Source organism: Cheilinus undulatus, linkage group 7 (genome assembly GCF_018320785.1).
Source record: "Cheilinus undulatus linkage group 7, ASM1832078v1, whole genome shotgun sequence".
In the NCBI taxonomy this organism is placed as follows: Eukaryota; Metazoa; Chordata; class Actinopteri; order Labriformes; family Labridae; genus Cheilinus; species Cheilinus undulatus.
In genome coordinates this window covers 50,667,470-50,955,827 of record NC_054871.1, presented here as the reverse complement: position 1 = coordinate 50,955,827, position 288,358 = coordinate 50,667,470, and the positions used below count along the sequence as shown (strand labels likewise).

Below are 288,358 nucleotides of genomic sequence, written 5' to 3'. Positions count from 1 at the left end.
GCATTTTGACAGCGTTTCACGCTTTCTGTTCCCATATGGAGTTTTTCAGCGATGTGACATCATCTGCAAACAACCTGTACGGCAGATCATATCAGGTGATGTGTTGCATCCACCAGTCCAGTGAAGATAAAGGTACCCCAGACCACCACTGAGCTGATATCATACTGTTTTCAGCACAGATTGAGGTGTGTCCATACAAGCATTAAGGCTTAACTCTGGGTATCTGAACGCACAAATTGGATATCAATAAGCTGGTATCTGTGCGGTCCAAACTCACCTCAGCTCATCAACATGCTGGTTATGAGCTGCACATGTTCTCATCTAGCTGTAATGATGTGCGTGCATGCATGCGTGTGTGGGTGAGGCGGGGTCACCTTTCTGTGAGACTGTTAAAGCGAGTCCTCTCAGCTCCACAGTGGAGACTCAGAGAGGAAGTAAAGAAGGATGAGACCTCATTAAGGCTGCACACAGCTGTGCGCTGGCCCCTGGGAGGCCCCTGGGAGGTTAATAAGGGAAACAGCTCAGATTGAGGTGAAGGATTCTCATCAGAAACGTTTAAATCAGGAAAGAAGTCGACAAGAGGCGGCGAGCGTGGGGACAGAGAGGAATGGGAGAGCGGGGGTGACTTTGCGGGGAGGGGGAGTGTCTGTGTGTATGGGGGGGTTAGTGTGGATAAACGGAAGATTGAACATTTGACATGATGGTTTGAAGGTTAAACACTCAGAGATCACTTTGATCAGCAGTTTGGGAGTCTTCATGTGAAGGGTGAGGTCGAGCTGAGGGGTGAGGCTGGGGGGGGGGGTAATCTAGTGTGATAATGAGCTGTTAGTCTCTGAGGAGGAGGAGCTCTATTCTGAGATTTAATCTGTCCATGCTCACATAGGGTCCTCCTCAGATGTGATTTATTCACATCAGCTCAAACATCAGTACATCTGATAAGGGCGTCCACACAGTGATCCTGTTTTCAGCACAACGCCGCAAGTTGCTCCAGTTGCGTTCATGCAGGTGACTGGGTGGTTAAGGCGTGCCCCATGTATGCGGACAGCCCGGGTTCGAATCCGGCCTGAGGCCCTTTGTCGCATGTCTCTCCTCCGCTCTCATCCCTGTTCCCAACTTTGTCTACTGTCCTCCTCTATCAAAAAACAGCACAAAAATGCCCAAAATAAAACTTAAAAAAAAAAAAATGCATTCATGGCCTCCCAAAACACTGTTCCCATGTAGATGGAATGCCAACACGACAAAAAACTTTTGCATATAGTCCTGAATTCATCTCCGTGTGGACAGAGCCTAAAGCATTCTGTACAAACAAGGGAAATTTCTCCAAGCAAATTTTTAACTGGGCTTTTACTCTGAAAAGTAGATTCCAGAAGTGTACTTGTACTGAGTTTATCTTGCCTGTGTCACATTCTACCAATGTGGAAACCGAAAACTTGATCAGCAGTTAAAGTTCAGAGAACAGTCTATTTCAGCGTGAAGCCTTTATCAGGATCACCAAGAGACAAATCCTATCAATGTTGACAAACAGATCTGCTAAAATGAGGTAGATACGGCTCTCTAACATTTTCTGTCAGTTTTGGCTGAACCAGTGTTGTATGCAGGTAAAAACCGGTGAGCCCTCTATTCTCTAGATTCTTCATGGCACTCATGCAGGCAGTAACTGTGTCTCAAGGACCAGTCTCTGCTGAGGGTCAGAGCACCCAGGTCCCCACCTTCGCCGGGTGCTCAACTAGCAATGCACCCAACCTCTTTCTTCAACCGTTTGGTTGGTGGGCTGAGCCAGACTGGCCCCCACCACTGTCCAGCTCCCCACCCAGCTCCCCACCCAGGTCTGGCTCAAGGGGGTGCCCCAGTTCCCCTCTTCTCTTCCCAAAGGTGACACCCCCCCCCCCCCCCCCAAGTGCCACCTCATAAGGGTTTGCTGAAGTGCTCTTAGTCGGGTCCCTCCCCCAGCACCACTGTGCCTTGGGAGGCCCTACCAGGAGCTAGTGACCTGAACAACATAGCTCCCAGGTTCACAGGGACATGCATCCCCTTTCCTGCATTGGTGGTGGTGATTCTTGGAGGGCAAGAGTTCAAGCGGTTGAAATGAGATTCCTCTAAAGGATGTCTGGGCACAGCCTTAGAGATATGATGAGGAATTCAAACCTCCGGATGGAACTCGAAGTAGAGATGCTGCTCCCTCGTGTCGAAAGGAGTCAGTTGAGGTGATTCGGGCACCTGATTAGGATGTCTTCTGGACTCCCTCCTGTGGAGGTCCTCTGATATGCCAATATACAGTATGCATATACAGTATATCTCATCCGGCCTGGAAACGCCTTGGAATCCCCCAGGAAGTGATGGACTATATTGCTGGGGAGAGGGATTTCTGGGTTGGCTTGCTTAGCCTCCGTGACCCAGCCCCAAATAAGCAAAAGGAAATGGATGGACTCATGCAGTCAGGCTGGAAGCCCCAGCTTTTTAACATAAAAACCAAAATTAAAATCAAGCTTTGTCCATGCACATTTAAACCACCAAGTCCAGTTTGTTTGACTAGTGTGAATCAATTCCTGTCCCAAAGTCTCTTTTTCGTCTTTGCAATTACTGCAGTATTATCAACGGATGACCGATAATTACCGGCTCTAACTTCTACAGAATACGCACAGTTTCAGTCTTAATTTGTGGTGGCATTTAAACTGCTTAGTAGCATTTTGGTGAAGTTTCACAGACTGACATGAGCAGACAAGCAAACAAGTATGTAGCACAATGGATTTGACTCCAGATTAATCTTAAAGTGTTTCTTACTAACTTATTTAGGAGATTTGTTCTGTGACGATACACCAGAGTGAAGCTCTTTATGCAGAGAAGATCTTTGGATGAATCAACCAAGAGTTTAAAACCAACAGGACTGTGTAAGTGTGTGAGATGTGGTGACACACTCCGCTGTCAGGATCGATTGAGGCTGCCTGGATCTGATCTGGGATCAGGTCTGGCACTCTGGCCTCATCGTGTCTGGTCTAACATCCATCCTGACACTGTAAACATACACAGACTTGAACTTCATGAAACAAAGTCCTATTTCTCCATCTCCATGCAGCGTGAACCTCCTCTCTCCTCTCTGCAGCTCCTCCCAACCTGCAGAGGTGAGCAGATAATAAAACTGCTGCTGCTGCCAGAGACGACAGGAGATAACGGGGAGAGAGAAGCAGAATAACTCCATCTCTCTCTCTCTCTCTCTCTCTCTCTCTCTCTCTCTCTCTCTCTCGCTCTCTCTCTCTCTCAAATCGGTGCCAGCGCTCTGCTGCAGAGTCAAATCAATCACACACACCCCACACATTCACACACACACTCTTGCTGCTGCAGGATGTGAGAGTAAGACCATTTCTGTTTGACTTCAGTTTATTTAAAAGAAAAGAAAAATGAAGTTTCACGTGTGACTTCATGTAAAAAGAGTGTGTGTGCTGATCAGTATCAGCTCTTCATTTCTGCTCCACATCAGCTCTAAGTCCTCTCCTTTGTTCATGCATATAAAACAGTAGAAACTGGAGTCCCAGTGAGTGAGTTCATGCTGCATTACAGCATTAAGGAATGGAGGCATGAAGGGATGTTTACACAATTCGATGCATTTTGGTCATTGGGGCATCATCTCCATTAACAGTCTTCAGTGGCTCCCTGATATCAGAGCTCTCTGTCCCTCCTCTGATTCTAACAACAGCCCATCCATAATTTCTGTAGCTCTTACCGTAGCTTGGTATCCCTACATGCTGATAAGAATGAATGGGGGGCGATTAGCCACCAGCTAAGAGGCTAGTGGTGCCTTTTATATAAATAAAGAATATTTTCAATTTTTTTCATAATGTATATGTTACCCAATTTTATTAAATGCGCATAAAATTAGATAAATGTAAAATAAGAACTAGAAAAGCACTCAGAGAGCGCAGACCTCAGCCATTAGCCCAATCTCCCAATAGTGAAGAATCCTTTAAAAACATTCCTGGATCCAGATGGTGATCCGGATCACTCTTTCCCTGGTGGGGTGGAGACACGGTGAGGCAAAGCATTGGTTTTGCTATCGGTGGACTGTTATGGCAGAAGCATTGCCTGCCGGTGCCAACAGATGCACCGACAGTCTCACCCATGATCTCACCGGACGACTGAAAGTCATGGCAGAGGGTAAATATTCCTCTATTCCCCCCGGCATTGTGAGTATTCTTGCTACAATTCGCTGTCTTTCTCTATGTTACGCACCGACTCGTCTCCTTGACCTGGGGTGCGTGTTTCAAACTCTATAAACTCCAAAACTTTGAATAGAAACACACCAAAAAATGCTGCTGGGATTAAAGTTACTCATGTCCGCCATCTCGTGGTGTAAAGTGGTAACAGCTTAGACCTCCACCATTAGCCCTATCTCCCAATAGTACAGAATCCTTTAAAAAAAATTCCTGGATCCAGACAGTGATCCAGATCAGTCAGTGAAGATGGGCAGAGATTCACCAATCTGAGAAAATTGATTTTAAAAATTGTAGAACAATTCCAGAAAATGTTCCATTATGTAAAACTGTAAAGACTTTGAGTCTCCCTCCATCTACAGTCCATAATATCATCAAAAGATTCAGAGAATCAGGAAAAATCTCTGTGAGCAAGGGAGAAGGCTGAAGGGGCCGTCAGGACCCACTGCATTATAAACATTTATGATTGAAATCTGAAATCCATGCATGGGCTCAGGAACACTTCCAGAAATCATCGTCTGTCAACACAGTTGGCCATGCCATCCACAAATAACAGTTAAAGCTGGACCATGGAGAGATGTGAACAGGATCCAGAAACACCACTGTCTTCTCTGGACCAAAGCTCATTTAACATGGACTGAGGAAACATGGAAAACTGTTCTGTGGTCAGATGAATCAAAATTTTAAATTCTCTTTGCAAACCACAGACGCTGTGTCCTGCGGACTAAAGAGGAAAAGGACCACCCAGCTTGTTCTCCTGGCTCAGTTCTAAAGTCTGCATCCCTGATGGTATGGGGTTGCATTTGTGCCTATGGCGTGGGCAGCTCAGACATCTGGAGAGGAACTATCAATGCTGAAAAGTAGAGAGAGGTTTCAGAGCAACATGTGCTCCCAGCCAGACAACGTCTCTCTCAGGGAAGGCCTTGACTATTCCAGCAAGACAATGCTAAACCACATACCACATCCATCACAACAGCATGGCTTCACAAAAGAAGAGTCTGAGTCCTGAAGTGGTCTGCCTGCAGTCCAGACCTTTCACCAACAGAAAACATTTGGAGCACCAGAAAAGGAAAAAATCCAGTAAAGAAGACCCAGGACTGTTGAGCAGGTAGAGTCCTACATCAACTGGTCTCCTCACTTCCCAGACGTTTACAGTGTTGTTCAAAGAAGAGGGGATGCTAGACAATGGTAAACGTGGCCCTGTCCCTACTTTTTTGAGATGTGTTGCTGCTATCAAATTAAAATTGAACTAATGTTTTTTCCAGAAATGTAAAAATGTCTCAGTTTCAACATCTGATGTGTTGTTTATGTTCTATTGTGAATTAAATATGGGTTTATGAGATGTGGAAATCCTTGACTTCTGTTTTCATTTACATTCTAAACAGAGACCCAACTTTTATGGAGTTGTAAGCCCATCTTCGAGTCTGAGTAAACATGAGTGTTTAGTTTGACTGAACTGGATGGAAGGAAGGACAAATGAGAACACAGTGTCTCCTGCCTGGCTATCACTGGTTGACAGTGTTGAGTTTGGAGTCGTTGAGGGTGAGTCTCCGGGTCGTTTCCTGTTCTTCTTTCTCACCTGGAAGATCTTGACGTTGTGGACCATCTTGCTCTCTTTCCCCCCAACATGCAGAGTAAAACTGACAGGCCCAACAACTTTTCCAGACAGGCGGGTCACAGCATCAACACCTCCAAAACACAAGTGGCGTGTGTTTACACCGCCTCCACATCCATGTAAATAAGGTTCACTAAAGTTTGGGGGAAACTTTTCCTTCCTGGACAGCTTCTTCAGGGAGGACAGCCCTAACACTGAACTTTGGGCCCTCAAAGTCCAGTTCCATTTGATCAGAAGTGGATAAAGTAGGTATGCAGAACTGGTGTATGAAGTCCAATGAAGACATGCAGTTTTAGAAATAAATCTATACTGATGCCAGCTAACTGTAATGAAAGGGTATTCAAATCTAGGCCCCCCTCCCTGCAGCTATAACAGCCTCCACTCTTCTTGGAAAGGCTTTCTACAAGATTTTGGAGTGTTTCTGTGGGAATTTGTGCCCATTCATTCTGCGGAGCATTTATGAGGTCAGGTGCAAGAGGGGGTTGAGGTCAGGACTCTGTGTGCCAGTCTTCATCCCCAAACCCATCAAACCATGTCTTTAAAGTCCTTCTTTGTGCTCTGGGGCACAGTCATGCTGGAATAGAAAAGAGCCTTCCCCAAACTGTTTCCATACAGTTGGAAGCACAGCATTGTCCAGAATGTCTTGGTCTGCTGAAGCATTGAGATTGGAGATAAGGGGCCTAGCCCAAACCCTGACAAACAGCCCCATACCATTATCCCCCCTCCACCAAACTTCACAGTCAGACAGGTAACGTTCTCCCAGCATCCTCCAAACCCAGACTCAACCACCTGCCAAACAGAGAAGCATGACTGGTCACTCCACAGAGCATGCTTCCACTTGGAGCCTTGGAGACTTTTACACACCATGCTCCTAGTCGTTGACCCCGCTCTGTGATTTTACATGGTCTTCCTCTCTGTGTATGAGTTGCTGTTGTTCCTAAACTCTTTCATATTCTACTAATATCACTTACAGTTGAGTGGAATATCCAGCAAGTATGAAATTATATGAACTGTCTTATTACAAAGGTGACATCCATCACAGTACCACGCTAAAAAACTGAGCTCTTCAGATCGACCTGTTGAGGATCACAAGTGTTTATAAAAGGAGACTGCATGGCTAGGTGAGAATTTTATACATTTGTGGACACAGGTCTGTGTGGCCAAACACTTTTGTCCATATAGTGTATTTGTAGGTGGCTTTTTATGTTTGTGGGATTATGAAAATCTGCAGATCTGTATTTGTTCTGAGGTTCATCACATTTGCAGACTGTTCCTACACTGGTGGGCTTTACCAGACCGTTTGTTGTGAGTTTAAAAGTCATGAGAAGGGGAGTGAGAGAGTGATGGAAAGTTATTCTGAGCTACTTAAACCCTCAGAGGGTGTTAAAAAAAAAAACTTACACTCAGGGAGTTCATGACCAAAAATGGACACCACATATGAATTTAAATAAAGACAAAAATAAATGTTTTGATCAAGGACAGATCTCATATAGTTCAATGCAATATTGCTCATAAATGGGAAAATTATGCAAAAATACATTAAAGTGCATATGTATTTGTAAAAAATGATGCAACATTTGTTGCTTGGCTAGCCAGCTAAAGGGGGGGGGGTGTAATATTCTTTCTGGAGGCCCAAAATCCCTACCTACACCCCGTGAACGCCTTGAATATGTTAATAATGAGCAACAAGTGCGATTTTTGTTTATTATTATTTTTTTAATTCTAAGATTTTAATAAATTGCTATAATACTGACCCTGGAGAAAAAAAAAAACATACACTTTCCCCGCATGCCAAATATGGAAAATGGCTTAAATTTAGTGACAAACAGGAAAATTGTAAATGTGAAGCAGTGACTCTAGAGAAAAGCTTAACTCATACATGCTTTATTTTGTGATGGTTGTAGGACCAGGAATTGTGGTTTTAATGGGACATTTTTGGTCACCAACAGCCTGAGTGGATACAAAAAGTCTAAGGAGCATATTATTGACCACTGCAGGCTTTGATTTAGGAATTTTAAAATTATATTGAAGAAAAATGTATGTTAGCGTTAACACAGGGACAGTTAAAACAAACATTTTTTAAGAAATGACCGTAAACAGATGTGAAATGGCCTCAGCCTTCGGTTTGTTAATAAAGATAATGACAGCAGCATGCAACACACAGAGCTTTCATGCAGGGTGGAGAGGTCCTGCAGCCTGACTGTGGTGTGATTCTGAGTATAGAAGGAATCTGTGTCTGCAGGGAGAGGTGGAGCTGTGGCGGACAAACGGTCACACTCATGTTTACAGGAAGAAATCATGTTTTAATTCAAGTACTGAAGTATAAAAACGTTCACAGCATTTAACTACTTTAAAGTAAGAATAATCATTTTAATGCAGCTCAGAGATTAAAACAAGATTAAACAATAAAGTCTGACAGAATATATTTCATCCTTTTATACCATTTATTGCTTTATGATCCATGATACAAAACTAGACAGCTTTAAGTACACGTTAAGGTCTTCATCGACAGCTACACACGACTCACACTTACACAGCACAGCGCTCTGCAGACGGACGCTTTACTGCAGTGGCCGGTCAGTAACACTGAAAATAAGGCGCAGTAAAACTGGTATAGTTGATGAGGGATCAATGAGGAGCTAACTGCTGGTTAACCATTGAGTGGAGTGACTCCTCATTAAATTTGATCATCATACTAGTCAACATTGAATCTTAGCTTCATAATCACTAATGAATTACTTCTTTTAAGAGGAATTACTCACCACATAAATGTTAGAGTTGCAGTAAAGAGCCCTTACACTTGAAGATGAATCAGTGTTTTAATAATTCCTTTTCCCTTGTTTCAAAGTCTAGGGTATTTTAATAAGTTTTCAGATGCCTGAAATAATGTCTCTGTGTGTGTTTTTAAGATTAGGCTTTTTGCCCTAATTCAAATAGAACAGCTGAAGAAAACAGGTAATATGGGCAGAGAATGGGAGAAAACATGCACCAGATGGCACAGAGACCAGCAATCAATCCTCCAACCAGTGCACCAAGGACTCTAGCCCCTGTACATGGGTGCCTGCTCTATCAACCAGACTCACTAGGCTTCTAAAGTTGGATTTTTAAACTTAATGCTTTTCATACGGTTCATTGTCAAGAGCTTGCTTACCATGTGACCTTTAAACTTAAACTGAAGCCTAAGAAATTTTTATCCTTTTTCTATAACATAAAATATGCCTGGAAGTGCTCCAGTTGAGAATTTTTGATGCTACATTTCTCATCTGATAAATGATTGTTGCTAAAAATGACTAACTAGGATGACAGAGTTTGTCTGAAATATGAAAAGTCATCAAGCTGAAAATATAAACTCATCTACTAGTCTACCTTTAACACACTGTGTTTTGCACTTTAGGGTGTTTTCGTTTGATGCATGATTTATTCATATCCTTGAGGATGACGGATCCCTCACTGGTCTGCTTTTCCATTAGAACCACTGCTCCATACTCGAGCATGACGGATCCCTCACTGGTCTACTTTCACATTAGAAACAGTGTACCATACTTGAGCATGACAGATCCCTCACTGGTCTACTTTCACATTAGAAACACTGTACCATACTTGAGCATGACAGATCCCTCACTGGTCTGCTTTCACATTAGAAACTGTTCCATACTCAAGCACGACAGATCCCTCACTGATCTGCTTTCACATTAGAAAGCTGTTCCATACTTGAGCATGACAGCTCCCTCATTGGTCTGCTTTCACATTAGAAACACTGTATCATACTTGAGCATGACAGATCCCTCACTGGTCTGCTTTCCCATTAGAAAAGTGTTCCATACTTGAGCATGACAGATCCCTCACTGATATGCTTTCCCATTAGAAACACTGCTCCATCATCGAGCGTGACAGATCCTTCACTGGTCTGCTTTCATATTAGAAACACTGCTCCATACTTGAGCATGACAGATCCTTCACTGGTCTGCTTTCACATTAAAAACACTGCTCCATACTCGGGCATGACATAATCCTCCCTGGTCTGCTTTCACATTAGAAAACTGTTCCATACTCAATATGACAGATCCCTCAGTGGTCTGCTTTCACATTAGAAACACTGTTCCATACTTGAGCATGACAGATCCCTCACTGGTCTGCTTTCACATTAGAAACACTGTTCCATACTCGAGCATGACAGATCCCTCACTGGTCTGCTTTCACATTAGAAATATTGTGCCATGCTTGAGCATGACATCTAAATCACTGTTCTGCTTTCTCATTAGAAACACTGTTCCATACTCAAGCATGACAGCCCCCTCACTGCTCTGCTTTCACACTAGAAACATTATGCTATGCTTGAGCACACTTTTGTTTGTAAACAGTTGGCAGTATGAGTCTGACATTTGCAAATCTGCCAAGAAGAAGTATGAATTAGTAAGTAGAATCAGTTGACCATTCAGGTCAATATTTGTATATCAATGTGGATAATGAATTCCATCCTCCTATTTTCTTCCTATTTTCCCATCTACATACAGCTCAGAGGGTGAAATGGACCCGTGCTGCAGGATAAAACAGTTTGTGAAGAGACAGGAAATGATTACAACTGACTTGACAGCTCTACTCACTCAGAAGTACCCAGTGCTTGAGAACAGTTGCATTCACCTCTCTGGCAAACCATGCTTGAGTCTAAATGAGTCAGGCCTGAGACCCTCTCTATCAGACTTTGAGGTAAAGTGTGCTTCATCACTGCAAAACTTTGTGGTCACAAGAGTGATGGTTTCACATTAGGGACTGAGTACACTTAAACCCAGACTCCATTTCCATTTGGTCATTGTGAACACAGGCATACTGTACTATGTAAAAGCAAACCAGCGGGAGAGAGGGAGAGGTGGCAATTGTGATTGAGGATGCCCAAAGAAGAAAGTCTTAACAATGCCAAATATAAGCTGGAAGTCTATGTCATTAAAGTCAAAGATTTAAAAAATGTAAACTGATTTTCAACATTATAATTTTCCAATTATAACCACCAAAGGCCAACAGATCATCCAGATTCCATGTCTGCCATCAGGATACGTCTGTTAAAGCTTCAAGCTGATACGTTTGTTCTTGGTCAGAGAATGATCAGACCTATCAGCATCTTCTAAGGAGAAAGGTGATAGCTACAGGCGTGGTTTAGTTGAAGTGACTGCAATCTTGTAAGCAGTGGTGTCCAGTGAAGAAAGAAGCGTGGATGCAGCTTTAGCAGTAGTTTGATCAGAACTGGACAGCACTTCTTTATCAAAGAGCAAAGAGCCATACTGAAAGATTTTCTTGGGTTAATCTTGGAATTTTTTTGCGAGTTGTTGTCCCATTTGGAAAAATCCCACAGGCTTTGGTTAAAGGAACCTGCGCTATGTTAATCTCTGGGTAGGCCTAAAATTCCTGCAGCTCTGTACGGTTAATTAGCATTTAGCTCCTTCTTTGATTCCTCATAATGATGCCAATTTTTGTGCTCCTTATTGTAAAGTCTTACTGACCTGTCTGATCTCTGCAGACTCCTCTACACAAACACACACGCACACACACCCACACACACACACACACACATCATTTTCCCAGCAAACACTCACACAGTTTGGTGTAATGTATCTAACATTACAGAACAGTGTATAATGTATAGTTACACCCTGAGTCCAGCACTGAAAAGAGCTCTACCATTTAGCAGCTTCACTCACTCACAGGCACACAGACACGCTCGGCTCACTTTGAATGAAGCTGCGTTCATCAATCAGGAGGATTTCCTGCTGATGACGAAGACCTGCCCACTTTATGTGGCAGGGGAGGAAGAGTTATTAGTCTGTGCTCATAATTCACTCACATGGTCACACGGCGTGCAGTGTTAACATCAGACATAAAACCTGTCTGACCGCCAGTCATCGTTAAGAGTCTCCATCCACCATTAACGAGCAGTGAGAACACCTGAGTGCATGTTTATAGAGAAAGCATGAGGTTGACAAGGGTAAGTCACACAGACAGGAAGCAGCGATCCCATGATGACTGTGGTTGACTCTAAAAACACCACAGATTTTGCATGTGCTCAGACTGAAAACAAGTCCTTCATGAGGTCAGACTACACTTATATTTGCAGCTGAAGCTCCTAAACTTTGGATGGTCTTCCCCATGATATCAGGTTTGGTGAATCTGTAGTTCTTTTTAAATGTCTACTAAAAATTAACTCTTAAAGGGAAGCAGATTTACTGCTGTGTTTATAATTAAATGTCTGCAGGTTTGTGTGTTTTATTGTGGGTCTGTTTGTCTGCCAATACCAAGATTTGTGTGCGCTATGAATAAAGTTGACTAAAGGGCCTGAGCACCGACCTGTAGAAATCCTGTAGAAACTGGAGGAATTATTCTCTTATTTATTATTCCAGCAAATAAACTGCTAATTTTAGGGACTGCTCAAAACAGATCAGTCCTGGTGAAAATGTACAGGTTTTGGTGGTTTTGTGTGTGTAACTCAAAAACATGGCCTCCCAACATACTTTCAGCTACATGCATGAAAATCAGTACACACATTTACCATCTCGAGACGAACAAATAACTAGGGGTGTAATGGTTCACGGTAGCTCACGGTTCAGTTCGTACCATGGTTTTGGGTGCAGACTCGATTCATTAATAATTATTCAAAAGTCCCAGAATTATAATTCTAGATGTCCCTCACTTATTTTCTTTCTTGTATTTATGTTAGTGTGGCTTGTCATTTTTTGAACACGTTTGAAATGTCAAACCTTCAAAGCAGATCGATACACCTATTTACGTGTTTCTCACTGGCAAATCCATCTTGCAAAACTCCCATCTGAACAGTTTGGGCCAGTTAGAAAGTGACAGGACCAATCAGCGATAAGGGGCAGTACTTTCAGGCGCGGTGGAGTCGTGACATAAGCAAGCAGCAACAAGAGGCCAGTGCAGTTATGGCAGAAGACATTAGTGTGGATGCTGTTAAAGCGCCAGTTTTATCAGAACTTGACAACATTTCTTGGTTAAAAGAAGAACAAAGAACAGCAGTGAGTTGTTTTCTTTTAAAAAACAACATAAGTCAAGTACTGACATGTCTACAGTCACCATGGTTCACATTATTCCTTGGTAGCTGCATACGCGCACCTCAGTTGCAGCTATGTCACGCATTTTATTGCTCTGATTGGCCCGTAAAGATGTGACAGACAGAACGTTCATCCAATCACACTCCGAGGTTTTTTCAAATCCCCTGCCCTTTCCCAAACGCTTAGTATTGAAGGTTTTCCAGATGGGGTAGTGTAGCTAAAAGACCAACTATCCACTAGCACATAATGCTCCCAGTAAAGGATCACTTAAAAACATGAATCCTTGCTGCTTTTGCACTGCAAGGAAACAGGAAGCATGTTTTTATACTTCATGACAGTACATTTATATATAGCATAACTCAACAGATAAATTAAAGAAACTTCAATATAGTCTTCCATTTTCGCGGTCTCATTAACCAAAAATTCCCCATCACTGACAGAATTTTCTAAATGTTGACAGGAAATTTGGAGGACTGTCTGTCACTTTTACTGACTGGAATAATGAGGACAGATGACGCACAGATGCTCAGACCTTTTCTATTTTGCACACATGGCCCATCATTGAGGTTATTATCTATTTTAAAAAGGATTCCTCTTGTGGCCTGTGGGCTCTATCACTGACTTTGGCACTGTAGGCTACCACACTGGTATTGCTCTTTGTGCTCACAGCGAGCAGAGAGGCTGGAGTTTTCCACTCGCATTGGTCACAGAGGCCTTCATCTGCCGTTGTGCTGCAGCAGGTCAGCATGCTTCAAATTTAATGCAAAGTTTTAAACAACATCTCATTAATGGTGGCTTTGATTATAGATTGAAAAATAGTTTAATGATTTGTTTTGCACACATCTCTGTGCAGCTACTGCAAAGTGTGACAGCCTCCTGCAAAGAAGAAATATGAGAAGAGGCAAACTTTCCAGGGATCAGAAGTCTGACTTCATAAATGATGCTGAGCCTCATTATATTAGTTTCGAATTCCTCTAATTAACATAAGAGTTAAATAGGTTAGAGGCTGTCAGCTGCTCCAGTTGTTTGTAGACAGAGCCGTTGGAGGAGAATGTGATCGTCACAACAAAATCTTTCTTATTTATTTCTTAAAGCTCATTAAATTTAATGCATTATTTATAAAACTGAATGTTAGTCTAGAAAGGACTAGATTTGTGTGGGTGCAGACGTCTTTTGACACGTTGCTAGAGTGTGCTGCAGGCAACAACATGCAGGGCTCTACAGTGCCACCTTTTAACATCTTCTGGATAAAAATTAAAATGATGGATCAAACAGAATGAAGGCACAGCTAAATCTCTGCTCCATTTCATCATTGGTAGCACATCTGGATGGGAAGCAGATTCATCAGACTATCGATTGGGTTCTCCTTTGATATCAGGAGAATCTAAACCATCCACTCACATACCACAGCTTTAATCATCAGACTTTGTGAATAACTGCGCCACGCAAAACTTCAAATCTGGTTTCAGTCTGAGCACTAAACCCCGATCAAAGACAGAGGAAAGTGAAAGTGAAGAATTTATGGTTGGTTTCTGCAGACATTCTCTGATTTTAAGTTAAATTTGTGCATATTTGGACGGAAACTTGACTAACAATGACTGAGGTCAGACGTGATGAACGATAACCACACCCCTCAGTGATGTCACAGTGTACAGACACACCCCTCAGCACACCTGCACATGACCACAGCTACAGACAGGTGTTCAGGGTGATTTGTTGCTTTTTAAAGGCTCCTGTGGAGTTCTTTAGATGTTTAAAATCAATCACGTGACTATTTGTTCAATCACCTCCTTCACTGATGTGACGTTCACTGACAGTCAGACAGATCTGCTTCTGCTGTTTGTGCACAAAACACACACTCACAAACACACACATAAACACACAGACAACCTTCGGGATGCTTGAGTGCTACGCTGCATCAGTTAGTACATTCAGAGTGTTTGCGTGTCTTTGACCCTGTTTACACCTCACATTATCACCATTTTAGGGCGTTCAGATACCAATCCTTGATGCTTGTGTGGATTCACCTCAAAACATTTGATATCAGACAGCTCAGACAGCATACTGAGGAGGTTTAGGATGACCCAGATCACATCTGGACTGGTTTTGTAGATGCAATGCATACCAGAATTATGAAAAGCCTCCATGTGCACTGGTGTATTTTGCAGTGTTCAGTAAGACAAAGGTAGGGCTTTGTTTCAGCTGTCCAGCCTAGTTGATCCTTTGTCATGAACTGAGATGTCAATTCAATGAAACCCGCTACCTGACAAAGTTAACTTCTACTTTTCTCAGTAGTTTTCATAACATGTTTTTCAAAAAGCTCTGTGTGCTTTAGGTTTCCTTTAATCAAGGAAATATCAAGAAAACATGAACGTGATGTAAAGGAATCCTTTCCTGACGGTGCTGGGCACTTAACCCTTTGACAGTCACAGCTTTAGCACACTTTGCTGTTTTATGGCTGAAATTGCAGCATGTTTAAACAGAAAAACAACCTCTTATTGTGTTGATCTTTTTTGCACACTGGCTCCAAAACTTTGATCTGTCCTTTTTCAGCATAACTTTTGGTATTTTCTGCATGTATTTTTTTTATTTAGCATCCAAGTAATTTAAATGGATAGTTGATTATTCAGACCTATGCTGCATCTCTCTTTCTGTCCCTCTCTCGCCCTGAAACTTCACTTTCACCTCCTGTTTCTGCTTGTTTATTATGTGGATATCAACCATGGACTTACGTGAAAAGCTGCATGTTATCTTTTCAACTATGTGCTAGAAACGTGTGCATATAACTGAAAAATAAGGATTTCTTTCAGGATAGATGGACCCAGTGTTTTCTTTTTCTGAGTTGAAAGGGCCACAAAATCATCATTTCATTTCTCTATGCTTTATGGGTGTTTGCCCCGGACTGCAAAGTTTTACAATGAACAGAAAAATAAACAGAAATGGACCCAGAGGGCAAGGTTTGAGTGCGTTGAGTTTTTTTTATGGGATTACAGATCCAAATGTGCATCCATAAAGGAAAAGCTCAGTGTTTTAATGGCTGACAAGGCAAATACACAATTATTTCCACGTGTCTTTATAACCTGACAAGTCAGATGGATGTGTTTCACACATCCATCTGGAAAACCTCTCATAGACAGTGTTTGGGAAAGGGCAGAGCTTTGGGTGATTGGATGAACGTACTGTCTGTCACATCTTTACGGGCCAATCAGAGCAACAAAACACGTGACATAGCCGCTACCGAGGAGTAAACTCCACAGAGAGCTGCATAACGTGAACCATGGCGACTGTAGACATGTCAGTACACGACTTTTGTCATTTTTGAAAAGAAAAGAACTCACTGCTGATCTTTGATCTTCGTTTAACAAAGAAATGTTGTGAAGTTCTGATAAAACTGGTGCTTCAGCAGCATCCACGCTAAAGTGTACTTCCATAATTTGCTGCTTGCTTACGTCACAACTCCGCTGCGCCCTAAAGGACTGTGCCTCGACGCTGATCGGTCCTGTCTCTTTCTAGCCAGGCCCAAACAGTTTTGCAAGATGGATGGATTCGCCAGTGAGAAACACAGAAACGGGCAAATCCATCTGCTTCGCAAGGTTACTTTTTTGTTGCATCATGAAATTACTGTATTTTTGATTTTAAGTGGTTTTAGTTTCACTTTGGAGGTTTTATATGCCTTTATGTGTCCACATCTGGCACTTTTTCCACTTGCAATGCTTATTTTCAATTCACAGCCATCAATCAAGAAAGGGGTGGGACTTCTGATAATGGCAAAAGGGAAATCATCTGACACGTCCTTTTGAGTTTTCAGGTTTTAAACCACTGACACTCCTCGCGGACAAGATTCCAGCATTGTCTCCTGTTTTCTGTGATATTTCCTTGATGCACACAGCTTTTTCTAAACAGCATTGCAGATTCTGCTGAGGAAAGCAGGGGTCATTTGGAAAACTGGCGAGGAGCACCGAAAATGAGGTTGTAGGCGCTAGACAGAGAATCTTATTGATAGAGATGGGACAGTGGGTAGGGTCCTATCCGTCAGTTTCCGGGCTGTCCTGTTGGTCATATCTGGGTTTGACGCTAATATGCAGTGTTGTGATTGGTGAAGAACAAGAGTAGGAAACTGACCTTTTTATTTTGATCTTCAGGGAAGGAAAATTACACTCTCAAAGCTCCTGAATCAGAAAGTAAATGCAGAAAACTGCTGTTTTTTTAATCAAGGATGGACCTATTAGTATGTATTTATCATATGCCATATTCGCTTATTATTAGCTAACAGGGAATTTCAGTAAAATCAATCAAATTTTTAGTCATTGCAAGCAAAGTTTTTTAAATTCTCTAAGTTTTTGGGGTTGATTCAGTAGTTTTAAGGATTTAAAGGAAAAAAAAATACACTGAATACCTCAACATACTTTCCTTTGCAGACTTTCAGACTTTAATAATCTTCTGGGGGCCGGATGGGAAGCTGTGGGGGGGCTTATATCGCCCCTGGGCTGCCAGGTGATGATCACTGTGCTGGACCATCTGTGCCCTATTATGGTGTTTTTTTAACATCATAAACGGACACAGGCCTGCTTTTATTTTGAAAGGCAATGAGAAACTTTGGATTGATCTGGGAGTGCGAAATAAACTGTCCACGGAAACAGGAAAAAAGTGAACAGTAAAAAGGTAGATATTAGATAACACAAGGGTCAGATGACTTCTTCCGTTATAGAGGCTAATGGGGAATCTTTTAGCAGCTTTTCCGCCATGTTTTTCTCATAAGCATGCTTTTAGAGGAACTGGTGACATGCTGTTAGAAAATACACCTCATAAGTTTGATAAGATTGAAATGACAAATAAATTTGAGATGAAAGTGGATCAGGGAGGCTGGATGGATGTTTAAAAGCCTGACCTTTTTGCTTTAAGGTGGTGGAATATGACCTAGAAATGGTGTATGGGCTGCTGCTTGCAGGTCATCAATGGAGATGTGCATTCAAGATAAAGTGCTGTTATCTCTGTATCTGATTACCAACGTGTGTGTTCGTGTAAACAGGGTCTGTGTGTGTGTGTGTGTGTGTGCATGTCTGTGTGTGTGTTATTGCTGTCAAATCTCAGAGGTTGTGTTCTTCTTATTGCTCTGCTCGTTGAGTTTCACTGTCTCACTCTGAACGAGAGAGAGATGGGACAACGCAGCCTTTGGTCTCACATTCCCTCATCAGGTCTTTTCTCCTGTCCTTGTAACCTTGAGTCCTTGCATCCTCGTGCCCTTGAGTCCCGGTGTGTTCGTGTCCTCATCCTGTCATTCTGCATCAGTCCGTCACACCTCCATGTTGGGTTTGTTCAGGTCTCCGTTCCCCTGGTTTCCTCCCCCTCCTCCCCCTCCCCCACCTCCTCCCCCCAGCCCTCCCCTATCCTCCTCGTCCTCACTGTCCAGCTCCTCGCTCTTCCTCTTGCTGTAGCGTTCATACAGCACCATGAGCACGCCCATCACCCACGCCGACACGGTGCCGGCGGAGAATATGACGAAGCCGATGGCAATGAAGAACAGGTAGTCCCAGTAGCCCAGACCCTGGTGACAGTCGGCCCGCAGCTGCATCCCCACCTCGGCCAGGCGCTGCCCGACCAGCTCCGGAGGACTGCTGCACACCGTCTGACCTTCATCTGAGGAGACGAGAGAACCATTAGTAATGTTAAAATATCAGGAACAAGAAAAACTAATGAGTCAGACTCACAGACACAGTAACGGTGATAACCTTTGTGATAAATGATCCCAGAAGGAGCTGCTCCTCCATCTGTGTGTGGAGGTCACACTCTTTAAAACACACACAAAGGTGACCCATCCCCACCAACACCATCCCACATCATTACACACAGATCTGAACATGTGCAGCTCATAACGAGCAGCATGTTAATGAGCGGAGGTGATGCAGGTAGAAGGAGCTCAGAGGTCACTCTGTGAATATCACAAACATCATTACTCTTTACTCTGAAGTGTTTGAAGCGCCATACCTGGACTTCTGGACGTCATTAAGTCACCTTTATTTGCTGAGGTTGTTTCTATGCAGGCAGTGACCATATTTAGATCGAAGGGTGGGATATGAGGAGATAGTCTGAGGATAGTCTGCTGCAGACATCAGCTCTCACACACTACTGTCAGGAAGGAAGTACAAGCAAAGACTTTCAGAATAAAACTAGATTACATTTCTGGTTAGGATTAAAGTTAGGGTTAGTGCGGGGCAACTGATTGAAAAATAATCAAAACCAACATTTAGAAATACTAAATGAGCCGTGTCAGTGGTTCATCCAATCACACTCCCAGTTTTTTTTCAAAGCCTCTGCCTTTTCTCAAATGTTTCCTATTGAAGCTTTCCCAGATGGATGTGTGAAACAAATCCATCTGGTGTGTCAGGTTAAGACTGCCTGACATCACAGTTGATGTGTGTACACACTCCGTTCAGTTAAGTAGGTAGCTGTGGTTTAGTTAGTATTCAAATCTGCCAATAAGAAGACAAAGAAGAGACAACCTCTACAACCAGCCCGTGAAGGCTAGCGTGGAGTTCAGAGGGTGAAGTAGGCATGTGCTTCATGGAAACAAAGGTTTATGAAGAGACAGAGGAACTGACTCTGTAAGTCCCCTCACTGATGAACCCGGAGTACGCTCACACATCTCTCACATCATGACAGGTACACATCACATCAGACTCAAATACACTATGCTTGTGTTGACCAAATCAACCGGACTTTGGGCTCAAGTGTACTTGGATCCAGGCATGGGTCTCTATGTAAAACTTGAAGATACCATAGAGCTGTGAGGACTAACACAGTGGTAAAGCTCTTTATTTCTGCTGTGACGGTGGACATTTTAATGTTAGGCTCTATAGAGACTGACTCTGAACTGCAGTCTCTAACACAGAGTTAACTTCTTCATCTAAGTCTGTAGGTCTTTGCTGTTCATGCTGCTGCAGAGAGTCTGCAGTGTTAACACAGTCCCTGATTATTAATGAGTTAATGCAGAGACGCTGTACTATAAACCTACACCAGCCTATTAATCTGTATGACAATCACATCCACCCTCATCATCCCAGCCACATCACATCTGTCCAACCAGGCGAGAGAAGAGGGCAAACATTTAGGAGGGAGCGTCTTTCTCAGACAGGACGTGCCCACAGGCTCTGGCAGTGTTCCTGCTGCTGAAGGATGGTTATGACTCTATCGATGTTCATTAAAGAGCAGTCCTGAGAGCACAGAGCCAAAGGTGAGAACATGAAGAAGGGCGATAACAGAAGAATGAAGAGGATGCTCTGTGACCGCTGCCTGGATGATGTAAAGACTCCAGAGGCTCATTTTATGGAGAGTGGAGTCACAGAGCAGCTGGGCTGGGATCGTCTGTCTGGGGGCTAAAACCAGGCGGCACATACTACGAGATAATCACGCAGATTTTTGGCCTAAGTCTTCTTTTCTGACCAAAGTCAGCAGCAGCCTGTTCATTGGATGGTTCTAAATATTATCTAGGCAGGTTTTTCTGTGGTGTGAGGTACGTTAAGAGTGTTTCTACCCTCAGAAGATGATTGGTTGAATATTTGGATTTGCAAAAAAAAAAAGTGAGTAAAGCTCAAATAGCTTTTATTTCCATTCACACAAATTCATCAGGAACACTGCAAAGTCTATTCCAACTCAAAACATGAGTAAAAGTCATCAGATGTGCTATTACTCTACAGGAAAGTAAGAAAACGGAGTATTAGGCTGTTGAGAACACAGCAGTGTCTGCCTTTTTCTTTCCAAACTCCAACATTTACTGCATAAACTGAAAGAGGCTTGAAGATTTGGCTTTCCTTTGAATCACTGAACTAATATTTAGCTGAAGAACCACTGTTTCTGAGAACTGCTTCACATCTGTTTGCATGGAGTCGACCAATTTCTGACTCCTGTAGCAGGAACTCCAGCCCCGGGCAATTGGACTTTTCCTCTATTTTTGCCACTTTACATTACTGTTTGCACCATTTTTGCCACTTTTAAACTATTTTTTGCCACTTTTCGCCCATTTTGCCACTCTTTAACCTCTTCGCCACTTTCCTGTCAATTATTGCCCCGCTGTTACACTCGTCAACCCATTTCCACATCTTTGCCAGGTAATTTTTTCTATATTTCTGCCACTTTTAATTCGTTTTGATACATTGTCCCTTTTTTTTTTTACCTCATTAAGCAATTTCTGCCATTCTTTAACATTTTTAAACCACTTTCCCTACATGTTTTATCCCCTTTGTACCACTGTTTTTATCAGTTTTTGCCACTTCCTCTTTTTTGCCGACCTTTTTAACTCCTTTTCATTACTTTTGACTACATTTCACTGTTTTTCTGAATTTCTTTGATTTTACCACAGAAACAACATTTTTGATGTCAGCCCTCAAGTTTTCTGTTGGGTGAAGGTGTGGGGCTTGGGCTGGCCACTCCATAACGCTAGTCTTGTTGGTCACTCAAATGTCACAGAGTTACTCTAATGATCACTCAACAGTCACAGAGTTACTCTGATGACCACTCAACAGTCACAGAGTTACTCTGGTGACCACTCAACAGTCACAGAGTTACTCTGGTGACCACTCAAATGTCACAGAGTAACTCTAATGATCACTCAACAGTCACAGAGTTACTCTGATGACCACTCAACAGTCACAGAGTTACTCTGGTGACCACTCAACAGTCACAGAGTTACTCTGGTGACCACTCAAATGTCACAGAGTTACTCTAATGATCACTCAACAGTCACAGAGTTACTCTGGTGATCACTCAACAGTCACAGAGTTACTCTGGTGACCACTCAAATGTCACAGAGTTACTCTGGTGACCACTCAACAGTCACAGAGTTACTCTGATGATCACTCAACAGTCACAGAGTTACTCTGGTGACCACTCAACAGTCACAGAGTTACTCTGATGACCACTCAACAGTCACAGAGTTACTCTGGTGATCACTCAACAGTCACAGAGTTACTCTGGTGATCACTCAACAGTCACAGAGTTACTCTGGTGACCACTCAACAGTCACAGAGTTACTCTGATGACCACTCAACAGTCACAGAGTTACTCTGGTGATCACTCAACAGTCACAGAGTTACTCTGGTGACCACTCAACAGTCACAGAGTTACTCTGGTGACCACTCAAATGTCACAGAGTTACTCTAATGATCACTCAACAGTCACAGAGTTACTCTGGTGATCACTCAACAGTCACAGAGTTACTCTGGTGACCACTCAACAGTCACAGAGTTACTCTGGTGACCACTCAAATGTCACAGAGTTACTCTAATGATCACTCAACAGTCACAGAGTTACTCTGGTGATCACTCAACAGTCACAGAGTTACTCTGGTGACCACTCAACAGTCACAGAGTTACTCTGGTGACCACACAACAGTCACAGAGTTACTCTGGTGACCACTCAACAGTCACAGAGTTACTCTGATGATCACTCAACAGTCACAGAGTTACTCTGATGACCACTCAACAGTCACAGAGTTACTCTGGTGACCACTCAACAGTCACAGAGTTACTCTGGTGACCACTCAAATGTCACAGAGTAACTCTAATGATCACTCAACAGTCACAGAGTTACTCTGATGACCACTCAACAGTCACAGAGTTACTCTGGTGACCACTCAACAGTCACAGAGTTACTCTGGTGACCACTCAAATGTCACAGAGTAACTCTGATGACCACTCAACAGTCACAGAGTTACTCTGGTGACCACTCAACAGTCACAGAGTTACTCTGGTGACCACTCAACAGTCACAGAGTTACTCTGGTGACCACTCAAATGTCACAGAGTTACTCTAATGATCACTCAACAGTCACAGAGTTACTCTGGTGATCACTCAACAGTCACAGAGTTACTCTGGTGACCACTCAACAGTCACAGAGTTACTCTGGTGACCACTCAACAGTCACAGAGTTACTCTGATGATCACTCAACAGTCACAGAGTTACTCTGGTGACCACTCAACAGTCACAGAGTTACTCTGATGACCACTCAACAGTCACAGAGTTACTCTGGTGATCACTCAACAGTCACAGAGTTACTCTGGTGATCACTCAACAGTCACAGAGTTACTCTGGTGACCACTCAACAGTCACAGAGTTACTCTGATGACCACTCAACAGTCACAGAGTTACTCTGGTGATCACTCAACAGTCACAGAGTTACTCTGGTGACCACTCAACAGTCACAGAGTTACTCTGGTGACCACTCAAATGTCACAGAGTTACTCTAATGATCACTCAACAGTCACAGAGTTACTCTGGTGATCACTCAACAGTCACAGAGTTACTCTGGTGACCACTCAACAGTCACAGAGTTACTCTGGTGACCACTCAAATGTCACAGAGTTACTCTAATGATCACTCAACAGTCACAGAGTTACTCTGGTGATCACTCAACAGTCACAGAGTTACTCTGGTGACCACTCAACAGTCACAGAGTTACTCTGGTGACCACTCAACAGTCACAGAGTTACTCTGGTGACCACTCAACAGTCACAGAGTTACTCTGATGATCACTCAACAGTCACAGAGTTACTCTGGTGACCACTCAAATGTCACAGAGTTACTCTAATGATCACTCAACAGTCACAGAGTTACTCTGGTGATCACTCAACAGTCACAAAGTTACTCTGGTGACCACTCAATAGTCACAGAGTTACTCTGATGACCACTCAACAGTCACAGAGTTACTCTGGTGACCACTCAACAGTCACAGAGTTACTCTGATGATCACTCAACAGTCACAGAGTTACTCTGATGATCACTCAACAGTCACAGAGTTACTCTGGTGATCACTCAACAGTCACAGAGTTACTCTGGTGACCACTCAACAGTCACAGAGTTACGCTGATGACCACTCAACAGTCACAGAGTTACTCTGGTGATCACTCAACAGTCACAGAGTTACTCTGGTGACCACTCAACAGTCACAGAGTTACTCTGGTGACCACTCAAATGTCACAGAGTTACTCTAATGATCACTCAACAGTCACAGAGTTACTCTGGTGATCACTCAACAGTCACAGAGTTACTCTGATGACCACTCAACAGTCACAGAGTTACTCTGGTGATCACTCAACAGTCACAGAGTTACTCTGGTGATCACTCAACAGTCACAGAGTTACTCTGGTGACCACTCAACAGTCACAGAGTTACTCTGATGACCACTCAACAGTCACAGAGTTACTCTGGTGATCACTCAACAGTCACAGAGTTACTCTGGTGACCACTCAACAGTCACAGAGTTACTCTGGTGACCACTCAACAGTCACAGAGTTACTCTGGTGACCACTCAACAGTCACAGAGTTACTCTGGTGATCACTCAACAGTCACAGAGTTACTCTGGTGACCACTCAACAGTCACAGAGTTACTCTGATGATCACTCAACAGTCACAGAGTTACTATGATGATCACTCAACAGTCACAGAGTTACTCTGGTGACCACTCAACAGTCACAGAGTACCTCTGATGATCACTCAACAGTCACAGAGTTACTCTGATGATCACTCAACAGTCACAGAGTTACTCTGGTGACCACTCAACAGTCACAGAGTTACTCTAATGACCATCCAACAGTCACAGAGTAACTCTGATGATCACTCAACAGTCGCAGAGTTACTCTGATGACAATTTAATAGTTATGCACTGTCTTACTGCTAAAATTATCTTGAAATACTGAAAGAAATCTTACTGGGGGAAAATGCCTCACTTCATGTGCATTTTTACTCTCACTAATCTATAATAATTGTAACTTAAATCACTGTGCTTAAATGCCTCACCTGTCTGATAAAGCTTGTAAATCAGTCAACACAGTCAAGCTTTAAACACCCTTTTTTCGGGTCAGCTGGAGCTTTAAGAATATATGTGCTGCAGCACTGTCACTGGAATTTAAAAAAAGTAGGTTGGCTAAAAAGACAAAAGAATGGACATGAAAAGATTTTTTTATCAGTAACAGTGATGACAAAGGCTTTGTTTGCACAGACTTGCTCTCCCATCTCTTGGGAACCAAAAGTGTCTTCAGAATATTCACATTTTTGCAAAAGAAAAAAGTCCTTGCGCTATTTTGAATTTTGAGCCATTATTGAAAGCAGTTCCTGTCTGCAGAAACACAGAGGGACACGTCACAGCCTCTCTGTGTCTCTTTCTTTCCCTTATAAACTCCTCAGGCTGTCTCATCCAAAGTGGTTGGAAGAGCGTAAGCATGCGAGGTTTGGCAAAGAATGACAGGACCACAGAACAGCCTGCCATTGGCTGTCACAGCCCATCACAATGCATTGTTGGAAACATTATGGTGGCTAATGCTAAAGCTAGCAGCAGAAACAAGTAAGTGGCTGCAATTTGTTGTTTAAAAGTTAATTAATTTTAATAACGTGTCACTTCTCTTCATATACAACAACATCAGTCTCAGAGGATAAATGGCTGACAAGACAAACAGCCTATCATCAGTGAGGATTTTGGGGTGGCCAGACATATTTTGGGGGTCCTAGTTGGCCCTGTCTACTCCTGGCCCTGCCACAAAACCAAGAAACTGAATGAAGCTGCTGAACTTTACAGGAGTGATGGTGGTGAAGGTGATTAGTAGGGGTGTGACGAGACAGTTATCATACGAGACAAGACGAGACAAGATTTGGGCCCACGAGACGAGACAAGATTTTACATTTTTTATTAATTTTGGAAAAAAATAATGCATGGGTGGATAGTATGTCCTTTTTACAACTGAAAGTCATAATTGCAACGCATTCAGGTCTATTCAAAAATGTTTGAACCATGTGCTCAATAGGCTATCAATGCTTTCAAAGAGTATGTTTTGTCTAACTTTAACTCAAACTGTACATTTTAATGCTCTTCAAATCAAACCTTTCATTTGAACAGTCTATCTTTAATTTACTACACTATTCACTCATCGCTACAATTACAATAACTATTTTTAATATTATACTTAATAAATGATAAAAGCATTTAGATTATTTTAAAAGTACTTTAAGCTGTTTACACTGTTTACAACAGACTGAAATATAAAGAGCTGCATTAGTAAAATCAAACTATTTTTCATCCTCTTTAAGGACATCCATATTTATAACACTCAAAATAAATCTTTAAGTCAGTAACACGTTGTAATTTAAAGAAATAGATTATTGTATCGTTTTGTGGTCTTTTTTTCTCATATGAGCTTTAACAGTGTTGGACACGACCCACAGATGAGCATGTGTGATAATGTGTGTGCGTTGGTGAGTGAGTGTGTGTCTCTGTCTGCTGTCATACAACAAACAGAGCGCGTTTAACTGAAGCTCTAACTTCGCTTTTTGGAGCTAACAGTGGACTCTATGGCACTCAGAGTTAGTTTAGCTAAGTTTACCTCTGCAGCACACAGACCCGTTGTGCTGCTCATGTTACGCTTCTGACTGATGATAGCACAGCCAACAGCTGATGGATGTTTGACTGACAGACGGTGAGACGAGAAGGAGACATGAAAAAGCCGCGACTCAAAGTCACAAATAGCGGCACTACGAGCGAGTCTGCGCAAATACAAGAACTAAATAAACGCCGTATTCTCCTCATGGAGACTGCACAGGCTTTCACCAGCAGCATTTCATCAATTCACACCGTTATGATGATGCATAGGCGGATCACCCCTAGTGATTAGTTAAAACGTGTAAATCAGACCTTGAGAGGGAGCAGATAGAGAAGAAAACAAGCAAGTCATCTAATTCCTGTCAAAATGTTTGTATACAGAATTTTAGTCAGCAAGGAGTAGATCACAGTCAAGCACAAGCTTCATGTTCTAATGTGGGTCACAGTTCATTATGTTATTAGAAGTTGCTGCCATACAATTAAAAATGGGCCATGGGCCACAGCTGGCCCCTAAACCAGAGTTTGGACACCCTGTGTGCTTCTCTGAGCACGTACGACCAACATGAAGCTGTGGAATGACAACAGACTGTCAGACACATCAGGATCATTAACTCTAAAAGAGCAGGTCAACACACCTGATGTGCTTTTAATGAGGTCATGTGATCATAATGAGCGTTACTGAGCATGTGTGGAGGGTTCTGTGTCAGCCAATTAAAATCCTGCTAGCACAGTGACAGTATCATATCTTAATAATAAATAGATCCATCTGATCAATGGAACTTTATGTTTATGGTTTTCAGATCATTGTGAGTGTATTTATTATGTTACTGATCTGATAATTGATCAGGTCATTAAGAGTGTATTAAGTATTTAAGTTGAGTTAAATTAAGTCCTACTTTATTAATCCCTGAAGGGAAATTCACAGTTTACACTCTATTGTTACACATGCTACACACACACAGGCTGAATTACATGCAAATACACATGCAAATACAGGATCCCCATGGACATGCACTAATGGAGAGATGCCAGAGTGATGGCCTTGCTGCTCTTGTTGAAGCGCTGCCGTGAGCTATTGGGGGTTCAGTGCCTTGCTCAAGGGCACTTCGACAGTGCTCAGGAAGTGGCCTGGCACCTATCCAGCTACCTGACCAAAGTCCAGATATGGTCTGACTGGGACTTCAACCGGCGACACTACGATTCCTAGCCCAAGTCCTTCTAGACTGAGCTACTGCCGCCCCCAATTTATCATATAATTGATCAGGTCATTGTGAGTGTATTTATATGATTATTGATATAATAATTGATCAGGTCATTGTGAGTTTATTTATATGATTATTGATATAATAATTGATCAGGTCATTGTGAGTGTATTTATCATATTTTGGTATGAATAATTGATGTGATGAAGGTCTCAGGTGTTGTTTATGTGCCTCCCTCCATCAGTTCAAACATGATATCTGATCTCTGTCAGCTGTGAAACATGAGAGCGCTAAATTGAATAATTCAACCTTCACTTTTGTTTCACCTGTTGGCCAGGTGTGCCGCACACTCTTGTTGTTAGTGCATAAAGGAGGAACTACAGAGAGGACTGACCCACAGCTGCATGATGATGAAGATGGAGAAGAGATGACCTCTTCTTCACATCTACTAAAACAACAGGACTCTACAAAGACAACATCACATTACTGAAGCCGAGGAAGAGGAGGCAGGCTCCCAGGACTCTCAGAGGTCAACAGGGGTTACAGGCCGTCACAGGATTATAATTTCATCTTCAAATAAAACAGAACAATAACTTTTTGATGATAACTTTTTGGTTTCTGATTTTTTTTCAAGCTGGGATGAGAGTTTTATTAACATGAAAACACAGCTTTAAAAACTACAGCTTAAAGTGCACATTTCTCTCTTAAACACAACTTTCACACATCTTAACTACATCACTGTGGCCCTGAGCTCCATCACCATGTTTATCTTGTTCAGTGCTCTCTTTCCTCACTTTGTCTCTATGAGGAGGAAACAGTGACAAACTTTTAATCATCTGCTTTTGGCCTCAGCTCTGTTCTTCCTCTGCTCTGACCAAAACTTGTCCTCACTGGATGAGCACCGAGAGTGAGTGTTGTGAATGAGGAATGCTCCGGTGAAGAATGGAGGGAGGATCTGAGAGGTTTCTGCTCCACATTTAAAAACCCCAACCCTGCCTTTTTCATAAGATTTCCCTGTTTCTATATTTTCCTTCTATCCAGGAGATAAAGGATCTGAATGTCCTTCATTTCACTGAGCGTGAAATTCATTTAACCTCAGTCTAAAGAAACTGCTTCCCAACACTGCTGCAATGCTTGTCATGTTTGCTTCATGTTTCCTCCTTCCTTCCTGTCATGAAACTTACTCATGCAGACGTGACAGAATAGAAGAAGCTAGATTTAACAGATTACATGGACTGAATAATCGGATTATTGAGCAACAACTCGTGTGTGCTAGTCTGATAAATAATATCCCACTTTAGAGATCAGATAATGATGGGTTAATTGGTCTGCATCTAAACACTCTCCTTGTGAATGTTGAATCCCTTCTCTTGTGCATGATTTTTTCTTTCTTCTCCGTCATACAAACACACAGCTGGTCAATAATTGATGCTGTGTCTGTATCAGGTGAATTGATCCGTCTGGTCATGATAAATGATTTAACGTCAGTGATCGTGGCTCTCTGACTCGACTGTTTCTGTCTGTCAGACTTGATCTCTATCAGTTTCTCCGTCTCTGATGAGCCTAAAGATCACTTTCATTAACCATTAATTCAATTAAACCGCCACTCTCTCTCTCTCTCTCTCTTTCTTGTGCACATGCCCTCATGAACACACCTGACTCACATCCTCAGTGAAAGGCAGTGACGGCAGAGATCTCTGTTCATCAGAGCCTGCAGCCAGAAAGCAGGGCATGAAAACACCCACACAGGCCGTATATAAAGATATACATATATAAAGATGTATTGACCCCATTCACTCCGTTTAACCGGTTACTGTTACTGTTCCTGAAGCTGTGAGCTCGTCTCCGTGTCTGTCTGTTTCAGAACGAGCGTGACTTTAAGCCTGGAAAAAAATAAAAACTTAATGACTGTACCGTCTGTATTTCGTCTTCAGGATCACTTTGTGTCAACTTGATCCTACGGTGGCCGGTAAGGACAAACAGGCTGCAAAGGCAGGCTGTCAAATGTTTTGATGTTTTAATATTTTTTCATATCATTTGTTCTAAAACAAAATCTCTGTTATTGTATCAAAATTCACCAACACTTCAGATCTAGTGTTGTGTTTTTAACCTAAAGAGAGGGGATGCTGTTGAAACTGCACAAATATGTTGAAATAGGATGCAGCGGGCATTGTTCCTGATTTTATTCTTATATCTTCACAATTCTGTGATCATTACTCAATGAAGCCACACCGCTAAATTCAAAAAAATTATTCAATATGAAGAATTTTACTCCTGGCATCTTTTGATATGGTTCTATCTTCAGGTGTCCTTTGATGTATTTTTGTATTTACTGTATGCATTTCTGTCTTGTGTCTGAGTTTGTGTGTCTTTGTTGCCTGTCTGCAAGGCAACTTTCCCTCAGGGGAAGATGAATTTAAAGTAAAAATGTGGACAGAGAAATCGCTGCATTATTAATCTAACTGCAGTCACAATGTCAAGCTGTGCAAGTACCTGAAGGTTTAATAAAATGTCTGCAGAAAGGCTTTTCATTTTACAACAGCGCCACAATTGAACTTTGTACACATGCCTTTGTTTTCAAAATAGGAAAAAACTTTTATTAAAGAAAGTGAAATACTATATATATATATATATATATATTTTTTTTTTTTTTTTTTTTTTTTTAAGCAGGTGGCACGCGGCACAGGGGTTGGCGCTGTTGCCTCATAGCAAGAAGGTTCCTGGCTCTCTTCCCTTTCCGTGCGGAGTTTGCATGTTCTCCCTGTGCATGTGTGGGTTCTCTCCGGGTACTCCGGCTTCCTCCCACCACCAAAAACGTAAGGTTGATTGGTGACTCTAAATTGCCCGTAGGTGTGAATGTGAACATGTCTGGTTGTCTGTCTCTATATGTCAGCCCTGCCATTGACTGGCGACCAGTCCAGGGTGTACCCCACCTCTCACCCGATGACAGCTGGGATGCCCCCCCCACACACACACACACACACACAACCCTGAATGGGATAAGTGGTATATAAAATGGATAGATGGTTCATAACACTGTGACCTGTTATAAAACAAACCTAAATACAGATTTGTTTTCACTTTACAGGGTCTTTAATGTACAATGGCATGTCAGGGCCACCATAGAAGACAAAAAATAAAGCAGATCTGTTCATTTTGAGATAATAAAACCATACATTTAAAACAAACTCAGAATTTCTGAGTTTATAAAGTCATGAATAAATGAGGGGGGAAAAGACATCTCTAAATTTAAAGGTATAGATTTTGAAATTATAGATTAAAAAATCTGAAGTTTTTATGCTGATTAATTTACAACATTATCAGGTTATAGATTTAGGAAAAACCAGACTGATAACTGAGTTTAAATAAATGTCTGTCCTAGTCCAGATGTGATGATTCAAGGATAGAACAATAATCATTAGAGATCAGACCCAGGTAAAAGTACAGACTGACTGGCCTCTGACTGCAGAACTTTTGCAAGATAAATAGTTTCTTCTGGAAGGAGTTTCTTTCAAGCAATCAGCTATTTTAAATGCTATAATTTAAAATAATCTTAATTTAATTTCAAGTTAAATTTTAACTTTAATGGTAAAAAAATCAGGGTTTCCTTTTGTAAATTTACAGCTTTTCAGACTTAAAAATGTTGATTTTTTTCTGAAATGAAAGCATCCTCTTTTAGCTTTTGTAGATATGACTCTGGTGATCCTGAGGAAAATGTTTGGGAACTGTTGTTAATGAGAAAACATTTGCTGATGTTTGTTAAAAAACAAACACAAAAGAAGAGGATCTTATAAATAAAAATATATTCAATTGCAATAGGGGAAAATGGACTTAGATTAATTTCCCACATGGTCTAATACAAATAAAGACTGATTTGAAAGTAAGCATTGAAACGCCACATTTTCTGTCCACAGGGCACTCGTGTGAACATTTCAGAGGATTTATTAGGATGTTTTATATTTAGAGTTTATATTCAGTCCAGTAGTGATGGTGAATGCCACTGAGAATAAATCATCAATCAGCTTTGTTTGTCCTGATGAAGGCCTTTTTTAATGTTTAACAAGCTTTATATAATCATGGACTCAAACACACACTGTGCTTAATGGGAGCAGAGCAGAGCAGGTTTTTTTTGGGCTCCATCATTAAACCGTCTGCACCTCAGGGCCCTGAGTGCCTCTGTGTGTCTGTGTGCATCCATACCATAAAGTAAAACAATAACATCCCCCAAAACTCCACAGGGACAGACCTGAGCCCAGAATCAAATTATCACAATGAGCTGAAGAGACAAAAACACATGATGAGACCTTCAAGTGTCTTTACACCCCGATAATTCAAGCACTGTCGTGGATACCAGGCTGTGATAAAAACGTAAGGTCAGGAAGAAGTTAAAACCCACAGAGACACAGAATACAAGAGAAAATGGCACAAACATTTAAGAAGCTGGACCAAGAAAACTAAATATATTCACATAAACCATCTTGAATAAGAGTCCAGGCTCCAGGAGGATCTCTCATTGGTTATTTCAGCCAAACAGCTGGCTGTTTACTGGTAACGCTGCTGCAGTGAAGAAGTCCAGATGGGGGCACGAAGAGATTTCTGCAAAGAGGAGCGGTGTCAAAATACCAGAATGCTGAGTTCTTTTTACTATGGTGCCAGCTATATCAAAAAATCAAGCTGCTTTTAAGTCCTAAAGTAGTTTCAGATTCAGGCAAAAATATAATAAGCTCAGAGAGGAACGGCAGCAGACGTGGATTAAAAACCTCCGTCTAAAGTCTGGAGTGGCGGAGTCAGACAACGCTAACGTACGCTCTGTTGATAACAAGCGGTCCAGTTCAGTCCAGTTAACTCGAATCTTTGTCATGTTTCCACAGCTGATGTCTGTCCAGTCTCACTCGTTTGATGGGATATGCGTCTCTTTTTAGAGATCTGGATTATTAGGGATGCACATTATCGGCATGATATCAGTAGGTATGAGCGTTTCTGCCCGATATGTAAATCCGATATTATGACAGTCTTTTTCTTTATTCATCAGCATTCCTCACACTTTAAAGTCTGGTTTAAGGACTGAAATTTGTTCATTTGTTCATCCTAAAAAAAGGGGTGTCCAAACGTTTTCCATTTGAGTCCATGTACAGAAATGAATAAGGAGGGTGGGGGCCACTTTTAAAGTCCTGAAAAGTCACAAGAGTTCCAGGCTCGCTGAAAAAAGGATTCAAAGGCACCAATAGCGTCAATGGGGAAGGCACAACGGCTAGCTTCAAGAGGAAAACAAGTAAGAGGCAACAATTTATGGTTCTAAAGCTATTTAACTTTTGATAAACTGTGTCACTTCTTGTCGTGTACGACAGCAGCCGTCTGGAAGGCGTTTTAACGATCGCATTCAGAGTTAAACTGTGGCAGTGAAGAAGAATTACAGCGCTAACATTTAGCACGGCTAATCAAAGCTAAATATAAAGTTGAACCAAACAGTATCAGATTGGTGCATTAACTGGTGTACTCGCCGATACCAACACCTGCATTTCAAGCCGTATCAGACATACTTCCTATACTGGCATCAGAACAACTCTGTTGGATATTAGCAAAAAAAAAATCCAATATTGTGCATCCCCAGCTCAGCTAAGCAATGAGGTAATGACTCCCAAAATGCACTTCAGTAGATACCAGTTTGGCTCTTTACATGTGGACTGAATAACAACAAAGGATGGGAAAAAAGGGAACTGGCTCTCAAACAGGAGTCAGCTTTTACGTTTCACATCAGTGAGCTGTTTGGTGAAACCAGCTCATCATACCTAACAACATTTCACTCCAAAAAATATGTGAGGTTTTTTGTTTTCACTCATAAACGATGGAGGAGTGCACTTCAAAGTGCACTTCCACATTCATGCTGGAAGCGGTCTCATGACGTGCGTACGCTAGCTGGAATCACTCCCTTCATGATTGTGTAAGTGCACTTTTCATTGCATTATGGGAAACGTACGAATGAAAACAAAATGTTACTTTTCTCTTTTTATATTCAAAACATGAGGTAAACAGTGGAGGTGGGCGGAGCTTAGCTGGTCTGTACTGCTCATATTGTGTTATTGTTTTGGTTGAGAGCCCCCTGGTGGTGGATTTTACATGCTGTACATTTAAATCAGCTTTTAAACCCTGGTCCTTTGTTTTGGATGATGTGTGTGGGTAGATCTAGCTTTCTCTGTGAACCTTGTGTATCTTTAGTAGGTAAGGGTCTGTGGCCACTGATTTAGAGGGAATGTTTCCACCCAGAAAGGGGCGGGGCTAGTTTGGGCAGAGTACCAGGATGGATTAGCCTCATGAGTACTGACAGGACGGTGGTCCAGTTAAATGACCTCATCCAGCTGTGGCTGTAGCTGGCCTTACTTTGTGTATAAACTTACCGAGTGTGACAGCCGACCCCGGTCTCCCCTACTAGACCCGCTCCTGCTCAGAGAAACTCCAGCGGAGTTTGCAGAAAGTAAAAGTGAACACTTTGGCTCTAACTGTGCTGTAGTTTGTGTTTGTTACCTTGGAACTTGTATCCCTCTATCTGCACCCACAGACACAAGTCCTCGGTGTCGCAGTCGCAGGTCCACGGGTTCCCACTGAGTCCTAAAGAGCGCAGCGCGGGCAGAGCGATCAGACTGCTGATGTTCAACACAGTCAGGTTGTTCCTGCTCACGTCCAGCACCTGCAGCGCCAGGTTCTCTGAGAAGGCGTCCGGATGGATCTCCGTCAGCCCCGGGTTATCCGTGAGCCGCAGCATCACCAGAGACACCAGCGGACCGAACGTGCGGTCCTCTATCTGCAGCAGCGCGTTAAAGGACAGGTCCAGGTAGGCGAGCTTCCGGAGGTTCCCGAAAGTGGACTCGGAGATCTCGCGCAGAGAGTTGTTGCTACAGTCCAGGTAGACCAGGTCGGACAGGTAGTTGAGCTGCAGCGCGGGCAGGTCGCTGATCCGGTTGTTGGAGAGGATGAGCTGGCGCGTGGCGAGCGGCAGATCCGCGGGGAACAGCTCCAGGTCCTGGCCCGCGCACTGGACCACCAGCTGGTCATCGCACACGCACCGGGAGGGACAACCGGCCGTGAGCGCGGGGGAGGGAGCGACCCCCACCACGAAGAGGAGGAGGAAGAGCAGCCGCGGCACAAGACGCATGACCAGGCCGCGCGCTGCGTCATGAAGAGCGGCTGAGCTGGACACGAGGCTCCGCGGACATCCTGCATGAGACACACCGAGCACACGCGCACGCACGCTCACTCAGAAGGTGACCGAGACCCCGCAGACCCGCACAGCCGCGCGCTGACGCGAACCCCCCCACGGTGACTCATCTGCGCGCGCGAGCTGCTTCACTTTACAAACAAACAGAAGAACGACGGAGAGTCTCTGACGTCCTTCAGCGGGTCACTCAGGCTGGGGGGAGAGAAGGGTGAGGGGGTGAGGAGGTCTGATGGGGGGGTGTGATGCTCCGCTGTCCGGCAGACTGATGAGAGAGCGCGTGCCTCCTCTCGGCTCAGACTGAGAGAGACTGAAGCAGCCTTAGAGCGTGTGACCCTCCCACCACCACACACACACACACACACCCACACACACAGAGCAGGCTGGGCTGTGACGTCACCAGGTGTTTCTCTCCACTACCTGTCCTCTCTCTCTCCTCTGATGGTGCTTCCATCACAGTCAGATGAGTTAAGGTGGAACTGAGAGCTCTGTGGTCTGTGTTTGTTATAGATAAGCTATGCTGTACATATTTATTAGAGATGCTCTGATCGATCAGTACTGAATCAATACATAAGAAATAGATCATGATTAAAGCTTCTGATCACCTGTGGTCAACAGCCATTTCAGTCAGGGTGTGTGGTGGCTGTGTAACAGCTGCATGGCTGCTTGATTTTCATTTCGGTGTGCATGTTGTGAAGGCGGGACTCAGACCACCTGCCTGAGCAGCTTTAAACACCCTCTTTTATTGAAAAAGTCCCAAAGTATGCAATTCAGTCCAAGTCCATTTACTTTAATGAGTCTTTAAAGTCGTTTAAAATCCCTGGAAAACAACACAAATACTGACATAAATGACATGATCCAACTGTCCCCAAAAGAAAAACACAAAGCAGTGCCCCCCCCCCCAAAAAAAAAAAAACACAAGAAAGATCAACTCCTGGATTGAAACCAAGTCGGACACGCTCCCTCAGTCCTGCTTTGGTTCTCTGCAAGTACTTCAGCTTCCTCCCACAGTCCAAAGGCAAGCTTCTTAGATTAATTGATGTCTAAATTGCCCGTAGTTGTGAGTGCTGTAGGCTGTTTGTCTCATTTATAGTTCATAGGTCACTGAGGAGGCAACAGAAGTTGTGCAACTCGACAGGTGATTGGATGGATGTTCTGTCTGTCACATTCACGACGGGCCAATCAAATCAAGGCAAAATGAGGGAGTAGACACGCACAGCTCTGAAGGGCTTGGCTGTTGTAGTTTTTGAACAGTGGAGCCTGATGGTGGATCAAACTCATGCTGAAGCTGGTCAGAAGTGCAAAAACATCTCTGCCAAGGAGAGCTCTTAGTGTGGCTGTTTGCTCTTAAATTCATGAAAACAAGTGGCTCAGTTCTGATAAAACTGCTACTACAGCTACATCTGAGCTAATCGCTACACCAGCGGCAGCCATTTCTCTCAGCTTTCAGTACAACCAAACCCCACCAGTACCTACCTCATAGTTTCCTCAAATGATGCAGATCGGCGCTTTGCAGGATGGATCTGCCTGGACAGTCCATCCGCTTTGCAAGGTTAGAAGTCTGCTCTGAAAAGAAGAAAACAACAAAGAGGGAAGGATTGTGGACTTCTCATGTATTAGAAAGAGGGCGGGATATCCTTTAGATAGAACTGGAGCTACAAATGTAAGCTTGAAAAGCAGATGGATTTGCCAGACTTCATGTCTCTCATCACACAAATCCATCATGAAAAGCTTCAATCTGCAACGTTTGTGCTGCACCAAACACTGCCTGGACCACTCAGCGTCAGTCAAGGAGAACAAGGCCGTAGCGATGGGCGGAGTTAAGTTGTATTCAGAGCTGTTTGCATGGCTGCTACTGTGCTTGAATGTAGCTTTAGCGTAGCATCAGATTTACGTGAACTGGACCACGTTTCTGTATGAAATAAACATAAAAACCACACCAAAAGCTTTCATGATGTTAAAGATGTTTTTGCTTTTCTGCAGACCTGCTTCGTTTGTGATCATTAAAGGGAAAGGGTTAGTTGTTGTGTGAGTTTCCGCTCTTCTACCGGCCCACTTAAGCAGGGGTTTGCGATCATTACAGGTGGGGTCTGCTGATACATCCAGAGGCAGCTGTGGTAGCTGTTAGCTTGGATGTAGCTGCAGGAAAGCAGCATAATCAGAACTGGACCACACTAAAAGCTTTATGCACGTCTTCAGACCAGCCTTGGCATAATCTATGGCATTGGTACCCTGTCAGCTCAACAGGTGCGCATGCACAGAACGCCGTTTGGTCTTGTCACTCTGATTGGCCCTTCATGAATGGGACTGACAGAACGTTCCTCCAATCACCTTCTGAGAATTTTTCACAAGTTCTGCCCTTCTCAACACTTTCTACGGGAGTTTTCTTTGGTGAATGTGAAATATATTCATGCAATGCACAGGTGTCAAACTCAAGGCCCGGGAGCCAAATCCGGCCCATGGAACAGTTCAATCCGGCCCGCAAGATGATCTCATATTTCTGTTCCAACTGTCCCATCAGTCTGAGGTCTGCAGATTTCCTCCAGTATAAAAGTGTGGACTTATCCTTGATGATTTTAGATTTCCATGTTAAATCATAAAATCTGAAAAAGTAAGGAGTAAAAATTTTCAGATAAGAAGTCAGAAATGTGGGAAAAGAAATTAATTTGTGTTTTAATTTCACATTCTCAATTTAGCATCTCATGATTAGGACACAAACTTAGGATTTTGACTTTTAATTTAATACTTTGAGCATTTCAATTCATAATTTTGAATTCTCATATAATATTTGGAGCTTTAAGATCCAAAATTCTGATTTTTAAGTGATATTTTGACCTTTTAAACCAGTTATTTTGTATTTTACCTCATATTTTCAACTTCAAACTTTAACTGTATAATCCCATAGTCTGACCTTTTAGACTCACAATTTAAAATTTTGAATCATAGTTTGACTTTTAATTTCATTATTATAAATTTTGAATCATATTTTGACCTTTTAAACTCATGATTTTGACTTCTTTCTTATATATTTGCCTTTAAAAACATTATTTTTTCATTTAAATTTCATGTTTTGACCTTGAACTAATAAATTTACTTTTCTCAGATTGTGAGTCTTTAAACTGATCTCTTTGACTTTTTAGATGTCAAAACTGTTTATCATCAGTCTTACAATACAACACAAGAACTTTATTTATCCCCGAAGGGAAATTCAATCGTCTGGGATTCTCATCTGTTTACTGTAGAATTATAAAGTCTAATAGCTGATGGTGTGAAAGATTTTCTAAATCTTTCTGTCCTGCAGCGCAGGGATAGGAGCCGTCCACCACCGTTGTTTCTTTGCTCACTGAGGGAGATATGAAGTGGATGATCCGTGTTTCTCAGAATGGCCTCCACCTTGCTCAGTGCGCATCTCTCCTCCTCATCCTCCAATGAATTCAATTTGATTCCAACCACAGAGCCAGCTTTTTTAACCAGTTTGTTCAGACGCCTTGCATCCTTGTGTTTTACACTGCCTCCCCAGCAGACTGCAGCATAAAACAGAACACTTCCCACCACAGACTGATAAAACATCTGCAGCATTTTAAGGGGTTTTTATACTTTATTACTGGTGAAATGAGGTTGACAGTTCCTGGTTAAAAAGGTGACCCTGTTAGGCCCTCAGGTTAGTCCTGAGTCCAGAATCCGGCCCCTGCTGTGATTGAGTTTGACATCCCTGATGCAGTGGACATATGAAACACTCCATATGTCCATCTGGTGTTTCAGGCTACTACAAATAGACATTTCAAGAAAACTAGCCCCTTTAATCTAGCTAAACACCCTCATGTACACTAGCTCTGCTGTACTGGTCATCAGGATCCAGGTCTTTGACATCAGATCAGGGTGTCAGACTTGACAGATCAAACTCTTGTAGGTATGAGGCATCCTGGAGGCATCACTGATTCCTGAAGGACAAAGAAGTGCTTATCATTTCTGATGTTCATGTCTGATGTTTGATGATTAGTCATCGATCAATGGTTCAAAAACCTGGTTCAGGTCTTGTAGTCTGATCTGGTGAACTGATATTATGTTTGGATGTGTTTACGATCAGGTCAGCAACGTGGCTGTAAGTCAGATGAAAATAAAATAATCACGACAAATTTAACTTCATGTAGGTTTTAGTGAGAAAATTAAATGATTACAGCTGTGAAAGTATCAGTATAAAATAATCTTATCAGTCAAATAAAGCACCTGAGTGAATGTTTTAGCCACCTTTTATTATTAATGAGACTATTTGTACTATTTTGCCCACTCCTTAGTGTTAATAATTGATGTCAGTGTTGATGATGATGTACATGAATGCCCATAGATGAATGCATGTCTAAATCAGTTATCTCTGCTGTAGCAGACCTGCTGCTTCAGTTTCTGTTCTGTTGAATCTTAGAGAGAGAGAGAGACCGTCTGTAAACAGCAGCACTTCTCTAATCTACTCTCTGATGAGAGACTGCCCTCTACAGGACAGATGCAAAATCAATCAATCAGTTAATCAATCAATCAATCAGTGTTTAATAATGGACTTCTCACATGTACAGTAGGTCCAACAGCACAGACCAGCTCCTCTCCTCCTTCGACCTTATCAAGGACATCAGTGACGTCTGAGAGAGGATCAACTGTTATGTCAGACATCAGCCGGCGTCTGTTTTCCATCTCAGAGCTCGTTTACCTGACGTCAGACCCCGCCTCCTCCTCCAGGTGTGTCTCTGTTCACCCGTCAGAGTGAGATAGAACATTTAAACCCGACACGGCGTCTGATCTCTGACTGAGCCGGGCTGAGATTCAAACAGTCACAGTAGAGACAAACAGCAGACGTAATAACACCAAGGCTCATGAAGAGAAGACATCAGTGATACGCAGATTCACTCTTAAAGCAGAAAGAAGCTGAAGATATCAGGGAAATGTGATCCAGTGTGACAAATATCCAGCATGTTAAGTTCTGGTTTAAGTGTTAAAACAGCAGAAACACTAAAGATAATCTTAGACATCATGTGTAGATTAATGCTTGGATATGAGCACATCAGGATCTACATGATGGCTGGCTGATGGCAGCAAAGGAAGCTGGGTAATCAGTGATGAGTGTTTTATGGAAAAGGAATGGGAGGAATAGTGTGGACTGACTGTGGTTGATAATCTTGTAATGCTCTTTGATAAGTATTATTATTCTCTTATTTTAGATTTATGCACATTTTGAAAACTTTTCTGTGATTCAGTAAGTTAAAGGACTTTTGTTAATCATTAAATGCAGAGGCGGATTTAACAATTAGGCAAATGTGAGACAACCAGGGGCCCCACCTAACAAACTTAATGTTGAGCTTATATTTTACTTGTCATAAATTAAACTTTATTAAAATCCATGTATCCTAAAATGTTGTTCATGAACAGCTAGTGTCTCAGCCTTGTAGCCTGGGAAAGTTCCTGCTAGAGCAATGGGTCTCAACTGCTGGGTGGGGACCCAAAAGTGGGTTGTTAAGTTCTTTCCAGTGGGTCGCAATTGTGTGCTGGGAAAAAAATCTGGCAGGATTTCTATAAAAAGAATCCCTAGGGTAAATTTATACCGATTTTTTTTAGGTTTTTCAATGATTACAAGTAAATTTCGTTTTTGTTTTGAATTTTCTATTTATTTTTCTCATTTTATTTGGAAAAACAACAGTTTTTTTCCAAAAATAACAAAAAATACTCAAGAATTTACCACATTTCTATGCTGTCTTGGGAAAATGGTGTAAAGTAAGACGCATGCATGCGTGTCCTTCTGTAATGATGTGCTTAAATATGTGTATTTTGTCTTGTCTCTTTATTTAATATACATTTTCTATATAGAGTCCAACATTTTTATTAGACTAATTTGAGTGCTTTAACATTTTCAGAATCTAGCCCATGATTTTTGGTAAGGTGGTCGTGGTGGGTCCTGATGTTTGACGAGTTGAGAATCACTGTGCTAGAGAACGGTGGTGATTTTATGACAAGACATGATAGAAAGGCTGGGCAATATGGAGAAAATATATCACTTTTTAAGGCCAGATCACAATCTCAATTCATTCATGATTTTTAATTCTGTTTTTTAAGACATATTTGTAAGTGAATGACCAGAAAAAATGTATTACCCATATATCTCTTTAAATACACGACCATTGTGTTAACAAGTCAATACTGAGCCCCCCTACATGGCAGATAAATGAGCAATAGAGAACATTTTTACAGAGATGATTTTATTTATTGAAAGCATCATTAACTGTTGAAATGTTTGTTGTTTTTGTTTGGACTTTCTTAGATAAATGAGGCTTTGAAAAGGGGATAACCATGGATGAAGAGGACCCCTTGCCTGGATTTGCCTTGGGCCCCAAAGTTTCTAAGTCCACCGCTGATTTATTTGGCAGTATTTCTGCCCTGAGGAGGGAAAGCTTAATATCCTCAATATTTTTGATGAATGAGAAGTTCTTTCTTCATGCAACATTTCATGATTTTGGGTTAAAAATTCTCTATAGCTCATTTCTTTTTTTTTTTTTTTATTAAGAACCGGTTGATTCTATAGAAATGAAATATCAGTAAAGTAAGACGACACATGACTGAACCCAGCCTTTTCTCCTGACTATGAGGTGCTGTATGCGTCTGATTTTACTTTTAATAAGTAAGGCATTCATTTTGGTTCTGTTGGTGTCCTCCAGTGTTGGGGTCAAGCGGCAACCGCCGGTCCTAGAAAATGAAGCCAATTCAGAAGTGCGAAAAACTGCTATACCGTGAGCGTCCACTTGAGGCTGGCTGGAGGAACACCAGAAGTTCCGTCTGCACACATGTTAAACAGCCGGTTTTTACACACAAAATAAACTGGTTCACAGCCTGGTTCAAAACACCAAACATGTCCCATTAGCTAGTGTCTTATTGTGCTCCCACTGTACAGTGGGTGAATTTTTTTGTACCAGGATCGTTTGGATTATATTTAGGATGAAAGCTGATTGGCGCGTCTCATTTGATTGACAGATAGCTCGGCAGGCAGAGGCTCCATTTCTGTCAGCTGGAATGCTAGCTAGCAGTCTGACGGGAAGTCCCGCTTAGTGGGCGGGCCGTTAGGTTGATCCAAAGTTCAGTTGAGATCGCGATTTCAATATGGAAGCATCCACGAATGGGCTTCAAGAACCCTTTGAGTCTGCCTATTGTAAGCAGACGACTGACGTCACACAGGGTCTGTCCAATTCTTTCTACAGTCTATGGTTGGGGCGCTTTGCAGTTGAATGACAAATGGTTGAGATGAGGGTAAGCACCTCCAAGTCTGAGGCCATAACCTTCACAGGAAAACAAAAGGTTTCTTTCTGGGGTTGAGGACTGAGCCTTTGACCCAAGTGAAGGAGTTTAAGTACCTCTGCAGGGTCTTCTGCATGAGTGAGACTAGAAAGATGGTGAGACTGACAAGTGGATCAGTGCAGTATCAGCAGTAATGTTGGGGTATAGCAATCTGTCAGAGCTGATCATCCGTCTACGCATTCATCCATGCATCCATCCATCCATCCATCTATCCATCCATCCATCCATCCATCCATCCATGCATCCATCCATGCATCCATCCATCCATCCATCCATCCATCTATCCATCCATCCATCCATGCATCCATCCATCCATGCATCCATCCATCCATCCATCCATCCATCTATCCATCCATCATCCATCCATCCATCCATCCATGCATCCATCCATCCATCCATCCATCCATCCATCCATCAACCAATCCGTCCTTCATCCATCCATCATTAATCATCCATCCATCCATCCATCCATCCTTCATCTGTCCATCATCCATCCATCCATCCATCCATCCATCCATCCATCCATCCATCCATCCATCAATCCATCCTTTATCTGTCCTTCATCAATCATCCATCCATCCTTTCATGCAACCATCCATCCATCCATCCATCCATCCATCCATGCATCCATCCATCCATCCATCCATCCATCCATCCATCCATCCATCAACCAATCCGTCCTTCATCCATCCATCATCAATCATCCATCCATCCATCCATCCATCCTTCATCTGTCCATCATCCATCCATCCATCCATCCATCCATCCATCCATCCATCAATCCATCCTTTATCTGTCCTTCATCAATCATCCATCCATCCTTTCATGCAACCATCCATCCATTCATCCATCCATCCATCCATCCATCCATCCATACATACATCAATCCACCCATCATCTGTCCATCATCAATCATCCATCCATCCATCCATCCATCCATCCATCCATCCATCAATCCATCCTTTATCTGTCCTTCATCAATCATCCATCCATCCTTTCATGCAACCATCCATCCATTCATCCATCCATCCATTCATCCATCCATCCATCCATCCATCCATCCATACATCAATCCGCCCATCATCTGTCCATCATTCATCATCCATCCATCCATCTGTCCATTATCTGTCCATCATCCATCCATCCATGCCACCATCCATCATGCATCCATCCATCATCCATTCATTCATCCATCCATCCATCCATCCATCCATCCATCCATCCATCTATCCATCCATCCATGCATCCATCCAACCATCAATCCAGCCATCCATCCATGCATCCATCCATCCATCCATCCATCCATCCATCCATCCATCCATCCATAATCCATGCATCCATCCATCAATCCGTCCTTCATCTGTCCACCATCAGTCATGCAACCATCCATCCATCCATCCATCCATCAGCTATCCTGTGTGTGAGTTTCTGTTTGTCCTCCTAAAACCGTTCACTCTGTTGTCTTTCTCTTCATTTGCTTGTGTGATTGTGTAACCCGTAAAGAGCTGATCAATAATGCACTCAGACTTCACATGAGCCCCAATGGAAAACTTTACCTCACCCATCACTCACACTGACTCCAGACTGTGTATAAGAAGGGGGCGTGGCCAATATTACATCACACAGCAGGGTTTTGGATTTAGTCTGACATTGCAGCCAACCTGTCAGTCCTAGGTAGAGCCATCCTAACTCTTCCCATCCTTCATAGTCTCTTCAACTCCCATAATTCTCTAATGATCTACATTTAATCATAGACTCTTACATAATCAGGTAGTTGAGTTGCTCCATGCTGGACATTGGAAACAGCGCCATTTTTACACTTCCCCTTCCTCATTGCTACACCTCTAAATTGATTCTACTTTCATTTCTATGAGGAAGAAAACAAACTCTCAGGTTCTAAATGACCTCCATGAGTCAGAAGTTTAGTTTAATGGGAAGTAAAAAAAAAATTAGTCCTTTTAGTAAAAACGAAACTCCTCGCCTCTTGTTTCAGCATCTGGTAGTTTTCTAGATTTCAACAATAACACAAACAGTTCTCAAAAGGTGTAGAGGAGAAAGGAATGGGAATTTAAAGGGGAAATATTCTAAACTAAGCATCAATCAATGATGAATATTAACAAAATATATCAAAAAGAAAATGCTTACACTCCTCATAGTTTCATTGGTATACTTTGCAGCACAATAAACATGGTTATCATGTCGCTCATCAGAATACATCTTTACCGTAATAATCAGATATTTAGCTTTTTATTGCTCAGACTTTGCTTTCTACAAAGTAATCTCCTCTGGCTTAAACAACAGCATGGCATATACGAGGCATTCGTTCTACAAGTTCTTAAGGTAACTGCATTCCAGGCTTTCTTAAGTTCATCAGTGAGAGACTGCTGATACGTGGGAAACATTTTTCTGACTGATCAATCCAATCCACCACCTCCATGATTTATTGTGGGTGTTACCATGGCACCAACCAGCAGGGTTTTGGAGTGGGTGTTACCATGGCACCACCACTTCCATTTTTTATTGTGAGTGTTTCCATGGCACCTCCACCTCCATGTTTTGATGTGAGTGTTACCATGGCACCACCACCTCCATGTTTTGATGTGAGTGTTACCATGGCACCACCACCTCCATGACTTATTGTAAGTGTTACCATGGCACCACCACTTCCATGTTTTGATGTGAGTGTTACCATGGCACCACCACCTCCATGTTTTGATGTGAGTGTTACCATGGCACCACCACTTCCATGTTTTGATGTGAGTGTTACCATGGCACCACCACCTCCATGTTTTGTTGTTGGTGTTACCATGGCACCACCACCTCCATGCTATATTATGGGTGTTTCCATGGCACCACCACCTCCATGTTTTGTTGTTGGTGTTACCATGGCACCACCACCTCCATGTTTTGATGTGAGTGTTACCATGGCACCACCACCTCCATGTTTTGATGTGAGTGTTACCATGGCACCACAACTTCCATGTTTTGATGTGGGTGTTACCATGGCACCACCACCTCCATGATTTATTGTGGGTGTTACCATGGCACCACCACCTCCATGTTTTGTTGTTGGTGTTACCATGGCACCACCACCTCCATGATTTATTGTGGGTGTTACCATGGCACCACCACCTCCATGTTTTGTTGTTGGTGTTACCATGGCACCACCACCTCCATGCTATATTGTGGGTGTTTCCATGGCACCACCACCTCCATGTTTTTGTTGGTGGTACCATGGCACCACCACCTCCATGCTATATTGTGGGTGTTTCCATGGCACCACCACCTCCATGTTTCGTTGTGAGTGTTACCATGGCACCACCACCTCCATGTTTTGATGTGAGTGTTACCATGGCACCACCACTTCCATGTTTTGATGTGAGTGTTACCATGGCACCACCACTTCCATGTTTTGATGTGAGTGTTACCATGGCACCACCACCTCCATGTTTTGATGTGAGTGTTACCATGGCACCACCACCTCCATGTGTTGTTGTTGGTGTTACCATGGCACCACCACTTCCATGTTTTGATGTGAGTGTTACCATGGCACCACCACCTCCATGTGTTGTTGTTGGTGTTACCATGGCACCACCACTTCCATGTTTTGATGTGAGTGTTACCATGGCACCACCACCTCCATGTGTTGTTGTTGGTGTTACCATGGCACCACCACCTCCATGCTATATTGTGGGTGTTACCATGGCACCACCACCTCCATGTTTTGATGTGAGTGTTACCATGACACCACCACTTCCATGTTTTGATGTGAGTGTTACCATGGCACCACCACCTCCATGTTTTGTTGTTGGTGTTACCATGGCACCACCACCTCCATGTTTTGATGTGGGTGTTACCATGGCACCACCACCTCCATGATTTATTGTGGGTGTAACCATGGCACCACCACCTCCATGCTGTATTGTGGGTGTTTCCATGGCACCACCACCTCCATGTTTTGTTGTTGGTGTTACCATGGCACCACCACCTCCATGATTTATTGTGGGTGTTACCATGGCACCACCACCTCCATGCTATATTGTGGGTGTTACCATGGCACCACCACCTCCATGATTCATTGTGGGTGTTACCATGGCACCACCACCTCCATGCTATATTGTGGGTGTTTCCATGGCACCACCACCTCCATGATTCATTGTGGGTGGTATGCATGGTGTTTGGAGACATTAATTGTTTGTCTGTAGACATTGACATAGATGTGGTTTAAACCAAAGAGTTCAAACTCGCTTTTTTTGGTCTTGAGAACTTGTTTCAGTTATCACTGGTCCAACTTTTTTTGTGCTGCCTACTCATATCTCTTTTTCCTGTTCTTTGGATGAAGTAGTGTTTTTTGCTGGTACACAACCTTTTGGACCCAGGCCCGCTTACAGGATTGGCTGGGCCCCTGAAAAACCCAGGGATTTGGCCCTCCCCCACTGTGGTTTATTAATGATAGCAGATCATGTGTGTTGGATCATTAGCATTGTTGTTAGCATCCTGGCTAACAGTTTCCTCATTCTGGAGCTGAAAAGTGTGCCAAGTTATTAGTGGGTTCTTCTGTTGGAATTATTTTTTGTGTAATTTTTTTTTTTTTTTTTTTTACAGATTTTATTTCTGAACATTCTTGCTATTTAAATACACAGACACAAATATTGAAAGCAAATTCAATACAATATACCAAAAACAACAACAGACCAAAAACAAACAAACTTACAAAAAGGAAAAATAACAAATGAATGTGTCCATGTCAGTCCAGTGGTTAGTAATGTCCATGAATCAAACAGTCATAAGGAGAGCCCATCAGTCCCAAGTTGTACATAGTTAAGTGAGGCACAGAGCAAAGACGAGAGGACCGAAGACTAGTATGTTTCAAACACAGCAGCTCATAGCGATTACATACAGGGAAGCAATAAAAAACAGACAAACAAACAAACAAACAAAAAAAAACCAAACAAACAAACAAAAACAGTTGCTCGTTTGGCATTTCTCCTTCCTTATGTAATCAATGATTCATACTTTTTAACCCATTTCACCACTTTTTCTGAATTCATTATTGCCACTTCTTCTTCACCCATTTCCTTTTTACATTTTTGACCCTTTTTTGCCTCTTTTGCGCATATTTGTAATTTTTTCCAATTTACTTGCCCATTTATTTGCCACATTTTGCCCATTTTAGCCTCTTTTCCATTTTTGACTGTTTTTGGCACCCTTCTGCTGTTTTATTGTCCATTTTTTGCCACCGTACCCCCCATTTTTGACCCTTTATGTCCATTTATCCAATTTCAGTCTGCTTTTTGTCCAGTTGCTGCCATTTTTGGAATGTCTCATACCCACTTGTTGCCCATTTATTCTACTTTTGCAAAATCCTTTATACCAAATGTTATATTTAAGTGACTTTTTGCCACTTTTCAGCCTATTTTTGTTCTTTTTTCAAAATTAGTCTATTCTTTCTCAAATGTTGTCTCAGTTTCTTCTACTTCATACATTCTGACATTAGTGCACATCATGGACCAGCCTTGAGGTCTGACAGTACTTTCCTAAATATTTACCATTCACATTGTTGCCCTTATTAACAGGTTATACTATACTACAGTATTTACAGTGTTTTATTTACAGACCCTGATGATTTAAAGTTACTAATTACAGAATTAACAGAACCAAAAACCTTTAAAGAGACTCACACCAAGGTGACCAAGGTCCAAAGTGAATCTGAATCTGCGTGTTTGAAATGTCACTTCATGATTACAGCACTAACAGGTTACAGCAGTGTAGTCCTGTTTGATCCGGAGTCTTTTTTAATATAAACCAGTTTGGTCCAAAGTTCAGCTCCGAGCTCTTCTCTGATTGGATGATATCCGTTCCTACTTCCTGCAGACTTCCGGGTTGCGCCCACAAACAGACAGTGAACAAACACTAAAGCAACAGTCTGTCACCATGTCAGCTCTTCTCCGCAGACTGCCGGGGCTCTACGTCTCCTTCAGGCCGAGGATGGCTCACTCTCTGCGGGGAACACGCGGTCAAACTTCCGCTCTGAGCCACCGGGGGGCAGCGACACTTCATCCAGGAGGGGGTTGCTCTCTGACGGGGAACAGCCTCGATCAGAGCCGCGGGGAGCACACGGAGGCTGGAAGTCCGCCGGAAGTGGATCTGAGGAGGTTAGAGGGGGAGGACCAAGGTAACAACACACACACATGAACACACACACGAACTTTAGTTTGCTTACTGAAGAAGAACTGAGTTTAGACAAAAGTGAAGGGTTAAACTGGGACACAGGCTGCTCAGACTCACAATATAATAACTAGTTTTCAACTGGTGGTTTGGGATCCTAAAGAGGGTCGCAGAGCTGTTTTCTTTGGGTCTAGAAAGTTCTAGCTAGGCAAAAACACACATATCCCCATGTATTTTATTTCACTATGTTTTGCTGTGATACTAAAATAAATTTTGTGTATTTTCTGGAGATTTTTCACCATCAATGTTCATACAGTTTGAAAGCCACCATTGTTTGGGAACATTTCACCAGGCCAAGCCACCTTTAATTTCCTTTACTCGTCTCTGAATGTACTTTGCGTTGTTGCAAACTCTTTCCTGGCTCAGGAATTCTAATAATCAGGAAGAAAACGGTGTAGTTGATGTCGAAAGCTCAGTTCAGACCAAAGATTTGCAATGAGACAAGCTGAAACTTGCTTCTACTTGCAACGGGCCACTCAGCGACACCTGCCAGTTCACACTGCTGTGGTAGAAGGAGATGACACATCGTTTCTATGGATGATGATTTATTTCTGAAGTTACCATGCAATTAATCTGTTGCTACAAGAGAAACAGTTCTGCACGTTTACTGTTGTTTTCTTTATCATGATGATCATCAATGATTATCGTAATTATCCATCTGTCCATCTTCTTCTGCTTATCCAGGGTCAACAGCCCCAGACCCATTTTCCAGGTCTTCCTGGGAGATGCTGAGGCTTTCCTTGGCCAGATGAGATATACACTATATTGCCAAAAGTATTCGCTCACCTGCTTTGACTCGCATATGAACTTATGTGACATCCCATTCTTAATCCATAGGATTTAATGTGACGCCGGTCCACTCTTTGCAGCTATAACAGCTTCTACTCTTCTGGGAAGGCTTTCCGCAAGGTTTAGGAGTGTGTTTATGGGAATTTTTCACCATTCTTCCTGAAACGCATTTGTGAGGTCACACACTGTTGTTGGACGAGAAGGCCTGGCTCTCAGTCTCCGCTCTAATTCATCCCAAAGGTGTTCTTTCGGGTTGAGGTCAGGACTCTGTGCAGGCCAGTCAAGTTGATCCACACCAAACTCTCTCATCCATGTCTTTATGGACCTTGCTTTGTGCACTGGTGCACAGTCATGTTGGAACAGGAAGGGGCCATCCCCAAACTGTTCCCACAAAGTTGGGAGCATGGAATTGTCCAAAACCTCTTGGTATGCTGAAGCATTCAGAGTTCCTTTCACTGGAACTAAGGGGCCAAGCCAAGCTCCTGAAAAACAACCGCCAAACCCAGACTCGTCCATCAGATTGCCAGATGGAGAAGCGTGAAGAAGGAAGAAGGAAACGAAGATGTTGTGGGCTTGTTAAATCCACCCCAAAATTGATTAATATTGAAATAGTTTAAGAATGACTTAACATTTGATCTTTCTTAAGAGAAATTTACTTGCCAGCCATAATTAGTAAAAAAAATTTAAATAGGTTTAAAGTTGGTAGAAATGTTGCAAAAATGGACAGATAAAGTAGTGAAAAGGGGTGATAAGTGGCAAAATGGGTTGTAGAGTGGCACAAAGGGACAAAAAATTGACAGGAAAAGTAGTGAAAAGAGGTTGAAATGTTGCAAAAATAAAGGTAAAAGGGGGAAAGAAGTATCAAAAATGGGGTAAAAGTGGCAAAAATGGATAAAAGAGTAGCACAAAGGGGATAAAACATGCAGGAGAAGTAGTTCAAAAGGCGTTAAAGAATGTAAAAAAATTGGTTAAAGAAAAGTATCAAAAAGGGGTTAAAAGTGTAAAAAATGAGTTAATACTGGTGCTATGTGGGCAGGCCTGTCTTCTTGTGGCCTACTGCACAATAATATGTTAGTCAGACCAAAATATTTATCTTATTTTTGTTTATTTGAAAGTTCGGCCCCAGAGGTTTTGCTGAGACTAAATCTGGCCCTTGTGCAAATGTACCTGATGACCCCTGGTCTTGGCGCTGTTTGATGCATGCTCACTCTTTCTCCCCATATTTCCTCCCTCTCTTCAGCTGTCCCATCAGAATAAAGGCAACATGCCCCCCCCAACAAAAAAAAAAACCTTTACATTTCCTAGAGAGGATGATGAACAGCCTATACATCTGACTGATGAGGAACCACTCGTCTCTTTCAGGGATCGTGGAGGTTCTGATGTGTCGTCACAAAGCCAGAAACGCTCTGGGCCACGTGTTTGTGTCACAGGTAATACACACTCTCATACATGCACACACACACACACTAACGCCCACGCTGACGGCCTGTCTGTGTGCAGATGAGGGCGCTGGTGTCCTTGCTGTCCTCTGACTCAGCAGCTCGTGTGGTCGTCTTCAGGAGCTCTGTTCCAGGTGTTTTCTGTGCAGGTGAGGGAGGTCGACATTGTTGTGATGGTGTGTGTGAAGCACACACAAACTGACTGTGTGTGTGTGTGTGTGTGTGCGTGTTTTAACAGGAGCAGACCTGAAGGAGCGCGCTCAGATGGATCACGCTGAGTCTGATCTGTTTGTTCACGGCCTCAGATCGCTCATGACTCAGATAGGTCAGACACAGATGCTGCAGCCCTGTTACTGAGTGTTTGAGCGTTATATGAACCCTCGTCTCTCTGCTGTGTCCCTCCTCTCCCTGCAGCGCTGCTGCCCATGCCAACTATTGCGGCGGTGGATGGCGTTGCAGTGGGAGGGGGGCTGGAGCTGGCACTGGCCTGTGACCTTCGCACTGCAGGTGAGCAGCTGAAAAGTCCTGATAAAACCGTTTCATGAACGCTTGATAAGTGCTGTATTATGTGGTGCATGTTTTGTGGATCCCAGTTAAGACCAAAGATTTGCATTGAGACTGGTCACAAATTAAACCTGTCTGTGATTGGCTGCTCTGCACCATTCTAAAAAAATATGTCTGCACTCTTCTGCGACTGAAGGAGCCAGCAGGGGAGCACAGTCCTGCATGAATGCATGTCTGATTTTGTGATTATTTGGAGCTCCAGCTGTGCCATACTCTCTAGTCGCCCATAATATAGAGAATCATGACAATCAAATCTTGAATTTCAAGTAAAGCCCCCATGGATCTGTGTGTTTCTGAGTGTGTGCTTCATTAATAACCACACTCACACATCTGCCCAGCTGTTCATGGACCCCAAGCTCTCCTCTGATTGGTTACATCAGTGTCTGCAGCTCTGTGATTGGCTGAGCTGCGATGATCTAGGTGTTTGTGTGACAGCAGCATCCATCAGTGAAACGACCTTCATCGTCCTCTCTGTTTCTGTCTCAGCGGCGTCGGCTCAGATGGGTCTGATCGAGACCAGTCGGGGGCTGCTGCCGGGCGCAGGTGAGACCAGCAGGTCAAACACTCACACCTACACACATCCGCAGAGTCCAGAGTGATGGAGAGGTGGGGGGTCATTAACTTTCACCTGGTTTGTTCCACAGGGGGCAGCCAGCGTCTACCCAGGACGATAGGCATCACTGTGGCGAAAGAGCTCATCTTCACAGGTAGATTCACACAAACATCAGCAGAAACAACAGAATCAGGACAGAGACAGTAAAGAGACAGAATGGAGACAATAGACGATAGAAGGCATTCAGAATTAGGGAAAAAAATATATAGAAGGACCACAGAAGCACTGCTACCAATCAGCATAGAGGAACAGGCCCATGGTGAATCCTCCGTAAAGAGACGTGTCTGCACTCTCTCACCTCATTTTTCTATCATTATTTTGACCTTCTGAGACCCTGCGTTCAAATGTGAGGACATCTTTACATTTTAAATTTAGAGTCTGCTTTATATATTTTAGAGAGAATTTAAAGACTTTCCAAAAAAATTTAAGTAATTTGCCTTAAATGTCTGGAGAATTTGCCTTGATATTTCAGGAATTTTCTTGAAAACTTTTAAGAATATGTTTGTATATTGTGGAGACTTTGAATTGAGGTTTTTAAAAATGTGTTTATTTGTCTAAAATTATTAATTAATTAATTTTTTAAATTTGATTGGAATTTGAAATCCTTTGAAATTTTTCTGAATTGTCCAAGAGGGTCTGGCTGCAGCCCTCGGGCAAACCTCTACGCTGGGGCGTTCGGCTGGAGACCTCTGCGGTGGGGCGAAACCTCTTCGCTGGGGTGTGACATACATTGCCCGAGCCTACACTGGGGCGTGCAGCACATTAGCTGTTGTTAGCATGACCTAGCTGTTGTTAGCATGACTACACCGCTGTGCTTACGACACATTAGCATAGCCCCGTACGCTGGGGCAAAGCCCCAGCATAGTGGTCTACGCTGGGGCGTGCAGACACCGACCCTATGGGTCTACGCTGTACAGTGCAGTAGCAGACGCCGACGCTATTAAACCCCCGACTGGTTCGCTTTAGGCGTTTAAATCCGACTGGTTAGATTTAGGGTCAGCCTGTCGGCAAGCGGATAGAGCTGAAATTTCGTTGCAGGTAATGTACGTCAAGCCCCAGCGTAGAGGTCCATGGCTTGGGCAATGTACGTCACGCCCCAGCAAAGAGGTTTCGCCCCAGCGGAGAGGTCTCCAGCCGAACGCCCCAGCGTAGAGGTTTGCCCGAGGGCTGCAGCCAGATGCCTCTCGAATTGTCAGGGAATTTTTAAGAAATGTGTTTGTATTTTAGGGGTGGATTTTGGTGTGTTTGACAATTTCCATAATTTTCGATGGAATTTATTTGTATTTTTTGTGAGCTGGAGTAGGAATTATGGAGGATTTTTTAAAAACTTTCCAGTATTCTTTTTAGTAAAAATGTAAATCCTTGGGCTGTTAGAGAAAGATTTATAAAAAATACATGGGGAAATATTTGAGGACATTTGGAGTATTTTTTTTAAATTGATTTTATATGCACAGAATTTTTTTGGCAATGTCTTAAGGAAAGACATTTTTTGGTTATCACGCATAATTTTAAAGAGACTTTTCCAGGATATGCACAACTTCTAGTGAGAATTTGGAGAATTTTTCTAATTTTGTCTGGAATTTTCACAAAATTTGGAGAGTGTGTTTGGAAATTTTCCATAATTTCCCATGGGATTTTGGAGGAATTTGTGATTTTTTTGGTAAGAAATTTGGGGAATTTGCCTAACAGTTTTCTGGAATTTTTCTGGATTTTTTTTTTTTTAATCTTAAGGCATTTTCTGGAAAAAATACTATAATTTTTGGTGGCTATTTGAGGATATTTGGAGTATTTTCAAGGGATTTTTGAATTTTTCACAGACCTTTTTGGTAAATGGTAAATGGCCCTAGAAATTGTTAGGAATTTAGGGGATTTCTTTTACTTTTTTTGGGAATCTCTCAATACTTTTAATGGAATTTTCCAGGATCTTCACAACTTCTAGTGGTAATTTTTTTCATACCTTGCCTTAACAAGTTCTTGTGGTCCATAATCTGAAAAAGCAGAGGAAGATTTTATTAGAACCTAGCCTGAGCCAGTCCAAACTATCAGCTTTAAAGAAAAGGAAAGTTTGAACCAACTCCTAGGGTCTGGTCGAATTGTCCATTTTGCTTAGGAAGGTTCCTCACTGAGTGAAACGACCCGGAAGCATTTTAGTGTCTGCCATGATAAAGGCCATTCGAATTCTCCAACTGAAAAGGAAAAGAGCTTCATAACTTCCTTTATTATCTCCTTTAGCCTAGGAAACACTGGACCATCCTTTACCAAAGGAGAGATGAAAAGACGACCCACAATGCTTTGCGTAAACTTCATTTAAAGTGACACACCTGTTGACTGCTCATCAGAACAAGTGAATTACTTGACTGTAACTTTACTAACCCCGATTTAAACTGTAAAATTCAGGGTCAAACTTATTATCCACGTGATAAACGGAAGGGAGTAGAGATGAACAGAGGAATATTACAGACATGACAACTTTATCATTCAACTTATGATCTCGATTTTATTTCTTCTCATTACCTTTTTATTCAAACAGTAAACCAATCAGTCAGTATTTTAAACTGTTTTTTTTTTTGCTATTTTGAAATATTAGAGTTAATGTGATAAACGTTTGTAAATCACAACCAATTAAAGTGATGAAGTCAGCATGTTGCTATATTGTGAATATTATATCTATCATCATAATTACGCAGGGAAGACGCGGTTTATAGGCTTTTCACATAACGAGCTGAAAGAAAGACAGAACCAGAGCAGACCAATAAAATTAACAGAGACGAGAAAATTAAAGAAAAAATGGATAGGTGGGGAATAAAGCAAAACAATTTGTTGTGAAATAAAAGGACTTGAACATTATTCGTCTCGTTGTATTGACGTAGCAGACAGTTTAGATTAAGAGAAAGGTTTCTGCTGTTGTGGATGTTTACAGTCATAGTTCCGCTTACTGAAGAGACTTTGGCAAAAAATCTTAATGAGCTCAGATTTCTCTGGTGTTTTAGCATTTCATTTGCAGCACATAACAACACAGAGAATGCACCGAGTGGTGGATGCGAATTTTGTAGTCCATCAATGTTAGATTGTAGTTTTTACACAAAAAACACACGTCACGTCCGTAACATCCGCCTAGGGAAAGTGCAGTCGGATTCCTTAATCACCACAGTTCTCCTTTCCTATCCTCTTACTCCCACCTTTCCTTAACCCTGTGACGTTTTTTGTCGGGGTTAAGGAAAAGTGAATAGGAAAGGACTTAGGAGGTAACTTTTTGGACTTTTCGAACGGGCCCTTAGAGGTAGAGGGTGTCTGCGTCCTGGACTGTGATTGGTAGATGATTCTACAGGGGTGGGGCCTGAGAGGTCATAGGTCAAGGTAAACTGGTCCTCAAGGTCAGCCCTCACTCATCACATTTCTACTATTCATACTAATACTACCTCAACTAAATACCTTGCAGATGTGTAGGGTGGTACTAATACAAACCAATTCCAAAAAAGTTGGGACGCTGTATAAAATGTGAATAAAAACAGAAGTCAGTGATGGTCATGTCTCATTACCCATATTTGATTCACAATAGAACATTAACAACATATCAGATGTTGAAACTGAGACGTTTTACCCTTTCATGAAAAATATTAACTAATTTTCAATTCAATTGCAGGAACATGTCTTAAAAAAGTAGGGACAAGGCAACAAAAGGCTGGAAAAGTAAGTGGTACTAATGAAAAACAGCTGGAGGAGCTTTTTGCAACCAATCAGACACATTGTCAACAGGTCAGGAACACGACTGGGTATAAAAGGAGCATTTTAGAGAAGCAGTCTCTCAGAAGTAAAGATGGAGAGAGAAGTGACAATCATTGACTTCTGTTTTTATTTGATTTTAAACAGCGCCCCAACTTTTTTGGAATTGGGGTTGTAGTTGTAAACACAAAGCTAAACTCTTACCCTCTCCCTCTCTCAGGGCGTTGTGTGGGGGGGCTCTCAGCCCTTCAGATGGGTCTCGTAAACAGATCAGTGGATCAGAATGAGACAGGAGACGCCGCCTACAGAGAAGCTCTGAGCCTGGCCAGAGAGATCCTGCCCCAGGTCTCACACACACACACACACACACACACTCACACACACCGCGGGCCTCTGTCTTTCCGTGTTTCTTTCGCTCCAGTTCAGATGAAGCTGTGTCGGGGCCCAAGATCCAGTCGAGTGAAGAAACACACCAACAAAACACACAACCTTTCTATGCGTCGCACACAACACTCGAGGATTGTGGAAGTTCATAATACTTTAAGATAGCACATTTTCCTTAAAATGACACAATCTCTGTTATTTGATGATCAAGATTATCAAAAAGCACCTGAACATAAAACCTCTGTTTTATCAGACCAAACATTATATCCACTTATATCATCTGTATATTCAGTATTTATAAAACCAACGCTCTCTGCTGATGTTTCATGCCTGTGGTGTCCCTTTAGGCCCCGCTGGCGGTGCGACTCGCCAAAGAGGCGATGAACAGAGGGATAGAGGTACGTCCTCACTCACCTGCACGTCTGATTTTTGTCTGTCAATCATGTGACCGTGTGTGTGTGTGTGTGTGTGCGTGTCACGCAGGTAAACATGAGCTCAGCCATGGCCATCGAGAGGATGTGCTACGCTCAGGTGAGACTGCAGAACGTTAACATATTTATCCTGTAGTCGAATTTTCAGCTTGGGGTTGTGTAAATCAGTGGTTCCCAAAGTGGGGGTTGGGACCCCCAGGGGGGGTCGCGAGACAGTGAACGGGGGGTCGTTGAATGCTTTTTAAAAAACGAAGAGAAATTTAATACAACTTAAAATCATACATTTTAAAAATTATTGTAAAAAATGTTGTTAGAAGGAGTTTAATTTTATTTATGTATTTGTAACATGGGACAGTGCACATTAATGAACATGGACATGTAAATGTGCCAGATTGTAGCCATAGGCTAATTCCATCTGTAGTCCCTGTCAGGTTGATGGTATAATTTAAAATAAATCTTTATTATCAAGTAAAAGTTTAAAAAAGAACTTAAAATGTAAGTTTCATACATGATGTTTTGTGCAACATCATGCCCTTTATCCCCCTCAAGGGAAGGTGGGGGTCCTGATCTCTGACGCCGTTTTTTTAGGGGGTCACTGGCTGACAAGTTTGGGAACCCCTGGTATAAACCATGTTTTGTCACAAATAAAAGTATTAGAATTAGATTAGAAAACTAGAGACAGATCCACCTCATGATCTGCATATTCATGATAATTCCAGGCTAAATTTAAAGCCTTTCTAAGGCACCCCTGAAAATGCCAGAACAGCTGATCGTTAGTCTGATGTGATCATTTGTAGTCAGATTATTTTCTGTCTGTAGGTGATACCGACGCGGGACAGACAGGAGGGGATGGCTGCATTCATCGAGAAGAGACCGCCACGATATACTGGGGAGTGAAATCAGTGATAAGGAAGTTTTATTGGTCAAACAGATGATTTTATAAAGATAGGGTGGTTTTTATTTTTGTTTTCACCTTAGTGTGATGTTTGTAATAAAAAGTTCTGACACGTCTCGTCTTTATGGGAATGTACATTCTTTATTTCAGGACACACAGCATACAGTGAAACTCACACACACCCAAAGTAACTGGCCTTCATCATCATCGTCCTTAAAGGAGGGGCTCCTCTTCATCATCCATTGTATCAAACACGGCCGTGTGAGCCGTGTTTCCTGTTACATACATGTTAGCTGTGCACGCTAAGGCGCGTTCATGAAATCCTCCTGGTCTGACGTCAGCCTGACGGACAGCCGCACACGATGACAGCGGGCGTCCCACCCTAGGGCTGGGCAACAATTGGAGATTTAAGATTGGGTTTATTTCAAAGACAGAGGGCCGGACATTTTTGTTTATACTGTTTAACTATTTGGCTTTGTCATTTTTTTCATTATCAACATTAACTTAGTGAAATTTTTTTCTTTTACTTAAGAAGCATTTATATTAATAGTAGGGCTGTCAGCATTAATTGTTTTTATTACAGTTAATTATATGCTTTTTTAAAATGGTCCTTCTCTCTGGTTAATCCATGCCAATTCCTCCCTGCAGCAACAGTGATGGAGAACAGGTCCAAGTAATTTTTGCTTTACCTTTCAAAATAAAAGCACATCTGTATCCAAACAAGATATCCACCACCCTTAAAAGCAGTAAAAAAAGAAAAAATACAAAATGAAACATGAAATGTTTCAAATGCAAAATAGCGGAATTTTAATGTGCAACAAAGTTAGTGACTGTTTTCCAAGAAAACCGTTACTGATTTTGGTTACTGAAAGTTGCAGGTGGACTCCTTTGGATCGTCTAAAATGCCACCAATCTGTCGACAACATTTTTAAATTTGAATGGTTCTGGGGAGGAGCAAAGGAAATCGCTAACCTGACATGCCAGAAACCTCCCAGATGTTTGGGAAAGGGCAGAGCCTTTGAAAAAAACACTCGGAGGGTGATTGGATGAACATTGTGTCTGTCACATCTTCACTGGTCAATCAGAGCAACAAAACACGTGACGTAGCCGCTACTGAGGTGCGCCCCTACCTACGAGTAAACTCCATAGAGAACTGCATTACGTGAACCATGGCGACTGTAGACATGTAAGTACTCAACTTTTGTCGTTTTTGAAAAGAAAACAACTCACTGCTGTTCTTTGTTCTTCTTTTAACAAAGAAATGTCAAGTTCTGATAAAACTGGCACTTTAGCAGCATCCATGCTAATCTCTTCCGCCATAATTGCACCGGCCTCTTGCTGCTGCTTGCTTACATCAAGACTCTGCTGCGCCCAAAAGTACTGCCCCTCTTTGCTAATTGGTCCCGTCACTTTCTAACCGGGCCCAAACGGTTCAGATGGAAGCTTTGCAAGATGGATTTAAGAGTAGGAAACAGAAATGGGCGTATCCATCTGCTTTGCAAGGTTAGGGAATGGCAGCTTTCTAAGCAGATCTAAAGCTAATGAGACCCAGCGAGGATAAGCTGAGAGGGTTTCTCCTCAGTTCTCACTTCTCCAAATATTGTTAAAGTATTTTTGCTATTTGAAAGAACCTTCTCTCTTTTGGTTAAAATGTGACTCAAAATCATAAAGCATCTGCGTCATTAAATGATAATTTAATTGTTTTGACACACAAGGTGTTTCAGAGTATAGATCATTTTTATGAACTTTATGTATATGGAAATGTTCCCAATGTTTCTACCCTTACAACAATGTGTCGGAGCTTGTAATTTTTGCCTGCATTTTGATCCGTCGTCAAAAATATTTTCCCCAAGTGTTCGCTCTGACTCGAGGATGAACTGATTGGACCTTGGAGGTCAAAAGTCAAGGTCATTGAGCCTCATGCACACCCTTTATTTGTAAAATTTTTTGCAATTGTGCAACACAGATTTTTTCCTCATGAAGGCATAAAACTTCAAATGGTAGTTCTAGCTGATACCTGACAACAAAAAGTTACAGTGTTTATTTTTGTTGCTGTGATATGAAAAATGTTCCAGTGTGATTTGGGTTTTACTAGAATTATATGAAAGTTTGTGATTCTGGCATTGTGCTGACCATGTCTCATTTCTTTGGCGCCCCCTGCTGGGCCACGAGAGGTTCATGACTAAAAAACATTTTTTTCTACTAAGCTAAAATACCTGATAAAACATTTTCATGTCTCTGAAGTCACAAAACAGCCAGAAGTTTTAACTAATTTCACCTTTTTTAAAATCCTTTTTAGTCTGACATGTGAAACCGGTGTAATGGTTTAACTGGTGTTGGATGAATTGGTGTCACTTTGTTAAAACATTTTTCTAATTTTAGGAATTTATCAGTGATTTTGGAGGCATTAGAGCTAGAGTTTTCGGGGCTACAGAGTACGTTTACAGAGATGAATATAAGAAAAAAACACCACAAAATCTTTCCGGGAGATGTTTATATCTCTGAAAGCCGTGCTTGCACTGAAATATTCTGTTTCTGCAGGTAAATACTTTGTCTCTGGCTGCAGTTGTAGGAGGGGTTTTTCAGATGATTTTCAGGTTTCAAATGTGGCTGCAGGGTTTTTAAGTTTGGGAATGTCTGCTTTACAGAATAAAATATCCTGATATAGTTTGTCTTGTATCACCATTTGGCAAAAACACAATGAGATATGATTTTTAGTCCACATTGCCCAGCCCTAGAACCTGACACTTGATATCACATCATAACAGGATAAACCAGAGATGTTCAGAGACACGTATTTCTTCTTAATGGCACGTACCCTGGTCTCTTTCCTTCGTCCTGCATCAGAAACAATAAAATCATTCACATGCATCCTAAACAAACATATTTTTCTCTTATGTACATCTGACACACACTCTTTAACATGCAGCTTCCAGCACACACACACCGAGTCTGTACATCCATGATGAAGATCTCAGCATCATCACCACCAGTGTTCAGGTCGTTTACATTAAGCCACGTTTTCCTTTTCAGCAATGATCCTAAGATTCTTTCAGGTTGAGCCTTGATGTTGATCGCTCTGAACTCACAAAACACGGGTGTACCACAAAGCGGGGTTAGACTGTAATCCTGGTTTGTTGAGTTTAAAAGTCAAAGTTTTGTCCTTTTTTATTCCACTTTGGTGGAAGTGGTGTAAAAGTGCTATACAAGCTGAAATCTTTCACCGTTCTCTCCAGCCAGATCACAGTGGCAGCAGGCTGAGTAATCAGACACGAGTGTCCCTCTCTCCAGCAACATTTTCCAGCTCCTTCTGGAAGGGCGCTCCACAGCTGGGTGGGATACATAATCTAAGGATGCCCTGATACCACTTTTTTTAGATTCAGTACAAATATAGCCACTAATCCCATTACAGTCATTAAAATCATTTGAAAGTTTGCCTTTTTTAATCAGATCTTGGCACAGTTAAACATCTGTTCTATTTGTTATCCTCAGTCATGTTCACCAAACTGCAAACATGGCACCAACAAAACGAGATGCAAGCATCATGCCCTAGAACTTTGGTTCTTAACTGGTGGGTCGGGGTCCAGAAGTGGGTCACAGATATGTGCCTGGGGGAAAAAGGTGGCTATAAGTCTAGGATGTACAGGGTCATTTTAGTTAACTTGAACAAAAAGTAAAATCACTGTAGTTAAACTGTAAATAAGATGATGACAATTGACAAAAAAACAAAACAAAAACAGAATTAAATGCATAAAAACTTACTGAATTAATGGGACTTTCAGTGCTGATCAAAGCAGATAAAGAGAAAATTGTCCCGTAGCAGAGGAAGACTGTGATATGACACCATGTTACTCCCAGCACTGCTGGAGTCTGTTAATAGTATGAATAAGCCACAACAATATTGCTTTCTGTTTTTGTTTTTTAAATACATAAGGTCTTTACAAGATCAGGGTTTCAATCTCCATTCCTGGACATGTCTGCCTTTAAATGCTGCATCACGGGGATTTTTTGATCCTCCACTAGAAGCAGAGAGCTACTCCCCACAGGAGGGAGCAATCCACCATCTCCCACATCTCTCAATCAGTTTAGATTTGTAAAAATCCTGTGGAGCAGTGGTTTTCAACTGGTCAGGTATCAGGACCCATCACCACCTCCACATGATAAATTGCTTTCCAAAAAAAGGAGCTCGGACCTTAGCTGGACCAAAATGTGATTAAACAAAGAGATCAGACAAAACTAACATGTCTGAAAAGTGCCCAGTGCAGAAAGGCATCCATACATTTTATTTTTATTTCAGTTTACCCCCGACAGAATAGAAGTTTTGGTTATTTCTGGAGGAACTACTTCATTATCTGGGGTAAACCAGCTCTGTTATCCTAAGAAAAGAGGGTAAATAGGATGAAGTCTTGTGTTAACGGCTAAAATGTTCCAATCACAGGAAAACTTAGCAGCATTAAAGTTTGCATGCATGTCCTCTTAGGGCTTCCCACTGGAAATGGCTCAACCCGTCACTTCTGTGATCCACCAGTTGAGAACCACTGGTCTAAAGTGTCTGCTGTCAAAATAGGATCAGATATGATGAACTCGGTTTGTGGTACACCCCTCCTGACAGCCCCTTCTCTCATCTAAACATCAGTTGATTGGCTAAGGGGGGCGTATATACACATAGAAAGGATGGATAAGAGCAGTGCAGCGTCACATCCTGATGTCCAGAGAAACCACGTCCCCGTTTGGGTGAAAACAAACCCTGAGTCTGAATGGCGGTAGATTGGAAAACAACAGGAACAGTGAGGTGAAACGCTAATCAACATAACTTAAGACTCGTTTTTAACCAAAACTGACAAAGGAATGAAAAAGAGGAGCTCTGTTTTTTGAGAGCTGAAACTAGAGAGGAGTAAAGAGGTCAAATGTTGGACTGGTGTCATGTTCCTACTGACTTTAAGCCAGCGATCACTCTGTGACTGTTAACAGATTCTTCACACATTCACTAATGTTTGAAAAGTGAAGAGTTGACTCGTTTAACAAGGCTGAAATACAAATGTAAGGTATGTGATGTCAGTTTATGACCTTTCAGATGTAGGATGCAGGATTCTGAGTGAGTTTTTGAAGTTTAATACACATTTGAGCGATACAAATATCTATCCAACAAGATGAACTTGTCTGATCATGCAGGGTTCCTTTTAAGAATAAAGAATAGTTTAGTTTTCTCTATGCTGAAATCACTTCTTGCCCCCCAGCAGGAGTTCTCCACTACTTTGAAATGTTATGATGCCGATCCATATTCAAAAATGATGTAATTATTATGAAAACCTCACTGGCTGTTGGATTTGGGCTCTCAATAACCGGTAAACTGACCCTGTCTGTCCCGTTAACCGCCATTCATGATGATGGACTGTTTTGACCCAGAAGGGAGCCGGTCTGATGCTGTTTGGGTACCTGGATGGGTCGCTTTTAACAGTTTCTGGACGTTCCCACAGTGATGTGTTTTTCTAAGCAGCTGATCCATCATCAACGTGGCATTTACTGACCAAAACTCCTCCTGGTGGTTTCAGCACTCGTCCCACTCACATTATTATTTTGTTTTGAAACAAACACAGAGAAATAAATAAAGTTGACATGTTTGTGAAGAATCACGTAGTCTTTTCCTCATTCTTGATAAAGTGAACAGAGTTCTGCGCCTGTCCTGCTCTGACAGAGATCTGCCGCTCTGATCAGTCTGATGCAGCGCACGCCCTCTTTGTGATGTCACTGGGGCGGTGGAGGAGGCGGGCGGCGGCTGCAGTGTGCATGCTGGCCGGTGCGTGCTTGGTGGCGCTGCAGACTCTCCAGGATGCTCTCGGCCAGCAGGCGGACGTCTCTGTGCGTCTGAGGGTGAGTGTGAACAAGCTCCAGCTGCTGCAGACCGCCCTCCTCCAGCAGCATGCTGCAGTACCGCGCCGCTGCATAGAGATGGGGGGGGGGGGACATGAGATCTGTGAGGAGGGGGTGGCGCTGACAGACTTGATTTATGAAAGCACTTCATCATCTCATGAACATTTATGTTCTTGTTTGTGTTACCGTTCTTGCTGCAGACGTGCTGCATGGCCCAGGCCGCCCACAGCTGAACCCCGGGGGTGTGAAAGCACTCCAGCAGGGGGAAGAAAGGGTTAAAGGACCTGCAGGATAACAGGAACACATCAGGATTTAAGTCATGTGATCACTCTACCTGCTCTCATGTCACCATGTGATCACTGGAGAGTTTCTCTCACCTGTACGCCACCATCTCACACTCAGGAGGGGGCCACTTTGTGATGACGGTGTGCTGAGGAGACACAAATACACCAAGTCAAACACACCAGGATTTAAAGTTTGATACAGTTCTAGAAAAATCAGATAATAAGTGAAACCTGCCTGATACCACAGCTACAAAATACAAGTCCTACACACCCAGTATGTGGAGATTTTTGGATTCTGATCACCAGAATTTGGAGGCAAACTCTAACAGAACCAAAACATCACCAATGTTTATGTAAAATTCAGACACTGCAAGAAATTGACTTGTAAATTCTAATGGATTCATTTATCTCCTTCATTTTTAAAAGCATTTGACAAATCCTTTTCAACCTTCATCAAACTGAATACAGCACAAAGACAAGATCTGTACATATCAGATTACATAAACCACTAATGTGAGAGTAGCACTTTTATTCCTTTAATAATCAGTGTCTTCAGTCTTCAGACATTCACAGTGTTGTTAAATAAAAAGGTGATGGAACACAGTGGTTAGCATGCTCCTGTCCCACCTTTTTTGGAAGACGTTGCATGCATTCAATTAAGAATGTGTGTATATTTCCACCCCCCCCCCCCACCCAGAACATTACAAATCTTGTCTTTGTGCTGTTTTTAGCTAAATATAAATTGAAAATTATTTGTGGATTGCTGCATTCGTTTTAGTTCACATTTACACAACAATCCAAACTCTGACTAAAAATGTTTGTCAGCAACCTTTTTTCCACAAGGGAGAGGAGATTATGACCAGCTAAAAATAGATCTTTGGGGTTAAAAACTCTGACAATGAGTTTAATTTTTGTCAAGGAGGTTAAAAACAGACAAAAATGTAAGTTCAGGACTGATAAACCCTTAAAATCCATTTCTTTACTGTCCTTATGAGGCATGTCAGTATTTTCATGACTATTTTAAATAGGGCTGAACAAATTTGGAAAATAATCTAAGTCCAATTATTTTCTCCAATATTAAGACTGCGATTTGAAATGCGATTATTTCTTAACTCTCTTTTTTCCTGAACAAGGGCTGAAAAATTCTTTAAAAATGTCTTATTATGATGATTTGGCATCGTACTGCAAATTGGACAGAATTGTTCATTGAAAGTATTATGTCATTCTCATATTTAATAAGAAAAAAGTACAAAATTAAAGTTAGGAATTTTTTATAGACTATTCTGACAAAAATAGCACTTCAGTGATTGCATATGTCATGCATAACATCTCTGCTGCAAAAACAAAAGTTTTAAACAAGAATTTTGCCACAAATTTCAGGTCAAAGAAAAATCGCACCCTCTGTGATTTGAAAATTGCTGCAAGCCGTGTTGCGATTTATGCTTATTTTCGATTAATTGCCTTATTTTAAATCAATTAAAGCAATGATGATGCAGTGTATTATTTTTAAAATATGGCTACTTAAATTTGTTTAAATAAAATAAATGCCTTGAATGTCTCAAAATAGAGAATAAAAATAAAAGGTAAGAACCTTCTTTTGATCAACTCTTAGAGCTCTCAGCTATTTTTCAACTCTCCTGGACTTTTTGTCTTAAAAAGTTTGTTAAAAATAAACTCTGTAGTGCACAGTCAAGCTCTAAACAACCTTTCCTTTAGGAGAACCTGGGCATTCAAGAGTATGGGTGCTTCAGTAATGTCAATTGAATTTGTAAAAAGTTATGGGGCTATTAGGGATGGGAGAAAAACATCAATACAGCATAGTATTGCGATATTTTGTGTGGTGATATATCATATTGTCTTATTCACCAAGTATCGGGTTTTTTTTTTTTAAGTAATTGCTAATATAAGCTGAAGTCTATGATAATGGAAAAATAAAATCAATTGTTTGGAAAATTGTTTGTCCAGTGAGGTCAGCAGAGGTGACGGTCATAGAGCAGGAGAAAGTTAGTACAACAAACATGGCGACACCAGGGAAAGGAAATTAGGAACGAATGAGATGGACACGACACATGAGGTTAGCAAGAAGTGCTACATGAGAATAAAATACTGTGGAAATATGACAAACATGAGGGCAAGACTAATATTAAATCAGTTAAACAGTAGGAAAAATGGTATAGATTGCAATATATCGCAATATATGGTATCGCAATACTCACTGCATCGCAAAATGTTTAAAATCCCAATAATATTGAATCATGACCCAGGTATCTTGATAATATCGTATCATGGGGGCACTAGTGATTCCCAGCCCTAGGGGCTATAAAGACAAAAGAAAAAACTAATTGGAAATTAAAACGCAAAGATTTTTATGTACTGTATTTTTACTTTTAAAACAAAGGATTACAAAGTGCTTTGACATGCAGGAAAACAAAGCAGCAGAACCCAACAAGAGATAAGACAACAAAACAAGAACAACTAGAGAACACTCAAGGAGGAGAACCTAAAAAAGATCAAAACCCAGGCTACATGTTCAACCCAAACAACATTATTACTGAGATTACATATGTGCACAGTCAACATTAATGGCTCAGAGTGTTTTTGCACAAACTTGTTCTCCCATCTCTTTGGGACTAAGAAATTAAAAAATAATAATTCTGAGACAAAAAGTCATTATTTTCACATTTTTACAAAAAAAAAAAAAAAGTCCTTGCCCTTTTTGGGAATTTGAGTCATTATTTAAACTGCAGTGACTCTGAGGGACAAATAACAGCCTTCTTTGTTAATTTCTCTCTGTTTTGAGCCATTGAGACTCTCTTCTTAATTTCTCAATCTGTGCACATGCGCTGTTCAGCAAAGCATGATATGACAACAGAACAGCTTCCCATTGGTTGTCACAGCCCAGTCACAATGCCTCTGGGATACAAACAGACAATATGGGGGTGGGCTAGCTAGCTAACTGCAGGAATGATCAAAAAATTGATTCTAAATGCATAAAGAGATTTCCCATATCAGAGTTACTGGTGTGGATTTAATCTTTAAAGACCACCCAAAATTCAGCCAAGATCCAGGCTCACTTGAAGACATTCTGTAAGAGCTATTAATGCATGGAGAACATCATTAGAACCACACAACAGAGAGTTCAAGAGGAAAAAACAAGTGTGTTCGATTTACGATTCAAAAGTTACCAAGCAATTAACAAAGAGTGTGTCTGTGGCATGAATCCATGCTCTAAGGGTTAAAATTTGATTAAAATGTTTTTGAGTTTTCAGGGACTAAACTTAAAAATGACTAATGGGCCTAAAACTGAAGAACATTTTAATGTAACAGACTAAGACTAAATTTCAAAAGCTGCCATATTTAACACTTTTCCCCGTGTTTTTGGCATTGAGGCGTGTAGTTTAAAGACAGTGTAGACCCTGGTATAGTTTAAAGACAGTGTAGACCCTGGTATCAGGGATATTGTGGTTCCTACCAGCTGCTCCAGCAGAGCTGCTCTCAGCTCGGGGCTCAGCGTCCACGTGTCCTCTCCTCGGGATGTCAGGTGAGCCAGGATCCCTGCTGCAAAATAGCTCACCTCCACCTCTGGACTGTGCAGAAGAGTGCTGATGTGGTCCAAGAAACTCTGCACCATCAGCTCCACATGCAGCTCCCCCACCTCGGCTATGTTGTTCTACAGGCAGACAGAGACGGGGGAAACTTTAGGTCTGAGGTTAGGAATAAAACAGATGATTTAAGAAATAATCACAGAGAAGCTCACCAGCAGACCCAGAACCTTCTGCTGAATTGAAGACTCATTGGGGAACGACTGCATGGAAGAAAAATCAAAAGTAAATCAGACCAGCCCCCTTCCTTCATGGTAACAAAATGTATAATTAAAAAAAGGGCTAATATCAAAACCTGTTGATACCAAAGCAACAAAATCAGAAGTCCTGGATATGTAAAGGTGTTAGATTCTTGTTTTCAACTATCAAAAGTTTAGAGCAAACTCCTGCACACCAGGGAGGGAAAATGACACCCACCAACAGCCAAATGCAGGTACTTCTGAGCAGAGCCAGGTGAATCTGCTCATCCTACCAGCCACTGGGGCGGCCTCATAAAAGTAACAGGACATAATGGTTTTGTGACATAAACAGCATACAATTAAGTCCTGTTTTTTTCTTGTTTCTAATGACTTTTCCCTGTGTCAAAGCTACTCTCAAATGTTCACAGCCAGCTATATGATGGAATAGTTTGAGGGTAGTGGGTAGGGCTGCAACTGGTCTACCTGCAAAAGATCCCTTCAAGCCAAAGTTTACCCTCGTCTAAGTCTGAGATAGTTGAATAAGGCCTGAATTCCAGTGTGATATTACAGGAATCATGCATGAAAAATGAAATTCTCTGAAGTCCGACACTCATAATACTGGAAAATGCTGTTTGAATTTACAGTGTATGACACATCTGCATGGACTAGAACAGGCCAAACTGGTTTTAAACGAGCGACAGTTTAGACTTTTTCCTGTTGCAGCTGCTTCTTACTACTGATCATGATTGAGAAACAAGATCTGAATACTGTCATTATACTAAATACTAAAACTATAAATCTTTATCTTCATAGTACACCTCATCTAATTGCATGCTAAAATAAAATGGCTGGTAAAAATGTGAGTGGCGCATTGATTTTGGAAATTTAACTTCCAGCCCTGCTGCACTCGTCTAAATCTTACAAAAACAACGGCAATGTTATGTGGAAGTTTTAGTGCAATTAAGACTTTCTGCATGTGTTTGTCTGCAATTTTAAGGGATTCTGACTTCTCTTTAGCACCACCACTGTATTATATTATCTTAATAGACTTTACTTTGAAAGCTGATAGGGAAGTTAAACTTTATATCAATGTCTCATGATGGTGATGATTCGTTGTTTGGTTGCTTTAGTGCAGGGACCATCATCTACATTTGTACAAGGACAGACATGGTGGAGGCCAAACTTTTAAACAATCTAAAATAAAATTTATATTTTGGTCTTATTAATATATATTAGTATTAATATGGGGCTGCACAGCGGTGCAGGGATGCTGTTGCTTTACAGCAAGATGGTCCCTGGTTCACATCCTTTTCAGGGTCTTTCTGTGCAGAGTTTGCATGCGTAAGCCTTCTCCGGATACTCTGGCTTCCTCCCACCACCAGGGTGAACCCCGCCTCTCGCCCAATGACAGCTGAGATAGGCTCAAGCCCCCCCCCCCACCTGCAACCCCCAACGGTATAAGTGGTATAGAAAATGGATGCATGGATGGTATTAGTATCAATATTCTCTAGGGGACAATTGAGATATTTTGCTACATTTCTGGGGTTGCCATGTTTTCCATCACTGGGTTTGGGTTTGGGTCATATGCTGTATTGGGATTGGTGAAGAACACATGCAGGAAAAAAGGTATTTTAGTTTTGATTCTAAGGTAGTGTGGAGTACACTCTCTAAGGAGCCTGAACTGGAAGGTTGACATAGAAAACAGTAGATTTAATGAGGACCAGCTGGATTTCTACTAAACTGGTCAAACATTAAGTCATTCCTGATAGAACTGCTCCAATATCAGTCATTTCTTGGAGTTGATTTAATAGCTGTAGCGATTTAAAGACAAAAGATATACCCTAAAATTCACCTTCCTCAATATCTTTTTTCCTCCTAACATTTTCTAAGTTAATAACCTTTTGGGGGCGGGAGAGGAAGCTTTAGGGAGCCTGATGTAGCTCTCGGGCCGCCAGTTGATCATCACTGCTGTATGTCAGCCTCTGTGTTTGGACTTAAAGCAGTTTGTGGCTCTTACTAATGCTGTTCCCTCCCGTCCAGATCCTTGCTTGTGTCGTAGTAATTCTCAGATGTAAGTCAATTCAGATAAAAGCGTCTGCAAAACGAAACTCTAACATCGTAAAACGTTGAACTTGTGCCAGATGCACAAATTCCACCCTAAAAGTAAAACGAGCCCACAGTTTCCAAACATGAAAAAGCAACAGAGCTGGCTGTTGTGGGTCAGTGCGCGAGTGAAGAAAGGAGACTTTGTTTTTGGATTTGTCATAAAACACATCTAAATACTGGTGTTGGGCTGCTGTGTGGCTGTGACTCGTGGCCAAAGGACTCCCTAAAGACAGTCTTCATAACTAAAGGTCCCATGTATTATTTTGATAAAAGGCCTTTATGATGAAATATCCTCTGAGTGAAACGTCACATCTATTCCTCAAACATTCAGTTTGAAGCTACAACATCCTGAGAGCTTTAAAGGATCCTTCTCTGGTTTCATGAACATTTCAGGAGAGTCACATCAGGTTTGTCTGAAGGCGAGTGGCAGTTGTGAGCGTGCTCTTTGTGTGCAGGACGTGTGTACCTCTAAGACTTTGATAAACAGGTCCAGGCCCTGGTTCTCAATGAAGTGACGGCAGGTTGTCGGTGACTCGTCAGTCAGGTTCCAGAGCGCGCTCAGAGTGAACTTTAAGGTGGCGTCCACCACGCCCTGAGATGCCTTCTGACGCACGATCTGGAGGAGTTGCTGCAGGTCAAGAGAAAGACTGTCATATTTTGTTTTTAACATTTTATTTAAAATGATGTTTTAGATGCTTTATTGTAAACAATTCTGTTACATTAGACAGAGTTAAAAAAGAGGAGACATCACCTTGACAATGAACAACTCTGTTCCCAGCTGAGCCGTCTGCTCTGTAGAGAGCTGGAGGAGAAAGAGTTAAAAAATGAACAAACCATCAGAAAGTAACTCAGAGACAAGGCAGAGACGGTGATCACACAGCTGGCTGATAACATGATTCATTTTTACAGATAACACGTCACTGGAGGGGTCTGTAAATGCTTTATCCTGGATCTGCTTCATCTTCTAACTCGGGTTTATAATTATGTGTCAAATCTACACCATCGTTAGCAAAACATACATTTGCAACTCTCTGCTCAGCAATTCCTACGCCAATTTCTGGTCCTGTCGACACATTTCCTGCTTGTCTGTGTTCATGAAAACCATGGTGCTTACACTAAGTATATTGTGCTGGGGTTGGAGCTGATAACTATTGGCCATCAGCTGATTTTTCTGCAGTTGTTGTACAGAAGGAAAGAGCAGGGACATCTGAGGAGATAAATGTGCAGCTGCTGAACCAGCTGAGGCAGAAGTAGAAGAATTTTTGTACTTCTTTGGCCACAGAGACTTGGATGAGGATGCACGTCTGATATTTTCAGATGCTGGTAAATAGATTTGACTAGTGGTATTGCTGTCTGCAGTCACTCATCTCAGTACACAGCGTGCTTACAGACATCACTGAGGGACTGGCAGGCATCTGTGCTAACCAGTGCACCAATCACAGGGCTGGTAGGCTGCATGCACAGGCTTTTACAAACAGTTCAGGGCTATGGGGACCTATGGGGTAAGCTGCAGCACAGGTGCACAGGGACACAGAGGTATAACTCAGGATTTAGAAAAGCAGAGCCAGCCCAGGACCACATGAAGCAAAATATGCATGCTAAATAAGCCTTTTGTTAGTGTGAAAATATTGTATTTTGTAATGGAATGATGTAACAAGGTTAACAAGGTTGGCTTAGCTGGCACCCTACCAGAAATAGTGGTCATGGAATGTACTTTTAGGGATCTGAAGTGGTCACATGGGGTGACTCCCTGGATCGGGCGTCAAGTGTATAAATGACTGTCAGTGTGTGCATTCTTTGTCCTTGGCCTGTGCATCTGTCGATGACCGCAGCTGTTAGTAAACCTGAGAGAACCCAGTCTTATTGTCTCTGTGAAGTTTCTGAATCTTCCTCTCGTGCCAATACATTTATTTCCACATAACACCTATAAACACTCATTTTTTACTGAAACATCTTCTGCCTCTGATCAAATCCAATTCATCCCCTCCTACAACTCCATACTTAGGATATTTGACCTCAGATATCAAAACCCAAATGACTTTAAAGACTTTTCATGGATCTGTTGGGATCCTGCCCATAATAAAGAGCCACATTTAAACGGGGCGGGGGCTCCACATACACAGCACTTCCTTGTTGAACCATACAATCCTGTCAAGCCTCTGTTTCTACCTCTGATGTGGTACCCCCTAAGAATGCCTTTGTGTCATTCATATTAAAAGGGATAATAACACATAGGCAGAAATATCAAACCTTGAACCTTTAGTCTGAATTAATGAACAGGAATAACAGCACCAGTACGTATAGATGTCACAGATATTTACCTTTGCAGCCAGGATGGAGATGATGGCCACGGCCATCCTCTGCATGTTCTGGTCCTCATGGTTACAGAGCCACTGCATCACCAGTTTGGCTGCTTCAAACCTGAAGGAACACAGCAGAGAAACGACACACCTTTGACTGACTGGGTGATTTTTCTATTTAAATTCATTTAAACAGGAAAACCTCAATGAAATTAAGAATAATTTACAAGAGTCTCTTGGCCAAGACAAGCAGCGGCACATTTAACTGAGTTATAGATGTAAAATATAAATATAAAAACACCACAGACACAGATCAGAGTTCATTAATCCAAACATCTACAACCTGATAAATCTTCCTCCAACTCTTTTAAAACAATTCAAAGAGGCCAGATCCCACAGACGCAGAAGATTCAAGGCTGCAGGAGCAGCAAACCTGAAACTCCTTTCACCATACTCAGGAAGGACTTTGGGAACAGATAGCAAAAGTAAATCTAGTGACAGAGGCACAGAGTGAAGACTGTAGCTTTCAGAACTTTTCACATGAATAAAGCTACACAGGTATGATGGAAGTAGGTTAAGTATAGCTTTATAAATAATGATATGCCAATGATTTGTGTACAAGTGGTCAACCAACTCAGTCATACAGACAGACACGTTAAAGCACGGGTGTCAAACTAAAGGCCTGGCGCCAAATCCGGCCCATGGAACGATTACATCCGGCCTGCAAGATCATATCATATTTGTATTATTACTGGCCCACCAGTATGAGGTCTGCAGTTTTTCTCCAGTATAATAATGTAAACTTCAACTTGATTATTTAAAATATCCTTGTTAAGCTAAAAATCTGAAAAAGCAAATCATAAGAAAGATTTCATAAAAAGTCAAGAATGTGGGGAAAAAAATTAATCTGTGTTTAATTTTTTATTTTCAAATTTGGCATCTCAAGATTACAACTCAAACTGTTGATTTTGACTTTTCATTTCATGCTTTGACCTTTTCAACGCAGAATTTTAACTTTATGTCACATTTTTATCTTTTAGATTCCAAATTTGAAATTTTAAGTCATATTTTGACCTTTTCAACTCTTTACTTTGGCTTTTTAATTCCATATTTGACTTTTAATAACATAATTTCAATTTTTTTCTCATATTTTGACATTTTAAATGACTAATTTTTACTTTTTATATCATATTTTGGCCTTTTACCCTCCCAATTTTGAATTTAAGTCATAATTTAAACTTTTTAAGTCATAATTTTAAATTCTAGCTCATATTTTGACATTTTCAACTCCTAATTTTTGTTTTTTTTATTCCACATTTAAAACTATCAGACTCACAGTTTAACATTTTAAGTCATATTTTGACTTTTAAACTCATGATTTCAAAATTTATCTCATATTTTGACCTTTCAAACATATGATTTCAACTTTCTTCTCATATTGTTGCTCTTTAAAAAAAATTCTTATTTTTAATATCGTGTTCTGATCTTTGAACTAATAAGCTGGTATTTTTTTTCTCAGATTTGAGCCTTTAAACTTATCATTTTAACTTTTTTGAATTTCCAAATGATTTATCATCAGTGCTGTTTTTAAATATTTTATTACTGGTGAAATGAAGTTGAATGTTATGGTTCAATGTTGACCCTGTTAGGCCCTCATGTTAGACCTGAATCCTGAATCTGGCCCCTGCTGTGATTGAATTTGACTCAATCTCTGCGTTAGAGATTCAGCAATAAAATCTACAGACAACTTTAGAAAATAAAATTTTATGATCCAGACTAGATGGTTTCCTTCTATCTAAAAAACTGATGGCTTTGAGCATCTCAGCAACAGTGACTCATCTAAAACTGAGTAACTGAAGAACAGGTACCTGATGTGCAGGACAAACAGAAGTTTTTGTTTTCACATGTCTGTCAAACAGTGCCTCATAGGCGCTTGTAAATAAATCAAGAACTGAGGCTTCTTCAACGACGTTCTGATTATCATTAAAGGGGACATATTATGCAAATACACTTTTTCCAGGCTTTTCTAGAAAAAATATGTGACCCCGACCTGTCCACAATCCTCCCAGGAATCAGAAAAATCCATTCCTTCAACCCTCTCTTTCTCCAGCTTTCAGAAAATGTGTGCTGAAACAAGCAGTTCTCAGATGTTCCCCTTATGAAGTCATGTGGGGAGTTAGCCCCGCCCCCAGGTTTGGTTGGTCCTCCCTGCTTCAAAGAAAGTTTTGCCCTCCTCTCCTGACCTTCCTCTCAGCTGCCAGCTGATCCACAACCTCTGTATTGTTTCTGACACCCATTTTTCCTCTTTTCTGCATGTCCCCCAACTCACAAATAACGCCTTCTTTCACCTAAAAACTGGAGCCTTCATCCATCCACTACTCTTCTTCCCTACAGCTGAAAGTTTGATCCATGCCTCCACAACATCCAGACTTGACTACAGCAGCATCCTCTATGGCACATCTTCAAAAATCCTCAAACTTCAGTACATCCAGAACTCTGCAGCACACCTCCTCACCCATACTCGCTCCCATGACCACATCTCCTCTGTCTTTCAAAACCTCCTCTATCTCCCCGTCCCATACCGACATCCACTTTAAAGTCCTGCTCCTCACACACAAAGCCCTCAACCACCAGGTTACCCTCCTACACCACCACACTCCTACCTGTAACCTCCTCTCCTCTCTCCGGCATCAGGGTCTGAGCACTGAACCTGAGGGGATGGAGCCTTCTCTATAGCCGCCCCTTCCCTCTAGAACTCACAAAAACATCAACAAGACTGAACAGACTTCGCACATTCAGACTGTTCATTTTAGATGGAGTTTTAATGTGTGACTTTGACGTTGTTTTGTCTGTCTGCCTGTTTGTTTGTTGGCAGCGATCATACAGTGTCTTTGAGTTTTCTGAAAAACACGCTGTTAAAAAAGCATCACAGTTGCAAATGTTCATAAATTCAAGTAAATGACAGACTTTGAACCAAATGCTGATGCCCCAGGAGATTCAGAAACTTTTACCGCTATTTCCACATAGGACGACTGCGCTGCACACTGTAAACTGGGTTTGCTCTGTCTGAAGGCGAGTGACCTGATCAGTGGGCAGAGATCACGGGAGAACTGCTAGTTCAAGCAGGAAGAGTATATCAACGGCAGACTATTTTACCTTTTGGGGTTAATTTATCATCTTTTCCAGTAAAAGTCCATGATATTAATGCTTCCGCCATTGGGTGAGTACATTAGGAAGTTAAAAGGTTAATGTGTGCTTAAAGGATCTGTGGTTTTATGTAAAATTCTTTGGCTAAATGTCCTCATACGTTGACTTTTCCTCGTCAATGGCGCCGTTTTAGCACTGTGACCCGCTGACCTCTCAGTGATCCTTTGCTCTCTCTGTAGGATTAGTTGTAATGTTGATATAGTGATGATTTACGATCGGGAGTCTGTGCATTGTGTTGTATTCTGAAAGAACCAGATATTCTACGTTTGTGACTTTCTGTTTGGAGCTTTCTAACTGATGGTTTGGCAGCGGCCGGCGCTGAAAATAGACCTGCAGCATATCTCGAGTAGCACTCCAGGGACGCGCCGCTGCCGGACATGGAACTGTTCTGAAAGACTAGAGAAGAAGCGATTTGCTCCGCAGTATAATTCGCCGGCCAATCACAGCGCGGTCGCTGTATAGGGAAATGGGAGGTTAGAGGTCCGGTAACACCAATCCTGAATAAACAGAGCTTAAGAAATGGCACAGAAATGAGATTTTCTCACCTGTTGAAGGGAACTTCCTGCAGGATGCGATCACTACACAGAGACAGCAGACAGTTCTTCTGCAGCTGGAAGCACACAGTGAGGAGATGAATCAGGACACGGCTCATAAATAAATATGAGAAAATCCCTGACAAACCAAACCTCTCACAGCGTAATAATACTCTCAAATTTCTCTCATTACGTCATCTGCAGCGAGCATGCAGATACCTGCTGGTGGTTGGGGAACGTCCTCATGGCCTCCAGCAGCAGCTGAGTGACCGAGCTCAGCAGTCGGACCGGCATTCCTGCAGCCAGGTCCTGTTTGGTCAGATTGAACACACAGGCACTCGCAGCCAGCTGTACGTTCAGCGTGGCGGGATGATTCTTCATCCCCAACACCACCAGCTGCAGAGAGAAGGTGAGAGTGGGGGGTGAGTTTTTCAGGGGTCATCCCTAAATGTTTAACTAATAAATACTGCCAAAAGAGTAGGAACACACAAAAACAAGCTCTGAAATAAGGCAGGGTGTTGAGACGCTGTGAGAGGAGAGATGAGAGGATGAAGAGAATATTAAGATGTGCAGATTAACGTCAAGCCAAACCACCCAGGTAGAGATTATGTCTGTGGAGACACTGCACTGCTTTAATAAATCCACTGCTGATAGATGTGATTAAACTTTATATGAAGTTGGTGAAAGAGTTTCCTCTGACCTTCAGGATGTCGGCTCGTGGCGTCTCCATGACGTGCGTCAGGCTGAAAAGGTGAAACAGAGCTTCTCTCACAAATCCTTCCCTCTCACTGTAGCGACGCAGAGCCTCGCAGATCTGTGTCTCATTGGCTTCACCTGTTACCTGTTCACACACAAACATATTAACACAACAGCTCACCTGGGCTCCTGCACAGGTATCAGATCAAACATAAGATCATAGGCATACCTTAAGATTCCCCTCTCCAGACAGGAAGTCTGAGAATCCAGCATCTGTGGCCAACAGACCTACGAAACTCATCCCTGGCCTCTCCTCCACAAACGCTCTGACCGCTGCATCAGTCACCTGAAAGAGGCATGCAGGAACAAGAGATAGGAAAAGCCTGATTCATACTCCTGTACTAAACCTACATGGTGATAGCTTACACTGTCATGAGTACTGGCTCTGCAGCACTCTACACCAGTACTATCCTGCAGTGCATGTTTTAATGGCAAGTTCGGGTCTTGTGCCACATTTCCTGCTTGTTTGTGTACAGGACCATTAAGACTGGAGCTGATAAATATTAATTATCAGTTGAATATACTGCAGTTATTACAAAGAAGAGGAGACAGGAGGCCTGGTTTAATCGTCATCTGCAGCCATTTATCTCACAGCAGAGCACATATGAAATCATTGAAATCAGGTGTTCCAATTACTTCCATGTCCACAGGTGTATAGTATCAAGCACCTAGGCATGCAGACTGTTTCTACAAACATTTGTGAAAGAATGGCTCGCTCTCAGGAGCTCAGTGAATTCCAGCGTGGTACTGTGATAGGATGCCACCTGTGCAACAAGTCCAGTGGTGAAATTTCCTCGCTCCTAAATATTCCAACTTTCTGCAGAGTCAATGTCTACAGACCTCCAAACTTCATGTGGTCTTCAGATTAGCTCAAGAACAGTGCATAGAGAGCTTCATAGAATGGGTTTCCATGGCTGAGCAGCTGCATCCAAGCCATACATCACCAAGGTGCAATGCAAAGTGGCAGATGCAGTGGTGTAAAGCACGCCGCCACTGGACTCTAGAGCAGTGGAGACGCGTTCTCTGGAGTGATGAATCACACTTCTCCATCTGGCAATCTGAAGGACGAGTCTTGGTTTGGCGATTGCCAGGAGAACGGTACTTGTCTGACTGCATTGTGCCAAGTGTAAAGTTTGGTGGAGGGGGGATTATGGTGTGGGCTTGTTTTTCAGGAGCTGGGCTTGGCCCCTTAGTTCCAGTCAAAGGAACTCTGAATGCTTCAGCATACCAAGAGATTTTGGACAATTCCATGCTCCCAACTTTGTGGGAACAGTTTGGGGATGGCCCCTTCCTGTTCCAACATGACTGTGCACCAGTGCACAAAGCAAGGTCCATAAAGACATGGATGAGAGAGTTTGGAGTGGATGAACTTGACTGGCCTGCACAGAGTCCTGTATACATTTGCTATTTGGCAAAGCATGACCTGATGATGGAACAGCCTGCCATTGGCAGTAACACCCCATGTGACAACCATTGTGGGAAAAAAATAAGGTGGCTTATGCTAAACTAGCAGTGGAGCTGAATGAAAATTGATTTAAAAAAATGTATTAAAAGACATTCAAGTTACAGACGTGGATTTAATCTTTAAATGCCTCAGAAAGTCACCAAACTTCCAGGTTTGCTAGAAAAGCCTCTGTAAGGGACACAACATCACAGATAGCATCATTCCAATGGCATAACAGCAGGCTGTAGGAGGAAAAACAGTGACTGCGATTTATGGTTCAAGAGTTATTCAGCTTTTTTTTACATATATATTTGTCTCTTCTCATCATACAGGTGTCTCTCTCAGAGGGTTAAGAGACTGAAAACCTGTTGAAAATGGTGGCCGGTAAAGAGCTGCAGTTTGATCAGAACTGGACAACATTTCTTACTTAAAAGAAGAGCAAAGAAACATGCTGAAAGCTGGAAAATATGTGTTTTTTTTTTCTTGACTGGTTTTAGCAAGAGTTTAATTTAGCTGCTGGCTCCACTGATAGTGAAAAACAACTATGGCTGCCTGCTAAACTCACGTTTGAGTTAATTACCCTCTAAGTTTCTTCTCTTAAAGGTTCTGTCCTTCCCAAACACTGTATATGGGGCAGAAGGATGTGATAAATATCCCATGCCATGGAGATGTGAACCAGTCTATGTGTTGTGTCAGGTTATGAATAAGATTTCAAACATCAACACAACTAAAAGACACACTTAGACACACACCTGTTTCCTCCCTGATACATCCAGAGACACGAGGGCAGGCAGAATCCCCCGCTGGCTGAGCAGCTGACGGGCCACGTCAGAGGTGAACTGTTTATCATCACTAATGTCCAGGTGCTGCACCGAACAAAGAAAGACAGATCCTTAATCATCTCTGTGGAGAACTCTGTCACTGTAAGGACTAAAATATGGACATCTCAAACTATTAAACATGCAAACAAGCGTAAAAAGTGGGCAGCAACATCAGATGAGCTTTCATTTATAAAAAATGTAAACAAACATGCAAAGAGTAAACAGACCTGCAGTGCGTCCAGCTGCCCGATGACGCCCAGCAGCTGAGCCGTGCTCATCTCCAGCCTCTTCAGCTGGTGCAGAGTGAGCGAGCGCAGACGCTCCTTCAGTCCCAGCAGGGGACTCAGGTTAGTGACCGACGTGTTGGACAAGTCCAGACTCTCCAGACGAGGCAGAGAACAGACGTCCACCAGTCCCGAGTCATAGAAGTCCACGTTAGCCAGAGAGAGCGAGCGGAGGCCGTGCAGGGAGCTGAAGCGGTGCTGGATCGGTTCCTCCAGAGACGACATGGTCAGGCCCGTGAGGACGAGTCTCTGCAGCGACTCCTGCAGGCAGACGGAAGAAATACAAGTTATTATAAAGTTCACAGGAGGGAAAGGACATATTTACAGCAGGGATTTGACAATACTGTAAAAAGACTACTAAGCAACCTGACAAAGCCGCACACAGTAAAACTAACAGAATGCAGAGGCTCTTCTGCTTTAAGCCTAGCATATAAAGATTTTGAGGTTTATAATATGTCATGCTTAAAAGCGGAGCTGCAGACCTGAGAGACAAGAGATGAATGTATGACACAAATAGCCAAACCAACATGATACAGCACTTAAAATAACGCCACACTGTGAAGCTTGAGACTCCAAACCTATCAATAACACACACTGTGAAGCAGATCTGAACCCCTGAGCACATTAACAAATGTAAAAGTCACAGAAATAATTCTACACAGCTGTGTTTTAAGGATTTAGGCTGATGATGAACACGTTACAGCCAGCTGTAATGAAACAAGCTTGCAAACACATGGTTGTCCACTTCTATTTGTGCTTCAACCATGGCTAGTTTGAGTTATTTTAAGGCCCCAGGCAAAGACCAAGATGTGGTCCTTCTCCATTATACTAAAACTGATCACAGGGAGTGAACCAAATATTCTGAAGCATCTCCTTTCAGATCAGGACGTACCCAAATGGTAAATCTAAATTCCCAAATAGCTAGTAGCTCTTAAAGGAACATCAGAATTCAAACTCCTCCCATCTTAATATTTGAACATGTCTCTAGTCCTGGTGGAGCTTTGAAAAATAAGAAAAGATGTGTACTATTGGTGACATATTCATTCTTCTGACATAAATCAGACATTTAACTCTATTAAGCTCTTCCTTTGCTATAATTATAGATGGACCACAATAACTGGGTGAAAAATTCTATTTTAAATATTTCACTTATTAAAATTGACAATTCAAAAACTTCCCTCTTGTACCCAAAACATCTCACATCTCTGTTTTTAAGGTCAAACATGAGAGAAAATGTTGGAATGTGGGAGGATTACATAAAAAAACAGTAATACCAAAAGCATGATTTGTTACAACCAGTGCATCTCCCCCTCATGCTCGCTGGCGTTACCTGGCAGTACTTGTTGGTAGACAGACCCTGCAGGATGTCGGGGATGGTGAGATCTGCGTTGACTCTGGCGGCGTCCAGCTCCAGCAGCCGGTGAGGACACAGAGCTTTCTGGAAGGCCTCCGCAGAGATACGAGCCGTCCGTACACACGCTCGTCTCAGACGCAGATACTCACAGGATCGAAACACGCCGACTGTGCTGTCATTCAGCAGACCTGCAGGGGAGAGACAAAAGAGATCCAAGGTTTTTAATGAACACAAACATCCACGGCTCCTCTCCATCATTCAGGACACTGTGTGACAGGGGTTTGATGTTTTTAGGCCGGCTACACACGGGATGGTTTTATAATCTAAAATGATTCTGAAAACATGGAAGACAACAGACAAAAGGACAGTTTTTTCTTAAAGTTTTGTTCTCAGATAGTTATTTTTAGTGCTTTTATGATTTTGATATGAATTATTCGAGACAGAATAGTGGGTCAATTGATGGTGAGACACTATCAGGCAACATCAGATGCTCTGACATGACAGCGAGACTATCCGCGCCTGAGTTACGACTGATTTTTAACATCATTACCCTCTGAATGCACACAATAGACCAGGGGTGTCAAACTCAAGGCCCAGGTCCAAATATGGCCCTTGGAACCGATATACCTGGTCCACAAGACCATATCATATTTTTATTATAACTGGCCCACCAGTATGAAGTCTACAGATTTCCACCTGTTTAAAAGTGTAAACTTAACGTTGATGATTTAAAATGTCCTTCATAAGTCATAAAAAATCAAAGAAAGTAAAATGATAAAATAATTAGATAAAAAGTCTGGAATGTGGGAAATTCATTTGTGTTTTCATTTTAAATTTTGAATTTTGTATCTCACAATTACAATTTAAGCTAATAATTTGGAGCTTCTATTCTGACCTTTCAGATTCACAATCTTAAATTTTAAGACAAATTTTGCCCTTTTAAAACTTATGATTTCAAATTTTATGCGACGTTTTGACCTTTTCAACTCCTAATTTTGACTTTCAACTCAGACTTTGACCTTCTAGATCCACAACTTTAAATTTATAGTCATATTTTGACCGTTTTAACTCATGATTTTTAATTGTATCTCACATTTTTTACATTTTTAACTCCTAACTTTGATTTTTAATACCATATTTGGACCTTTTTATGCTCCCAGTTAAAATGTAAACTCATATTTGGACCTTTAAGCATTTTTGCATTTTATCTCAAATTTTGACCTTTTAAACTTGGAACTGAGCTTTCTATCTCATAAACTTACCTTTAAAAAATATTTTTAATTTTAGTTTCATCCTTTGACCTTTTCAACAAGTAAGTTTGACTTTTTATCTCATATTTTGACCTTTTAAACTTGGGACTTAACTTTGTATCTAATAAACTTACCTTTAAAAAATTATTAATTTAATCACTATTATTTTTACTTTTAATGTCATGTTTTGACCTTCTGAATTAATAAGTTTGACTGTTATCTCAGATTTTGAGACTTAAACTTATCATTTTTCCTTTTTTTTAAAATCTAAAAATTATTTATCATCATTTTTTTTTTCCTTTTGTTTCCCTTCAGTTATTACTGATGAAAATGAGGTTGACGGTTTATTGTTGAATGTTGACCGTGTTAGGCTCTCAGGTTAGACCTACATTCAGAATCCGGCCCCTGCTGCGACTGAGTTTGAAAACCCTGCAAAAGACAATTCAGCCGGACTGTGAGCCCACATACCTGCTGTTTACAGTAGAGATTTCACAGTGGAGATCCCACAAACAAAAGATCTCACAGAAAATCATCAACTAGCTGTCCTAGCTCATATTCTGCTTTGCAACAAGCAATAACACAACAAAATAGTAAAAAGAATGCATATAAAATCCCACTACAATATTTCACTTGGCTTGGGCAAGGTTGTGCTTATGTTTGTAGCCACACTGCCATGTTTGTGAGCCGTAAAAGTACACAACATGCAGATGGTAACGCCCTCTGGAGCTCGCTCTCATTGGCTTTTGTAAATATTCTGTTGGAGGCCGTCTAATCTGGAATCATTAATATACAACATGTTTGAGATCTACAGCCCAAGACTGAGAAGGCTCTGATGTCATCAAGACACTTCAGAGTTATTTGCACAAACAATCAGCCGTGATAAACCTTGAGTTTTGCTGTGCTCCCCTGACCACAGAGGGGTCACATAGGGCCTTAAACTGTCCAGTGAGTAGACACCTCAGGTGTTCTGTTCTCCAGGCTTACCTTCAGACGCCATCTTGCCGAGCAGCTGGTCTGCGAGCTCCTGAGGGAAGAGCACGGCCTCTCTGAAGCACAGCGAGCCATCAGGACGCTTCACACAGAACTGGTCCAGGTTCTGACTCACGTAGGTCAGACACAGGTCGGTCAGAGCCGGGGGCGAGGCCTCGTCCAGGAACATCTACAACATTTATTTATCAGATCAGTAACCAGAACATGTACAGGATTAAACTTTAAAGACACCACGCGATTGTCCTATTATGAAATTTTAGATTTTTGCGCTGTCCTACACTAAGAGTAACTGACTTCCTGTTTGGATCCAGACCTGCTTTTACTTTGAAAGAAAATACTGTACTTCATGTAGATCAGAGATAAGAAATGTAAATGTTTGATAATGTGAGGATCAGATGACTTCGCACTTGTCCACTGAGCTGACTTTGAGTTTTTTTAAAGTGAAACTAGACATAAAAGAGCCGTGGTGGATTAATTTTACATCACTATGGCTGAAGGGAGATGCTGGCGCAGCTTAAGCCATCTCAGTCACCATTTATGTGTTCACACTGCAGCATCCAATGGTCGTGCATGACCCTGAGAGCTCAGACTGAATGAGGGAAGTCAGGACCAACTGTGACAAATGTCTGTGGAGTTTTTATAAGTCCCACTGACAGAGGTCAAAGTCATCTATTGTCTTATGACATTTCATAAAGCTACAAACAGTAATAAAGCCACTCTTACTGTCTCTCTCTCACACATAAATACTAATAGCTAAATAAGATGAGTATTCAGCTGGAAGTAAACAGGTAAGCTATTTACTGCTCATTTATTTGCTTTATTATAGTTAAGGAAGTCACATCTAAAACACCATGCGGTCGTCATGGTGCTTTAAGATGCTGTCTGACAGTTTACAAAGGGAAAAAAGCCCCAAAGTTGGGGATTCTGCTCATAGTTCTGCTCTCACTGTTGGAGCGTGTGTAGCTGTACGACCAAAATAACAAACATGTCAGAAACCCATCTGACCAGTCAGGAACAGCCGGTCGGGCTGTTGTGTCCCCCTTTTACATTGCATGATGAACAATGTACGCTCAAACTGAAAGTTGGTGCAACTTCCAGGCGTGTAACTCATCTACTGAAAATCCACACTTCATGCCTGGCTTTAAACAAAGTGTGCAGAAAGGAACGCTAAGCATGCAATGAATTGTGATTTTAAAACTACTGCACCAATTACAGACCTTAATTGATCACAGATAATGCACCAAGGCAGATAGTGCTTTATTAATATTGCCACAGCTTCACTTTTGCTGTTAAATAAAGAGGATTAGACTTTCCCTCCCCAGTCCTTTTCAAGCGTTTTTATGTCTCCTCTGGTTAAATGTTTCTCTTGAAGCATAATAGCAGCAGAGGAGTTGTAATATCCTATTTACTGGATTTAAAATCCTCTCTTAATATGAAGAAAACAGGCTTTGACAGAGCAGCTTTACATGAGAGTTACATGATTACCAAACCAGGAAACCATCTGACATTTAACTGTAACATTAATCTGGAAACAAATCTCTCCTCACAGCCAGGACTAAAATAGTCTCAGTGGGAAATGCTGTAGAGGTTTAGAGAGATTTACACTGTCTGCAGGTGTCTGCCTGCAGTTTTTGACTTTAAATAACATAAACGAGCTATCATTGGGTGCCTATGCCCTTCGTTTCTGCAGCTACTGTATTACATTTGTATAGATATGGTCTGACTTATGCTGGTCTGACTGGTATGGTGTGGAAGTCTCTGGCCCCGTGATAGCTCCGTTAGACATAATGAATGTCTAATTAGATACATTAATAACATGCAGACTGAACTGTCCAAGCAGCTGTTTGGCTTTAAATAAGAGTGAACTGATGATGATGATGATGGTGAGATGATGAACGTGTGTTCAGGTGAGCCGTTGCAGGTAAAAACAGACCGTGTTTAGCATCCTGAAGGCCGGGCTCTGTCTCTAACGTTCTGGGCTCTTCTCCTCCACAGATTAGCCCGTTGGCTCGTTAGCTGTGCGGCTCCGTTCACCTGTGGTCACCTGTACGTCGGCCTGTTGTTCGCTTTGACGGACGGTAAACGGCTAACGTTAGCCCGCGACTAGCTCGCTCGCTGTCCCCGCTGAGTGACGTCACAGCGTGCGCAGAGGTGTCGGAGCGTGTTCACTGAAGTCATTTTGAAATAAACCTGAGACTGCTGCGGGGACAGACTGGCGGTCCTCTAACACCTGTCGGTTCAGTTCGGGACCAGAATCACGGTAAACAAAGGTCACGGCACCGGAACTACATCAACCAGAGGGCGGGGCGACGGAAGACTGGTGTGACGATTCAAGTAGTAACCGTGTAAACTGGTGACCTTCTGTCGAATGCATCAAAAGCAGGGGCGATTTTAGCATCAGACCTTTAGGGGGCTCACTTCCTTTATAGTGGTGGGCGATACTGCAAAATTTAGTCTTGATCCGTTATCAAGTAAATACCAAGGCTATTATAGTTTAATAAAACTAAAATTAGTTTTATTTTTTATTTTATCTTAATTAGTTTTATCCTTAGTTTTAGTCTTTGACACAACATACTGACTGACACCTACACCCAAGTCTGGGGGCTTTAAAATTGCCTGAATCAACTGGTTAAGTCTTCAAATAATGGTACCATTATTTTAAGTCTTAACCAATTAATAACCAATAAACCAACCAATAAATCAACCTAGTTTTATGCCTGAAGTTGTAGTCAAACATCACCTTTAAATAAATGAAATAACTGAAGAGTAGCCTGTTAGAATATGTTTTTAAAAATGTATGATGTTCGCTCAGCCCTGACATGTATCATAAAAACCCAAAACTTATACTAAAACTAATAAAAAGAAACTAAAATGAAGCTTTTTGCAATATAAAAACTAAACTAACAAACCAGCAGTAAAAACTAATTAAAGTTAAACTGAAATTGATTTCAGAAAGTGAAAAAGAAATAAAAATTAAAACTAATAAAAATCCAGAACGATTATAACCTTGCTAAATACATCACTGATACATCACTGATACTTCATATTTTATATATAATTTTTTTTTTTTTTTGGAATATTTTTTATTGACCTTTTTTTACATTTTCACATTCAATCAAAATAGCATGTTGTAGCAACATAACTGCTCAGGATCAGAAAAAGAAACATTCATACATTGCTGGGGCACACAACACACATACACACACTTACACACCAGTACACTGCATCATTATTATATAGAATATAATTGATTAAAAAATGAATCAATGAATAAATAAATTTAAAAATAAATAAATATGTGAACAATGATAAAGAAACTATTGTTAATCTGTATTATTTTTTATTATTAGTATTATATTTCATTTATTTATTTTATAAATAATTCTTAAATATAATAAAACAATATAATATAATATATATACAACATAAATAGACTTACTCTTCCACTCTTCTTTGGTAGTTTCTCTGGTCTACCTTTATCAGTCTCTGTTTTATAACCATCAGAAGACACCATGTAGGTCCTTTTTCAGGGTCTGAAATCAGACACCTCCTCTCTGCCTGACCTGCCGAGAATTCCAACGAGAAACAAGCTGGACTACCGCAAGATACTGGGATAAAAGTAGGTCTGTTTACTTTGGGAATTAAAAAAATGACTCTTACATGAATGAAGTCGTTCAAAGAGATCAGAAGCATGATTTTATAAGGTTAAAGTTGCGCATTTTTGTGAAAGTAATGTTTATAACATCAAATCTCCTTTTACCAGGTTTAAGCCTTACATGTATATGATAGTGAATAAAGACTGGGGTATTGGAGTAAACTAATAATTTTATGCCAATTAAATCTTGACTTTATCTGATTTCAATTGTGATCTGACAAGATAAAAATCTACATTAATAATGCCATTATTTATTTAAATTGAAGGTATGATTTAACAGGTGTAAAGGTATTGAATCTGCAAGATTAAAATGTCAAATCTATTATGTTCTTAGAGCCGTCCAGGTCAAAGCTCTGCTAATGTGTGCTTTCAGTCATTACTTTCGCTTAAGTAATCGCAACAAAGCAATATAAACTCGTTATTCTGCAACATTTTTGTCCTCATTTTACTGAAGTTGTAAATTTACTGTGTTAAAGTTGTATATCTAAAGACATGCATTAAAGACGTAAACTTATCAGGTTGAAGAATATTTACTAGAAACACATCAACGACACTGTAAAGCAGCTTTATTTAGATTTCATTCAGGGAAGCGCAGTCTGCTTTACACTGAGGGTTTAAAAGTATCAACAGTTATTTCCACAATCATAAAAACACTTTAAGATAGCTTTAAAAAATCATATCAGACACAAGACATAGAAATTAAACAGTGGGAAGCATTTAAAGGCAATAGAAAGGCCAGATCATCTGGCAGCTGGAGCCTTTGATTGTTTCGGTAGTCCAGCATTAAAGTGCATCACAGTAATTTAACCTGGTGAATACAAACGCATGGATACATTTTTCTACTTGGATTGGGACGAAATTTGACAAAAATCAGGTTGGAAGTTTATCTAAATAGAGTTGTATATGTATTTGATCAAAATGGTAAATTTATATACACCAAGCCGCAAATCTACGTAGATAACCTGGTTGGCGAAACGGAGGTAAAACGTTTAATAAATTATTTGCCTGTGGGTGGCGGTAATGTGCCCTAACTCTGAAACCCAGCAGGAGAAGAAGACGCATTCCTGCATACAGTCACCAGTTAACACGGCCACGGATTGCACCGTGACACCAGGGAGGACGATTACAAAAGTAGGAAGAGAGCTTGAGCGGCGTGATCTGTCTGCTTAGAAACAGAGTTTAAAGTGATTATAACGCGTTTTTCAAAGCCATATGGTGCGATAATCACCTGCATCGATTGCGGATCGTAGGAGAAATATTGAAACCATCGCCGGTTAATTTATTGACCAAGGTCACAGCGGGTGTTTGGATGAAGGGCTCAGTTTTAAGGTGATTTAATGTTAGATAAATCCCGGTGATTTTATATTTAATAAACCCAGAGAGCAGAAGGATGGCCGGGCTGATCAACTTTGAGGACGAGAAGGAGGTGAAGCAGTTTCTGGATAATCTGGGGGTGGAGTACAGCTTCCAGTGTTACAAAGAGAGGGACCCTGAAGGTAACACTGACACACTGCACACCTGCTGCACGTGCTGACTTTATAAATGATTTTTCATAGGGTTGTAAAAAAGTCCGATAATTCTGTACTTGTCTGTACTGCATGTTAGAATCAGTACGATCTGTTATTTTATTGACTGCTAATTTCAAACGTTAAACATCTATTTTATTGGACGGTATGTAGCAGAGCAGGGGTGTCAGACTCAGTCACAGCAGGGGCCGGATTCTGAACCCGGGTCTAACCTGAGGGCCTAACAGGGTCGATGTTTAACCATAAGATGTTAACGTTATTTTAACCATAAATAAATTATGGGGGTAAAAACCTTGGCACAGATGATGAATGATTTTGCGATTAAAAGGTGAACATGCTAAGTTAAAAACTCAAGATCTGAGATAAAAAGTCAAACTTATGAGTTTCAAAGGTAAAAACATGACATTTAAAGTCAAAATAATGTTTTTAAAAGGCAAAATATGAGACAGAAGATTGATACCTTAAATTTTAAAAGTAAAAAACAGAGATAAAATTCCAAATCATAATTTTAACAGTCAAAATATGAGGTTAACATTGAACTCACGAGTTTCAAATGTCAAAATATGAAATAAAATGTTTAAAAAATCATGTGTTTTTAAGGTTAAAAAAAGAGATAAAAGTTAAAGTTGGGAGTTGAAAAAGGTCAAAGAGATAAAAGTCAAAATCATGATTTTAAAAGGTAAAAAAATTAGATAAAATTAACAATCATGAGTTTTTTAGGTAAAAAAATTGAGATAAAATTTAAAGTTAGGAGTTGAAAGATGTCAAAATGTGAGATAAAAGTCAAAATCATGATTTTAAAAGGTAAAAAAATGAGATAAAAATTAAAATTAGGAGTTGTTAAAGGTCAAACATGAGATATGAGTCAAAATCATGACTTTAAAATGTCTAAATAGGATTTAAAATTTAAAATTATTAATTTAAATGGTGAAAATATGAGATGAAAAGTCAAAGTTATGAGATGCAAAGGTTAAAATATTAAATAAAAAGTCAAAACCATAACCTTTAGTCATAACTGTGAGATGCAAAATTGAAAATATAGAGAAAAGGTAAAAACACAAATTTCTTCCCCACGTTCCTGACTTTTTATCAAATTATTTTTACTGTTTACTTTTTCTAATTGTTATGACTCAGCAAGGATATTGTAAAACATCGAGGTTAAGTTTACATTTTTATACTGGAGGAAATCTGCAGATCTCATACTGGTAGGTCAGTTATGATAAAAATATTGTATGATCTGGTGGGCCGGGTTTAACTGCACCACGGGCCGGATTTGGCCCCTGGGCCTTGAGTTTGACACCTGTGTAGTAGAGGAATGAACTAGAGCTGGGTGACACATACAGACACATATGATTTATCTCAATATTTATGTTTTTAGTGAAATAACAAATGGTTGTCACAATACCAGGATTTAAAACTCTAATATTAGTCGGGTAAAAGTCATACTGAAACCAGTTTGATTCTATAGCAACAACAACAGAAGTCCAATGCAAGCAATATAGGGTATTTTTTCATTGTAAAAAAATCATACAAACTTCTACATGCTGTCTACATTGTGCAAAAACTCTGGTAATATTTCCATACATTGAGGTAACCAAAATTTCCTACCCACTTAGAGTTTCCTTTTAAAAAAACAAAAAACAAACAGACAAAAAAAAAAAAAAAAAAAAAATCAAATCCACATTGTTCTAATGACTGGTGGTGTCAAAACCCAGAAACTTTATAATCTTAAGTCAAATTTTTAACCAACTGAGAGAGAGCAATATCTTCATGTCACAATATTTTAACAACTTTTTTAAAGAAAGTGGGTAAAACTGTTGAGTAGTGAGTAAAAATGTCATCAATATATTCGTACAGTTTAGATGGCATGAAGGCGTCTGCTTGCAACTTCTGAATATTAAAAATAATTTTAAAAAATTTTAAAAAAATTGTTTTTTATGTATATAAATGTTATTTGAATAATATTTAATTTAGACCCATTCCTTTGGTTCTACCCACTCTTCCAAAAGTTGCCAATGTATTTGTAGATTTTAGACAGTCCCCCCTCAAAAATAAACCCATATTGAATTCTTTCTGATACCAGGGAAACATAAATATAAGACGGGCAAAGTTGGGAAATTTTTGTTTTTAGTTTCCAAACATTTGCATACATACTTTTACATGCTTTCAAAATTGTGCAAAAACATTGACCACGTCCCCATAAGTAATGTGGTTGCCAAAATGTTCCATCCAAGACCATGTGCTCTGGCATGATTCAATCTTCATTTTGTAGAAATCAGTGAGATTTAAAGGGGATATATTGTGCAAAAATCACTTTTTAAGGCTTTTCTAACAAAAACATGTCCACAACCCTCTCGTACTAGACCCCTTTCTCCATCTTTCAGAAAATGTGTGCTGAAACAAGCTGTTCTTGTATTTTCCCCTCATGACCTCATGTGGTGAATCAGCATCCGCCCCCAGGTTTGGTTGGCCCTTCCCGCTCCTCTCCTTATCTTCCTCTCAGCTGTAGCTGAAATGCTGGATAGCTCAGTGGGTTACCCTGGTAAAATATGTCCCCTTTAAATACAGAATTTTTATCATTAGTCATATGTTAACCAAAAGAGAGAGAGTGGAGAAAGAGTGAGCACTCTCTAAACTGCATAAGAACCCTGGCAACTTTCAGTAAAATGGGAAGAACTGGCCAGTACTGAGAGAAATCCTGCTCCTCGCCAGTTCTGACTTTTCCAAGTGTTGTCCATGTATTGGTGTGATTTAGATGGTTAGCAGGAGTACCCTAAAACTTATGACCATTTAAAATGAAAAATTGCCCAGCACTGAGAGTATAATACTTCTATTTTGTTGCTCTGGTATTGAAAATGAATCAGTACAATCTTATTTTTACCAATTCAAATCCTCTTGGAATAAAATTAAATTAAATAAAAAGTATATTATTTAGACTGGCTCCTCACCAGTTCAACTCACTTGTCCAAAAGTTGCCTCTGTTTTTCCTCGATTAAGACAGTTGGCAAAGGAAAAGTGAGAGGAACCTGCAAGGGATGAGTCTAAATTAGGCTTTTTATAATTTAATGTAATTTTATTCAAACAGCATTCATATTAAGAAAGATAGAATCACACTGGGACTTGTTTGGTACCACTGCAACAAGAACAGAATTATAAGGCATTCAGTATTGGGCAATTTTTGTTTTTTAATGATTTTTTATAAGTTCTAAATTGCAGATGGGCTGCACGGCGGCACAGGGGTTAGTGCTGTTGCCTCATAGCAAGAAGGTTCCTGGCTCTCTTCCTGGTCAGGGCTTTTCTGTGTGGAGTTTGCATGTTCTCCCCGTGCATGCGTGGGTTCTCCCCGGGTACTCCGGCTTCCTCCCACCATCAAAGACATGCTCATCAGGTTGATTGGTGACTCTAAATTGGCTGTGGGTGTGAATGTAAGTGTGTCTGGTTATCCGACTCTATATGTCAGCCCTGTGATTGACTAGCGACCAGTCCAGGGTGTACCCCGCCTCTCGCCCAATGACAGCTGGGATAGGCTCCAGCCCTCCAGGACCCCCAACGGGATAAATGGTACAGAAAATGGATGGAGGGATGGATAAATCAGAGATATACATTGACAACACTTAAAGAGCTGGTGAGGAGTGGGGATTTCACTGACTACTCACCAGTTTCACCCACCTTACCAAATGTTGTCAACATATTTAAGAGAGAGCTCTCTCTCTCATGTGGTTTAGTTTATGACTGAAGGTCCTGAACCTTCTGTGGTTAACACTGATCACTAAAATAATAGATGTTTGATTGTTTTGAAACACATGAAATTTAAGGTTAAAAAACATTTTTAAAACCTCAATTTACATAAATGTTGTCAATGATTTTCTACAATTTAAAAAGCGTGGAGTTTACCTTTCTCAATTCTTAATTTCTATCAATAAAAAACAGGAAGTTACCCTATATCAGGTGTCTCTGACTCATTATTTGTTTCTGTTGTATCAAGCAGGTTTGGTTGGATTTTTACTATCAGATGTTATCATTCTGGTGTCCTGACTGTCCCGGTGTTTTTAGTATCTGTGTGGTGTGTTTTTCTGCTCAGGCTGTCAGAGACTTGCTGACTACCTTGAAGGTGTGAAGAAGAATTACGAGTCTGCTGCTCAGGTGCTGAAACACAACTGTGAGAATAACGGACACGGAGAGAGCTGCTATAAACTGGGAGCATACCACATCACCGGCAAAGGTAACACAGCAACTTTCAATCATAATGGTTTTGATTTTCCTGTCTCCCTGAGAGATTCCAGAGCTGGAAAGAGTCCCCATGGTACCCTGAGCTGGGTTTTTGTGTTTTTCAGTCAGCTGTGCTGTCCTGGCCAGTTACCTCTCTTAAGTTCAGGATTAACGTCCACGCAAAGTGATAAAAGAAATGTATTTGAAGTTTACAAAACAGAATACTGCGATTTAACACCAGGCCAATTTTCAGTTCCCAAAAAATGCAAAGAATGCAAAGTTAAGTTTAAGTACCCTAAAGAATTAAATAGGAATTTCTGCTCTGGAATGTTGTGGGAATGTCCATGATTGTGTGGAAACCACACCAGGCTGTAAGAAAGACCCGCCACTCTAAACCTCCAAAAACTGCAGTTAAATTATTCCAGCATTATTATTCCAGACTAAGTTGAAACTTGAGTTGCACTATATGGACAAAAGTATTCAGCCACCTGACCATTGTATTTAAATACATGTTTTCTAATATGGAGTTGCAGCCAAACACAGAAATGATTTTTACTCCACAGAACATGCTTCCCCTGCTCCACAGTCCAGTGTCGGTCTGCTTTACACCAGTGGTTCTCAACTGGTGGGTCAGGGCCCAAAAGTGGGTCATGGAGCCATGAAAGACCAAAGTCAAAATACATTCATACAATTTATTTGACTCTATTTCCATGATAAAAAATATATTTTTGTAATTTTCTTGAGATCTAAACATATTTAACTCCTTTTCTGAGGAACACAAACCTGGCTGTCTTGCCTAAATGTTTTAGTTTAGAATTTCTAGACTACATCCAAAATTTACACCTTACAGTTGGAAATGAAATAGAGTACAATCTGTGTGTGCATATCTGTCAAGGGTTTCTATAATGTCCTGTCTCTTCCTTCTGTCTCAGTATATTCCAAATGAGATACAAACTTCTGCATTCATTATTTAAAAAATTTGACATGTTGAAAATTTTTGGAAATTTTGCTCGATTAGGAGTTGGTGTTGGGTCGTGAGGCAAGACTGGTTGAGAATCACTGCTTTCCACCAGTGGTTCCCAACTTTTTTCCATTGACCCCCCCCCTCACATATCTGAGAAGAGCTGTGACCTTCTATGAAAAAATGAAAAAAAAAATGGCTTATTACTGTCAAAAATACATATTGATTTGAATCATTTTCATGATTTAAAGCCAAATGAAATAGCCTAAAACACAAGTGTTATTACCAGAAAACTTTGGTATGATCCATTCATGTGTTTTATCATGATTTTAGATCATTTGAATGACCCAAATTTTAACAGCCTCAGAGCAGACAGGCCATCACTCTGGCGCCCCCCCCCCCCCAAGGGGTCCCGGACCCCCAGGTTGGTAACCAAGGCTTAACACCACACTGTAAACGGCAACATCAGTTTTACTCAGAAACATTGAGTTAAATTAACTCAGTTTGTAACCTGTTCTAAATACTTACTATAAACAAGTTACTTGTACTTCTTGGCCATAGCAGCTAAAGGGCTCAATTTACTTTAGTTTGCTTGGTGTAAACAAATTAAGAAAAGGTAGTTAAATTTCAGTTGTGTTTACTTAAAAATCCAAAACAGTGATTACAAGTCTATTTTTATGAGCTGATAGAACTCATTTCAAGTTTTAATTGACCAATACTCAAAAAATGTAGGTATTTTTGTTATAACTCAAATTAATCGAGTTATGACAAATCTGCAAAGTTTTTCCAGCATGCCTTTGGGCACTAAACCTTTATGTACTATGAGTGAAGTTGCTGTCTCAATTACTGAGGTCCCACCTATGGGGGATGATGTTAATTTTAATAATGTCAATGAATGTTGGATGGCACACTGACATCAATGAAATATCAACTACCGGTTCAGTGGGTCACTAACAGCCATTGTTGCAAATGGTTGCACTAGTTAGTCCACTGTAGATGAAATGATAACTTAAAAAAGAAACTTTTTCAGTGAGTACAATTTGACATTTGAAGGTAAGCAGTTACTTATATTAGTTTGAGTTCTGTGAACTTATTGGTGTTTACAGTGCACTTAAAATATTACGTATTGCACACTCATAGTAGATGGTTAGCCTAAGTCCTGCAAACTTAAATTAATATTTGAATCTCAGTTTTGAGCACTTAAGATAATTGATTTAAACTAGAAGTGAATACTTAAATAGTTCACTTAGTACAAATACTTTACACTAAGAATATATTTTTTAAACTCACAAAAATCAAGTGTAGTTTAATTGTTATTTTTGAGTCAACAAGTCTGCATATTTTTCCTTAAGCTCAACTAATTTTATTTTATAGTGCAGCTGCTGAGAAGCATCCCCATAGCATGATGCTGCCACCACCGTGCCATCTGACACTTTGAAGTGGACTTGGACATAGAAACCCATTCATGAAGCTGCACAGTTTTAGTGTTCACATTGATGCCAGTGGAAGTTCAGAGCTCTTCAGCTATGGAATCTGTACAACGTTGGAGACTTTTGCCCACCATGATCCTTAGAGGTCGTTGACCCCACTCTGTGATTTTAAATGGGCTTCCGCTTTATAGCCAAGTTGCTGTTATTCCTACACTCTTCCACTTTCCAATAATATCACTTACTGTTAAATGTGGAATATCCAGCAGGGATGAAATTTCATGAACCATCTTATTGCAAAGGTGACATCCATCCCAGAACCATGCTGAGGTCACTGAGCTCTTCAGAATGACCTGTTTAGGATCACTGATGTTTATGAATAGAAGCTGCACGGACACAGGTCTGATTGAAACGCATTAATTCAGTAATTACCAGGTATGGACAAATACTTTTGTCCATATTTTTTATGTTGACAAAATTGAAATATTGGAAGCCTTTTGGCACCCTTTCTTTCTTTGAGTTTAAAATATTAGATGAACAAATATGAGCAGAGTAATATTGTGTATTGCATTAATACAGTGGCCACATTTCTGTGCAGGAATGTAGCCAAAACATTAGTGGAGCAATGTTTTCAACATAATGTTGTGAAGTCAGAGTGACTGTACTTGTGGCTCACATGAATGTGTGCTTCTCTCTCCAGGTGGAGTGGCAGAGTGTCTGAAAACGGCGTACTCATGTTTTATACGATCCTGCAAAGCCGGAGGGAAGAAGTCTGTAGATGCCTGTCACAATGTGGGTTTGTTAGCTCATGACGGTCGGGCGTTGGAGGGAGAACCTGACCTCTCAGCCGCCCGAGAATACTATGAGAAAGCTTGTGCCGGAGGTTTTGCCCCTTCCTGCTTTAACCTCAGCGCCCTGTACATCGAAGGAAACTCCAAAGGCCTGAAACCGGACATGACCAAGGCTCTGCTCTACGCTAACAGAGCCTGTGAGCTGGGACACGTGTGGGGCTGTGCCAACGCCAGCCGCATGTACAGACTGGGAGACGGAACAGAGAGAGACGAGAAGAGAGCGGAGGAGCTGAAGAACCGAGCCAAAGAGCTGCACGGGTTAGAGAAGGAGAGGCAGCTCAAGTTTGGAGAATGAACTGGATTAGGATTAAATCAGCAGCAAGAGCTCGATTAGAGAAAGGTTTAAACTGGATTAAAATGATCCAGATTCTGTTTGCTGTTTTGTCCACCAAGGATCTAATAATCAAATTCACTTTTTCCTTTTTAGTCAAAGAAAAACTGGATCCTAATAAACATCAGGGGATCTGATTCAGTTTTTCTTTGGTAAACTGAGCTGCATTACCTGATCCCTGAAAGGAAAAGTTGATTACCAAATCATGATCATTTTTAACAGGATAAAATCTTGGGAAGATTCAAGCCAGGATTAGATTACCTGATCTAATCTCTTACAGCCAGGATTCAAGATGTTCATATGTGTGTATGTGGTTATGTAAATAAATAAAAAAAAATATTTCAGGGTTCAAATGTAGGATTTATTATTTTTCAGTCTGTTGTTGAAAGGGAAATGTAATGTATGCCTATTTTCAAAAGTACATCATCACTCAGTGTCTGAAAGTCAAAGGGGTTAATGCAGGGGTGTCAAACTCATATTGAGTCTAGATTTGCTCCAATGAGAGGGCGGACTAGTTAGGCCAGCAGTGTCAAAGTCAATCACGGATTCTGAATTTAGGCCTAACCTAAAGAGCCTAAGAAAGTCAACATTTAGCCATAAACTGTCAACCTCATTTTCACAGGAAGTAAAATATGCAAATAATGAATAATGAATCATTATGAGATGGAAAAAAGTCGAAATGATAAGCTAAACCCTTCAGCTACTGAGTCTAAAAATGGCGATTTGGACATATTTTGTTATTATGGCTGTAAAATAGTCAGGAAATGCCCTAAGTCTGAGAGCTTTGGTCCCTTTTCCCAGGAGTACTTGAACTTGACTTTTCAACATCTGGTTAATGATTATTGCACATTATATGAAACTGTCAGCAGTTTAAAAGAAGAAAAACACATAAATGGATTTGTTTTTCATGGCTTTTATGAGAAGAAATTTTGTTATTGCTCATGAAGTTTTGATTTGACATTTGAAATGTGAACCTATACATGTTTAGAACAATCACCAGTCATTTTTGAGTCTAGGACTCTGGGTGTGCAAAACACAGTGCAAAAGATAACTATATACATAGGCAACAATTAGTGCAAATAAAGGTGGAAACATGCATTCTCAACATTCTCCAGTAACATATTGTTATTGCACATGACAGACACGCATAAATGCCACTATCTAACGCTATTTTTAGAAAAGAAACTCCACTCTCACTCGCTCTCCTTTTACTCTCTTCCTTCACTCTCCTTTCTCACTCGTCTTCTGCCAAAGCTGCCGTTTTCATGGTGCTGTTCGACATTACCATAATATATATACCACACATCATATATTGCTGGAAAGCACAGATTCTCAGCTCTCTGTCAGCCTTGGAATTTTTTAGATTGAGCAAACCTTCAAGGAGTTACAGTGTTGAGAATCTGTGTTGCGGTACTTAGTTCTGGTGTTTTGCTATGAATGCCCACATGATATGGTTGTGAGTACTGTAATGAACCATATATGTGCGCGTGCCCACAATTCTCAGCTTTCCAACACCGTTGGAATTTTTCTGATTGGGCACACTTTGACAGAGTTATGGTTATAATACTCTGGACGTATAAAATCAGCGCTGGCGCCGGGTCAGTAGGTAAAGGGTTAAAGGCTCAAAGTCTGAGATTTAAAAAAACAAGCTTATTAGTTCAAAAGGTTAAAAAACAAAATTTAAAGGCAAAAAAATGTTTTTAAAAGGCAAATATATGAGATAGAAAGTCAAAATCACAAGTTTAAAAGGTCAGTATGTGACTTAGAATTTTAAATGTGAATCTTGAAGGTCAAAACATCACAAAAGTAAAAATCATAAGTTTGTCAGAATTGTTTGATTCAAAATTTAACACTTAATCATTTTTCCACCTTCCTGACATTTTATCTAATTATTTTTACTCTTTTTCAGATTTTTATAATCAAACAAGGGTATTTTAAATCCTTAAGGTTACATTTTTATACTGGAGGGGCCAGTTATAATGGAAAGATCGTATGATCTTGCAGGCCGGATACAGCTGTACCACCGGCTGGATTTGGCCCCCAAGGACACCCCTGGGTTAATGCAATTTTTGTGACTTACATTCTCTTCTCTTTCGTCCATGCAAATAAGCATTTACAATCCATCTAATACCAGAACTCTCTGCCCCTCCTCTTATACCAACAGCAGCCTGTACATCATTTCTGTGGCTCTGGTTTGGTATCCATTAATGCCATGTGCAGTGAAGCTGCTGCTGATAAGAATGGATGGGACCCAATTAATCATGAGCTAAGAGGCTAGCGGTGCTTCTTTTCCCTCATGTTGTCATTCATTTCTTTTTCTTTTTTTCTTTTTTTCCTGAAATGGGGGTACTGTTACAAGATGGGCCACAGAAGCCATGAGAGATGAGGGTGAAAACTAGTCAACACATGATCAGATCAGAATCACTAATATGGCCAGTGGTGGATCCAGGATGTGTGAGGAGCAGGGGCGAAAATGATTTAAGGCATCCTGTTGTATGAAGTGGAGGAATAGCACACAAAAAGTTGTAAGAAATGGTTTGAAACCCTGGTGAAGATATAAAATTATGATTGTACCCACTAAACCTCTGAAACAGACAGTTATCAACTATTTATCCATTCACCACTCAAAGATACTCCAGGGAGGATGTCAGTGAAAATAAACTTTATACTGAGGAGCTTATAGCACTTGAATGCATTTTCTCCACTACTGGACATTAGCCATAGAGCACTGATCATCAACTGGCGGCCTGAGGGCCACATCAGGCCCCCCAAAGCTTCCTGTCCGACCCCCGAAAGATCATTAAATTCAGAAAAGGAGGAAAAGAAGATGTTGTGGTTTTAAGAGTATCCTTTGGCTTTAAATATCTGCAGCTGTTACATCCATCCCACAAACAACATTAAAATAGTTTTAGAATGACTGAACATTTGATCTGTTTTTACAGGAATTTATTGTCATGATTATTAGATATTTAAAGAAGGGTTAAGGTTGGCAGCAATGTTGCAAAAATGATCAGATAAAGCGGTGAAAAGGGGTTAAAGAGTAGCAAAAATGGGTTAGAAAGTGGCACAAAGCCACAAAAATTGGCAGAAAAAGTGGTGAAAGGAGGTTAAATTGTGACTAAAATTAGTAAAAGAGAAAAAAAAGGGGCAAAAAGTATCAACAATTGGTTACAAATGTCAAAAAGTGCAAAAAAAGTAATGAAAAGGGGTTAGAACGTGGCAAAAATGGATAAAAGAGTGGCACAAAGGGGATAATACATGCAGGAAAAGTGGGTCAAAAGGGGTTAAAATCTTGCAAAAAATGTTTAAAGAGGAAAAGGGGGACAAAAAGAATCAAAAATTGGTTACAAACATCAAAAAAGTGCAAAAAAATGTATGAAAAGGGGTTAGAAAGTGGCAAAAATAGATAAAAGAGAGGCACAGGGGACAAAATATGCAGAAAAAATGGTTTAAATGGGTTAAGAATGGCAACAATTGTGTTTAAAGAGGAAAAAGTATCAACAATTGGTTACAAACGTCAAAAAAGTGCAAAAAAAGTGATGACAAGGGGTTAGAAAGTGGCAAAAATGGACAAAAGAGTGGCACAGAGGGGATAAAACACGCAGGAAAAGTGAGTCAAAAGGGGTTAAAGAATGTCAAAAAATGGTTTACGAGTCAAAAAGGATTACAAATGTCCAAAAATGGTTAATATTGGTGCCAAATCAGAATTGTGGAGGTCCCATTCTCTTGGATTTTCAGGGGCCCAGGCCTGTGTCCTTGTGTCCTGCTACATGATAGATAACAGGGATCGATCTCACTGATAATGACTAAAAATGTCCTGTAGTTTGAAATAAAATACAAATACTATTAAAACAGTCAGTCAATCAGAACAAAATATTCATTTAGATTTTGTTTATTTGAAAGTCTGGCCCCCAGAGTTTCTGTCGAGACTGAATCCGGCCCATGTGCAGATGTACTTGATGAGCCCTGCCATAGAGGGAACTTTATCAGGCTATTAGAGGGCACTTTGTCTAATTTGGTCAACTTTTTTATTTATTTCACCTTTATTTAAGTCTCAAAAATCACTGAAGTTTCACTCATTTACAACGATGTAAATAACCAAACACACAATAAAAACCAAACCAAAAGCATCCAAAGACTAATCAGTAAAAGCAATTACACATTGTGAAGAGATGACTTAAAAGCATCATCTTAACTTGTCCAGGAGGAACTAGAGAAACTTTGTTATAATTTGATCCATATTTTAAGAGCATAAAAGCTAAAAGCTGATTTTCCCAAATCAGAGTAAACCCTTGGGACTTAGACAGTCGGTAGAGCAAGATTGGTAATGCCCATTGGTCCAGTTCAGCATAGATGTTATGTAAGAAGGTGTACTTAAAATCAGGGTTTTAAAGATATATATAAGTATTTTTCACATCTCTGTGTCTGAAGACCAACCAACTTTGTTATACTTGGAGCACACTATAAAGGGAAATATCACTGTATTTTCTTTAAACACACCTGTGGCCTACCTGTGAGTCCACCAGTGGATGAGACACTGATGTATCAGAAAGTTGTACCATAGTAAAGCAGCCACTGAATGATAAGGTTACTAACTGGTAATGATATACAAAGATAAAATAAGATCATGTAGGTTTAGTGTCTTTATAGTTCTACTGTTATTTGCAATAAGTCATTTTGCAAAAGTGTGGTTCCAGCTAGAGCACTGATCATCAACTAGCGGTCCGGGGGCCACATCAGGCCCCCCAAAGCTTCCTGTCCGGAGCCCAAAAGAAAATTCAGAAAAGGAGGAAAAGAAGATTTTAAGAGTATCCTTTGGCTTTAAATATCTGCAGCTGTTAAATCCATCCCACAAACAATTCACATTGAAATAGTTTTAGAACGACTGAACATTTGATCTATTTTTACAGAAATTTACTGTCAAAATTAGTCAAGATTTAAAAAATGGTGAAGGTTGGCAGAAGTGTCGCAAAAATTGGCAGAAAAAGTTGTGAAAAGAGGTTAAAATGTGTCAAGAATGGTAAAGGAGGAAAAAGGGGCAAAAAAGATCAAAAATTGGTTACAAATGACAAAAAATAGTGCAAGAAAGTGAAGAAAAGGGGTTAAAAAGTGGAAAAAATAGAAGTGGCAAGAATTTATAATACAGTGGCACAAAGGGGATAAAACATGCAGAAAAAGTGGTTTAAAGGGGGTTAAAATCTTTCAAAAATTGGGTTAATGAGACAAAAAGGGGCAAAAGTATCAACAATGAGTTAAGTGGGAAAAATGCTTTTAAAGATGCAAAAATTGTTGAAAGAAATGTAATAAAAAGGGTTAAAAAGTGGCAAAAATAAAAGAAAAGTGGCACTAAGGGGAAAAAACATGCAGGAAAAGTGGTTTAAAATGGGTTAAAATTATGCAAAAATTGGGTTAAAGAGGCAAAAAGTATCAAAATGGCATTAAAAGTGTCAAAATGGGTTAATATTGGTGCTAAAAGACAATTATGGAGGGCCCATTCTCTTGGATTTTCAGGGGTCCAGCCAATCCTGTTGTCAGGTCTGTCTCCTTGTGGCCTGCTGCATTCTAGATAATAGGGATAGATCTCACTGGTAATGACTCCAATTGTCCTGTAGTTTCAAGGGAAATACAAAAACTTCTGCAATAATATATCAATAAGACCAAAATGTTCATTGAATTTTTGTGTATTTGAAAATCCAGCCCCCAAAGTTTCTGTTGAGACTAAATCTGGCCCTTGTGCAGATGTACTTGATGAGCCCTGAGCTAGAGGAAACTGCCATATGACGGGTTTAGAAAACCCTGAGTTAAACAGCTGGTGTGATGAGATTTGGAGTTCTATTATTCATCAACAAGCTAAAGGTGATGACCAAAAAAAAATAATGCCTGCATTTTAGAAAGTCAGATAGTTGTACCTTATAGCTTTGTTGTTTTTAGCCAGAAAAGCTCCAGAAATCTTGATCATCAGGAGAAGGGCCTTCTGTGGGTCTCTGCCTGGGACCTCTGGATGACTGACATCCATCCTTCACTAACATGAGCACGGGATCAGTTCATGCTTGTGATGCTCGGTTTGACCGCTAGATGGCGCGAGGTGATGATACAAAGACTTTGCGCCTTTTTGCGTCCTCACAGTAGCGGCTTTATTCTGCACAGACTGTCTCCTGATGCGGAATATTAACCCTGCACGGTCTGAAAAGTCTGCAAATGTAAACTGTGTAATTCTGTGTAAACGTCTCCGAGGGCCTGCAGAAGTTACGGTACCGTTACGGTGAGAGGAGGAGGAGGCTGAGGGTTGAAGCTCCGCCCGTTAGCCGTCGGTCCTCATTCAAAACACAACACAGCTGTGAGCAGCACCGCCTGTCTGCTAGCATCAAACTGTTAGCCTAACACAGTTAGCCTGTGGACTGTTGTCTGTGTATTACAGTGTGAGTTTTGGCTTCTAATGACCCCGCTCACACACCACCAGAGGGAAAAAAAAGAAGCTCCGAGGTGAGTTTAACTCTAACATGACACAAACTTTAAACACAGCTAACTGCTAGCAAGCTAACAGGAGTTAAGCTGGGGTACGCTTGGTTTGGATATCAGGGTGTTCCTGTAAGAGGCTCAGCTGTTGCGCGCTGTGACTGTAGGGGTTTGATGAGGTTCACATCTTGGTTTAAATCAGACTTGCTCGATGACGGTGGGGACTCTTTGAGTTCTAGGGTAGTTTCTTTTCCGCCCGCGCGAGGCCAGCTAACCCCGCATTCCCTAGCGCTCAGCAGGCGCTGATAACCATAAATCAAGCGCTTCCTCGCAGAGCTAACGCAGCTAACGAAGATCAACACGCTAACTGAGTCAGTTATCGGTGTGTGGGTTTCTCTCCGTGGGCTGTACTGATACACGACGTGCTTCTGGGTCTGACACCGTGGACTCTCCGTGGGCCAGGACCCTGCTGGTTCTGTCACAGGCGCCTGCAGAGGCTTTGATCCGGGGACGCTCTTCTCACGGTGAACCCCCGCAGAGCCCCGCGGGGAGAGCGCAGGGTGTGGCGGGGTTCTAACACCAACAACACCGAATACAAGCAGCTGGAGCCAGGACTGGTGTTATCAGAATACCAGATTATTAAACTGCGATATGATACTAAATAAATCCGATATCCGCACTTGTTCCGATGCCACTGCAACTTAAATAGAAATCACAGATCTCCCATAGTAGGAAGTGTATTGTTATTAATCTCCTATGAGGGCAAAAACTCCTGAACACTGTCTTAAATGTACAAAAGGCTTTGTACGTTTGTGCAGTTTAGTCTGAAGAAGTTTGCCTGCAACTTTTGATGGTCTCTCTTCTCCTGCACACAGTTTTTTTTTTTCATTTTCAATGTTGATCATAAAAAATAAATCTTTATCTTTTTTTAGTTAGTGGGTCCAGAAAGAGTCAAGGCATTGCAGTCTCAATTTGAAGAGCAAAATATGGGTGTGATAGTTCACAGAGGACAAGGTTCAGTATTGGGGTCATAGTTGGGTACGGGTTCAGGTCATCGAGTAAAAAGGGAACATAAAGTCCCAGATTTATAAATCTAGATTTCCCTCACATATTATTGTTAGTATAACTGTGCAGCGTATGCTTTGTTCCATCTAGTGTTTACAAATATCAGTGATAGCTGGTACCGTCTGTAATGAAATTAAAAAAGAGGAAAACAAAAATATGCCAAATGAAAACCAATATGGACTTTAACAGCCTAATAACTCCTGATTTGAAGGAATTGAAATGAACAGAACAGAATTTAAAATGTGCATTTGAGAGCAATTTATCAAGATTTATGAAGTGTGCTTTGGCAGTGATGTAGGTTAAAAACCAGTGCATAACCCTGTCTTGTGTTGATCAGTGAAGGTCCCCAGACTGGCTCATGTAAACATGGGACTGGGTGTTGCAATGAAGTCTGAGCAGAGCACCTAACTACACGTTTAAGCTGCCGTTCTCTACTTCTACAGGTCCGCACATAGCCTTTGAAATGTACTAGCATCGGGCATACATTCAACCTTCTCTGCGTTTGCACCCAGAGGCGTTTTAGAAACAGCGCAGAGTTGAGGAGAGGGAGAAGGAGCCGGCCCAGCAGGTCTCGCTTCTCTGCCGTTCTTACAGCAGGAGCTAACCTTTCTTCTTTAACTGTTATTGTTTTGCTGGCTTCTTCCTCTTCTTTGTTGGTTGTTTAATAGTGGTTAGCAAATATTTAAGAACATTACTGTCACTGAGATTGGCGCGTGAAGACATGTCACATTTACTTGCTTTTAAAAAAAATGGTTTGCATGTATTTGTCCTGTGATTATGTGGACCAAACTGAAAGTTCAGGATGAATACTAGAGCTGAATGTTTTGGAAAGTCATCTAATTGGAATGTTTTTCCCCAATATTGCAATTGCGATTTAATATGTGATTATTCCTTAACTTTCTTTTATTCCTAAACAAGAGCTGAACAATTCTTTTGAAGTGTCTAACTCTGATGATTTTAACTCGTATTGCAAATTGGATATAATTATTGCAATGAGGGTTTTTTGTCATTCTTATATTTAATAAGAAAAAAGTACAAAAACGAATAAGGTAGGATTTTTTTGTTGACTATTGTAAAAAGTGTCACCTAAATGATTGCAGGATATGTCATGCATTACATCTCTGCAGCAAAAAAGTTTAAAACTGATATTTTGACACAAATCTCAGAGAGAGAAATATTGTACCTTTTGCGATTTGAAAATTGCAGCAGGCCATATTGCGATGTAATCTAATTTTCTATTAATTGCCCAGCCCTAATAAATACAACTACTAGTGTAGATTAGGGGTGGGTAAAAATATCGATGAACTGATGCATTGCAGTACCCCCCCCAATTCAATATCAATTCAGCAAATCCTCTGAATTGATTCACCTCCTGGCCAGTGGGGGTCGCTGTGCGTGTGATTCGCGTTGTATGGACGGAGGCCGCACTCGACCAAACAACAACCAACCATAACCATGTTATGTGAGGTTTATCACAATTTCCAAGAGGAAAGAAACACTATTTTAGTTTACATGCACTTTACTTTTTCATTGTTTATACAGAAATGTCATGTTTTTTACTTTTGTACTGCATATGCACAAATAATTATTGTGCAAATTTTTATTTTGATGTTTTATTGCTCGAAAATGTGAGGTGACTTACCACATATGTTCACATGGACATGAAAATTAACATTAAAAAATTGTCAACAGGTTATTTGTGTATTTCTTCTTCTTACTGAATCAAAATCAAAGCATTAAAACCAATATTGAATCGATATCGAATCAAATCGAATTGCAACCTGAAGTACTGAAATCAAATCGAATCATGAGGTTCTTAACAATACCCAGCCCTAGTGTAGACATTAAAAAAAAGTCAAGGTTCAAAAGGGGGTGGGGGGCAAAGAGTGTCTTTCACTCTACAGCAGAAGTGCTCGTAAAAAAGGAAAATAGGACACATTTTTGGATTGGATTATGGATAACAGTTGTGGATGTGTCAAGAGGAGAACAATATAGGTTTACTCTCCTTCAGATAGAACTTTAGGTGTGTAATAGCCTAAATAAAATCAAATCAAATGTACACATAAGTTTTTAGGGAATAAAAGGGGATCAAAAGTGGTAAATCTTAAATGTAAATGAACACAAATTTTACAAAGATAAGGAGCAAATACGCTCCTGTTGGTAGACGTCAGGATTCATGTCGCTGACGTTGGGTCAGGGTGTCAAACTAGACGACGACGTGAGAAAAATTCTGACATGCTATCTTGTAGAATCGTGGTCGCTAATTATGTCACACTACAAGACCGTTGGTCGTTCCCGACTCTCTAAATCTGGACCGAGTTTTGACGATGAGCTGCGACATTGCAGTCAGGCTTAAATCTGTCTGAGCTGGCCTTTAGTCTAGGTTTTGTCATGGAAATAAAGACTGACGACAATCATTGTTAGTCATAGTTTTAGTTGACAAAATTAACACTGCTACAAAGCTGTTTTACATCTTTCATGGCCAGGCTTTTTCCTGGCTGAGAATGAGCTGGTGGTGGTACCTTTGTTACTGTGTACACCTGCATACTACAACCAACCACTTTTACCAGATAACATGGTGTATTTATGGTGTTTAAACTGGGGCACTGTTAATAATATAACATCCAAAAATAATGCATTTTGTATTGTTGAGAGCAATATGCTTTTGTTTTGTGCTAATCATATTTGCACACGAATGCCCGGACTTTCTTCCATCATTATTTCTCTTGGAAAGGGTTAAATATATATACATATATATATTTTTTTTACATCCATCAAAGTCATTTGAATGGGTGATTGATTATTAACAGCAGCTGCAGCTTCATTCTCTCTTTTTGTCCAAGACACACCCAAGATCAAGCCAAAGTCTCAGGGAAAACCATATCCATATCCATGAAAAGTAGGCCTAAACACATGTCACAGTGTCTTCTGTTGATGTACAGATGTAGTAATAACATATGGCTGTACAAAGTCCCAGGGCAATCCCAGACTTGCCTCAGAGCACACCATTGTGCCTTAGTGCACCATTTGGCAACCACTTGTTTAGAGCAGTGGTTCCCAAATGGTGGTTCAGCACCCAAAAGTGGGTCGCAAAGATGTTTTCTTTGTGTCAGGGATGTGTGCCTAAAAAAGTAAAACATGGAAAATAAAAATGATTATGATATGCAGAAGAAGTGAGCTTATATCATCTACACATTTTATTTAATTTCATTATTGCATGATAAGAAAATTACATTTTTTACCAAGATTTAAACCTATTTATCTGATTTTCTTGGATGGCAAAGCTGATTTTCCAAGATAAAGAGGCAGTTCCTTGAGTCATACCCCAGATTTCCCACTTTCACAGGAAATGGACTAAAACAAATGTATGCAAACTTCCTCCAAGTGCTTCGGCAACGATGGTCTTTCTAATGCAAATCTGAGCCTACAGTAAATTTCTGAGGTTGGGAAATGTTCAATAACTTTGGATTGCAGTTCTAATGAGACGATAGTGGTTGAGAACTGTTAGTTTAGAGCACGTTATGGAAGTATCCAGAATTGTGACACCCTCACTGAGCGGGTGTGTGTGAGTTGTGTTGACCTTGATGAGTGTGTATACATGACGTCTCCATCACTGCCTGCAGAGTTTAAACCTCCAGCTATCTTATCGCTCTGTGTGTGTGTGTGTGTGTGTGTGTGTGTGTGTGCTGTGTTTGGCTCTGTGAGCTGTCAGCCAGTGTGAGCTCCAAGTTGAAGTCTCTATCAGACCTGCTTTCTCTTCTACATTGTGTCTATGTGATGTTCTGTCCTGTGAGTAATGCTCCATTTCTCCATGCCGTGGGGGCGTTTATGTAAAGCTGGCTACGCACATGATCAGTGAAGCCTCAAGATCCACCCCTACCTTTATGATGACAAATCAGTACCAGAATTTCTTAAAGCACTCAGACTTATATGATGAAGGAAATGCAGTTTGGACATGAGATAGTGCACAACAATATGTCTACTTGCTGGCTTCACAACTCACTGTAAAAGAGACTCCATATCTGATGGGTTTTATGTCATATTTATATCATGCTTCTGTTACATAAAATCAAACTTTACTCTTCTACTTCTTTTGTCTTTAAAGGTAAACATTATTACTCATAAAGGATCCAGGCCCAGATTAGAGTTTGTGCATTAGATCCAAGAGTCCAGTTCCATGTGGTTAGCCCTAGTGTTGGGTACTTGGTTAAAGTAGAGCTGTAAAGTCAGTTCTAAACATCTCTTCTAACTTTAAAAACCTTCGTATCTGTGGGACAGGGGTGGGACACCGACACACTGAAATATCGCGATATTTCCTGACTCTTTGACTCTTTCCTCTTCTTCTCTCTTTAGACAGCGAGATCACGTTTTCCATTACCATATACTTTAGTTCATATTAGCAATTAATTAGAAAAAAATCGATACTTGGTGGACGTGATGATACGATATATCACCAGCCAAAATATCGCGATACTATGCTGTATCAATTTTTTCTCCCACCCCTAATATACAAACAAAATTATATATATTTATATACTCTGTATAGACTTTATGCACTTCATGTTCAGTCTTCAGCTCAGTCTGTGTCAGATTCTGTGAAATTGGAACTATTTTCTGTTCTCTAGTTAGGCAGATTTTGTGATGTATCGTTATACATTTTTTTTGCAATATATCGATTATCGCAGTATCGTAGTATCCTGATAATGTCAGTATCGTGGACCATGTATCGCTTATCGTATCGGATTGTGAGGTACCCTGTGATTGCCACCCCTAGTGCAGCACAGGTTCATTTCATCAATAAGTCTTTTTCACACCGCCGTGTGGCAACTCCCCGCCTCCAGTCATATTAATGAGGGACGGGCGGCAGATGGGAAGCAGTTTTAACCGCGGCGGTAGGACCCAGAAGCGGTTGCCGACCATGTGAACGTGCACAGATTTTGCCCTGCCGCTCGGAGTTCAGCATGTTGAACTTTCTGGCGGCAGCTGCCTTGCAGCAGCCAATCACATCGAAGGAGGGAGGGAACCCGGGAATAGCAGGCCTCGCGGGTCAACAGTGGAGGAGCACATAATGTTGGTTTCGGAATATCCTGATCTCTACAACACGGCTCTACCGTCCTACAAGTAACCAGAAGAAAAATTATGGAACTAATCATTGAACGTATTTTCTAGGGGGAATTATTTTGATGATGGAACCATATTTTTCCCTCTGTTTTACGGTACGTTATACATGTAAATATACAGAGATTGTGAGGTACTCTACGTGTTTTTGGGGAGGGGGGGGTTGTGATGGACTAGTGGGCGGGCTCTGCTGTGATGTTCACCGAAGCGCCTCTATGTCATTGCAGCCTTGTACCACGGCGGCAGCAGCCACTTTAAAAAACGCTCGGCATTTCGGGGGACTTCTTTGGCAGGGAGGCTGTTTTCAGGGTAGTTACTGCGCGGCGGTGTGTAACCGGCTTTAGAGCTGCATGGTAAATGTAGAATTTTGAGAGGGTCGTTGTTGGCATCTCAGAAATAATAATAGCATCCATAGTTGCAGGATTGGCTTCATTGTCACAGATGTCAGCCTGAAGGACTGCCTTGGTTGTCTCTCTTTCTTGTTGGATTTACAAACCAACTATGTGCATCCCACCACCCTCTGTATTGGACCGTGTACATATGCAACAGCACAGATTGGTTTTACTGATGTGACAGCAGACCAGCAGGGAGTGGGAAGGGAAGAGCAACTGTACCAAACAGTCATGCCCCAGCTACTATCATGACCCACTTTTGGGACCTGACCCACCTCTTAAGAACCATGGCACTAGATGACTTTAGGCCTGATTTTAAGCCAAACACCACAAGTAGTGGCAGACAAACAGCAGGCAGGTGGTCTCATGCTCCGACTGAATCTCGGTGTGTGTGTGTTTGAGGATTATAATGTTAAAAATCTGTTTAAACCACCATTATGTCTGTAGTAATTGGTGCAGGTTCAGACTGAGAATCACTGATTGTGTTGCTGCCCTCACACTCTGTGAGTGTGATGTCCTGTCCTGTGAGGAATGCTCCATATCTCCATGCCGTGTTGTTTCTATGTAACACTTCACGCTGACCCTGCTGTGAGCTCAGACTCCTGCCTCTGTGCTTGTGTCTGCAGCTGTGTGTTGATGTAATTATCAGGATCAGACTGTAGTTGAGATAGGGCTGATAAGAGCGGCTCAGTGTGTGATTGTTTTCAGATCAAGTTTAGATGACGCCTCATGATTGTCCCTCGGTACGTTTACATGCAGTTAGAAAGGTAGAACAACTGTGTCAGTGTAGCTAAAACTCAATTTCTAAAATGCTTGTAAACATGTTTATATGACTGGAATCTTACTAAATGAAATTTCTCAAAGTTTGACAAACACACCCAGATCACGTGGTTGGTGACTGGGGATTGAGTGGATCCTCTGTGAATGCTCCATATGCTGGAGTTTGATTGTTGTCTAACTCTGGACATTTCTTTAGTCACGGAAGAGTAAAATACCTCACTGTAAGTTTTCTTATTGGAAAAGATGGTTTTGCTCTCTTCCTGACCAACTTTATGGAGACATGGCATTACCTCCGTAGTGGAGGTTGACATCCTCCTGCCAGTAAACCAGTTCAGCTGCCCTGCATGTATACTGGGACAAGGACAGAAGTCCTTGAAGTATCCTAAAAGATCTCTAACCATTGTTAAGCTTTCCTGTTCATGTAATGCACAGAGTGATGGTTCATATCAGTGAGAGTGTCTCCTCCTGTGATCGGCGCGTGTCTGTACATGTTTACCTGGTAATCTGAGCTGCATGGATTAAGGTTTAATCCAATAGAAACTGGTTGATTCAGTATTGTGTTGAGCCTCAGATTAACAGAGCCCATCTGTACATCTGTTTTCTCTCTGCTCTGATCGATCAGCACGCTCGATTTATTACACTACTTCCATACCCTGTATCTGGGCTTCCTGTTTCAAACAATCCCAGAATACTTTGCAAGTAGCTTGCAACAATAGACAGAAAGGTCACCTTTAAAAGCTTTTCTCCATAATTATGTGAAACTCATCAATGAAACAAAAACGGTAATTCAGTGTTCAGTAAATCCATCCATTTTCTTCCGCTTATCTGGGGTCGGGTCATGGTGGCACTAGGCTAAGCAAGTCAACCGAGACATCTCTCTCCCCAGCAATTTTCCAACTCCTCCTGGGGGATTCCAAGGCGCTCCCAGGCCAGATGAGATATATAATCCCTCCAGCGAGTTCTGGGTCTACCCCGGGGTCTCAAGTTGGATGTGCCCGGAAGCCCTCCACAGGGAGGCGACCAGGAGGCATCCTGATCAGTTGCCCGAAACCCCTCAGCTTGCTCCTTTCGATGTGAAAGAGCAGCGACTCTACTCAGGTGTCTGAACTCCTCACCCTATCTCTAAGGCTGAGCGCAGACATCCTCCTGAGGAATCTCATTTCAATAGCTTGAACCTGCAATCTTTTTCTTTTTCCATTACCCAGAGTTCAAGACCATAGGTGAGGGTTGGGACCGAGATTGACTGGTAAATTGAGAGTTTTGCCGGCTCAGCTCCCTCTTCACTGTGATGGAGTGGTACAACGTCTGCAGTACTGCAGATGCTGCACCAATCTACGTGAACTCCTTCACTTGGGGCAAAGAAAACCTCCTCACCTGGAGGGAGCAATCCACCGTTTTCACTTTTTCATAAAGTGTATTTAATAAAGTATATTTATCAGTTTCATCATGGATATTTTCTCAGTTAAAATCAAGAAGAGGAGCTGAGTAGTACACCTGGTCTCCACTCTCATAACACCAGTTGGGGTAATAGAGGATGGGGGGATGGAGTCCTGTATTATTTGGGGAGCTTGGACATGCAGCCGATGTCAGAATAATTGTGATCCATCACAAAGAAGCAGCACAAAACATGGATGACATACAGCAACAGAGTGGCAGCTTCCTGTAGCAGTTCATTCTTCTTTATGTAGCAGTCTTTGAAATAACATGCTCATGCATCTGTGTCGGTGTGCTGCAGGCTGAACAGTTCCAGTGAAAACCAAGAAAATAATGAAAAGAGAAGATAGTGGTGGGCAGTAAAATTCCTGCCACTGAATGGATTTTTCCAACACCATCGTGAACGGTTTAGTAGATGCTTGGTGAACACAGGAAGAATGACCACGGCCACTGTTAGCGTAGCAGAGTGATATGTGACTGACAACAGCTCAGTCAAAGCCTCATCATCAGCATGTTTCACTCTGACACTAAAGAGAAGCTAGATAACAAACCAAAAGAGTTAAAAAGTGCCATCTTTCCCGCCAAGTCTGATGTAACAACAGCAACATGCAGTGAGTGTGCTCGCTTTGCACAGCGTCTTTGTCAGCCTGTCTGAGACTTTAGCACAAGAGGGGAGCTGTAGTGGAGCAACTTGGTTTGACTGTAGCCTAGCGCTGCAGTACTTGGTGTGATAATGGCTCAAACAACTACTTAAAGGTGTGTTTTAACAGATTACTCACTTGTTTTAAGGTCACGGTGATTCAAGGAAGTGGGCTGTGGCATTAAACGGGATCAGAGAAGCAGCTATAAGCTCCCAAAGCTGGTACTTCTGCTAAAGTAAAAAACAGTTATGAAATATTTCAGTCAGGTTCTTCATGGTAAAATTCCATTGCTGTTAATTTGTTTTAGCACTTTCACTGAGAACCTTTTCAGGAAATGTGGTGTTGTTACTACCAGCTTGAGAGATCTAGTAAAATCGTTTTTCTGTGATCTTATAATCAGACATAAATTCAGAATGCCATCAGGTTTGTGATATCGGAAGAAGGAGGTTGTAACGCCTGCATATGCATTTAAATATGTTATCCAGGTCCAGGCACTCCAGATAGTTTAAAAAATGCAAAAGGCCTTTAATACACAGGGCTGGAAACATTGAATATAAACCAATACAAATCAGCTTGCACCCTCCCCATTGTGTTTTACATTTTTCAAAGCATATTGAATGCCTGGATCTTGGCCATTTTTACCAACCTTTTTTCGCCTTATGATTTTTCTTCCCTTTTGTACGATATTTAATGCTGACACAAGGAAAAAATGCCATCAAAACGAAACCAGGCAATATCACAATGAAAGAGAAAATTAGAAAGTCCCTGAACTTTATGACGGAGGAGACAAGCAAACTCGACAAAAAAATGAATTCACAGCAAATTGTGTCCGTCCTGGCAGCTGCTGTGACAGAGATGATGTGACTTTTCAGTGGGTAAATTCAGCGTATTGCACCTTTAACCGATAAGAAAGCAATGACTAATCCATAAAAAACAGAGAGGTGAAATCAGAGTTAATGCTGCTTTTATCAGGCCATATCTCTGCTTACTTGTGTTCGGTCAGCAGGTAGCCCCCGTCTGTGACTCCTCCCACCTCCACCTGCTCCCAGCTGATCCATTACACACTGCTGTACCTGCTCCATCTGCTCCCAGAGCGTTCCCGCTCTAATGTGATTATATACTCGCCGTGTTTTGTACTGGAGAGGATGAATCACACTCACAAAAACATGATAAAACACAGCCTTTTCTTTTTTTTTTCTTTTTTTTTGCTGTGTGACCTCAGCTCAGATGCTGCTCGTTGCCGTGGTAACCGTGGCGTGAGCGTCTACTGTGTTCATTCAGGCAGATGGATCTGCAGAGTCACATGTTGTCACAGAGTGTGTGTGGATGCTCCAGTCTAACACACAGAGTTAATGAGTGTGACTCTGCTGTAGGCTCTCTCACACAGATGGTGTTGTTGTTGTTATAATCTCTTTTCACAGATTGAGATTATAGAATCATAATCTTTGTTCGGATTACGCTGTTAAGATGTGATCAGTGAGAGTGTGGGAGATTTTTTTTTAAGATTTATTTTTGGACTTTTTATGCCTTTATTAGCGAGGAATGATGTTTGGGGAAGGAGCCACAGGTTGGATTCAAACCTTGAGGATGCCAGTCTTACTTGCTGTTCTTCACTTCCTGCCCCGTATCTGATATTGACATGTCATCAGATCATGTGACTCACTGCAAACATTCTATTAGCTAAAATGAGTTTGGAAATCCTGGCATATCAGGTATCTATCAGAATCCTGTAATATGCATCCCTGTTTGTAAATACTCACAGACTCCCAGATAAGAGCTACTTTATCATCCATCGATCTGATGATCATTCATTTATCTTTAGTAATGAAGTGGTGTGTGTGATGGGCTCCTCAGGAGTGTTTCGCTGTTGGATAGAGATATTATTAGAGAGTCGGTGAGTGTAACACTGCTGCAGGCAGCTGGCTGAAGTGAGTGTTGTAGATGTGATCCTGACATGCTGCTGATCAGCTGACACACTGAATATGTGGGTGTGGGTGTTTTTGTGTGTTTTAATAATGTGCAGTTTGTGTAACACATTCTACTTCATTTTTAGAGGAAGTGTGTGTGCCGCCCAGACTTCTACTGTTATTGATCGTGTGCTTCCTGCTGTGTTGTAATCTCAGCTCTGCTTTAGCAGAAGTGGACACACACACACACACACACACACACACACTCGTGACTGAGGGCTGACTTTCTAAGCAGGCCTGAAGCTCTGAGTCCCTGAATAAACAGGAGTTTGAGAGTTTCTGTTGTCTCCAGTTGACACGCCTGTTGCAGCCTGTTTCTAACTCATGAACGGCTGAATGGCGGTGGTCCTTCCTCTATCAGAGGTAGTAACAGATGAGTCAAAGAGGGGGGTGGCGGCTTTGTTATCAGCCTGATTTACACTTCTGTATCAAACCTCTGTTTTAGCATACACTGATGGTCTGAGTGGAGCTGTGTAGTTCTGACAAAACTAAAGAAGCCCTCTGGAGAGCCGAAACATCTTCAGAAACCTTCATCAAGTCTAACTGCCTCCTTTGGACCAAGACTTGGTTAAGTCTGGATCTGGATGACAAGAACCGACTCAGATGCCACCTACTCTACATACACAAGTGTGCTGGAATGCTAAACAATATTTTACTGTGACAACAGGCCAGTGAGGTAAAGGGGAGGAGGGAGCGATCGCATCTGAAATAATCATGCCTAATGTGAAAATGCTCTTATGTAAATCAGTGAGTTTTTCCCTCCTCACCTCATTTCTAAACTCACCCCAAAAACACTGTTATAGTGGCGTCCCACTGCATGTTTTGTACATGGTGTTACAGCACTATGGATGCTTTCAACTCAGAACCACACAACTCCCCTTGATGAACGAACTGGTGACTCACCTCCTGTTTCCTGTCACCTGTGCTCAGGTGTTCACCCGTCGGGTCCAGACATGCAGACACAGACACGCACTCACATGCCTGCATTTACACACTTTACATCTCCAACTGTCACTACTGTGTGTCTTCACTCGGTTAGAAAACAACAAGGTACCCTTTAAATGTCCATAGATAATATTTGGATGTAATTTACTGATACTTTTAAAGAAAGAATAAAATATATGAGTGTCACATTTTTAAAAGGCGCACATTTCAGGCAAATAAAAAGATGTATCAATGTCATTCAGAAATGTATTTAGAAAATGGTTGTGCAAGCAGGGAAAAAGATAAAATAACATAAAAAATGAATTATTATAACCTGTGCCTTATAATTACACGCTACTGGATGATGTCTGTTACAATGTTCAAAATCTAATAAAAAGAGTTGGAAAAAAAGAATTATTTTAACTAATAATTAATATATCTACAACATGACAAATGCCCTCTTTTTTTTTTGGTAAATTCAGAGAGGAGAGAAGGATTAGCCAACTATAGCCACTACTTTTAAGCAAGAATATAAGAAATTCAAGTCATCAAAGATTTTTATAGAAATATTGATCTTGTTATTTTCTTACTTTTTTAAAAATTGACTTGGATGCCACATTAAGTGAGAAGGATGGCCGGGTTCACATGCATGGGAGTGGAGCTGTTAAGATCTGTTACTCTTCTATGATTGGACTCCAAAGTCATATGGTGAGGCAAGGATAAAGATATCCAATTGGTCTCCAAAGTCATGTGGCAAGCAGTGAAGGCAACACAGTCTGGAGGAGAGAGAGACTGGGAAACACCTGGGGCCAAAAATACTCGTTTGGTATCGACATTTTGTTAGTGATCGATACCAAAAGGATAAATAAATAAAGTAAATGTAGATATATATAATGAAACTCCCACCAATGCTTGTACTGCCAAAGGAAAATTTGTGTGTTTATGTGTGCAGAGTGTCATGGTTTAGAGATGCTGTGTTAAAGCAGAGTGTGATGGTTTAGAGATGCTGTGTTATAGCAGAGTGTGATGGTTTAGAGATGCTGTGTTATAGCAGTGTGCAGAGTGTGATGGTTTAGAGATGCTGTGTTATAGCAGAGTGTGATGGTTAAGAGATGCTGTGTTATAGCAGAGTGTGATGGTTAAGAGATGCTGTGTTATAGCAGAGTGTGATGGTTAAGAGATGCTGTGTTATAGCAGAGTGTGATGGTTAAGAGATGCTGTGTTATAGCAGAGTGCAGAGTGTGATGGTTAAGAGATGCTGTGTTATAGCAGAGTGTGATGGTTTAGAGATGCTGTGTTATAGCAGAGTGTGATGGTTTAGAGATGCTGTGTTATAGCAGAGTGTGATGGTTAAGAGATGCTGTGTTATAGCAGAGTGTGATGGTTAAGAGATGCTGTGTTATAGCAGAGTGTGATGGTTAAGAGATGCTGTGTTATAGCAGTGTGCAGAGTGTGATGGTTAAGAGATGCTGTGTTTAGCAGTGTGCAGAGTGTGATGGTTAAGAGATGCTGTGTTTAGCAGTGTGCAGAGTGTGATGGTTAAGAGATGCTGTGTTTAGCAGTGTGCAGAGTGTGATGGTTAAGAGAGATGTGTGACTATGAACTTGGCACGGTCTCTGAGAGTTTTTATTCACTTCCTGTTGTCTCACACGGGGGGGTAGCAGGGGTTCTTGGAAGAATCTGAAAGAGAGCGGAGGGAGTGAGTTTCCTATTTATAGTCAATACGTGAATGTTCATCCTGTCTGGGCTTGTATTCTCACACAGTGTGAGTGTGTAGCCTCAGGACATGCTGCTCCGTTTAGGGGGGGTCAGAGGGTGTGAGGGGCTCTGTCAGGGGGAGGCAGAGGAGGAGGCAGTGTGGGGGGTGTGAGGAGATACAGCTGTTTCTCAGCTGTTGTTCTCTGTACCTCCCCTTCACACTCACACACAGTGTGTATATGGTGTGTGTATGTTACGTGTTTCACAGCTGTTTACATCATGTTTAACATGTTCTCTGACATGATTTTACACAGCTCATGGTATGTCCCATTTTAAGAGGCTGCAGCTGACAGAGTTAAAGTTTTGAAATTGAAGGCTGATTTCGTCACAGTGGAGCGCCAAAGGCTAACCTATTCTGAGGGCCTTCTTACCTCATTCAACATAGGATCCATCAGGGGACTCCTCCAATGTCCTCCAACATTTCCCATGATTCATTTTGACCCCCCCCCCCCCCTTTTGTAAACCTTCATTTGTTATCCGTGTCTGCCATTGCAGTTATGAACTAGCAGACAGCATGAAAATATAGATCAGTGTTACTCAACCCTGCTCAACCAAAGAGCCAAGTTGTTTAAAAATACCTTTGCAAGAGCCACCATCTAAGTGGGGAAAGTGGCAAGAATTGGTTAAAATGGCAATAAAAATAAGTTAAAGGTGGTAAAAATGGTGAAAAAAACCTGACAAAAAGTGTTTGAAAAGTGACAAAAATAGGGAATGAAAGTGGCAAAAGTGAGTGAGAATTGACAAAATAATAAGTTACAGGTGGCAAAAACAGTCAAAACGCAGCCTAAACATGGCAGGAAAATGAGTGGAAAGTGACTGAAATGAGCTAAAAGCAGCAAAAAGTGGGAAAAGTGGACAAAAACTGCAAAGAATGACAAAAAAGTGGGTGAGAGGTGACAAAAATGAGTTACAGGTGGTAAAAATGGTCAGAATAACGGCACAGGCATGGCACAAATGAGTGCAAAATGAATCAAATGGGTGAAAAGCAACAAAAAAAGTCAGAAATGGGAAAAAAGGTGTCATTAAATGGCTAAAGTGGGCTTGAAGCAGTAAAGTTGATTAAAAGTGACAAAACATTAGGATTGACAAATTAAGCAAACTCTTCAAGTGTGGAAAACAAACTGACTGATGTGACTTGCAATGGATAATTTCTGAGGTCAAGTTTCCCTTTTTTAAGGTTTTCTAGGGGAAAAATGTTTCAAATGAAGACAAGAACGAGCCTCAAATCATCACAAAAGAGCCACATGTGTCTTAAGAGCCACGGGTTGAGTATCACTGATACAGACTGAGTCCGAATTAAGAAACGCACAACATTTTTAGCGACCCCTCTGTTAATGGGGTAAATGTCCTTTATTGGCCTACTGTTGCACGTTTAGTTCATCCCATAATAGGCCTTTGTGTTTGCATGTTGAAGCTCAGCATGTGCTGCTTGTGGTAGTGAGGATAATATTTATGAAGAAAGAAAGGTATTAGAAAGTAACAGCCAGCTCTATATATGCCACCAGATACTCCAACTGGCCTAACCCTGAACACATCATAACATAGCTGTCTGTCAGCTTGTCGCTAAGCAAATTACCTTTTGTTATGTTGATTTCTGCACATACTGGTAGTTAATTGTAACCATGGGACTTGCTAGTAGGGCTGGGCAATTCATCAAAAATTAGATTAAATCGCAATATGGCCTGGTGCAATATTCAAATCGCAAAAGGTGCATTATTTCTTTGACCTGAAATTTGTGTCAAAATACCTGTTTTACACCTTTTTGCAGCAGAGATGTTATGCACGACATATCATGCAACCATTCAGGTGGCATTTTTTTTTAGAATAGTCTACAAAAAGTCCTGCCTTTTTCATTTTTATATTTTTTCTTATTAAATATAAAAATGATAAAAACACTTCATTGCAATAATTCATATCCAATTTGCAATACGAGTCAAAATCATCAGAATAAGACACTTTTAAAGAATTGCTCAACCCTTGTTTAGGAACAAAAGAAAGTTAAGGAATAATCGTATATCAAATCGCAGTTGCAATATTGGGGAAAAAAAACGCAATTAGGTTATTTTCCAAAATCATTCAGCCCTACTTGCTAGGGAACATTTTTCACAACATTTTGGTCTAACCTGATGCACAATGCACGTATGCTTTGAGCTTTTGTTTTCCTTTGTAAGAGCTGATGCATATTTTCAATGGTGGAAGCATGAAATGTTTATTTTGACAAAACCCACAAGACTTGTTAGCAGTATCTTTACGCTAAAATGTTACTGATTTTTTTGATTTTGAAAAATGCACAACCAGGTCCTTACAGAAGCGGGATTCCATCTCCATCCCATCACACTCCTGATTCTACAAGAGATCCACTGATTTTAAAAGTCAGGGTCAATGCTGGCTGCCAGTGTCTGTCAGTAGAGCCAATATCAGCTGACCCTGGAGTTAAACTAATGCATCTATTCTGTACATCACTTGTGACTTTTTCTTAAAGCATGGGGGGAGGTTGTGATTTGTCACAGGGTTGCAGATATCACGCCTTGAGACAGCACCGTGAATTTGCCTTCAGATTCTTGTTGTACACACCCTCCCCGGCACCACTCCTGTCTTTGTGTAGAGAGCAGTGTGTTATTCAGATGTTCTATGGGCCCCCAGGGGCCGGGCCTGGCCGTGGTAAATGAAGTCATGCGTGCAGTGGTGTGTTTATGTTGAGCTGTTATCTCAGAGCTGCTCAGTCAAACCCAGTCACTGAGATCTGATCTACCATCAGACTCAGACTTTTATGGGTGTAGGTCATTGCACCGTGTAGTTTCAGTCGTACAAGTCGGACTGATAAAAAACAAAAGGGACCAGGTGACATGGCTGTCCCTTCTTTGCTCTTCATCTGAAACAGAGTTAAACTGAATCTGTGCACATACAGACACTTAACGGACTGAAGAGGTCATTTGCCAATTTGTTAGTTGTAGTTGCCGTGTAAGAGCTGATGGAGAGTAGAGACAGCAGTCAAGGATCAGGAGTGACTCCTGCTGCATACTACTCCTTTGTTTGGAGCTGTGGATGTGTTAATGTTGAAGTTAAGTGTTGAACTACTGTGAAACAATCTGAAGATTATATCATTTGAGAGCATCTTTCTGACAACATGAGGAGGAACAGATGTTCAGGACAAAACCTGACATGTTTTGTTTTTGCCCATTATCCCACAGAAAGTGAGATTTATTTGATTAAGCAGCAGACTTCATTGAGTCTAGCTCCACCCTGTAGGGCACAGGGGTCAAACTCAAGGCCCGGGGGCCAAATCCGGCCCATGATGCAGTTATACCCGGCCCACCGGATCATATGATATTGTTATTATTACTGGCCCACCAGTATGAGGTCTGCAGATTTCCACCAGTATAAAAATGTAAACTTAACCCTGATGATTTATAACATCCTTGTTGAGTCATAAGAATTTTAAAAAGTAAACAGTAAAAATAATTTAATAAAATTTCAGAAACATTGGGAAGAAATGAGTGTTTTTTCTATATTTTCAGTTTTTCATCTGACAGTTATGACTAAAAGTTACAATTTTGACTTTTTATTTAATATTTTAACATTTACATCTCATAACTTTGACTTTTTAATCTCACATTTTAACCTTTTAGATTAATAATTTTTCATCTTAAATCCTATTTTTGACCTTTTAAAGTCATGATTTTGACCTTTATCTCACATTTTGACCTGTTTAAACTCCTAACTTTAACTTTTATCTCATTTTTTTTACCTTAAAAACTCACAATTTGTAATTTTATTTCATATTTGACACTTGAAACTCATGATTTTGATGTTTACCTCATATTTTGACTGTTAAAAATTATGATTTTGAATTTAAACTCAGTTTTTGACTTTTAAAATTATGCTTTCAGTACTCTATCTCATATTTTGCCTTTTAAAAACATTATTTTGACTTTAAATGTCATGTTTTTACCTTTTAAACTTTTAAGTTTGACTTTTTATCTCAGATTTTAAGTTTTTTACTTATCATGTTCACCTTTTAATTGCAAAATCATTCATCATCTGTGCCAAGTTTTTTACCCCCATAATTCATTTCTGGTGAAAATAAGGTTGACATCTTATGGTTGAACATCGACCCTGTTAGACCCTCAGGTTAGACCCAGGTTCAGGATCCGGCCCCTGCTGTGATTGAGTTTGACACCCCTGCTAAAGGGTCACATAGGTACCCCTCAGGCAATCTCAGACTACATGATTTATCGTGGTCGTTGACGACGGCACCATGTCAAACTGTATCGCTAAACTCTTTACCTGTCTAGGCTGAAAGTGTTGATTTTGGTTTATGGATAATAATTTTAGATGTAATTTTTGTCCACTCGTTTTGATGAGGGTATTTAAATCTTGGGAGTTAACTATGAAAGTTTGAGATTAATCAAGATTAACAAATGTAATCTCTTGACAGCTGTAATTGAAAAGCATTGAAAACCTAAGTTACCCAGTACAACCTAAGTGTTTCAGAGTGCAGATATAAAATCCTTGTGTTCAACCAGGATGTCACGATGGCAGCAGTCAGTCTGCAGTGTTTGTGTTACAGTCAGCTGATCCAGAGATGTGTGTGTGTGTGTGTGTGATCAGAGGGCAGGATGAGGACAGAGGTCAGAGATAAAGTGTGTGATAGAGACATGTTTGTGTTATTTGTGCAGACTGGATATGTCACAGGATGAGGAGAGTTTTCTAATCACTCTCTGTTTCACTGCAGTGTTTACAATGAGCAAAGCCTGCACACAACAAGACAACGATAAAGAGGGTTAGACAGGGAACAATAGGGAGACAGACTGTTGGGAATCATGTAGTTTTTACTGATACCAGTGCTAAATCAATACTTTTAATCGGTGCCTAAACAGTGCCCCAATTAATACTTTTAGGGCAGAAAAAGGGTGTTAGAAAATCAGCAGGAAAACAAAATCTACCTTGGTATTGTACACAGTTCAGAGTAATATCTTTAAAGATGCCTATAGAACATGGATAAAAAAGGAAACAGTTTAACTTCCAAAAGGAAAGTGTGTCAGTCGGTGTGAGAGTGTGTTTGGTAGGAAAACACCAGCAAAGAAATTACTCTGGACTGCAAGACCAGGTTGTTCATGCTCTGCTGAAATAAAGCGAGTGCACATGTTATACAGTTGTATAATGTTTTCATTGCCTTATGTTTGGAATGCCATGGTGTTAGATCAGGGGGATGCAAATCCAAAATGAAGCATTCAGATCCGTTTCAAATGTGTTGCTCCTGGTACCATGTTGACCCAGATTTTGGTACTCATCCTTGTGGACTGGTATTGAGAAAACTTTGTCCAGATTATTGTAGATTAACCCTTAGAGCTTGCAGCTATTTTTTCACCATCATGTCTCGTCTGGACTTTTTTCTTAAAAAGCTTGTAAAACATCAACCCTGTGGTGCACAGTTAAGCTCTATACATCTTTTTTTCAGGACAACCTGGGCTTTAAGAATATATCTACTGCAGTAACTTCACTTGAATTTTAAAATGTGGTTGAACTCTAAAGACAAAATAAAAAAAAAAAACAAATTGGATTTTGAAACTCAAAGATTCCTAATGATAACACACAGTAAACATCAGTGACTAAGCATTTTCTTTGCACACACTTGTTCTCCATCTCTTGGGGACATAAATAAATATTCTGGGACTAAAGGTTTTCAAAATATCAACATATATACAAAAATAGTCCATGCACTTTTTGCAGTTAGATTTATTTGTGCCATTCCTTTAAGCAGTAGAGACGCAACCAGTGTTAATTTTTTAAATTTTAGCTTTATTTTTCATCTTTAAATGAAATGCATTTTACTTTTAGTCCCATTTTAGTTGTTTTTACCCTTTTTAGTTTTAGTCTAGTTGTATTCGATGAAAACTCAAAACATTTTAGTCTAGTTTTAGTCCACAAAAGTCCTCACATTTTAGTCTTTACTTTTAGTCCAAGTATTTATTTTCTTACCTAAATCTGGTACCTAGTCATGGTAGTGTGTTCTCTGCACCCTGCCAAACCTGGGGTCCCTGCTTTCTACAGCTGAGAGGCAGAGTAGATACAGCTGCGTTGTTTTTTGACAGATTTACCCACAGGGAATAAACATCACAGATTTTGAATGTCTGACGAAAACTTAATTACATTTTAGTCTAGTTTTAGTCATCTTGATGAAAACTAAACTTACTTTTAGTCAGTTTTAGTCTTCACAGATCTATTTTTGTTAGTCTTCATCTAGTTTTTGTCAAGGTGGAAAAAAAGGCTGTAAATGAATAGTTTTAGTCATAGTTTGAGTCGACGAAATTAACTCTGGATTATTAATTGAGGGTAATGTTTACATGCAATGCATTGTGGGAGGGGCTGTCCTCCAATTGCAAGATGTTGCAATTAATAATTATTAACCGTGCCGCTGGCGCTCTAAGGGTTAAGGATGGAGACGAAACCTGATTCCATAAGTACCCAGCTCTGCCTTTTCAAAACCTGAAATCAGTGACATTTTAGCTCATCAATTAGGGCTGAATGATGTACGAAACTAATCTAATTGTGATTGTTTTCCCCCGGTATTGTGATTTAATATGCAATTATTTTTAGGTTCCTCATCTTTAGTGTTCAACAAATCTAAGTCAGAAATCACTCTGTATTATGACAAGCACAATATTAGATACGTCAAGCTAGGGAAGCACGATGTAGAAAAAGATGTTGAGATTTTGGCTCAAATAGCAAATTTCATATCAGTTTCTATATAGAAGGAGATGATCATTTTTTTCATTCTATTCTTGTTTGTATGAAGAAAAACACGCAGGAACAAAAATGATTTTGGTATCAGCTAATATTAACTCATTGAGGGCCAGCCCTTTTATAAAATGGGAAGTGCCTAGTGCCAGCGTTTTTGGCCATTTTGAGTCATCTTTCAAGACCCACAGAATATTTTGTACTATGATTCTGAAAACACCAAATAGCTCAAATGAAAGAAGAAACTCTCTATTTCATCATGGAAAAACCGTTTGTTTGTAGCTTGTTCCGTTCTTGATTTATCTGAAGTTGAATAGAGGCTAGTTTCACCAAAAAGACACTTTTTTTTCTAGAAAGCTGAGAAAAATGCATTTTTGTGAAAGAGAGTCTGTCAAGCAAAACAGTGATTTGAATGTTATAATTTTGCCTTCAATGACATAAAATACATCTGAAAATTGTATTACAAATGTTATTTTATTGTAAAATAAATAACAGTGCTTACAGTCACTGCTATGCCATTCACACTCTGGAACTGGACGGCCTCCCCGGACCTCCCTATAGACCCACGTCCTCTCCAGCTTGTTGCTGTATGCATCCAGCTGGCGAGAGGCTGCCTTATTTCTCCGACACACGGGGGGATCCTTGCAGCATTCTTTAGCCAGATGAATAAAAGCGCCAATCCCTGGATTCGCTGTCGTTAAGTTCAGTGTCGGCTTCAGTGTGTAAGCGATTTCTCAGGCAAAAGTTTAAAGTGTCTTCCAGTGTCTAAGTTAGAACTTTTAGCTCAGATTACCTCTGTAACAATCGCTCTGCTCTTTGACCCCAGGGTGTCCACCGCTGATGTTTGATCTACCGTCACTTCCGACTGTAGTGTTCTGACTACGTATCCAAGAAGCCCCAGAATTACTCACAGGGAGTGTGAGAGCGCCCCCTTGTACCAGCCACCGAAAAAAACCACTTTGACGTATATATATGTCTATGACACTTAAGCGTTGGTTTTTAAATGACGTATATATACGTCAATGGCACTCAATGAGTTAAAAAATATCCTGCCAATATTTGTAGGAAAGAGTGTTCAAAAAATTGCATTTTCAATGAGCTTAAATGCAGATTTTGTGTACAAAAGGCCAAAATGCACAGAAAAACTCTGTTTTTAAAAATGCCCCCTTACATGCTGATCTGGTCTCAAAATATATGCGTGTAAAAATCCCCGTAAACATGCCTGTTGATTTTATCTAGACTTTGTGAATTCTTGTCTGTTATTTTCAGAATCGGATTGAATGATTCAAGGTTATTTATATTGAAAAGCTGAATGCAGATTCCTCCATTCACTCTGCAAACACTGACTGGTGTGGGTGAGGAGGGTCCGTCCTGCAGGGGTCTGCCCGGTCGAGTCCTCTGAGACTCATAGAGGAACACATACAGATGGTATCAGCTTCCTGAGCTGCTCTGAAGGGTTTCCTCTGCTTAATGTGCTGACACCCTCACACAGGCACTCTGCTGTTGTGGTTTTACAGTGAACCAATCAGTCCACCAGTGTGTTTACATGCACGGTGTCCAGCTGCTGTTACTGCTCTGTTAGGTTAGTGAACTGGATAACTGTCCACACCCCAGTATACAAGCATGGAAGGAGAAGTGATTGATCCAGCTCTGCTCTTGCTCTCATGTCAAACCTCAGGAAACTGTCACGCACAAACATAAGTAGTTTGTTTTAGTTGATGTGAGCTTTTTGTGCCAACAGCTTTCTCGGCTGATAACAAAGAGGTTACTCTGAGGATACTGATGTGCAGGACTGGGAGGGGGCAGAGGCTAAGATGATTGGTCAAGTTAAAGGAAAGTTAAAATTGCGAGGTTTAAATAGTAGCGATCACAGCATTGCTAATAATGAAGGGGGGGGGGGGTCATATTTGTGCTGCTGCTGACAATGGTGATGATTTTAGTAATGTTGCTGACATTAGGGATGATGATGGTGATGATGAGTAGTGTCCGCCACAGAATGGCACTGTACTTGGGCAGTAGGGCTGTTCATCCTATGGTTATTTTTTGTGTTCCTGCTCTTTTAATAACATAACAATCATGATACATTTATTTTTAAGGCCCTTTGAATCAAAGTGCTGTACAGTTTCGTGAAAAAGTATTTTCCCCCTTTCTGCCTGACATCACAGGACTCAGAGAAAATGTTGGGATTCAGGATTTTCAAAGTGAAATATGATCTTTCTTTAATAAGCAATATAAACCCCAACAATAGTTGCTGATGATGTAGCGTATTTCTACCATCAAGGCTGGAAGGAGGCTGGATGTCGCAAGAAACTGCTATAAAATGACTGCATCATGTTTTCTAACATGACACTTTAATTGGTGCATCTATGGGAGGGATGTACGAAAGGAGATCTGTCTTGTGCATGCATATGGTGCTTAAATAGGATTAAAAAACAAGGTGAAAATGTCGGGTGGGTGGCCCACAGATTCAGAGATGCAGCAATTTAACACTGGTATTGTCTGATAACATCCCTGTGTACAAACATCTGCCAATTTTGTGCTGGCATCTGGTCTTTCTCACTGTTGAATCAAGAAGAGATTTTACTGGACAGACACAGTGACCTGTGGCACACACTGTGAGCTGATTTCATGGTCAAAGGTGAAAGAACCTGTTGATATTTTAGGAGTGTTTCACCTGAAGAAGTGTTGAACAGAATCATTGATATCAGCCTGAGTTTTCAGAGAAGCCTCCTGTTCTGGATTTGATCTAAAGGTTCAGTGTGTATCAGTACACCTCCTCTTGTCTCCATGCTCTACACAAACAAGCAGACATACATATTCATCAGCTGATGGCTCACACACATAATGTCCCTACAGAGCCACCGTCCTCTGATCAGAGACCCGCTGAGTGACAGACACCATCGACCTGCTGTGACACCCGCTGTGTGTGTGTGCAGGTTATTAGAGAGAGAGTGTTGGATCAATCAGACCACTCTTGGCTCCAGATCAATAACCCCCCCCCCCCCCAGTCCCTGTCCCGATCAGAGGGTAAGAACACCCATAAATGTTCAGATACCAGCAGAGAGCGTGTGAGATTTTACGGGGGTGGAAGCCAGTGTACCTAACAGCGATGAAGAGGAGCGTACCTGTCTCTCTGATTGGCTGACACACTGACCTACTTATTCTCTGCAGCACGTTTCACTGAAACATCACAGCTGCTGAGCTAACAGGGTGTGGGTACAGTAAATGTTTTATACATGAGATGCTGTTACTGCTGAACACTGCAGAAAGCCTTAAAAACGTGTGTGTCCTCTACAGTTAAACCCTAACAGTCAGTTTTCAGGATATCCAATCACTGAAACGTCAAAAACCTCATTCAGCTTTTAAATAAATGTTTAGAATTTTTTTTAAGATCTTATTTTTATTTGACAGTCCTCCATTTTAGATGGCCTCAGCTGAGACATGTCGCACTACTTCAGCAAATCTACACCTTCTATCAGGTTTACCTCTCAGCTGCTTGTTAATTCAAAAACTGACTAGCCAATCACAGCACAGTAATCAATATAAGTAGGACTGATCAACTTCTCTGGTCTTGACACTGGACCTGCCAACATCTCTTCAATGAAAATGCATAACTCACTTCCAAAACTGTTGAACTTCTCATATTTAATCATAAAAGCCAGAAAGTAAGGGTGAATCCCATTTCTCCCCGTTAGCCCCTATCTCAGCCTGCCCCTTGGCTTTGCATGTTAACGTCAGGCGAAGGGGTGTCCCAATTCTTGAATCAAGAGCCGAGGGCTCCACAGGCCTTGAAACGAAGTTTTTCAGGACCACACTTGAAGCCAAGGGATATGATGAATTTCCCAGCATGCACTGCATTCACTTGTGAAATGGCACAATGGACTATGAAGGAGGTGCATAAAAGTCACAGTTTTCGGCATTCATACATGATTATAGAAAATATGACAGTTGTGATTTCTCTTATATTCAGTCTTTAGCTACCAAGGATGGGAGTTTTTGTATTTTTGGTATGCATTCTTGTAAACCAGAGCTGTTAACTGTATAAATAAATGGAGAAGATTAACATGGTGATCCACAGTATGAAGGAGGTGGTCGAAGCTTTACCCTCACCTCTGATGACGCAGCTGTTTATCAGCAATGATGATGAACAGCAATCAAGTGGCGTCTCATTTCACCCCTACCCTTACCTTTCTGTTTCAAGGGGCAAAGGTTAAGGGGCAGAAATGGGATTGGCCCAAAATCACCCAGGTTGGGTTTTTTTTGCATACGGCAGTAGAGAACTCTCTTTGGGAGGCAAATATTGATTTCTACCAAAGAGAACTGCGACAGAATGACTGTGTTTAGAGCCATTTGGAACTTTATTCTGTAGCTACTTTTGTGTCCCAAAAGTAGTGAAATATGCATGCAAATACAATAAAAGTAACAAAAATCACAGAAACAGCAGTGGGCAGGAATTAAAAAGCCTCCGTCTAACGCCTGGACGAACAGTGCCACAAAACAAAGCAGTCCGGTTCGGTTAAGTTCAGTTTTGTCATGGTTTAGATCATGAAACTCTGATCTTTCATGTGTTTCCTCTGCCGATGTCCGTCCACCCTGTCTGTAGTAAGGTTGTTATGGTTAACTAAAACTAACTAAATAACTAAAACTAAAATTCAAAAATCATTGTAGTTAATTGAAACTACATCAAAACGAAGCTTTACTCCAAAACACAAAAACTAAAACTTTATAGCGCGCTTACAAAACTAACTAAACTAAAATAAAAATGGAGACAAAGTATCCTTAATTTTAAGTCTTTGACACAACCAGACTGACTGACACCTACACCAGAGTCTGGGGAGAGTAAAATGGCCTAATCTGATTGGTTAAGACTTCCCACAGTGTTAGTTTTATGTCTGGAGTTTTACTCAAACATAAACTTTAAACAAATAAATAAAAAGTGAAGAGTAGCCTAGGGCTGGACGATTAATTGAATTTTGATTGTGATTTCAATTATGGCTTCTCAAAATCATAAAAACATTATAATCGAAGAAAAACAATTAATGTGTGCTTCAAAGAATATTTTTGGGTTGTGTTTCTGGCTGTGTTTTTTGCATGTTGCAAATTTTGCAAGTTTTACAGGAGTGCATGTAGATTGGATATTTATTTTTATTTATTGTTTTTTATTGCTATTATTTAATATATTGTTGTTATTTTACTTGTTACTAATTTAGTTTTGATTGTTCTTTTAGGTTGTGGTTCAAAAAAATACTCAAATTTTGAAATCAGTGAATAATCGTGTTTATTAATTGTGATTTCAATATCAATCAAAATAATCGTGATGATTATTTTTGCCATAGTCGTCCAGCCCTAGAGTAGCCTGTTTGAATATGTTTTTAAAATTGTATGACGCTCACTCAGCCCCGACATGTATCCGAAAAAACTAAAACTAACAGTAAAACTAATAAACACGAAACTGAAACAAAGCATTTTTGAAAAACAAAAACTAAACTAACAAACCAGCAGTAAACGCTGATTAAGACTAAATTGAAATCGATAAAAGAAATTAAAAACGGAATAGAAATAAAAACTTGAAAAAATCCCAAACTATTATAACCTCGGTCTGCTGTGATGAGAATTTCGTTTCTTTTTAGAGATCCAGATCATTCGGCTCAGCTCAGTAGAGCTGGTTGTTTGACTCCTAAACGGCTCCATTTTGCATTTTTAAACATGGATTAAAACGCAACATAGTAAAGAGGACAGGAAACTGGCACAAATGGGAGCCAGCTACAGATGCTCACATTAAAGAGTCGTTTAGTAGAACAGGCTCGCTGGTGGATGGCACATCTTCTCAGTCTCTCACCCCACAAGGTTTGTTTGGTTGATTTATCACTGTTTCAATTAAAAGCATGTTTATGGAGCACAGATGACCTAGCAGCTAGGTCCTGCTTCTTTTCCGTCTCCCCCACTCTTTCCTCTCCGTTTCGTACTCCATCCACTGTCCTTCTGTCTTAATAAAGGCATAAATAGGAAAGATAATAGATCTTAAAAGAAAGCTATTTTACTCATTTCCTGTGCTGCACATTATTTCCTACAGCCTGACTGGATGATGTTCAGGTAGTTACCCGGCTGCTCGGATAATGCTTGAGCAAAACATGCTGATGATGGCACACTGACTGCGCTGTTGTCTGTCACATATCACTCTGTTATGCTAGTGGTGGCATCAGTTATGTCTACAACACAACACATGCATTTAAGCTGGTGGCGAGGACACTGACCCAGTGGATCCTTCACATGGCAGAAATGTGACCAGTGGCGGTATGGATTCTGGTTTAGTTCTCGTCACGATAGAACTCTTCGGGCTTTGGCCTCTGGTGAATGTTGAGAGCCATATTAAAAGCCTGTGAGTCTCTCTGCCCTCCTCTGCCTGGGCGAGGACACTGACCCAGTGGATTCTGGGTTATGGTTTTGTCTTCATGGATGCTACAAAATAAAAGAAACTGGCAGTGTAGCTGCAGGTGTACATATGTAGGTGTGAACAGGTCCAGGATCAGGATGACAGAAGGCTGCTGGGGGGGTTTACAGAGCTCAGAGTGCAGACATAAACACGCATACAGACACAAACACAAACACACATAAACACGCACAGACTACAGTAAATATGTACATACGTGTAACAGCTGTTACTCACACAACAGCAGTGTGGCGTGTATAATCCACTGAAAACTCACTGTTACTGTCTGTTCTCAGTGTTGGTCTGATGAGGCTGCTTTCTCTTCTGTGCATGCTCTGAAACTCTGAAAGCTGTTCTAGTTTAGTTTGTTTGCAAGTTTTAAAAATACAAAAACAAGACAAGGTACTGAAAGTGAAACGTTGTGCAGGGGAGGTTAGAAGCTCCAAAGGTTTATAAAGATGTCTCCCCTGTGAGATAACAAGAGTTATTCTAGGCAGTGAAGTAGGTTAGCTAAAAGAGGAACAACAACATAAAGGTGTGTCTACAAGACTGAACGCTTTTCAGTCAGATCCAGTATTGTAAACGTTTCCTTACATCAACGATTTTGTGAGGTAAAGTTTGACATGTTCTGAATGTCTTTTAGCAGGTAGCTAATAAATACATTTAGAGCCTGTCTTCATACAGCTTCATTATTCAGCAGGTGCACGCTAGAAATAAAAAATAAAAATCATGCCCTACCTAACTAGTCAGCAAAGGCCTGACTATCAGGTTCAAAAGATTATTTTACCAGAACTTTCTGTTTAGAAGATGTCAGAGCCACTCAGATTTTCAATGAAAATGCTTTATTTGTTCAATATTTACAATCAGAAATCCTGTTGTGTTCTGAGGAACACCAAGGATAGCAAGACATGCTCTCTGTTCATTTTTACATGGAACGACAGCCAATCAAAAAGCAAGCTGAATGGAGGAGGAAACACAACAGACACATAGTAGTGACCAGAGGGGTATTCCATCAAAGTGGGTTAAAGGCTAGGCCTGGCTTACTTTGGTTGGTCTGTCTTATTTTAGTTGGACTTTCATTACATTAAGGTGGATAATTTGACTCTTAATAACCCCTTGTAACTCTGAGTAACCATGGTTACGTAGACTTCAGAACTAACCTACTTCGGAGCAGGTGAGCTGTCCGGCTAAGTCTAGCTTTGCTTCAACAAAGTGTCCGACGTGCTAGAACTCGTTCCTCACAAAAACAGTTCAACCATGCACTACTCTGCCATTTATGAATAATTCTAGAGATTAATGATCTCTGGTCAAACTTTCATGAATTCAGTTTTTCCCTTATTTCTTCCATAAAGGAATGGCACACGAAGATGGATTTCTTGTAAAATAATGAATTAAATGTATGAAATATAAAGACGACTGGGTTGATGGTACGTGGCTCTAGAGCACCGCTACAAGCAGGCTGGACGACGGATTGAAGGAATAATTTAAGGATTCCAGGATTTGTAAAAGGATCGACCTTTTGGTCTAGTTGAAGTTTTATGAACAGAAAGTTAGCTAACAAAAGGATTTATTGTTGAAGGTGACTGCACACTGCTGAATAAAAACGTTTAATTCTTTTTTAATGAGTTTAATTTCACTCTGACAGGTTGGGCATGTCTAGATTTATTTCATTCTATTCAGTAAAAAAAAAAAAAAGAAAAAATTATTCATCCCCGGGGGAATTCAAGGAACAGCAAAATCCAATTCACATCATGATAAAAATGAGAAAATATATGTTCTGATGCTGACTCGACTTATTCACTTCTTTACTGAATAAGGACAAAATAATGTACATTATGCTTGCCTGTGTCAGTCATTTATCTATTTTTAGTCCATTATTCTGTGATGATCAGTAGAACTGCAGCTATAGGAACACATACAAGATGATACTAAATGTGTTTTTTCACATTTAGTACCGTCTTTTCAACTATCGATTGAATTGGGCTTCTTACATCCCATGCTCGAACACATGCTGATTGTTTAAGCTAGGCTGGAGTTAACTGTGACAGAGCTGAGTCGCGCTAGACCAGCGTTACTCAACCCTACTCGACCAACGAGCCAAATTGTTGAAAAACACCTTTGCAAAAACTACAATCTAAGTTTTGAAAAGTGGTCAAAATGGGTTAAAATGGCACTAAACTAAGTGTAAGGTGGCAAATATTGTCAGAAAGAGGCCAAAAAGTGGGAAAAATAGGTGAAGAGGGGCAAAATAGGCAAAAAGGTGGGAAAATGGGCACAAAACAGCATGGCAAAATGGGGAAAAAAGGGGTATGTAATTGCAAAAGGCAGATTAGATGGGCAAAAAGAGGCAAAAAATGGCAGAAAAGGGGCAAAAATGGAGTAAAGGCAGTAAAAAGGGATTAAAAGTGGCTAAAAAGGGGCAAAATGGGAATAAGGGCAATGGAAATATACAGACAAAAAATGAGGTTGACAATTGAGTTTGACAGTTAAAGTCTTCTGTATAAGTGTGGGAAACAAACTGATTAATGTGACTTGCAATGAACAGTTACTGAGGTCAATGCCTCCGTTTTTTTAAGGTGCTCTGGGGGAATAATATTTCAAATGAAGACATGTAAGAGCCACAAATCATCACCAAGGAGCCACGTGTTGAGTATCACTGCTTTAGAGGAACGAGTTGAGGCTTCAGTGAAAGTGGTGGCTAGTTCAAGTCAGGCCAACTCGGGAAAGCCCAGCCTTCATTAGCTAGGCTAAGATCTGCCAATACTGTTATCATGCTAATAATATCATGCATCCCAAAGGGGGATGATAGTGAAGTTTAGAGTAAGATGGAGTCAGAAATGGAGGAGCGACTTGTTGATTTGTTGCAACAACATGAGTGTGTATGTCCTGTAACATGTTCATTTTGGTTCCTGCGTGAAGATGAGTGTTTCTCATCTTCCATGAAAGTTGGTGAAGTTATACCAGATGAAAACAAGTGTAGTGTCACAGTCCAGCTGACAAAGAGCAGTCAGACTGATGCTCTTAGTGCAATGGATGTATGCAGCTGTCAGCCAGCCACATGTAGCATGTTTGCTCCAAGGTTTATGTTTGGCAGAGTGATATTTCCCATGTAGAGAACGTAGACTCTGGTTGTGGGTGAATAAATCTTTTAGTATGTGGTGTGCTGTGTTGGTCATCTTGTTCTACACCACTCACTGTAAATACAAATGTGTTGAATCTGGCTGTATTTGTCGTCATGTGAGGGGTTTGTCAGACTTTCAGGCTGGTTGAGATTTTAGAAATCTCTGTGTTTGCCAGGCTGAACACACTGTGACACTCCAGCAGCAGCACTGTGTATGTGTGTGTGTAGGTGTGAGTGTGTGTGTGTGTGTGTGTGTGGGAGCAGTGAGACACCTGCTGGCTGATCTGAGCCAAAGCTTCACTCTTAATGATGTGAACTGCAAGGACTGATTTAAAGATTGATAAAAAATGGCATATTTAAGGGTTTTTTTTTTCATTTAGTAGGTCAATTTTTTAAATAAACTAGCCCACCAGGGTTTAAGATATTTCTCTTAATTAATACATTTGTTGTGATAATATTATAGTAAATATTCCTGTTGAATGAATCACACTGAAGATCTCTCTCTCTCTCAGACAGGTGAAAGCCTCTCAGACAGACAGGTGGTGACAGTAACAAGCTAACAGCTCCTCCATCATGAACATCTGACACACTCATGGTGAGTACACACACACCAGATGTGGAGGTGATGTTATTGTTCTGAGTGTTTGATCAAAGGTGAGCTGAGGGCCTCAGTACAAACATAATGCACTTGTGATGAAGTCTGGAGCCCGGGTCTCTGCTGCCAAGACTTAAAGTGCATCCCAAGTCCCGCAACTTGCGATCATTCATTCCTCAGTTGTTTCTTTTCCTTGTCTCCTAGTCCCTCCCACCATAGACTCATGGAGAAACACAAAGAAACAAAGAGAGACTGAATAATTATAACCATAGACAGCCTTTACTTTGTAGTGTCAGTTGACATCTGCATTGCCTTTTAAAAGTAAAAATACAAATATGTAATGTAAAATAAGTGACTGCATAGATATTCACCTCCTTTAAAGGGCCTGACCTTTTTCAAGCCAATCGGTGCTAGTAGTCTCACCTGAGTGCAGGGAATGTGTCTCAGTGATTGTAGTATTGGTTAAGTCACTGGTTAATCAGTATTCCTTGCTACCATTACACCGTGAATACAAAAGAACACTGCATGGCAATAAGTCAGGAGATGGATACAGAAACATTTCCAAGGCTCTGAACATCCCCCAGAGATCAGTTAAATCCATCATGAAGAAACAAAGGAATATGTCACATTAGGGCTGAAACGATTCCTCAAATTATTCGGGCAATTAGATTCAAAAAATTCCTCGAGGCAAATTATCTGCCTCGAGGCTTCGCTTAAATCAGTCCTGTATCCACATACGGCCATGCTGTAGCCAGGACATCGCGCCGTGTGTCGCGTGGCGTGCTGTTTCGCACGGACGGCTATTTGTGTGGCACAATGCCCTTGTTTTCGCTGTTACTACAACGCAACATGCGTGATACGAGGCGTGAAAATTACGAGGGAAGAGAAAGAGATGCAGTGATGTTTACAGGCACTCGTCCTGCGTTTTTACGCATCCATTGGCCGCAGCTTCATGGCACAAACGGCACAACGCCTGCACCTGTAATCCTACGCAGATCTTTGAGTTTTACAGTTTTACAGAACATCGTCAGGCTTCACAATTCAAGTCCTGTTTTGGTGCTTCCCCTCTCTCCCTCCCTCATTCTCTCTTTCTCTCTCTCTCTCTTTTCCGCGTGCACGCGTTATACGTTGAATTATAAATTATCTAAAATTCAGCACACTGACGTCTTGATTGCAGCGCATTTTTCATAATGTTAAGCATCCTGAAAGATTTGATAAGACTTACATTGATAATGAAATGACACCGATAAAATAGAAACACCTTATTGCCGCAGACAGTGGCAGAGATGAAGTAGGTTAAAGTTCATCATCATAGAGTCAGGATTCACCAGGTCACAGAGGCAGCTTTATCCCTTAAAATGTGTTCTCCATGTCAGTGGATGGTCTTAAAAGGTCATATTTTTATTTTATGGTGGATGAACTCACAAAAAAATGTGCAAAAATTGAAAGTTACCACCCTTTTGAAAAACAGACCATGTTCCTGTAATCTAAAGGTTCACCATTCAGACATTATCAGACCGCTGTGTGAATGATGGAGCTTTATTCTTGCTATAATGTGAAATATTACATTCATGCTTAAAATAGAGGATTCTAACATTATTCAGTCTCTCTTTACTTTAATGACAACTTGGAGAATAGAAATAAACTACAATGAAAGAAATAAAGTGTTGGCACCAAACAATTCCTGGTGAATGATCCCTAAAACCCTAAATATGGCTTAATCTAATGTCGTTATTTAACTTCCTTTCCTTTTAACTTTAAGAAATGTAAACTGTCATCAGAACTTCATTGCACTTTGTAAACTATATTCCCTTTAGAGAACCTGTTAAAACCCATTTTTAATATAGAAATAGTTCATTTAAGGGACCCAGCTTCTTTTCTCATTGTCTAGTACTACTTCTCTTGAAAAAGCTAAAGTAACTGATCTAAAAAATGCAATATTTCTTATTAGAGTACTTGATTAATTGTCAGAAGAATCGATAGAGTACTTGACTACAAAAAGAATCTATTACTGCAGCCCTATGTCGCATGTGTAAATCTGCCTGGATCAGACCGTCCTCACAAACTGAGTGAGCGTGCAAGAAGGAGACTAGTGAGAGAGGCCGACAAGACACCTATGACTACTCTGAATGAGTTCCAAGCTTCAGCAGCTGAGATGGGAGAGACTCTGAAGGCAACAAGTGTTGGCCAGGTTCTTCACCAGTTAGAGCTTTTTGGGAGAGTGGCAAAGAGGAAGATGCTGTTGGAGAAAACTCAGATTCAATCTGGACTAGAGCTCACCAAAAGGCATGTGGGAGACTCCATGGTCAAGAGGAAAAAAGATCTTTGGTCTGATGAAACCATCAGACATGATGCCAAACACTGACATCACCACAACAACACCATCCCCACTGTGAAGTACAGTGGTGGCAGCATCATTTTGTGGGGATGCCTCTCAGCTGGCCCTGGAAGGCTTGTAAAACTAGAAGGTACAATGAACCTGTCAAAATATAAGGCAGTCTGCAAGAGAACTACAGCTTGGGAGAAGATTTATTTTCTAGTGAGGCAGAGCAGAAGCATACAGACGAAGCTACACAGAAATGGTTTAAAGCTAACAAGGGGAATGTTCAGGAGTGGCTGAGACAAAGCCCAGACCTCAGTCCAATAGGATTTGTGGCTGGACTTGAAAAGGGCTGTTCACATCCCATTCCCTGTGCAACCTAACAGCTTGAGCAGTTTCGCATTGAAGAATGGAGAAAAATTTCAGTGTCCAGATGTGCAAGCCTGAGACCTATCCACACAGACTCAGAGCTGTGATTGCAGCCAAAGGTGAATCTAATAAATACTGACTTGAAGGGGGTGAATAAAATCCAAATCATATTGACCATGATTGATTTTATAAAATGAATTTAGGAGTAAAACATCCAAGGAGGTGAAAACTTGATAAAGGCGCTGTAAACACCTCAGTCAGACCAGACAGGACTCGGTGCTTTGAGCCTGCTTCACAGCATCAACGCAAGCCTTTTAGCCCTGATGTTAAACATCATAATTTCTAAGCACAGCAGAAGTTGCTTTGTTGTTTGCCATAGCTGTCTGGTTTTCATCTCGTATGTACCAAAAGTATTGTGCAGAATAAGTATAAAATGTGCAGGGCTTTTAAGTTTGCCCATGTTTTTGCTGTTTAACGTCAAGCTAGTTTACTGCTCGCTAACTTGTAAGCTAACCATAGAAGGTTTTTCTACTGTTCATATACTAGGACAAGGACAGTAGCCTTCTTCATTCGCCTAATTACTACTATAACTGAGCTTAACTGTGCATGTAAACACTCTCTGTATGTTTGTGTTCAGAGGGCCGTCCAGGCATCGCTGCAGCTGAGAATGATGAAGATGATGAAGATGATGATGAAGAAGCGTCTCCTTCGTTAGAGTCAGCTGGTGAGGGAATGATGGACCTCCCTAATGGCCAATCAGGCATCACCACCACCGCTGCTGCTGTCTCTGAGGTTAGGCCACGCCCACCCAGCACCCAAAAACACTCATGTTCTTTGTGTTTTTTATTTCATCATTTTCTTAATGCTCTGTTACTCTCACTTAACTCTATGACCATTAGCAATCAAATAAAATGTTGTCTGGTTTTATCTGATAAAAGATTTTGACGTTTTCTTTTGACGTGCTGAAATGCATCAGTGCACAGAAATGATAAACAATTTCTATTTCACCATTAGATGGTTTTAATTCAACAATACAGATGATAAAAAAAAAAAGATGTAAATAAAAAAAGTAATTTCTTAAAAATATTTCCCAAGTGCTGTTTTCCATACTTGTGGAAAATCATAACACAGCTTTTCCAAACATCCTAGTTTTACTTTAGATGCCTACATTACTTACTCTGCACACAAAAACAAAAATATTTTACAAAACCAAAAACTACAGGGTCTGAATTATTAGCCCCCTTTAGAACTGACAAAAAGGCTATAAATGCAAAATAGTTGAGTTTCAAAATGGAGAGATCAAAAACAATTTACAACGGAATTTCTGATATTAATCTTGATTTAGATATGTATAGGGCTGCAACGATTAGTCGCCATAATTGTTTGTGTTGACTATAAAAATTAGTAGACGTGGAAATTCAAGTGTTGACGCATCGTATTGTTGTTTTTGATATTGGTAAAATCAAATACCAGCCGGTAAAAACTCATCTGTACTTGCAGTTTACTACTCAAAGAAGAGAGCCAGCCTCACACCAGAACATGTTGACATGCTCACGCTCCTGCACTGTAATTTAAAGAAATTATAATCTATTGTTCAGTCACTTGGGCTGGAAGTTTGATTTGTTGACATTAAGCTTTATTTGTATTTGCTTTAATTATTTTTATGGACATACCAGTCACTTTAAAGAAAGCCACCCTTTAGTTATTTGTAACCTGCAAGGCAGGTGAACTGCTACTATTTAAATTGCTACTATTTACGTAAAATGGGGATCCAAAATAGTATGCCAAATAACCATGATTAATCGACTAATTGGAAAATCTATTGATAGATTAGTCGACATAAAAAATAATCATTAGTTGCAGCCCTAGATATGTAATTGTTTGATGGAAATTATAATCATTATAAATACATAAATAGCAGCTCTGTTGTCCTTTGTTTGAGTGTAGACATTACACCGATAAGCTGACCTGCTTATGTTTGTGTTTGTGTAGAAGAGCAGCAGCTCCGAGTCTCTCAGTGAGAAAGTTTCCTCCGACCTGAAGAAAAGTTTTGATGCCGTTGTGTTCGATGTGCTTAAGGTCACACCTGAAGAGTATGCAGTAAGTACCATCAGTGCTTGTGTGTGATAGTAAATGTTAATATTTTACAGCTCACCTCGTAATAAAACATCTTCTTTGTAGTCAGGTGTCATCCATGTCTTTCCCTGCCCCATTTTACCAGCAGAGGGCGCCCTTTCGCTTTACTTCTCTGTCTCATGTCTCCATGAGTCTGCGTCTGAGGCTGTGTCTGACATCACACATCCATTCATACTCCCAACATAAGGAGCTATCTGTAGACTATGTCGAGATTTCACTGGCTCAATAAGACCGCATGAGAGGTGTTGAAGTCCTTGTGAGTACATTTGCTCGCCCCATGTACTGAGGCTGGGGTCTAAAATGTAGGTCACATGGGTTCAAATCTAGCCTGAGGCTGCTTTGCTGTGTGCCATTCCCCACTTTCTCTTCCCCTAGTTGTTGACTCTATTCCTTTTTCTAACCATTGTTTGCAATCATGTGACCCGGAATGTCCGCTGGGGGTGAGGAAGTGGGGGATAGCTGTTTTTGTCCACAGATTAATAAATTCACCTGGTGTGGAAGCGATTAATATCACAGTTTTCTGTCCTGCAGGCATTCAAGCGTCTAGCAGCATTTAGCCAGGAGAAGGGACACAATAGTCTAGATGAGTCTAGTACTAAGCCAAGAGGCGAGCTGAGCTTCTTTAACATATAGAAAAACCCCTTATTTAATTGAAACGGTGATGTACTCTCAACAGAATAAACCTTTTGGGGTGAGCGACTGAATAAAGATATGTCGTTCACAATTGAGCCTGAAAAGTTTCAAGAGAACCTGGATGCAGACGAGGATCTCAACTACATACTGGTACTTGGGCGAGCACAGCTGTACCTCATCTTCTCATATTGGAAGTCGCTTAAACTGAATGTCTTCTTTGTTGTTTTCTTTGTGCATCGCCACCATATTAATGGAGGCAGGTCCACCACATAAGAAAATATAAGTAGATGAAGAATAGTTTTAGGGCTAGAAATGATTAGATTTAATTGATTTCAATGAATGGATTTATGATCCATTTTCATGTATCAGTGGATTTTGCTTTTGTGTTTCACCGCCGGGTCTTAAATGTGGATCAATGAGTATCGTGATCCATTAAGCTCAATTTATTTTGATCATTTGTGCCAGTGTTAAATTCGTTGACTAAAACTATTCATCAACAGCCTTTTTTTCCATGAAAAAAACTAGACTAAGACTAACAATAATAGATCTGTGATGACTAAAACAGACTAAAGGAAGTTTAGTTTTCGTCAAGATGACTAAAACTAGACTAAAATGTGATGTTGTTTCGTCGGACATTCAAAATCCGTGATATTTCTCCACTGTGGGTAAATCTGTCAAAATACAATACACCCTCTCTTTAGCCTTTCAGCTGTAGAAAGCAGGGACCCCAGGTTTGATAGAGTACAGAGAACACACTATCATGATTTGGCATCAGATTTAGGCAAGATAATAAATGCTTGGACTAAAATTACACTAAAACTAAAAAGGGTATAAATGACTAAAATGTGACTAAAACTAAAAAACATTTAGTCTAAAGACTAAAATTAAAAATAGCTGCCAAAATTAACACTGATTTGTGCTTTTTATTCCCAGAAACTCACCTATTCCTCATCTACATGTATGACCTACACTCCATACCTGCCTCTGGCAATATGGCGGCGACGTCCACGTACGGCCAGTCAAACTGGCTTCCCATATAACGTCTATACTCAATGATATATGAATATGGATCATTAATCAATTCATTGAAATCAATTTAGTGTCATCGTCGTGCTTGTACTCTGAAAACTCACCTATTCTTCATCAAAGAAAACTGTGAAGAAGACGTTGGTCAAGTGACTTCCGGTATGAGAAGATGAGGGATGGTGGCGCTCATCTGACTTCCGATACAAAGTTGAGGTCCTCGTCTCCATCCCTCTCCAAACTTTTGTTGCCTGAATATTTCACTACTTTTCAGGACAAAATTGCAGCTTAGAAATTAAGAATGTTTTTATTTTCACACTTTGAATGCTTGGCAAAGTCGTAAGCTGCTCAAAACATGGCCTTTTTGGTAGAGTTGATACAGAAAACTCCTCTTGCGCTGTTGCACGTCTAAAATGTGCTTTTTAACATCACCTTGGGATCAACAATGCCCGGTCATAATGGCATGAAATTCTCTGATGTTACACTGAAAACATTTTCCCACAAAAATGAGATTAAATATATAACCGAAAGTACTGAAACTTTTTATGCCACAACTTATTAGTGTATGCATACTGACTGGTCCTGTGTCATTTATCATTATCATTTAAAAGAAGTTGTTAATGACAGTACCTGGGTATTTGTTATGCTGCACTCAACAGGGTAGACAAGGAAGGACACCGTCTGACCCTTCCGTCTTTTCCAAAGTCTTTGACACATTTATGTCGAGCAGTATGGGAAAAAGTGAAACCATGATATGGAGTATAATATGCTCATTCAGAATTTGTGCAGCACTATCAACAGAAGGGGGTATTTCCTGTGTAGATCTCTGTATTAAGTGGTGTGGGATTTTGGACATCGTGTGTCTGTGATCAGCTGATCTAGAATCTGTTTCCATAGTAACCTTACAATGTGTGACTGCCTGTTAATGATGATGATGTCTGATTGTTTGGATGTAAACGTGAAGTTTATTCTGTGTCTGTGTCTCCTCAGGGTCAGATCACGCTCATGGATGCCCCTGTGTTCAAAGCCATCCAGCCTGAGGTAAGCAGCTCTCATATCAGTGACAGGCCAGTGGGGATGGGGGGGGGGTCTTGGGGTTAAACCCTTTGTCTGATTAGATATTGGAGGTCAGAGGTCAAGGTCACTGGATATGAAATTTCCAGACCACTGTAAGGGTTTTATTTATTTATTTATTTATTATTAATATTTTTTTCTATTTGGCAAAGATGTCCAGAATGACAAGAGGATTAACTGATTAGGTCAATTCTTTGGGAGTCAAAGGTCAAGGTCATTAGGGGATCATTGTCTTCCCTTGTCTTTAACATTACCAATCACAATACCACAAAAACACTCTACCACTAAGCTTCATCCCCTTAGCTTTCTCAAAAAGAGCATCTCCAAAACTGCAGCCCTTTTGGGGTGTTCCTGGTCTGCAGTGGTCAGTGTCGATCAATTATGTGGTTTGATCCAACAGACGAGCTTCTAAAGCTCTGATTGCTGGAGAAGTTGATATTGGTTCTGATGGAAAGGTGTCAGAATACATAGTGCATCACACCCAGCTAGTCAGGGTGCCCATGCTGTCCTCCATCATAACGGTGCCCTCAGAGGGTTAGGATGTTAATAACAACTGAAACTGCCATAGATTTTGTTTAAAATGTAACTGAAGATCTGTAGTTTCTTGAACGCTTTAAGATTAATGGAGCGACCTCCCCAAGGCAATAAGGCGTACAGAAACAGTCACTGCTTTTAAATCACTTCTTAAAACTCATTTTTATAGACTTGCTTTTATGTGATGTCGTCTTCTAACTCATTCCTATTCCTTCAATCATCGTTTTACCCTTTATCTCCACTTTTTACACTACACCTATTTTTGCTGTTTTACTGTTATTTATTTTTACTATTAATTCTTTACTACTTCTGATTTTTAGCTTATTTAGTACCTTTTACTCTTCTTATTCATGTTTTAATATCTCTTACTCCTCTTACTGTTTTGATTTTCTATATTAATGATCTTGAGTTTTTAATTTAGGCAGTTCTTACTGGTTTTAGTGTTTACCTTTGATACTTGTATCATTTTAGCGTTTTCACTCCTCTGACATATTCTTTTACACTTATTCTTCCTTTACAATTTTACTTCTCTTAATGTTTTAGTTCTTATTGCTTCTCTTTTACTTGCCTTTTAAAACTTCAGTCCCCTTGGTCTCAGGTTCTGTGGTTGGGTGTTGGCCGGGTACCCGTGGGTTCTTATGATGTCTTGTTTTAATGACGTCCCAGGATGTCTCAGCTCAGGTGTAGTCATGTGAAACATATCAAAGCTCTTATGACTTCCATGGATTTGTATTTCTAATAATGTCTCAGTAATATTGTTGTTTCGGCTGAACCTATGGTTTGGTTTTGATCTTGTTTAGGTTCTCTCCCCTTGAGTGGTCTTTTGTCTTTGTTGTTGTGTTTTGTTGTCTTGCTGCTTTGTTTTTCTGAGTGTTAAAGCACTTTGTAAAACCTTGTTTTTAAAAGTGCTATATAAATAAAGTTGTTATAAAGATTATAAAGATTGTATTGCTGTAAATGTGTTTTTAGAAGGGTCAGACTATTGATACAGTAGAAAATCTCATAAAATGATCCACGTGTCAGTGTCAGACTCACTCAGATGAAAACACAAGAAGCGCTTCACAGAAAGAAGCCTGTCATCAGACAGAAGATGGATGGCACATGCACACATGATGAGCCTCAGTCTGCCGAGAGGAAAGTCAGCGGAGGTCGAGACTCTGACTGAAGAGAGTTTGGAGTTTCCACAGCGCTCAGTGTCGCTCTCCTCACACACTCATGATGGAAACCCCATCTGTCTGTGTGTGTTTGAGTCGGCTCACTGCCTGAAGAGGAAAATATTAAATAACTGGAGTTGTGTAATAATGTTTTTACTGTCACTCGGCCCATTTCTTCCTCTGAAGCACTCTTTAAATGCCACAATGACCGGTAACTGCTACCTGCTAACTAGCCTCTCATGTTGTAGCTGCTACATGGTAAAAATGAAGCTCTCATCTCTACATGTGTGGTAGAAGAAGACTCAGCAGCAGCAGAATTTCAAACTTTGATATGGTTCTGGTAATAATCAGACTGAACTGATACCACAGCATCAACAATGGAAGAAAACTGATGTTGAGCAATTTCTGCTTTTTGATTTAGATTGTACAGGAATTTGCCCTCAGTTTTCTTCTTCCTCTAAGCAGCTATCTCAGGTACTAGAAGTTTTGTTTTTCAGGTTTTGCTACTTTTGAACAGTGTTAGTCTTTAACATAACAGAAATGGTATATTCTGTTCTAAAGATTTCTGTTAAACGGTCTTTTGTCTTTTCTATTGAATTAAAATCATTGTAATCTCTTTGAGTGTCTCCATGTTGGTAGCTTGTTATCACATGTCTGGTAGTTGTCTACAGCCTGAGCTCTCTGACCTCTTCTCAAGCAGGGGAGTCCAAACTATGGCCTGGGGGCCAAATGCGGCTGTCGGCCCATTTTAAATTGGCCCGCAGCAAATTCCAAAACATAAATGAAAAACTGCCCACATTAGAATATGAGGCTTATGCTTGGCTATAGTGTAAATTTAATCTGAGTTTTTTATTGACCGATGAGAATAAATATATATAAACTTTAAGATTTATTTTTAGGCTTTTAGTACTTTTAATGATAGAGGACGACAGCGGATAAAATCCGAAACAGGGATGAGAAAGTTGGGCACATCCCGCGCCTTTAACCCTTTCATCCTGAGGTCCTTTTTCAGTGTTCAAGCTTAGAAATGACATACCCAAATATAACCAAGTATTTCTCTGCAGCTGCAAAGTCTACATGAATAAGCTTGGCATCAGTGTAAAGATAACTCTTTACAGATTTCAGCAGACGTGTAAAATCTCAGTAGAAGTTACTAGGACTTAGTTAATAAAGATGGAAAATAGCATAACTGATTTTATTCTGCCTGTCTGAGTTGTGTTTTGGTGGACAATGGACAATGCTGAGCTTGTTAGTTTGCCGTGATCTGTGGGCTTCATAGGGTGTGTGACAGGACTCTGCTGATGGACTTTGAGACTGCCTTTTAAAGGTTTTCCTCAGAGGACACCTAGCCCCGGATATGGGACCTACAGGGATGAAAAGGTTTTTAAGCACTAGGCCATCTGAGCCCCAGACGGACTGGACTATTTTTGTGTTAAACTGGGGGCTCACCCAGAAAGGTAACACTGACAAAACTTGTTTATCAATAACACTTAAAGTTGTAGTATGTGAAGACAGCATTAGTTTCTTTTCGCAAAGGAGTTTTTCCAGATCGAATGAAGATGGCAAAGGTCATTCCATTGTTTAAAGCGTGAGAAACAGACCCACACTAATTATAGACCAGTATCTTTACTGTCACAGTTTTCTAAGTTAATTGAAAAATGATTCGAACATAAACTACATTCTTTTATTGAAATTCCAATATGGTTTTCGAGGAAATCGTTCTACAGATCTAGCATTAATGAACATAATAGAGGAAATTACAGCTGCAACAGACTACAAAAAATACACAGTAGGAGTGTTTATTGATTTAAAGAAAGCATTTGATACGTTAGATCATAATATTTTAATTTCAAAATTATATTCTTATGGTTTGAGAGAAGTTGTTTTAGGTTGGTTGAAAAGTTATTTATATAATAGACAACAGTATGTACAGTTTGCTGGGAAAACATCTAATTGTTTACATATTGAATGTGGAGTACCACAAGGCTCGGTCTTGGGGCCAGAATTATTAATTTTATATATTAATGATTTATGTGATGTATCAAAGATCTTGCAGTTTGCTCTATTCGCAGATGATACAAGCTTTCTTATTTCAGGAGATGATTTAAAAATGTTAACAGAGAGTATGGAGAATGAGACGGTGAAACTCAAAAAATGGTTTGATATGAATAAATTGTCTAAATTGGAGTAAAACTAAGTTTGAATGTTTCGTTGTCTATTAATGGAGTTGTGTTAGAAAAGGTGTCAGAAATTTGTTTTTTTGGGTGTAATAGTGGATGAAAATGTAACATGGAAACCACATATTGCTTATATTCAGAATAAGGTGTCAAAAATATTTCTGTTTTGAGAAAAGCAAAATATGTATTAGATTATAAATCAGTGAGGATTTTGTATTGTTTGCTAATTATGCCATATTTGAGTTATTGTATTGAAGTTTGGGGAAACACCTATATTAGCAGTACAGCCATTGTTTTTGTTACAGAAGAGAGCTATGAAAATAATGTACAACGTTGATTTCAGGGAACACACAAATGAGTTGTTTGTAAAGTCAGGTTTGTTGAAGTTTAAAGAGATGGTTGAATTAGGGATGTTATTGGTTTTGTTCAGAGCAAGACGTGGACTGTTGCCTGCAAATCTGCAGAGGTTATTTGTTTTAGTTTCTCAGGAAGACAAGCATAGAAGAAAATTTAATTTCAAACACCAAATGGCGAGGACTATCACAAAACAGATGTGTATTTCTGCTGTTTGTGGGAAATGTGGAATTCACTGACAGTAGAAGAAAAGGGCTGTAAAAAACATTTTTCAGTTTAAGAAGATGGAAAGCAGAGAATATGGAAGTTATAAAAAAGCATGTCATGATGGAATAGCTTTAGTTATGGATTTTTCAATTTTGTTTATTTTATTTGGACTCATGTACACGGGTTTATTATAATGTCAATTCCTCTGATGTAAGCGGTTATTTGTTTTAAGAAAGGTGCAGGTATTTTAAGTTCGCTTCATCCTGCTCCTTTCCAATCACGGTATTGGAATGAATAAATAAAATGAAGTGAAAATTTACTTAGATTAATGTATGTTTTAGTTTAAGCACGAGGCCATGCTTCCATGCTAATACTATAAACAAACATTTTGACAGGACAGTTTACTGATGTGCTTTTTACCGTGGCTTAAACTGAGACAGTGCTGTAAATTCTCTAGTACGTGGAGGGTCATTCTCATTCTCACCAGAGTGGAGCTAGTAGTAGCCAGGGCTAACAAGGGCTCCCCTGAAATGGGACTGGCCCCCTTAAAGGTGCAGTGTGTAATATTTAGCCTGGTAGCATTAGCTGAATAAACTTGGTAAAATAAAGCAAAACATTTCTAAGACGGTCTATCTAAATAAGTATTTAGTCATCTTAATTCAAAAATAGCTTTTTTGAAAAAAAAAACAACAACAACTCAGAATAAACCTTTAGTTCATACATAGGGGGGGTCCCCTCCATGGATTCCGCCATCTTGGATTTTTACATGTTTCCATGGTAACATAGCGGAATAAAGGAAAAAGGATAAATAAAGTTATTATATTGTATTGTATTGTATTCACATTACAGATACACATTAAATTCAACTGGTTGCCACAGTTTCCAGCAGAGAAATGCAATCTAGAACCCACTTCTAGATATTAATATTCAGTTTTACACACTGCACCTTTGAAATCTTTGAAATGACTGGCTATTTCCCTTGTCAGCCATTTACATGCCATTTAAGCATATCAACTAACCTAGCACAGCCATCCCTAAATGGTGGCCTGCGGGCCACTTCCGGCCCGACAGCAGGTGTCATGTGGCCTGCGAGACATTTTGGCAAAAAAGATAGAAATTTCAAAAATATATATTCATTTTCGATATTTACCTTCTCAGGTGTTTAAAATACGAATTTTCCCTAATTTATCATGATTTTTCTATAAATACAGCAAGGACAGGTCATAATACGATGCAATAAATGAGTTAAATAGGGTACATTGAACCCTCTTTAGATTAGGGAGGAACATCGTAAAAAGACACACAGCAGCGCAACTGCAGCATCACCTCAGCTCTGCAAACATGCTGTCTAAAAAGAGGCTGATACAGACTGCATGATTTTTAAAACTCAAGGAGAGGGATTTGTTTTGCCTAACTTTTATTTTGCTTTTCGTAAGATGAAGAATTTAACCACTGTACACAGCTGTACAGTCTCTCATTGAGTCCAGCCCTGCCCGCAACTCTGATTTGCTTTCTGCATCTCAGGTCTTAATGAATGTCAGAGATTTTTGCCTTGTTAAACCAAACATATATTCCTGTGGGGGATTAAAACAGCTGCTCTCAGGATAGCAAACACTTTCCCTGCATCACTGTCTGTCAGCAGACATCAAATCTCACTTTGGTGTTTCAGTTCAATGTCAGCCTGATTTAATGCCTTAATGTAAAGAATCTGTAATGCCAAACTAATATTGATATCAATTTAATTTTATGTCAACAAGACATGCAATTATGGTCTCGAACACCAACATTTAAACAGGACATGGTTTATAAATCCTGTGGCGTATTTGACTTCAGGTCACATTAAATGGCAAAAATTACTCTCATAATGATAGAACAAATTCTTTATAACTGAAAATGTAACCCTAATCTGGTCACAGGCTGTCCTATGACATGAGAGATCGGCATTTTTGGTCTTGGCAAAGCGCTTAAAAGCTTCAAAATTGCGCACAGAGATGGCCCTGTTCATGACATATGCATGGATGTCAGGGGAATTCAGAGTGAACAGACATGCAGAAGAACGACTGTTGTGGCTCAGACGTGTGCTTATAAGTCAAGTTTTCACTCAATAGGTGAGGGTTCGTAGCTCTACGGGTAGAAATAGCACAGCAGTCAGGATCCTCCTCTCTCTCTCTGTTTCTGGGCTCTGTGCACTGATCCTAGGTTGGGTGAAATAATCTGGGGGTCAGATTAGATATTGTGGACCATAGGTTGCCGTTTTAGGGCCATAAACAGTCATGTTGAATGTATATTTATAATGAACATTACAGTCTTGTAAATTCTTAATAACGTTAAAAATGCGAAAAAGTGCCACCTGATTCAAGGACAGCATATTCATGCCTGACCTGTTGAGATTACTTGCAAGTAAATCATCTGTCTGAAGTAACTAATTAACCCCTTAGTGTGTGTAAGTGTGTATATATATATATATATATATATATATATATATATATATGTGAACATCCAAGAAATTTTAATGGTGTCCAAATTGAGAAAAAAAAAACAACAACAACAACAAAAAACATGTCTGGCCCCTCGGCTTTCTGTCCTTAAAGTATTTTGGCCTCCGGGAAAAAATAATTGGGGAACCCTGACTAAGCATATCTTTAACGAAATTAGATTGGATTGTCTAACTTTGATATCATAAAGGTGAAGTATATGAAAGTGGCTCCACCATCCTTAAAATGTTCTGTTTGTGGCCCTCGGTGGGTAAAGTTTGGACATCCCTGTTCTAAAGTATCTCATTAAAACACACATCCCGTTAGAAGTGGTTTGGGTATTTCTGAGACCCCAGGCAAAGACTAGTATGAGGCCTGTACCTGTTAAGCTTAAAAGACTCATAGTGAGTGAACAACATATTCTGAAGCATTTTTTTCTGGTAACAAAGCCAGAGAACTCCAGACATACGCAAATCTAGGGCTGGGCCAGAAAGCGTAAGTTTTCTTACTAATGTATTTTAGCTGAATTGCAGTGCACATGTCTGTCACAATAAAATACTTTAAAATCTTGATATGATTCATCACAAATGGACAGTTTGCACTGGCAAAAATTCATCAGTGACATTTACGTATGTTAAGGTTGTGAATGATCTCAAAACATTTTTAACCACGTGAAAGGGAGGGTTTTGTCTGAATTGCACAATATGTCTGCAACCTTGGTGGAGCTGGAGCTGGAGCCACTTGTCTGATGTGTGCAGGAGTTTGCCTGTATTTTGATATCATTCAAACCATTAATTATCCTGTATCTCATTAGAAAATATACTGATAAATTCTATAAAGCTCTGTTTTGCCCAGCCCTACTCATAGCAACTACCTCTGAGGCCCCTTGGAGCGTGGGCCCCAGGCAGCTGGCTACCCTTACCTAATGGTGAAACCACCTGTGTGTCACGTACAGGCATCCATGCCCATGATGCAGCTGGTTGAGAACAGGAACAGAATGTTACATAGCCATTATTTCTCTGTCCTTAGAGACACTGCAGCCTTCTAGTTTGACCGCTGTGATGTTCAGGTGAGACTTTAGCGTCTGTTTAACGTCCTTACATGCAGACCCTCAGGGTAACCTGGGGACGTGTTCAGGGTGTTCTGGTTTCTGTAGTTTCCATGATGAGAGCCGCTGTGGCTCAGCTGAGATAAACTCTGGACTCTCTTTCTGATTCAGCGCTGACTTTAGTCGAGTCCAGATGTTTCTGTGCACGTTGACTCAACACATTTTTAACTTTATGCAGAAAAACAAACGGACGAATCATATTTTCCACCACGTAGTCTCCCAGTGTTTCTGGCTGTCAGTGTCTCATTAAAACGTGTTTGTTGAGGCTCAAGGTCCGAGCAGTGATGGAGCTACACGAACATGTTTAATAAAATATCACTGTGTTATCACAGTTCATTCAGGCGGAGTCAACCATAAATATATTAAACCAGCTCTGACTCAGCCGGCTGCACCCATAAACACATCATAACTTCATTCATATGGTTGGTGAAAGACTCGCATGTTAACAACATGTATACACAAACACAAACACGCTGTGAGAGCTGGAACAAAGTCTGCTGATCGCAGAGGATGAAGCTCTGCGTGTTCTGAGCAGATGAGTGATGAGAACAGCAGCGTTCTCTCTGATGGTAAAATAATCAGTGATGTTTAATCTGCAGCCCTCAGCTGATGGACTGATCTGAGCTCAGACTTCACAGAGATAACATTTATCTTTCCTCCTGAATCGCTCATTCCTTCTGCCATCAGACTGTTAAACCCCAGCAGAACTCACTACTAAACAGTAGCTTCTACTATATTATGTTGGTGGCTTCTTCATACATTCTGGAGATGTAGACTAACAATGTAAGGTGCAGTGGTTCTTAGCAGGATGTGAATTACCAGGGAGACAGGGGTTATTTCCCCCTTCTGCTCTGATAATAAATTTTCATCTCATATCGGGATGTTTTTTCTCTCCTTCCAACCAGACTGAATGCAGCTGGTGTTGTAAGAGAATCAGCTCTCATGTGTGACTGAATGGATTGTGACACCCGAACAGTGCTTAAGATTTATGCACTCACACTGTACAGTCTCACGAGCTGGGAGCACAAACTGTCTGAGTGAAGTATGGACTAGGACTGAACGATTTGCAAAAATAATCTAATCGCGATTTTTTCCCCCCAAATATTTCTATTGCAATTTAATATGCAATTATTATTAGGTTCCTCTTCTTCTGAATTTTTCAACAAATTCAAGCAATAAATCATTGTGTATCATAACCTACAATCAGTCAGGAGCACTCAAGAGTCGCAAAATAGGAAACAAGTGGTATTTAATAGCAAAAGACAGCTTAACTTGGCAAAAAATGGTAAAAGTAGGGGTGCACCGATTGCAATTTTCTGGCCGATCACTGATCTTTAAAAAGCCTGACCTGCTGATTCCAATTTTGGCCGATACCGATTTTTTTGACTAACTGACTGCATACACCTTCAATGTTCCAACCTTGTTTTATTGAAAAACATTGAGCAATACCTGCGAAACAATACAAACTTGTTGTTTCAACTGCACATGAGGTAGTTCTCTCAAATATAAATGAAAAGTTTAGAGCATTGCTGACCAAAGTACTAAATTATATCACTTCCTTTAGCCTTTCATTTTTCACATTTTAGTAGGTAGAGGTAGATAAGATCGGTGGATAAGATCGGTTTCATATGAACAGATTGGCCAATCGCCGATCCGCCAAAATTAACGAAATCGGCGCCGATTGATCGATTGGTGCACCCCTAGTGAAATGTGGCAAAAATACGATAGAAGTGGCTAAAAGCAGTTGCAAAAATGGGCAAAAAAGAGAAAACAAGTGGTATTTTATGGCAAATGTAGCTTAAATGATCAAAAAGTGGTTGAAAAATTGTGATAAAGGGCAAAAATGTGGCCCAAAAAAATGAGAAAAAAGTGACTACAATGGGAAAAAAGCAGTCAAGGGTAGCAAAAAATGGCAAAAAAGAGAAAACAAGTGGTATTTATTGGCAAAAGGTAGCTTTAATGGGCGAAAGGTGATGGAAAAAATGGTGAAAAGTGGCAAAATGGGAAAACAAAATTGGACTAAAGGGGCACTAAATGGCAAAAGGCAGCTTAAATGGGCAAAAAGTGGCTAAAAATTGGTGAAAAGGGCAAAAATGGGATTAGAGTGGCAACAATTGGGAAAAAGTGTCAAAAAGAAGTGTCAAAAATGGAAACAAAGTGGTATTTAATGGTAATGGTATCTTAATTGAGTGACAAGTGGCAAAAAAATGGTGAAGAAGGACAAAAATGGGATAAATATAAAATGGGACCATTAAGTTTGACAATTAAAGCTTTCTGTATAAGTCTTGGAAACAAACTGACTTATGTGAATCATTTCTGATGTCAAAGTTTCCCTTTTTAAGGTTTTCTCGGGGAATAATATTTCAAATTAAGACACAAAAGAGCCACAAATCGTCACGAAAGAGCCACATGTGACTCAGGAGCCCTGACACGGTGCATCCCTGTCAGGTTTCTGTTCTATCGCAGGTTGTAAATCCAATATTGAAATATTTATATATTACATTAATATCACTTTTACTGTAAACTCATATCAGTTCTAATTATCAGTCATTGATCAAATCTTTCAAATCTTTATTTGTATAGCATTTTTCATACAATGCAAAGTAACAAAAAGTGCTTTACACACAACAGAAAATAAAAACACGAGTTCACCTCCCCATCCCTCTCCTCACCCACTCCCCCCGCATGTGGGGCTCAAACTAAGATTTGAATCAAATAAAACACCTCATTTTTTTTTACACAGATTACAAGATAATGCTCGTCCTCTCTTGTCCCCTGTACCAATGACTAAAACCTGAGTTTGTCCTGGTTGAGCTTTAAAAGGTTCTACACAAACTACCAATATTCTGTGTGACTGTTATCCCTGAAAATACTTACCAGTCAGCCCTAAAAGATCCAGTTTTCAGAGAATCTTTCCCATAAAAACTAGACCTCAGAATCTCAGAACTGTCCTGTGTTCACACAGACACATGGCTAATCTGATTTCACCGTCACAACCAGCATCCTGTAACATTGTAGCACTTTTACAGTCGTGTAGAACAAGAGCTCTGGAGAAGTCATTGTGAGCGTGCTAAGCACAGCAGAGTCCTGCAGACGGGCTAAAGGTTCCTCCAGAGTCTGCAGATTGTGTTAATGTAAAACTGAGAGAGAACCGAACATCTTATGGTTCGTTCTCTCCCTGATTCTTTGTTTTCTTTTCCAATCGTCTCGTTCTATTTTTACCTGAACACAGGCGGGAGGAAAATCTGATGGCCATCAGTCATCATCTGGCAGCTTTCTGCTCCTCTGTCTCTACAAGCTGCAGCACTGATCAGGAACAGACACACGTGTGCAGGTTTTCCATCAGAGCTTCCTGTTCTCAGTAAATCTCCACAGCCCCCCCGTCTTTATTCCGTGGATCCAAAAACGTCAGCTTAACATTTGAGTGCAGGCTGAGGTGATCAGTGTTTAGTAGTCTGGGCCGTGTTTATGTAATCCTGCTTCCAGTGATTCTGTCGAGTCTACGGTCCGTCTGAGGATCATTTTTCTTTATTAGGTGAGGTTAATGTTTGGCTCCGAGTCGAAACTGTTCAAATCATCGTCTGGATCCACAAAGACGTAAAACTGCTCCTTAAAGTCATCGGATATTAAATGTCGATGATGTCTCTGGGTAAAGTCAGTTAAATGTTCACTGACGTCACTGATCTTAATGTTGGCTTTACAGCCTGCGATGGCAGAGGCCTGGACCGGAAAGAAACCGGCTCCCCGTGGTTCAGATCGGTAGGAGTTTTTAATACTTACTTTGTTGACATTTTTAATACAGCCTGCAGGTTTAATGCACACTGTGAATTCCACCACCAGGGGGCCTTGATCAAAACAAGAACAGAAGATGATGTTGAGTGTTGCCTGGAATAAAGGGGGTTATCCCTGCTACCCACCCTAGCACATTTAATCGAACTCTGAATGGATCTTAGACAACTGATTGGCAGCTGATGGTAGGGAATAGTCGCGGCCTGTGAAGAGTCAGAAACTTAAGAACATGACTGAGATACAGCAGGAGAACAGCAGCTTCCTGTAGAAGTTCACATTGCTTTATGAAGCAGTTTTTGATCCTAACATCCAGCATTTCCATGGCAAATATTAGCCTGCTATGTCTGCCTGTCTCACCACAACTCTAATAATGAACTCACTGACAAAAAAATAACATTTTTTTTTTTATAATCTAAGCATTCATTGATATCAGCGCTCATCCCTATTTTTAACTGATGTAGTGTGGACAGCAAGCGTGCAGCAATGCTCCACCATGCAAGGCAAAGACTGATGCTTGCATGCTGTTGGAACATGTCCCCCCCTTCTCTTCTCATTTGTCCCATCTCATCTCCTTCCCTCCTCTCCTAACCCTGTCCTCTCATCCCTTTAGCTCATCTCCCATCCTTTCCTACCTCCTCTTAGCCCCTCTTCTTCCTTCTCTCTTTGTATCCTCTCATTCTTCACAGCGTCTGTTTTTATCATCTGTCTTTGATAAACTGACCCAGCCCTCCCCCTCTCTGAACGAGAGCTCTTTTTCTCTCTCGGTGCGGCCCAGGTCAAGGACTCGTAGCTGTTTGGTGGGAGTTTTTCATCCATGGAGCATGGTGTGTATGTCACAGCTCAGTCTGTGGAGCTGGCAGGATGAGGAGAGGAAAGTTTTCACATTATTTCTCTTTTGTTATGTCAGAGTTTCTGGCAGGATGGAAGGAGGGTGTGGTAGTTTTTGTGTGCGGTCTTGGTCTTCACCTCAGACTCCAGGTTGGCGTCTGCGGCTGGACCCAACCTTTGTCTCTAATTTGTGCACTGTTATCTCATACGTTTAATTCATAACACCTTTAAGTGAGGGTGAATAGATTTCAAATATCAAGATAACATGTGACAAATTGTAACGGGTGTAAATGAATTTTACGTTATAAACTAAACAAAGAGGCGGCGCCACCAGGAGCGCCAGAGGCTGAGCAGAGCTGAGCAGAAAGAGCACACAGTTAAACTGCTGGATCTTAGACACCTGAGAGATTTCTGGTCCACCTTCGCTGCAGCAGAGAACCACCCTCTATTGACCTACAAGGACAAACACTCAGACAGTGGAAGCAACACACAAAGGCAGGCAGGAGTCCTTTTAAGCAGTGGTTCTCACCTGTTGGGTCGGGACCCAAAAGTGGGTCGCGAAGTCCTTTTCAGTGGGTCGCTGAAGTGTGCCTGGGAAAAAAATTGTTCCAAATTGTCTGTGAGACTCTATGAACCATGCATGTTTTCCTTGTTTTGTTACACCCTTTGTACTGTCTTGGGCCCAATCTCTACTTTTTTTTTTTCTTACTAATTACATCTGATTGACCACAAAAATCTCCAAAATTTGGGTGGCAATTCTCCTTGAGGAGTTGATGGTGGGTCCCATGACTCAAACAGTTGAGAACCCCTGCTTTAGAGAAAGCAGCTGCAATGTTTGTAAATCTTTTAATATCTCACAATTTGATTCAGAATTGATTTTCGATTCAAACTGATCAGCAATGCCCAACACACTTCTGGTTTGTTACACAGAGGTGCTAGTTTTAACATCTACTCCCGTCTGCTGTGCATGAATGAAATACCAATATTATGTCACAAAAAGCATCATTAAATATGTTGAAAGAGTTTTTTTTAGCTTCCATTTGTTCCATTTTTAACCACCAGGTAAAACAATGTGAATTCACATGAAAATCTACACAAAAAGATCATCAAGAACATTAATTTATGCTTCAGTTGCAAAATAACATGATCTAAATTAACTGTGTGGGTGTTATAAAGAAAAGAAATTGTTATAATCTTTTTTTAGGAGAAAAATGATCAGAAATTTACAGCCTTCAGGGTTGAATCATCAGGAGAACAGGTGTTATGGTTTAACAGGTGACTGTGCTAACTGGTGACTAACTGTGCTAACTTCTGTGTGGAGAAGTAGGGATGGGCCATCGATCGAGTTTCACTTTCAGGCCTTGTTTGCACGATGGTGTTTCGCTTCGTTTTCCGTTTTCGTTTCCAAAAAATTCCACGTTTACACAGCAACGTTTTGAAAACAATCTCTGTCTACATGAGAACACAGGAAACACAAAAATGCTCTAGTAAGGTGATTTACTATAAAACTGTCTCCACAACAAGGACAGTACTGCTAAATCACTGTTTTTCATGTGTTCTGATAACATGTTACATTTTTTATAACAAACGGGTGCATGGGAATAATTCATCACTACATCATCCTCCGTCGGAGCGCTGCAGCAAGATTTCACGGCACATCTAACACAAAAATGCTTTGCAAGATCAGTCTTGTTATAAGAAGATATCCTTTAAGACTGTTTTGATTTTCCACGGACACATTTTTCTCCTACAGCCTTTAATTTCTTGTGGGTTTTCTTAGAAAGTGCAGCGCTTCCTGCTTATAGCACAGCAAAAAAAAAGATAGCCTTTTTAGAACAATGTTTCTATTTCCCCTTTTTCAATGTTATCTGCCTCTTGATTTGATTACTGCCATCTTTTTTCACCTTAACACAGAAGCTTCAATCCTGTCTCCTCCATCAGCTGAGCACTGATATGCAGCCGTTGGAGGAGGAGGCAGGAGAGTCTACGGGCCGAGGTTTCCATGTTTAAACTTTAAGAAAAAAGATAAATCATTTACAAGAAGCAGATGTATAGAAAATAGGAATATCATTCTGAAAAGGCTCCAGCTGAGCTCATGAGCAGCACCACGCTTTATAAGAAAATCCACAAGAAATAAAAGGCTGAAGGAGCTGAATTTGTCTGTGTGAAATGATTTTTTTCAGCTGATATCTGCGTTATAACAAGACTCATCAAGCAAAGCATTTTTTTTTTCGTGTTAATATGAGCCATGGAATTTCTCTGCAGTGGTGATGACAGTGATTAACATGATCATTGATAAAAAAAAAAAGGTAAACGTTATCATTTCCAAAATTAATAGGATGACTTTATCTAGAGAAACTGGCACTGATAGCCCTCCAAACGAGAAGAATGTTTCCCCTTTTCTAAGGCCCCATCCACATGGAGAAGAAGTCAGAAGTATATGCAAAAGTTTTTGTCGTATCGGCGTTTCATCCACACAGAAACAGCGTTTTGGGTGACTGTTAACGATACTTTTTGAAAACGGGTCCCAGAGTGCACAAATCTGTAACCATTTCGTCTCTTTGCGGATGGCCAGCCACATCTTTCTTGAAACGATTAAGTCACACATAGCGTAGCACTCTGAAGTCGCCTGAGCGGGTCTGGCGGATTACAGGGTTGTGTTCGTGCTGCAGAAGCCACTGAGCTTCTTATGACTTTTACAGCAAAATATGATGCTCCTTTACCACCACCGCGAAACGCACACACCATATGTTCTTAAATCCTACACAGAGAATAACCAGAAGGGCAACTAGAAGAAAGTTTCTATCAGTTTTCTGTGATCTTCTCTCTTTTAGTCCATTTTCGTGGCAGCGTTACAGCGCCACATACAGGCTTGGCATATGCACTACAGCGTTTTCAATCATTTCAGTGGTTCCGTGCTTACACAGATATTTCCTGAAATGATCCCATCTGTACAGAAAACTTTTCCGAAATGAAACGGCAATATATCATTTTCATCTCCATGTTGACGGGGCCTAAATCCTGCTGTCCTTGACTTGACAAGCTGAATCACAGTAGACTACATCAGACGGCACGGCTCAAGCTGCCATGGCTCAGTTCAGAGTGCTGCAACACTCGCGCTTGACAGCTGACTGCAGCCGCATGTGACATTTTCCCTGTTTACACCGAGATGGTGGCATTTTGAAAAATTTCCACTCTGGTGCCCATTTCCAAATGAAGTTTTCAGACACCAAAACGCCGTTCTCTTGTAAACAGACAGCCGAAAAGCTATTTAAGTTTTGCATTTTCACCTGAAAACATCGTGTAAACAGAGCCTCAGTCATTGTTTGGCCTCCCACAGTGATCAAAACAGCTGACCATTGTTAAATGATTGCCATGTCTCATGCTGTCCAAGTGGTAAATGAGCTGTCTGCTGTTGAATATGTGTCTAGGATGAAATAAAGTCTATCTAAAAATATTTATTCTTGGACATTTTGAATAGATTCAGAATCACAAATATTGGTCATTTATCACCTCTTAGAGTATTCTTCTAATAAGATTCCTTTTTGATTTTTAGTTACGTGTTTTCTTATATATTTGTTCTTATTCCAGATTATTTTTTCTGTTACTTATAGAATAAATAAATAAAGCTGAGTTGTAGTTTCTAGTTTGTTTTAGTCAGACCAGAGGCTCCGACAGACTCATACAGACAGGTGTTGTCACGCTCAGGTCAACTCTGACACTGCTGCTCACTGATTCCACTGCTCATCGCTCACTCTCTTCTTGTCTTAGGAGCTGTCCAGTTGTGGTTGGAACAAGAAGGAGAAGCACAGCTCTGCCCCCAACGTGGTCGCCTTCACCCGCAGGTTCAACCAGGTGAGACCTTCTGATGTCACTTCCTCTGACATGTTGGTGCATGTGCTCTGTGATTACTTCATGTTCGCTCCATGCTTGCTCTATTTTGGCTCCTTGCTTGTTCCATGTTGACTTTGTTTGCTCTGTGCTCCTTCTGTGTTCATCCCATGTATGCATGCTTGCCCAATGCTCAAGCTGACCTATGATATTCATGTTTGCTTCATGATTTTTATGTGTTCACTCCGTGTGTGTTCCTTGCTCTTTCTGTGATTGCTACATTTGACTCTGTACTTGTTCTGTGTTCACTTTACATTCACAGTCTGCTCATTCTGGGTTAGCTGCGTTAGCTTCACGATCATGTAGCGTTTGCTCTGGGATTGTTCTGAGTCCATGCTCCATCCCTGTCATCATTAACAGGAAGTTGCAGTCAGTGATGTTTCAGTCCTGCCCTTCAGTCTCCTCCAGTGCTTGAGGCTCCTTTAAGAGCGTCTCCCTCTAAAATGAGACGATGGGACAGGAATGTGTTTGTGTGGAAACTCCGTCTGTGTGCTAGCTTCACACTCCGCAGCTGCAGGAGGAAAACAAGCTGTTTGGATCTCGATCCCGGACTGGGAGGGCAGAGAGTCCCACTGAGCTCTTTAACCTGAGTTCAAGCCAGACTCCCTCCTCATCCTCCTCCCTCCTCCCACTTCTCCTCTTCCCTCTTCTCCTCCTCAGTGCTTTGATGTTGCAGCAGATAGTCTGCACCACCAACACACATAGTGCTCCAAATTCTCAATGACTGTGCACTCTTGGTCAGCAATGGTTCAGTCCATGAGCTCTATTTTATTTGACCTATAATAAAAAAAATGTAATTACTCAAAAGCATGCTACTTCAGCTTCACTGTGAGCTGTGTTTATGTCTGGCTTTATTTTTACTCTCCAAAGTCTCACCAAATGTCCTGCATACAATGCAATCTGATTGGCTAGATTTCATGACTACCAGCCAGTCAACAATTAAGCCTGGGTGTTCCTGACACTTACGGAATCACTTCCTGTTTTCCTGCTTCTACTGAGTCGCTCTGCACAGTTTCTTTGCTTACAGAGCTTGGGCCAAGTTGTTGATTTGCCTGCATTTCTTGCAACTTTTCCTTTGTTCTTGTGTTTCAAATACTTGGTTAAGACATGGCCGTTGTCCAGCCTGGGTGGATATGGCACCGGTTAGTTCCTAGAGAACCCCCTCTTGTAGCATTCTTCATATGGGATGGAAATAAAGTAATGTGGTTCAGCACGTCGATCAAAGGTTCATAGGTCTCCTCCTTTTTAGAGTTAGTCTTTGGGACGATCTCAGTGTCCAGGGTGTTATTAACACCTTGAGATTTCTCAAACTTCACCGTTTTCCCCAACCATGCGTAGATGGTATTCATCCTGGCGTCCGTGTCCAGAGTAGTAATGACATCATACTGCTCAAAGCCATCTTCACCAGCTTCAGTCGGCTTGAAGAAGTCATCCTGATGGACCACACAACAGCTGGGCAGGTTTTTGATCAGTCTGTTGGTAAGGGTGGTTTTCCCTCCATTGGTTACACAGCTGATTCTGATGATGTGCTTCATGATTTCAGGGCTTGTAAGAAAGTCACAGAAAGTTAAAAAAAAATCAATCAAACTGGTCAGGGATCGGAATGATTGGACGGCAAGAAAGCTTAAAGGGGACATACTGATATGGACATGTTGGTGGTGCTAACTTTCACTCCTCCACTCTCTCAGACAGAGCACCATTTTCCAGTAACATGAACAATTAAAAAACTGGCTTGGACAATTAATTAGAGTAATTATCTTAACTCTTATAATAAAAATATATACTGATAGTAAAAAGACAACTTAAATAGTCAATAATTATTCCATATTGTCCTTCTGTTTGTCTATTCAGATGTTGAACACAGAGAACAGTGTAAACCAGAGTCACATCCCTTGTTTGTGTTCACACACCTGATTATTTAAACTGATTCTGATTCCCTCAGCTGCTTCTGCTAGCAGTCAGACACACTTCTCTAACAAGAAACAATCAAAAAATAAACGTGACAGAAAAACTGAGAGTAATGTGTCCTAACAGAATCACTGTAGGACTTAGTGAATTATTCTTTATGTTTAATTACAATAACACTCTGTTTATTAATATATTTTTTGTTATTTTCAGTTTTTTTATGAGGCAAGGAAAATAAATTTTGTTTTTAAAATACAAAATTACCCAAACCAAAGTATATTGGTTCAAATGACACTGATTTCTCTCAGCTGTCTCACATACCAATCACCATTTACCTGGACTCGGAGCATATATGTGAGAGAATTCCGCCTTGTATTGGTCTAATTTATGGCTCACAATAACAGCTCACAATGGAATAATATGGGTGTATGATGCATTTCCTGAATCCTTACATCCATGTGAATGTTCCAGGGTCTGAGTTTTGTGTCCATGATGTTCCTAGTTGTCGCAGACCTAAAAGATAGAAAACAATTTAGGCGAAAATTGTGAAAAACTGTGTATCAATGACTCTTTGAAAAGCTGCTGTTACTTCATTATTTGTCAGAAAGAATTAGAATTGGGCTTAAATGAAAGCTTAGAGTGTCCCCTTTAAAATGATACCAAACACAATATCACAAAACACTGACAAATGTCCTTAACATGAGCCTAAAGCAGAATATGCACCAGCGTCAAAATGGCAATTTTCAGTAGGGGATGGACGACTTCATCAGCTGATAACTATGACTGAGCTGCCACTCAGGAAAGGTTATCATACCAAAATATAAACTAGAGTCATGGACCTTTTCAAAAATTATTACAAACCTTTGTCACCTTGAGTGGTACCGATATCTGAAATTTTGGGGTCTGGACTACCTGGCCTGTTCACAATCCCCTAAAATACCAGAAGAGTCCACTCCCTCTTCTCTTCTCTTTCTCCACCTTTCAGAAAGTGTGTGCTGAACAAGGTTATTATAGTTAACTAGAACTAACTAAATAACTAAAAATAAAATTCAAAAATCATTTTAGTAAACTGAAACTAAATAAAAGCCAAGCTTTATTAAAAAAAACCCAAAACTAAAACTGTATAGTGCACCTACAAAACTAACTAAAATAAAACAAAATAAAAATAGAGATAAAATCTTCTTAGTTTTAATCTTTGACACAACCATACTGACTGGCACCTACACCAGAGTCTGGGGATTGTAAAATTACCTGATCTGATTGGTTAAGACTTCAGACAGTAGTAGTTTGATGTCTGGAGTTGTATTCAAACATCATCATTAAGTAAATAAATGATGAGTGAAGAGTAGTCTAGTAGAATATGTTTTTAAAAATGTATGACACTCACTCAGCCTTGACATCTATCCGTAAAAAACGAAAACTAACACTAAAACTAATAAAAACTAAACTAAAATGAAGCATTTTTGCAAAATAAAACTAAACTAACAAACCAGCAGTCAGAACTAATAAAACTAAACTGAAATGGAACACAGAAAGTGAAAATGAAAGAAAAATAAAAAACTAATGAAAAATCCAAAACTATTATAACCTTGGTGCTGAAACAAGCCGTTCTCTGATTTTTCCCTCATGATGTCATGTGGGGAGTTAGCCCCGCCCCCAGGTTGGGTTGTCCCTTCTCTCTTGGAAGAAAGTTCTGCCCTCCTCTCCTGATCCTCCTCACCAATGGCAGCTGAGAGGAGGATCAGGAGAGTCACATCCATTAAACTGCATCCATTTCCTGCAAGGGCGGAGTCAAAGAGCTCATTAACATTTAAAGCCACAGACACAGAAACAGAGGGGGTTTTTAGACATGCAAAAATCCAATAGTGGAGTGTTTTTTCAGAAACAAACTTCACAGGTATGTTTTGGAGACCTCTGAGACCGATGGTAAAATATGTCCCCTGTAAAAAGAGAAGTTTTCAGCAGGATGTGGGTCAATTAAAGTTTGTACATCATAATAAATGCATATTGATTCAAAGATTGGACATCGAACATAATCAGACTGAAGGTTGACCCAACGTCTAAATGGGTCATGTGACTCAAAACTTGTGCCTGGAAAGTGGTCCCCTATATCCCAGTAATGAATAAAACAAGGAGTGATGGTATCATATGACGTTTTGAAAGATGTCCACAAATCTGCACTGACAGAAATTTTGTTGCAGTGCTGCAGATCAGCTCTCAGTCTTCTCTGCTCTTGTTGCTGTTGTTGACTGTGATGGGGAGCCATCAGCTCATTGACACCTTCTTCTTTCACTAGAGAAAATGGGAGCATATCTCCATGCTCCATTTTCATGATCAGGCCAATCTTCCCTAATCCCCTCCACATGAGTGCTGTTTATCATCTTTTCACTAGCATAGCAGAGGAATGATAATGTTCCTCTGTTTTAGCTGGACATAACATTCAAACAAATATTCTAATAATTATTTAATTTCTCATCAGTCTAATCAGTCTTCTTCTGATTTCATCAGTCCTCTTCCTCAGTGCCTGGCTCAAATGTTGGAAATCACAAATGTTGGTGTATGTGTGAAGATGGATGTGTTATGCTTCAACTCTCCTCTGAAACATCTCAGAGCGTCTGCCCAGAAAAAGAGGAAGAACGTGTCTGATGTGAACATGATGTGCAGACAGCTGAGAGCTCCGACAACCTGCAGCTCCATCTCCACCTCCTCCTTCTCCCCTCACACTCCTCCTCACCCCCTCTTCCTCCCTCCCTCTTTCCCTCGAGCTTAAACAGACCTATACACTGAATTTCCATTTTTCTCCCTAAAGATGCACATTTCTATCATCACTCTGCATCCAGCCATTGAAACACACACGAGTTTTACAGTGTGTATTTGTTGTGTAATCGGCTGGAATCAGACAAATTTTCCCTTGTAGCTGTAACTGCTCGCTGATCGCTCTCTGAGGTAGGATTGGCCAGTATTCAGCATTTAATACTGACAAAGATTTTCCTGCAATAAACAGGAAAACCACCACATGATAAAAAAACTGCATTATACAAGAAGCACACAAGCACCTGCTGGTGTATCTTTTTAGAAATCTCTTCTTTTATAGAGTCTAGAGCAGCGGTTCTCAACCTTTTCAGCCCGCGGCCCCCAAAATAAAGGTGCCAGAGATCGGAGACCCCTGCTGTACCTGAAGGTGGCTGAACACGGTCATTCACATATAAGAATAGTCATGTGGAGACGAGGCTGCCCATTAGGGGGATACATGGGACAGCTTTCTTGGACTCAGCCAAACTGGGGGCCATCAAGATCATGGTCCATTAAAAACTTAAGCTGTGGTATTTTGTATTTAACGTTAATAATAACCGCTCTTATCAAAGAAACATATCTTTTTAATTCATTTGTGCAGTAAGTAGCCCTCTTAAAAATGTTAATATTTTTGTTTTAAACATTATTAAAATACATTAAAAAGCTAAAATTGGTTAATACTGGCAAAAATGCTGGGAAAGGTGGTGCAATTAAAGTTTAAAAGTAGCAGGGTTAAAATGGCAAAAAGGGGTAGATTAAGTGGTAACAGGGGACTTAAAATCAGCTGAAATGGCATTAGAGTGGCAAAAATAGGTGGAAATTTGGTGAAATTGGATGAAAAATTGATATAAACTGGCACGAAAGGGTTAGCTGAGGCAGAAATACACAGCAAATTCAGGTCACTGGAATAAACTCTGTGTGAGTTAAGATCGACTCAATCTGAGTGTACATGTGAGACCATCGAATAAACTCTAGAGCAGAGTTAAAGTAACTCTTTTCTGGGAGTTGATTTTTAACTCTTATCTGATTTAAAATAAACTCTTATGGGAGTTAAAATACTACTCTAAGAGTAAAATTAACTCCCATCTTGAGTTAGGTGAACTCTTTCTCAGTGTTCGTAGTTATTACTTCCCAGTGTTACATATTTTCATGCACAGAGGTTGTATTATAGACCACTTAAAACTCCACCAGATAAAGCTCTACCATGCCTCTAAATCCTGCCAATTCCCATTAGCCATTGCAGCTAAGCTGGTGTGCTCTGGTCAGGATGGGGCTGGGAGACAGAGAGCTTCTCTTCCTCTACCTTTACTGAATGGCAAGCCTTGCCACATGTGGGAAGTGTGTAACTCACTGGACAGTGTCACTCATGGTGCAGATGTGTCTAACATCAAAATCAACAATAATCCACCAGAAACATGAGCAAATGAATTCCAGCTGTGATAACTGTACAACAGCCCACATATAAACACAAATAAAGACATATAAATACATCTAAAAACATCTAAAATACATCTTAACACACAATGCATGATGGGAAAACTCCACTCCCCAGATTTGAAGTGGCAGTGTAGTGGCAGTGGCAACAAAGATGTTGGGAATGAACTCAGGAACAGAGTTGATATACTGCTCTTAAAGGGATACTTCAACATTTTGGCAAATTCGTCCATTGCCATAACTCCTGTAGTCTTAGTAATAGGTTCGTTACTTTCAGTTGTCGGTGCAAGCTGTTTCTAGATCGCCGCTGCTGAGTTTGGACCTGCTGTGCCAACTCAATGTAAGCAGACAGTATCCCGGCTTTCCCTCATCAAACTCATCAAATACACAATCCAACAACTCCAAAACGCTCTCATGGACAAGTTGTGACCTGCACATTCACCACGCTATGAAATAATAACGTATAACTTTGCGCGACTTTGCGCAGCGGTCTCTCCCATCATCAAAACAAGATCTTGAGGAAATATTAATGCAACTCTGGATGGAAATAAATGTTGTGACATTGCAGAAGCTTATTGAAACGATGCCACAGCGAACGCGTGCCGTAATCAAAGCTCAAGGCAGTCCAACAAAGTGTTTGAGTGTTTGAATTTTTTTTTTTTATGTGGACAGGCAGTATATATCCAAACTGCCCTGGGAACGCCTCTGGATCCCCCTGGAGGAGTTGGGAAATCTTGCTAGGCATCTAGATTGACTTGCTTAGTCTGCCGCTACTGCCACCTGGATGGATGGACGGATGGATAGGTGCATGGATGGATGGATGGATGGATGTTAAATTGAAACATTCATACAAGTCAACATTTTCTTTGTCTTCATTCTTCTGTAATTGTCTCTACAACTCTGTGGTTTTAGTCTGAATTATGTTAAACTTGATGTTTTTTAATGACAAGGTTTATGAGGTTGTGAGATATGATGATGGGCTGATGGCACACACGCTCATGTGCATGACTGGTCATTCTGTGAGCTCTGGTCCTTATATCTGAATTAACTTATAGAAATTCTGAGTTTTCTGACTTATTGATAACCAGCCTCATCTGACTGAAATCTCTTTTATCAAGATTGATAAAGCTAGGTAACTGAAAGAAACCCAGGGTGTGTTTAATTTGTTTTGTAGTGCATCCCGGTGGTGTCTCTGTTCTGGTTTCAGACCACCTGGCTGCACTCCTGGTCCTGGTCTTCATACGTGAGGTCATACTGAACGCTGAAGACTTTGACATCAGAGAGCTAACGGTCCAGCTGAGTGTCAGGACTGTTACTGCTGGAGCTCTAATCTTTGTTTGTGTGTGTCTGTGTTTGTTTGTGTTTGCTCGTTTCAGACGAGTTTCTGGGTGGTTCGAGAAATCCTCCACGCCCAGACGCTGAAGATCAGAGCAGAGGTTCTGAGTCTGTACATCCGCACTGCTAAGGTATCAACATTCAAGGACACACACTCTTGATACCCCTCTCTGACCCCGTGTGTGTGTTCTAAACTGCTGTGTGTGTGTTTCCTCTCAGAAACTGTGTGACAGTAACAACCTCCATGCAGTGATGGCCGTGGTGTCAGCGCTCCAGAGCGCCCCCATCTTCAGGCTCAGTAAAACCTGGGCGGTGAGTATCCACTGTGATTTAGAGATTTTCCACTTTTGTTCAGACATTTTGAGACGAAATGAACTGAAATGTTTGCCCGTTTGTTATGCCCAGCCCTCCTCAGTTACTGGTCTAAAGTTACACTAAGGACACACTCACACTAGGCCATCTGTACCATGCCCGGGCCTGTTTGAGGCTAAAGTCCAGTAAGTTTGACCAGTGTGAGTGCAATCGTTCTGTGCTTGGGCACGGCAAACTTCACGGCCCTGGCACGGAAGGACGAGGTGGGCCTAGGCACGGCACGAATGCAAATGAAGGTGCACAAGTGTGGGAATGTGACTTAACCTGAAGTAACTACAAAAGGACCCGCTTCAGAGTGCAGAGAGTACACCAGGCAGCAGCTGCATGTGAGAGACAGTGGGATTTTTTCCAGAGAGATCTATTTTGTCTAACTGTATTGTAACAAGTTGGAAAGATTTATCAGAGCTGAAGAATTTAACATTGCACGCTACGACCTTGTTCTAATAGATCCCAGTCTTGTCTATATTTCAGACCAGTCAGGCTTTAACGATTGTGAGAGGTTTATTTGGTTTGTGAAATAAAGTTTCTTCCCTAGATTGGACTTTAGGCTTAAATGGGCCCAAGACGGCCTAGTGTGAGTGCGCCCTAACTGTGCCTCTTTAACTGCTTTTCTCCCTCGTGTTGTCATTAGCATACTTTCTAAGAGCATGCTGAGGTACTATTTAACAAATAGAAGTTGTAGGATGCTGGTTTGACTGATATGACAACTCAGTTTAAGATGACAAGGGTTCCTTTTTTGAGACTGTTTAAGAGATGGTTTCTCTTTTAATTACGTTTGTTTATTGTTGTGCATACAGAAGCAAAAGTAGTACCACATCAAGATCTGTTTGGGAGGAAAAAAATTGCCCTTTTTGCTGAGCTGAGAAAAATAATTTAGATCTCTAAAAAGATCCCCAATTCCCATCACTCCAAGTGAGGCAGGACTGATTTAAATAAAGTCATGGTTTTTATTTACTCATTGGCAACAGCAGATTTTTTTCAGTTTAAAGCAGGGGCATCCAAACTATGGCCTAGGGGCCAAATTTGGCCCGCGAGCCATTTCTGAGCAGCCCTCAACAAATTCTTGAAATCAAATGAAATATGTCCCATATAAGAGCATGAAGCTTGTACTAGACTAGATTATTCTTTGTAGTTTTGGCACAAAGTGTTACCATGCTAATTTTATAAACAAACGTTTTTGAAAAGATGATTATTTTTCCAGACTAAACTGAGACAACACTGTGGATGGTAAATATATTGACAACTAAAATAACTGCAAAATCTTGATTTATAAAACCCTAATAGGTCATGGCAGGAAAACAGCACCAGTGACACTCTAGGGCAGTGTTACTCAACATCTGGCTCTTTTGTGATGATTTGAAATACTGTTTCTCCAGAAAACCTTTAAAAAGGGACACTGTGACCTCAGAAATGATCCTTGGCTCTTTAATCAGTTTGAATCCCCACATTTAAACAGTTGGCTTTAATTGTCAACCTTTACTTTTTGCTTGTATATTTCCATTGCTCTTATTTTCAATTTTTTGTCTTTTTTTTGCCACTTTTAATCCATTTTCTCCGCTTTAAGCCCACTTTTGCCATTTCTTTTTGCCACTTTTTTCCCATTTTTACTACTTCTATCCCATTTTTGCCACCATTTTTACCTCCGCCAAGGAGGTTATGTGATCGGCAGGGTTTGTTGGTTTGTTTGTTAGCAACATAACTCAAAAAGTTATGGACAAATTTTGATGAAATTTTCAGGAAATGTCATAGGGAAGAACTGATTAGATTTTGGGAGTGATCCGGATCTTTTTTAAAGGATTCTGTACTATTGGGGGATAGGGCTAATGGCTGAGGTCTGTGCTGTTACCACTTTACACCAGGAGATGGCGGACATGAGTAACTTTAATCCCAGCAGCTTTTTTAGGTGTGTTTCTGTTCAAAGTTTTGGAGTTTATAGAGTTTGAAAGACGCACACCCGGTTGAGGAGACGAGTCGAATCATAACAGAGAGAAAGACAGCGAATTGTAGCAAGAATACTCACAATGCTGGGAGGAATAGAGAACTGTTCACCCTCTGCCATGACTTTCAGTCGTCCAGTGAGACCATGGGTGAGACTGTCAGTCCATCTGTTGGCACCGGCAGGCAATGCTTCCGCCATGACAGTCCACCTGTAGCGAAGCCAATGCTTTACCTCACTGTGTTTCCACCCCACTGGGGAGGGAGTGATTGGCGAGTGCCGTGGTGAGGGGCACATGGGGACCGATCCAGGAATTTTTTAAAGGATTCTTCACTGTTAGGAGATAAGGATCATGGCAGAGATCTGCGCTCCTTGAGTGCTATTCTAGTTTGCCTCTTTAATCCTGCTTTTCTGCTATTTGCAATTTTTTCCCTTTTTTGCCACTTTTCGCCAGGTTAAGCTGCGTTTCACCATTAAATGCCACTGATTTCAGCATTCTTGCCACTCTTTACTGCTTTTTGACCATTTTCCCCACATTTTCACCCATTTAAGTCACTTTTACACTTGTTTCTTTTGCCATGTTTTTGCCGGTTTTTGGCCATTTTTGCCACCTGTAACTCATTTTTGGGAACTTCACACCCATTTTTGCCACTTAATGTCCTATTTTGCCACTTTTTCTCCCTGTTTTTCATCACTTTTCACCCATTTTTTTTTTCCATTTTATGCCTATTTTGCCCCTTTTTGACAGTTTTTTTGCTGCCGTTTGACTACTATTTGTCACTTTTTACTTATTTTTAGTGCCACTTTAATCAGTTTTTGCCACTTTTCACCACTTACATTATGGTTCTTGCAAAGGCATTTTACAATGACTTGGCTTAAGCAGGGTTGAATGACATTGCTCTACAGAGCCAGTGGTATCCAAGGCTGACCAGAGCCCCAAACTCCTTAAAATGTTTTGCCTCGTTAGCCATTAAATAGTCGTTTAGCATGCCAAGTCACTGAACATATCTCTACCTACATTAGATCAATTTTACTAACTTAAATATTGTCAAGGTGAGGTATATGAAAGTCCCCCCCCATCCTTATATATTTCTGAGTGTAGCCCCAAATGTAAAAGGTTTGGACACCCCTGGTTTAAGGGGTGATCTCTCATGTGCACATCCAAAAAAGGAATTAAAGATTACTGCTTTGTATCCAGATGCTAAATTGTTGTATAAAAGGAGTGTTTGACTGGTGGATTAGGGGACCAATTAGAGAGCCAACAAACGGTCAGTGGTTATTGCAAATCTTAATGCCTAGTATGTGTGTTTTAGCCAGAAAATTAAGATTAAGTCTTGTTGTCCTAACTCGCTCTGTTTTCTTGTATGTGGTGTTTTTCTCTCAAACAGCTGCTGAGCCGTAAAGACAAGGCAACCTTTGAGCGGCTGGAGTATCTGATGTCCAAAGAAGACAACTACAAACGTCTGCGAGACTTCATCAGCAGCCAGAGCATGGTGTCCTGTATACCTTATCTAGGTACTCACACACTCTCAGTCTGTTATCTTTATAAGCCGGATGTTGATCTGTGCGAGACGTCTGGTTTCAGGATGTCCCGACGATTCCCACACACGCTCAACAGCCTGTCTCGTATTAAATCATCTGCTTCCTCTCGGTCTGTTTGTCTCTGCTTCAGTCAGGTAAACTGAATATTCATCCCTAGGGGAGAGAATTTGAGGCTTACTCACAATAAGAGTGTGATAGGTTGTGATGACAAACTATGCAATGCAGTTTGATACAGTGTGATGTTTAAAGCCTCTGCATCAGGATTGTTAAGGGCCCGAGGCATTACCCATCTGTCTGTCTGTCCAAGATACTCTTGTGAATGGGATACTTCAGGAATACTTTTCTTCAAACTAAAGGGCTGTTTTTAGCTAGTCTTAGTCTTAGTCTTCCTCATAGAGAGAAAAATAGTAAACTGAGAATTTTAGTCATAGTTTTAGTCCATGGAAGTAACGGTGCTGGAGCCGGTTCACTGTTTGACCAATCTTAGAACTGATCAGAGCACTAGTTTGCTTTTTAACGGGCCATTTTCCCCGTACAGCTCACTGAAGATCATCAGAGAAACACCAATACTGAATCTGCTCTCTCTTATTCTGTTTGTGAGTTTACAGACAGCAGATCATTGTTCTCCTCTGTGTTTCATCTGTATTGTTGTTGAGATCCGTCATGCAGGATGGAAACTCTCTGATGTAACATCATCATGCTCACAGCGCATGTGTGTATTTGTTTGTGGTTTTATGGCTGCTCTGTTTGTTCCTGTTGTGTTTTATGAAGTCTGGATGATAATGAGATGCAGACAGCCATACTCATGAGCAGCATCAGTGTGTTTGCCATCATAGAAACGTTTTTTTTTTTTTTTTTCATCTCTGTAATTAGACGAGGAGCTGGGTCTGAAGTAATGAAGGACAGGGAGAAGGTCTGGTTCTCTACAGGGACTGTGGTCCCACTCTTCTGATGTTAAAGCACATACTGTTGCTCACAGCCAGCCACATGTGAGCACGGAAACTTTGGACACTTTTTTGTTAGGACAGGCTCCACATCTGATGAGTTTCACTGTTTCAATTAAAACATCTTTGCCAAAGACCGACTTTTCCAGTCATACCAGAGCCAAGGAAGCGTACCAGTACAGAGCACTCACATGGGTCAAATATGCTTGGACACAGTATGAATTGCCAAGTGTAAGCACACTATTAATTGCACAAAAACATCTGACATTGAAACCTTGCCAACATATTTGTAAAATGGAGAAAGAGTGCAGTAGTTTGCCTGCAATTTCTAATGGATTTCTCCTCTCCTACACACCTCTCTAATGAAATAGATGCATTTCTAAGAAAGCGTCATTCCTCTTTGGTTCTATCAGTCATTAGAATTGCAGATTGCAGTGCTTAAAGAATGTGATATTGAGAGGTTTAGAACATTTTGACTTTACCTTAGAGCAGGGGTGTCCAAACTAGCTGGCTTGAGGTCCAGTTTTGATTGGCCCACAGCAAAGTCTAGAAGTTAAGCTAAGATATAGCCTACATTCAAACATGGAGCTTGTGCTTGACTGTATTACCCTTTAAAGTTTCAGCACAAGATAGTGCTGCCATGCTAATTCTATAAACAAACATTTCAAAAAGAAGAATTTTTTGATGTTTTTGTAGTAAACAGCAGTACTGATAATATTCCAGGGGCTCAGCCAGTGGAAACAAGGGCCAAACATCCCCAAGAGGGTCTGGCTGCAGACCTCGACAAAACCTCTACGCTGGGGCATTCACCTGGAGACCTCTAAGCTGGGGTGTGCAGAGTGTTAGCTGTTGTTAGCATGACTACACCTCTGTGCTTACTAGACCTTAGCATTGCCCCGCACAGCCCCAGTGTACGGGTCTATGCTGGGCTGTGCAGTAGCAGACCCTGACCCCTACACTGGGTCTGCGCTATTGAAACCAGAGTGGTTCGGTTTAGGCATTAAAACCTGAGTGGTTAGATTTAGGGTAAGCCAGTGGGCGAGTGGATAGAGCAGAAAATTCGTCGCGGGTAATACGTCACGCCCCAGCGCAGAGGTCCACCCCCGCGTGGAGGTTTGCTCGAGGGCTGCAGCCAGATGCCTCTCAACGTTCCCTGAAATCTGATTGACAACCCCAAAAACCTGGAAATGATTGTCCGTTTGCCTCGTCAGCCATTAAATTAAGCATGTAGCTTTAGTTCAGGCTTAGGGCTGAACAATTTTGGAAAATAGTATTATTGCGATTTTTTCCCCCAATATTGCGATATGAAATGCGATTATTCCTCAACTTTCTTTATTCCCAAACAAGGGCTAAGCAATTCTTTAAAAATATCGCATCCTGATTTTGCCAATAGAAGGGTTTTTGTCATTCTCATATTTATTAAGAAAAAAGCAGAAAAAGTTTAGAAGGTAGGATTTTTTGTTGACTGTTATAAAAAAAAATGGCACCTGGATGACTGCATTGTATGTCATGCATAACTAACCTTGCAAAGCAGATCAATACGCCCGTTTCCTTGTTTCTAACTGGCAAATCCATCTTGCAAAGCTCCCATCTGAACCGTTTGGGCCCGGTTAGAAAGTGACAGGACCAATCAGCGACGAGGGGCAGTATTTTCAGGCGCAGCAGAGTTGTGATATAAGCAAGCAGCAAGAGGATGCCGGTGCAATTATGGCGGAAGAGATTAGCGTGGATGCTGCTAAAGCGCCAGTTTTATCAGAACTTGACGACATTTCTCCATTAAAAGAACAACAAAGAACAGCAGTGAGTTGTTTTCTTTTCAAAAACAACAAAAGTCGAGTAGTTACATGTCTAGAGTCGCCATATTTTGCATTATTCCTCGGTAGCTGCGCACGTGCAGCTAGACAGCAGCTACGTCACATATTGTGCTGCTCTGATTGGCCCGTAGAGATGTGACAGAACGGTCATCCAATCACCTTCAGAGTTTTTTTCAAAGCCTCTGCCTTTTCTCAAACATTTCCTATTGAAGCTTTCCCAGATGGATGTGTGAAACAAATCCATCTGGTGTGTCAGGTTAATGCATAACACCTCTGCTGTAAAAACACGTTTAAAATTGGTATTTTAACACAAATTTCAGGTGAAAGAAATATTTCGCTTTTTGCAATTTGAACATTTCAGCAGGCCATATTGCAATTTAATCTAGTTTTCGATTAATTGCCCAGCCCTAGTCATGCTCTGCCCAGATCAGCTGATCTAATACAAGCCTGCTCCTGCCTGGCCACGCTCTCTCTGCAAGCTTCTCTTGCACCCCAGCTCCACCCCAGCTCCTCCTTCAGTTGTGACTGATGCCTGCACTGCTCTGGGGATTTTACTGCTTTTCTCCCTGCCTCATGCTTTCCTTATCAGAATAGGAAGAGCAGGAACGTGTGCTTATCTTGCTTAAGGCTTTCCATGTAGGCTCAAGGAAGGGCAGGGGGATCCCAGAACAGCCACATCACCGACATAAACAACAATAAGTGCTATCTGATAATTCTATAGCCGCAAATCATGCCTCACCTTGTGCATATTAAAGTGGCCCCAACATCCTTATAGATTTCTGTATGTGGCCCTCAGTGGAAAAAGTTCAGACCCCCCTGCTTTGGAGTGTTTCCATCATTTACAGATGTTTGTGCTGTAATGCTCAGTGTTTCAGGTGAGGGCACTCTTTGCTTCATCATCCTGGCTCTTATTTTATTATATCTGTGGTCATTGTAGTCTGAATTCTTCCCCAGCAGCGTCATTAAATCCTTTTGGTTATCTGATGGCATTAAAAAAAACTGCCTCATGTGATTTGAAATGTTCTCTCACTTCATTTTTATTCCTCGGTAATCCCCCCGGCCATCGCTGCACAGCTGCTGTTTCACTCATCAGATAAAGGAAAAATGTTTCATATCAGATGACTGTTGATCATTTGTACAGGTGGAGGCTCGTATTTTACGCTGGGAGATATTTCAGCTTCTCCACTCATAAATCTGCCACGCTCACTTTAAAGTGTCGTTCATCTGAAGCCGAGTCAAACAGCGGTCATGTTTATAAAGGACTTTAATTCAGATAAAACAGCATGTCTGTGGGAGTCTGTGTCTACATGTCATTAACATAACAAGACTACATGATATGATATATATCCTATAAATACACTGATAAATAAAGAATAGCAGAGTGAACACTGTGAACATTTGGCCTGAGGAGAATCACACCTTCTTAAATTACCTTCACAAATAAAACCAAAGATATTTACGCACCACAGCTCAGCCTCGTGCACATAAAACACACTCCTTTCACCTTTTATAACAAGGATCCAGCACTCATTCATCACAGGGGACAGGACTTTGAGACCTGGGGATTTAGTCTTTGGGAATCTCACATTTAGATAGTGTAAAACATGGATGTAGTCTCTGTGACGTCACCGGCTCCTTACAAAGAGTTTTGAAGCTGAGGGATGATGGTTGCCATGTTGGAAATACTTTTTTTCACCTAAATTGAGGTGAATCTTAAAACGAAGACAATGAGCGTAGGCATCCTGACAAACTGCTGCAGCACCCACCTGTCAGTCAGAGAAGCCTTTTCCTTATCATGTACAATTCTGCATAAATACTAAGCTTGCTATAATTTCAACACGTGCATTTTAGGGGTTGTGATGCTGCCAGAATTTAAGACTTTAAGGTTTCTAAAAACACATATATATTTCTATTAATACTTGTTTTGATACGATGTGAAAGGAAGACCACTATCTCTCTGGTACCATTTGGGACCCACAGTGATACCCAGTCCCACTACCAGTGACGCTAAAACTGCTAGATTTGCATTTGCAGAATCTCTCTCCTTGTACCAGTGAACTGAGTGAATTTTTGATCATAAGAAACAGCGTTGCCCAGTGTTGGGTGTCTTCAGACTTACATTTTGTAGGTATCACAACAAATATCAAAGCTGTTTGGTTTTTGCTTGTATCGTACTAATGTTTGAGGTTGTAGAATCATTAAAGTGGGGGTATTATGCCTTTTTTCAAGGCTTTACACCATCTCTCTGATACCCACGTAGTAGCTTCACATAGTTTACAGCTCAAAAAACTCCTCATGTTTCTCACACTGGCATCCTGAAAAGCTCTTATTTTAACCTCCATCTGAAACGCTTCGTTTTCGCTTCTGTCTCTTTAACCCCCATGGACCTGCTTTCCTCCGATTGGCCGATTTTCCGGAGGCTTGTCAGCAACAAGACTCAATGTTTTGTGCCCGCCCCTCCAATGTGGCTAATGTTATTATGCTAGTCATTGAAAACTTTGAATGAACCGGTCTGACTGAGGAAAATATGGCGAATTTTGATATACACCCATACGTGTTAGACCCGGAGTCTGACCCTGATAGTTTGGAGAGAGGTGGAAGAAAACCAGCAGCAGCGAAGGATAGGGCAGGACATATCTGTTTGGTAAGTGTTTAATTACTCTGCTGCCAAGTGGCTAATGGCTAAAAGGCCTTGTGGGGGCGGTCTGTTCCGCCTTGCCGGCAGCATGGCCGAAACCATGAACCAGTCAGGAGATCCTATTGTGATGACCTCATCAGTTTGGTCCATCGAAATCTCGGTGAGATTTTCATCAGTTCACATGCTAATTCCAAGATTACTGCTTACTTCCAAGATTACTACTGTTTATCTTGCGGTTTGAAAATTTGCATACGTGGAGTGTGGACACCTAACATTGTGACTTTATATTTATGTTTTAAAAATCGGAAAAGTATAATACCCCCACTTTAAATTTACATCATCCACATTAATCCTAGCCCCCTAGAACCTTTTGTGAATTCTGGGTGTGACTTCTGGTTCTGACTGTCACTAAATGAAGAACTGGTGTTTTCCATCATAAAGAGATAATCCTGATTATTGGAGCAGTCAGAGATTGAACGTCATCGAGAGCAATGGTTCTTAACCTTGGGGTCAGGAGACACTGAGAGGCGGTCTTTTGTTTCCCTAAAAAAACTGAATGTTTTTTAAATTACGTTGTTGCCACTTTACACCAATTTTTGACCCCTTTTCATCATTTTTTTCCCACTGATTTTTACCAGTAAACACCTATCTTTGTCAGTTTTGATCTCTTAACACTACTTTTTCCTGTCTGTTTCTAAACCAAGTCTTTCCACTTAAGCTTAATGTTGCCTCTGTTGCCCCATAATTGCTACAATTAACGCTGTTCTACAACTTTTTACACCCAGTTTAACCCATTTGATATGCCCATTTTTGCTAGTTCAACCAATTCCTGCCAATAGCAGCCTGTTTTTTTCTTTCTCAGTTAACCAAAATTTGCCAGTTTATGTCAACTTCTCATTCCATTTTACCAAATGTCCACCCATTTTTGCCAATTTTAAGTCATTTCAGACACTTTTTTAACATCTTTTTACCATTAATTTTGCCCATTTTTGCCTTTTTTTTTTTTTTTGCCATTTTCATCAAATTTTTGCCACTTCTGATTGCTGCTACTTTTAAAAATCAAACTTCACCACCTTTTCCACCATTTTTGGTCACTACTAACCCATTGTAGCTATTTTTAAAACATTTTAATCCTTTCTTCAACCAAAGGGATTTAGATTTTTAAGAAGGCTTTTTACTACAGAAGTGATAAAAAAGGATATTTGTTTTTGAGAAGAGTGGTTTTTCAGGTTAAATATGAAATATGTAGCCTTGCAAAGCAGATGGATTGTCCTGTTTATGGATTTCCCAGCTTAACTTTACAATGGACCATGGTTTTGCTGACCTCCATGGGTCCCCAGTTTGGCTGGGTGCCAGAAAGCTCTCCCCTTTATCCCCCCTTGTCTCCACATGACTACTCTAGAATGTGCATGGCTGTGATCAACCACCTTCAGGTACAGTGGGGGTCCCTGGTCTCTGGCACCTTTATTTTGGGGGTCATGGGTCGAAAAGGTTGCGAACCTCTGATCTAGAGTGAGGACTGTAGAGGGTTGGGAGGACTGTAACACCTGCAAATGCAATAACTGCCCACAAATGTGATACCAATAACATACATGTCTAAACTCACATGATTGTCAACAATATTCGTTAAACCCTCCTAAGGTTTATTTAACCGAAAACAAGTTATTTCACAGTTCATAGAAAGCAGACAAAAACATCACTTCTTTTGCATGTGAACAGCTCACCCGGTAAGTCTGTGGCCACACATCTCGTCATGTTAAAGGAAGTAACTGCATCTTAAATATGCAGGGTACAGACAAAGGACATATGACACAGTTCCTACAACGAACAACAATGACCAAAACATTCATTTTTCATGGTCATATTACATGTGTGGGAATTTTTCACACTTTTGAGAGATTTAGACTTCTAACTTCCCACAAACCTGCAGATCTGATTTATGTGTGTGGTTTATTATGATTGCAGGTACTACAAGGGTGATTGAAGAGTAAGCAAATAGGAATATGTAGCTAGCTTTATTAGCTCATTATCTGTATTTACATAGTAAGAAGGTCCGTGGTAACCTTGCAAAGCAGATGGATACGCCCATTTCCACGTTTCTCACTGGCAAATCCATCTTGCAAAGCTCCCGTCTGAACCGTTTGGGCTCAGTTAGAAAGTGACAGGACCAATCAGCGACGAGGGGCAGTACTTTCAGGCGTGGTGGAGTCGTGACATAAGCAAGCAGCGAGAGGACGCTGGTGCAGTTATGGTGGAAGAGATTAGCGTGGATGCTGCTAAAGCACCAGTTTTATCAGAACGTGACAACAATTCTTCATTAAAAGAAGGACAAAGAACAGCAGTGAGTTGTTTTCTTTTCAAAAACGACAAAATTAGAGTACTGACATGTCTATAGTCTCCATGTTTCGCGTTATACCCCTAGCTGCGCACATGCAGCTCGATAGCTGCTACGTCACGTGTTTCCTTGCTCTGATTGGCCCGTAGAGATGTGACAAAACGTTCATCCAATCACACTCCGAGTGTTTTTCAAAGCCTCTGCCTTTTCTCGGACGTTTTTGATTGAAGCTGAGATGGATGTGCCAGATGGATGTGTTTCACACATCCATCTGGCGTGTCAGGTTAGGACAGTGGTGTTTAGTTAAAGGAGTAGTGACGTGACCTTATGTGCTTAAAGCAGACATAGAGTCCAGTCAGAGCATTAAAATCTCACATCAACAAGCTTGGGTGTTTCAGTGTTGTTAGCTAGTGGCTAATGGTGTTTTATTATACTTTGATTTACATGTACAAAAACACACAGCTGTCATGGCTCACTACTGTTTACTGTAAAGACCCTGTAAAGTGAAGATAAATCTGTATTTAGGTTTGTTTTATGGCAGGCAACTGTGTTATGAGCCCCCAGGTCAAATTTCAGTCAAATAGAACATTTCTGAGTTTGTACAATTAAGCTTCAAAATCATGAATAATAAGGCAGTAAAATCTGCTCCAGGATGCTGTGGGCGTGTCTGTTGAATAAGCTGAAGCCACACCCACTCACGAGACATACAATCCTCTCAAATTTTTAAAAATGCTGACTGTAGGAAAGCACTCATGCTGTTATTCTGCTCCTTAACCTTATCTTGACCTTTTGATCAGCTGGCTGCCTCTGTGTCAGAGAAGAGACAAAGTCTCCTTTCTGGCTCATATCTCTCTTTTATGATGCTTTAAATCTTTGGTTGAGGGTGCGCCAGAGATTTCAGGGAAGGTTCAGTCTGCTTTGAGGTGGCAACCAAAATTAGAGTCACTCGTACTAACTAAAATCAGGATAAAACACATGCACACTTTTGAATTTGATCATTTTGACATTCATGTATCACCTTTTGTTTGTGTGGGTCCTGGGGGTCCTTCAGTAAGAGCGGCTCTTAGGAAAAAGCTCAGGAACCACTGCTTTGAATGATCTCCTGGCCAGTGTGGATGATAGATTTAGCACATTCATCCCCAATGAACAGTAAAAAAAAAAAAGCATTTACCTGGCTGTTATCTTTCACTGAGATGAACTACTCAGTGATTTTATACCATTGTAGTGTTAGAGGGGCGGGGTTAATCCCCATTGTTGGGTGGTGACACCACATACGGGCCCCGCCCAAATTAAACCCACCGAGGAAAGAGGTGAAAAACTTTCTAACGGTCTAAATCTTAAATCAGTCTCATGTAGATCTCAGTGTCACATGTTTACAGCAACCATATTCAGCATTTCTAGTTTGTTAGAACTTGGGCCATTTCTTGCTATACGCGGACTCTCAGCAGGTGGCGGTATATACGTAGCTGGTTTACAACCCTGCCAAGGAGGAGACCCTAGTGTGAAAGCCACCATATAGAGTAGTTTTGTTTTCCTTGCTATTTTGCTTGAGTGGCTCAACTTTAGATGTTTCATTTTAATATGAGGGGTTATCCTGCATATCAGGCATGCATGCATCAGCATGTTCGTGGATCATCTACTGAATCAGGAATCTCTCCATCGTGGCTTGGCAAACTAGGGGCCCCCAAACAGCATTTTTCATAAGGCCCCCACAAAGCTAGAAACGGCCCTGGTTGAGACACAAATTCTCACTTTTTAGGGTCTTTAAAACAAACACGGTGGCCTAGGAAGGAAACAACACACATTTTAGTTTGTGTATGATCTGAGGTTTGTATTATTTCATGAATCTGTCTTTCAAAAATGTGTTTTTATTGATATCCCCACTTCACATAGTCTCATCTATAGGTCAGTAATAATTCTGTCTGGATTCTGAGTGGAAGTAAATCCCTGATGCATTCAGACCAGGGAACAGCGTGCTTACAACACAGCTGTTGAAGACACAAATTGAGCTTTGTCCAATTATTCATACAGCCACTAATGGCACAATGGGAACCAAGAGCTCTGCAAGGACAGCCCTAAAATGTTAAATATCTGATTTAAAAAATGAATTATAGGTAAATTCCTTTTAAACTGACAGGTGGTGGGTGGTTAGCCACTAGTAGGAACGTGTTTTTCCCATTTCTTCATCACCAGAAGTTCCACCCATGATCACATCTACAGTAGAGCCTAAAGGAAGAAGGTGGATACCCTGTTTTAAAGAACTCAGTTGTAAGGCACTTGTGTGTAACTATATTCTATAAAACTGGGTGAAGGATCTGTTTTAAAAACTAAACCACTGCATCCCTGTCTTTTTAACAGATTTGTTTTTCTGTTGAAGGACGTCCAGGAGTCTAAACAGCACCAACACACCTGCAGACTCAAAGCTACCCGTTATATTCTAACTGGAAGCACATATTTAAATCACATCACTGTAATGCTACTACAGTCAATCATCCCAGTTCACCCAGTACATCCAGTACATCCAGTACGGTCTGGTATAAATAGTCTCAGTTAGCTGCTCAGAAGAAATCTCTTGTTTTCCCTTTAATACGCTCAGAGATAAACATAGGGCACTGAAGGACAGGGGGGACCATTACTGGCCTAAGTCATGATGGGAGACCACAGCTCAGACTGACAGTCATTATAGTCTTATTGTCTGGTCAGAAACATGGCTGCCTCTCCTCCTTCATGTCACAGTCTCTGGTCCTGGTTCAGTTTTTGGGAAGGAGGGAACAGGAAAGGAAACGAGGAGTGTCTAAGGCTCATTCGATGGGTCGGATCATTAGCTGGACTGACTTCAGGGAGTAGAAACCTCCTCCGTACTCTGCCCAGAAGATCCCATCCTGAAACTTGCTGCGGTAAACCCCCCCGCTGTACCACACCCCGTTCAGGTTGGTCTGTCCACAGGCGTTGTACCACCACCCGCCTTTATGGAAGTGAGCGCAGTTACCTGGGAGACAGAGACAGCGTCACAAACAGGAGCATCCCCTTAATGCATGGATCTCATGGTTCCAAGCCCCTCACCCCTCGTACCTGAGAAGGCGTCCTTGTCACGGTCCAGCGTGGTGAACTGTTTGCCGTTGTGGCTGCTGAGCGAGTCACCGGCGTTGCCCTGGTAGGTACCGAGCCTGAGCCGGAATCCGTCGCTCTCTGGCTCAAGTCGGAAGCTGCTGTACTCGGCATAAACCTTCTTCCCTGTCCAGTCCTCCAGCTCCACCATCAGCTTGTAGTCGCCTTGTTTCCCCAGACTATAGATGTGGACCAGACCCAGCCAGTGCTCGCCGTTTATGTTCCCAAATCCTTTCTGCAGGGATGACAACCACAGACAGATGCCTGTCATTAATACAGATGTTTATCTGTTACAGCGTGCTCCTAAAGCATGCTGTCTGATTGCACTTTCCTAACAGCATGCAAGCAATCCAGTGGTTTTACTCCTCTTTACTCTATGCCTCTTTGTATTTTTCTTTATGTTGATCCAGTTGATATGGACGAGGAACAAGGGAGCTTGACTAAGCACTGAAGTGTCAGATGGGAAACTTTTCTTGAGCCTGGTAGTTTTTTTTTCTTTTTTTTTACAAAGTGGAGGGGGGGTTGCTTTAAAAATATCTATATCAGTGATTGAAGTGTTGTGTTCTGGCTATTCACATCATCGCCATTAGAGGCTTGTCAACTCAAAGCGATGAAACAGGACATCTAATGCTCACCCTGAGAGATACAAGGGTCTAGGATCTGTGTCCCCTACCTAGGCCTGGCCTAAATATCATATCGCGATATTTTTCTTGCCCTTTACAGTAACAGTATTATACCTTGGTTTTACAAAGTTGAAATAGATAACATATTAAAATGCATATTCAGGTGCTACAGACCCCCTTCTCCCCTAAACAAACATGTGATAGCAGACTGATATCATGTCTGAGCTTAAGATCACAGTAAAATGATTTTATAGGCCTGTCTTTCTCTGTTCTTTGCAGAAATTGCACTTTTGTACTGCTGAGATGCGACAATCAGCTGTTGACTATGCCATAATTTTAAAGGGGGGTGCTCGCAATAAAAGCACCCAAGAAATAACAGCAGAAGACTTTTATTGTGAAGGTATTGAGGGATGCAGAGTGTTTATCATCAAAGGTGACTTTGATGTCTGCAGCTGCATCTCTGACTTGGTTCAACCCCACAGCTCTTAGACTCAACATGGACTTACATTAAAGGAGTCACAAGTTTAAACACACTGGGGCTAAAAACAAACCCAGACGACATGGCTTGTGTCAATCCCAGACTGACATATATGCTCTGCAGAGTGAGCACAGTCTTTAGCTTGCTGTTATAATAGAAATCAAACTTAGAGAAGCAAAAAAGTCATGCTCACCTAGCTGCTCGTAATGCTGGAGACATAAACATGCAGCTGACTGGACTCAGACTGAGCACTTATCACCACACTGCACTAGCGGTGGCATAAGTTTTACCTCGCCTGTGAACTACAGTGCATTTAATCTGGTGACGATGTTGCAAACATCCATTCTGTGAATACCAGTGATGGTATTGAAACCAGTTTACTGCCACTGCGACCCCTCTAACATTTCTGCTCTGACGCTATTTTCCATACAAAATTATATTCAGTGTTTTCAGCTCTCCGCATCAAAACATGAAAAAAGGAGCATAACAACAAAAGCTTTTCAGCTGTAAGACAGTCTAAATGACCAGTAAGCCTATAAATGTGCTTGTAGATTCTTCTATTTTTAGCAGTGGCAGAATTTCTCATTGTTTTTATGTTTCTTTGTTGTTTGATTAGTAATTGCTTGAATAAAATTAAATATTAGGCTTACAAAACACTTTTGAAAGAACTCTAAGGTCTCTGTCTATAGCAGATGTGTCAAACTCAAGGCCCGGGGTCCAAATCTGGCCTGTGGAACAGTTAAATCCGGCCCGCAAAATTAACTCATATTTCTGTTATAATTGGCCAATCAGTCTGAGGTCTGCAGATTTCCTCATGTATAAAAATGTTAACTTATCTCTGATGATTTAAGATATCCTTGTTAGGTCATAAAATCTGAAAAGTAAGGAGTAAAAATGTTTAGATAAGAAGTCAGGAATCCCACAGTTAGGACTCAAACTTCGGTTTTTGGCTTTTTATTTCATACTTTGAGCATTTCAACTTTCTACATTTTAATCCATATTTTGACCTTTTTAACCAGTTATTTTGTATTTTATCTCATATTTTCAACTCCAAACTTTGACTTCATAATCCCATAGTTTGACCTTTTAGACTCACATTTTAAAATTTGAATCATATTTTGACTTTTAATTTCATGATTACAAATTTTATTTCCTATTTTGACTGTTTAAACTCATGATTTTTACTTTCTTTCTAATACATTTGCCTTTAAAACATTATTTTTAAATTTCATGTTTTGACCTTCTTGAACTAATAAATTGACCTTTCTCAGATTGTGAGCCTTTGAACTTATCTTTATAACTTTTTAAATGTCAAAATTGTTTATCATCAGTGCTTTTTTTTCATATTTTATTACTGGTGAAACAAGGTTGACAGTTTCTGGTTAAAAAGGTGACCCTGTTAGGCCCTCAGGTTAGACCTGAATCCAGAATCCAGCCCCTGCTGTGATTGAGTCTGACACCCCGGGCTTAACCATTGGATCTCAAACGGTGCGGCAAGGCACACTGGTGTTCTTTGAGCCAAGTCTTGGTGTACCATAGGAATTTGTCCAACCATATACAATTACTTAAGTTAGGTCGGACCTAATCGGCGCCGATCGATCGGACCACTTTGTCAAGAAACTCACATGATTTGCTTTATTAGCAGTTGTAAATTTGCACTTATTGGTGACATTCATATTTGACTGTTCTCAGGTCTCCCTGTCCTTCCATAAGCCAGGAACACTTGTTCCTGTTTGCTGTGTCTACAAGGAAAGCCTGAGGCAGAGAGGGAAGCAGCAAAAACCACAGAGCAGGCATCCATGACAACAGAATGACTCTGAGGCAGAATAAAGGAGGAGCTGGGGTGGAGGAGGCTTGTAAAAAGCAGCTTGAGGAGGGAGCTGCAGAGCTTTGCCAGGCTAAAACGGTTTAAATATGGCAGCATGAGTTCCATTTGCTCATAGCAGGCCATCAGCTGATGAGGGCAAGCTAAAATCAGCTAATCTCAGTTATATGACAGCGCCTGACTCCATGGCCTGCCTTAACTAATGCTATATGCTCAGTTTACTTTAACATGTTTTAAAGAGGCTATTTTGTATAAATACTGATTTGGTGTGCCTTGAGATTTTGGCTTGATCTTAGGTTTGACTTGGGCAAAGAAAGGTTGAAAACGGCTGGTCTAGAGAAACAGGACCAGCTTTTATTAGCAAGCAAACGAGTAGAAGTGCTGTTAAACTGAGATTATGGGAGCTGCCAGGCATAACACAAGCCTTCAGGGGACAGAGGCCTTTATCAGCTGTTTATCTGCAGCTGTGGTTTGACGTTAAATGTCTGAAAAACAAAACGAAGGATTAATCTAAGTCAGTCATAGCTGTGGGTTTGTACTTTCTTCTTCTGTGGTCAGTCAGAAGTCGCATCCAAAGAACACAAACGAGTAAATCAATCAGATCTCAGTGAGACGATAAAGAGTGAAAGTTTAAATCTGCAGTTTCTCTCTAAGTAGAATTACAGTCCATCAGGAGGAGGTTTACAGGTTAGATAAAGAGCTAAAGAAAAATCCAGAGCTGCAGACGCGGTCCTGTTTCTCAGCTGAACACTAAGGATTAATCTTTGACAGAGAGGAAACTCCTGCATCAGCCTCATTAACTTTTTTCTGAGAAAGTCAGTTTTATTTATCGGGCTGTAACTCCATCATCTGGAGCTCTGGGTGTCATTAAACAGAGTTTAACTTTGGATCACATCTCAAAGGCTGACGCATGGAGGGAGAGGATCCCCAAGTCCCTAAATGCTCCCTCTGCACTCAGCTGTTTACTCTGATCAGTAAACCCAATGTAAACTGTGAGACCAAGGCAAAGTGGTGAACACACTTGAAGGGGATATATCACCATTTTGTAAGTACTTCTGCACATGCACAGTCATGTGTAGATGTTTTAGGCATGTAGGGCACTAAGGAGTCATCTCAGAGCCTGATGTGCCACAACCCAGGCTGGAGAGGCGCCCCTGGTAATATGCAAGGACATCCAAAGTGCGACTAGTCCTCCTTCTGTTGTTCTCAGGCAGCTACTCACCACATCCAGGCTTTAATTCTTGGCCCAAACGTGCCTTAACGTTCTGCACAGTACTGCATTTGCAAATGTTCTGGCCTCAGTATTCTGAGCATGCTCCATGTCTTTTCAGCAAGCTTCAACCTAGGGCTGATTGATGGATCAAAACCCTTACCTTGCAAAGCAGATTGATACGCCCGTTTCCTTGTTTATCGCTGGCGAATCCATCGTGCAAAGCTCCCATCTGAACCGTTTGGGCCCGGTTAGAAAGTGACAGGACCATTTAGCGACGAGGGGCAGTACTTTCGTGACGTTAACAAGCAGCAGCAAGAGCTGGTGCAGTTATGGAGGAAGAGATTAGCATGGATGCTGCTAAAGCACCAGTTTCATCAGAACTTGGTGACATTTCTTTGTAAAAGAAGAACAAAAAACAGCAGTGAGTTGTTTTCTTTTCCAAAACGACAAATGTCAAGTAGTTACATGTCTAGAGTCGCCATGTTTCGCGTTATTCCTCAGTAGCTGCGCACGTGCAGCTTGATAGCGGCTACTTCATGTGTTTTGTTGCTCTGATTGGCCCGCAGAGATGTGACAGACAGAATGTTCACCCAATCACCCTCCGAGTTTTTTTCAAATCCTCTGCCTTTTTCCAAACGTTACCTATTGAAGCTTTCCCAGATGGATGTGTGAAACAAATCCATCTGGCGTGTCAGGTTATCAAAACGCCCTGCCCCATCCTCAGCTGGTTGAGACTTGATTTAATGTGTGCCAAACGTTCTTAATATGAGGTAGTATTCTGCAGGATTGTCCCCCAAACTTCCCCCATGAAGGTTCCTGGTCTTACCTTGTAGTTCTCCCAGTTCCTGAAGAAATTAACAGATCCGTCTTTCCTCCTCTGTAACACGGTCCATCCTCCGTTGTCGAGGCTGTGTTCACACCAGGCCTGGATCAGCTGATCGCTCCCGTCCGTCTTTAGCAGGTATATCCCACTGGTGGTGTGACCAGCCTGTCGCACCTGGAAACAGTCCCTGAAGGGTCCTGGGGAGTGAAAAAGACGGATGACGAGATTGTATGTTAGTGATTCTGATCCCTTCCCTAGTCTGAACTCTGCTTCAGAAACAGACCTATTGGGCATTGGTCTAGTATTATCTGTTTCATAAGACAGGCTTATAGGAGAGCGTCAAATTCATCAAAACTTGCAGGAAAAGTCGTGCACATTGTCTCAAGTTTTCAAACATTTTAGCATGGTCTCTCTAGGCTCATGCACAAGCAGCTGTGTCCAAAGTTGGGTGTATTATTACACCCCTTTGTTATTTAGATAAAAGACAGAGAAGAGCCAGTACTTCCTGTTATTGCTACTGATTCTTTATGCACACATCCTTTAACAGAGTTACAGTCTCTTTCATCCCTCTGAACAAATATACCGCCCTGATCCATGAGCAGAAGTCGTCGTCTCCGTGTGTGTTAAAGTCATCTTCATCAGAGTCAGTGAGAGGAGGGGGTCTTCTGCCAGACCCCTGTTTGAGGGATGAATGGTTCAATGGAAAATCTCCGACCATCCAAACATGAGCGGATTATTCTCATTGATTTATCCCTCAGACTGATCGGTGCAGCAGCTGAACCCACACCAGCCTGTTCCCTCTGTTTCCCTGTGTCTACATGTATGAACCAGTGTGAACAGCACTGTGAGGGGCCCTTGGGGGCCTAGGAGTCCATGAAGATGGTTTTCTTAGCTGTGAGTCGGAGCGCATACAGACCCAACACAGATACAGAGACCTGTGTGGGTTTTATTTTTCTAGGAGTAATCAGTCTTCTTCATCAGACAGATCAGCGAGGGTTCGGTCTAGGTAGTCCTCGTTTTCCATCCTGTCACCCACACTTCAGCTTCTCCAAACAGAGCTTTCAGTATGAGGTTTAAAAATAAACCAAGTCACCGTGTCCTGGTTTAGAAAGGACTCAAACAAACCAAACTGATCTGCTGATGTGTTAGCTTTAGGAGAATCTGAAGGAGAAGAGAGGAGGGTTGAGGTTTGCTCAGGCTGGTGCTGTCAAAATATAGGAAAATGTTCAATACTGTAAATATCAGCTGTTTAAATCGATTTATTCTTGTAGTGCTGGGTAGGTGATTAAGTTTCATTAATTCATTCCTTCTACAATATTGAAAACAAGATAAGCAAGGTGAAATGTTTACGGGGCTGCATGCTGGGTTGCACCGGTTTTATAAAAGATTTTAGATAGGGGTGTGCAGATGGTTGAGTGGTTTGAAGTGTGCACCATGTACGCAGGCGGCCCAGGTTTGAATCTGGCCTGTGGCCCTTTACCGCCTGTCTCTCCCCACTCTCTTCCCTGTTTCCAACTCTATCCACTGTCCTCCTCTATCGAATAAAGGCACGAGAGGCCCCAAAATAAAAAAGATTTTAAATCATCGGCATTATTATTTATATTTTTGTACTATGCATTTATATTTTGATTTATTGCAAGCTTATTAAAGTTTTTATGTTAGAGCAGTGATACTCAACGCTTGGCTCTTTTGTGATGATTTGTGGCTCTTTTATGTCTTAATTTGAAATATTATTCCCTCATTATTAAGTTTATTTCCCACATTTATACAACAGGCTTTTATTGTCAAACTTATTTGTCAACCTGTATTTTTTTTGCCTGTATATTTCCATTGGCCTTTTGCCACTTTTAATCAATTTCTCCTTCTTTAAGCATATTTTTGCCACTTCTTTTTGCCACTGTAATCCTTTTTTTGCCCTTTTTCATAATTTTTTGCCACTTTTATCCTGCTTTTTTGCTTTTTGTGATTTTTCTCCTTTTTGGCCTTTTTAGGTGCCACCTTTTCCCAATTTTGCCCATTTTGCTACTTTTTGTCCATTTTGGTCACTTTTCAACAATTTTTTTTGCCACCTGCAACTGATTTTTTTTGTCACTTCTCACCTGTTTTTACCACTTTTGTCCATTCTTGCTACTTTAACTTATTTTTGTTGTCACTGTTCACCACTTGGATTGGGGCTCTTGCAAAGGTATTTGTTTTTTAACAATTTGGCTCTTTTGTTGAGCAGAGTTGAGCAACACTGTGTTAGTGTTTAAGCTGAGTAGATGCATGTGACAAAGATGAAGTAAAATTGAGTAATCGTGTTCATCATGATTTCATTATCAATCAAAGTATTCTTGATAATCATTTTTTCCATAATTTAGCAGCCTTGTAATCTTTATTTTAATGACTGATTGTAAGAGAAGGTGCTGAAATCATCGGTTTCATGAGACAGAAGTGTTGGCCAGGACCAAATATTGCAGACAGACTCCTACATGGCGTCTTAGTTACACAACAGCATTGGCAACCTTTTGGTATCGGTGTTTCTTTGCGTAATTAGTCTGTATGCAGGAGTTAGTCTGCAAATTTTGATGAAGACAAACAAGGTATTACCCAATACTGCGTGCCTGGAACTTTTCCTTTAATGTGGTATTGCAACAGATATCAAGACGGTCCAGCTGCAGACAGTTTATCTCTGACATGCTAAAACTTTGAAATAAAATCAGATGTAACTTCCATCTAGACTCACAGTAACAATTAAGGAAACTGTTAGGATATCAAAAGTTAAGAAACTGATCTTTGACTATATTAGGAAATTAAAGAAGTGGTTCTCAACAGGTGGGTCAAGACCCAAAAGTGGGTCGCAGAGCTGTTTACTGCGGGTCACAAGTTTGTCTAAGGCCCGGTCTAGAATGAGACGAATTCATGAGTATACACAAACGTTTTTTGTAGTATCGGTGTTTCATCCACATGGCAATGGCGTTTTAGGAGGCCATAAACGCTACTGTTTGAAACCGGGTCCCAGAGTGAACAAATCTGTAAATGCTTACCATTCATCTCCGTGTGGACAGCCAACCGCATCTTTCTTTAAACGATTATGTCACACATTGCGTAGCCCACTTAAGCTACATGTGCATGTCGAACCAAAACAACAATGGTGGATTACAGGGTTGTGTTTGTGCTGCAGAAGCTACTGAGCTTTTTATGGCTTGTATAGAAAATCTAATGCTCCTTTACCATCACTGAGAACAGCAGACACCAGATGTTCTTAAATCCACTGCGGAGAACGACCAGAACGGCAACCAGGAGAAAGTTTGTGGCAGTTTTCTGTGATCTTAACCTCTCTTTCGGTGCATTTCCATGGCAGCAATACAGCACCACTTACAGGCTTGGCATATATACTACAGCATTTTCAGTCGTCTTCAGTGGTTCCATACTAACTTCACCGACATTTCCTGAAACAATCGTGTATTTACAGAAAACTTTTTCAAAACAATACGGAATGATAACGTTTTCGTCTCCGTGTGGACGGGGCCTAAGGGTCTTTTAAGTGCATTTGCTCCATTGTTGAAGCTTTTGACAGCAAAGGATATAATTAGATTTATATATTTTTACCCTGAATTATGAAATAATTTTCATTGTGAATTTACCCGAACTCATAATATTTTTTTCTGCTTGATTTTTAAGGAAACGTATGGTGATTTTCCCAAAAATTGAAGGTGTTTACCTACATTTTTTGAGAGAGTTTTCTTTGGGCATTTACTCCCCAAACTTTTCAGGAAAATTTCACAAGGAATAAGAAACCTTCTCCTCTGAATATAGATCTGGCGCATATCTGGAGTCAAGCAGAGTGGAGTGGTGTTTTGGCACTCACCAAAGACGGACTTGATGTGTGCAGTGGAAAGATGGACAGGAAAGGGAGCACACACTTTGTGTGTGGGTCTCTGTGCAGACGGAGTATGTGGCATTTGTGAGTTTTTCTGTCATCACTTTTACGTTCCTCACTCAAGCTTTTCCGTCTTGTGTCATTATCCATTAGGCGTTCACGCTCATCAGCAGAAAGCTCCAGTGTTTCTGTGGATGTGCCACGATGCCTGGTGCTTAGGTGCTGTTAGGACATGCTGTGATGTGTGTGCTACTCTTACAGATAATGCCATTTAATAGTTAACTTTCTCACTTGGCACATTTTGCTGATTGATTTTCTCCGGTGAGAGTGAGGACGTGTGTCTCTGAGGTTTCGGTATCAGATTTGGTTGGACAGAGCAGAAAGTTTGATTTAAACATTCCTGTGTGAGCAGCGTTACATCACTGACTCAAAGACTCCCCTGATGGCATTAAAATACTCCTCGTTTGTTCCTGTTTTGTCAGACAGATGTGATGAATGATTGTCTCCATTTCATCGTCTGGTTGTGTAACCTCTGTCAGCACTCCCCTCCACAGTCTAAACAACGTTAATACAACATTACAACAACGGCTCCGACCAGAGGACATGTCCAAGTAGCGTCTAACGTCACCAATCATTTTCATATGAGGCCGATGTTCCTCTGACGTCTCAATGAATCCACCTCTGTTAGAAAATCACAGCAAGTCAAAAAGACCCTCGAGGATTTTATCTGATTTCATTGTTTTGTCTACGAGTCAGAGGCCTAGTGGACTCGTCCATCAGAAGGTACATACCTCTGCATATCGTGCATGGACTGGTCATAAATTTAACTAAAGCCTTGCAGTCGATACTGAATCCCTTTTCTTGGAAGTCTTTTTTGAGTTGTTCAGAGAGATCTAATCCAAACCTGCTAATTTCCTACACATGCTCAGAGCTGTGCAGCCAACACAGGCGGCCAAGAGGGAATCAGAGGAATGTATGACTTCACTACTGCTGCCGCTGCACGCCAGAAACTGTGCCTCAGTTATACCAACAGAGCATGGTGATTGTATTTTAGTGATCATGAGAAATAATGAGGACCATCACTCAAAGGGACATTTTGTCTCTGCTCCCTTTTCCTCCTCCCGGTCTCTTTGGATCCCTGTCAGTCTCACAGCTCTCTAAGGCTGCCTACACACGAGACCATTTTCAGATCTTAAATGATGGAGGACCACAGAATAACCTGACACACTGCATACTAGTAGACTGTTTCCCATATCCATAGCATGGTATATGTCTCCCATACATCTGGTCAGCACCCAACAGAAGGTGCAAAATCAAACACGGAGTGATTGGATGAAAGTTCTGTCTCTCACTTCATTTCAGGCCAATCAGACTAACAAAACAACTTAGAAGGCATCCACCGCCGCTGCCAAGGAGGACACAACATAACATGAACTTGACTGGCAGCTGCTGTCATGCCAGTCCAGCATTCTACTCTATCAGTGAAGCCAGTTGGTAAACTAAACTCTTGCTGAAGCCAGTCAAAGAAAAGAAAAACATGTTTTCCACCAAGAAAAGTAGGGATGCCAATGTTTACAAATTCAGTTAAGCCAATACCAAAATAGATACTGATAAATAAATAATGTTCAGACCTGAAACCTGAGTCCAAAAAACCCAACAGAGAAACAAAATCTGTCATCAAAACACACTTAATCTATCATAGTTCTCTTGCCCCATTTAAAACTTTTTCATAGCTACAGCTGATATTTACAGCTTATTTAGGCTGATATTTACAGCGGACATAGGCCAATATTTACAGCTGATATAGGCCAATATTTACAGCAGATATAGACCAAAATATTTACAGCTGATGTAGGCTGATATTTACAGCTGATAAAGGCCAATATTTACCGCTGATATAGGCTGATATTTACAGCTGATACAGGCAAAAATATTTACAGCAGATATAGGCTGATATTTACAGCTGATATAGGCCAAAATATTTACAGCAGATGTAGGCTGATATTTACAGCTGATAAAGGCCAATATTTACCGCTGATATAGGCCAATATTTACAGCTGATACAGGCAAAAATATTTACAGCAGATATAGGCTGATATTTACAGCTGATATAGGCCAATATTTACAGGGGATATAGGCCAAAATATTTAAAGCGGATATAGGCAAAAATATTTACAGCAGACATAGGCTGATATTTTCAGCTGATATAGGCCAATATTTACAGGGGATATAGGCCAAAATATTTACAGCGGATATAGGCAAAAATATTTACAGTAGATATAGGCTGATATTTACAGCTGATATAGGCCAAAATATTTACAGTTGATATATGTGATATTTACAACTGATTTAGGCTGTTATTTACAGCTGATATAGGTCGATATTTACAGTTGATATAGGCCGATATTTACAGCTGATTTAGGCTAATATTTACAGCTGATATAGGCTGATTGTTACACATGATATAGGCCAATATTTATGGCTGATTTAGGCAGATATTTACAGTTGATATAGGCTGATATTTACAGCTGATAAAGGCTGATATATTTACAGCTGATATAGGCTGATTGTTACAGCTGATATAGGCTGATATTTACAGCTGATTTAGGCCAATTTTTACAGCTGATTTAGGCTGATATTTACAGCTGATATAGGCTAATCTCTACAGTTGATATAGGCTGATATTTACAGCTGATATAGGCTGATATTTACAGCTGATATAGGCTGATATTTACAGCTGATTTAGGCTGATTGTTACAGCTGATATAGGCTGATATTTACAGCTGATATAGGCTGATATTTACAGCTGATATAGGCTGATATTTACAGCTGATATAGGCTGATATTTACAGCTGATATAGGCTGATATTTACAGCTGATTTAGGCTGATATTTACAGCTATTATAGGCTGATATTTACAGCTGATTTAGGCTGATACAGCTGATATAGGCTGATATTTACAGCTGATATAGGCTAATCTCTACAGTTGATATAGGCTGATATTTACAGCTGATATAGGCTGATATTTACAGCTGATATAGGCTGATATTTACAGCTGATTTAGGCTGATATTTACAGCTGATGTAGGCCGATATTTACAGCTAATATAGGCTGATATTTACAGCTGATATAGGCTGATATTTACAGCTGATATAGGCTGATATTTACAGCTGATTTAGGCTGATTGTTACAGCTGATATAGGCTGATATTTACAGCTGATATAGGCTGATATTTACAGCTGATTTAGGCTGATATTTACAGCTGATATAGGCTGATATTTACAGCTGATATAGGCTGATATTTACAGCTGATTTAGGCTGATATTTACAGCTGATATAGGCTGATATTTACAGCTGATTTAGGCTGATACAGCTGATATAGGCTGATATTTACAGCTGATACAGGCAAAAATATATTTACAGCAGATATAGGCTGATATTTACAGCTGATAAAGGCCAATATTTACCGCTGATATAGGCCAATATTTACAGCTGATACAGGCAAAAATATTTACAGCAGATATAGGCTGATATTTACAGCTGATATAGGCCAAAATATTTACAGCAGATGTAGGCTGATATTTACAGCTGATAAAGGCCAATATTTACCGCTGATATAGGCCAATATTTACAGCTGATACAGGCAAAAATATTTACAGCAGATATAGGCTGATATTTACAGCTGATATAGGCCAATATTTACAGCGGATATAGGCCAATATTTAAAGCGGATATAGGCAAAAATATTTACAGCAGACATAGGCTGATATTTTCAGCTGATATAGGCCAATATTTACAGGGGATATAGGCCAAAATATTTACAGCGGATATAGGCAAAAATATTTACAGTAGATATAGGCTGATATTTACAGCTGATATAGGCCAAAATATTTACAGTTGATATATGTGATATTTACAACTGATTTAGGCTGTTATTTACAGCTGATATAGGTAGATATTTACAGTTGATATAGGTCGATATTTACAGTTGATATAGGCCGATATTTACAGCTGATTTAGGCTAATATTTACAGCTGATATAGGCTGATTGTTACACATGATATAGGCCAATATTTATGGCTGATTTAGGCAGATATTTACAGTTGATATAGGCTGATATTTACAGCTGATAAAGGCTGATATATTTACAGCTGATATAGGCTGATTGTTACAGCTGATATAGGCTGATATTTACAGCTGATTTAGGCCAATTTTTACAGCTGATTTAGGCTGATATTTACAGCTGATATAGGCTAATCTCTACAGTTGATATAGGCTGATATTTACAGCTGATATAGGCTGATATTTACAGCTGATATAGGCTGATATTTACAGCTGATTTAGGCTGATTGTTACAGCTGATATAGGCTGATATTTACAGCTGATATAGGCTGATATTTACAGCTGATATAGGCTGATATTTACAGCTGATATAGGCTGATATTTACAGCTGATATAGGCTGATATTTACAGCTGATTTAGGCTGATATTTACAGCTATTATAGGCTGATATTTACAGCTGATTTAGGCTGATACAGCTGATATAGGCTGATATTTACAGCTGATATAGGCTAATCTCTACAGTTGATATAGGCTGATATTTACAGCTGATATAGGCTGATATTTACAGCTGATATAGGCTGATATTTACAGCTGATTTAGGCTGATATTTACAGCTGATGTAGGCCGATATTTACAGCTAATATAGGCTGATATTTACAGCTGATATAGGCTGATATTTACAGCTGATATAGGCTGATATTTACAGCTGATTTAGGCTGATTGTTACAGCTGATATAGGCTGATATTTACAGCTGATATAGGCTGATATTTACAGCTGATTTAGGCTGATATTTACAGCTGATATAGGCTGATATTTACAGCTGATATAGGCTGATATTTACAGCTGATTTAGGCTGATATTTACAGCTGATATAGGCTGATATTTACAGCTGATTTAGGCTGATACAGCTGATATAGGCTGATATTTACAGCTGATATAGGCTAATCTCTACAGTTGATATAGGCTGATATTTACAGCTGATATAGGCTGATATTTACAGCTGATATAGGCTGATATTTACAGCTGATTTAGGCTGATATTTACAGCTGATGTAGGCCGATATTTACAGCTAATATAGGCTGATATTTACAGCTGATTTAGGCTGATATTTACAGTTGATATAGGCCGATATTTACAGCTGATATAGGCTGATATTTACAGCTGATATAGGCTGATATTTACAGCTGATATAGGTTGATATCTACAGCTGATATAGGCTGATATTTACAGCTGATATAGGCTGATATTTACAGCTGATATAGGTTGAAATTTACAGCTGATATAGGTTGATATTTACAGCTGATATTGGCTGATATTTACAGCTGATATAGGCTGATATTTACAGCTGATTTAGGCTGATATTTACAGCTGATATAGGTTGATATTTACAGCTGATATAGTTGATATTTACAGCTGATATAGGCTGATATTTACAGCTGATATAGGCTGATATTTACAGCTGATATAGGTTGATATTTACAGCTGATATAGGCTGATATTTACAGCTGATATAGGCTGATATTTACAGCTGATATAGGCTGATATTTACAGCTGATATAGGCTGATATTTACAGCTGATATAGGCCAATATTCATAGGGGAGAGACATGCGGCAAAGGGCCTTAGGCCGGATTCAAACCCAGGCTACATGGTGTACGCCTTGACCACTCAACTACTGGTGCGCCCCGCCTTATAGGTTGATTTTTAATACTACTTACCATCAGAGGTGAGCGTTCCCTGTGGTGGAGGGTTGTTCCCAAATGGGCTCACAGTGGGGGTTTCCATGCGTGATCCCCTGGCGAAGGCTCGGTTGTTACTGTTGTCCCTCTGTATCTCATTGGTGAACCGGTTGTTGACCGGTATGTTCTGCGGTACTACTTGGACCAGTGGGGGGACTACAGGGAGCTCACTGCGTCCCAGAGTCCTCAGACACTGCTCCTCCAGCGCCGAGATCAGAACAGACTGGTTGTTGACCACCCCAGCCATGGTGGCGAAGCGTCCTTCCAGCTCCTTGTACCTGGAGGCCAGCCTCATCATCTCAGAAGTGACGTTGAGGACGCGGTTCTCAAGCTGGGCCAGCTCCAGAGAGTTGTCTCTCTTCCTGATGATCTCATGCAGCAGCTGCATGTAGAGCTGGGTCACCCTGGAGTTCATGTTCCTGCTCTCTTTCCGCAGCAGCTTCATCTCATTCACCAGGTTCCCATCCACATCCACCACCAGCTGCAGCGTCTCGATCTCACGTCGCTGCTTGCTCAGCACCTCCCTCAGATCTGCGATATCCATCCGGGTCACCCTGTCCTTGTCAGGCTCAGGGCCGGTGGTGCTGGCACAGATCGGACCTGTGGACAGATGCAAGTGATTTAGGAGAGCGTGAAGGAAAACCTGATCCAAACATAGATGATCATTGTGGATATGTTTGTTCAAGTTTAAACCTGTGATGAGCTGGGAAACTCACCACATTTTAAAGAATAAGTCACATTTACTAGAATAAGTCTAGTTTGGAATGAGTTATGGGGTAAGACAGTATCTTTTATACTCTTAGTGTCAGTGCTAGTAATGCTAGATAAGACATGTTTACTGCAGGGACCAGTAACAGCTGTTTCCATAATGACCACAACAAAATCTATTTGAAATTCAAACAATGATCATTTATTTGTTTTTATTTTAACAAAGAGCATTTTTATTCATAGTAAAAATCTAAAGATACAGGAAAAAGTCTTTCACACCCAATACTGGGTATTTAATTAGTTTTTAACAATCAGAAATTTCAGGCAGACATCTGATTTCTTTAAATTTTGAATTGCACAAATGAAAGCCTTTGCTCCTCACTAGTTCTGCTCATCATCATATTTTTGCAGTTAAGATAGCTCTTGCTTTTTGTGAAAATCTAACAGAAGATTCCATCATATTTAAACACATGGAATGAGAGTTTAGTCTGTTTTGATAAACTCAGTGCATGAGGGTTTGTACCAGGGCTTGAAATCATAAAGAGTTCGAAATTTTCTTGGTTTTCAGGGTTTGAAAAGCTTTTAAATTTTGTAAAAATTGCTTTATATTATATTTTTTGGTCCCTCATAATGAAAATAGCCATCTGCCTGAACAGGCAGCGTTATTTGGGCAGCTTTTAGACTGTGTGATTTCTTTAGCAGATATGGACACTGATTTTGAGTTGCACGGTTTTTCTGGGAGGCGGTTCAGCTTTCAGCCTGATGGTGTGTCACCTGCCCAGCTGCTCCTGACTGGTCAGATGGATTTCTGGCATGTTTATAGTTTTCGGTCATTCAACTGCACACAGTGAGAGTGAAGCCACGAGCAGAATCCCCAACTCTGGGGCACTGTTGGACAGTGTCTTATATCAGGGGCTCCCAAATTTTCAGCCTGTGACCCCCCAAAACATGGTGTCACAGATCAGGGACCCCCATCTTCCCCTGAGGGGGATAAAGTGCACGATGTTGCACAAAGCATCATGGACAAAGCTTGCATTTTAGGTACTTTTTATCACTTTTACTTGAAGCACAAACTGCATTTCGATTTTAATTTGAACTCATTTTAACAATATTTTGTAAAATAAAAAAAAATGATTTTAGATCAAAAGACATTTTTCTTTGTTTTATAGAAAGCATCCTGCGACCCCCCTTCACTTTTTTGTGACCGCCCTGGGGGTCCTGAACCCCACTTTGGGAACCACTGTCTTATATTACCATTAAATCAGCTGTCATCCTCATAATAAAGGAAATAAACAAGCAGAAGTTTATCAAACCTACCTAAGGTTTGACTGCGAGAGCAGTTTTATTGCTGTTTGTTGCTTTATGAAGACAACAGATCTGACTTTAACCTCAGTTTGTGAGAAGGAAACTCCTCTGATATTTGTCACAGTCTGTCCAGACGTCCCCTGTACAGTGTGAGCACATTAATTTTGTCTGATGGTCTTGTGTCTGAAGTAGGACTGTTAACATTAACGTGTTAATGCTTGTGATTAATCTTGAAACCTTAAGGTGTTAAAAAAAATAGTGGTATCAATGGGACTCAGATCAGCACTTTAATGTGCTGTACATAGAATTTAAAGGATAAAAATAAAACAGTTGAGAATAACAACCTTTAAAAATCTAAAAACCCAAAAATATACTTAAACTTTTTGAATAAATGCTGTGATTAATCATGATTAATCACAATGTAGTGATGTGATTAACTTGATTAATGTTTTCAATCGAGTCGAATCGCACTAATATGAAGCAATTCAACTTTCACAGTGCATGCCAAGTTTTAGTCTTTTCATTAAGATGTTTATTTTTAGACTTACTTGGTCATTTTCACTTTTGAAAGTTTTAGTCTACATCAGGGGTGTCAAACTCAAGGCCTGGGGGCCAAATCCAGCCCGTGGTACAGTTATACCCGGTCCGCGAGATAATATCCTCTTCTTTAACTGGCCGTAAATTATGAGGTCTGCAGATTTCCTTCAGTATAAAAATGTAAACTTAACCTTGATGATATCAAATATCCTTAAGTCATAAAAATTTGAAAAATACAGTATAAAGAGTAAATATAATAAGAAAGAAAAATGTGGGCAAATCAATTTGTGTTTTCATTTCATATTTTCAATTTTGCATAGCACATTTATGACTTCTATCTATCATTTGGACTTTTATGTTTGGAGCGTTTAATATTTATTATTTTTGACTCTTTATCCCATATTTTGACCTTTTACATTCATTATATGGACTTTTAGCTAGTATTTAGGCTTTTTCAATTTATTATTTTGATCTTTTTTATCTCATATTTTGACATTGTCAATTTATTATTTTGACTTTTGTCTAATATTTTAACTTTTTCTTTTTATAATTGACTTTTTATTTCATATTTTGACCTTTTGCAATTTATAATTTTGACCTTTTAGGTTCACAGTTTTGTATTTCAATTTATATTTTGGCCTTAACAACATAACTGTGACTTTCTTTATATTATATATATTATATATATTTGCCTTTTAAAAGCATAATCTTAACATCTAATTTTGTGTTTTGACCTTTTGCACAAATCATTTTGACTTTTTTGTCAGATTTTGAGCCTTTAACTTATCATTTTGACTTTTAAATCTCAAGATCATTAATTCTCAGTGCTTATTTTTCCCTTTACACCGCGTTCCACATTATTATGCAAACAACGTTTTTCTCTGATTTTCTAAATATCAATGCAAATGACAGTCAGAATATTTTTCAAGTCATCAACAGTTAGAGTATAATTCAGATGTTTTTGAACAAACTTCATAATGATAACTGTTATTTTTTTTTTAATAAAAACCTCAAAATGCACTTTTCCACATGTTCCACATTATTAAGCAGGCCACAGGTTTCAGCAATATGGGAAAGAAAAAGGATCTCTGCTGCTAAAAAGTGTCAAATAGTGTAATGCCTTGGACAAGGAATGAAAACATTTGATATTTAAGGAAAAATTAAGCATGATCATTGTACTGTGAAGAAATTTGTGGCTGATTCAGAGCACAGACGAGTTTGTGCAGATAAAGGCATAATGAGGAAGGTTTCTGACGGACAAATTCATCAGATTAAGAGAGCAGATGCTAAAATGTCATTACAAAGCAGCAAACAGGTATTTGAAGCTGCTGGTGCCTCTGGAGTCCCACCAACCTCAAGGTGTAGGATCCTCCAGAGGCTTGCAGTCGTGTATAAACCTACTATTCAGCCCCCCCTAACCAATGCTCACAAGCAGAAACGGTTGCAGTGGATACAGAAATACATAAAGACTCATTTTCAAACAGTCTTGTTGACTGATGAGTGCCGTGCAACCCTGGATGGTCCAGATGGAGGAGTAGTGGATGGTTGGTGGATGGCCACCACGCCCTAACAAGGCTGTGATGTCAACAAGGAGGGGGCGGAGTCATGTTTGGGCCGGAATTATGAGGAGAGAGCTGGTAGGCCCCTTTAGGGTCCCTGAAGGTGTGAAAATGACCTCGGCAAAGTATATAGAGTTTCTGACTGACCACTTTCTTCCATGGTACAAAAAGAAGAGCAGCGCCTTCTGTAGTAAAATTTTCTTCAAGCATGACAATGCACCATCTCATGCTGCAAAGAATAGCTCTGTGTCATTGGCTGCTATGGGCATAAAAGGAGAGAAACTCATGGTGTGGCCCCCATCCTCCCCTGACCTTTAACCCTACTGAGAACCTTTGGAGCATCCTCAAGCTAAAGATCTATGAGGGTGGGAGGCAGTTCACATCAAAACAGCAGCTCTGGGAGGATACTCTGACATCTTGCAAAGAAATTCAAGCAGAAACTCTCAAAAAGCTCACAAGTTCAATGGATGCAAGAATAGTGAAGGTGATATCAAAGAAGGGCTCCTATGTTAACATGGAACTTGGCCTGTTAAGATGTTTTTGATTGAAATAGCTTTGATTTCAGTAAATATGACCTCCTAATGCTGCAAATTCAACACACGACCATTTTCAGTTCTTTACAACTTATAAAATGTTTTTAAATTATGTTGTACATAATAATTTGGAACAGTGCATTTTGAGTTTTTTATTTTGAAAAAAAAAATCATTATCATTGGGAGGATTGTTCAATAAAATCTGAATTATGCTCAAATGGCTGATGACTTGAAAAATATTCTGACTGTCATTTGCATTAATATTTAGGAAAATCAGAGAAAAATATCATTTGCATAATAATGTAGAACACGGTGTAATTTATTACTGATGAAAATGAGGTTGACAGTTTGGTTTAATGTGGACCCTGTTAGGCCCTCAGGTCAGACCTTAATTCAGAATCCGGCCCCTTCTGTGAGTTTGACACCCCTGAGGTAGTCTATGAAAACTCAAAAACACTTTAGTCCAGTCTAAGTCATGAAGTCCTTACACTCTGGTCTTCATACTGATAAACCTTTACCCCAATCTCCTCTTTTGATATTATAGATTATACACAGAGTCCAACAGTGGAAGACAAACATTTTAGTCTTGTTTTAGTCTCCCAGATGAAAACCAAACTTACTTTTTATCATCAAAGATAGAAAGGCTGTTTTTAGCCAGTCTTACTCTCATCATTGTCATGGAAAAAGTTCACTGACAAAATTTCTAGTCAGTTTAAGTCATTGAACAGCTCACTTTAAGAATTTTTAGTTATTTTTTGGGAAGTTTGAATTTTAGGTAGTAACCTGGTACACTTAAAGCATCAGCCATCATCATTTTTATTAAAAAATATTTGAACCTGTGATCCTCTGCTCAGGAACCAAGAATGTGTAGGAGCACTTCTTGGCATCGGGGCTGAGGGGGGCTCTCTTGCTCCGGTGCAGAGGAGCCCCCGTGGTCCTCCGGGCGTCCCTGGAGCTCCTGCAGGAACTCTGCTCCCACAGGGAGAGGCAGAGCAGGGCACACAGGCTCCACATCAGCCTCCTCATCTTTGCCGGCCGGTTTGACGGATCGATGGACGAGCTCTCCTTCTCGCACCTGGTCCCCTGGGCCTCCCCTGCAAGAAAACACAAACCTGTGAGACAGACGCGTCTTTGTGTACAGGGGGTAACAAAGAGGCAGGACTGCTGTTGATTGTGTGTTTCAGAGGAAATGACTGCCAGAATGTTTAAACAGAGAAGGATTTGACAGGTTGAGATATTCACAGGCGATCAGTGTGTTCGCTCAGCCGAGAGCTCTTTGTGTTGTTTGTTTGGAAAGATTGAACAAGAGAAGTATTCTCCATCGGCCAGAGGACCACGTCTGCTTTCTGTCTCAGTTAGCTCCTCTGCCCCCCGCCCACTCCACCTCCATTAAAAGATTACAGCTTCATAGCTTCTGGCTGTGCTTTATCTTTCACACCTGCCTTCACTCTTTGTCTCCTTAAGGAATAGCTTTATTCTTCTCCATCCTCCTTCCTCCAACAGTATGAACCTTAAAGGTCTACTTCCACACAGGAACTCTAAAATTTGCCTCAAACTTTCCAGCACGCTCATCACAGGGGCAACTACAGTGCACACTTTAAAAGCGATGAAAGTCCTCTTGCATAGTAACCTCCTACAGGAAGCTGCCGTTCTGTTGCTGTACCTCATTCATGTTTTGTGCTGCCTACTGTGATAGACCACAGTTATTCTCTGGCATCAGTTGTGACTTCCATGCTCACCCTTATATCTCAGCATTTTCAGTAGGGTTGGATGATGCAGGATACTGGATTTTTGCCAATATATGATATGTAAATATAGTTCAGACCTAAAACTTCAGTCCTTAAAACACACCTGAAAACTGAAAGAATGAAAATTAACAAAGACTGAAGCTGACTTAGCTCACTGGTCTTGCCAAACCCTTTCAAACATATTCATATATGACTGATATTTACAGCCAGGACAGGCAGATACTTTGATGGCAGATACCAATATGGTGTCAATATTACAGTGCATCTTTAGTGCCAGGGTCAAGTAGAGACCAGGCCAACCTCTGTAGCTTCCGTCTTGTTTTTAATTGAGGACTCTGTTCAGTAAGAAGATCACTCCCTAAAGTGTCTTTCCTAAACAGTAAGCCACTGTTTTGGTTTCATGGATGATCTGTCCACATCAAATTAGCCGGCACGGGATTTACTAATTGGTTAAAATAATCACCAATCATTTTTTATGAACACTGACTTGAAATCACGGTCTATAATGCTTTTTTAAACTGTAATGAACCTCTCGCCACTAGAGGCCGCAGTAGCTACAGTCAGTGGCTGCTGCCTTCCTCTCTGGCACTTCACCGGATGTAAACATGAGAAGCTCACCCCCAATTTCCATATACAGCGTGCACGCCGCGGAACGCCGGCGAATCGTACTGCGGAGCACTTTGCTCCCTTTCTAGTCTATCGGAGCATTTCCATAGCCGGCGCTCTAGATCGGCATCGGCGAGTGCCTGGAGCGACACTTCACTCCGCTTCGTTTCAGATATGCTGCAGGTCTATTTCAGCGCCGGCCGCTGCCAAACCTCGTAAATTCACTGTCGTTCAGAAAGCACCAACCATGGAAGGCACAAGCGGTTCTTTTCAAAACGGTTCTTTCAAAATAAAAAACAATGCACGGACTCCTGATCGTAAATCATCACTGTATCAACATTTGGTCTCGTCCTGCAGCAAGAACAAAGGGTCACCGAGAGGTCAGTGAGTCACAGAGCTACAATGGCACCATTGATGAGGAAAAATTAACTTTTGGGGATATTTAGCCCAAGATTTTGCATAAAACCACAGATCCTTTAAACAGACATTAACCTTTTAACTTAATGTACTCACTCAATGGAGGAAGCAATAATACCATGGACTTCTACTGGAAAAGATGATAAATTAACCCCAAAAGATAAAATAGTCCGCTGTTGACATACCATTCCTGCGTGAATTCGCAGTTCTCCTGTGACCTCTTCCTGCTGATAAGGGCTTGCATGCTGTGGCGCAGCGCTCTAAACTTGCTCCCATTGGGCGAGGTCACTCGGCGCTTCGGTGTGCGGCGCGCACACTGTATATGGAAATTCGGGGTCAGGGGTGGCTTTGCTGTTAGTGTGTAGTTGAAAGACCGCGGTACGCCAGTTTTCTAAAGTAGTAAATGGAAATAAAGTGGTATGTACTCACCCGAAGTGAAAGAGGCCAAATCTTAAAGCAGGATATTAATCTGCAAAGAGGAACAAAGGCAGGTGGCGCTAGCTTTTGATGCTAGCCGCACAGTAGGGAGTATATCAGGCAAACATCACACCCGCTGACACAATGACCCTGTGAGGGATTTGACTGTTTTCTAGGGGTTTTCTACTCTTTAGACTAGTCGGGTAAACAAAATGTAAATAGGTGTTTAGCCGAATAGGGAAATAGACACTGAGGAACATCCGTAGGTGGCAGCAGGCTAAGCAAGTCAACCCAGACATCTCTCTCCCCAGCAACATTTCCCAGCTCCTCCTGGGGGATTACGAGGTGTTCCCAGGCCAGATGAGATATGTAATCCCTCCAGCAAGTTCTGGGTCTATCCTGGGATCTCCTTCCAGTGGGGCATGCCTGGAAAACCTCCGAAGGGAGGCAACCAGGAGGCATCCTAATCCAACGCCTGAGCCAGCTGGCTCCTTTGGACAAAGGAACAGCAGCTCTACTTTAAGACCACCCTGGATGTCCGAGGTCTTCACCCTATGTCTGAGGTTCAGCCCAGACATCCCTCCTGAGGAATTTTTAACACTTGGACCCACAATCTTATTCTTGCAGTCATGACTCAGGGTTCATGACCAAAGTTGTGGGTTGCCGTAATATGGGACAAAAGCTGTAAAACTGGGCAGTCCTGAGTTAAGCTGCGAGCATTGCAGCGTATATTATGAGGGCTCCTTTAAACAGCTTTTCTCCTTCATTATGTGGAATTCATCCATGAAGCCAAAACAGTGGGTTACTGTTTAGTAATCATGGAGAGGCTTTTCATCACACAGAGTCCCCAAGTCAAAGCAAGAAGTATACAGAGCTGAGCAGCGCTGATCTCCACTTGTCATTCTTTATTATTTCCATATAAAGCCCTCCAGTGGCAGCGTCTACTTAGTATGCTTTTTTAAATGCTTAGTGACCTTGTCATTCTTCTGTGTATTATTTTTTAGACTTGAAGACAGTTACAAGGTGAATGATTTTTTTAGCCATGTCTGCCACAGTTAAAACATTACTGGAATAACTCCAAACTAGGGATGGGCAGTTAATCGCAAATTAGACTAAATCTCAGTATGACCTGCTGCAATTTTCAAATCACAGAAGTTGCAATATTTCTTAACTTGACATGTGTCAAAATACCAGTTTAATAAATCAATTTTTTTTGCAGCAGAGATTTTATGCACTTTATGCAAACATTCAAGTGTCAATTTTTTTTCTAATGGTTTAAAAAATCCTCCTTTTTGTGTTTTATGTATGTTTTTCTTAATCAAAATGAGTGATAATGCCCTTAAACAAAGCAAATGACATCACATTTGCAATATGAGCAAAAATAGTTAGCTCATTCTGTCTAAAACTGATGAAGCCTAGCGTTACTTCACGAAAGTCTACCCCAGCTGCTATCAGCTGGTAGCCAGCCTCACCTCCTCCACCCCAGCCACCTCCTTTATAGCTTAAAGCTTGTTGTACCCCCATATTCAGATTAATGCTACTATGGATTGCTTTGGAAATAATTTAATTGTTTTCAATACACATGGCTTTGTTTATGGAATTATTTATTGCTTTAATTTGTTGAAAAATACATGAGATTAACACAAGAATAATCGCATATCAAATCGCAATATTTGGGAAAGAAACGCAATTAGATTATTTTTGCAAATCGATCAGCTCTACTTCAAACACCCCAAAACATGAGCTGACAACAGTTTTTTTTTTTTGTTTTTGTTTAATCAAAGTGTGGCTGCATCATGAAGAATATCACTTGTCTCAGGCCCTGTTTACATTTTGCATCATTTAGTTGTGTGCATTCAGATACCAAGTGACGTCCATACATTACATTAACAACACATCTCCAGCGTATGAAGACATGAAGTCAGGTCTCCATACGTTCAGAGGCAGTTCGAAAAAGTGGGTTTATTGTGTTAATTCAGCTAGAAATGGACGTTAATGGGGATCTGAGACAGATTATTATGAGGGATTAACGGTCAGTTTTGTGCATTCAGATTGAAAGTGACAACACTTCACTCTGTGCATCTATACTCTGCACTGACAGCCTGTCTTTAATGACAGTTTGATATCAGAACTCTCTGTCCCTCCTCTTATTCTACTAACAGCACAAACATCATCACTGTGGCTCTCTGTGTTGTTATCAAACATGAGGCTAAGAAGGACAGGGCTGGTGGTGCCTCTTTAACAGGTTTTCTCTCTCATGTTGTCAGTTTTATACTGGTTAGTGAATAAATCTTTTGGGTACTGTTGGATTTAAGTGACTACTCAAGACGACACATTATGAGGGAGTTGTGATGTCGTTGACTGATGAGTTGGTTGTAAAAGCTTGCTAGCTCCTGTTATAAAGACAGCTTTCTTCTGTTTTTTAAAATTGGTTTTAAGACATAAGACAGCCAAGATGGTACAAAGAGCTCTCTAGGAGCTGAAAGACCGGCTCTTTTACTGAGCTGAGACAAATAATCTAGCTCTCTGAAAACAGCTGCAATTCCTATCACTCCAAAAAAGGCTGGGCAGACATGAATAAAGCCATACTTTTAGTTTGCTAGCAGAATAGAGCAGATCTTGTCAGTTAACATGGTGGTCTTTAATGCATGCCATCTACACTACCATTCCAGATCAGATGGAGACATCCCAGACCACCTCTGTATGCAGCCTGAGGGATCAGATATCAAACGGTTTTCACTTCTCATTGAGGTCTGTTCATTCAGAGCATTAAGTAATGCCCAGAGCAGATATAACCCATGCTAATTTATTGTGCCGACAGGATATCAGTCATAGTCCTTGTCTTTTTTTAAACACTTTTCTGCAAACAGTGGAGGTGTAACTGAAGTAAAACCTGGAGCTCTTTGCTCCTAAAATCTGGGTTCAGAAGCCTCTGTGTCCTTTCTGTCCCCTACAGTAACTTTTACCCTAACCCTCATTTTAATGCAGCTTCCTGTGCGATGGGTCAAATGTGCTGCACGTGGCTTTAACTTCCTGCAGGATGACGCAGAGAAATTATATTAGATGACTCAGCACATATACAACAGTCTGAAGCAGAGCGTCTCCTTATCCTGATGGAACCTCTTCCTGTTCTTCATCAGTGTTTGCCGGTTTCGGTCTGTACAGGGTCCAGCCAGTCTAATCCACTGGATAGCGTCTCAGTCATTCTGCACTCAGAGCCACATCATTAAGTCTTGTGCCCCCACCCTCAAAGTCGGCCCCGTGTGTCTCCGTGTGACGTTATTGTGGTTCAGGAGGAATTCTGGCCGTTGTGTCGCTTGGAGCAGAACAGGAGAGGGGGAGGTGGTTACGGTTCTCTGTGATTGAATGCTGCGTGTGCGTGACCATCCAGAGACATTTTTCATTTCCATGCTGCCATGTTTTTACGTAACAGGTTGTGTATCCTCGCTGAACTCACTGCTGATGGCTTTAACAGCAGCCGTGGCCGATCACTGAATTTTGGCTGTTTTCACTTACTCACTCCTGGAAATTCACGGCGGGTTTTCCCTGAGGTCTTCCTGAGTTAGTTGTTCACACATGTACCTTACAGTGGAAGACTTTCCCCGCGCGGATGGGGGGGGGGTTCTCAGACACTGGGACACATGAACAAAGAGGGTTTAGCCTTTTTATCAGTGAAACGTGCAGTCAGACACTTTAGCAGTGTTAAGTGGAAAAGACACTGGCAACAGAAATCTAGTAGCAGTTTCATCAGGTGCATGGAGTCGCCACTACTGGAGGCAGAATATGAACTTTTATCATTTAGGGTGAATTTTCCAGAATCCTTCTTGCTGTGTTTTCTGCAGATGCAGCAGTTCAGGGAGGTCATAGTTCAGTTTTGGGGTCATTGTTCAATACAGGTTCAGTTTACGTTTGAATAGGTAGGGATGGATTAATTTATTATGCTAATAAAAGGAAAAACAGTTCTTGCCTGCAGTAGAACTGAAATTAATTCTCCTAATTTAAATTGCAGTTTTTCATAGGGATTCTAAAACAATCTGACAGAGTGCATAAGAAAACACGAGAACTGGAACAGCAAGAAGTTACACTAGCTGAAGGTCAGACCGACAGTTTCAGTCCTCAGAGCAATGATACTCAACATGTGGCTCTAGAGCCACATGTGACTCTTTTGTGAGGATTTGTGGCTCTTTATGTCTAAATTTGAAATATGATTATCCATTGCAGTTTGTTTCCCACACTTATTCAGCAGGCTTTACTTGTCAAACTTAATTGTCAACCTTTATTTTTGTCGATATATTTGCATTGCCCTTATTTGCAATTTTTGCCCATTTTTTCCCTTTTGTGCCTCTTGTCATTATATGTCACTTTTCCCATTACCCCCCACCTTTTTGCTGATTTTTATGAATTTTTCACTCATTTCCGCCCACCTTTTTGCTGCTTTTTGCCAATTTCAGTTATTTTTCACCCATTTTCCCCAACCTTTTTTGCTGCTTTTTTTTCTTTTTTTTTTACCAATTTTAGTTATTTTTCACTCATTTTTTCCCACCTTTTAATGCTTTTTGCCAATTTTAGTCACTTTTCACTTCACTAGCGACGTTTTTGCTACTTTTTTACCATTATTGCCACCTGTAAGTCATTTTTTTGTCACGTCTCACCCATTTCTGCCAGTTTTTCTTCACATTTTTTGTCACTTTCCACCCAGGTTTTTTTTTTTTTGTGCCATTTTCTGCCTATTTTACCCCCGTTCACCTTTTTTTGGCTACTTTTTTCCAGCTTTTTCTCCTATTTAGCCAGCTTAAACTTATTTTTATTGCGGCTATCACCCACTTTTCGTCACTTAGATTGTGGCTCTTGCAAAGGTATTTTTCAACAGTTTGGCTCTTTGGTTGAGCAGGGTTGAGTAACACTGCCTTAGAGCATTGGTCTCCCCAACCTGGAGTCCAGGACCCCCCCAGGGGGAGCGCCACAGATCTTAGGGAGGGCACAGGGCTTTGTCTGCTCTGAGGCTGCCAAAAATAGATCAGCAAATATTGACTAAAACCATTTTTACATTTTACTTCTTTCTTTTCTCTTGGGTCTGGGTTGGGGGGGGGGGCATACATTTATTTCTAAAACTTGCTGATCAGTACAGACAAATTAGCAGCTGTAAATACCTGCAGAAATTTTCCTATCTGCCAATACCAGTATTATGCAGATAATACTGTACATCCCTAATATTTATATATTTTTAGCAGGGATGAATGATATTACCAGCATGGTAATATTTCAGCTATGAATTTCTGTCTTATTTCAGCTGTAAATTTTGGATATACAGACAAATAAGTTAGTGGAGTTGTAGTCTGGACCAACAAGCCTTTTTCTTTATACGTCATCATTCCTTACACTTTAAATTGAGTTTTAAAGGTCATGTATTTTACCCCTTCAGGACAAGTCTATATTGGTCTCAGAGGTCCCCAAAACATGCCTGTGACATTTGTTGCTGAAAAAACACTCCAGTATTGGATTTTGGTATGTCTAAAAACCCTTCTGTTTCAGCCCTGCTCAGCTGTTTCTGTGTCTGTGGCTTTCTGGCTGTCTGACTCCGCCCCTGACTCCGCCCCTCTCAGGAAATGGATGTGGCTCTCCCGATCCTCCTGGCAACTGAGAGGAGGATCAGGAGAGGAGGGCGGAACCTTCTTCCAAGCGAGGATGGCCAACCAAAACTGGAATGGCTTATTTTAGCACACATTTTCTCAAAGGTGGAGAAAGAGGGGGGATGGAATGTATTTTTCTGATCCTTGGAGGGATTGTGGACAGGCCAGGGGCACATTTTTTGTTAGAAAAGCCTGAAAAAGAGATTTTTGCATAATATTTGACCTTAAAGGACTGCAATTAGTTAATTTGTCCTTCCTCAAGCTTTAAGTTGCATGTTTCATGATTAATGTTGCATCCCTATTTTTGAGTTAAACACATATTTCCAGTAGTTTTCAGGTTACTGTCCTGCTAGTTAAACAGATCTGAACTGTGACAGTTTGGGTCTGATAAACAGATAAACACATCAGCTCACCTTGACTACAAGAAGAATTGAACCATAAGCTGGCAGGAAAAAAATACTGTACATCTTTTTCTGTTTTCTTTCCCATATTCAGCCAACTTTGGAAACTTTCAGGAGTTTTGACTCTATGTCTGACTGTCCCTGCTGCTTGAGGGGTGGGAGGATAGTCTCCATCATCTACAGTCACATAAATCCCCCCAACAATGACAGGAGAAGCCGCGATGGAGCTCATCCATCAGTCAGCTGGAAACTCCCTAATGTCCTCCTCTTTCCTGTTTTACCCCCTCATTTCTCTTTCCTGTGTTCTGGATCCAGATCCCCTCCGGAGTGGGAGGTTTTCAGGACCATCGTGTCCTATCGGGGTTATCTGGAACCTGGTTTCCTCCCAGGCGAGGGTTCCTCTGGACCTAAACTCCTGTGGAGCATTATGTGGACTGGAATTACTCCTGGGTTGTGATTCCTCTCATAGCTGGAAGTCCTTCCTAAGCATGGTTTTCTTTGCTTGGATGGAGTTTCTAACTGGATTTGGTTGTGTGGTACCTGGTTTTCTTCTGTTTCCTTCTTGGTTGGAGTTTTTTAAGAGTAAGGCCTTCTCTTGAGTCAGGCTCTTCCTGGTTCTTTTAAAGCCAAGGAGTCTGATGGAGTCACAGTCATCAGTTGTTTTATTCATTCTGGCATCCTCACACCTACGGCTGAATCAGAGAGGGGCTTTTTTTCTGTCAGCTGATGAACCCGCTGTGGTTTGTCTACATGGTAATACAGGAGTGAGTCGAACCCATGTTGAGTTTTCCAACAGCTTGTTTGAGTCAGCATTTCCAATATGGTGACCTCCATCTTTAGGCTCTAAAACTTCAGAAACCCCTGGGTGACACCCACAGGACTACTTCCATGCTTATAAACAGTCACTGGCTTTTTATGGTTTCCCTTCTAGGTAGGGCCTTTCTGAAGTTCTGGGATCTGATGGCGCTTGGGTTCCTCTAGAGCCGGTTTTCCTCCTGGGTGGAGGGATTTGTGGTTTCCTTTGGGGGTTGGGGTTCCTTGCGGAGCAGTGTTTTTTTCCCAGGTGGGTTTCTGGGTATGAGGGGTCTCTTTCATTGAATAACAACAAATCAAAGACATTCCTGAAACCATGAGGAGGGGGTCACTGGGGTGTCGTCAAGTTTTAAGTTCTTATTTTTACTTCAGGTCCAGGAGAGCGGCTCCTTTCTTCAGACCAACAAACCAAAACGAAACACCGCTGAGGGACCGAGGGGGAGGGTTAGGGTCAGTGTTTGAGATGTATTTTTACTGGTCTTCTTTCTGTCAGATCCAGATCTTTAATGCTGTTTTAGTGAATCAGTCATATAACACCTCGTTCTCAGTTTTTAAACCAGGTTTGTTCTTCTTCAGCCCCCCCCCCCCCCCCGACTTCAGTGAGAGCATGTATCTGCTGCTGATCCTCCTCTGCAGGTCTTCACAGAGAAACAAGACTCATTAAGATCCTGTTGGACACGGGGGTGTATCGAGCTGGTTGGTTGATCGGTTTAATGAGTGTTTGTGGTTCAGTCAGACAGAAACACTCATGTGACTCTCTGAGGCTTCAGGTCAGCGTGAGTTTGTGTGAGTAAGGCTGGCTGCACACCAGACAGCTCTAAACAGATACTAGAGACATGGTAGACCACAGACTTCAGGGCATTTTCAGCTGGTTTATAACCGGTCTTAACTATTATAATCCTCAAAGGCACACCCTGGGCTATCCAGTCAGACTATGAGACCACACACCTGTGATTGTCTTCTTTAATATTCCACTTGGTAACGCCTGGGCAGGAGGACTGAGCCACAATACCGTACCCTGGGGTATCAAAAAATAGCCAAGGTATTGCTTTGATTACTGTCTGGAAGACGGTACTGTGTGATGTGCTCATGTTTATAATAAATGCTTAAAAATATGTCTCCCTACCCACTAGCAGAACCACTGCCAGAGTGTGAAGATGCTTTAAACGTGATAAAAGAAATCCTGCTAAGGATTTCAGGCCAGTTTGTTAAACAAGGAACGTGCACATAGATGCTGGCACACATATACTCTCGCTCGCCACGGCCTGGCACAGTGCTTCAGTCTTCTGTAAAGCCAAAATGGTTTTGTTATGTGGTTTTTGCATAATATGTCCCCTTTAATTCTTTTCTCTGGGTGTAGAACAGTGATGAAAGTTTTGGCTTTTCACAACAACCACTGGTGCTGTATGCTTCAGTGGCAAAGTCAAGTGTAATAAAATCATCAAGAGTTTTTAAAAACATTGAAACTCATCTTTACTTCTTTTTGTGTGAAATGTAGAAGAAGGTTGTCTGTGTTTTTGGCTATTTTAGGCTCTAATCAGGCTGTAACTTTAAATAAGATTTCAGAAAAGAGAACTTGCTTCTGGACTGTTATTTCTAATGTCTTACATCGCGAAAATTAATGTAATTAAGGCCAAACTTTATCTGTTTACAGGGGTGTCAAACTCGAGGCCCATCAGTATAAAAATGTGAACTTATCCAGATGATTTAAGATATCCTTGTTAAGTCATAAAATTTGTAAAAAGTAAGGAGTAAAAAATTCTATATAAGAAGTCAGGAATGTAGGAAAATAAATAAATCTGTGTTTTAATTTTGCAACTTACAATTAGGACTCAAACTTAGCATTTTGACTTTTAATTTCATACTTTTAGCATTTTAACTCCTAATTTTGGCTTCTTATGTAATATTTTGAGCTTTAAGATTCATAATTCTAATTTTTAAGTGATATTTTGACCTTTTTAATCAGTTATTTTGTATTTTATCTCATATTTTTTAACTCCAAACGTTGACATCATAATCCTATAGTTTAACCTTTTAGATTCACAATTTAAAATTTTGAACCATATTTTGATTTTTAACTCCATGACTGCAAATTTTATTTCATATTTTGACCTTTTAAACTCATGATTTTGACTTTCTTTCTAATATATTTGCCATTATAAAATCTAATTTATGATTTCAATTTCATGTTTTGACTTTTTTGAACTAATAAATTTACTTTTCTCAGATTGTAAGTCTTTAAACTTTACTTTTTAAATGTCAAAATCATTTATCATCAGTGCAAAGCTGTTTTTTTTATTTTTTATTTTATTTTATTACCGATGAAATAAGGTTGACAGTTTATGGTTAAAAAGGTGACCCTGTTAGGCCCTCAGGTTTAGACCTTAATCCAGAACCTGGCCCCTGCTGTGATTGAGTTTGACATGCCTGGTTTAGAGGCACCAGAACCATTATTTCATATTCTTGGATGCTGTATAAAAACAGTTCTTTCATATTTCCTCTTAATTATGAGAGATAAGAGAGCAAAGGAGCTTTTATGCAGAGAAAGAGAGGGGAAACAAGGGGACGGGGGCTCATTTGATCGTGATATAGCTCTGCTTACCTGTAAGGTGTAAAAAGAATGCTTTTAATCAGTGTTGTTTTTTCTTTGGACTTGAGGCCTTTTGTTAAAGGATTGAATGAAAGGTCTGCAGAGACACGCTTGGGTGAGCATGCCAGCTAATGCTTGTAATGTGATGTAGCTGTGTTGTAGCATTAGCGTTAGCTATTATCCTCCTCAGCTGCTCTGATCAGCTGTGAAAAGTCCTCGCAAACCTTGGTGAGAGTCTCATCCAATTATAAAATTTGTGTTTAGTTGCAGTGAAATTCATGGTTCATCTGATGTCATTTGAAAAGCACTAATAAGGTGGACGTGTCAGCAACATACCTGATCCCCTGATTAATGTCTGCACTCTACTTTTGTCTGGTCTGCTTGGCTTTATCCGTTATTTCGCTGGGAAACCAAAGTGTTCCCAAACAGTAGACCCTAATACTGGCAGGAAATATTCGGGCTATCGCTGCCGTTTGTGGTTTTGTGGTTGCCATGACAGTGTGGGGGTCCATCATAGTCCATGCGTGAACTCAGATTTAAGGAGCATTAATTCATCTCACTGTCCAGCAGTCCCGTCCTGAAACGGTCAAGTATGAATGAGAGTACTTCTACTCCCATACTATCTATTGGTAACAACAAAAAGTGAGTAACTGAGGTGGAAGTGTGTTGTAGTGTGAGTCTGCAGCTCGTTTGAATCCTCTAATGAGAGCTGAGGGACACAGCTGAGTGGACGGGTCAGCACGGGGAGGGGGGGTCAGCCAGGAGGTCATGGGGGTGGGGGGGGGGGAGTAATAGGAAGCATGTGGATGGGAGGAGGAGGGGGGTATGCAGGCGTGAATCAGAGCAGAAATAAAGCCGTCAGAAGTTTTCACACACTTTTACACTAAACTCCTTCAAAGTTTTAAGGATGAGCTTCATTTGTGAACACAGAATTTTTACTTTCTGCAGACTTCTTCCAGACAGCCGCTGAGTAATTTTGGAAGTTAAATCTTGAGTAAATTTTTAAAGAAAAGACCATTAGGGTTTTCAAGATATCAGAGTATTAAACTTCAATATGATACTAGATAATGGCTAGAAACAAAAAAGAAACAAAAAGAAATCTTTTAATGGCTGTGAATGTTTGAATGGAATTAGCTAATACTGATGACCTGTTCTCCATAGCAACCTCTGCCATCAGTGTGTGAACGTGGAGTGAATGGAGTGAAATAGGGGTGTGCCATAGGACGATCTTGGTGAAAAAGCAGATCTGCCAAAGTACAGAAATGTCCATTTCGTACGTTCTATGTTTGCAGCTCTATGCTCCTTCACCCCTCACCTTCTGCTTCCTGATGGAGTGGTCATTCAGTGGTGGAAAGTAAAAGTGAAACTTAACTTTCAGTCCTTAAATTGGCCTAAAAAAGCTTCATCTGCACCATTTGGAACTCCTACAGGGCCAGGGTGCCCAAGTGTACAATCTGCACAAAGTTTGCAAACTTTTTGTGATCTCAAGAGACTGCATCCCTAATGACTTGTCCGTGTCCTTGTGACACTCAGCCTCTGAGCTGGAGGAGGTCGGAGGATGAGTGATGGAGTGATGGAGGGTGTGGTCGTCCTTATCTTGACACACTCAGACTGATGGGGGGTGTCAGAATGGTGTGTTTGTGCGTTTATGTGAGTGCGTGTTGTGCAGAGAGAGGAAAGGGGAGGGGGTTGATTTCTACAAAGAGCAATTGATTGCATGAGTGAGAAGTGAGGAGGGGTGAGGCAGAGGAAGGGTGGGGCTGCAGCCTAATCCCACAGACTGACCTCTGACCCCCCCCATCAGCACACGTGTGTCGAGTTTCACTGAAGAAGGAAAACGGGGCTGGTGGGGGCTGGATTCAGGCCGAGTAAGAAGGTGAAAACCTGGACCATTTAACAGCAGAGTAAGGATGGGAACCTTTAAGTTTCTCACGGTACCATTAAGAATCAAAGTCCTACTCATTTTTACTCCCGCTGATGGTGTTTGATGAAAGCTCTGCTATCTGAATCACTCCATAACTACTTCACTTTCATGTAGCAGACTCAGCATATGTGGGGGTCAAATGACCTCTTAGCATGTTGGAGGCAAGGTTTTGAGGCAGCATTTTCAGCACAGTGACTCAAAAGCCAGCTTTCATAACCAAATTCATGACATCACTCATATTTCATCAAGTATTTTCTACAGTCTGGGGTTGTGCTGCACAATTAATCTAATTGCAATTGAAATGCAAGGCTGTGCAGCTACATAATTGCATAAAAGGCTGCATTTATGTTTGGACTCAGTAGTACTTGAAATGGTTACAAAGATGCCTGCAGAAAGGCCTCATTGGCCGGTTTCAAGAGCAGATGTCCAGCAGATAAAAATATAACCGGTCAAAATGTCCGTCAGAAAACATGCCAATGACCAGATAAGTAAATACTGAATACTATTATATTGTGTGCAGCCTAGAGGATATGTTGCGAAAATCCTTTCATATAAACTAAAAGTAGCCTAATCTTACTACTCCATCTGTCCTGCGGTACCGGGGTTGTTTATCTCCTCAGACAGTAAACACATGGCTAATTAAGTTGCGTATGTATGCGAGATGATGATGTGAAGGACATCAAACCAAGCCTATCTCTAAGCGTGCTCAACACTGCTGGAGACTATGCAGGGAAAGTTTGACCAGAACGTTCTCTGAAGCAGAATTTTAATCTAAGGGAGGTTTTCCTGGTTAACCAAAGGCTTAATATCATCAGCGGTAAGGAAGGATTTTGAGTTAGTCATGGAAATAAAAATGTGTCCTCAATGCCGTTTAGCGCAGACTTGTATGTATCAGTGTATCGCAGAATTTCAGATTTATGTGTTTTGCTGCTGTTAATGCAGCAAAATAATGTTAAAGCAAATGTCCGGTAGTTGTTCTAAATGGCTGGAATTTTTGAGGACTGCTGGTCATTTTGACCAGTGACAAAAAAGACTAGCAGATACTCTGCCTACCTCTAGTTTTTCATGTCCTAAACTTAGAGTTAGGGTTAAGTGAACGAGGCCAGGGCTGCACCAGGATTAAGCCTGCGTGTCCTCGATAGCATCAGCAGGTTTTTCCTCAGGTCAGAGCTTCATGCTCGGTCTCTACAGCTGAGTGATCCATCAATCACTTCAGGACCAACGTGTACGTTTATGAGAGTGTTCTGGGACGTTACAGAGACATCAAACAGAGCGCGTGCAGTGACTTACAGTCCGCTGTGATGTTAGCAGTTAGCTCGTGTAATGACCCATTAAAGGTCAGACCTGCATGACCTCCCATAACCCCACACTCTCACTCATAAACACACATACATTTGCACACTCAGGTGAGGCGAGCGTCTGCGGTACAGAATGTTCTGCATGTTTCCATATTCTGATTTATGACTCCAGCTCAGAAGATGTTTTCTTAAACTTCTGCTGTTCCCACATGGCTTTTTCTTTTTTCAGAGTCTTGGCTGTTTGAAGCTCGATGGGTGTGTGAGCAGTTTTATGTGTGTTTTTAGTGTGTGTGTGTGTTTCACTAAAGGAGCGTCTCTGATTGAAAACATTTGAAGATAATAGCTGAATAGTCCGTGTGGAAGTTGAGGCTGTAAATGTTCAAAGCTGTACTGGGTCATGTGAGCGAGGATGTGGTTAAAACGAAGAGTCTCACACACTCGTCCTGTTTCTATCAGACCAAACATGTAACCAGATCTGAACCGTTTCCACAGATGAACTCATCAAAGTTTCTTAAAAATTTCAGACAGGCTTCCCCTGGAGTCTTCCTGATCTCGTTGTTCTTACATGCTCCTCATAGGGAGGGTAGAGGGGCTTTGAGGAGTTAGGGCATAACATAAAAGGAGTCATGCAGAGGTTGTGGACAAAGCAACAGAACCTGCAGTATGAGGCATCCTGTAGTATCAAGAAAAAAGTGGAGCAGAAAAATAGTGGTGAACAGGAATGTAATGGAGCAGCTTGGTAATGTGCACGGAGATCGCGCTGGTCACATGCATGATGCCTGAGTGGTTTGTTCTAGAGAGCTTCACTGTACCTGGGTGGTGAAGTGACTTTACATCTCAACCTCCATTCATTCTCAACATCACATCTGCAAACATGCATGTTTTCACTAGGGATACTCTGATGCAGTGATTTAATATCTGCACTGGCTGATATCATCCCTCTTTGACAGACCACAGCCAACACCATCAGGTGTTTCTAACTCCTGATTCAGAGGAAAGGGTTTTTTTTTCATCAGGGAGAAGAACTGATGAACTCGGATCTGTTTTTGTCCTCAAACTTGAGAGATAATGTTGGCATTGTGACTTCCACTCAGTATTCATTTCGTCGACTAAAGCTATGACTACAAATGTTCGTCAACAGCCTTTTTTCCATGACAAAAGATAGAATAAGAGGAACAAAATAGATCTGTAATGACTTAAACTGACAAAAACTAAGTTTAGTTTTTATCAAGATAACTAGAATTAAACATTGAAAACCTGTGATATTTCTCCACTGTGGGTAAATCTGTCAAAATGCAAAACATCTATATCTCTTCTGCCTCTCAGCTGTAGAAAGCAGGGACCCCAGGTTTGGCAGGGTGCAGAGAACACACTACCATGACTTGGTACCAGATTTAGGCAAGAGAGTGAATGCTCGGACTAAAAGTAAAGACTAAAATGTGCTGACTTTTTATGGACTAAAACTAGACTAAAACTTAAAAAGAGAGAAATGACTAAAATGTGGCTAAAACTAAAAGACATTTCATCTAAAGACTAAGACTAAAATTAAAAATAGCTGTCAAAATTAACACTGCTTCCTCTAAACCAAGGGGTGAAAATACGCTGATACTGACAACCAGCTAAATTATTCTAAATGTTGGTACTGGAATTGGTCCTGATTTTCACAGTCGTTGCTTCTCTAGTTTGCACGCTCACCCATCCTCTCACAGCGTCCTGTCTCATTCAGTAGCTCTGTTTTTGGTTGGTTTGTTTCCAGTGTTTGTAGTGAGTCAAAGATGCATTCACACTGCAGTCTTTAACACTTTATTCTGATTCATTACTAACATCTGATTTTTTATTTTTTTTTTTTTTGGCTGTTGACATTTTATTTTAATATATGTTACTGATATCTATATAGCGAGAGTGCAGACTGCTGTGTGAACAGGTCACAGCCCTGAACTGGCCTGCATGCATGGTAGATAAAACAATGACGTCATGCGTGTTTAAACATGGCAGCGGTCGGAGTTTGAGGCTCCTCATCAGCTGCAGCAGCAGAGATATTCAGCAGCTCTAGAGGCTGACAGCTAACCCCAAAATAAAGCCCACCTTTCTGCAAAATAGACAAGTAATCAGACCATTACTTTTACATTGATTGGCGACTTTAGCCTCTTTGAACTAATTAAGGCTTTCACTTTCCTTTTGCACTGCAGCTACATCCTTCTGCCATGTTTGGCCATTAATCTAAATTTTTTCAAAAACAGGTCAGTTAGTATTTATCTCTTCAAGTTTTGCTGGTATGTAAGCAGGGCTGGGCAATTAATCACAAATTAGATTAAATCTCAATATAGCCTTCTGCAATTTACAGATTGCAGAAGTTGCAATATGATTTCAACCTGAAATGTGTCAATATACCAGCTTAATACTTTTTTGCAGCAAAAGCAGCAGCAGCAAAGATCTTCTGAACAGTACACAAACATTTAAGAGTCTTTTTTGAGAATGGTTTACAAAAATCTACTGTTCTTGTTGAAAAAAGATTACCCCTTCAAACTGGTATCAAATTTGCAATATGAGCCAAAAACAATCGCAATCATATATTTTTTAAATTGTTCTGCTCTAGTTAAATCTATCTAATATTATGCAGGTTATGATATGAGAGAGCGCAGATGGCTTAAGGCACTAACCCATGTGTGCAGGCAGCCCGGGTTCAAATCTGGCCTGTGGCCTTTACCGCATGTCTCTCCCCTCTCCTTCCTGTTTCCGAGTCTATCCACTGTCCTTGCTCTATCAAATAAAGGCATGAAAAGGCCCAAAAAATAAATCTTAAAAAAAATTAATCATGACAGGATATAACAAATTTGTTGACAACCCAGATTATGATGTGGCTGCAGACCAGCTAGCCAAAGCTCAATGGATGAAGGTCATGCTTGACAAGGAGGAGGATGTCCAGACTTTTCTTTGATAAACTGACAATATTATAAATGTTTTGACCTCTACGGATGATGCAGTTATTTTGTCAAAGCCACGGGTTAAGCTTTCTATTTTTTAATTTCACGTCTCTATCTGCTTCAGAGGCTGAGAAATAAAGATTCTAGCAAATGTTGAAATTCTGTGCCGTTATCAGAAATCCCCTCAAGCGTTTTCTGGTTGTTTTCAAACCAATTCAAACATTTAGGTGCTCTTGGGTCTGAAAGTGTTAAACCAGGGGTGCAGGAGAGCATCCACAGCACGCTCTATCTTTGAAATTGCTGGAGCAATATTACAGCAGACTTCTCTCTCACACATTTGCTTGCAATAGCTATAATGTAATCGAAACAAAAACGTAGTAGTTATACTTGATTTGCTGTGATTATTCTCAGTCTGCTCAGGTATTGTGTGGGAAAAACTGCTATGGTTGCTGTTGAGGGCCAAGAAATAAACGTCATCACCCTGACTTAAGCCTAAAAATTTCTGGGGCGCTGGCCAGAGAAAAGCCAGGTTAAGTCCAAATTAAACATTCAGCTGTATGTGTTCACACATGCAGCTCAGCCCAAAAATGTCAGGATGTTTTGTGCATGTGTGAACGCAGCACAGACATTTCAGCTCCTTATCAGCTGCATCCATCCAGCCATCCAAGCCCTGGAGCTGTTTTAGGAACCAAAGCTAGGAACAAATAAACAGACCTGACCTCGGATCACGTCAGACTCCACATATGCTCACAAAATCAGCTATTCTCTCTCTAGATCTCCTCATTTCCATCTCTCTCTCTTATAAAGTTTCATGAAGAAGAGCTAAGATTGAAGTTTTTCCACATTTTTTCTCTGCAGGATTTAAACAGAGCAGTCATCACCACATTTAAAACCTGAGTCGGTCTCATACATGTTGTCTGTGATTATTTACCTGAATGTCAGCAGCAGTGTCTGTTTCCTGCAGTTGAAGCGTCACGTGGAGCTGCAGGATTCACCTCTCATGTCTCTTTCTGCCCCGCTCTCCGTCCTTCTCCTCTAGAGATGAATTAAAATAAAGTCGTCCTTCCCCCTTGTATGCTGTCCTCCCCCCTCAGTTCTGTTCTCTGTGTCTCTCAGCCGCCCCAGGACTCGGACTGGTTCATGGTCCAGCAGACGGACTCCTCAGACTGAACTCTGAGGAGAGAAACCTCCACTTTTCACCGAGGAGGGGGGAGAAAGGGAGAGGGAGGGGAGGAGGACGGGGGAGGGTGTGTGACTTCTTTTCTTCCTCTCTGTGTGTTTTTTTAATGGCCCCTCCTCCCTGTGATGTCATGATGAGGGAAAGAAGACAAAAGAGAAGACAGCAGAGTTGGTCTACTTCATCAACCTTCTTCATAAAAAAGTCCAACAAAGGAAGCGGATCCCGTCCTCTCCCCTCCCCTCCTCTCCTCCATGTTTGTGAGCTGATTGTGATGCTGCAGACGTCTGTGTGCTGCTTCCTGTAGAGAATCAGCTGATCAGTCCTCTGGAGGAGTCTCAACATGAACTCTGCTCTCTGTCATCATTCTCACTGAGTTTGCAGGCAGTTAGAAAAAGTGGATTTATTGCGTTGCTTTTACCAAAACTGTACAAGGCACTGTCAAGGATAAACCCTGTTTTTCACACACCAAGTTACCGCTCTTTAGTACGCACATGGATGGGTTATTATGGTCCAAAACTCGTATTATGGTGGGGGTTTTCTCTTTATGATAATGGCATTATTTTGTAATATTACAGACTTATAAGAGAAAATGCATTTAAATGCATATTAAGGTTTCAGAGCCCTCCTTCTTCCTAAAACAAACCTGTGATGTCAGAAAATCCAGAAGAATGGTTTAATAGGTTTCTCTGTTTATGTCTTTGTAACTGCTTCTTCGGTTTTAAGTTTCATTTCTCCCCTGCTAAGGTGTGTCAGGGTATCACTGCCGACATCACATGTCCTGATGTTTATCTTCACATTAAAAGCCCTCCAGGAAAATAATGACATTAGACTTTTTTGTGAAGAACTTGTTTAAAACATCATTATTACTGATACAACTTAGCTTTAGCAAAGATAGCTGCAAGCACATGGAGCTACAATGTTAACTTAGGGCTGGGCAATAAATCAGGTTTTTGGAAAATCAAGATTTTGAACATTGAAAAGCTTTGCAAGATGGCTTCACCAGTGAGAAACACAGAAACGGGCGTATCCATCTGCTTTCAAGGTTAAATAGTTGAGTTTTCAGCTTTAAAAAAAATACTGAGCAATTCTAATGTTAAGAAGTAAACTGTTCCACTCTCTGCTCTAGGAGCAGCCACAGCAAACGCTCTTTCACCTCTGGTTTTTAGACCGCATGTAGGAACATCAAGAAGCGTCTGGTGTGTTGACCTCAGTGCTCTGACCGCAGCATGTTGGTGCAACAACTCAGACAGATAAGAAGGTGCCAATCCATGAAATGCTTTGAAGACAAGTGACAACATTTTAAACTCTATCCTGAAGCTGACAGGAAGCCAGTGGAGAGAAGTCAGAAGCTTCTGACAAGCTGTCAGTGACTCTCGCTGTATGTTGCTGTTATTACAGACATCAAAGTAAGAGGAAAGATAGCACTTTATTAGGGGTATTGCCATTGATTGCCTGAATCAGTTTGATTCCATATCAATTCACTTAGGGATATTTCAGTTTCAACATCCAAGAGATTCTCAGGGTACAACAGTTGGAAATACTACAAAGACTGTTCTAACCAGGCACATTATTAAAAAGTAGCAAGCTTTGCATTAGAAATTGACCCCACACTAGTAGTATTTAAATTACTATCCTTCCTCCATGTGGCCTGTCTTGCATATGGCCTTTCTTTATTCCAGCTTGCCTCTGGCTTTATAGTTTTTAAATCCAAAATGCAGCCTGGTATCCTCTTTAAGGTTTGGCTGTGCCATCATTTTTTAACCCAGTCCAACACTTTGTCTGTGCTGCACGTTAACTTCCCCAACACAAACACATGACATTTAGCATGTTACCTGGCTGCTCTTTAGTTTTAGACTGAAACGTGAAGACTGGGCTGCTGTCTATCACATATCACTCTGCTACGCTAGTAGTGGTGGCGGTTGTGCCTCATGTGCACTACAGCGTACATGTCTAAACTGGTTATAAAGGTGTTACAAAAATCCGTCCATGGCAGAAATTTTGCATGTGCTGTAAATGATTCAGTCCCACAGTACGAGCTGATATCTACCATGACTTTTCTGCAAACATACAGCTTACACCAATGTTACGCAGAGGAGAAACACATGCATGTCGTGTAGTTAATATATCAGCGTGGATATAAATTTCAATTTAGACACTTGGAGGAAAACTGCCGTTGGCTTATATTTGGGACTGTTTTTGAGTTATTGCTGTTGAAAAAGTTTGACAGTTCTCAGAAATTAAACCAGGCACTCCTCTCGATGTTTACAAACCTCTGCAGGCAAACATTTCTCAGCACTACACCGGGTTTGAAGATTGAAGTTTGGTGACATTCTTTCTTCTCATTCTGACTGCAGTTTTTAAACTCTGACTTTCTGTTTGGACATTTCTCCTCAGCTGCAATCATATGTATGTGTCAATGTTTTAAAGGTTTCCAAGGAAATAGGGGAGAGTCTGTGTGTGTATGCAGGTGTTTGGGTGCGTGTGTGAAGAGTGATAACTTTTCCTCCATCTGTCCTGAATCAGACGTTGGCGTGTGAGAGAAACATTGAGAGGAGGATCACGGTGAGAATCAGCTGCTGGGTTTGTTTCAGCGTGTTAATGTTTATGTAAGGACATGCGCTCAGTGTGGGTGGGAGGGGGTGTGGGGTGTGTGTGTGTGTGTGTGTGTGTGTGTGGAGGGGGGGGTCCAGTCTGTGGGATTATCAGGTGTTCCAGCGACAGCACCTAATGAGGCTTCACTGTCATTATGCAGTAAGATGATATGGGCTCTGTAATGGTTTGTATTTGGTGTCCTTGTCTGTTTATCCACATTGTGTTTTACCTTTGTGGGAAAAGTAAGAGAGCAGAGCTGCTAGAAGCTCTCCTGATGGCTCTGTTGATCCTGTTCTCACCACTGTAGTGCCTCTGTTTAGGTTAGATTAACTGTGTTACTGGTCTGGAAGGTATTTTAACGATCACATTCTGAGAAAAACTGTCATGCAGGCTCCATTCTCTGCTGCTGCAGTGGGTCCTTTGCTTCTTCAGTGCTCTAAAAACGGTAGCCTGTGCATGCAGTGCTTTCCGGCAGCGAAGACAAACTGATTTCCAGTTTATAGCTCTAACATTTAGCATGGCTAAATGAGACAAAACATAAAGCTAAACCAAACAGTATTAGATCGATGCATGAACTTGTGTACTCGCCAATACCAATACCTGCATTTTAAGCAGTATCGGACGTAATTCCTATACTGATATAGAAATCGGAACAACCCAAGTCGAAAACATCAACACCCTGATGCATCTTCTTTCAATGCCGCTTAGCTGCTTTTGAAAAGACCTGCTTCTCCAGGGAAGTTTCCGGCAGCAGGTTCCAGGCTGCACCTGAAACCCCTTTTACCCATTTAGAGACTGACTTTGGGCGCAGCAAAGACACTAAAACTTTCACACAAGTATGATTGAAGCAGATTTAGTAACCTAGCCTTGTAAATAAGGATACGCCAGTGGCCAAAGAAGGCCACTCGACTTGATCATACAGAATAAAATCATGAGTTAAGAACTTTACCAGGGTATCCGCGGGGTCTTGAAAAGTATTTAACGGTGATAAATCAATTTTGGGAAAATTAAGACCCTTAAAAAGTATTAAAAAGTCTTAGCACGACTTAATAAAGTCTAAAATTTTGAAAGTATTTTTTCTGAATTAGCTGTCCAAGAGTTTGAGTCCCAAAGACATCATAAAAGTGTGTGAATTTATTCATTTTTATTAAAAAAACAAAGATGAACAGGTACATAAAAAACTAGGCTATTGTGGGTGCGTTCGTAAATTGTCTCTGAGAGCGCCAGAGTGGGCGGGCGGGTGGGTGGGTGGAAATTCAGAAGCACAAAGATTTACTATCCCAGCCCCTTTGAATTTTGTTGTATCATAGTGGTCTATAGTCTTTATCACAAACTAAAACTGTAAAGTTAAAAATATCACTGATGTAAATGGTTACAGCTTAAAGTGGCGGTGAGGTATTAAAAAATATTGAGAAGGTCTTGAAAAAGTCTTAAAAAGGTATTAAAATTAACTTCAAGATCCTGCATATACCCTGTTTACATTGGTTATGAACCTCAGTGGCCCAATGGTCCACACAGTATCTAAAGATTTAAGGCACTGAAAAGATGCATGCATGAATAAAAATCACAGTCATCAATCAGAGGCATAAAAGTGCCTTTTCTTTACTAAGGGTTGTTTCTTATTAAAACCCTGGGCCCAGATCCGAGTACATTCCACCCCAAAGTCCCGTTCATTTGGTCCTTGTGAACATAGCGTACCAGACTCTGGCTCTGTGTCCAAGCCTGCCTGAAGAGCTGGTCTAAGGCATCGATCACTTGAAGTTGAGATGTGAACACAAATCTGTCCAAGTAAGGGGTACGTGTTAGCAGCGTTTACCTGTTGACTAAAACTCTGACTATTATTTAATTAGAATTAAAAATGTTAACCCTGCTTGTCAGAGAGTGGAGCTGTCAATTCCTAGCTTCTCCTGTCTCTTTGTATTTGTGCAAAAACATCTTATGTTATCCTCCTTCTTCACACCAGAAAGATGTAAAAGTGGCAAGAGAGTCACAGTTGGTGTCTTAAAAATGACGGAAAACATCCAGATTAGCTCTAAGGATGCATTTGACGACCCAAATGTTTGTCTTCTTCTTTGCTCTGCAAACCAACAACACACATGTCTCCACCTACTGCATCAGCCTGTGTGCGCACACACGTGTGCTCAGGCACAGAACGATGTGACTGATGTGAAAGCAGACCAGAAGGGAGAGGGGAGATTGTGCTTAGGCAAGGAGTAAAATACTCAAATCTAATGCAAAAACTTCCCTAGCCACTCATAGCGAAGGCAAAGCATCATGGGAGCTTATATGTCACAGCTGTGAACAGGGTCAGAGAGAAGCGTTTCAGAGATATGAACCATCAGTTTGTGATTATCTCCTGCAGCTGGAGAGCTGTCAGTGTGTGTTTTCTCGGTTTGTTTAACAGCAGATGGACTCTGTCCTCGTTTGGCTCTCTGACGTCTTCTACTCAGTCAATCATGATGAAGAACCTCAGCATGTTTCCTCCTCATCTGTCTCCTCTAAATTAATCTGTCTCATATATAAAAGAGTAACAATAAAAGTGTCTATTACCATGCTTTAGCAGCATCCTGTGCATTCTGTATTTGTATGTTGTTTTTTTATTGTTTGATATTCAGTGTTTTATATGTTTAAGTGTTTTTAGGCCAGTTCTGATGTCACTTCCTGTGTCCTGTGTTTCAGGGATGTACTTGTCTGACCTCACCTACATAGACTCCGCCTACCCTTCCACAGGAAGTATCCTAGAAAACGAGCAGAGATCGAACCTGATGAACAACATCCTGAGGATTATATCTGACCTTCAGAGATCCTGCACCTACGGTCAGTCCTACACAAACACACCTGAGCTGTTTGCTCCGTTTAAACGATCTCTGGTGCAGACCAAACAAGCGGACTCTGGTCTCTAAAAACAGGGGGTCTCGATTCGCTTCACAGCAAACCCTGGCGCGGTTCGTTTGAGGTGTGAAAGCACAGCGAAGCAACTTGTGAACAAAAGGCAGGAAGTTGCATAAAGTGTAATGGTTAATGGTTTTATGTGTGATTTAATACACTCACATACAACTCAGTACCTCGTCTGTGTAGCCATAGCAACACGTCGTAGTCTCTCGCTCACATGTTAGCTCGCCTTTTTCTTATGCTGACTTATTCGTCTCATATAAAGAACATGCTGAACAGCTCACCGCCTCACTGGCTTCCCATAACGCCCCAATGCAAAAGCAGAAACCCCAAGACAGCATAAATTTTGTGTTTTTTCAGCGTTTTTGGGGAAAAAAAGACCGGCTGAAGGAGAAATTAGTCTGGTAAATGTAAACATACCAGACTCAGACACCCTGCCTGGGTCTAATCGTAGAGGTTGCCTTAGTACAGTTTAATTTGAATCCTTGAATCGCTAGTTGCAGACCTAAGCGCCCAGGCTTTGGGTATGGTCCACGGGAGATGTGAACAGTACCAAGCACGAGTAAAGGTTACTCGTCAGCCAGCAGAGCTGTAAAGTCAGTTTTAAACATTTCCTGTCTCTTCAAAAACCACCACATCCATGCAGCACAGGCCCATTTCATCCCAGCTTCTGATGCTATCCATGTTATTTTTCAATAAAGGTTTAACAAGGGACCAACCAAGATAATAAAAATAATAGAGACTGTATTGATCTGAAATGCATTGTATCAGAGTATCTTTACATCAGTATCCTGGATCACATGACCTCATATTTACCCGTCCTCCTCAGATATCCCCGTGCTGCCTCACATTCAGAAGTACCTGAACTCTGTCAGATATATTGAGGAGCTGCAGAAGTTTGTAGAAGACGACAACTACAAGTAAGAACTACAGCGATGATGAGATCTTGTCTCAGCGTTAACCAGGTCAATCCTGTAAATAAATAAACCCATGATCTGTGTCCAGGTTGTCTCAAAGGATCGAGCCCGGCACCAGCACACCTCGAGCCAACGCCTCCAAAGAAGACCTGGCAGGTGGGCTGATGGGAACTGTAGTTTACCTTCTTTTCTGTTTGTCTGCAGCTCTCTTCATCTTCCTCCTCCCTTTTTCTCTCCTGCAGGTCAGGAGGCATCAGCGTCTCCTCTCTGTGGACGGAAATGTACCGTCTCAGCCGAAGGAACCAAAGTCCCAGCCACACCGCCATCGCCCCGGAACCTGCTGCCCTACGGTCACAGGAAGTGCCACAGTCTGGGCTACAAGTCAGTATTAGAGTACAAATGTGTCTGCGATGCATCGGTCTTTTTTAAAGAGGTGTAGATGTTTTAATTCTCTCTTTGTCTACAGTTTCATCCATAAGATGAACACAGTGGAGTTTAAAAGTGCAACGTTTCCAAACGCCGGCTCTCGCCACCTGTTGGACGACAGCGTGATGGAGAGTCACAGTCCCAGCAGAGGACAGGCAGAGAGCTCCACGCTGTCCAGCGGCATCTCACTGGGTCAGAAACATAAACACACTACGCTCTTTTTGCATTGTTAGTTCTGGACATTTCAGGTTAGTCAAGTTAATAAGTGTTCGTATTTATGATGTTTAATTTAATTTAAACAACCAGGAAAGCCTAATTGAGATTAAAATCCTCAGTAACACAAGAGTCCAGGTCAAGACTGGCAGCAGCACAGTTACAAAGCTGGAGATAAAACACACAACAGTTATAACACGATCAACCAATCAGGGGTCACAGAACAGAAGATCATCAGTCAGCAGCCTGATGCATCATCCTCCAATACCTCTATTGTTGTTTTAATAAAGATTTCCAACACACAAAGCCTCCTGCAGAAGATCCAGAGCTCCAGGAGCGGCTGTACCTGAAACTCTTATCCCACTTCAGCACGCTTTTTTACTTTTATCTTTTAACTGCTGTTAATTTACAAACAATAACTACATTTTTTTGGCAGATATGATGCATGATAAGCAAAGGCTACAGCCTTCATCTACAGCAAGCTTAAAACAATAACACTGACACGGGCTATATAGTACACCATATAGTGAATACGCCATTTTGTAGCAGTGTCCGAATTCTGAGTTTACATTGTTATTCACTATGTAGTGCACTCATTCTATCCCACAATGCATTTTGAAAAGTAATGAACAACCGATGCTCACTAGCCCAGCAATATTTACCATCATGGATAGCGGTTGCTGCCCTCAAACATGACGGACAACTGAGAGGAGCACAGGAACACATAAAAATATTATTTAATACTTTTTTGTTTGTTGGTTTTAATCAAATCAGTAAGGAAATGTTAAGGATATAAAACAGAGTAACTCTGAGGATTACAAGACATGAGACCATCATCTTTATGCATAAATAAGTTACATTACACATAAAATGTACACTATTTTGCCACTAAAGACACAACCTTTTTTATCTATTAGTACTTTTATTTTTGGGGGGAAAATACATCACATTTAGTATCAGTTTTCAGTGGAACTCTACCGTTAATTTCGATCCTCAGCCATTGTCATGGAAATCTATGAGCCGTTGTTGCTTAACCTTTTAATTGTTAGACAGGGATGACGTCATTTCCCGCAGCTGGAGTAGTGTCCAAAACCATTTTTGTGTTTTGCAGTTGAGTCCACTGTATGGTCCACTATATGCTGCTCACTATAAAGTAGGTAGGGAGTAGGGAATGAGTGAGTGGTTTCGGACACAGCCACGGAGTGGTCAAACCTCCCATTAAAACATAGGTTAGCTCAGCGGTACTCTAGGATTTAATGATTTCAAATCGTATATTTTACCCATTTTTATGATATGAAAATATATGCATAAAAATAGTTAAATGTAAAATATCGTGATTTAACTTGTTCACGAGAGCGTTTTGGAGTTCTTGGATTGTGTATTTGATGAGTTTGATGAGGGAAAGCCGGAATACCGTCTGCTTACATTGAGTTGGCACAGCAGGTCCGAACTTGGCAGCGGCCGATCTAAGAACAGCTTGCACCGACAATTGCCAAAATGTTGAAGTATCCCTTTAACTTCATGATTTTACTGACCTCCTTGTGCCCCCAATTTGTCTGGGCCCCCTTTTTCCCCCTAATGGAAGGCCTTCTCTGCACATGACTATTCTTGGTTGAACATGGCTGTGTTCAATCACCTTTAGGTACAGTGCGGGTCCCCGGTCTCTGGCATCTTTATTTTGGGGGTCACAGCCTGAAAAGGTTAAGAACCACTGTTTTATACAGTGCATTAATGATGTGTTTTGGGCATTCAGAAACCAAATTTCATCACTTGAGTCCATGCATCCGTACTCTGCCTCAACAATCCATGTTCAGTGATGACCTGATATCAGAACTCTCTGTCTCTCCTGTTATTCTAACAGTCCCTACGTCATTTCTGTTGCTCTCTTACTGTGGCTTGACTACGTTATGAGGGAGTCATGATGGATGAGTCATGTCTAAGAGTTGTTTTCTTTTGAGAGGCCGTTTTCTTTCCTTTTTCTGTTTTGTTGTTTTAAAGAAACCAAAATAGCAGAATTGTAGGAATGAAGAGCTTTTTGGAAGCTGATAAACTGGCTCTTATTATTGAGCTGAGACAGATAATCCACAGATAAAGCCATGCTGTTAGTTTACTAGCAGAAGATCACGTCAGCTGATGGAGCTCTTAAATGCATGCCAGTACGGGTTGTGTCTACACAACTAATGCAATCCAGATGAAGATGTCCCAGATCACCTCTGTAGGCAGTCTGAGCTATTAGAGCGGTTTCAGTACACATTTAGGCACATCCACTCAAAGCATTATGGGTTACCACTTGTATCTGAATGCCCAGAATAGATATAAATCTCAGATCTTCATTTAGCTTTAGCCTGGCTTATAGCTCTTTTTTGCCAAGCCTATGTTCCTTGAAGAGTCTGGTAATTTAATATTGAAGCACCCCTGATTGTTTTTCTCACCTTACTGATGGTTAAAGTGTGTTTTTGTGTCTCCAGGGAGCAGTGATGGTTCTGAGCTCAGTGAGGAGGTCTCCTGGCCGGCCTTTGAGAGGTGACTTTAATGTGTCTGTGTCGTCTGGTTGTGCGTGTGTTTGTGTGCGAGTGTGCGTGCTCTGCTTGTTCATCACATCCACATGTTGTACAATAAGGAAATAGACCCTCCCATATGATGCTGTCTCTTTAAACAGAGCTGACCATCTCTGCTCTCAGCCTCACGGTGAGGGTGGGGTTTGGGTGGGGTGCGTCACACCTCCGTCCCTCTCTGCTCCTCCCTCCCCTCCCCTCCCCTCTCCCTCCTCTGATCTGAACTAACCTTTACTAACATTAAATCCTGATTTAAGCTTCTGCGTCGGATCAGACTGAGTGCCAAGCACTTTCTTGAGCACTGAATACATGTATGCTGATTTATCTGCACATCTCTGCAGTCCTTCACTGAGTTAACAATCTGATTTATATGCTAGCTACTTTGTTAGGGGTGGGCAGTTTGCCTCAATTTATAGTGATCAATAGTTATATTTATGGGGATGTAGGAAAAAACTGAACAAGATCCTTCAGAGGAATATAAATGCATCATTTGTCATTGCTTCACTGAGGGCCTGGAATTTGAAATTTGGGATGAATCATCTCGTTTTCAATGTGGTCTTAAAGAAATATTCAGAGAGATCAGTACAATTCAGTAAAATTAACTTTGTGCCCAAGAGGCCGAGCATGTTGTTTATGCCAGAATAGAAATCATGCATGCCCTCTGAACCATTCAGTTGTGCTGTGCAGACTGCCGCTCCCTCTTTTGTGTCTATGTGCAGCCTGTTATGTTGGTGCATCAGCATGGTTTTGCAAAATTCCTACATGAAAACAGCAGTATAGTCTGACAACTCAAACTTGTACTCTCTGCATCCAGCTCGACTCAAGCTCTTAAATTATCCCTGGCTGTAATTTCAGCTCCTCAGATGGAGTAAATAAAACTTTAGGAAGTCAGACTTTTCCAGCATGGCATGAATGGAGAACAGTAATAATATAGCCTTCAATAAAAGCCCATCTTTTTTACAGATTTATCACGGGTTAAATATGAAGACTAGAGAGACAGAGTATATTCTGTGGTTGGACAACAGATCCAGAAGTTTGCTCTGGCAGTGAGCTGATAGAAAGGTTTTAATTCAGCATGTGAGCTCTGACACATCTCATTTAGGAGAAATAATTTTGATTCAGACGGAGACTCAGAGCCGTGCCGCCCTGCAGGTTCTGATTACTGAGATTTTACACCAGCTTTGTAAAACTTCTCTCTCTCAGTATGTCAGAATCATCCTTTTAAAGAACACAATGATGCACTGCTTCATCAAAAAGCTTCATAATTCAAGACAGCAGAGCAGAGACGGCCTGAGGAGAATTTTTAACACCCTGAGAGACACATTTATATTTATCTGACAACAACATGCTGAGTTATAAAAAAAGTTTTCTTTGGTTCAGCAGTGAAACTGGCTTTTTCTCTCTTTGGGTTTGTTAATAGGAGCTAGAATGGGACGTTACCTGCCGGTACTTCTCTGCAAAGGTGCACATGAGAAGACTGGCCATAGCTGGTTCACTGGTGTAAATTTAAGCTGAATCCCAATTCTCCCCTTAACCTCAAGCTCAACCCTCAGTCTTAACTCGCCCCTCAAAACCAAGTGTAAGGGCCGTCTCGTGACTTAGAAATGGGACACCCCTTAATAGCAGTTATGATTTCAGATTGTAGAGGGCAGTAATGTGCCAAAACTGCATGGTCTGTCCATTCAGAGGAAGAAGAAGAAGAAGAAGAAGAAGAAGAAGAAGAAGAAGAAGAAGATGTTAATATTCAACCAAATAACATGTATAAACACCACAACCACGGACATATTCAGCTGAAAGTCACCGTATAGCACGGCCATTAGCTGATGCCAAACACCAGTTGTAACTCGTAGGCTTGTCCGCGACGGCATGGTTACCGGCTTACGATCGTAAAAATAAAAGTAAATGTGTACATTAAACTAAGATTTGGAGTGGTTTTCGTAATTTTTAGATCCCCATTGACAAAAAAAACCCCTTAAATTTGTAGCTTGATTTTTTTCCCTGCATTCGCTGCCATCTTTCTTTGAGTGATAACCCTCAATACCAAGGGAGCTCCAGGAACATCTCAAAATTGAGGAAGATAAAGCTCTCAAACCCGCCCCTCAACTCAACTCTCAGGAGAATTGGGACAGCCCTCACACCTCACGGGAACACACATTTTGAGACTGAGGGTTAAAGTTGAGGGTTAAGGGGAGAATTGGGATTCAGCCTCAGGCCTTGAAGTTGGCTTTGTCTAAGCCGGACCTAGGCGATAAACTTATTTTATTTGTGTCCAGCAGGTGCACATGGCTTCAGAAAAGCAGCACTCACACCAAACACGCCTAAACTTTAGGCTTCTTAAACCATTGTGATACCAAAATCTATCAGTAATGTGATGCATAGTCGCCTGAAATTTACTCACTAAATCAGAGATGCACCTGCATGTAGAGCTTGGCTGTTTGATTGCTATATAACACATTTTTATCACATAAATATTTCTAGTAGGGCTGAATGATTTGCAAAAAGAATGTAATTACAATTTTTATCCCCAATATTGCAATTTAATATGTGATTATCTTCGGTTCCTCACCTTGTGCATTTTTTCAACAAATTCAAGCAAAAAAATCATTCCATATTATAGCCTACATTCTGCCAGGAAACTCATCATACATTTAACCAGTTTATTGCATAATGGATCTACCACAGTTTTACTTGGCAGAGAAAGCTTTGCCCAAAAGATGCTCCCTGAGTTAGTCAAACAGCTGCTTTGACTATGCAGGAAGCACATGGCTAGAAATCCCCATATAGATACATTTATGACAGTGTGTATTGAAAACAGTGAAATTATTCAGAAGCAATTAATCCATAGTAGCATGAATCTGAATATGAGGGTGCAACAAGCTTTATGCTATGAAGGAGGCAGCTGGGGTGGAGGAGGGGAAGCTGGCTATCAGCTGATCGCAATTTGGGTTCTGACTTTTGTGAACTAACACTGAGCTTCATCAGTTTGAGATAGAATTAACTAATTATTTTTGCTCATATTGCACATTTGATGTCATTTGCTGTATTGAAGGGCATTATCATTTTTATTTCACTCATTCTGATTAAGGAAAACTCACATAAAACACAAAAAGAAAGATTTTTTAAACCATTATAAAAATTTTGACACTTGAATGTGTGCATAATGTGCATAAAATCTCTGCCGCTGCAAAAACATGATATATAAAACTTCTATTTTAACACATTTCAAGTTAAACAAATATTACAACTTGCGCAATTTGGAAATTGCAGCAGGCCATATTACGATTTAATCTAATTTGCGATTAATTGCCAAGCCGTAATTAGTATAGTACTAATCAGTACAATCTCTGAAAGTATAATAAAAAGAGGACTCGTTCACGTCAGACTACTTATAAAGACGTCTTCGTAGATTCAGAGCTACATGAACCAACAGCGAAGAGTCGACGCAGAAGTCTAAATCATGTTTAAGTGTAAGAGGAGTAAACCGAGTCCACACTCACATCATGTCCACCTTAGACCACAGACTGAGTCTAACACACCATCCAGCCCTAACCCCCCCCCTCCACCAGCACACAGCCCTAACAGTGCCCCCCCACCCTGTCTTATCCCACTCTGAACAGGACTCGCTTCTATCACTCTCTGGGCCCGGTGACCCGCGTGGCCCGAGTCCCCCACAGAGGCGTCCTGAGGCCCAGCAGGTACAAACAAGACCAGAACAACCTCTTTATCCTCCGTACCTGCAGGGAGCGCTGTCTGCTGGGGCTTACACTGAGAAAGAGAGTGTGTGTTTATGCGTGTGTGGTTAAATCAGGTGGAGGGCTCAGGGTCTGCTCGGGGTTTCAGTTCTTCTTCTATCGCTGCGAACACATTTCTACCTTTTGCTGTCTCTGAGTTCCTCCTCACAAACACATGAACGCCTCCATATGAAGCTGATGACAGAACGGTAGATCCCTGTAGACAGACTGAAGCATTAAATCCATAAATCAGTATTTTTCCACTTGGACTAAAGACATGTTCAAATGTAAGGATGTTCTGAGTTTGAGTTCTGATGCCCCTCTAAGAGCTGATGAGGTACTGGAGGCTATTTAGATTTAGATTTACCATCTGAGTAGGTCCCGTTGTTCTCTGGATTTGGTACCTGAAAAGCTATGCTTTAGAATATTTAGTTCCCTCGCTGTGATTGATTTTAGCTAAATTGGGCAGGGCCTCATATTGGTGTTTGCCTTGGGCCTCCACATTACTAACCTTGGGCCTGCCAATCACAATCCAGTTTCAGAAAATGCAAGTTAACCCATTTAAACCTGATGCAGTAATCACGTACCTTTAAGACCTGAAGAGATGCAAGGTTGTTCTGACCTGTATTTTGGATGATCGGACTGTTTTAAGGGCATGTGACTGAGGCACTGCAATGCCATCTGCTAAAACATGTGCTAGGAGACAGATGGGATAAGGAATATTTTTGTTTTTGTTAACATTTACAGGAGGTCATTGATGACAAAAGTTTAAGTTAAATTTTCTAACCCTAGTGAGGGAAGTGACAGTGTTGATGACTTTAAAAAAGACACTAGACCAACAACATTTAGACTGTGACCCAGGTTAAATGGACTGGAAACCAGCTAGAACAGATTAAATGATGAGGGAGGATATTGTTTTGATTTGATTGGTTACCAACTTTATCACAGAGGCAGTTTTTTACAGCTAAAGCCAAAGGTTGAAGCTCTTAAATGTTTTATTTATCTGCTACAGAGGCTGAGAAATAGAGATTTAAATAAACCCTGAAATTCTGTTCAACTTTTCAGAACCCCTTCAGGTTTTAGGAGGTTGTTTTTAAGCAGTACTTAGGTTTTAGGAAGTGTCTTCTCAAAGCAGCCCAGTTCAGACCATAGATTGATGATGCAAGGTGATGAAGATTTGCGTCGGGACGCTCTGCAACATTTTAAATGCCTACAACTTTACACCACTGTGACTCAAGGAGAGGACCAATCATTTACACCGCAACAACTCTCACCATAACTCAGTTTAGAGATTTATTTCTGAAGCTACTGTTTAATAAATCTATCTATACAAGGGGGACAAAACTGCACATTAACTGTTATTTTTCCTGTATTTTTATCATCATAATGTGTAACATCAGGCTGTTTGATTCCTGCAATTCTTTGCTAACTCAGTCTAGTTATAACTAAGATATCAGCTGACAATTTTAGCTCTTACTGAGGTTCAGATTACTTTATTTGTACCCGTAGATAGATTTGTTTTGCAGTCAGAGAGATGACAACATCCATTGTGAAACACAGGTCACAGGACAGAAGCAACATAAAACAAACAGACAACAGGAGTGTTTCCAAGCTGAACTTCTTGTGCAAAAAGTTTTATTTTAATGGTAATTGTATTCTTTTACAAAATTCACAGCATGATTTTATCTAGCTATTATTTTACTTAAATAAACTTAGCATAAAAGGTAATTAAATTAGTGTTTAGTAGATTGTTTCTTTGTTCTAACAATGCTTCCTGGCACTAAATCTTATACCCTTGGACAGCCTGTTTATTGGTATCAGCAGAGAAGATTTGGCACATTTTTCATTTGTGCTACCCACGTACTCAGCTCTGAGGCTCATCCCACAAATACATGCTCCTTACAAATGTGGAGCCATTTAATAGGGAAATAAACAGACTTTCCAAGGGTATAAGATTTATTGCAACAAAGGATTGTCACAACAAAGAAATAATCTACCAAACACACATTTCCTTACTTTTTGTGCTGAGTGTATTTGTTTCTGTTTAAAGCCTTTAAAAACAAGATTTGTCCTTTTCACATTTATCTGCCTGAACATCCTGGACAGTGTTAATTTCATCGACTAAAACTGTGACTAACAATGTTCATCAACAGCTTTTTTTACCATGACAAAAACTAGACTAAAACTAACAAAAATAGATCTGTGATGACTAAAACTGACAAAAACGAAGTTTAGTTTTTGTCAAGATGACTAAAACTAGACTAAAATGTAATGTAGTTTTTTGTCAGACATTCAAAATCTGTGATATTTCTCTACTGTTGGTAAATCTGTCATCAAACAAAGCATCTGTATCGCTTCTGTCTCTCAGCTGTAGAAAGCAGGGACCCCAGGTTTGGCAGGGTGCAGAGAACACTACCATGATTTGGTACCAGATTTAGGCAAGAGAATAAATGCTTGGACTAAAAGTAAAGAAATGTAAGGACAAAGGACTAAAACTAAACTAAAACTGAAAATTGGAGAAATGACTAAAAAGTGACTGAAACTAAAAGACATTTCATCTTATGACTAAGACTAAAATTAAAGATAGCTGCCAAAATTAACAGTGGTCCTGAACCAGCTGTCTTCAACATCATCAGGCGGCCGGATTCACACAGGCACGGTTTGGTCCAGTTAGCAGCAGCCGTCACCAGGGATGTTTTAAACAGTCTTGTCACATCATGAATCTGGTCTGAACTGGGCTTTAGGCCTTACTGAGTTAATGACTGGTGCCTGTGTCTATCTTCATGCCCCCCACTGGAAAACTTATTCTAACACAGCTGACGCAGAAACATGATCAGATCTCCCAGCAGCTCACACATGTTCTTCATTATTCAGTAAAAATATTTACAGAAGGGTTTTAAAACATTTGATAATATTCAGGCTTTTTCTGATCAGCTGGCTCCCTCTCTGCTCCTCTCTCTGCTGCTCCTCACACACTCTGCTCACCACCGTGACCAACAGCTGATTTATCCGCATGAAATCACTCATCCACGTTAAATGGAGTTTCGGTGGCTCTGCAGAGTGTGTCCGTCTTTATTCTCTGGGTGTAGATCAGTGTTTGTGAGTTTGTGTGTTGTTTTTGGTGTGTGTGTGTGAGAGAACACACACTGTTTATGTTATTGAAGTCAGAATATTTCATGTTGTAGCTCGGCGGAGTCAGAGGAGCTGGCGGTCCATCTTTACCCCGGAGCAGTGACGGTTCAGGGCGTGCTGAGGAGGAAGACAGTGATGAAGGAGGGCAAGAAACCTACGGTGAGGAAGCTCACACTCTGTCTCACTCTGAGAGCTCATGTTTTAAACTTTATTGCTGACTGTTGTGAAACCAAAGCTGCAGTTCTTTGTTTGAGTAGAGACAGATTAGATTTTATTAGATTTTTTAATATGAAACTTATTAAAGTTGATTGTCTTTTTCGCATTCCTTTCATCCCTCTTGCTGTGCTGAACCAGATTAAAGATATGAAAAGTGAACTCCCATGATGAGCACAAAACTCCTGATTCAGGTGTCACTGTGACATGACCCCGCCCTGACCTTTCTTTCCAAGACAGGAAAACTCCTATTTGTTCCGCCCTGTAGATGCACGGCGTGATGCACATTTAAGCTGATAAAATATAGATTTTAAAAAAGGTAAAAGGGAATTAAAAAAGCTGCATGCTTACAGAAACAGCTGCAGACAATTAATGCCAAAGGATATATGCCACAATATCTTCTTTTCCTTCTTTTCTGAATGTGATGATCTTCTGGGGGCCAGACAGGAAACCTAGGGGCCTGATATGGCCCTCAGGCTGCCAGTTGATGATCGGTGGACTATGGGGATAAAAATTACACCATGATGGAGCGCCAAAGTCCATGTAATTGATGGGAAACCCTGAGACACAAACCCATAAAGTCAGGAGGCTCAGAATGAGAGATAGTACCTGCAGCTCTACTATGCTCTGAGCGCCGTTCTCATGCTGACAGAGTTCATTTCTGTCCACATAAAGATGATGAGTTAGGAGGAGTCGGGAATTTTATTATTCTCCAGAAATGTGACTGTGTCAAACAAAGAAGGCCAGGACAACTCAAAGAAAACCAACACTGATATCATTGTCATGGTATTTTCTCCAGACTGCTCCACACATGAATCACTTAGACCAGGGTCTCTGATTCACGTCTTCTTTCTGATTTCTGCCTGCAGGTGGCGTCATGGACCAAATACTGGGTGGCTCTCTGTGGAGCTCATCTTTACTACTATCCTGCCAAGTCCCTGAAGGCCACAGAGAGGAAACATGTGAGTCCAACAGGCAGACTCGGATTTTTCTGTGTGTTAACTCCCCTGTGAGTGTGTTAGTGTGTCTCTGAGCGTCTGTGGGCTGGGGTGGGTTGGTTTGGGTTGGGGGCACAGCTGGTAGCGTTCATGCAGTAATCAGGGTGATGACATCACTGCGTCCTGCATGTCACTCACAGTTTAATGAGAACCTTCTGGAGTCGAACACAGACCAGTCTCCATGTAGAACTGCGTGTTCTTTTGCATGAAGAGCAAACACTTCAATGACTTTTTTCATGTTTCTGATCAAACACGATGATGAGGGAAGAGCTGATGTACATTCTGATCATTTCTCTCTTCCTTTGTTGTAATTCCATTTCCTGTCTTCCTCCTGTTCTTTTTTCATTTGTCCCTACACCTCAGTAGTCAGTCAGTACACCTCAGTATGCATCATTATCAACCCCCTAAATAATGAACCGTCACTTTGATGCTATACCCGGTCTTTAGGTGTTATCCCAGCCTTACCTGAGCTGTCTGTGTTCTTCCCACAGTTTAAATCCACCTCCAGTAAGAGCGTGTGCGTCGTCGGTCTGATGGCCATGATGGCCGACGACCCCGAACACCCGGACGTCTTCCTGCTGACCGACTCAGAGCACGGTGAGACGCATTAACACACACGAACAAACATGTACATCAGTGACAGAAACCAAACACTCATGCTGTTTGTCTCTGTTGCCTAGGTAACACGTATAAATACCAGGCAGGAAACAGGATGAACGCTCTGCTGTGGTTCAAACATCTGAGCGCCGCCTGTCAGAGCAACAGGCAACAGGTGAGGCACACAAACAACTACACATTCTGTGAAGCCTGAGTTATGTTTCTGCACTGAATCTGCACCTTAGGGAATTCAGTAGAGGGATGCTTGCAGCCTGTATTGACTATCAGAAGGCAGAGGAGATGTCCTCTGGAGGATCCTGGAGCTGGGATCCTACATTCCTCCATCTAGCTGATGTCTGCCCCATATCCTGGTCCAGGGAGAGCTGTGAAGTGTGTTGGCTCCACCTCTGACTTCCTCCCAGTTGATTCTGGGGTGAGGCAGGGGTGCAGCTTAGCCACTATGCTCCTCAGCACGTGCATGGACTGGATAATGGGGCGGATAACAGGGGAGCGAACCGTGGAGTGTCCTTTGGTGATGCCCAGATCACTGATCTGGACTTTGCTTATGATGCTGTCCTTGTAGGGGGCTCTTAACTTGCTGAGTCAGTAGGCTGAAGCGTTGGGAATGCACATATCCTGGGCAAAAACAAAGATCCAGAAAACTGGAGATGCCTTGGATGCTGCCAACGAATCTTTGTCAGTGAATGGTGAGAGCGTGGAAGTTGTAGAGCAGTTCACCTTCCTTGAAAGTGTAATCCATCGATCTGCTGACTGTGAGGCTGAGATCAACCACAGGCGTGGACTTCCAAATAGGGTGGTGGGTTTGCTGAGCTCGACAGTTTGGCATTCCTTCTATCTGTGCAGATGAAAGTCAGAGTCTTTCGGTCCTTGGTTCTCCTGGTCTTATTATACCTTTTTGAGTCCTGGACTTGAATGTTGGGCAGAGGCGCCGACTGGAGCCCTCCTTCAGCGTATCTTTGGATGTTGTTGTCAGACCATGGTTCTGTGCTGATGGGGTCAGGAGAGCAGGAATGGGAAGGGTCAGCTGCCTGATACAGGAATGGCACCTGGTGCACTTCCTTGGGCCTGATCCAGCTCATGCTGAAGCCGGGTGGGCTGGTCCAGACACTAGGGGCCATGAAGGTGTCAGCTGGGAGGATACCCAGAGAGATGGGGAATGGACCTGGAACAGGCCTGGAGGATGGCTGTCAGGAGGCCTGAGCAGATCCGGCATATGCTCCCATACCTGACCAGACTAAATCTACACTGTTACAGTTTAGAACAGGCCCAAAGATTCCAGTAAGGGCTGTCAAGAGAGTTACATTTTTTTCTCTTCCATAGTTAACTCATGATTAATCACAAATTTATTGTGCCTTTTTTGTCTGTTCTGAATGTACCATACAGGAGTAATTTTCAAGATTTAATGGGGAAATATTATGCAAAAATCACTTTTTCATGCTTTTCTAACACAATATGTGCTCCTGGCCTGTCCTCAATCCCATCAAGAACCAGAAAAATCCATCCCCTCTCTTTCTCCACCTTTCAGAAAATGTGTGCTGAAACAAGCTGTTTTCAGATTTTACCCTCATGACCTTGTGTAGGGAGTTAGCACCGCCCCCGTGGTTTGGTTGGCCCTACCCACTTGGAAGAAAGTTCCGCCCTCCTCTCCTGATCGTCCTCTCAGCTGTCAGCTGAGATGCTTGATAGCTCAGTGGGTTACCCGGCTGACTTTGGTCTGGGAGATTGATGGTTCAAATCCCAGTCAAGTTCTTAACTTTGGATACACCTCTGAGACCAATATAAGCTTGTTTAAAAACATGTCCCTTCAAATACCCTTCCACCACCAAAAACCTGCTCACTAAGTGAATTGGTGACTTTAGATTGGCCATAGGTACAAGTGTTACTGGTTGTATGACTGGCCACCAGTCTAGGGTGTACTCCACCGCTTAGCCAACAACAGCTGGGATAGGTTCCAGCCCTCACGACCCCAATGGGATAAGCAGTGGGCGGATCTAATTGAATATGTCTACTAATCTTATCTCACCTGCTTTTCAGGTACCTGCCAATCTGATGTCATTTGAATGAGCCATGAAGAAGAGAGACGGAGCGATGACGAGACAGAGGAGGAGAAACCAGGGGAGGGCACAGGAGAAAGACGAAGGTGCTGAGGAGGAGGAGAGACTCTGTAGTGGGAGCTTTCACTGCCATGAGCCCCGCCTCACTGCAGCCTCACCGCCAACACTGCCTTAACCAGCCACATCTAAAGACGGACTGTCTTTGGACAGACACCTACAGTCCTCCTCGGCTTTTATGGGGTTAACTGTTTTTATTTGCCCCCCCCCCACACACACTCCCTTCCTCTGCTGCAGCGTCTTCACCTTTTAATCAGACGGACACACAATCACACACTGGAGGATTCAGACACTTCCTTTGACTTTTCACACGAGTTGTCACATGACTTTTGGGATGAACCACGCTCACAGACACTCCCAGGCCTGTTGTGTTAAACATAAGGGCTCTTCCTCTTCTGGATCACAGCAGAAACACTTTGTATGAACAGACTTTTATTAATGAACTTTGTCACACGCGGGCTGAGTGTTGTGTTCACGTGTGCGTGTTTGGATTAGGTGAAGACGGGTGGGGGGGGTTCTTGTTTATGTTCACACGGTACGATAATCCAGAGTCTAAGCTACGGCTGGCTGCACACCAGACGATCTCCAGATCTTATCTGGTTTTAAAAACATGGGAGAGCACAGATGTAAGGACACTTTAAACTGATTTTAACATTATAATCCTCTGAATGCAGACACTAGACGATTCATCCAGACCATGAGACCACACAGCTTCAGCTTGTGGAGAAATAACCAAAGGCTTAAACACACAGAATAACCTGAGTTTTAAAACTATTGTTTAAAGACAGCAGTGTGGAGTTTTCTCCTCTTATGTCAGAGTTTGGTTTGCGATAGATGAAGCTTCAGCTCCAGCAGAAATATTTACACACTCAAGGATTATTTGGACACAAATACGGTTACAAGGCCACGCCCACGCCACATTCGTTAGAGGGGAATGAAAATGGTCCAGTGTGCAGCCAGCCAAGGACACATTCATGTTTAGTTTGACTACGGTTCATCTTTTAACACGTGTTTCTGGCGTCTCACTGATTGAACACTAAAGTTAGAAGCTGTGAAAGACTCAGAGAGAGAGAGCAGCGTTTACTCCCGATTCTCTCCCTCCATGTTTCAGCCGACGGTTGAAGCTTCTTGTCTGTTTTAGGGTTGTTTCATTTGTTTTTTTTTTGTATTTTTCAGGGGATTGGGGGGGGGTCAAGGAGGGTAGGGGGTCACAGTATTACCACGTAGTCAGTCAGTCTGTTACATTTGAATGTTACATTTTTTTGTTTTTTTCTTCATGTTTGTGTGAATTTTATTCTTTCTATTCTTGCTCTTCTGCTCAGTTCGATGTTTAATGTGACTAACAAGCTTGTGGGTTAGAAAGAGTGCCAACTGATAAAGTCCTGCCCGTAGAGACGAGCAGAGATGCCACTGTCGGGTTCATCCAAATATAGAAACTCGATCAGGTGGATGCATTCATCAGATTTAAATGTTTTCTTTAAAAACAGCTGTTTACATTCAGTGTTTACACATTTCATCCATATTGAACCCAGTTAGACTTACTGTTTTACCACCGTTCATCCTACGGTCCCATGTATGGAACGCCATTTCAGCATATATTTAGTATCAACAAAATCAGCCTGTTTGTAGCTCTACTACTTCTAAATATTTGCACGCTAGTTTTCAACTAGGCAGAGCAAAAGTGTCACTTATAGCACTAGTTAGGCAAAAAAAGTCCCCTAGTGCTACTGGTAGACTGTTTTTGGGTCTATGAGAAGGGCTAGTTAAGCTAAAAACATCTACTGTTACTATTAGTAAGAGCACAAATATCCACTCATAGTACTAGCAGACAGTTTTGAGGCTTACTAGTTGTGCATGTAAGACACAAAATGTCTGGTGGAGGCCAAACAGTCTACTAGTAGTACTAGTAGGCACTAAATGCTTATGAGGGGGGGAAATAAGTGAATGAAGGCTTCCAGTTAAATCTACAGTTCAAATTTAAAATGACAACCAATCACGATTCAGGATTGGCTGTGACCCTGCCTACTTTGTTTGCATTGGTTATGCTATCTAGTAAGATCCAAAACATCTGCTGGTAAGAAGTGGACCTTTTTATCCCTTCTAGTACCTCTAGTGACACTTGTGGCCATAGTCGTGTTCTAGTTGGCCAACATTGAGCACAAGGACTGAAATTGGGCCTCTAGTGGAGCAACAGAATGGTTGATATGACCGATATCAAATATGGCTTTCCACACCCTTCATTTAAACGTTTTTTAAGAGGGAGAGAAATGAAGTTCTCCTCAAACCAGGAAAAGTTGAAATCAGACACATCTAGAAAAATGATACAGAACAGGACCTGAAAGTAGAAACTAGGGATGTTTCAGCAGCTCATTTCAAAATCAAACATCTATCCTGTGTGTTCTGTTGACACGTGAGCCCTTCAGTTTGAGCACTTCCACTCTGATTTAACAACGCTTCTCCTTCCAGAACTGGAGTTGATTTGTAAGACAGAATGCATCATTGTTGGGGATGGTGTTGTTCTCCTAGCTAAGGGGGCAGTCCTGATAGGCGCCCTGGATCAGAAACAGGAGGAGATTAATCAAGCTCTCCAGTCAGTACACTAATACTTGCAAAGCATGCAGACACTTGCATTCTTTCAGTGCGTTTTTGTTAATCCATGTCAGTGTCTCCCTGCAGCCACAGTGATGTAAAAGTCCATCAATCTTTACCTTTGGAAGGTCATCTGAACCTTGCATTTACCTTTTTACTGTCCCCTTATTTCCTTTTTAGTCCATAGCAAGCTCTTTTTTCTGCAGTCAAGTTAAAGTTATGATCTCTGATCTAGAAAAGCAGGTCTGCATCCAAACAGGAAGTCAGTTATTTTAGTTAAAGCCATTTAGATCTGAAGCTGCATAAAAAAGTCACCCTTAAAACCTAAATATTCGTAAGAAACTTCTGTAAACCTTTTTAAAAAACTAAAGGATTTACAAAAATTGTAGTCACCGATACACTAATGGGATAATAAGAACATGTAGGCTTTTCCAAAAATTGCCAGCTATGGCCTATTTGACAAAATGGAGGGAAATAGTCCCCAACATCCCCAGCTTCATGAACATCACCACGATGATGTCATCCTTTAAAGACTCCATCTACACCTCCATACCGCTTATTATCAGATGATCCAGGAGGGATTTTAATGCCAGGAGTAAACGGTAAATAATCAGCTCCACCAACTAGTGGCTCTTAGTTTAAGGGTCCAGTAGGTCGACATAAACGCCAGCTGGGAAGGATATTAGGAGAAAGTGTTTGTTCGTACACAAGTTTGCAGAAACAATCTTCTGTAAGAGAAGGGGGGGGGGGGCTCATTCAGAATGCTTCTGGTTTAAGTCATAAAGAAATGTTTCTGATGCATCAAACTCCATGTTCTCAGATGTTACAGGGGTAATGGGGGTGGGGGGGTGTCTATGTTTGTATAAACTGAATCAGAGCTGTGGGTGATGATCCTGTGGAGAATGAATGAGAGTCACAGACGGTGTGTGTGTCTATTTTTGTAAAACGATGTGATTGAAGAGGGTGATCAGTAATCAAGTCAAGACAATAATGTTGGGGGGGGGTATAGGGTCGGTTTATTCTGGACTTGGAACGTCACAGTACCAGAATTTTCAACTTTGATACAATACCAGTCAAAACCAACAATACTGATGGCAGAAAACACAGAAAAATGGGAGCAAATCAACTATTATCGGCTCTAACTAGAGACGTGGACTCTCAGAGATCCGTAATAACGCCTCGAACAGTGGAGAAGGACATGGGGCCATGATTGGGGTTTACTGAAGTTATATGGACCTGAAGGTGAGCATCAGCTCAGCTCCATCAGAGTTAGAGAGGAAAGTTTTGGATTACCATGATTCTTTAGATCAGCTGTTTCAGTGATAAGCTCGCTTCTTTTTGCTTTAGATTATCTGTGAAAGATCTCAGTGTTTTAAAGCTTTATATACAAAATCAGGATGGATCTCAAAATGAGATAGACACAGCTGGGCTTTCTTTCTAAACTAATATAATCACCTGTTAAAGCGCTGTTATCCACGTTTATTTTTAACATGACAGATTCACAGAATGTCCTTTATCTTTCACATTAAGTTGCTCGTATAAACTGGACACTTGAACTCTATAACGTGGAAATAACTTCAGTATTTAACCAACTACAAACTGTTTGTTTACAATGGCTAATTCACTTAGTTTGATAAATATCATTGCCTTTATCAACTTTTTATCTTTCCATGTAAAACCAGCTGTGTTCATCAGACATCAGGATTCTATGCACAGCTAAAAATTGTCTTTAGATGCCACCTTCAATATTGTTTTCATGTATGGGTGATCTGCTGAAGTTTTACATCTTAATTTTCCTTTGAGGTAAAAACAATAGGAGGGAGAATGGAGTGAGGTTTAATGTTTGTGCTTCATCTTGCAGCTTCATTAAAGTAAAGCTCACAATCCACACTGCTGCCAGTAAAATCTCATCAAAACAAAATTCTTAAAACAGCTCTTTTAGCTAACCAGTCAACGACGGACTCACGCTGACTGTAACATCTGATGTCGAGCATCCCTACTGTGGTGTCTGACCGGGTATCCGTATCAGTTTTTGTGTTTTTTTCTTTTGACCAGTGTTGTATCAAAGTGTTTTCCCTCTTGATTTACTTGCAAAATGATGAAATGTTGATGAAGAAAAGGACTAAATCAGGTTGACCAGAAAGGTCCTGCAGAAGGCGATCCTGATGTGTAGAGGGTGCTGTCCTTTATTTGATGCTAAATTGTGACCCTGATGAGCACATCCACTCTGAGTTTACATGATTTTATTTCGATCAGGTTTCAGTCAGAGAACAGAGTCATGTTTGGTTGATTATTCAGGATGTTTTTTGTTTCGGGTCGATCGTTCCTGATCGTCCTCGTTCCTCATTTCAGATAATCTGAGTTTAACAAACGTGAAGCTCTTTGTTCGTCCCTCTGTGTGAAGTCTGACCTGAGGGTTGGAGGCGTGTTAAAGGTGTGTGAATGTTGTCACCGGCTTCATTCTGTTTACCAAAAACACCATTGACACCTTCGTTCAGGTGACCTTTGACCTCTGACCTGTAAATGTATGTGTATGAGTGTGTGCGTATGTTTTTGTGTGGCGAGCGCCGTGACCTCACTGCTGAGTGATGCGCTGAGAACCAATAAACACCTTGCTCTTTTTTTACTCCACCTTATAGTCCGACTCTGTGTTTTTTCCAACTTTAGTCCTAAAGTGAAGCTTTCATCGGGTTTGAAGGAGTCTTTTACCCTCAGTGTAAGACAGCAAAAAGACACAAAAACACTTTAAAATGCAAAATAATGGAATTGAAAATGCAATAAAAATGCTGCAATCAATTGTGATTAACTACAGTAATCTTTGACAAACCTTTTTTGAAACAGCTCCTCATCAATCGTAGATCAATCCCCACCTTCAGCCTGGTGCTCCTGATCACTGTCAGAGCTGAGAACAGAAGCTGCCTTGGTATTTTTAGTCCTAAATGTCTCTTTTTTCCAGTCTAAGAATTAAAGCCACCAGGGCTGTCTTCAGGCACACTTTCCCAAGCCATGGATTAGTTTATAAAGTCTTTGTTTGCTCAGGGAAAATCTCATAAAAATCTCATAAAATCTCACAAAAATCTCTAAAAATCCAAGAAAACATGGACCGGTTTCAGCCTTCACAAGGTCTTTATCAGGGTATGGCTCCCATGTTGTCAGAGAGTTAAAATGTAGAGAGCTGTGACGGCCCGTTTAAGCTAAATTAGATTCTATTTGTTGGAGAGGGTTTCATTAAAAATGTGAAAATACTAGGTCAAATAATGTCAGGAGAAACAGTTTCTCTTTAGTAGAATATAATCAAGTAAAATCAAGGTATCTATCATTTTTTATGCTTCATCACTATCAGATTTTCAGAAAGAATTCACCAACAAATGTTGATTGAGCCAGTGTTATAATTGACTTTGACCTTTAAATATTCATCCTTTACCTGAAGCATACGGATCATTCAGAAACTCTTCAGACCCGCTTCACTTTCATCAGTGTTCACTCTGATGCTACGGTCATTTATATTCCTTTTTTATTCTCATTATAAGCGAGGCTACCGAGGCAAGCAGTTGGCCTAGTGGTCTAAGGCGCCACCTATGTACATGGGCGGCCCAGGTTTGAATCCGGCCTGTGGGCCTTTGCTGAATGTCTCCTCCCATTTCTGACTCTATCCACTGTCCTCCTCTGTCACATAAAAGCCCAAAAACATATCTTGATATCCAGTAAGAACAAAGTGAAAACAGAATTTTTAAAAGTTTGTAAATTTATTAAAAATAAAAACTGTAATATATCAAGTATTCAGACCTTTTCCACCGATGCTGTAAATCAGTGATACTCAATGTGTGGGTCATTTGTGATGATTATGGCTCTCAGTTTGAAATATCCCCCAGAAAATCTTAAAACTGAAAATTTAACCTCAGAAATTAACCATTGCAAGTTACATTGATCGGTTTGTTTCCCACATTTACACTGTAGGCTTTAATTGTCAACCTCTGTTTTTGTCTGCATATTTCTATTGCCCTTATTTGCAATTTTTTGCTGCTTTAATTCCATTTTTACCGCTTTTAGCCCATTTTTGACACTTTTATCCTGCTTTTTGCAATTGCTTTGCCCCGTTTTTCGCCGTTTCTGCCATTTTTCGCCCATCTAAGCTGTCTTTTGCAATCAAATGCCACTTATTTCCCGTTTTGCCACTCTTTCATGCTTTTTGCCCATTTTTCCGACCCTTTTTTTCTGATTTTTGCCCTCTCAATTGCTCTGGTCCGTCTCTGGCTTCTTGCTCGCTGTCGTCTCGGCTGTGGTGGCGCTCTCGCGGTGCTCCGCCGCCCCCTGGTGGCCGCGTGCTGCACACTGTTTGGAAGTGTTGACGGCGGGCTGGGAGGAACCGAGCGGAGGAGAGGAGCCACTACCGGGGGGAAACGAGGAGGGGATGAGCCACCGGGACTGTTAGCACCAGGACACGTTAAACTCCACCGACAAAGCGACACAGACAGCAGGAGGAGGAGAGTTTGAGAGCAGAGGTAAAACTACCAACGACATCCTGTTAGCTGGTTCATTAGCTTAGCTAGCTGCTAGCCTGTAAGGTGTACAGCGGTGCTAACAGGCTAATTAGCTCTGTAGTAATGATGAATGTTTTTACGGGTAAACTGAGCTGCTGGGATAACAAAGCTGAACTTCCCGACTGTACGGAGTGTCAGAGTGACATGAGCGATGTTGAAGTGTCTGTGTTAAGCCAGTGTTTGCTAACAGTTAGCTGCTAGCTGGTGTTAAAGGAGGTTAATGAAAGAGTGATTGTGTACAGAGCAAACTGCCTGCGTGGCTCCAACCATCATCCACACTCTGTTGAACAGTAGCATTAACCTGGCTCAGGTGAGCTCTGTTAGCGTGCCAACAGTTAGTCTGTTCAGCTTCTGCTTTAGGGCTGATAACACCTGGATTAATGTGGCATCTGTAATTAATGAGCGAGGCCTCAGGTGTGTGATGCTACATGGTTCAGGTCCAACAGGTGAGCAAAAGAAGGTCACAGGTGATCAGATAAGCTAAGATGTACCTCTGCCTTTATAATCTCAATGTACAGCAGCAAGAGTGGAGTCAACACGCCAGCCATGAAAGAGTTTGAACAATAAATAGAGGAAGAAGAGCCTGCAATTAGGACGAAGAATAAATACAAAATAGGAAATATAAAGATGTAACTCAGAAATAGTATTTACCACTGTTATGTACATGTTGGATATATTACAGACTTGATATGGGGGAGATATTTATATACATACACAAACATGCATATATAGACGTGTGAACAGATGATCAATTATATAAATATGGTTAATTGCACAGGGATTATTTGGAGCAGTTATGGACTCTAAGAGCTGCACAAAGGAATGGCCTTCAAAACCTCTTCTTCACACACTTCCAGTGGAGCATCCTGTCGCTCATGGACTCCTACGTGCAGTGTGTGTGTGTGTGTGTGTGTGTGTGTGTGTTGAGGAGTGGTTGGGAGTCTTCACCATCATTGAGGACAGTTTGACTGTCATCCTCCTCTTCCCCACCTCCTCCACAAGCTCCAGAGGACATCCCAGGACAGAGCTGGCCTTCTTAATGAGTCTGCCCAGCCTCTTCCTGTCAGCTGTGATGCTGCTCCCCCAGCAGACCACGCCATAGAGGCCAAAACAGAGACAACAATCAGGACGGGAGTGTAAACTGTCTCCCACCCATCCACTCAGGGCAGACGTGAGAGTGTGATAATATCTGTCTGACAGGGCTGCAGGATGCCATCAGAAATTTGTATTGAAATATCTTTATTTTCTGTCATACATATTGTGATATCAAAAAATGAAGAGACACGCAGAATGTGGTTTCTTTGTTGATATGCGGATATTTATAAATTCACTGATATAGTCACGATACGTAGGGTGTAAATAGCTGCCAGTGCTGATATCACACCTATGATACTGTACATGCCTGATAAAATATCAAAAATTTAATCAGAGAATTAGTGTTTTTATGTGTCTAAGGTCGCAGGAAGGAGCAGGATTTTGTTGGATTGCTGTTGAACTTGTTCTCCTTGCTCTTTCTCTTCCTGCTGGGTCTATCTCTCCTCCACCCTCCATCACAGACGCTTCACTGCTTATTATTATTTATTCAGCAGACAGTAAATGCGTGTCATTTAGTCGCTCTATCATCAGGTGAATGTTTGCGTCTGTAACAGAGCAGAGGAGAAAGACAGCTGCATCTTCAACGGCCTGTTACACCGGCTAAGAGTAAGTTTTGTTTTAACTGACTTTTATTCAGTGTCATTTCAACGCTAGTTGGCAAGTGAGATTTTTCATTTCCTCTTCTGAGTCCACATTTCCTGCTTGTTTGTAATTATGGCTTAAAAAGTCTTAAATAAATCAGTTGGAAAGTTGAAATTTTGCAGATTAAAAAGTTGCACAAGTCCTATATGGGGGGGGGGGGACTCTGATTCTTTTTGTAGAGGTCATACGTTTATGAGACAGAAGTTGTAGTTTGTGAAGTTGAAAATTTATCAAGAAAAAAGAAATGGTCAGGTTTATACCCAGGAATTTACAAAAATAAAGAACAAAACGGATATAAAACATTAGAAACTTACAAGACAAGAAAAACCTTCCAGTTTAAAATATGGTACGTGTTTAAAACTTATTAATTACAGAATAATACATTCAAGTTTGAAAAACTGTTTATTTAGGAGAAAGAAAAGGAAATTGAAAGAAAACAAGTTTAAATTCACATTAAAAAAATCTACATATTCTTTTTAAAAGTTATTAATTTTACAAGTAAATATTTTTTATTTTCTTTATTAAACAGTGCAGCATTCATGGAAATAAACTTTTTGGGGTTGAGAATGTTGTAAATCAAACTATAACTGAAATCTTCCTTTTTGTTTTTAAGATTTATGTTTGGGGCTTTTTAGCGCCAGAGGAGGACAGTGGATGGAGTCGGAGATCGAACGAGTGGGGAGAGACATGCAGCAAAGGGCTGCAGGCCAGATTTGAACCTGGGCCACCCAGGTGTACACAGGTGGCGCCTTAGACCGCTAGGCCATCTGTGCACCCCAAACTTAAATTTTTCAAGAAGAGAAAACCCTGACGGATGAAACTGAGTATATTCTGTTTGAGATGTAGCCGATGAATATTGATCATCAGCTGATTTTACTGCGGTTATTGCCAAAAAGAAAAAAGAGGAGGCATCTGAAGAGATGGAAAGTACAGCCGCTTAATCAGTTGAAGAAAACAAGTCAATGAGAATCAAAACAGGTTTCATAAAATGAGAAGGGGAGTGGAGAAGAGCAGTCTGACTGGATTCAATCAGTCATTTAAGGAGAGAGGACACAAGGATGTGAAAAGGTATTATTTATGAATGAGAGGCTGAAACAGACGCAGCTATGGCAAGAATTCATGATGTAAAGAATTATTTCCACCTACAGATCAACGAAGGATGCTAGAACAGGTTTTGCTGAATTAACAGGGTAGTGGAGCTGCCAGTTTAGCAGACTTATCCACACCCACGCGATCCTTAATCTGGTTCACTATCACCTGTGTGTGTGTGCAGAGCCTTAAAATACCAGTGAAACTTCTTATAAAGCAGGGCGTTTACCGTACGATTGAACTCTAAAACAGGTGTGGTGGAATGTCGGCTGTCACAGTGTGACAGAATCGTTAATGACATGTGAACCGCACTTATGATTGATCTGATGGTTGGCCATGAATCTTCGGGCTCTCACTGTTGGAGTTAAATCAGGACTGATGTGACAAATGTCAGTGGAGTTTTCTTTGTCGAGTCTCACTGATGACGTCAGACCTATAGGCTCAGAAAGCTACAAACAGATTGGATGTAATTACTCAGAATATCCTGTTGCTTCTGACATGAACAGAAAGAATGTGCCGTTTATCCGCGTCGCCCTCGTTTTGCAGATGTCTTTACTGTTTATCTTGTTCGCTATGAGACGTGGATGTTTGTCCACTGAGTTTGCTCTGCCTGTAGCCAAACAGTGTGGAGTAAAGGTCATCCCTGAATATAATTAAAGAAAACGGCTCCTGTCGTTCACATTAGAGAGCCGGCTCAGAGAACCGGTTCGGTCATGAATGGCACATCACCATTTCCACCTCTAGGTCCACAGATATTTCCTGCTTGTTGAAATCTTTGATGGTGGAGGAAAATGCACTTAAACCCATTTAGACTGGATGTAATGTATGTTTGCATAAATACCTTAAAGACCGGATGAGACGCTGGCATGCTTCAGCCTTTAAGAATAGATGGAACATGTGTGCGATCAGGATTAACGCACTAGTTTTGACCAATGAACTGCAACAGGGTTCCCTGGAATAACCAGGTAGAAGGCAAATGGGATGAAACCATTTTGTTAATAGTCTCTACATGGAAAAGTAGATGGAGAAATTATTTTTTTTTTTTTTAAGTAGAGTGGGTGATCCAAGCCAGTGGGATGGGTTCAGCGACATAACATTATCATACGATTAAGGCACAGGTGTTCATTACTAAGGTGAAACACAAGCTCAAAGCACACAGCTGTTGTGCATCAAATTAAACAAAAATGTGGTACGTTCGACTGTAGGCTTGGGGAAAATATTCCAGCTCTTAGTGGAAGCAGCATGCGGATTCCTAACACTTACTCGAGCTGCTCCAGGACATTCATTCTCCTCATCCTCAGATCACAGCTGAAAAAAAGCTCACCAACTTTGTATTATTCCCTCTTGTTAAGAAAATATCAATCTGATATTGAAGTCTGTGGTGAATTGGCTTAATGTGGTAAACTAGCTCACTTAAGGAGCTGATGTTTGCTTTTTTATAATGTGTTTAAGGTCAACTTAGTAAAAATGGCTATTAAACAATTCTGAATGACATGTCATGATGTGTTCAAGGGCAACATCAACAAAATGAAAATTCAGTTTTTGATGAGAAACTTGTCCAGCTATCTAAAACAGATGTAACAACAAATCCAGCATCCAATCCAATCCAACTTTTAAGTTCTCAAAGCGTTTGTATTTCATCATTAGATCTGCAACAGTGGTGGAGAAATGCAGCCATTTTTTCTGCCCTTGCAGTTTTTTTGATGATTTAAAAAAGGCTGGTGAACTCCGGGAGCAGTGTTAATTTTGTCAACTAAAACTATGACTAAAAATGTTCGTCGAATCCGTGATATTTCTCAACTGTGGGTAAATCTTTAAAAAAAACAACACAGCTGTATCTATTCTGCCCCTCAGCTGTAGAAAGCAGGGACCCCAGGTTTAGCAAAGTACAGAGAACACACTTCCATGACAAGGTACCAGATTTAGGAAAGAGAATAAATGCTTGGACTAAAAATAAAGACTAAAATGTGAGGACTTTTTATGGACTAAACTAAAAAAGGATAGAAATGATTAAATGTGACTGAAACTAAAATGCATGTCATTTAAAGACTAAAACTTAGACTAAAGTTAAGATTGGCTGCCAGAATTAACACTGGCTGGGAGAAAGGGTATAGCTTGGATTTAAAGCCAAGGGTTTAATCTTTCAGGTGTTTTTTGTCTCTGCTACAAAGGCTGAGAAATAAAGATTTCAGTGAAAGTTAAAAACAGGCTTACTTGCTGTTGTCATGGAGTTTTAAGATGCAGTCTGACAGTTTACAAAGAAAAAAAAAACACCCCAGAGTTTGTGAATCTGCTCATTGCTCTCACTTACACCTACAGTGGGGAGCAGCTAGTTGGCTGTGCTAATGAGTTGGTGTCAGTTTGAAATTGTACGGCCTATGGCAATTTATATTTTACATTCAGACAAGGTTTTGTTTGAACTTCAGCGTAGCTGGTGCGACCCAAAGCTGGACCCCAGAAGTCTTTCTTTAAGTCCTGACGTGTACTTGTTCTGAATTCAGCTCAGTAAACACGCTGTGGACACGGTTCAGTTTTAAGTTGATGCTAGAGATTGTTTACAGTAGCAGGATGCTGGTTATTAACTGGAATATTACGATGCTGAAGCAGGGTTATCAAAATGATTTTAATGATAAGAGCCGTACAGTCTGACTGAATGTGGGGGCTTTTTTTTTCAGTATATGATCGAGTAAATCTTTGATCACATACAAACTTGGCGGTCACATGGTACAAAAATCCTAGGATTTGAAATAAATGATATGACATTGTTTGTAGACACAGGCAAAGATAATGAGGGTGATAAAAATGCGACAAACTTAAAACTAACAAACATGAAATAAATATAAAGAGAATGTGGAAAGGGGGGAACAAAGTCTAAAAGACATTTGAAGACTAGAACATTTTCTGTACTGCCCATCCCGTTTAGTACTGACATGGGAACAACAGGTCTGTGATGTTAGTAGGATGGAGGACAGAGGGTAGCTCAGTCATCAGGGACCCTCCAGCAGGACCCTGGGTGTATTTTATTGTATCATTAAAACCAGAAACCGTTTTCAGTATGTTGAGCTCTCTTTGTGGTTCACTGCCATGATGTTGACCACATCTCTGCTCTCATCGATCATGCTTTTATATTGTATGTCCACACACGCTCAGACTGGCGTTCACATTCTGGACAGACTCCAGCTGGGCTGTGGATCGGGGTCAGTATCTGCCCTGGGGGGTTTAAAGATAGAGAGAGAGGACAGCCAATCAATGAGTTTATTGTCACTAATGTCTATCTCTCTGCTTCTCTCCTTAGGGGACTTCCTGTCTACTCACAGCGTAGCTCCACCCCTCGAAGGGTCCATCTAACGGGGCAGTTGGGCGGGCGGGTGAGCAGGAGTGGGAGGTGCCATGTATCAGGGGTGAGGGGGATCGGCTGCGGGGGACACTCACAGCGTCGGGTGAGGAGGGGGGAGATGAAGCTTAAACAGCGCGTGGTGGTGCTGTGTGCCGTGCTCCTCCTGCTCGGCCTCGCCAAGATCTTCCTGCTGGATGGAGGCGAGGGCTCGGCCTCCAGCCGCCGGGACCTCCGAGCCTTCCGCAAGGTTAGAGAGTACATGTGCAGACAGGAGAACATTTTATATTAATATTATCTTTAAAGGATTAAAAACATGATTGTAATTTATGCAACTGAGGATGAGATCTGTTCAGAGACGGGCTCTCATCTCTGATTGGTTCTTGCTGGTTGACTCTTGTCCTTCACAGTCCTACATGAATTTAGGATTGTGCCGGTATCAGAATGTTAAACTTCAATGTGAGGCAAGAAAATTGTTATGAATTTGTATGAATGATGTGTGAGTTTACACCGGTTTCCTTTGATTATCCCATATTTGACTGGCATTTTATAAACATATTTCTGTGGCTCATTTATGATCTGAGTTTCTGGGACATTGAACACACTTTTTCCTCTCAAAAACTGTCAATTCAGGTACTGTTTAGGCACCGTATAAAAGTTTTATTTAGAATCTTTATAAATAAAAACCTTATTGATACCTATCCCTATTCATCAGGCACGCTTGTACGTTGTCATATTTCTATTTAAACAAGTGGAGCAGAATTCATACAGCTGCAGATTGACACAAGAAAAAAGTGAAGTTCATTCAGAAAGTATTCAGGCCCCCTTCACTTTTTTCAGTTTTGATATATTGTCTTAAACATGGAGGATGTTTGCAAACTCCAAGCAGGCTGTTTTGTGTTTTGAGGAGAATCCTTCGTCTAGCCCAGTGATACTCAGCGTGTGGCTCTTTTGTGATTATTTGTGGCTCTTTTTGTCTTAATTTTAATTATTATTCCCCCAGAAAACCTTAAAAAAGGGAAACTTTTTGCCATTTTTAAAGTTTTGCCCTTTTTACCCATTTAAGGTACCATTTGCCATTAAATACCCCTTTTTTCATATTTTTTTGGCCCTTTTGTAGCGTCTTTTTGACACTTTTATCCCATTTTTTAACCGTTCTTTTCGTCCGTTTAAGCTACCCTTTGCCATTTAATAACACTTGTTTTCTTTTTTCCCAAATTTCGCCTCTTCTTTTTGCCACTTTTTTCCTATTTTTGCTCTTTTTCACATATTTTTGCCACTTTATGCCCATTTAAGCTACCTTTTGCCAGTGCATAGCCCTTGTTTCCTATTTTTTTGCCCATTCACTCATTTTTTGTCACTTCTTACCCATTTTTGTGACTTTCTGACCATTTTTCCACTTCTTCTCCTCATTTTTGCCCCTTTTCACCCATTGTTTACTGCTTTTTGACCATTTTTGCCACCTTTAACATATTTTTTTTGCTACTTCAAGCTGTTTTTGCCATTGTTCACCTCTTAGATTGTGGCTCTTGCAAAAGTATTTTAACAATTTGGCTCTTTGGTTGAGCAGGGTTGAGTTATTCAGTCTCTATGTTAAGGAAAACTTTAAAAAGGGATAATGCTGGAAGTCTTTTTTTCTAGCTACTGTATCATTGCCTATTAGGTGTGATTCAAAAAAATAAAAGCTGCCATGGCCGTCTGTTGGAGCATCATCAGGTCTGTTTTTCTCTCCACAGATGGAGGCCAGTCTCTCTCTGTCACGGGGGGCTCGCCTCACCCACACCCTGCAGTCTCCGTGGGAGATAGCGAGTCAGTGGGTGGGTCCCAGGGAGGTGTACCCAGAGGAGACGCCTGAGCTTGCGGCGGTGCTTACGTCACTGAGTACAGCGAGAATCGAGCGGGCCGATGTTGGCTACAAGGGGACGCAGCTGAAAGCCCTGCTGGTGCTGGACGGGGGTCAGAAGGTCGTCTTCAAACCCAAGAGGTAGAGCTGGGCGATATGGTCTAAAATTGATATCCCGATTTATTTTTGCTATATCCCAGTACACGTTATACAAGCTATATCGTGATACTTTAAAATGTCCTGTAAGTGGCTGTATAATGTTTAATTTGGCCCCAAATGACTCTAGTTTGGTGATTAAAATAGACTGTTCTATTGGATTTTTAATAAAATTGTATGTAGAAAGGGCAAAATCAATATAAAGTCAAATTTAACACAGTTTTATTTTTGAAAAGGACTTCATTAAAAACTGTGCTAATAAATCGAAAAAAAAATACATAAATCATGAAATACTTACTTTACAGTGTATGGACAGTCCTGAAATGTTTTCTGTTATGTTTACTCTTGCTGATTATAAAATAATTATTTTCCTCATTAAGGGTGAAGCAAACCTACATAAAACTCACCAGTCCTGCATGCAGCTGATGGCTAAAAACGCTGCAGTCTAGTCCACCATTCAGGCTCACAGCTGTGATTATATTAGTCCGTTATCTGTGCTGACGAACGCTGGACTAGTTTCTGACAAGTTCATAACACGGGAGCATTTTTAGAGCTTATTTAAGAAGCTCTCCTGTGTGATCATTGGGGGTTGGGGGGGTCGTTTGGAGGCAGGAACTTTTTAACTCCTCGTTGTCTGTGTTTTGAACCGTTAGGCTGAGATAAGGCCCTGTAGTTGTGGTGAAGGGGATCATATTTGTCCGCTGCTGGGCCATCTTCTCTCTGACATGTTCGATTCTGGCAGGGAGTTTTTAGCACAATGCTGGTGCCCAGGCAGATCGTGTATTCTGGGTTAAGTGTCTGTGAAATTTTTCAAATCCTGGCTTTTCGACAACACTGGGCTCATGTCTGTATTTTAACGATTACCGCGTGAATACGACCTCTTCCTTTTAAAGCTGAACCCCTGGCAGATGACAGAGCCAGCACTGTTCCTCGTTGTTTGTCCCTGAATGCAGATAACTAGCCGCTAACTCGCCACGCTGCTCTGTTTACCCATAGTGTTTACCTCCTCTTTCCTCTGCTGATACAAAAACGCTCATGTGCGGAGGAGGGTTTTCTGAATGGGTGGGGGAGTGAGCTCTCTGCCGTAAGAGATACGTTCAGGGACAATGGGAGAAGCGAAACTCCAGTGAGAAATGCACGCTGATGGCTCATAACTTCCACATAATTTATACTTGGATGTCCACGATATAGTCATTTTATACATCATGCATGACAAAAGCCGCGATACATCGAGTATACTGGATATATCCCACCCTGACAAAGAGGTCAGACTGTTAGCAGGCGTGGAGAGGAGGGGTCTACCTGTATGTCTGTACCACAGTAATTCACCTGTATGTCTGTACCACAGTAATTCACCTGTCTCTCTCTCTGCCAGGTATAACAGAGACTACGTGGTGGAGGGCGAGCCATACGCAGGCTACGACAGACACAACGCTGAGGTGGCTGCTTTTCACCTGGACAGGTACATCATCAGAAGATGGAGGGATGCACAACTCAGTGAACCATGTGTAAACATGCAATACACCACAACAAACATCCATACAGTAATGGACAATTTAAACAATTTTACAGACAAACAGCTGTAAGGTGAAAAGAAATGAGACAATAATGGTGTATAGGATTATAAGAGACTGCTTCACTACATAAAAACACGGTGCAGGACTAAAGCATTGCCAGACATGTGAAACCTGAGACGGCAAACAAATTTAGGACCATTTTGGGGGGTTTAATGTGTCACACAGTGTTCTGATAGAGTACTCAGATTACTTTTTTTATTGTAATGATTAATGTAGTATGTGAGTCTTAAAATTCAAGAAATGTTTTTAGTTATTTTACTCATAAAAACTTAGAAATTTCAATTCTCCCTTTGAAGCCATTATAAAAAACAAAAGAAAGTCTTCAATTTATCAAGTACTGTGTCTGTTCCTCTCCTTCCTGTTATAATGATAATAATAATAATCATCATCATAACTTCATTTGTAAAGCACCTTGAAAAACAGAGCTTTACAAAGTGCTTTGAATCAAAATTTAGACACAGCGTCATAAGAACACAACAAGAAAGACTAAACCCCAGAAACAGAAGAACCCATGAAAAACCCCAACATCATAATCATCCCAGTAGACTCATCATAAAGCCCGAAAACATGACAAGTTAGAAATGCATCATAAAAACCCAAACAGATAAAATTCCACAGCAAACGTAGAGACCAAGAATAAAAAAGCTGACACAAAGCTGAAGGCCAAAGCAGCTGTGTCAGTGGATGCTTTGTTAACAAGTGAATCTATAAAATATAGCAGGGAGGACGGCATGAAACCCTGGATAGAGCTGGGCAATTAATCGAAAAATAATAGAAACCGACATTTAGAGCCTTTAACCGACGAAAACCTGCCATGTCAATTACTTCAATCTTTTTCCCCTTGTAATATCTCTCTCTACTAATGCACCACCCCCTGAAAAACAAACTACCTAGCTGTGTAGTCACATGATAGGCAGCCAGGTAGTTTCATTTCAGCTGTGTATTTTGATTTCAGTTGTGTCAGTAAATAACCATAAATGGTTAATCTCTGCATGCTCCTTTCAGTTATTCGTTTTAAAATTATACAAATATTTACAGAACAGAGTCAGAGGTTGGGGATGGAATAATCGTTCGTTAATCGTAATCAAGGTAAAAAGCCCAAACCATGGACTTATTCTCATTAAGATGAATTTTTTGGATAAAAAAAGTTGCATCTTATGCTCTATTTGCACAGGACTAGTGTTACCAAGGGACCTCTGCCAGAGATGGGGACTCGAGTCCACGACTTGGACTCGAGTCGCACTTAAGTCACACACATCAGTGACTTGAGACACCTTCTCTGTAACGCACGCTAAAATGTTGGCAGATTGCAGGCTTCAAGCTTCAGTCTGTTGAGGGCAAAAGTTTCAGAATAACTAAACACTCTCCTCCTGCATTAAAGCTCCTTTCTGACCACAGAGGATCAGCATCAGTGCTGTGTGTGTGTGCACTCCAGCTGTGTGTGTCTCCGTGTCGGCCGCATGAGCCAGGGAAACATTAAAATATTATTTGTTTAATAATTCATTGGTATCATACGTTTATGGGGAACAAATTAATGTTAGAATCTCTGCATTGCAGCTTATTGATAATGAACAGACATAAAAGACGATAGGAACTATAAAACTTTAAATACGGTTCATGGAGGCAGTGAGAAACAGAGACAGATAGATAAGAGGCTGTAACAGATCAATGAGTAACTCAGGAGTCAAGGAGATTTCAGCTGAACTAAGTTTAAGTTCAATTTAGAATGATTTTATCTATATAAAGAAATTTACACCATAAATGGTGACAGAAGTTTCTTAAGAAGAATGGAGGGAGAAATACTCAGCATACTCTGTTGAAGATCTGTCTGAGTGAGAATTAGAAATGCTCATTCAGTTTTTATTTTATTTCAGATTAAACAGTTCATTAACAGTTAGGGTTTTTGTGTTGGTATAAAATTACTACCATTAAAGAAATATGTCTGACAGATAACAAGAACATTTACTCTCCAGTGTCTCAGTGTCTGTCTCTATCAGTGAAGTCTGACTCGTGTCTCTGTAGTGTTTCATATGAACACAGAGAGGAGCTTTATTAAGAGGAGGGCTGATGTTGATCGTGTTTTTGAGGGAAAAAATAGAGAGCATGTGTTTCATCTTATAGCAGAGGTACATATGATGTAGAAAATACATTCCCAACAACAGAACTGTGGCTAGTGGAAACACCAAGTGGCTAGTAGCCATTAGTCACAGTGGCTGCCTGGTGTGAAAAAAGTAAATGTCAAGCCCTGTTCATATGTAAGTGTACACATACACACCACAGTGAGCCGGCCACAGACAATACCCCACCCTACTGATGGTGATAACACAGTCCAGGATTTAGATTCCTCAGAACGATACAGAGGTCTAAGCAGACTGGACTTCAGAGGCAGACCATAGAAAGCTCATTACAACCATCTGAGACTTGAGACTTGACTTTGACTTGCAAAAAATGACTTGTGTGCATCTCCGACCTCTGCTAATTCATGATAATCTCACAGGACCTCTGTGTTTTAACCCTTAGAGCTCACAGCTATTTTTTTCACCATCATGGGCTGAAAGAATATATCTACTACAGTAAAGTCTCTTGATTTTGTTTAAGAAGTTATAGGACTCTAAAGACAAAATAAAAAACAAATCTGAATTTTAAACTCACAGATTTTGATATATAACACACACAAAACATTAGTGACTGAGCATTTTCTTTGCACAGACTTGTTCTCCCATCATTTGGGGACATAATGGTAAAAAAAACCCAAAAACATTCTGTGACTAACAGTTTTAAAAATATCTACATATATACAAAGATAAAGTCCATGCCAAGGTTATTATAGTTAACTAAATAACTAAAACTAAATTCAAAAATCACTTTACTTAACTGCAACTAAATAAAAACAAAGCTTTACAGAAAAAAACGAAAACTAACTAAGACTGTATAGTGCGCTTACAAAACTAACTAAAATAAAATAAAAATGGAGACAAAATATCCTTAGTTTTTAGTCTTTGACACAACCATACAGACTGGCACCTACACCAGAGTCTGGAGAGTGTAAAATAGCCTGAATTAACTGGTTAAGACTTCAGAACAGTGTTAGTTTTATGTCTGGAGTTGTATTCAAACATCATCTTGATCTTGAAGGTTTGACGTTCCCCTCAGCCCTTACATCTATCCATTAAAAACTAAAACTAACACTAAAACTAATTAAAATGAAACTGAAATGAAGCGTTTTTGCAAAATAAAAACTAAACTTAACTAACAAACCAGCAGTAAAAACTAATATAAACTAAACTGAATTTGAAAAAAGAAAGTGAAAACTAAAAAAACTATTAAAATTTCCAAAACTTTTATAACGTTGGTCCATGCACTTTTTTCCAGTTAGATTCATTTGTGCCACTCCTCAAAGCAGTAGACACGCAACTGGTTGACTGCCCCTCCCACAATGCATTGTAGTAAACAACATGGCAATGCCCTGGGCAGAAAGCCGAAGTAAGTGATAGAAAATGGATTAAAAAGACGCTTATTATCGCTTCTAACCATGTGGATTCAATCTGTAAAGACCCTGAAAAGTCATCAAAGTTCTGGGCTAGCTAGATTGGTGTCCTTTAGGGCTATGGAGACATCAAGGGTAGTAAACGAAGGACAAGAAGGTCAGCTTTCAGAGGAAAAAAAGAGGAAGTGTCTATGACTTATGGTTAAAAGTTCTTAACATTTTTATAGACTTGTCACCTCTTGTTATTTACGACAACACCGTCCTCAGAGACCCTGGAAAGTCAGCCGAGTTCTGGGCTCTCTAGAAAAAGTTCTGTAAGAGTTATGAATGCATGGAGAACATAATCAGAAACACACAACGAAGAGCTTTCAGATAAAAAACAATGAAGTGCCTACGACTTACGCTTCAAACATGACCAAGTGATTTATAAAGGGGTGTGCCTGTGGCACAGATCTGTGCCACGTAAGCTCTAAGGGTTAAATCCACGTGAATCGACTGTCTGTACTTTGTGGTGTAAAAATTCCAGTAAATTATCGACCATTTTTCAGCTTACACAGGTCCACAGGTAATTCTGATCTGTACAAATAGGCATTTCTGTTAACCTGACATGCCAGATGACATCCATCTGGGAAAGCTTCAATAGAAAACGTTTGAGAAAAGGCAGAGGATTTGAAAAAAACTCGGAGTGTGATTGGGTGAACGTTCTGTCTTTTACATCAGAGCAACAAAACACGTGATGTAGCTGCTATCAAGCTGCACGTGCGCTGATTGGTCCTGTCACTGTCTAACCAGGTCCAAACGGTTCAGACGGGAGCTTTGCAAGATGGATTCACCAGTGAAAAACAAGGAAACAGGCGTATCCACCTGCTTTGCAGGTTACATTTCTGTATTTTAGGGTGGTATTTTGTCTTTTTTACAGCATGTGTGGCTTTTTCTTTCACCTTTTCTTATGAAAAAAATAATAGAGGCTTCGCAGGACATGGTAAGCAAAGTTTTGACTTATAGAGGTTAAGTTAAGCATTTGTGTAAAAATGAATTTATGGTACTTATTTATTTAAACTCCATTATCCAAATGTGCGCACACACTGCTACTGTCCTCACACACACAGCTCTTCTTCTCTTCCTCTTACAGGTCCCTGATCTTAGTTCAGGATTATTTAGCCACACATTTAATGCATAACACAATTCATGATTGGAAATATGTCGCTCAGTGTTCAGGGGTTAGGCGGAAACAGCTGATCTCTGTGAGGAGGATTGTTGTGGATGCGTAACGACCCAAAATGAACAGAACATAGAATAATGTTCACAGCATCAACTGCATAAAAACTGTTAAAAATAACTGGAGAGGTTCATATTTAACATGAGGTTATCAGTATGTATAGGACGCATGAAGAAAAAATCACCTACAGAACATTTTCTATTGCATGAATGTTGGAAATAGAAGTTGTGCACTTTCATTGCTGCAGCCATGCAGCATCCTTATGCTTTCCTTTAGAAATGTCTGTTAATTCGAAGGCATTACAGACTTTGCTATCACATGCAAATGCACCGCACCAAACACTGACGTGAAGGGGAAATTCACAAATTACAAGAGCACCCTAGGTAATACTTATCCTATGCTAATGGGGCATTAGCTAAAAAAAAAAGTCTATTGTATTTGTCATCTCAATGAGGAGCTTATGTTTTTCTTTGTTGTCAGACTGTGAGCATTTTAAAGAGCTGTGAAGGTTTTCACCTTGGTTATTCTGTTATTAGGCTGCACAGTTACACATTATTGGCTGTAAACTAGGCTGAAGGATGGCGGGAGAGTTTGTAGAGTCAAAGGAAGACATGGCTGCCTACTGTTTTTGCATACATGCATGACAGTTTTGATTACCCCTTGTTTCAACTACTGGCCGTCTGCAGTCTTCCTGAGAAGAGTCAGTCGTGTCTCATCAGCTGATCTTATTCAGGTTTTCATCCCGTCTTGATTAACGGGACAACCCTAGTTTTAAATGTTCGTGTTGTAAAAATGCTCTAAGGTGTTACTCTTTCAGTGTATAACAGTAAGGTAACGCAGTAATACGTCCTAACATTTTACTGCCACAGCGGTAACTGCTTCAGTAATATTATACTCTTTGTTCTTCCTGCAGGATCCTGGGCTTCAGGAGAGCGCCTCTAGTGGTGGGGAGGTATGTTAACCTACGGACAGAGATGAAACCTGTGGCCACCGAGCAGCTGCTGAGCACCTTTCTAATGCAGGGTATGTTTAATCCCTTCTACCTGTTATCCAGGTGTGTCAGAGCAGAGTTTGTGTTAGACTTTCTCGGTGTCTGTCATTTTATTTCAATTTATAATTAAATTAGCCCACATTTAATATTCATTGTAGTGTAATAGTTGTTTATTAGACAATGCAGCATACAGAGACAGTCTTATCTGACTAAGACGTTCCTGAAAATTTTTATTTCTTGAAGTTTTTGTAAAGTTCTGAAAAGACTCCTATATAGAGGACATCCCTGTGTGCCATCTCACTCCTGCAGACATTTATAATACATCATTACCCCGTCTATACAAGGGTATAAATCAGTGTTGTTCCATATTTCCTGGCAAAAATATATTGATAAATGGACCCCAAACACTTACGTATTGATTCAGACAAACTTTCAGGACCAGAATGGTGGAAGCAGTTCGTTTTCAGACCACTAGGTGGTGTCAAGTGTTTTCAGCTGAGGGTTTTAGACTGAGGTTGTGTTCATATTTGAATGTGACGCTTTGATAAGGTTCTAGGAAAAACCCATCAGGACTGATATTGTCAGGTTTAGGTTTTATTCTTTAAGGCAGAGGTTCTCAACCTTTTCAGCCCAGGACCCCCAAAAATAAAGGTGTAATAGAGCGGGGACCCCCACTGCACCTGAGGGTGGTTGAACACAGTCATGCACAATCTAGAATCTTGTGCAGACAAGGCCGTCCATAAGGGGGGATAAATGGGAGAGCTTTAACCTGAAAAATAACTGCTCTTACCAAAGAAGCAAGTATATTTTTTAATAATTTGTGTGGTAGACAGCCTTCTTAAAAATGGATTCAATCCCTTATGTTGAAAACAGAAATAAAATGGGTTAAAAATGACTAGAATAGGTTAATAGTGGCAAAAAAAATCCAGAAAAAGTGGTTAAATTGGATTTTAAAAGTAGCAGAAACTGGTTAGAAGTGGCAAAAAATGTGATACAATTAGCAACACAAATAAGCAAAAAGTGGCAAAAATCGGTTGAAGTGGCAGAAACGGGCATAGATGGTGGTAAGAGGAATTAAAAAGTGGCTAAAATGACTTTAAATTGGTATAAGTGGGTGGAAAATGTGGTAAAATGGGATGAAAATTTGATATAAACTGTAAAAAAGGGTTGACTAAGACAGAAAAATGGGAAGAAACTGGTAGAAATGGGTTAAACTGGCAAAAATGTGCATATTAAATAGTGAAATGCGGTTGAAATGGACGTAAAATGTGGTACAAACTGGTTAATAGAGGCAATAATGGGTCAACAGAGGCAACAATAGGTGTAAATGGTTTAGAAATGGCAAAAACAGGCAGAAAAAAGTGTTGGCAAGGGTTTGAAATGGGAAAAAATGGGTTTTAAGTGGCAAAAATGTGTTAAAATTGGCAAAATTGGTTGGAAAAAGTGATAAAAACATGTCCAAATTTAGCAAAATTGGTGTAAAGTGGCAACAGTGTAATGTATAAAAATTTTCTAATTTTTTAAGGCGTCTTGTGATCCCCTCTCAGTGTCTCATGACCCCCATGGGGGTCCTGACCCAATGTTGAGAACCACAGCTTTAAGGGACAGTGTCCAGTGGCATGTGCAAATGAAGAAGTGGTGGCACCAGATTTAGTGAGGCCCTAATTTCCATCTTTAGTCCCAAATAAACTGACAAGACAAAGTACCAGAAATTCAGCTCAGTGTTGTAGAAAACAGTAAATAAAACCTACTCAGTACAAACTGTAAAACACTATTCAACACAGTAACATAATTAGAAGACCATGGAACCAGTTCTTGGTCATTTGTTGTTTGCAATCATCACAAAGCTGATCCAACTCCTGAACATTGTCTAACTGCTCTCACACATCGTCAGCATTTTGATTCTGAATGGTTTCAGTGCTTCTTAGAGAACTTCAGACACCTCTCTGTTTGCTGACAGTCGTTCCCTCCCCTCTACAGGTAACAACACCTGCTTCTACGGGAAGTGTTATTACTGTCGGGAGAGCGAGCCGGCATGTGCGGACGGAGAGATAATGGAGGGCTCTTTAACCCTTTGGCTGCCGGATGTGTGGCCGCTGCAGAAACACAGACACCCTTGGGGACGCACATACAGGGAGGGCAAGCTGGCCAGGTGAGACACACACCTGAGTGAACATCAGCAGCTTCTCACACACTGACCCCATCCTTACAAGAGTGTGAAATGAGAGTGTGTCAGTGATGAAATCAGCTAGATTACACTGCGTAACAAATATAACAGTGTCCCAACAGCCATGGATGCTGTGAGGCCCCAGAAATGTTCCTAAGTCCCTTAACATTGATTACAGTGAAAACAGTGACGAAAGAAATTAAGGAATGCACCACATCAGTATGTTAATTTCTGCTTGATATATAGAGCAGAGATTCGAGCCGCATGTGGCTCTTTGGTGCCAAATTTACAATGAAAGCTTTTATTTCTTTTTTCCACGTATTATTACCGTCAAGTGTGTGCGACACAGGAACGTGCATGAAGAAAGAGAGCAGAGGAAGTCCGCTGGTGGTGTGTCTTTTTAGTGAGGTCCTTCACTGAGGTGTGGTGTCTTGTGGTCAAACTGAAACTTCTAATGTCCCCGTTTTACCTATTTTCTTCAGTCACTTCCTGCCGATGCTCCCCCACACTGATTTTTTCCGATGATTATTGCACTTATCATTATTGCGTCATCATCAGCGAGCCTCGCACACATGAGTCTATGATAAGGTAAGTGTGAGTGTTGAGATAATGGAATATCAAGGGAAACTTTTCCAAATGTGGGTGTTTTATTTGACCTTTAATGTTCTACTAATAAAAAGACTGTCTAAAGAGCATGAACAGAAAACCAAAGCTACCAAAGCGAGCTGCATTACTAAATGCATTAATGGATATGTTTTCCAACATCTTTTCCATGAGCTCACCCCAACATACAGACTTTTAAATGCCAACTAATCTCAGACAGTTATTAATAGAATGGCAGACCACCTAAAGGCTAAGGCAGGGAGTCTCCTAAGAAGAGAGGGAGCTAGATAACAGCTATGGGTGGCACCAGCTGTGCGTAAGTTCAAACGTAGCCCAGTTTGAACGTAGATTCTAACTTACGACGGAGTTTATGCTCTCCTAACATTTAAGGTGTTTACCAGCTGTGATAGTTTCAACGTAGGCTTAAGTTATAACTTAAATGTTACACCTAACCTCTACTACAGTGGTAGGCAACTGGCGGCCCGCGGGCCAAAATTGGCCCACTACCAATAATACCCTGGCCCACCAGATAACATTGATTAAAAAACTGATTTAAAAATATATATATATATATATATTTGCTATCACAAAAACGACAATTCCACACAGATTTCAAAACATTTATTCAAAAGTCGTGACAAAATATGATGCAGTAAAATAAAGCAGCATCTACTTGACTTCAGAGCTTGACTAGCTTGAGGTAGGAACTTAACTGGCACATGTGCGCTCTGAGAAAAAGAATAAAAAAAGAAAAATCACTCTCTTTGTGCCACTGTAACAGACAAAGTGCAAAATCTATTTCATGGAATTGAAACAAATAACAAGCTTGACTCAAAGATCAAATAAATAAATAATAACAGCCTGTAGCAAATTCATTGAGTTTAAATAAATAACTTTATTGAATGATGTTTTTATACAAGATATAATAGTATAGATGAGAAAAAAAGTATTTTTTTTATTAGGAAAGACAAGTTTTGCCTGATGAAGATGTAATTCTGGCCCGCCATTGAGTTGATCAGAAAAAAAAATTTGGCCCGACCTCTGCTCTACTAGGTGTAAAGTCCTCCGTAGAATACGGCTCTCATAGTGATAGCTCTAAAAGACGTGATAACCCGGAGGGTGACAAGGAGTTGAGGATTTTACCAGAATGTGGTGCCAGTACTGTGCTCTCCATGATAAGTAACACTGTTGTTTTCCATGAGCGGAGATAATTTCCTCTGTCCGCTGTTATATTATCTTGTGTTAATAGTGATTTCACCACTAGATGTCAGTGTGGTTTTTTATACTGGCTCTAGGATTAGGCTGTAGGCTTCACAATACTGATATAGGCAAAATGCCCTGTCATATTTTTCATCCACACTGGATGCTGTTTGAGGATTAACAGCAGTTGGCAAACGTTATTTTTAGCCGTTAGCATCTGTAGCAAACACGGGGTTAAAAAATGCTTTTCAGTGATTGGTTAAAGTAAGAGAATTACGTCCTATCTGTGACAGTATTTTGGTTAGTTTGGACATAAATCCCTGCTAGTCAAGATCAACCTTACGTCTCTGTGGTGCAACTGAACAATGACACAACTTAAGTTAGAACTTAACTAGTTTCAACGTAGGGTTTATTGTGGACTTTACACCAGAACTTAAGGCAGAACTTATGCATAGCCGGTGCAACAGGAAACTCTGAAACTTTAAATCAGTTCACTGAGGCAGTGAGAAACAGCGGCAGAAGGATAAAAGTCTGTAACTGATCACTTTGGAGTCGAAGAGAATTCAGCTACTCAGGGTTTTTTTGCCTCTAATGTTAAACAACAGACAGTCCAGTTGTTTAATGCTCTCCAAATGTCTTCCAGTAATGGACTGGCAATGTTTCAGGTTAACAGGAGTTTCCTCACAATTTTTCAAATTAAAAGTGAGTTTTGGGAGCAGTTTAGCTCAGTTAGAAGAGCAGGCATCCAGGCATGAGTTTGATTCCCAGTCTTGGTGTTGTTTGGTGCAAGTCTTCACTTTCAATCAATCCATCAAACTTTATTTATATAGCACTTTTCATACAAGAAAATGTAGCACAAAGTGCTTTACACACAGATAAGTTAAAAGAAGATAAAAGAGGGTATGACCCAAATCCACAATGTCTGACCCCCACTTTCTATCACTGAGATAAGATTTAAACCAGTTAAAAACAGTGCCAGAGATGCCAATAAAATCATGGAGTCTGTTTAAAAGAATTTTGTGGTCAACCGTATCAAATGCTGCACTCAGGTCCAATAAAACTAAAACAGATGGTAATCTCTTATCCATGTTGGACCTGAGGTCATTAACAATTTTGACTAGAGCTGTCTCTGTACTGTGATTTTTTCTAAAACCAGATTGATACATTTCATTAATATTTCTAAAATTAATAAAATCATTTAACTGGTTTAAAACAATCTTTTCTAGAATTTTACTTAAAAATGGCAAATTGGATATGGGTCTGTAATTGTCAGGTACTGCTCTATCCAGGTTACTTTTCTTCAGGAGGGGTTTAATAACAGAAGTCTTGAAAGCAGAGGGGAGTACACCTGTCTGAAGAGAATAGTTTAAAATGGTAAGAATATCGTGTATAAAAAAGTCATAAAAGTTTTTTAAAAAGGGATGCTGGGATGGGATCTAAAAGGCAGGTAGTTAACTTGAGTTGTTTAAAAACTTTATCAAGCATCTCAGCATCAACCAGGATAAAACTCTCCAGTGTTTCCTCATTTAAAAGCAAAGAATCTGAAGAGTTAAAATTAGAAGGCTGAGAAAGTAAAAGTTTTGATCTGATAAAATCTGTTTTACTGCTGAAGTGGACTGCAAAGTCATCACATGACAAATCAGGGTTGTAAAATTGGTTAAAAACAGGGTTAATTAAATGTTCTATGGTTGTAAAAAAGTACTTTTTGATTGTTTTGATTATTGTGAATTAATTTTGAAAAATATTCTCTTCTTGCTTGTTTGATGGCTGTGTTGTAGGTTTTCAGATGATCGTGGAAAATGTTGTAGTTAACTTGAATTCTATTGTTTCAAGTTATTTTCAAGTTGTTTCTATTGCTTGTGCTTGTTTTTCCAGGGAGGCTTTGGGTTTGTTGATACTTTTTTGATTTTTATTGGTGCGACAGTGTCAAGTGCTGACTTAAGTTTACTGTTTAAAATTTTCAACAATAAAATCACAGGAGGAAGGTAAAACATCTGGGGGGTTATCAGTTAAAATGTCAATAAAATCTGCAGCCACTTCAGCAGTAAGATAGCGCCTCCTGACAGTACGCACTGGGATTTCCTGCTGCTTAAAATCACTGATATTAAAAAACACACAGAAATGGTCTGACAAGCCCACGTCCACAACAGAGGTCACAGATGCTGACAGGCCATAGGTAATAACTAGATCTAAAATGTGACCTCTGTTGTGGGTTGGCTGTGTTACATGTTGGATAAAATTCATACAGTTAAGAAGATTTAAAAATTCTGTGCTAAGAGTCTGATTGATTGTCTACATGCAGATAAAAATCACCTAAAATAAGAACTCTTTCAAACTTTGAATGGATAAACGAGAGCAGCTCTGAAAATTCTGCAATAAAATATGTGCAACGTTTTGGTGGTCTGTATACAGTTAGACAAAGTATGGGAGGACTGCTTAAAACAAAGGAATGGAATTCAAAAGATAAATATTCATCAAATAAGATGTTTTTAAAACCATGCTGTGCTAAAAGAAGTGTGGCTGTCCCCCCTCCTCTTTTACCCTGTCTAAAAGAATATGAAAGTTCATAATTTGGTGGAGAGGCCTCGATCAGTGTTGCAGGTCCATCAGCACTAAGCCATGTTTCAGTTAAAAACATAAAATCAATTTCATTATCTAAGATAAGGTCGTTAATAAGAAAAGACTTGTTTAAAAGAGATCTAACATTTAAAAGTGCCATTTTCAGTGTGATCTGTGAGGTTTTGGGGGGATCAGCAGGGGGGTTGTGTAAGATTATAGGTTTAAGATTATGTAGAGTGGTGCCTGAGGCTGATTTTGAATGATAAATGGTGTGCTTTCTGGTAGTAATGAAGACAGGAATAGGTGATTGGTTTGGAAAATCAGATGCATTTGTAGTTGATGGGGAAGGTCGAATACGGTGGGCGGGACGTGTAATAGAATTGTGCTTGGACTGTCATGCTGAGAAAGCCCTGCAGGAGCGCAGGGTAAGTTCAACGTTTAATGATAAAAGACAGGAACCAGTGTAATAAGGGTGGAGTCGATCATGCTTGAAGAGATCAGTTCTTGTGTAAAAGGAAATGAAATTGTCTACATAGGGAATGCCTCTGTTACAGCAGTAGTCCTTCAGCCAGATGTGAAGTTGCCTTAAACGGAAGAATTTAACATCGCCAAAGCAAGGGGAGGGAAACGGTCCAGAAATTACGCACTGCTTCCCTGCATTGAGAACGCTGTCAATTAGCCAGACAAAGTCATTTTTTAGCTTCTCTGACTGCTGAAGGTGCAGATCATTTGATCCCACATGCGCCACTACAGTGGAGACAGAGGAGTGGTGACGTAGGAGCAGAGGGAGGGCATTTTTAATATCGTCAACAAGTGCACCTGGGTGGCAAGAGGTACTGCACCTGTTAATCTGCATGTGGCGGACCATGGATGATCCAACAACGAGGACCGAGGGACAGGCAGCAGGCTCATGAGATGACCCAGGACAGACACCACCAGAGGAGCGAGGCAGAGGACTCACTCGTGGACCCGCCGCTGGGGCCGGTTGTTGTCTGTCCACACGGGGAGAGTGCGCTAAGCCTCCGTTGTGCTTATCCTGCCCAACGAGTTCGGGGCAGCCTTGAGGTGAGGGAGATCTCCGTGAAACGCCCGAAATCAAAGAGGGCTCCAAACCCTTGCAGACACGCTTCTGCGTGGGACCGGTCGGCTGTAGATCCGGAAAGCACCCTTTACCAGCAGCCTCAGAGTTGTAACCTCCTGAGCTCCTCCGCAAGACGGCCTCCTTTAGTAGCTTGCGGCGGGCGGAGGAGGGCTTTACTGCTTGCTGCTCAGGGGCAAGCTCGCCCAGAGGAGGAAAATCCTTTTTGCTCAGGACATCGAACCTGTTGGACAGCGAGATGGCTGGAGGTGATGATGGAAGAGAAGGAGGCATAGCATGGTGTTTGTCCCTGCAGGCAACGGACCAGAGCTCCGGCTGACATGGGGTGGAGCTCACCGGAGCTTCCACTTCTCCACCAGGATACACCTGCGCCTTTGCAGGCACAGGGGAGGGGGAAGATCCCGCTGTTGACTTGGGCTTTGCTCCCAGGAGGAGCCACGGGTCCTTTGGCAGGGCTGAGGCAGCCTTAGGCTCCGGAACACCTGTGATTGTGGAGCCGAACCATGGAACGATGAGATCCGAGACCGTCCCTGGGGCTGCTGTAGCGGGGCTGTGGGAGAGGAAGGTGGAGTTAGGAAATCTGTGGCTGGAAGCGCTCATGCCGGCGAGGTGCTTGGCTTGGGTCGTGGCAACGGTTGAGAACTCCACAATGAGGTTGTTCTTTTCCATGACCTCTGCTCTCAGCGACGCAATGTTTTTCTTCAGCTTCGAGATGGTAAGTGCACAAGACACACACTCAGGCTTGTTCTCAGCCATGGCAGCTCCGTATTTAGACAGTAGAGGCAGAAAGAGAAAAACGATTAAGAACACTTAAAATGGTGTTGTTGTAGTCTGGAGCGACCACAAACACCAGCCCACCACAGGCCACTATACTTCCGTATCAAAATTGGTCCTTAGCTCCTTATTGCGGCATCGGATTACCAAAGCTTTGGCTCCCAGTTAAAAAACGTATCGAAAACACTGTGCGCTCACAGATAAAACTTTAGTTTGTGACTTAAAAACAGGTTAAAAATGACAATCTGCTGTCACCGTGCTGTGTCGGACCTAGACATGCCACGCATGAGCAGTCAAGATATATAGATATCTCCCTAAATTTCCTGTTTCTCCTCAGCTGCCCCCTCAAAAGAAAGGCAAAAGCCCAAAACAATGATCCAAATGATAATAATAATTAAAGGTTAGCCAGTATTGGGTGTCTGTTTTACCTGTGTTGTTTTTCTGTCCCAGTGTTATTGAGACACTTCTGCCTTACTCTACTCTTATTTATAAATCTGGTGTCTCTGTGTGTGTTTGTTGTCCAGGTGGGAGTATGACGAGAGTTACTGCGAGGCGGTGAAAAAGATGCCTCCGTATGACGCCGGCCCGCGGTTGCTTGACGTCATTGACACGGCCATCTTTGATTACCTCATCGGAAACGCCGACCGACATCACTACGAGAGTTTCCAGGACGACGGCGGAGCAAGCATGCTCATCCTGCTCGACAACGCTAAGAGGTAAGCGACAACCAGTGTTGTAGTACTCGAGTCCAGGACTCAGACTTGAGTCCGACTCGAGTCCTGATTTGGAAGACTTGTGACTCGACTTGGACTCTAGCGATGATGACTCGGACTTCAACTCAAACTCGAGCTTAAACTGCGTCAGGACTCGAGGATGAAGAGCGGAACTCAAACCTTTTTGCTGAAGACTATTTTATTCTGTATTATTTGTAGGTTTTGTGTGAGAAAACCCCGCATAATTGATCAGCATTCACGCAGCGCCCATTGTGCGTTCACCTGCATGTGCGTTCACGTGTGTCTAACCTGCTGCCTTTGAAAACAAGCAGACAGAGAGAGAGAGGAGGAGTGGGCGAGCCTGGGTGAAAAAGAGAGGAGCTGATTGGCTGATAGGTAGCTTAAACCTGTGGCTCTTCTCTGTATTCCCTCGGTAATCTTTACAAAAAATGAACTTTTTTTTTTTTTTTTCTGAGTGATGCACGACAGAACCTGACAGGTGAGGGACAACACATTTGCAACAACATTATGTTCAAACAGTACAGCTAGTGGAAACCAGACAAAACAGAGACACGCAGAAAATCATAACTTAATGACATTTTAAATTTGAGGGTGTTGAGGGGCTATGTTTTTGTGTGTGTGTAAATGTGTGAGTTAATATATATGGGTAGATGTGTGTGCGCATTTATTTGTTTTGGTGGAATATTAGGAATGGTGAGGGTATTGGCTGGGGTGGGCAAAAAAATCGATACAGCATAGTAACGCAATATTTCGTCTGGTGATTTATCTTCTCGTCCACAAGTATCGATTTTTTCTAATTAATTGCTAATATGAACTAAAGTGTATGATAATGGAAAAATAAAATTAACTGTTTGTCCAGTGAGGTCAGCAGAGGTGACGGTCATAGATCAGGCGAAAGTAGTACAGCAAACATGGCAGCACCAGGGGAAGGACATTAGGAATGCAAGCAGGGCACAAATGAGATTGACATGACATATGAGGTGAGCAAGAAGTGCTATATAAACATAAAATACTGCAGAAATACGACAAACATGAGGGCAAGACTAATGCTGAATCAGCTTAACTGTTGAAAAAATGGTATAGATTGCAATTTATCGCAATATATGTTACTCACTGTATTGCAAAATGTTTAAAATTGCAATAAAATAAAATCATGACCCAGGTATCGTGATAACATCGTATCGTTGGGCCACTAGTGATTCCCAACCCTAGTATTGGCTGTCAGTTGAAGTTGGGAGTAAGTTGGGTAAATGCATTAAGACAAGAAGAGAGACAAAAAATGCAGTATATATGAATGTGGGATGTATATAGGTACAGGAATAGTTTAAGAAAATGTCCATACTAAATGACAAAAGGAGAGTGAAAGAAAAAAGGAAAATGGAACAAAACCAAGGGGCAGAAATGGGGAAATTATCTTGCAATAGTAATGATGAATATGAAAATGCCTTCCATTAGGTTTCTGTTTCTTGATTATGTGCCATCTAGTTGAGCAACACCCAGACCCAAAGGGAGGGAGTTTGCTCACATTAGACACTTCATCTCTTCATTGATCACTGTTAAGGGATGGTCAAAGGAGGAAAGGGGGGGCAGGGTACTGGGAGAAACTAGAATGGACTGGGAATAACTGTCAAACCAACTGTAATGCAGGCTGATGAGAGTTTATGTGGAGGGGAGAAGAAACAACCAATTAATCAACCGAATAATAATAATAATAATCAAAGATAGAATAAAAAATTTAAAATGATGAAAAGAAATATATATATATATATATATATATATATTAGTGCTGTCAAATGATTGAAATTTTTAATCAGATTAATCACAGGGTTGCTGGGGATTAATTTCAATTATTCAGGATTAAATATTGTTCTTTTTTAATCTATATTAATTGCGTTTCATTTTGCATAAGCAAGTAGACTCCAGGAAAAAGGGAATATATATGCCAGGGCTATTCAGTTACAAATTCAATCGGGCCAAATTTTTAAATCAAGAAATGTAGCCAGGCCAGACATGTTTGCAAGTAAATTACTATAATTTGACATATTAATCAAGAAATATTAATGTGCTTTACTATTTTTTCAGTTTTCTTTTGTAAATCAGTAAATTTGAAATTCATGGATAACAATAATAATTATATTTTAGCAGTAAAAATATCATTTGGGTTAAAGAGCTTCTACATATTAGTGTGTATTAACCATTGCAGAAACATCAAAAATGATTTTGGTAATTACCAATGCTGTTAGTTTAGGGCAGCTGTGGCATAAACCTTACTTTGGTTAGGGTGGACTAATAAATTTCTTAAGCAGTGTGTATGTGTGTGTGTATATATATATATATATGTATATGTAACATTGTAACATTTACAGAAAAGTGTATTATAAAACTTAATAGAGAGGGGAAGAAAGTAAGTCATAACACTGGTATGGCTATATGTTGCTGTATTTTATGTCGACATATTAAAAATGGTAGTAATAATAATAGTAATATATTCGATCAATGTAATAATAATCAAGAATACCTATTAAGATGTAGTAGTTTTATATCAATTATGGTTTTAATGGGGTTCAATAATAATCATAATAATAATAATAATGATGATAACTCTGGTTTGAAATAGTGTAATTCATAGAATATATTACTATTATCATTTCCTGCCATCTCAACACCCTCAAGAAGTAATCTTCATCAGATACTATTAAAATAATATAATAATGATATGAATGATATAATAATGCAATGTAAGTGCAATATACATAACATAGTAGTTATATAAATGATGTAATCAGAATGTAACAATTATGTAATAATAAATGGTATGACAATGATAATTGTTATATAATCTTGATAATACAATAATATATTAATGAGATGATGATGAAAAATATAATAATAATAAGAATACGAACGATATGATAATTGATATTATAAACAATAATAAAAGGACAAAACAGTAGTGATCATCCCTAAAGACGGTAGTGAGGAAAAATAAATAAGTAAATAAATAAATGATAAAAATAAATTTAACAAATAAAATCAAAATCAAGTTTTTTTTTTGTTTTGTTTTTTTTACAAACAGTGCATAAATTAATACAGAGATAAATTAGCAATAAAAAATAGCAGAAGTTGGAGTGGTATTGTTAGAACAATTTATGGCTGACATGGAGTGCAGTGGTCAGTATTGATAAAGTAATTCTAATTGATTCTAATCGTAAGAAAACTAATATAAATGCAATAATAACAATAACCATGATACCATAATAATACTGCAATACTACTACTACTAAAATTACAATGATAATAATGGCAAAAACTTGAACTTAAGTACAAGCCAGATATAATTGATGATATTGCGGTTTGATAGTGTCTCTAATGTGTGGGGAATTGGTTTCCAGGCAATTTCAACTATAGCACTGTTGATGATAATAACAATAGTAACAATAATTATTATAAATATAGCCGCAAGCGGCGAGTGGCAGGTTCTAACCTTTTCCGCCCTTTCCAATGGCCAAGACCAGCCCTATATTCAATTAGCCCGTGGGCTCCATGCCGCCCAGAAGCAATACCCGTGTGGTCCAGCACATGGTTTAGCCAAGAAGAAGCCAAGAAAAACACATTTCTTGAGAATGATCTGGAAATTCCTACAGTACTTCAGAAAGTGAATGCAGCCACAATATCGGTCCATGTTGTCAGCATGTTTGAATCAACATATACATGTGAGCCAAGCTTCTCACACATGAACACAATAAAAAATGGCTGTCGTTGCTCCCTCTTTGACAGCAGTCCTCACCAGTGCCTTTGCAGTGACATCTTATGAGCCAAATGTCAGAAAAATGTCACTTCTCCCATTAGGTACTCCTAACTGTGACATACATGTCAACATAAAGTGAGATGTGTATCAAAGAAATTCCTAATCATCACATGTGGTGATTTAACCCTATAGAACCCAGCATAGCACCGGCGCTAAGATAAGCACATCCATTTTTGATTGTGGATTCATTTCACCTCTACTTTTTTACAAAAACACTCAGACACACAACCCACACACACCAGACATCCATCACACACACATAGTTATGCATTGGCAAAACTCTGGTCTTGCCAAACAGTTTTAGAGCTGGCGCTAAGCTTTGGAACTAATTACAGTGTTGGATGAAGAGTCCAACTACTCATATCCTCCTGACTACCAGTGATTCAAATTTGTCCTCTGTGGAGGATATTTCTAAAACTGAATATCTCCCACCCACTGCATACTACTGAATTAACTCCTTTTGACATCTACAGAGGACATTTAGGGCTTTTCAATGATATCAGATGTAAAGGGGTGGGGCTTTGGTACCTTTTTCTTTCTCATCAAGGAAAATAGTGTCCATTAGTGTAAGCACATTTTATGGGAAGAGAAAAAGTAAGTGCATGATATGTTTTATTGAGCAAATTTTGGCTTGAAAAGTTAGCATATTTTAAAAATTGTCTCTTAACAACATATTAAAACATTGTCTGAATTATTTTGACTGTATTCTAGCATAGTATTCAAGTGTTTAAAAAATGTCCTCCGTAGTGGACATTTGTAGTTATTTCCTCCATTTTGTTCTGTTTTTTCAAATGACAAGAAAGGGAGTCATTCTCAGAAGCAGAATTAATTTTACTGCAACTGTTGATGAAAACTCAGATACTGTGTTGTCTGATGAAAAAGATCAAGATGCAGTGATTGAGCCAGGTGGACAGAACACCTGGATCAAGGTGTCGCAGATCTGGCTGCAAGAGCAAAGCATACTGTATGTGATGTGCATCCTTTGTGTTTCCAAGAAGGGCCTCATCACAGACTCAGAGGGGGTCATTGCAGGCTCAGAGGGCAACATCATAGGTTCAGAGGGGGTCATTGCAGGCTCAGAAGGTCAAATCACAGGCTCAGAGGGCAACATCACAGGCTCAGAGGGGGTCATTGCAGGCTCAGAAGGTCAAATCACAGGCTCAGAGGGCAACATCACAGGCTCAGAGGGGGTCATTGCAGGCTCAGAAGGTCAAATCACAGGCTCAGAGGGCAACATCACAGGCTCAGAGGGGGTCATTGCAGGCTCAGAAGGTCAAATCACAGGCTCAGAGGGCAACATCACAGGCTCAGGAAATTGCTTTTTGAAGTGTCATACCAAATGAGCACAACAAAGCAAAACAAAACAAAAGTGATGATGGACAGTTATGTGGATGTTAAACTCATTCTTATGTTGACTTTTTGGTATTTTCTTTTGGAATTACTGATTGCCATCAAGCGTCGGTTTCACATGTATGGCGTTCCGATGTCCACTGTAATGAACACATGATATCTTAAAAATAAAAACTATTTTTTTTCCAAAAAAATGTTTTCAGTATTCCAAGTACCTTACAAAGATTGGGGGATTTACAAAACATGTGAATGGACAATATTTTTTTTCCTGGTAGTCAGGAGGATATGGCTCGTTTTTTTTTTTTTAAACGTTACAAAATTGACTATATCTCAAAAAGCAAGTTATGTAGGGACTCCAAATAAATTTCCTGTGGTTCTAAAGGATATTGTGCAACTTTTTTATATTTATGAATTTGAGGGATACAGCTGTGCAATTTCTGTATTTTGAAATATATGTGAAAAAAACAAAAACTTTTTTCATTTTTTTTAGGTTTATTGCACTTTTAAGCAATTTATTGTAGTAGTTAAGACTTAAGTCAATACATATTATTAAAACTTGGGATATAAGGGTTTTATTGATGTTAAGCAAACAAAAATACTCCCAAAAATGCCACTACAGTATGTAAAAATCTAAGAATATGTCCTGGTGGACTCGCATAATGGTGGGTTTTAAAGGGTTAATTCATCCTGTGTATATATGGTTGGGTTTTATGGAAGAGGGGAGTTAACCATGTAACAAGATATTTTCAAAATAAATATTAGCCCACTTTTACACAAAATATACCACATTATGGCATGGCGACTCAAATGACACTCAATACTAGGATTGACCCGGCTACGTTTTTCGACCGATCATGCTCATTTATACTAGAAATGACCATCTCGGTCCCCCGATGCCATATACCAACATTGGTGTGGATAACATTAATATTTCAAAAGTTCTATTCATTTGACTGTTTTTAGCATTATGCATATTAGCCAAAAATCCATAATAACGGCGTTGGTGGTGCAAGAGGCTTTTTTGTAGAGGTCTATCAGGTGAAGCTGTGAGAGAAATTTCAAGTCAACAGCACTTGCTATGTGTGGGGGTGGGGCTTTTGAAGTTTTGCACCCTATATTATAGCGCCCCCTTTAGACCAATTGGGATCAAATTTTAGGAGCGCAATTTGGACATCATTAATACTTGACGTACAAAGGTTCGTGTCTCTAGGTCATTCCAGCTCACCACAAACGAAGAAAAGGTACTTAATAATGAATAGGCCACGCCCACTTTCACCGATCAACATGCTGCTCAAGACATTAGCTAATACTTGTCCCTAGAACATACACACCAAATTTGGTGAAATTTCAACCAATGGTATTTGAGATATACAAATGTGGTGTTTATAGCGCCCCCTATGGGTTGAGCTCAAAATGCTTTCACAGGCAGCTTCCCAGTCCTGTTGTGAACCTACCAACAAAATTTGGTGATGATCGGGCAAAAGGTGTGGGAGTTATTACCAATCATTTGTTGGCTCCACCCAGTAGCAAAGATATTTTGGTGTCTAGCGGCCATGTTTTTCAACCGATCAGGCTCATTTATGATAGAAATTTGACATTTTGTCCCCTGAGGCCATGTACCAAATTTGGGGGTGATAGAGTAAATATTTCCCAACATCTATTCATTTGACTGTTTTTTTCAAATCATGCTAATTAGCAAAAAATCAAATTAGGCGGACTTTAGGGGTCCAATTGACTTTTTTTGTAGAGCACATTGAGCTGCACCTGTGGACCAATTTTCAAGTCAATCAGACTCATGGTGTGAGGGTGTGGCCTTCCCAAAAAAAAGATTTTAGGCCTTAATTACAGCGCCACCATGTGGCTGACTGGGCTCATGATTTATGGAAAGTTGCTGCACATCATTTCCAATGTTTTGGCCAAGTTTCAGCTTTCTAGCTCATTCCAGCTCACGGGAATTTTAGATCTAGCGGCAGGAGACAAATAATAATAATAAACCGGCACAAAAACAATAGGGTTCTACCCCTTCGGGGTTAGAACCCTAATAAAAATGTATTTAATTGAGGGTGAGAAGTGAGATCATGTTTGTAGAAAGTTGAAGGGAAGGGTTCTGCTGAGTGTTGCGTGGTGGTGGCTGAGTTTTCCAGTCAGATGTGTTCTATGAGTAGATTTTTCCAGTGGGTGATGTTTGTATATTTTTCTTGAATTTCCAGTTGATGAGTATGGTGTTCTTTGCAATAGTCAAGGCTGTTATTAGTTTGTTGTTGTTACAGCCAGCCTACCTTTGAATCTCTGAAAATCTCCATCAGCTGCTCAGACTCATCATATTAGCTGCTGTTGCTGCTGCACAGTAATCCTCCTCAGTCTGGGACAGAAGCTCTTAAACCTTGCAGTGAGTCCCGTTAGTTAAAAATATCAATCAAACGCTGACATCTGTGTTAACTTTGGCGAAATCACGCTGATTAGTGAGCTAAACAAGGTGACGGTAAAATTATGATGTGTTTAATGACAACTCATACTTTTGAGTATTGAAGGGGGGACAAAGTTGAGAACTTTTTATGATGTGTTCAGATGTCCCATGGAGAAAAGTGGAATTTTAGTTTTTATTGAGAAATCTGAATTAATCCAGTTATTTTGAAGAAGGAATATTTAGTATAAGATAGATGTAAAGCAGGAGTTCAGTTAAAACATGTTGTCTCATTTTCCACCCTAAATACACAAATAATCCTGTCAATATAACTAATATTATCCATGAAGAGTGTAACAGCTCCTCTAGCCCCTTAGAATAAAAAGTGGAAGAAATTCATACATTAACGAAACACATCAACGTAACCCACCTGGAAAGCTGGAATGGCTTCAAAATAATTAATTCAATTCAATTTGGCTCTAGGTTTTAGGAGACTCGTCTAGGACTCGAACACGGGTAATGGGGACTCGACTTGGACTCGACTCAGATTTTTCTTTGGTGACTTGGACTCAACTCAGACTTGAACACTAGGGACTCAGACTCTTGGTTTGGTGACTCAACTACAACACTTGCACTTACACACCTCAGTAGTGTTTGTAATTCAGGACGAGGGCTCTGATCAGTGCTGAGCAGATCCTCGTACCTTCATCCGCCTCAGGGTTTGGTGCATGGCTGCGTTGTGGCAAAGCCGGCATGTCGTCAGTATTTTTTCCATTGTTTGACCATGAAACCAAGTGTTAAAAAAAATCCTCTTATCAGTTATTCTTCCTCTCACTTTCCTCTGATCTTCAAAGTTTCACTTTTATCAGTGACTCTCTCTCAGTGTCCTCACTCTCGCTGGCTTTCGTCAAACCTTTGTGACTCAGTTTTAACTGGGGGATGGAAAACCAAAGAACAACTCACTGCCACACTGTCCTGGCAACCACACGGCCACAGCAAACAACAGCAACAGCCTGAATATTCCCAGATAGAAGTGTCCTGTTTATGAACACTCTGTTTTGAGGGAACACTGAGGGAGAAAGAGGACTCCATCATGTCTGCAGCTGTGTCATAGGTGAAGTTATCCTCAGATTTCACACGGCTCTAACCTCTCAAGATGGGCTGTGAAAAGTTCTCCCAAACTTTGTAGTAGGTCCCATTGGTTAAAAAAGTAATTCAGTGCTGAAGTCCATGCTGAAATTGGCAGGATAGATGCTAATTAGCATACTTGACGAGCTAACTTATGGTTGTATGATGATGTGTTCAAGTTGGCTGGGAAATTTTAGGGTTTAAAGAATGGGTATAAATATGTCAATATTTCAATGAAAATAACCTAGTAATTCAAAAATATATTTATTTCTTAATATTTTTATTCATTGAAGACCTTTTGGATGGAGGTTGCTGCATTATTAATAATTTAGACGTAATTTATTCAGCCTCTTTATTTTAACATAATTTAATACGCTTAAAAAAAAAAAAACTGTGAATCATTCGCTTTAATTACCGTATCGAAAGCGTCCATAACCTTGACTTCAAAGCCAAGGTATGTACCGAACCAAAATTTTTCCGTACCCTTACACCCCTAGTTTTAACAGATCAACAAGGTGCCGGGGCAGTCCTCCTAGGAGGAGAGATCAAGATTTTCTTTCACTTTTCTTACCTGGCTGAGACAGTAGAGCATAAATGTTCATATCTGAAAATGAAATGTGGAGCTCTTAGTCATGTTTACCCTTTTCAACTCAAAGCACCACACTTCCTTTTCTTCAACTTCAACATAAAAGCAAGATATGAACAGATATCAGACTGTTGAAAGGGAAACAAATTTACAGACTAGTGGATATTTGATGGTTGTAGTGTGGGCAGTGAGCGTCTGGTGCTGCAAGATGTAAAGTCAAATCTGGTTAACATGAGCTGTTATGACTAGGGATGCACTGATGTATGATTTTAACATCAGCATCAGCTGATCTCGGCCCATGAACTGAGTCAGTCTCAGATGTTTATTTGTTGTTCTGCATCAGTTTAATGCTGCCATCAGGCACACTTAAGTCCTGATTAAGAAGGTTTTATTAAATCTGACTTCTTGTTTGTTTTTATTTCAGTTTTGGAAACCCAGCGCTGGACGAGCGCAGCATCCTCGCCCCCCTCTACCAGTGCTGCATGTAAGTCCCCTCTGATTAAACCCACTCAGAATCTCAGTGTGTAACTCGGTCATGATGATGAAGTCAGCCCACACTGACAATGTTTGATGAATTGATTAGTGAATAAAATGAAGCTAAAGTGATAAATCTTGACTTTTAGGTTGATTATTTAAATGAGGGCTACACTAAGACAACATAGTGGTGAAAAACCGTGACTTGGAGCAAGGAGACGGCTTTAAAGAGTTAATTCTGTCAAATACAGTGATAAACACTGTTACCCCCAAATTCCACATACTCCACCTGCATTCCTGACATCAGAAAGTTTTTCTTGAGCTCAGTGCAGCGCAGCCCCAAACAGCTGGAGACTCGAGGTCACAGGAGAACTACGAAACAAGACAACAACTAAACAGCAGAATATTTGCTGTTGATTTACTGTTCATTTTGATCATTTTCAATGTTTATTTTTGCTTCCACTGTAGGTCACATGTGACAACCCCCAGTTCACTTCTTTCTCACTGGACATGTAGTGTTAAATGTGTTAAGCTGCTAAAGACCTGAGCACAATTCCTGATGTGGGCCTTCACAGTAAAAGCATTATAAAAATAACTACAGACTTTTATTGTGAAGAACTTCACTGAAGTTAATTTATATTTGACTTTGATTACAGTGCAGCCAAAATGGCAAATTAGCATGAGATTTTATCAATTTAAAAATGTTTAATGTGTTCATTCCTGACCTTAGTGCATCATATGAATCCAACAGGTCTCTTAGTATTTAATAAAGCAGTGTGCATGTTTATCTTTAGAAAAACAGACACTGATGAGCTCTACTGCTTTAACTGATGACAGTAGATAAAGACTGGCAGCAGCTTCTGCTGGTTAATAAAGAACAATGTCATAGATTTTATTAATTTAGTACCAAAAATGACTTAAAAAATAACCTTTCTCTGCTCTGTGTGTGTCAGGGTACGAGTGTCCACCTGGAACAGGTTGAACCTGCTGAGGGGCGGTGCTCTGAGCTCAGCGATGCGTCAGGCTCTGGGGTTCGAAGCCATCCAGCCGGTCCTGTCCGAGCCTCATCTTGCCGCTCTGGACCGCCGTCTGTCTGGTATCATAGCAACAGTGAAGCAGTGTATGGAGAGCCAGGGCCCTGACAACACGCTGATTGAGGACCGCATTTACAACCTCCCCCACCCCTAAAGAGACATGGGACGGGGGAGAATGAGGGGAGGAACAGATGGATTCACCTGGTTATAAATGACACTACACTTGATCTTAGCCACAAGGCTGAGAAGGGATTGAACGCCAATGTCAGGCTGCTCCATGGACTCTCTCTGATGTTGGACGGCTTCATGGATTCTGTTTCCTGATGTTGGATGGCGCTGTGGATTCTGTCTCCATAGTTGGACTTCTCTGTGGATTCTTTAAGACGGGACCGAGGATTCTTTGTCCAATGTCGTACCGCTCCGTGGAGCCTGTATCTGAGGACTGCTGTACATAGAGGACAGAATCTGGCCCCACCCCCTGCGGCGTCAAACTGTTTACGAACATAAAAACTGAAGAGTTCGACTTTGATGAATGAAATAAATTAAATCCAGATTAAATTAAAACATTTTTTTCCTCCTGAACTCAAAGTGAACTCTGATTGGAGCAAAGACGAGCTCCGTGGCTGTACAGATTAATCTCCATGGTGACTAAAATAAACATCTGTGGGTTATAAAGAGTAAAACATGAGAGAGAGAGTGAGTGTGTGTGTGGGTGTGTGAGTGGGTGAGTGTGCCATATTGTGCCATATATAAGAAGCTACTGATGTGACAGACTTGAAGGGGGGGTTCATGTTCATCATTAAACTCTAATGTATTTAATGGAGCTGATCTCTGGCCTCATTTAATTCCAGACAGCCTGTGTGAATCATTCTTAACTCGTTCTCTCCTGTGTTCCTAAGTTAATGAATGCCAGGTGCTTTAAGCTGGAAGCAGGTGCACAGTTCTCCTAACTGGCACAGAGAAACACCCCTTTCATTTGCATTTAAGCCTTTAAAACCTACAGGATCGCCGGGGCTCCCAGTAGCGCATCTATCTTTAACCTCAGAACTGCAACCAGATGAGATCGAGCAATAACTCTTTTTGCATATAAAACCAGACGAGTAACACTAACATCACAAAGTCAACATGTTCCAGAGTACAGTTTCCTTCTAGAAAAATCCTTCCTTCTTTTGCAGAAATGTAGTATAAAGGGCACACATCAAAAACAAAATAATAATTCTAACATAATATAATTATAATTGTGTTGTTTTCTTGCATGTCATGAGTCAATTCTTATTGTTTCAACATGCTCTAATGCAAACACATGTATGCTTAAAAGTATCTGGCACACCTAGAGATTTGATTTTTACTACTCTAAGTATTTTATTTTTGTTTTTGCCAGTTTATAAAGATGAGTTTATTTCAAAAACGAACTTATGACCATACTCAAAATACTTTTTTGTGGTTTGAAATGATCTTGTGCAACTTTTTTACAATCACAATTTTGAGGAATATAGTGATGACATCTCTGTATTCAGGAAAATGTGAAAAAAATGCTTCATTTTTATTGTGGTTTTTGCACTTTTAAGCAGTTTAATTTGTTGCTAAGGACTTATCAAATACATATACTATATTGCCAAAAGTATTTGCTCACCTGCCTTGACTCGCATATGAACCTAAGTGACATCCCATTCTTAATCCATAGGGTTTAATGTGATGTCTGTCCACCCTTTGCAGCTATAACAGCTTCAATTCTTCTGGGAAGGCTTTCCACAAGGTTTAGGAGTGTGTTTAGGGGGATTTTTGACCATTCTTCCAGAAGCACATTTGTGAGGTCACACACTGATGTTGGACGAGAAGGCCTGGCTCTCAGTCTCTGCTCTAATTTATCCCAAAGGTGTTCTATCAGGTTGAGGTCAGGACTCTGTGCAGGCCAGTCAAGTTGATCCACACCAAACTCTCTCCTCCATGTCTTTATGGACCTTGCTTTGTGCACTGGTGCACAGTCATGTTGGAACAGGAAGGGGCCATCCTCAAACTGTTCCCACAAAGTTGGGAGCATGGAATTGTCCAAAATCTCTTGGTATGCTGAAGCATTCAGAGTTCCTTTGACTGGAACTAAGGGGCCAAGTCCAGCTCCTGAAAAACAAGTCCACACCATAACCCCCCCTCCACCAAACTTTACACTTGGCACAATGCAGTCAGACAAGTACCGTTCTCCTGGCAACCACCAAACCCAGACTCGTCCATTAGATTGTCAGATGGAGAAGCGCGATTGGTCACTCCAGAGAAGGCGTCTCCACTGCTCTGGAGTCCAGTGGTGGCGTGCTTCACACCACTGCATCTGATGCTTTGCATTTCACTTGGTGATGTATGACTTGGATGCAGCTGCTTGGCCATGGAAATCATTCCATGAAGCTCTCTGCACACTGTTCTTGAGCTAATTTGAAGGCCACATGAAGTTTGGTGGTCTGTAGCAATTGACAACTTGCAGAAAGTTTGCCACCTCTGGCACCTCAGCATCCGCTGACCCCGCTCCGTCATTTTACGTGGCCTACCACTTGGTGGCTGAGTTGCTGTCGTTCCCATTGGCTTCCACTTTGTTATAATACCACTGACAGTTGACTGTGGAATATTTAGGAGGCGGGAAATTTCAGGACTGGACTTGTTACACAGGTGGCATCCTATCACAGTACCACGCTGGAATTCACTGAGCTCCTGAGAGCGAGCCATTCTTTCACAAATGTTTGTAGAAACAGTCTGCATGCCTAGGTGCTTGATTTTATACACCTGTGGCCATGGAAGAGATTGGAACACCTGATTTCAATGATTTGGATGGGTGAGTGAATACTTTTGGCAATATAGTGTATCATTTGGGCTCTAAGGGTTGTATTGATGTATAGCCAATTCAAATACTCCACAAATGGCACTACACCATGTAAAAATGTAAAGATATGCTCTGGTGGACTTGTATGGTAGGTCATAAAGGGTTAAGGGCCTGAGACTGCAGGGCAGTGTGCAAACACAGAAGGCAAATGGGAGAGAGAGAGGAGCAGCAAGGTACCAGAAACATCCAAATGAAAGTAAACTGTAAAAATAATCTAAAGACTCTGAAATTGTTTGGTAGTTCTTAAGTGGATGTTGTGCTGCTCCAAAAGAGGAAGATTGACTTCTGTTTTTACTCCAGTGGCTGATATTTAACATGCCTACAGACACTCAGGCTTGAGTCTGCATCAACACACACTGTCAATGACTTTTGCAGGAAGTGCAATGCCTAAACAGAGGAGGAAATGACATATAAATCTAAGTGTGTCCAATATGTTTCCCACACCTTTGTCACACTGACAGAAAATCACATAAAGCGTGGTTTAAAAAGATTAAACGAAACAAGCAAATCTTACTCTATGCTGACATTTGATTTGATTGTGCAGCCCTGGCACCTTAAAATGTGAGCACAATTGGCAGCATTAATTCATTTGTTTGATTGGAAATGTCAGATGGTAATAGGATTGAAAGACGTGTGGAATCACTTAAAATTATTTGAAGTATAATGTAGCTCCTATCATTGTAATGGCTTCTGATTTTATGATTTTACAGGGACAGTAGAAAAAACGAGACAGCTGGTGCGGCTCCGAACTGCGAATGATTCTCGTTTCACAAAAAAAAAAAAAAAAAAAAAAGAAACGCTGTGAAAGAGGCATGGGAGTAGGTATCTGCCCTATCCCAATGAAATTCATGTGTGTCAGTCTAAGTGTCATTTTGGAAGCAAACATTTCCCCTTCACTTCTGTTGTGCCTTAGGTTTTTGATCAAAGAGATGGGGCTTGAGGGGAAAGTCACCCCAAAACAAGCTTCCAAACAGTGGGAGAACTTAAAAAATTTATATATAAGGTGAATCATTGTGTCTGTGGCCCAAGATTGATGTTGTTGCTGGGTAAGACCTAATGTAACTTCACATAATTATCCCCAGGAACTGAGAAAGCCACGGACTTGGTCAGGTACTGACCAAGGGGAGGAGACTGCAAGTACCTGGCCCTATTATGCTGACCTCCATGAGGCCCTGGGGTCACGGCCCTCCATTTCTCCCCCAGTATTAATTTCATCCTGCCTGGCAGACCCAACCAGACTCTCCCCCAGTAATGCAGATGACCAGGCACCCTCAACCTCACACAGCCCCTGTCCTTCTCCTGTCACCATCAGCCCCCCCAGCCCAATGTCGTCCATGTCTGCTCCTTCACCTGCTCCTTCACCTGCTCCTTCACCTGCTCTTTCACCTGCTCCTTCACCTGCTCTTTCACCTGCTCTTTCACCTGCTCCTTCACCTGCTCCTTCACCTGCTCTTTCACCTGCTCCTTCACCTGCTCCTTCACCTGCTCTTTCACCTGCTCCTTCACCTGCTCTTTCACCTGCTCCTTCACCTGCTCTTTCACCTGCTCCTTCACCTGCTCTTTCACCTGCTCCTTCACCTGCTCTTTCACCTGCTCCTTCACCTGCTCTTTCACCTGCTCCTTCACCTGCTCTTTCACCTGCTCTTTCACCTGCTCTTTCACCTGCTCCTTCACCTGCTCTTTCACCTGCTCCTTCACCTGCTCTTTCACCTGTTCTTTCACCTGCTCTTTCACCTGCTCTTTCACCTGCTCCTTCACCTGCTCTTTCACCTGCTCCACAGCCACAAAAGAGAAAATCTGACTCTGTAATGGACTTTGTTCGCCAAGAGGCAGAAAAAGAGGAGAGGCGTAATTCTGAGCTGACAGCTCAGAATGACAGATTTTTAAAGGCATTTGAGAAAATGGTGGACAAAATGTAGCCTCCCCCCACACTGAGTGAGAATGCTGGATTCTTTTTTATATTTGCCTTGTGAATTTTCAGTTGTCTGTTGTTTATATGAGTACATTTTTGTTGTGGACCAGCAGTTTTTAGTTAGTTGAAATAAACACATTCATTTCTTTACACCAGTCATTCTTTCCACACTCATTTATTTTGTCTGAATGAAAACAAAGAGGTGCAACACAAGCACAACAAAAAAATCACACCCATGAAAAGGCGGTGTGGGGTGTGGGGGGTGGGGTGGGGGGTTCAAAGGTAGTCATGCTCCTGCAGGTGCTGTGGGAGGAGATCAGGGGCAGAAAGAGCTGCAGCCATCCTGTCCCTGATGTGACGGCCACTCGTCTCTTGCCCTCCTGGTGGGTGTTGATAAAGACCCTGGCGATCACCATCAGGGGTGATGTTTTCCTCCAGCTCAATGTCATCATTGGTGGTGAGGCAGAGGTTGTGCAGAAATGCACAGCATGCAATAATGTCAGAGGCAAAGGCTGGGCTGACCTCCAGGGCTTTGAAAAATGTGGCCCTCCATCTTGCCTTCATCACCCCAAAAGCTCGTTCCACCACAGAACGAGCCCTGGAGTGGTGGCGGTTGTAACACTCCTGGACACATCCATGTAGGGGCAGCTTGTAAGGGGTGATGATGGCAATGGGTTTTTCCAGGCAGGGATATCCACCATCTGCCAGCAGGCAGAAGCCAGAGGGTGGATACAGTGCCTGGCTGTAGATGGGGCTATTCCTCAGCACACTGGCATCGTGGACAGAGCCTGGATAGCCCACAAAAACATCCAAGAATCTACCTGTGGCATCACAGATGGCTTGCAGCTGGATAGAATGAAATAACTTATAGTTCAGGTAGTCTCCTTGGTGCACATTCCCTGGTGGTTTAATGCGGATGTGGCATCCGTCCAGAGCACCAGCTACACTGCCAAATGCTGGAGTTTGTCCCAGCTGGCAGAAACCATCAGGAATGTTTGCCAGCTCATCCAGAGAGGGCAAGGAGATCATGGCACCCAGCTTTGCCTTAATCTCACCTGCAACTCTGTGGATGACCCAGTGCACAGTGGACTTAGGCATTCCAAAAGCACGAGCCACCACAGAGAGGGAGAGGCCGTGCGCGAGGCTGTATAAGGAGGTAAGGACCTCCAGCTCCTGACCCCAGCCATGGTCCCTAGGATTGTGCATCAGCCTCAGCAAAAGTGCCACAGACTGCCAGGTGAGCTGAAAATCCCTCTTCAGGCAGGCCTCTGGATTACTGTAGACCCGCAGGAGAGGTACAGCTGGATTTAGCTGTGTGTACAGCACTGTGCGTTCCTGGGAAGAGACAAGACATATTTGTTGTTTTATGTCAGTATATGTATAGAGTTAGTTTCATCAGTAACTCCATCTTCTCACATGTTGGTCTGTCATCACTGAATCACGTCAATGACTCAGAGCAAACAGTTTAATTATGTGAGCGCAGGTGAGACTGTGATCAGCTGAAATAGTAGTAGACAGTTAATGTAGCACAATAATTAGCTGACAAGATAATAATTAGCTAATCTACGTGCATATTGTGGTTTTTGTGTGACTGGCGGGAGTCAGTATAATGTAGCTGCCGTTAAATGTAGAAGGATCTCGCGGACTTATGTACCATCAAATATATCAAGTTAATGAAATACACAGCGGAGCAGCATTTACCTCTTGCTGGTGCAACAAAGCCAACAAACGCTGAAGGCGCTTACGCAGAAATAAACCTGCTGATGTCCTACACCCTCCCTTTTAAAACACATCTTCCTCTTTCTGAAACATCACATTTCAGAAGGATTTAGAGCCACAAAAAACAATAAAGAAGGCTAGTAGTTCATTTATTTTACATGCTTTTAACCTCAACCATAAACCATACTACAGTAACAGAGAGCTTGTTTTATGTAATAAACATTTACTTTACAGCTCTTTAATGATCAGTATTAACATGAAATCCCCTTCTATAGTCAGATATGACTTGATGCAAGCTTCGTTTTCTTTATTAAACACAAAAATAACAGGCTACAGATCTACAGAGTCCCGTCATTACTCTATTATCATGTTAATCCGGATAAATTCATTAAACCTTGTCTTGGCTGATCGTATGTATCCCTGTGTTCTGCAGATGCTGTCTGTGTGCAGGATCGCATAATGACAAGCCTGCTAACATTTATCCTCTTTATGTCCTTTCTCCCGGTCCGTACTAAAACAGTTAGACCCTACACAGCTCGGCTTCAAGCTAAGAAGAGACTAAACTGTGTGTGGAGTAATTTGGTAACAGAAACTTAAGAAAACAGCAAGTTTAACGGGACTCTAGTTAATGTTTAGCATGTCTGTAACACTTCTCCGGTGCAGAGATGCTGTTTGACTGTTGTGTGGTGCATTCAAGAACATTACGTAAATATTTGTTTTGATGAACAGACTTGAGAAACAGCCTAAAACAGTGTTAAACGAATCCTTCTATGTAAAACTTCGACTTAAACTATTAAATCTGAGGTGGGGCTGTGTTTCTTCTTGACCTTTACTCTAAGTGTTGTGTGCCTATCTTATTACTTAATTAGATAGTGCAACCTGAATTTAATCGTGACATACAGCTTGACTTTTCTTCGGTTTATTGTGCAACTCCTGAACATACAGCATATCGCCTCATGGCCGTAACTTTCTTTTTTTTTTTTTTGTTACTTCCTGTTTACAACTGTTGTGAGACTTACAAAATCCCATACATGACATCCCTCCTTTTCTTGGAAATAAATTTGTCAACTGATGTATCTTACACAGAACTTTACACCAGAAACTATTACACAGTCCTTTTCTGTGT

At 40.8% G+C, this 288,358-nt stretch overlaps 7 protein-coding genes across 8 annotated transcripts; 4 read left to right on the top strand and 3 right to left on the bottom strand.

Moving 5' to 3' along the window:
- Positions 1 to 18,171: 18,171 nt before the first annotated feature.
- LOC121511725 (leucine-rich repeat-containing protein 52-like) lies at positions 18,172 to 34,594 on the bottom strand. The gene is made up of 2 exons (XM_041790490.1): positions 33,967 to 34,594; positions 18,172 to 18,515 (listed from the first exon to the last, which is right to left on the bottom strand). Exons 1-2 carry the CDS (start codon positions 34,592 to 34,594, stop codon positions 18,172 to 18,174), a joined length of 972 nt encoding a protein of 323 aa, XP_041646424.1.
- Positions 34,595 to 47,801: 13,207 nt separating this feature from the next.
- echdc2 (enoyl CoA hydratase domain containing 2) lies at positions 47,802 to 57,166 on the top strand. The gene is made up of 11 exons (XM_041790638.1): positions 47,802 to 48,158; positions 50,363 to 50,430; positions 50,501 to 50,588; positions 50,678 to 50,764; positions 50,854 to 50,946; positions 51,490 to 51,546; positions 51,648 to 51,710; positions 55,560 to 55,684; positions 56,071 to 56,121; positions 56,207 to 56,254; positions 56,974 to 57,166. Exons 1-11 carry the CDS (start codon positions 47,918 to 47,920, stop codon positions 57,049 to 57,051), a joined length of 999 nt encoding a protein of 332 aa, XP_041646572.1. The 5' UTR covers positions 47,802 to 47,917; the 3' UTR covers positions 57,052 to 57,166.
- A 4,979-nt stretch (positions 57,167 to 62,145) lies between these two features.
- On the bottom strand, positions 62,146 to 84,320 carry zyg11 (zyg-11 homolog (C. elegans)). Its single transcript, XM_041791223.1, has 17 exons — positions 83,964 to 84,320; positions 82,025 to 82,199; positions 79,767 to 79,978; positions 78,380 to 78,697; positions 78,084 to 78,197; positions 76,057 to 76,173; positions 75,832 to 75,972; positions 75,351 to 75,527; positions 75,144 to 75,208; positions 71,413 to 71,512; positions 69,843 to 69,893; positions 69,558 to 69,719; positions 66,962 to 67,009; positions 66,677 to 66,874; positions 63,298 to 63,350; positions 63,107 to 63,204; positions 62,146 to 62,988 (listed from the first exon to the last, which is right to left on the bottom strand). The coding sequence occupies exons 1-17, from the start codon at positions 83,973 to 83,975 to the stop codon at positions 62,795 to 62,797; spliced, it is 2,235 nt and encodes a 744-aa protein (XP_041647157.1). The 5' UTR covers positions 83,976 to 84,320; the 3' UTR covers positions 62,146 to 62,794.
- A 2,462-nt stretch (positions 84,321 to 86,782) lies between these two features.
- Positions 86,783 to 95,732, top strand: LOC121512364 (cytochrome c oxidase assembly factor 7). The gene is made up of 3 exons (XM_041791599.1): positions 86,783 to 87,181; positions 91,293 to 91,433; positions 94,509 to 95,732. Exons 1-3 carry the CDS (start codon positions 87,076 to 87,078, stop codon positions 94,952 to 94,954), a joined length of 693 nt encoding a protein of 230 aa, XP_041647533.1. The 5' UTR covers positions 86,783 to 87,075; the 3' UTR covers positions 94,955 to 95,732.
- Positions 95,733 to 101,307: 5,575 nt separating this feature from the next.
- Positions 101,308 to 241,580, top strand: ralgps2 (Ral GEF with PH domain and SH3 binding motif 2). 2 transcript variants are annotated; one of them, XM_041791515.1, is made up of 21 exons: positions 101,308 to 101,473; positions 132,330 to 132,412; positions 135,739 to 135,893; positions 137,094 to 137,201; positions 139,884 to 139,934; positions 156,364 to 156,447; positions 163,992 to 164,081; positions 164,170 to 164,262; positions 167,647 to 167,773; positions 223,126 to 223,263; positions 224,168 to 224,258; positions 224,344 to 224,411; positions 224,498 to 224,636; positions 224,722 to 224,873; positions 227,363 to 227,417; positions 231,067 to 231,144; positions 234,366 to 234,471; positions 235,395 to 235,487; positions 236,015 to 236,120; positions 236,204 to 236,295; positions 238,176 to 241,580. In XM_041791515.1, the coding sequence occupies exons 3-21, from the start codon at positions 135,834 to 135,836 to the stop codon at positions 238,203 to 238,205; spliced, it is 1,761 nt and encodes a 586-aa protein (XP_041647449.1). In that variant the 5' UTR covers positions 101,308 to 101,473; positions 132,330 to 132,412; positions 135,739 to 135,833; the 3' UTR covers positions 238,206 to 241,580. The 2 variants fall into 2 exon arrangements, with proteins under 2 accessions (XP_041647449.1, XP_041647450.1); XM_041791516.1 differs by lacking the exon at positions 231,067 to 231,144.
- On the bottom strand, positions 175,620 to 218,427 carry angptl1a (angiopoietin-like 1a). The gene is made up of 6 exons (XM_041791517.1): positions 217,606 to 218,427; positions 198,743 to 199,000; positions 193,244 to 193,864; positions 183,605 to 183,798; positions 178,604 to 178,874; positions 175,620 to 178,520 (listed from the first exon to the last, which is right to left on the bottom strand). The coding sequence occupies exons 2-6, from the start codon at positions 198,930 to 198,932 to the stop codon at positions 178,333 to 178,335; spliced, it is 1,464 nt and encodes a 487-aa protein (XP_041647451.1). The 5' UTR covers positions 198,933 to 199,000; positions 217,606 to 218,427; the 3' UTR covers positions 175,620 to 178,332.
- A 10,055-nt stretch (positions 241,581 to 251,635) lies between the features above and the next one.
- fam20b (FAM20B glycosaminoglycan xylosylkinase) lies at positions 251,636 to 281,552 on the top strand. The gene is made up of 8 exons (XM_041790403.1): positions 251,636 to 251,792; positions 253,279 to 253,526; positions 254,917 to 255,003; positions 260,738 to 260,847; positions 262,796 to 262,967; positions 269,742 to 269,933; positions 279,652 to 279,711; positions 280,655 to 281,552. Exons 1-8 carry the CDS (start codon positions 251,664 to 251,666, stop codon positions 280,887 to 280,889), a joined length of 1,233 nt encoding a protein of 410 aa, XP_041646337.1. The 5' UTR covers positions 251,636 to 251,663; the 3' UTR covers positions 280,890 to 281,552.
- The last annotated feature ends 6,806 nt before the right edge of the window (positions 281,553 to 288,358 follow it).

Coding starts and splice junctions, on each gene's coding strand:
- zyg11 (XM_041791223.1), bottom strand. Junction 79,979..82,024: donor CGGCAAGATGGCGTCTGAAG/GTAAGCCTGGAG, acceptor TCTCCCCTGCAG/GTCTGCTGAATGACAGCACA. Junction 78,198..78,379: donor GGCAGCTGGACGCACTGCAG/GTCTGTTTACTC, acceptor TGTTCGGTGCAG/CACCTGGACATTAGTGATGA.
- fam20b (XM_041790403.1), top strand. CDS start 251,664: ATGAAGCTTAAACAGCGCGTGGTGGTGCTGTGTGCCGTGCTCCTCCTG. Junction 255,004..260,737: donor GCTGCTTTTCACCTGGACAG/GTACATCATCAG, acceptor TTCTTCCTGCAG/GATCCTGGGCTTCAGGAGAG. Junction 262,968..269,741: donor AGGGAGGGCAAGCTGGCCAG/GTGAGACACACA, acceptor TTTGTTGTCCAG/GTGGGAGTATGACGAGAGTT.
- angptl1a (XM_041791517.1), bottom strand. CDS start 198,932: ATGAGGAGGCTGATGTGGAGCCTGTGTGCCCTGCTCTGCCTCTCCCTG. Junction 183,799..193,243: donor GGGAACGCTCACCTCTGATG/GTAAGTAGTATT, acceptor TTCACTCCCCAG/GACCCTTCAGGGACTGTTTC. Junction 178,521..178,603: donor TGACAAGGACGCCTTCTCAG/GTACGAGGGGTG, acceptor TCTGTCTCCCAG/GTAACTGCGCTCACTTCCAT.
- LOC121512364 (XM_041791599.1), top strand. CDS start 87,076: ATGGCCGGGCTGATCAACTTTGAGGACGAGAAGGAGGTGAAGCAGTTT. Junction 87,182..91,292: donor CAAAGAGAGGGACCCTGAAG/GTAACACTGACA, acceptor TTTTCTGCTCAG/GCTGTCAGAGACTTGCTGAC. Junction 91,434..94,508: donor ATACCACATCACCGGCAAAG/GTAACACAGCAA, acceptor TTCTCTCTCCAG/GTGGAGTGGCAGAGTGTCTG.
- echdc2 (XM_041790638.1), top strand. CDS start 47,918: ATGTCAGCTCTTCTCCGCAGACTGCCGGGGCTCTACGTCTCCTTCAGG. Junction 50,431..50,500: donor GCCACGTGTTTGTGTCACAG/GTAATACACACT, acceptor GTCTGTGTGCAG/ATGAGGGCGCTGGTGTCCTT. Junction 50,589..50,677: donor TCCAGGTGTTTTCTGTGCAG/GTGAGGGAGGTC, acceptor GTGTTTTAACAG/GAGCAGACCTGAAGGAGCGC.
- LOC121511725 (XM_041790490.1), bottom strand. CDS start 34,594: ATGCGTCTTGTGCCGCGGCTGCTCTTCCTCCTCCTCTTCGTGGTGGGG. Junction 18,516..33,966: donor AGAGGGATACAAGTTCCAAG/GTAACAAACACA, acceptor TCGTCTCCTCAG/ATGAAGGTCAGACGGTGTGC.
- ralgps2 (XM_041791515.1), top strand. CDS start 135,834: ATGATGGACCTCCCTAATGGCCAATCAGGCATCACCACCACCGCTGCT. Junction 135,894..137,093: donor CCGCTGCTGCTGTCTCTGAG/GTTAGGCCACGC, acceptor GTGTTTGTGTAG/AAGAGCAGCAGCTCCGAGTC. Junction 224,637..224,721: donor TGCCACAGTCTGGGCTACAA/GTCAGTATTAGA, acceptor CTTTGTCTACAG/TTTCATCCATAAGATGAACA.